The sequence below is a fragment of the Choloepus didactylus genome, chromosome 20 (genome assembly GCF_015220235.1).
Source record: "Choloepus didactylus isolate mChoDid1 chromosome 20, mChoDid1.pri, whole genome shotgun sequence".
Classification (NCBI taxonomy): Eukaryota; Metazoa; Chordata; class Mammalia; order Pilosa; family Megalonychidae; genus Choloepus; species Choloepus didactylus.
This window is the reverse complement of record NC_051326.1, coordinates 37,874,867-38,163,224: the sequence shown is the minus strand read 5'-3', so window position 1 is coordinate 38,163,224 and position 288,358 is coordinate 37,874,867. Positions and strand designations below refer to the sequence as shown.

At 39.0% G+C, this 288,358-nt stretch overlaps 3 protein-coding genes, 1 long non-coding RNA gene and 1 pseudogene across 5 annotated transcripts in view; 2 read left to right on the top strand and 3 right to left on the bottom strand.

The window, feature by feature from the left end:
- Window positions 1–58,398: 58,398 nt before the first annotated feature.
- On the top strand, window positions 58,399–168,396 carry AGPAT5 (1-acylglycerol-3-phosphate O-acyltransferase 5). 2 transcript variants are annotated; one of them, XM_037813213.1, is made up of 8 exons: window positions 58,399–59,025; window positions 76,729–76,798; window positions 82,551–82,666; window positions 88,251–88,340; window positions 120,290–120,380; window positions 155,005–155,166; window positions 163,611–163,734; window positions 165,835–168,396. In XM_037813213.1, exons 1-8 carry the CDS (start codon window positions 58,807–58,809, stop codon window positions 166,058–166,060), a joined length of 1,098 nt encoding a protein of 365 aa, XP_037669141.1. In that variant the 5' UTR covers window positions 58,399–58,806; the 3' UTR covers window positions 166,061–168,396. The 2 variants fall into 2 exon arrangements, with proteins under 2 accessions (XP_037669141.1, XP_037669142.1); XM_037813214.1 differs by lacking the exon at window positions 155,005–155,166.
- LOC119516964 lies at window positions 73,107–76,278 on the bottom strand (annotated as a pseudogene).
- A 9,779-nt stretch (window positions 168,397–178,175) lies between the features above and the next one.
- On the top strand, window positions 178,176–189,709 carry LOC119516890. Its single transcript, XR_005213396.1, has 3 exons — window positions 178,176–178,231; window positions 182,892–183,063; window positions 189,073–189,709. It is a non-coding gene; the product is annotated as an uncharacterized LOC119516890 (long non-coding RNA).
- Window positions 189,710–216,897: 27,188 nt separating this feature from the next.
- Window positions 216,898–245,287, bottom strand: XKR5 (XK related 5). The gene is made up of 7 exons (XM_037812982.1): window positions 245,230–245,287; window positions 242,942–243,125; window positions 234,639–234,823; window positions 233,305–233,514; window positions 231,543–231,712; window positions 222,389–222,500; window positions 216,898–218,780 (listed from the first exon to the last, which is right to left on the bottom strand). The coding sequence occupies exons 1-7, from the start codon at window positions 245,285–245,287 to the stop codon at window positions 217,627–217,629; spliced, it is 2,073 nt and encodes a 690-aa protein (XP_037668910.1). The 3' UTR covers window positions 216,898–217,626.
- A 42,156-nt stretch (window positions 245,288–287,443) lies between these two features.
- DEFB1 (defensin beta 1) overlaps window positions 287,444–288,358 on the bottom strand; it is a 13,175-nt gene continuing 12,260 nt past the window's right edge. Inside the window, exon 2 of the mRNA XM_037812983.1 lies at window positions 287,444–287,674. Coding sequence (XP_037668911.1) covers window positions 287,544–287,674 — 131 coding nt within the window. The 3' untranslated portion in view covers window positions 287,444–287,543. The remainder of the gene's footprint in view (window positions 287,675–288,358) is intronic.

Here is a 288,358-nt window from a genome sequence, read left to right as displayed (position 1 = left end):
AGAGTGACCTCTCAACTCCATTTGAAGTCTCTCAGCCACTGAAACTTCATTTTGTTTCATTTTGCTTCCCCCTTTTGGTCAAGATTTTCTCAATCCCATGATGCCAGGTCCAGTCTCATCCCTGGGAGTCATGTCCCATGTTGTCAGAGAGATTTACACTCCTGGAAGTCATTTTCCACGTGGTGAGGAGGGCAGTGGGTTTACCTGCCAAGTGGGCTTAAAGAGAGAGAGGCCACATCTGAGCAACAAAACAGGTTCTCTGGGGTGGCTCAGGCACAATTATAAGTAGGCTTAGCCTCTCCTTTGCAGTAACAAGCTTCATAAGGGCAAGCCCCAAGACTGAGGACCCAGTCTAACCAATTGATACTCCTCAATGCTTGCAAAAACATCAGTAATAACCCAGGTGGGGAAGTTTAATATTTCTGCATTTTCCCCCAGTTCCTCAGGGGGCCCTGCAATTACATTTTTATTCTCTGCCCAAATTACTTTGAGATGTACTTGAATTTCACACTAAACTGTACAAACCTACCAGATCACACTTCCTATTCAAAGTTCTATGTAATCACCATGAATAAACTGACCATACAAGTTAAATTATTTAGTGTCACACCAACTTCTTGATCCTCTATCAAAATAGTCATTAACTGTAGTCTGTTAAATATGTGCGATAAAATTTCAAATATAACCATTAAAAGAATAGAAATATGGCATATATCTTCCAAACCTGTAAGAGAAATAATTAAATGCAAAAGCAGTTGAAAAATTACAGTTGAAACTCTGGTTACTAAACTGTGCTTTGATCAAAGACGATTTTAAAATTAGTAAGTCAACAAGCCTCTTGAATCTTTCATTGGGGCCTCAGAATACTGTCAGACTATTCAGATAAAAACAAATTGGCTGTCTTTTTGATACATTTGGATAAAAAAGGGAGAAGAGTGCTTTCTTATGCTTTCCTACTATACTTGGAACCATAATTTATGACAATTTGATACATCCCCCAGTTTTTACATTATTTTGAATTAACTGTTAAATGCATACCCAATTTTAAAACTCCAGGAGTACATGGATGATTGTATGGTATGTGAATATATTTCAATAAAACTGAATTTAATTAAGAAAACAAAACAAAACAAAAACAAAAACAAAAGAACTCCAGGAGTAGTTCTGGCAGGAAAAATGGACTTTTTCAGATGTTTACTTCATTCTGTCTCTATAAAAGAGCAGCTGTATTTTCCTCCCCATTTGCTGCCTGAGCAACTCTAAGGATCTCAAGGTTGGAAGAGACTTGCCATCTCGTCTAGCCTAGTCACCTCTTGCCTCTCTGTCCAGGGTTAAAACCCTTTATACAATATTTAGTTTTAGACTAAACACTTCTACTGTCAGGGAACTCACTATTCTAGGAACCACTGGGATGCCACAGCTGGGGGGTATTAAGATTAGGGAGGAAGGAAAGGGAAAGGCATTAGGTCACAGGGGCTGTGGAGAAGAGGAGAGAGCAAAGGAAATGAATGAGGAGAAAAAGCTTTTTCAGCAGTGCAAGTAGAAAAGTGTTCCAGAGTTGGGGTGTGCTCAGTGCTTGAAGGACAATGGGTCCAGCCACGGAAGGAAGACAAGGCTGCATGCAGTCAACGAGAGAGTCTCAGGCCTCGGGATACCAAGGTCTGGTTTGCAGCTTCCAGGGACATCCTCACAGTATTTACAGTCTGGATTGTGGGTAGCTCAGGGCCTCTTTCTGCTGCCTGCAGGCCTTCCCTAGAGGTGCAATAGGCTAAAGTGATCGCTGAGTGGTGCCTGGGCCGAGGGCTCCAAGGAGCAGTGCAGCTGTGACTGAGGTAAGGTTGTCAGTAGAAGCACGATGCCATCCATGGAAGCAAGAGTTGGCAGTTCAATCTCTCCCCAGACGACCTCTCCCACACTAGGCATCTGAAGGCTAACAGAAGTTTCTCTGAGGGGTATTGGTAAAGCAGGCATGGAAAGAAAAGCGAGAGGGACCACGGGCCAGAGCCTCGGCTGAGTTCCCAGTACTAGGGCAGACTGTGGTATGTGAGGAATCTACTGTTAACTCTTGGCTTTGAGACTCTACTGAGCTCTCCCGACTACTGAGTCTCTTAGAAAAGAGCTTCAGGATTTCAGGGGTCTTCCAGTAGGAGAGGAAGCCAGAGAAAGAAAGGGAATTTCCTCGTTCCAGGGAGGCCTGCCTCCCAGAAAGATAGCGAGAGGCACTGTTAGCCCTAGAATCACAGACTTGGGAGGGCGTGTAAGGTTTGAACATCTTAGTTTGGGCCTGTGTTCTATTCTCTGAACATCTGTTTAAGCATACAGATGTCTACCATGAAAGTGTGTGTAATTATTTTCATCCAATCTGCTAATTCCTTTGAAGTCTAAAATAGTGGTGAGAGGCTCGGTATCAGCTCAGAGAAACTTTACCTTCTTGTTTCTCTCTGAGACTTTAACTAACTAAAGAAGCTTCTTCATATTTTAGGCATTTATGTTTTTCATACATAGTTTTCTCTGTACTGCGTCCTAAGCTTTGTACCTAGAGCGCTGAAAGGCCTCATACAGATAATAAAGTAGGGAGGAAGGAGATGCAAGAAAATACTTTTGTTTCTCTTGTTTTGCTCTTCTTTTCCCTAGATTGGAAGAAATGTAAGATTTGGATCACGAAAAGTGGAATAGCCTAAAGAAGGAAAAAAGGACCGAATGGAGATTTTTGGCTTTCCCACCCATGTGTCAGCCTTCAGCATTTACTTTACCCGGTGACTCCACCTGCAGTGAGGTGACCTGTCGAAACTGCAAAGGAAGCGTTGTGTTCAGGTCACCCTGTGGCCCTGCATGAGCCTTCCTCCTACCACCTCACCTGTGCAGCCCTGTGGGGTTCTCTGGGATCTATAAGTACCACTTTACTCAGGTTGACCTGTAAGGCCCAGATTTCTATTCCCAAATCAGAACTTGCATTCTTTGACCATCTTTATTGATGATCTAATTAAAATAATTCACAATGAGGTAAAAAAATCAACTACTTTTTAAGAGATTAATAACATAGATGAAAGTGACTGTTTCGTTTCTGTGTGTGATGCCTTAGTTATCTCATTGAACCAGCACAGCCACTATTCTAAAGAATAGATGCCCGCTATTTTGGCTTAGCTTGCTCAAGGTCACCAACTTGTAAGTGGTGGACTGGAAGCTCAAATGCCATGTGTTTGATTCCAATGCCTATGTTCTTTCCAAATAAATTTCCAAAGGACAGAATGTTTGAAAGAAATGTTTCCTTAAGGATGGAAACTCTATTTATATATTGGTTGCTTCAGGTTCCCAGTTTTTTTGTGTGTGTCTCTGTTCCTTCTCTTTTCCAGTGAAATAAATGCACGGGATCAGCATTACAACCCCATACAACTCCCTTGCACCCCAGGGAAATCTCTATAACAGAATAATTACTTGGATAGGGGATGTGGGTTGGCACAAGAAAAGCACAATCATAAATCACAAATGTGCTAGGGCTGTGTGGTTGCTGCATCGAGGCTGGTATACCATTTCCTTCTTGGAGTATCTGCTGAGATGGCTCGCCAGAGGGTACCAATTAGCCATAGTAACTACTAACAATTTCTGAAGGAAAAGGGAAAATGGGAGGTTTTAAATAAATTTAATACCTTTAATTGTTACCATGTGAGTGTTCTCAAATCAAAATGTTAATTTTTAGATTATTTAGAATTGACTAGAAGCTTAATCCCACCTATGCCAAAGTAAATTATCCCTTGAGGATAAAAATAACAAAATGAATTAAATATAATGGCTGTATATTGTTCATGAAATAAATAAGATTCTCAAAGTATAGGCAAAAAAAATCACAGACTTGAGAAAGTTTAAAACCATATATAAAGAATTAACTACTCTATCTAAATTGAATTGTGTTAATGCAGTAAAACTAAGCGAGGGGATTGGGTAGGAGAAGTAGAGATTAGATTCCTACTTTGGTTTATAATAGGAGCCCTTCAGCCTACTAAGAAATATGTCACAATATTCACCGCTTTCAAATTTAATAAATCTTTGACTAATCATGATGTTCAGAGACCAGAATTTCACGATTCTTCGAATCACTGGTTAATATGGTTAACCAGAAACCCTTTTTGAGTTAAATCCTTCTTTTTGAAAGTCTTCTAAAATTTTTTGTTTGCTTTTCTGCCTTAGCAAGTACACTGTACTTCACCAGAGTATCTTTATTCCAAAAACTCGAAACATTATCGTACCAGGCTATGCTTGTAGAAAGAATAAGAGATTGGGTTGAATTTACCGCAACCCTGAAAAACAGCCTTTTGCTTTTTTGATAAGTGTCTTATACCAATTCATTTAGTTGGGATTAAACTCTTCCAAATAAAATAGTAGGAATAAAACAAGGAATCTGTTTGAGGTTTCAGTGAGTTCTATCTCAGTAAGTAAAGTTTTCCTATAGTTTTCCAGATCCATTAAACAAATGCTTGCTAAGCAACTATATGCATGAAATTAAAAAAAAAAAAAATAGATACAATCCTTGCACATGAAAAGCTCATACACTGGGATAAATAATAACTGTAATTCTGTCTGTCGCACAGAGTTGTATCTAAAGTACAGTGGAAACAGAAATTAAATCAGATGAGAAAGAGCTACAGAGAGATGGCCCTGGAATTAGCCTTGAGGAATGTGTACAAGATTTCTAGTGGGAAGTTGGTGAAGAGGCCATTCCAGGAGAATCAAACCACATTGACATAGGCATATAGATATAGCTATATGCAACTTACAGGAGACAATAATTTATTTATATATCTGGACTATGGTGTGAGATGCAGAGAGGTTGGTTATGATGCCAGAAAGGAAGACAAGAATGAGGTTACTGAAAGACTGTATATATCATGCTAACACAGTTTGTCTTAATTTACTAAGAACTGGAAAGCCATCCAAAGATTTTTATTTTTACTTTTAAGTTGTAAATGTACAGAAAAATCATGCAGAAAATGCAGAGTTCCTCTATAACACCACATCACACATGCAGTTTTCCCTAATATTAAAACTTTGCATTAGTGTGGTTTGTTGTAATGGATGAAATAATATTACTATAATTATACAATTAACTGTAATCCTTAGTTTATTTTAGGGTTCACTGTTTTGTACAGTCCTATGGGGTTTTTTAAAAACTTATTCCAGTAACATATATACAACCTAAAATTTCCCCTTTAAACCATATTCATACGTATAATTTAGTGGTGTTAATTATATTCACAATGTTCTGTTACCATCACCACCATCCATTACCAAAACTTTTCCATCACCCCAAACTGAAACTCTATACCAATTAAGCATTAACTTTTTATTCCCTACTGCAACCTGGCCCCTGGTAACATATATTCTAATTTCTGACTTGATGAATTTCCTTATTCTAATTATTTCATATCAGTAGGATCATACAATATTTGTCCTTCTGTGTCTGGCTTATTTTATTCAACATGATGTCTTCAAGTTTCATTCATGTTGTTGCATGTATCAGAATGTCAATCTTTTTTTCAGATGAATAATACTCCATTGTATGCATATATCACATTTTGTTTATTCATTCGTCTACTGATGGACACGTGAGTTGTTTCCATCTTAAAGCAGATAATTCTTTGCTTCAGGCTGTATCACTTAATTGTTTCTTACACTGCTTTTGCTGTCTGCCAAGCTGCTTCTGCCTGCAGAACAAGTTCTGGGAGAGCTGGACGGAGACAAGTTGCCCGGTTCAGTCTTTCTAGCTGCAATCCAGTAGACTGGTACCAACAAACCGGCTTCGCATATATGCACACAGGTGTTACTCTGCTCCCTTTGGAACAGATCCAAGAACCCACAACGCGATTGCAGAGCAGTTCCACACCATGCCAGAGAAGGGTTTGGGGAAGGGTCAGCAGGGGTGCCATGAGTTTCTCCTACCATTTTTAAAACTATATTTTTTTGATTTGGCACTCACCCAATTACTGCATCCTTTTAATGTTTCCAGTGTTTATAGAAGGCTCTGCAAGTTTTTGCTATTTGTTCAGAGATTCTGTGGGAGAACGGCAGCTGGAATGTCTTATAGCACTCATGCCACCATCCTGGTTGACTAGAAGTCCATCTGAAGTTTTTAAGCAGGAGAACAGCATAACCAAATTTGTGTTTCAGAAAGGTTTATTCTCACAGGAGTGAGAAAAATGGCTTTGGAGGAGCAAGATTGGAAACTTAAAAAACCAGTTAGAAGGTTATTGTAAGAGACTGTTTAAAGGTTAAAAGAGTCTAGGCAGGGACAGTGAGGACGAGTAAGAAGGGAGAGATCTGGGAATCTTTTTGGAAGTAGGTTCAGTAAGACTTGTTGATTTCCCTATTTGGATTATAGGGATTCTAAATGTATATAGGGGTAATTTACTTCCATAAATTAGGGAAGATAGAAGGATAAAGAGGTTTAGAAGAAAGATAGTGAGTTTGAATTTGTACTAGAGGAATCTGAAGTGCCTGTAGGATGTCTGAATGAAGATCTCCTAGAGACAGTTGGATGGATGCTTGCATGATTGAGTTCTAAGAAGAGCATCTTAATCTATACAAAGTCAGCACTTTAATGAATAGAAAATAGGAAATAAAAAAAATATTCAACATTAAATGTGTATTCTGCACATAGAGAAAGACCATAAACCCATTCACCACTCCAATTGAGAAGTCTGAAGATAAATGTTCTTTTTGTGTATTATTTAGTCCTTACTGTCTCAGGGCTGCACAGAAACTTTAAGCTTACTCCAGCAGAAATCCATGACAAAACTACCTTTTCTGGCTCCTGTCAGTGTTTCAGTTGAGGCTCAAACCCCCTGATTCCTTATCAAGGAACCCTTTCTGATTCAATGAAAAATTTTCTGGATAAGTTCTTTTATTCTGTTTAGTGATAACATCATCCTCTCTCTATCCTTATGTGCTGACCATATACAGTCCCCTCATACAGTTCTTCAAGACCTTCAGCTGCACAGCCTCCAACCCTGTTCCTTTCTATGATGTGTTCTAGTATTCAGGCATGTTGGACTGGATGTGCCATGCAAATCCTCCCACTGTATAAGCTAAGAGTTCAATTCCAGCTCTATCACAGGATTCAGCCATCACTACCAGTGAACATGTAGATATATTGGATTGCTTGTTGGTTCAATAAATGAGCCACTTGCTTTTCTAAACATAAAAAAAAGAGTCATATCACAAAGTTTTAAGTACCACATATAATCAAATTTCCCACATAGAATTGGGAGGATAGTTTCATTATTGCCTAGGTTGTACTGTTAAATCTCTTTGATTTAAGGTACAGTAAGCTCTATGATACCTTACATGATTATGCCAAGGTAGTCACTAGGGTAGAATACATAGGAAAATCAATCCAGTATGAAACAAGATTTTTGGGAGATTGAATACAAGTTAGAGCCAAGACATATAGATAGATCAAGATAGATAGTTGAATCACTTGTTTTCTTGTCATGATACTAATGCAGTGGATTTCAACAGTGGTTGTGAATCAGAGTCAACTATGGAGATATTTTTCCCCAAAACTTCTGTGCCTCGGCCCAGCACCAGAGATTCAGGAGGGCCCTTTCTGTGTCCATTTAAAAGATTAAGTGTTCTTGTATCTGTTATTTATGATATATGAAAAACTAATGACCTTTCAGAAGAAACTGAAAGACCATAAGTATGCAGTCCTTTAGCCCAATGTGAATATCCAGAGTATATCAGGATTGGAAGGGGTAGAAGGAAGCCTTTACAACATGGTGTGTGCTCTAGGGACTCTACTGGCACATTTCTGAGAGATGACCTGTAGTGCTCAAGATTTCTCCATGTATTTCTGGAGGTGTAGTTGGGCTCAGTCCTTAGTTCATGTGCTTTATCCAGAAGCTATCCCCTTTCTCTCTCCCCTCCAAAAAAAAAAAAAAAAAAAAAAAAAAAAATTACAGAATCTGTTCAAACTAGTCAACCTCTCAAAAGAGATGTGGGAAATACACCTCCGAACCCTGGGCTAGCTAAGGGACTAGGGAGTTGCTGTAGTAGGTTAGAGGGGAGATGTAAAATTGCCAGGAGTGATTAACAGTAACAGCAAGGGGTGCTGTCCCTCTTTTCCCACCCCAGATTCTGCCACGACAGATTTACAGTGATGACATTAAGATTGTTTTCGTTTCCTGGCTGCTAAAACGAATACCATCCAATGTGTTGGCTTAAACAATGGAAATTTATTGGCTTACAGCTTTGAGGCTAGTAGAAGTTCAAAATCAAGGCATCAGCAATGTGGTATTTTTTTTCCCCCAAAGACTGTGGCATTCTGGGGCTGGCTGACAGCAATCCTTGGCCTTTGGCTTTTCTGTCATATGGCAGCATCTTCTCCTTTCTCCTCTGGGTTCTATTACCTTCTCCCTTCTCCCTGTGGCTTTTTCTTCCATGTCCATTTTCCTTTGCTTTTAAGGACTTCGGCAATATTGGATTAAGGCCCATCCTCATTCAGGTTGGGCACTACTTAACTAATAATATCTTCACAGATGCTGTGTACAAATGTGTTCACATCCAAAGGACCAGTTGTTGGGACCCAAATGTGCCTTTTGTGGGGGGCGTGATTCAATCCTCAATGAGGACCTTGGCTGACAGACCCTCTTCACTGGGGAATGTAACTCCCTAAGGACATCACCAGTGAGAACGACTGGAACCAAGGAGGAAGTAAATAGATGCAGCTGTAAGAACTTGATTCTAAGGACCCCTAGATCTGGCCCCTGACTGCCCTAAAGCCTACCTCAGATCTGATTTCTGCTCATTGATAGCTGTTGTTGAGAATCAGTCCTCTGACTGGCCCTACAGAAGGTGATACCCTCTATCTTAACAGATTCAAGGACAAGGCACAAAAGAGGTGGAGTCATTCCATCCTCAATAAGCTATCATTTACTGAGTGCCTACTTTGTGTAGCCCCTGTGCTAAGTGCTTTACATCCATTATCTCATCCAAACACTTAGAGCGGTTCTTAGTTTCCACTTACATGAAGAACAAGGCCAACTCTGTGAGAGCTTCTGTTTCTATGAAGGCCTCAGGCTTTCTAAGGACCCTTGAGGGAGCCTCAGATTCTGAGTGAGAGTAGTGATCTCGTCCTTCACGAGTTTCAATTTCCTGAAAACTATTATTAGATTTGTGGAGGTAGGGATTGTAGATATTATCTACAGGTTTGGGAACTGGTTGTGAGTGGGGTGGGATGGTCTAGTCCTTAGAGTCTGGTCCAGTCAGACAGGAGGTGTGGAGAAGGGGAAGGAATGAAGATTTTCAGAAAGTACTGTTAGAGCTAGAGGGACCTTAGAAAATATCAGGCCCAATCTTTCATTTCAACCCAGAGGATATGGGGACTTAGAGAATGTTAAGTGACTGTCCAGAATCACTTGAAATATTAATGGCAGAAATAGATTAAGGACTCCAGGCCCCCAAATTTTCACCCTAGGATCCTTCTGATTAAAGCAGCATGTGTAGTTTTCAAGGAAATCCATCAACTATTTAATAAGAGAGAATGAATTTGTGAAGGAAAGATTACTGTGGTGCAAACAGCAAAGGAAACAAATGCTTTATTGGTGGCAGCTGCAGGAATAAGTAGAAAAGACAATGGCAGCAGAAAGACAAGGGCATGGGAGATGGCATAAGACAGCATGTAATTAAGTGACAAATTGGTAGTTTAAGCAACTAATGCTTTGAGAGTTGAAAAGGAGGGATCACTAAGGTAGACTGGGCATAAAAGGATGGAAAAGACATTATTAGAAAATTGAATCCTCCAGCTAATGAACATCCCAGGTGCAAAAGGAGACTTATGTTGAACTCTTATGTTCAGGCAGCAGATGGGAATTCAACTTAAAAAAAAAAGAAAAAAATGGAAACAGCAGAAGAGAAGACTTCAGTGCATTTTGCATATACAATTGCATATATATATATGTAATATATATATATTTTATTGAGATTGTTCACATACCATACTTCTATCCAAAGATCCAAAGTATACAATCAATTGCCCATGATACCTTCATACAGCTGTGCATCAATCACAATTTTTTTTCAATTTTTAGAACATTTTCATTACTCCAGAAAAGAAACAAAGACAAAAAAAGGAAACTCAAATTCTCCCATACCCCTAACCACTGCCCCCCTCCATTATTGATTCATCGTTTTGGTATAATACATTTGTTACTGTTGATGAAAGAAATGTTAAAATACTACTAACTGTACTATATAGTTTGCAATAGGTATATATTTTTTTCCTATATGCCTCTCTATTATTAACTTCTAGTTCTAGTGTCATACATTAGTTCTAGTTCATGAGAGAGATTTCTAAAATTTGTATAGCTAATCATGGACATTGTCCACCACAAGATTCACTGTGTTATACATTCCCATCTTTTAACTTCAAACTTTCCTTCTGGTGACATACGTGACTCTGAGCTTACCCTTTCCACCACCTTCACACACCTTTCAGCACTGTTAGTTATTCTTACAATGTGCTACCATCACCTCTGTCCATTTCCAAATGTTGAAGTTCACCCTAGTTGAACATTCTGCTCATAATAAGCAACTGCTCCCCATTCTTTAGCCTCATTCTATATCCTGGTAACTTATATTTCATGTCTATGAGTTTACATATTATAATTAGTTCATATCAGTGAGACCCTGCAATATTTGCCTTTATATGTCTGTCTTATTTCACTCAATATAGTGCCCTCAAGGTTTCTTCATCAACCCTGTGCTGGTTTGAATGTATTATGTCCCCCAAAATGCCATTATCTTCGATGTAATCTTGTGTGGGCAGACTTATTAGTGTTGATTAGATTGTAATTCTTTGGGTGTTTCCATGGAGATGCGACCCACCCAACTGTGGGTGATAACTGTGATTGATTGGATAGTTTCCATGGAGGAGGGGCCCCGCACATTCAGCATAGGCCTTGATTAGTTTACTAGAGCACTATATAAGCTCAGACAGAAGGAGCGAGCTTGCTACAGCCAAGAGGGACACTTTGAAGAATGCACAGAAGCTCAGAGAGTAGCTGCAGATGAGAGACAGTTTGAAGACAGCCGTTGAAAGCAGACTCTTGCTCTGGAGAAGCTAAGAGAGGACAAATACCCCAAGAGGAACTGAGAGTGACATTTGTGAGGAACTGCAGCCTGGAGAGGAATGTCCTGGGAGAAAGCCATTTTGAAACCAGAACTTTGGAGCAGATACTAGCCACATGCCTTCACGGCTAACAGAGGTTTTCCAGACCCCATTGGCCATCCTCCAGTGAAGGTACCAATTGTTGATGACTTACCTTGGACACTTTATGGCCTCAAGACTGTAACTTTGTAACAAAATAAACTCCCTTTATAAGAGCCAATCCATTTCCGGTGTTTTACATTCCAGCAGCATTAGCAAACTAGAACAAACCCCTTTCTTTTAAGACGGTTTTGTTCACACACCATACATTCCTTCCTAAGTAAACAATAATTGGTTCCCTGTCTAGTCACGTATTTATGTTTTCAGCACCATTGCCACTTTCTGTATAAGGACATCTCCATTTCTTCCACAAAGAAGGAGGAAGAGTCAAAGAAGGCAGAGAGACAAAAGAAAGAGAAAGAGGAAAAAACAGCAACAAAACTTGACAGCTAGAAAACAATAAAAGGAAAGTTAGCATTAACCTAAAGTAGAATAAAGAGTCAGACAACATCTCCAATGCCAGGAGTCTCATATCCTTCCCCTATTCTGCGCCCTCCCCCCCCCCCACAATATGTGTTTAGCTTTGGTGTATTGCCTTTGTTATATTAAAGGAAGCATAATACAATGTTTCCGTTAATTATAGTCTCTAGTTTGCATTGCTTGTATTTTCCCCCCAATCCCACCCTATTTTTAACATCTTGCAATGTTGACATTCCATTTGTTCTACCTCATGTAAAAACATATTTGTACCTTTTATTACAGTTGTTGAGCACCCTAGGTTTCCCTGATTTACACATTCCCAATCTTTATCCTTCATCTTTTGTTCTGGTGTCCCACATGGTCCCCACCTTCCTCTTTCAACCATACTCACAGTCATTTTTGTTCAGTGTACCTAAAGTGCTATGCTACTATTTCCCAAAATTGTTTTCCAAACTTCTCACTCCTGTCTTTTCCTTTCTGTCTGCAGTGCTTCCTTTAGTGTTTCCTGTAGAGCAGGTATCTTGTTCACAAACTCCGTCATTGTCTGTTTGTCTGAGAATATTTTAAGCTATCCCTCACATTTGAAGGACAGTTTTGCCAGATATAGGATTCTTCATTGGTGGTTTTTCTCTTTCAGTATCTTAAATATATCACCCCACTTCCTTCTTGCCTCCATGGTTTCTATTGAGAAATCCACACACAGTCTTATCAAGGTTCCTTTGTATGTGATGGATTGCTTTTCTCTTACTGCTTTCAGGATTCTCTATCTTTGACATTTGATTATCTGATTATTTTCTCTATCTGTTCTTTTGTGTGTATGCTTTCAGATGCCCTGTTCTCCAGTTCCTGAATGTTTTCTTCTGCCTCTTGAGATCTGCTGTTGTACATTTCCATTGTGTCTTTCATCTCTTGTGTTGTACCTTTCATTTCCATAGATTCTGCCAGTTGGTTTTTTGAACTTTCCATTTCTACCTTATGTATGCCCAGTGTACATAAGTGTATGGTTCATCTCTTTTGCCATATCTTCCTAAACTTTTTGAATTGACTTAGTATTAGTTGTTTAAATTCCTGTATCTCAGTTGAAGTGTAAGTTTGTTCCTTTGACAGGGCCATAACTTCGTTTTTCTTAGTGTAGTTTGTAGTGTTCTGTTGTCTAGGCATGGTTTCCTTGATTACCCCAATCAAAATGGGCTCCAGTCCCAGAAGGAAGAACTATTCAGTATCCATTTCCCTGAGGGTGTATCTTAGAAAATTGGTACACCCTGTGAGGCCTCAGGTCACTGTGCTTTTCTGCCCAGCTGGTGGTGCCTGTCACCCTGTAACTCCAGACTGGTGTAAGGAGGTGTGGCCCATGGCTGTTTTCCCCCAGGCTCTAGGGTCTGGTTCTGAATGGAAGGTGGGTAGTAGAGCTGGGCCCCACCCCTTTCCTCCTAGGGAAGATAGACCCCCTAGGGAGAGGTCATTAGCATTTCAATGGTCTCTCTCTGCCTGTGCTATCTCCACCCTTGTCTGGGTCAGAGCACTGGAAACTGAAAATGGCTGAGGCTTTCTCCACTGAGCTGAAACAGGGACAGAAAGCCCCCTTCAGGGCCAGTGCACAGCCACCCCTGGCTCTCCAAGGTCAGTCTACACCCAAAGCCTCTGTCTGCTTTTTGGGGCTTTGTAGCTTGTATTGAGTAGTCCATGCTTGTTAATTAAAATCCTAGTTGGAGCTCAACTGAGCTATATTTGCTTGCTTGGAGAGAGCTGCTCTCTAGCTCCACGAGGCTTTGTAGCTCAGGCTGTGGGGGGAGGGGGCTCCCATCTTGGATCCACAGTTTTTACTTACAGATTTTATGCTGCAATCTCAGGCATTCCTCCCAATTCAGGTTGGTGTATGATGAGTGGATGGTCATGTTTGTACCCCCACATTTATTCTGGATTATTTACTAGTTGTTCCTGGTTGTTTATTAGCTGTTCCAGCAGGGCTAACTAGCTTCCACTCTTCTCTATGCCACCATCTTACTAAAATTTCATTTTAGAGACCTGACTTTTCTGTCTAAATTGAATAACACAAAAGCCTATTGGGTTTTACAAAATTCTGCTTATAGTTTTGCAGTGGTAATGATTAATAAATTCTACTAGTTAGGTTAGATTTTATATGAGGCATATGCAAAGAAGTTGAGGCAGCAACATTCTTTTGTTGTTTTTCCACTGCTGTATTTATCCATTCTTAATTACCTCTAAATTTTTATACATAGCCAAAGGTCACATTATTATTGAAGCAAAACTTTTCCATACAAGGCCTACTGATTCTGCTTCTAAAAAGACTCACAAATGTCTCCCTTCCTTTCCATCCTCACTGCCACTGCCCTAGCCCAAACTGTCAGAATCTGTTAACATTCTATTACAATTACTTCCTGACTGGTCTGTTTGCCTCCAGAAAACTATATTAAGAAATGAACACAATCGGGTTATTAGGGGCTAAGAGACTATATATTCCAGGCTGCATAAGTGCAAATTCTGTGCCATATACTCAAAGCCAGAGAAGAGCTTGTTGTTTTAATCTGATGAAGTTTCCAGAATTTGGTATTCCTCAGAGGAATGTTTAAAATCACCTGTTTGAGGTTGGGTAATTCTACCTGGCCTTTTTTTTAATTACAATTAATCAACCAGTGTTGGAAATTCATTCTTTAGCCTGTCTGCAAATTTTTGGAAACCCACTATCCTTTCCATTTGTCATTAGAAATCCCACAGCCTGGAGACAGATTCCAATTTGAAAATATAAGAAATCCAAATAATAATCACTTAATTAGGGAAAACCTGGCTCTTTTAAATTATAAACAGCCCTTTTCCCCCTAGCCAAGATCTATTTATTGCCATTGCCAGAATTACTCTTGTAAGTATCTGGTTATCATAACCACAAAAAGACAGCTTATTAGTTTTAACCACTGGATAAAAGTATGTAGCATTTTCAAGATTTCTGGTTTCAACCTTTTAACCCAAAGAATAGCTATAAATAGATGGTAAAGTCTGGGATTTCCATAGCTAAGTGCTGCTATAAATAGTTTTAAACATTTTCCCACTTCATGCTTTCTAAAAGAACATTCTCCACTTCCTTTCTTGGATAACCTCTGGGAATAAAGTGAGATCACATTCAGAATTTTATTGAAGGAGTTTAACAAAACTCTTTTACCAACCTATTAGCAAATCTAAACATTCATTAGATACTGAAAAGACTGAAAATAAAATGATTCAACACATTCATTAAGAAGATACTTCCAAGAAATGCATTTTTAAATTAAGCTTTTAGTATCTTCATTGATATTCTCTTTTTACTGAGAATTCTTCTAAACACAAAATTAAACCAAAACCCAAATCATTCACTTAAGAGTTCTGATTTAACTTAGTTGGAATTTATTCTTATTTTCTTGAGAATCTAGCTAGATTGTGCACTGGGTGAGTACAAATTGAAAGAACATCCAGCAAAAGAGGTGTGAATTCACCTAAGTTTTCAGATGTCCAGACTATTTGTCTTACATCTGTTTAAATGAATATTCATAAGACATCATATAGAAGAAACACAAAGATTCTTAATTCTTTGTAAAATTCTGGTCAATAAAAGCTTTTCCATGGTACAAGCATGTGGCAGATAGAGTGAAGCCAGAGCAGTGCAAAACTGTCTTATGAAATCTCTCTAGAGGGGGATACCTAATGCCTGCATTCTAGCAACCTCTGCTGGTGATTATTTCTGACTTGGAAGAAAGCAAAATTAGCCAGTCTTCTAATTGGTTGGGAAATTAAGCAGAGAAAGAGCAGCAATGTGAACAGAGAATGTTAGTGAAACTTATGTCCCTATTATATTTTGGTAAAAAAAAGGAAAATGGAAGGCTATAAAAGATTTTTAAATTTTTAGTGGTTTTTTTAAAACTATGAATATAGTGGGTATCCTGAAAACACTCTTCTTTCTTTCATTCATTCAGTCTAGTCATTCAACCAGCATTTATTATGTAACTAGGACTATTCTAGGTGCTGAGAATACGGGATAAAATAAGCATTGTTCTGACTCTTAAAGAACTCACAATATAGCAAGGAATGTAAGCAAGTATAAATACACTGTAAGAAGTGTTATACAGAGGTGTGGATAAAATGCTGTGGGTAAACTGGGACCCAAGTTATTAAACATCCTTATGACTTATATAATCATATATATCGCTGTATAAAATGGGACAAGATAAGATTGTCAAGTCAATCTTTAAAAATTTTTTTGAAGTAAGTACTAAAGATGAGACATAAGGAATGAGACATAAGAACCTAAAATGGAAACCAAAATAGAATAGAAAGCAAAATGTATGCTTCAAAGGTCTAAAATCTTGCCATTAAGCAAGCTTTCTAGCATGCAACATGAGATCGAAGGATCAGTTGAACAAGTCACAGTGTCCAAAAGAAAAAAAGCAAACCAATTGCTTAAGAGAAGTAAAATTCTTACTAAGTAAAAGAGAAAAAAAAGAAGGAAAGGCCTTTCGATACCCACAGATTTTATAGGTGACTTTACAGTCAGTGTCATTCTACCAACATTCAAGTCATTAAAAGCAATTATATGGAGGGAGAAACTATATATATAGGTGTGTGGGCAAAAACTAGAAGAAAACATAGAATTAAGAAAATAATTTGATCCTGATATATTTGAAAAATATATACTTAGTGCCTTCCTTGCACCAGGCACTGTTCTAGATGCTGAGGACACAACAGTGAACAAAACAGATAAAATTCCTGTCCTCCACATAGTTAATATATTAGTGGGGAAGACAGAAAATAAACCAGTTAGATAAGTGTGGTAGATTATCTCCAAAGAGAGCTGCCAACAGTTCCTCCCATCAGTGTACACATTTGCCACACTTCCATTCAAGAGGCGGAATCTATTTCCCCTCTTGAATCTGGCTGGCCCTGTAACTTGCTCTGATCAAAAGTGAAAACTCTGCCTGCTCTAGAGCTGGCCCTTAAGAAAATTGTCTGCTCCCATGTTCACTCACTTGAACACTTGAACCAAAAAGTAAGAAGTTTAATTATCCTGCTGGAGGATAAAGATCAGCCAGCCCTCAGCTGAAGTGCCAGACATATGAGTGGAGCCATCTTGGGTGTCCCAGCTGAGATCTCAGGTGAATGTAGCTGTATGGTGACTTTAGCTGGCACCACCTACAGTAGAAATACCACCTAGGTGAGCTCAGACAACCCACAGACTCATGAGAAATAATGAATTGTTGTTTAAAGGCACCAAGTTTTGAGGGCAGTTTGTTATGCAGCAAAGGCTAACTGAATCAATAGACAAAATGTAAAGTAGATTAGTTACTGATAACACAGTGTGCTGGAGTCTGCTGGTACAGGTTCACAAGAGCGGATTGTTAAATTTTCTGGGAATTTGTTGCACTGTTGTTAAAAGTTAAGTTTCCTAAACTTACAATTAGAAATACTTTTTAAAAATTATATTAAAATGTTTTGAATATTTTACTATTATTTTACTATGCTTATGTTCTTGAGGTTATTTATATCAATTGTGTCTGAATGGTAGAAATACTATAAAATGGTGTGCTGCCATGCCTTTCTTACCAACTTTGTTCAGCAGTGGTGTGGGTGTTTACGCCATGGAAATTAGCTCATACTACAGACTAAAGTTTGTGTAATGATAATTTCATTGATTTTCTAGACTTAAGAAAGTGATGGAGAAAATGTTAATCATGTAGATGAAACTTAAAAGTGTGTCGTGTCTATAGCTGTCACATTGTGAATAGCACAAAAATTTGAGGATTTAGTCTTCCAGAAAACAACTATCTGATTCAGGAAACAAATGTGTGAGATTCCTACATAAGTCTCTGTGGTTTCACTTTGGTCTTCCTCATTAACATAAAAGAAAATATTAGCCAACATTCATGTCCAAACTCTACTTGTTTGACCATTGCAACCATAAGTTGGTTACAAATACAAAAGTTCTACAAAATTAGTGAAAGCACCTGTGAGAATCAATTGGCTATATACAATTTACAATAAATATGAGTATTGTGTATTTTAGTATTATTTATAAATTGTGTGCTACACATCCTTTATATCAGTAAAATTTATAGTAAACGTATATATGCACAAATGGTGGTGGTGGTTGTTTTCAGAGAGCCTATTATTAACCAGTTACCAGCACACTACTGGTTATTTGTTACTGCAGCATAACCTAGTCTCCCTTTCTTAATACATTAGTAAATGAAAGAGAGTAACTCCACCTTCTTGACTCTAGTAATACACGACTTTTATTTACTGTGTTTAATAGCTTTTTTTGCTTGTTTGTTTTTAATTTCTGCATATCGTACCTTTCTCTTTAGAAACCTGGAAGTGGTGTTGCTTTGATGGAAGGGGGGGTGGTACTTTGCACTGAAAAACACTTTAAGTGACACTGTGCCAGGCAGTATTCTAAACAGCTGTCTTTCCTGCTCCCCATTCCCAGGGCCTCTGGACCAAGCATTTGCCCCCTGACTCCTGATAGCTCAGAGTGAGCCTCTTTCTCATTACAACACTGACTGCACTTACTCTCCAAATGCTGAGGTCTGGGCACCTTCCTCAACAAGGTCAGTCATGGTCTCTTCCAAGAGACTATTTAGAATTTCATGCATACAAAACACTGGCTGATGGACCCCACTGGCCGTCCACAGTGGGTACACAGCAGAGGGCATCTCTATGGGATCATAGCCACAGGCTTATTTATGAAAATCAGTAAATGGAAGGTATTTGGTTGAATTTTCTACAGACTTCTGTTTAAAAGGAGAAAACATTTTAACCATGTTAAAATGCATACTCTCCAACTAGATATTCCTAATGTAAGCAGAAACCCCTGAGTTGGTATGTAATATTTGGCATATTGAATTTATTATGCTTCTATATTTTATTATAGAAGAGATCAAGAGATCTAACAAATTATGTCACAGGCTGTGTCAATGGGATGTAAAGATGAATAATTTCCTGCCTCCAAGAGCATATGAGGAGGCAGATATGAATTTAACAATAACAACAGGAACAACAATAATAGTCACCATTTATTGCATACTATGTATGTAACATGAATACCAGGTGAGAAGTGCTGTATTAGGTATAAACAGGATACTATAGGGGCATAAAGTATTTAGTGTTCTCTTAGACAGTATGGAAAGGCTGACACCGGAAAGGACAAGTAGGGATTTGACACACACGGAAAAGTGAGAAAAGAGCATTCCTGATGGAAGAGTTAACATGAAATTAAAAAGGGCAAGTCATAGGTCATGTTGAAGGAACTGAAAACATTCAGAATGGCTGCACCATAAAATATGTAGATGGGGATCAGCAGGAAAAGAAGATGAAGGTGGAGAGATGGGTTAAGGCTATACTGTGAAGCATTTATATGCTACGATGAGTATGGATTTTGTCTTATAGGCAGTGGAAAAATTAAAGTCCTTTAGGATCTGCCAATATCAGGGATACCTCTACTCTTTGAGGAAGACCACACTGCCCTTTCAATGAAATGGAAATCTGAGACACCACAGACATAAATTTCAGCACAGGCAGAGTTCATACCCCTCAATTTTTATCAAATGCAATGCTCAAATAATATCTACATAGTACCCATGTTGACTTTGGCCCTCTGCCATGAAGGGGGAAATCTTTAATTAGCTGAACGTGAGCTGATTTACTTGCTCAGCGACAGGGGGACAGATGATAGCTGAGGCTGGAAGCGTTCATTCCAGCAAAGAGAAGGGATATAGGACCCTGTTATTACTTAGGGGCAATAGGACAGGCCCATGGCAAAATCTACTTAACCTTCATGAATTCACAACTTTCTTTTGCTTTATTTGTAATAAGAAGGAATGGTTTCTTTCTAATCTATTTATGAAGACATACAAATCAAAAAGAACTACAATAATCAATATGTTCAAGTGCTGATTGCAGTGATAAATGTACAACTTTATGATGATACCATGAACAACTGATTGTACACTGTGGATAAATGTATGGTATGTGAATATAACTCTATAAAATTGTAGGAAAATATATATATAGGAGTAAAAGTGTTGGAGAAAACATGGTGAGAGGGATGATGCCTCACCAATATGGACTAACTATAATGTGTAAACTCAGAATTGAATCTTAGAACATAGCCTAACGTGGACATAATAATTGTAATAGTCCCTAGATTGTAAGCTCTTACAGCAGTTAACTCTATCCCTGAATTGTAATGCCTATCTCTAAACTTTGAGATGCTGATCCCCTAGCTTATAACCTGATTGGTCTCTGGAACAATGCATATCTCTGAGACACCTGAAACTCAGAGCTAGAGCTCGGCAGATACGAATGTCAGTATTAGTGCATACAGCCACTGTCAAAAAAAAACTGAAAAAGAGCCCAGACTTCAATTAGTGATATGAATGAAGCAGGTCTGGTTAAGACTAGGGCAAGCCAGGCCAAAGGGTAAAGGTTGAAACTGATTGTGTTTTAAAACTTCAACTTCCATATGAGACCAAGGGAAGAGATATCTATTTGGTACAGGATCTAAATTTTCTAAACGGTACAACTCTACAGTCGATTTGTTCAAACACCACAATTGCATGGAACTTTGAATAGGAAGTGAGATACAGTAGGTTAGTATAGGCTGGAGTGAAATAGTGACACATCCCAGAGTAATTTGGGCAGATAATAAAAAATATGTTTACAGCCTCCCCCTCCCCAGCCCCGAGGATCTAGGGGAAGGTGCGGATGTGTTGGACATCCTCACCTGGACTGGTGTTGATGTTGTCACAAACATTGGGACTGGCGGTTTGATGTGCTGAGCCCTCGATCATGGGACTTACCCTTATGAAGCTCGTTACTTCAAAGGAGAGTCTAAACTTGCATGTAATTGTGCCTAAGAGTCTCCCCCTGAGTACCTCTTTGTTGCTCAGATGTGGCCCTCTCCCTCTCTAACTGAGCCACCTCGGCAGGTAACTCACTGCCCTCCCCCCTACGTTGGACCCGACTCCCAGGGTTGTAAATCGCCCTGGCAATGCAGAATATGACTCCCAGGGATGAATGTGGACCTGGCATTGTGGGACTGAGAGTATCTTCTTGACCAAAAGGGGGATGCAACATGAGGCAAAATAGTTTCAGTGGCTGAGAGATTTCAAATGGAGTCGAGAGGTCACTCTGGTGGACATTCTCATGCACTATATAGATAACACCTCTTAGGCTTTAATGTATTGGAATATTTAGAAGTAAATACCTGAAACTACCAAACTCCAACCCAGCAGTCTGGACTCCTGAAGACAATTATATAATAATGTAGATTACAAGGGGTGACAGTGTGATTGTGAAGACCTTGTGGATCACACCCCCTTTATCTACTGTATGGATGAGTAGAAAAATGGGGATAAAAAGTAAAGGACAAATGGGGTGGGATGGGGGGATGATTTGGGTGTTCTTTTTTCACTTTCATTTTTTATTCTTGTTCTGGTTCTTTCTGATGTAAGGAAAATGTTCAGAGATAGATTGTGGTGATGAATGTGTAACTATGTTATCATACTGTGGACAGTGGATTGTATACCATGGATGACTGTATGGTGTGTGAATGTATTTCAATAAAACTGAATTTAATTAAAAAAAAAAAAAAGAACTACAAATGGTGGCCTCAGACAGGAATTTGCATGTTATTTATTCTTTTTCTGCAAATATCTTAGAGGAAGATTACAACATCCTTAGAAATCTTGTTTAAGAATATAGTTGATAATTTAATAGTACTCTATGTTCTCAAAGGAGGTGTTCTGGTTTGCTAGAGGTGCTGTTATGCAGAAAAAGATTGACTTTATAAAAGGGATTTATTAGGTTGCAAATTCATATCCCCAGGGCCATAGAAGTGTCCAAACCAAGGCATCAACAAGAGGATACCTTCACTGAAGAATAGCCGATGGCTCCTAGAAAACCTCTGTTAGCTGGGAAGGCAAGTGACTGGCATCTGCTGATCCTTTGCTCCGGGGTTCTGGTTTCAAAATGGCTTTCTCCAAAATGTCTCTGGTCTAGCATCTCCAGATGTCTCCAAACTTCTCTAAGTGTCAGCTACCAAGCGTCTCTCCAGAAGTCTCTCTCAGCTATTCTGAGCTCCTTCTGTCTGTGAGCTCTCCAGTGATTTAATTAAGACCCACCTTGAATAGGTGGGGCCCACATCTCCATGGAAATAATTTAATCAAATCTTTCCACCCTAATCAACAGACTAATCAGTCTGCCCCCACAAGATTGCATTAAGGAACATGGCTTTTTCTGGGGGACATAATATATCCAAACTGGCACAAGAGGGAATAATTTTTAAATGGCTTATTATAGGGAAGTTTTTAAACAAGGGACTACTAAGGTCACTTTTTTATTTTATTTTATTTTATTTTATTTTAGACAGCTTAATCAGCAGTATGACTTTCTCATGTGTGCTGCTGAAACATTTAGAGATAGAGATGTGGAAGAAGGTGACTTAAAGAAATCAGCACTGTGAGAAACATTATTTCTGCACAGTAGAGGAAGATGTAGAAAGAGAAAACAGATTAAAAACTAGAGGAATATAAAATGCAGTAGGTTTGGGGGGTCAAAATTTTACACTAGGACTCAAATGTACAAAAAAATTGTAACTATTTTCTAAAATTGATCTCATCCTATTCTCAAATCTCCATTTTCACAGCTGTGGTGGGGGGAGGTTGGAGTGGGAGTGCAGTGGGTGGGATGTGGGCTTACACTTATTGATTAATTAAAGATAACTCTGTACCCTTTGTGGGTTTTTTGTGAAAGTCAAAAGATATTATCTGTGTTTATTAGATCAATAGACATTAAAACAACCATGAAAGAATTAAGTAAATGAAGGCATAATTATTATTATTACTATTATTATTTGCATAGATGATGGCATTTATCTTGTTTTTGAATCTGCAAATTCATCTGCTCCTCTCTGTTCCACTCAGTGTCAGCTGGGACAGCTTGAAGGCTGGGGGCTGGCACAGCTGGCACTCCCTGGGCATCTCTATCATGATGTGGCTTCTCTATATGGTCTCTCCAGTGTGTTGACTTCAGGACAGCCAATTAAGACATGATGTTTTTTTAAAAATACTTTAATTTTTAGAACTGTTTTAGATTTACAGAAAAATTGAGATAATACAGAGAGTTCATGTAACCAGTTTCCTTTATCATTAACATCTTAGATTAGTATGGTATATTTGTCACAATTAGTGAACCAAAATTTATGTTATTAACTAAAATCCATAGCTTATTTAGATTACCTAATGTCCTTTTTCTGTTCCAGGATCCCATCCAGGATACCGCATTTCATTTTGTTGTCACGTCCTCTTAGGCTCCTTTTAGTTGTGATAGTTTCTCAGACTTTCCTTGCTTTTAATGACCTTGACAGTTTTGAGGAGTGCTGGTAAGGTATTTACAGAATGCCTCTCTATTGGGATTCATCTAATGTTTTCCTTATATTTAGACTGAGATTATGGGTTTGGGGGAGGAAGATTACCCAGATAAAGAGGCATTTTCATCACATCATCTCAAGGATACATACTATCAACATGAATTATCACTGTTGATGTTGACATTGATCACCTGGCTGTGGTAAGTTTTTGTCAGGTTTCTCCACCAAGTTCCCCTTTTCTTCCTGATTCCCTATACTGTATTCTTTGGAAGGAAGTCATTATTCAGAGTTTTCTTTTGCTTTTGAATAACCTTTCAGATACAGATCTATTCCATGCAACATTCAAACCTGAGCTCAGGTATGATTCTTTTCTCTCAAGGGGTTTCTCTCCACCTCTCTTTCCCAGGGTATCTTGGAACAGGAAAGCAGAGCTGTTCTGATGAGAATGGAAAGAGGGCCCTCTGGGAGTGTCATCTGTTTCCTTGCAGGCTTCTGCAGAGATTTAACTCCCAACTGTTCTTCAGTTTTTGTGAGACCTGTTACTATTTCCCTTGACCTTTTGTTTTGTTTTTTTGTTTTATCTTTTCCCTTGACCTTTAAAAGTCCCATTTTTCTCCAGAGATAACTGAGCTTTGCAAACAAAATAGCCCTAAGACCATACATTAGTTGGACAAACATTTATTGATAACCTATCACACACCAGGAAATGAAGGGAAAATATCAGTGAACAAATGTCCTTATCATGTGTTTCTTCAGCAAACTGTTCTGCTGCTGCTGCTTTTTAGTTTAATTTTAAATTTACATGTGATAAAATATACTCTTTGGAAGGCATAGTTCAATGAGTTCTGACAAATGCATAGAGTCATGTGATCACCATCACAATCAAGAAGCAGAAAAATTTCATCATCCAAAAAAAATTTCCTAGCACTGCTCCTTTGTAGTCAAACCCTCACGAAACCAAATCCCCTGGCAATCACTGATCTGCTCTCCAACCCTATAGTTTGCTTTGCCAGAATGTCATATAAAATGGCTTCAAAAAGTATGAAGCCTTTTCCATCTGGCTTCTTTCACGTAACACAGTCCATTTAAAATTCTTTCAAGTTGTTGCATGTATCGGTAATTCCTTCATTTTTATTACTGAGTAGAATTCTATTGTATGGTTGTATCAGAGTTTTGTTGGTTATCCATTCACAAAGACATTTGGGTTGTTTACAATTTTTGTCAATTATATTGACTTGTAATGGTCATTCTAGTTTTAGCCATTCTAGTAGGTGTGAAGTGGTATCTCACTGGTTTTAATTTGCATTTCCCTAATGATTAATAATGTAGATCATCTTTACTTGTGCTTATTTGCCATTCTGATATCTTCTTCAGTGAACTGTCTGTACAAATCTTTTGCTGGTGGAGGGGGATAACTTCTTTTCTTTTTGTTGAGTTTTGAGAGTTGTTTATACATCTGCTTACAAATCCTTTGTCAGATATGTGAGTTGCACATATTTTCTCTTAGTCTTTATCATTCTCTTTACAATGTGCATTGTACTTCTTTTCAAAATTATTTTGTCTATCCTAGTTCCTTTTTCATCTACATAAAAATTTTAGAAACAGCATATTGATATCTACAAAAACTCCTGCTGGGATTTTGATTGAGATAAATTAACATGGTATTTCTGTCCATTTATTTAAAACATGATTTTTTTCATCAGTATCTATACAATTTTCAACATATATTGCATAGATATTTTAATGTATACCTAAGTATTTCCATCTTTTTTGACGCTATTATAAATAGTACTGTTTTGTTTTTAATTCTGATTTCCAATTGTGTGTTGATGTTTGTATATGGACTTGTGTGATGGTTAAGTTCGTGTGTCAAACTGGCTGGGTTATGGTGTCCATTTTTTTGGTCAAGCAAGAACTGTCCTGATTGTAACTGTGAGGATATTTCATGGATTTAAATCATTAGTCAGTTGATTGCATCCATGGATATTTACATCTGCAATCAACAAAGGAGATTCTTTTAGCAACAAAAGATATCTCATCCAATCAGATGAAGGCCTTAAAGGGGGAACTGATGATTAAGCAGTCAGAAAGAAGAATTTCTGTCTCTAGTTTAGCAAGCCAGCTTTTCCCTGGGGTTCAACAAAACCTTCATTGGAGTTCCCAGCTTCAGCCTAGCCTACAGAAATTTGGACTTGCAGATCCCCACACTTGGGTGAGCCAATTTCTATAATAAATCTTACAGTATTTACTAAATACATAACCTGTACATTCTATTTCCCTGGAGAACCCTGACTAAACTTGCTTAACTCACTTATTGGTTCTAGGAAATTTTTTTGTAGATTCTTTGGGATTTTCTGCATAGTTAATCATATTGTCTATGAATAGAGATGGTTTTGATTCTTCCTTTCAAATATATATTCCATCTTTTTCTTTCCTTGCCTTCACTTATTGCACTGGCTAGAACTTCCAGTACTATGTTGGATAAGAATGGTTAGAGTGGATGTCCTTGCCTTGTTCCCAATTTTAGGGAGAAAAACATTCAGTTTTCTATCATTAAGTATGATATCTGTAAATCTTTTGTAGATGTCCTGTATCAGCTTAAGGAAATTAACTCTTATTCCTATTTTGCTGAGAAGTTTTTTGTTTTGTTTTTAAATTTTCAGTTATGGATGTTGAATTTTTTTGAATGCTTTTTCTGCATTTATTGGTATATTATATGGTTTTTCTTATTCCATTAACATAACATTAACTGGTTGATTTTTTTAATTTTTTCAAATGTTTTTTCTGTATCTGATTGAAATGATCATATTTTGTTGAGGATTTTGTGTCTCTGTTCCTGAAGGATATTGGTCTGTAGTTTGCTCTTCCTATTTTGTCTTTGTATGACTTCAATATCAGGATAATGCCTTACAAAATGAGTTGGGAAGTATTCCCTCCTCTTCTATATCATGGAAGAGATCATATAGAATTTGTATTCTTCCTTCCTTAAGTGTTTGATAGGATGCACCAGCGAAATCCTATGGGCTCCGAGTTTTCTCTGTGGGAGAATTCTTTTAAATTCCAATTCTAATTTCTTTAATGAAGATGAACTCATTCAGGTTATATTTCTTCTCAAGGGAAAGTTTGTAATTTGTGTCTTTCAAAGTATTGGTCTGTTTCATATAAATTGTTGAATTTATGGAAATAGAGTTGATCATAGTGTTTTCTGATCATCCTTTTAATGTGTGTGGGATCAGTACTTGTGTCCTCTCTTTCATTTTTGATGTTGACATTTTGTGTTTCCTCTCATGTTTTCTTGGTCAGCCTGGCTAGAGTTTTATTAATTTTGTTGATCTTTTCAAAGAAACAGTTTTGGGTCATCAGTTGTCTCTATTGATTTTCTGTCTTCAATTTCATTATTTCTGCTCCTCTTTTTATTATTTTCTTCCTTCTTCTTCCTTTGGGTTTAATTTGCTTCTCTTTTTGTGGTTTATTAAGGTAGAAATTTAGATGATTGATTTGAGACTTTTTTAATTTTATAATCTAAGAATCTCACAAGTTTTTATACAAATTATGACATGTTGCATTTTCATTTTCATTCATTTCAAAATTTTCTAATTGCCCTAGAAATTTCCTTTTTTCCCATTGGTTATTTAGAAGTATAGTTTGATTTACAAATAGTTGGGGATTTTTTACTTATTATTTTTCTGTTATTGATTTCTAGTTTAATTCCATTATGGTCATGGAAAATAGTTGGTATGACTTAAATTATTTTAAATTTGTTAAGGCATGCTTTATGATCTAGAATGTTGTCTATCATCTGGAATGCTTCCTCTGCACTTGAAAAGAATGTATATTCTGCTGTTGTTTGCTGAAGTGTTCTAGAAACATCAATTAGATCAAATTGGTTGATAATATTTTTCAGATCTTATATATCCTTGCTGGTTTTTGGGGCTACTTGTTCTTTCAATCACTGAGAGAGAGGTCTTGAAGTTTCTAACTATGATTGTAGACTTGTCTACTCTTTTTTCAATTCTATTAGATTTTGCTACAGGCATTTTGAAGTTCTGTTGTGAGGAGCACACAGTTTTAACATTGTTATGACTTCTTGTTGAATTGACCCTTTGATCATTATGTAGTTCCTTTTTATCGCTGGCAATTTTCCTTGTTCTGAAATTTACTTTATTTGATATTAATACAGCCACTCCAACTTTATTTGGATTATTGCTTGCCTATTACTTTTACCCATTCTTCTACTTTTTTAAATGTTTATAACAGCTTTATTAAGATGTAATTCATATACCATATAATTCACCCATTTAGAGTATGCATTCAATGTTTTTGATATATTCATAGAGCTGTACAACCATAATCACAATCAATTTTAGGACATTTCCAATTCCTTTTAAGGAAGAGAGAAGTTTCCTATAGCTTCCACTCATATTGCATGACTGAGAACTAGCCATAGGTCACTCCAAGTTGCAAGAGAGGCTGGGAAATGTAGTCTCCATCTAGGGAACCATGTGCCCAGCTAAAATTCTTACTAAATTGAAGAAGGGGAGAATAGATAGATTTGGGGAGACATGCCTACCTGTCTGCTACAAGAAACAAATAACTGTCTTTCTAGTAACAGGTGTGAAAGCACAGGAACGCTAAAAGCTCTTTTGTCAAGATTGGAAAAGAACTTAAGGACACAGTAAAGTTTAAAGATTTTTACCAGTTTACCTTTATCTTTGCTAAGAACTCTGGACAAAAAGGTTTAGGTGAGCATAAACTCCAAATATGTAATATGCCAAATCTTAATGAGATTTTTAAGTGGAGATGATCAACATGATTTCAGTACTGCTGACTATTACTTTTACCCCTTGTTGCCTAATGTAACAGATCTTTTATTAGTTAAGTAAATAATCTCTTATAAATTTGGAACAGGGAGTTATATGGTCTTTTTTTAAATGATAAATATTGCTTAATCTTCACAGAATAGCACATACACAATTCCTCCACCTCCAAGATTATTTTAAATCAAATCTAATTTTTTTTAATTAGAGAAGTTGTAGGTTTACAGAAAAATCATGCAAAAATTATAGTGTTCCCATATATTCTCTATTGTTGACACTTTGCATTAGTGTGGTATCTCTGTTACAATTGATGACAGAATATTAAAATTGTAATATTAATTATAGTCCATAGTTTATAATAGGTGTATTTTTCCCTATACCATCCTGTTATTAACATCTTATATTAGTGTGGTACGTTTGTATTAATTCATGAAAGAACATTTTTATACTTGTTCAATTAACTATGGCCCATCATTTACAATAGGGATCCTGTTATACAGTCCTTTTAATTTTTATTCTGGTAATATATATATATGACCTAAAATTTCCTCTTTTAATCATATTCACATATATAATTAAGTGCTGTTAATTATAGTCACAATAATGTGCTACCATCACCGCCATCCATTACCAAAACTTTACAATCAACCTAAATAGAAATTCTGTACAAATTAAGCATTAACTCCCCATTCTGTATCTCCAAACCAGCCCCTGGTAGCCAATATTCTTGATTCTAATACTATGAGTTTGCTTATTCAAATTATTTCATATCAGTTAGATCATAAAATATTTGTCCTTTTATGGCTGGCTTATTTCACTCAGCATGATGTCTTCACGTTTCATCCACATAGTTGCATGTATCAGAACTTTATTCCTTTCACAGTTGAATAATATACCATTGTGCGTATATACCACATTTTATTTATCCATTCTTCTGTTGATGGACACTTGGGTTGCTTCCATCTTTTAACAGTTGTGAATAATGCACTATAAACATTGGTTCCAGTCCCTGTTTTCAATTATTTTGGGTATGTATCTAGTAGAGGGATTGCTGAATCATATGACAATTCTATACATATTTCCCAAGGAACTGCAGAACTGTTTTCCACAAGGTAGAATCTCCTTGTGATTTTGATTGGCATTTCCCTAATAGCTAATGATGGTTTGCATCTTTTCATGTGCTTATTGTCCATTTGTATATCTTCTTTGGAGATGTCTGTTCAAGTCCTTTGCCCATTTTAAAATTAGATTGTTTGTCTTTTTGTTGTTGATTTGTAGGAATTCTTTATATATTTCAGATATTAAATCCTTATAAGATACATGATTTCCAAATATTTTCCCCCATTCTGTGGGTCATCTTTTCACTCCCCTGATAATATCCTTTGATGCACAAAAGTTTTTAATTTTGAAGTCTTGTTTATCTATTTTTTCTTTTGTTTCTTATGCTTTAGGTATAAATTCTAAGATATGAGGTCCTGAAGATGTTTTCTCCTAGGAGTTTTATAGCTTTTAGTTCTTATATTTAGGTTTTTGATCCATTTTGAGTTTATATATATATATATATATATATATATATATATATATATATGATGTGAACTAGCGGTCTGCGTTCATCATTTTGAATTTGGATATCTCCTTTATCTAGAACCATTTGTTGATGAGATTATTCTTTTCCCGATGAGTATGGTTGGCACCTTTGTCAAAAATCAATTGGCCATAAAGCCTCAATCATGGGGCTTGCCCTTATGAAACTTATTCCTGCAAAGAAGAAGCTAAGCCTACTTATAGTTATGCCTAAGAGTCACCCCCAGAGAACTTCTTTTGTTGTTCAGATGTGCCCTCTCTCTCTAAGCCAACTCTGCAGGTAAACTCACTGCCCTCCACACTACGTGGGATATGACTCCCAGGGGTGTTAAATCTCCCTGGCAGCATGGGACATGACTCCTGGGGATGAGCCTAGACCCAGCATCATGGGATTGAGAATGCCTTCTTGGACCAAAAGGGGGAAGAGAAATTAAACGAAATAAATTTCAGTGGCTGAAAGATTTCAAATAGAGTCTAGAGGTCTTCTTAGAGGTTATTTTTATACATTTTATAGATATCCCTTTTTAGTTTTTAGTGTATTAGAATATCTGGAAGGAAATACTATACCTGAAACTGTGGAACTGTGAACCAGTAGTCTTGATTCTTGAAGATGATTGTGTAACTGTATAGCTTGTATGGTGTGACTGCGTAATTGTGAAAACCTTGCGACTGACACTCCCTTTATCTAGTGTATGGACATATGAGTGAGAAAATAAAGACAACAGATAAATAAATAATGGGGGGAATAAGGGGTATGGGATGTGTAGGGTGCTTTATTTTTATTCTTATTTTTATCTTTTTTTTTAGAGTAATGAAAATGTTCAAAAATTGATTGTGGTGATAAATACGCAACTATAGGATGTTACCATGAACCATTGATTGTACACTTTGGATGATTAACTGGTATGTTAATATATCTCAAGAAAATTGCATTAAAAAGTCAGTTGGCCATGAATGGGAAGGTTGCATGCCATTATTTTAAAAATAACATTTATGCATCATTCTCTTTCTCTTTTCTTTCTGGGACTCCAATGACACAAATGTTAGATCTTCTGAAATTGCCCCATAGGTTCCTAAGGCTCTGTTCATTTTGTTTTAAATCTTTTTTTTCCTTTTGGTCTTCAGACTGGATAATTTCTATCTATCACCTTGTAGTGTCTTCTTCTGTCATCTCCATTCTGTTATTGAGCCCATCCAGTGAATTTTATTTTATACTATATTTTTTAGTTCTAAAATTTTCATTTGGTCATTTTTTTATAGTTTTTATTTCTCTGTTCAGAACTTCTTTCTATATTTCCATTTATTTCAAGCATGGTTATAATAGCTGCTTTAAGACATTGCCTGCTAATTCCAATATCTGCTAATTCCAAAGTGAGGTGCTGAAATGCAGTAAACTACCCATGAATAGGCTCTAAGATATGGTTGGTGGGACAAAAGAAAGAAGTAAAATATTTTCTCACGTTGCATTCTATTGTTGCTTGGTATTCACCCAGAGGCATTTTGGTATGGTTTACTTACCAATTATCTCAGAGTTGGCATTTGTTGATTGTCTTTCCCTTGAGAAGTGATCATATTTTCCTGGTCCTTAGTATATTGAGTAATTTTTCATTGCGTCTTAGACATATTGATATTATCTTTGAGTCTCTGGGTCTTGTTTACATCTTTTGAGAATATTGAGTTTGTTGTTGTTTATTTGTTTTAACAGGCAATTGGCTTTGTTAGGTTCATACTGCAAGTTCTGTTTTGCCTTCTGTGGGTAATGTTTTCAATTTCATTTCAGTTGTCCAAGCCTTTGCTAGGCTGTTTGAGGCTGCCCCATGCATGAGCCCTTCAGGGTTGGTCTAAAACCTGGGCAGTGGTTTATACCATAGTTCAGTTCTCCAAGCCCTTGTTATGACTCTTTGGACCTGTTTTGTTCATTGGCAGCTCCAGGATGAACTTGGGACATGTATAGATTCATATACAGAATTAAGAGTTACTCTTCTCCACTCACTCTTCTCTACTATTTCTTCCCACTCCTCTCTAGGCTTTCCTCCATGTTTCCTCTCTTTTCCTGTTTTCTCTGATCATAAACATAGTTTTCTCTTGGGATTTTAGGCTCCCATGTTGCCAGTGCAGCAGTGCAGCTCTGTGAGTAGAGATGGCTTCATGGTTGGACCAAAAAAGATAAAAGACCATAAAAAACAGAAAGCAAGGATTTCTTACCTCCATGCACTGATCAGCTCACAGGGTCCCCTTTTCTTGGCTTAACGAGCAAAAACAAAGGGTTTCTCTTAAGAGTTTTGCTCTCTGCACCACTGTGCAGTTCTGTCACTCAGGTTGCCAGGCCATCCTCAGGTCAAAGTCAAGAAATATTGGAAGAAAAAAAATCTTGGAAATTCATTGGTATGGTCATTTTTCAAGTTTTTACCTCCCTTCTCAATCTGCTTGCTATTGCGTACTTTTCATAGTCTTCAGGTAATTGCTGTTTGTATTCTCTTCAGAGTTTTTAGTTTTAATCAGTGACTGATTTGGGCATTAATAAATGTTTATTGAATGATAGCAACATGAAGGCCAACACCATGTCTGTGTTTGACCAATGATAATTGTGGAATTAATTCACATTGGTCAAAGAAGAATGGAGAAGAAAATATTGAAATGATTCAGATAAAATGGAATTTAACCTAGATTACATGTGGAGTCTAAATGTGAGATAATGTGAGAAGGTATATATTTGTCTTAAGACTTGAAATTACTGGTTAAAACCCTGATGACATAGTAGGATTTTGAAAGACTTAAATAGAAGTACATCCAGTTTAATATTAAAAAATAATAAATAAAATTTGGCTGAAGGGGACAAATCTGAAAATAATATACTATTCATAAAACCATAGAAATTGACATAGATTTTCAAAAGAGAAAAAAATTTTTAAATCTAGATTTTAACTTTCGATAACAAAAATAGTAATAGTGTGTGGTGTAGAAAATAAAGGATGAGAGGAAGCTTTTTATCCCCTGTAAACAATACATAATCAAAAACTTGAAAATCATTGTCTAATGGGAGCTGTCCTTTTGAATTGTCCTTTGAAATATCCGTGCTGGTCCAAATGAAGCTATCAAAAAGATACTCAGAAGTTGGATAATAAAATGGTGACAGGTCAAAGCAAGAGACATATATCCAGGGACATCAGTAAAGAGGGAATGACATTATATGGGATGGCTGTTGACGTCTCTTGGCAAATGTTAAGGGGAATTATCATGGGAATTCTCCTGCAGAGTACAAGAGTGATTGATGTTCAGTCACAAATAACTATATCTCTTTCAAATGGTCTGTCTTTAATGGTAGCATTTTCTTCACAGAAATAAAAGGAATAGGGGAAAGGAATATTCCCAAAGTTTATGTCTTTCAAAAGAAAAAGAATAATTTATTCAAGTGACAGAAATTATTAAAAGATTACAGAGTGAAGAAATGGTATGGTTAAATCTTAAGAGCCTTATTCTTTCAGAAGTTTCTAAGAGATTTATCAGGAAAAAATTTTGAAAAAAGAAGTAATTGACAACATTTGTTTTAAAGCATGAAAGATCTTAAACATTGAATATAACAACACTCTCACAATTCCTAGCAAATATGAAGTATTTTTAGTTCATAAAAGTAAAGAAAAATAGATTGAGTGGGAAAGTGAGGAGGTAGATATGGCAGTGGTAAAGACATCAATAAATTACAAAATTTCCCAGTAACTAATAAGGAAAATTGGAACCAAAATCTAGGCCTTCTACCCTACAGTTGCTATAGCTGGCAAATTGAAAAATCTTTAAACCTATGATTTTATACTTTAACTTTTAGTTTTTATACTTAAAACTTTAAGTTTTAATATCTTAACTTGAAATTAAGTGTTTAAATGTGATTTTGTCCTGCTGGATATGATCAAATAAAATGAAAGTCAAGTTGCAAGGAAAGAAATCAGAATGCTTCCTACAAAGTCTGTTTTATCTGCCCAGATGAACTAAAGCATATCGAAATTGGATTTAAATCTTCAAGAAGAACATTACTGATTTAGCACACATTTAAAACACAAGCTAAATGGGAGACAGAGCATGAGAGTGGAATGAACAGAGAACAGTGGACTAGGGAACCACAGATTGTGTAACATGGACCCAGTGCTACTGTATCTCAGCTGTGTGACCAGGGCACACTCAGGACCTCTTGATCTTAATTTCCTGGTCCTTAAGATAGGAAGCTGGGCTCAACATCTCGACAGTTGTTTCTGGCTACCTCTTGCAATAACTTTTGGATGGCTGGATGTTTCCCCTTCTATTTGAGAAAACAGGATGCATTTACTTTTATATATAAGCTTTAAGCTAGGATACCCCAAACAGGTATCTAGCCCTTCAGCCTAATTGCCATCAAAAGAAGAGCTAGAGATCAATTATTTTAAAACAAACGTTGCCAGTTTTATTAGGCACATTCCAACCTGTAACTTCTTTTTAGATAATAATCACATATAGCAAGTCATTCTTAATCCATTATTCAAGTATAAGCAAACAGCTTATTCTGGAAGATAAACTAAGAAGTTACCTTATCCAAAGCCAAATACTCAAAAACTAATAATAATAGACTGTATAACTAAAAGGCTAACAGAGGAAAAAATTGGAAAAATATTTAATTAAAAAAAACCAGGCTAAATGCAATCTGGTATCTTGGGTTGGATCCTGGAACAAAAAGAGAACATTGGTGGGAAAACTGGTGAAATCAGAGTTTAGTTAATGGTAACATGCTAATATCAATATCTTAGTTTTGATAAGGTACCACGATTATATCAAATGTTAACATTAGGGGAAACTAAGTGAAGCGTACATAAGGACTCTCTGTACTAACTTTGCAATTTTATAAATCTAAAATAATTCCAAAATTAAAAAAAAAAAAGTTTACTTATAAAAACATACCTTTCTTGAGATAAAAGATCTTTTGTTATGAGAAGTTCATCTTATTTATTGCCTACCTAGACAGATAATGTATTCAGGTTTTTCCAGTACATTCCTTGTGATAAAACAGACTTTAAACATTCAAATCAGTGCTACCACTTTTCTAAGTACCTTGCACCTATTGTGTACTTATCTTATTTGTTGCTTAATTACAGAATTCTTTTTTTCTTAATTAATATAATTTATTTTCTATTTATTCCCTCTACCAACTGTGGTGACTTTTCCAATTTAGAAAGTCTTAAAAAAAAAAAAAGGTTAAACGTGATTCTTAAGATATTTTAATAAGTTACATGTTACCCATATACTGTTCTAGTTACTGTTTAAAAGAAAAAAAAGGGCAGGAAGTGTTTTGTTTAATTTGATAAAGTAATTTTAAATAAAAATATAAAAATAAGAAAGGGCAGGAAAAGAGGAATAAAAGAACAAAGAACAGATGGGACAAATTAAAAACAAATAGCAAAATGGTAGACTAAACACTCCAAATAGGTGACAGTTGTTAGGCTAAATAGTAATAATAATAAAAGACCAAATTATGTGCTGTTTACAAGAGACATACTCTAAATATAAGGACACAGGTTGAAATTTAAAGGATTAAGAAGATATGCAAACACTTGGCAAAATAAAACCTACTGTGGCTATGTTAATATCAGGCAAAGTATATTTTAAGTCAGAAAGTATTTCTAGAGATTAAGGAGGATATATCATAATAATTAAAAGAGTCAATTTGATAGGAAGATCAAACTATTCATTTGCAACTAATGCAATTAATTATATATCTTCAAAATATATTAAGCAAGCAGCAATAAAACCAAAATAAATACATATATAACCATAATTGGAGATTTAACACACATCTCTTAGTCACTCATGGATCAAGGAAACAAAATAATTTGTGTGGATATAGAAGATTGAATGACATAATAGCCAATTTAATCTAATTTGCATAAATAGTGTATTATATCCAACAGCTACAGAAAATAGATTATTTTTTCAGCTCCTGGAACATTTTTCAAAATAGATTAATGCAAGCCTGTAAAGCAAATGACAACAGATTTCAGAGTTAAAATCATATAGATTATTTTATTATATATGACAATTAAATTAGATATCAACAAAGGAAAATAACTACAAAATTCACAAATGTTTGAAAATTAAGCAATGCAATTCTAAATTGCCCTTGGTTAAAGAAGATGTCACATTAGAAATAAGAAAAACTTTTAACCGAATGAACAAAAATAAAATTAATATTCAAATTCATGAGATACAGTTAAAGGAATGCTTAGAGGGAAATGTATGAGTTTAAATGCACTTATCAGTAAAGAAAAAGGCAATACTTTTATTATCTATGCTTTCAACTCAAGAAGCTATAAATAACAGCAAATTAAAATCAAAGAAAGTAGAAGAAAGAAAATTTTAAAAGTTAGGTCATAAATTAGTGAAACAAAGTAGAATAATAATCAGTTAAGCCGAAGTTGGTTCTTTGAAAATATTAAAATTGATAAAGCCCTTGCATGGCCAATTGAGGAAAGTAAAAGAAAATAAAAATTATCTACATAAGGTACAATAAAGAAATTATCATTACAGATCCAACAGACATTAAAAAGATAGTGAGAGGATATTATAAACAAGAATTTGCTAATAAATTTCACAACTTAGATGAAGTTGATAAATTTCCTGAAAACCGTAACTTACCAAATTTGTTACAAAATAAAATAAATAATTGCAATAATATATATTATAATATATAAAAGCATTTAAACATTTTTAAATGTTCGAAAGTAGTGTGTGTGTATACACACTCATACAATACACACACACACATATGTGTCATAAAATAAAATAAAATAAATCCATAGTTTAAAACCTTCTCACAAAGAAAATCCAGGCAGAAATAGCTTCAGTGATGAATTCTTCTAAACCCTGAACCAAGAAATTACATATTCTTTCATTAACTCTTTCAGAGAATAGAGATAGAGGGAACACTTTCCAAAGCATCTGTGATTTTGTGAGCCCCATATAATCTTGATACCAAAATCAGGTAAAGATAATCAAGAATGAAAAATATAGGCCAATACCTCTCATGAGCATAAGTGCAAAAATCCTCAACAAAATAGCAAATCAAATCCAGTGATGTATAAAAAGTATTACAATGATGAAATGGAGTCTGTTCCTAGAATACAAGGCTAGTGTAGTATTAAAAAACTTGAGGCTAGTTTTTTTCCCCTCTGGTTCTTGGATGGTATCCTCTACATCCTTGGGCTCTCCCATGGTAGGAGTGTCTTTTGCTATTCATGTTGGGCCCCAGATCACACCTGGCAGTTTGTCCTAAAGAGATGACTCAAGGCAGGGGCTAGCTTGCTAGGAAGACCAAACATGTGATTAGGGGGTTGAGGCTTTGAGCCACGTCATATCAATCCAGTTCAACATCCAGGGAGGAGAGGGGCTAGAGAATGAGTTCAACCACCTGGGCATTTATTCAACCAATCGTGCCTACTAAAGCAGTCTGGAAACCCAGAGCTTGGACAGCTTCCACAATTGATAACACACATCAATGTGTGGGGGTGGGGGTGATATGTTCTGACTCCATGTAGAGAGGACATGGAAGCTTTGTGTTTGAGATCCTCCCTGACCTCACCCCATGTGTCTATTCTTATTCGTATCCTTTTCACCGTAATAAAGCTAAAATCATAAGAGTAGTGCTTTCCTGAGTTCTGTGAGTCATTCTAGTAAATTATTGGATGTGAAAGTGTGGTGGGGACCCCCGAATTTGCAGCCAGTTGGCCAGGAGTGGGGTGGCCCAGGAACCCCTAACTTTAGGGCTGGTATATGAAGTGAGGGCAGTGAGAGTGGAAGTAGATCCTCCACAAGAGGGGAAGAATGTGTCCTTAACCTGTGGAGTCTGCCTAACTCTGGGTAGTTAGAGCCAGACTTGTCAGAACTGTATTGTGGTTGGTGGCAGAAGATACAGAAGTTAATGCAGCTGGCTTAATATTTGAAAATTAATTGATGTAATTCATCACATTAATGGAATAATGAAGAAAATCTATAAGGCCAATTCAATAAATACTGTAAAAACATTTGATAAAATTTAATATCAGTTTATGATAAAAATTCAGTATCAATTTATGATTTTTAAAAAACTAGGACAAGAAGGAAACTTCTTCAATTTGATAATAGACATCTACAAAAACTTCAGCCACAATAATGCTTAATCATGAAATATTGAATCTTTCCTCTGAGGGAAAACAAGGATGTCCACTGTCACTTCTAATTGGCATTCTACTGAAGGATCTAGCCAATGCAACAAGGCAAGAAAAATTGGAAAAGAAGTAAATACTTATTACCAGATGAATGGCTGTACACAAAAAACCCCAAAGGATCAAAAACAGTTGGAATTAATATGTCATTAGTTGAATACAAGTAAAAGTCAGGTGTATTTCTATATACTGTTTATAAACATAAGACATGATTTAAAAATGTCATTTACAATAATGTTAAAAGTATCAAATACTTAGGAGTAAATCTAACAAAAGGTGTGTAAAACTTCTACCCAGAAACTATAAAACATTGCTAAAAGAAATTAAAGAAGACTTAATAAGCAGAGGTAAATACCATGTTTATAGATTGTAAGACAATATTTTTAAGAAGTCAATTCTTTTCAAAATTGGACTATAGATACAAAACAATCCCATTCAAAATCTCCATAGGTGTTTTTTGGTAAAAATTAACAAAATGTTTTTAAAAGTTATAGAAAATATATAGGACCTAGAAGAGGCAAGACAATCTTGAAGAAGTAGAAGTTTGAAGAACTTATACTACTAGATATTAAAACTTTTATGCAGCTACAGTTTTTACGATAGAATGGTATTGCCACAAGGAACAACATGTAGGTGAAACATGTAGAGACAAGAAATAAAAACATATACATATATATGTCATAAAATAAGTAAATATATATATATATTTACTTATTTTATGACAATGCACTGCTGCAAATGGAAAACTATAATATTTTCATAAGTAGTGCTAGATCAATTACAAAAATTAACCTTAAAGCCTCACACCATACTCAAAAGTAATTTGAAGTAAATTTGTGAATGCAAAAACTATAAAACTTCTAAAAGACAACATTGGACAATATCTTCATAAATGTGGAGTAGCAAAGACTTCTTCACAAGGACACAAAAAATCTTAAGATAAAAGATTTCTGTAACAGATTCAAAAAGCACTTATAAAAGATTCAGAAATTGGTCTTCATTAAAAATCAATAACTTTTTTAGAGTAGAAAGTCTGCATTATAAAGAGTGAAAAGACAAGCCTCAGACTAGGAAAGCTATCCTCAATACATATACCTGACAAATGGCTCTTACCCAGAAGAAATAGCTAACACCTACAAATGAGAAAAGAAAAAAAAGAAACAACTCAATTTTAAAAATACATTTAAATTGTCATTTCACAGAAGAGGATCTTCAGATAGCTAATAAGTGTATTAAAGTGCTCAACATATTGAGTCATCAATCTTCAAATTAAAACCACAATGAGATATCACCACCTAGCCATCAGAGAGTTAAAATTAAAATGTGACAATACTGAATGTTGACAAGAATATGGAGCATTTGGATCTTTTATATATTGCTTGTTGGATGTAACGTTACAAATACCTTGGAAATCTACTTGGCAGTGTGATGGTTATCTACTAAAGATGTAACGGTATCTACTAAAGCTAAACCTATGACTACTGTAAGACCCATTTAATTCCACACCCAAGTATATTTTCAAGAGTAATGGGTGTATATGACCACCAAGAAGTGATTATAAGAATGTTCAGCTGTATTCATAATAACCCAAATTTGGAATCAACCCACAGTAGAATGGATAAATCACAGTATATTCATAAAAGAGATGACTATACAACAACAAAAAATGAAGATCTACTGCTATATGCATCAACAGACATAATGATGAGCTAAACAAAAAGTTATGGCCTGCATGATACCATTTATATGAATTTCAAGAACAGTCAGATCTAATTTATAGTGATAGAGTCTGAGTAGTAGCTATCTCTGGAGGGGGAGGGTGTTGACTGAGAAGGGGGTCAAGGGGACCCTCTGGTTTATTGGAAATATCCTGATCTGGTGTTATTTAGAGATGTGCACATTAGTTACATATTAATTGAGCTGTACATTTAATATTTGTGCCCTTTATGTATAACTCAGTAAAAAGAAAAGAGCCATAGTTGCTTTATTGAGATATTTTTATTGATTGATTGCTATTATATATTTTTTTCAAGCTAAAGTTATTTGTGTCTACATTATAGATCAAAGATCTATGGGAACTCAAGTGCTGCCTCTGTTACAGAGGACCCATATTCTTTCTGGGAAGAATACTGTTGCTGTCAGTGGGAATTGTACTGGATGATACAAAAAGGAAATTCAGCTTAATGCCTCACAGAGGCTTAGCTGAGGAAAATTTTTCCGTGACACCACCTGAAAGATATGCTCCTTGTCTCCTCATTCCTCGAACACACTGATCTACCCTGGCAGAACACAAATATCAACCTGCTTTACCAGCCCATGGCTACACGTAGGCTGATATTTCAATTTATGCCTAAATTATAAGGATTTCACCCCATACGCCTGTGTAAAAAGGAAGCTAGGCTTTTTTTTTCCTCATTGTTTTCTCTAAAACTCCAAAGGAGTGCCTTATACGTGCCTCAAAACCAGTCAGTCAGCTGCACTCACCATGTGGCATTCATCAAGCCCTTCTTTCCTGCTTCGCCTCCTCTCTGTGGAGCCAGTGACCTGAAAAGTAAATCACTGTGGGGCCAAGAATGAGACTCATTACTCCTGTTACTGAATGTTCTCATCAGGAGAGCAATGATATCTACATTAAGGATCTTTGCTCTTGATTCCCTCAACCTGACCATTCAGAGGCATGACAAAGATTTTTAATAAGTCTATGACGGCCTCTTTAGAAACAAAGGACCTCTAATTTTCCTGACATCTCATAAAGTCTTTTATTAAAACAGTTCTTTCAGTTTCTGAAAGAGTTCTAACTTTAAGGACTCTACCTACTCCAAGGTGCTACGTGGCAAACAGATGTCGGTAAACCATCCTCTCCATTACCTTTGATCCATCCTACCCCATCCAAGGGAGGACAGTGACTCTGGCTCCCAAACAACTTCCTCCCTTTTCCTCATCTCAGTTAGGATGAACTTCAGCTGTAAATTTTGCACACACACATGCACGCACATACACAAATACACACACACCCCTAGCACTGGCCCTAGAAGCTCCACAACTCCAGGCTCCTTGTATCCCACTAGTCTGCCACATGGCCCAAAATGACTCCTCAAGCTTTAGCCATCGCCTTTGCCTTCTACAACCCAGAAGAAGAATGTGGGGGGGGAAGCATCCTTGTCTTTAAGGACACTGCCCAGAAATCTCACGCAACATCCATTGACCAAAATGTAGTCAACGTGGCCACATGTTGCCACAAAGGCAAAATTTAGTTGCGTGGCAATCTTCCCAACTTATATTCTGGGTTCTTATTACAAAGGAGAAGAGAAGAATTGATAATAGGAGTTAACTGGAATCTCTACTACTTCCTCTATTTACAAAAATCAAAAGTTTCCACGCCTGTCAATAGATGCCAGCATTTGTTGTTGCAGCTGCTTCTGTGTGTGTGTGTGTTTGTGTGTGTGTTGGAGCCACGGGTAGGGGAGAGAAAAAATAGTTGTCTATTTTATCAATGTCTACACCACAAATCAGCTAACCTAAGTGTACTGTAGTACCTGGATTAGACAAGAATATTAAAGAGCCTATAGTTGCTAAGTATCATATGCTGTGCACAATAACATTAAACTATGTGTATTAAAAGTTAATTATTTATTAAATATTATCTATTATTTTTTCATGTTAACATGAAGATTATTTGTGCTTCTCTTGAACAATTTTCATAGACTTTGGGCTCAGGGAGCTTAGAGCCTGCTTCAGCCTAAAGCTGTCGCCCAATCACAGAGAGGTCAGCATGGAACTAACCTCATCATGTCATCATCATACTTTCCTATCCTTAATTTTCTTTTGCCTCATTTTATTGTCCTATTTTGCCATCCTGCCTGCAACATTGTAAGTTTCCTTCTATGTTCTTTGTAACATGGTGAAATATGCACACATAATTAACAAAATTAAGTTATTATTATATAGCTGAGTTTAAATATTTCATCAAGAGGCAAAATTAGAGAGGAAAAATTGCAATTGGAAAGAGAAGACAAAAGCACAAGTCAAGTCTTAAAGGGGAGGCAAGTAGAAAAAGAAGCAACTGAATATTACTGGTGAGAAGATTTGATAGAACAGGACAAAAGGCAGGATATAGGTCAGGCCCAGAACGTCAGTAGTTAGCAGTGAATGCCCCACTTTAAGTGATGCCTGGCACATATTGCAAATAGTAAGTTGGGGCCAGATTGTAAAAACCCTATAAGCTATGAAAAGAGTTTGGGTTTTATCCTTAGAGAAAAGGAGTCACTGAAGGGTTTTCAGAGGTAGAAAGGTAGGATCAGATTTCTTTTAGAAAGGTGGCACTGGCAGGAGTTTGGAGAATGGATTTGAGCTAGGATGCTCTTACAGTAGTCCGGGTGAGAGAAGATGAAGGGCTACGTCTATGGCATTACAGTTGGAGAAGTTATAATTAATCAAAAGATATCTCTTAAAAATCAAATTGGCAGATCCCACTAGCCAACTGAATGGTCCATAGGATGGTGTGTTCATGGATGAAGGAGAGGGAAGATTTGAGGACAACTTCAAGTTTTTTAGCACCATACTAAGAGAATTCAGGGAAAAGAACAGGGTTGGTGGCTTTGTGGGAAGGGAGTAAAATATGTTAAGAACATTCTGAGTTTAAAATGACTGTAGAATATTCAAGCTCAGATGTCAAGTAGATAGATTTTTGTTTTAAATGTCATCAGCTCAAGAGAAGTAATCTGTAAATTTTGGGGTCCTCAGCAACGAGTGAAGTAGTTGAGCCCCGTAATGGTTTGGAAACAGCATGTACCCCAGAAAAATACATGTTCTTAAAGTTATTCAATTCCTGGTGTGAATTCATTGTAAGACCTTTGATGAGGTTACGTCAGTGTAGCCCATCCTGCAAAAAGGAATGAAGTTGTGAAGCATACATCTAGATGAATGAAACTTGAGGGCAGTATATTGAGTGAAATAAGCCAGAAATGAAAAGACTAATATTATAACATCTCACTAATATAGACTAAATATAATGGGCAAGCTCTGAGAATTGAATTCAAGAGCATAGATGATCAGGAAAAAGCTTATTGTAAAGGTTTCTAGATTGTAAGCTCTTACAGCAGTCACATCTATTCCTAACTTGTTACAGTTGTTTCTGAATTCTGAATTCTGAATTCTGAATTCTGAGACACTGGGCTCCTTGTATACAATCTAGTCATTCCCTGGAACTTCAGGTTTCTGTGTGACACCTTAGACTCAGAGTTAGAGTTCTACAGCAACTGCTAAAAAAGATGAAAGAGAGATCAGACCTCAATTAAAGATATGAATGAAGCTGATCCGGTTCGGACTAAGGCAAATCAGACTGAAGGGTATAGGACGATATTGACAGTGTTTTAAAACTTCAACTTCTGTGGAGACCAAAGGGAGAAATATTGATTTGGCTCAAAACTTATATCTTCTGTAGCACACTATCTGATTTAACTTGTATGGTCAGTTTATCCCAACACCATAACTACAAGGAACCTTGAATGGGAAGTAAGGTCTTCTTGGCTTGTACAGGTTAGTGTGATGCCTTGATCCATCCCAGAGTAATTTGCAAAGCCTCCTTGAAGGACGGGGGCAAAATGTGGAAATATTAAACTTCCCCATTTGGGGAATTCCTGATATTCTCACAAGCATTGGGGACTACCAATTTCATATGCCAAGCCCTTGATCTTGGAGCTTGCCCTTATGAAAACTTATTCCTGCAAAGGAGAAGATAAGCCTACTTATAATTTTGCCTAAGAGTCACCCCCAGAGAACCTCTTTTGTTGCTCAGATGTGGCCTCTCAAAGCCAACTCTGCAGGTATACTACTGCCCTCCCCGCCATATGACATGACTCCCACAGATGTAAATCTCTCTGGAAACATGGGACATGACTTCCACGGATGAGCCTGGCCCTGGAATTGCGGGGTTGAGAAAGCCTTCTTGAACCAAAAGGGGGAAGAGAAATGAAATAAAATAAAGTTTCAATGACTGAGAGATTTCAAATAGAGTTAAGAGGTCTTTCTGGAGGTTATTCTTATGCATTATACAGATATTCCTTTATAGTTCTTAGTGTATTAGAATACCTGAAAGAAATACCTGAAACTGTTGAACTATATTCCAGTGGCCTTGAATCTTGAAGTTGATTGTAAAACTATATAGCTCTTAAGGTGTGACTGTGTAATTGTGAAAACCTTTTGACTGACACTCCCTTCATCCAGTGTATGGACAGATTAAGAAAACAAAGACAAAAAATAAATAAATAATGGGGGGTATAACAGGTATGGGATGTTTTGGGTGCTTTATTTTTATTTTTATTCTTATTTTAATTTTTATCCTTATTTTTATTTTTTGGAGTAATGAAAATGTTCAAAAATTGATTATGGTGATGAATGTTCAACTATATGATGTACTGTGAGTCACTGATTGTACACTTTGGATGAGTAACTGGTATATGGATATATCACAATAAAATTGCATTTTAAAAAAAAGATGTAGCCCATCTCTGTCAGTATGGGTCTATTCCTGGAGTCCTCTATAAGAGAATGAAATTCAGACAAAGAGAAAACCACAGAGGGAGCAGCCAGAAGCTGAAATCAATGGAACCCAGAGGAAAAGGGAGAGGCCAGAAGAGGCCACCATGTGCCTTGCTATGTGAGAAACTAAGGACCAAGGATTCCCAGGTACAAACATAATTTTTTTTTAGCTGTGCCCCACTTAGTGGTGGCTCTCAGGACCATTTCCAAAGAAGGCATGGACTGAGAAATTGCCCTGTAAGTACCTATCCAGTGACTGTGAGCCAGGGGTATTCAACATAGCATAGGAGAAAAGCATGGCACAACTTCCTGAAGTAAAGATTTCCTTTTTAATTCACTCAACAACTTTTTGATGACCACTTATTACTTGCTAGGCAGTATTCCAGACTGTAATGATATAGCAGAAACAAAACAAAGTCCCTCCTCTCAGGGAACCTACATTCCAGTATGCGTTGGTGTGGCAGATAATAAACACATGATATGTCACACAGAAGAAAATGAATTAAACAATATAAACCAGCATGAGAGGATTTAGTTAGGATTAGGTTTAGGCACAAGCAACATAAAAACAAGAACAAGTTTGAACAATTCAAAACTTTATTTCTCTTTCACTCGCAAGCAGTTTTGAGGTGGTAAGTCCAATGTTGGTTTGATGATCCCTCTTGTCAGGGATTCAAGTTCCTTTAGTCTCACTGCTCTGCCATGTGTTCTTCCAAGAAGGCTGCTGGAGCTCCAGCCATTATATATAAATTTCACCCAAAAATAAAGAGAAGGTATACCAGACATCCCACAAATGCATACACCACTTCCGTTTACATTTCATTGATTAGTCAAAAACTGCAAGAGAAGCTAGGAAATGTAATCTTTATTCTAGGCAACAATGTGCACAGGTAAAAATTAGGGATCTAGTTATTATAAAAGAAGGAGAGTATGGATACGTGGGGAATGTGATGTCTCTGTTACAAGGTTAAAAATAGCATAAGGAGGGCATGAATTTCATCTGGGGTGGTAAAGGACAGTGTGATAACATTTGAATAGAAACCAGGAAAGAAGGGAAAGAGCAAACTTGTGGATATTTGAGGAAAGAACATTCCAGATAGAGGGATGGTCCATCTTGCTTGATAACTCAAAGGATAGCCAAAAGGTCAGGATGATTGATTCCCCCAAAAGAACACCAGAATAATCTATTAATCAAAGAAAACCATTTATTATTTACTGCAGAAAGGGAAAATACCATCTAGATATTCCTAAAAGTGTCTCAAAAAGGGAGCTCAAGAGAGGATATTTATAGGGTTTGGAGATTTGGGTTTGAGTGGTTTTAGGTAGGTCTTCCATTGCAGGTATTTAATTGGGATTAAGGAAAGTTTGTGATTTAATAGTTCAAGATTGGTCGACCACCTAGGCAAGAATCTCAGAGCACGTCCCAATGCATATTCAGTCTTTGATAAGCACCCATGGAGGGATCTATGGTCCTGTTTCCCCAGGTGAGCAATCTCTTGTTTGGAGAAAGGGCTAAATCAGTTTTGAGAGATTCCTGAAGAATGCAACAAAGCTATTTACTGTCTTATAGCCTTATGTTCATGTGCAAGAAATTCCTGGAATAAAGAATACAGTCATGTTGAGGTAGGCTTAGTCCTGATAGTTAAGCTATGGGTTTCAAAGCTCAGTATAATGAAGCATAGTGAGTCAAGCCATAGAACGGGCGGTCATAGTAGGGCCTTGTAAACCACAGTCAGGACTTAAATTTGGATTTTCTTCTAAATAAGAGGATCTTTTTGTAGGGAAATGACAAAAGAATCCCTTTGGCTGCTATGTAGAGAATAAGTGAATGAAGGCAAGGACAGAAACAGGGAGACTAGTTACAAGGTTACTACAGTTGTACAGGTAAGAGATGATGGTGGCGTGGTCACTGTGAAGTGAAAGGGAATGGATTCTGGATGTATTTTATTTTTTCATGTTTATTGAGATTGTTCAGATACCATACAATTATCCAAAGATCCAAAGTGTACAATCACTTGCCCCTGGGTACCCTCATACAGCTGTGCATCCATCACACTTAATTTTTGTTCACTTTTTAGAAACTTTTCATTACTCCAGACAAGAAATAAAGTGAAAGATGAAAAAAGAAAAAAAGAAAAGGAAACTCTAAACCTCCCCTATCCCTAACCAACCCCCCTCAATTGTTGAGTCCTAGTATTGATATAGTACGTTTGTTACTGTTTATGAAAAAAATGTTGAAATACTACTAACTGTAGTATATAGTTTGTAATAGGTATATAGTTCTTCCCTATATGCCCCTCTATTATTAACTTCTAATTGTATTGTCATACATTTGTTCTGGTTCATGAAGTGATTTCTAGTATTTGTACAGTTGATCATGGACATTGCCCACCATAGGATTCAGTTTTATACATTCCCATCTTTTGACCTCCAACTTTCCTTCTGGTGACATATATGATTCTGAGCTTCCCCTTTCCACCTCATTCACACACCATTCGGCGCTGTTAGTTATTCTCACATCTTGCTACCAACACCCCTGTTCATTTCCAAACATTTAAGTTCATCCTAATTGAACATTCTGCTCATACTAAGCAAGAGCATCTACATTTCTTCCACAAGGCAGGAGGGAGAGTCAAAGAGGGTAGAGAGGCAAAAGAAAGAGGAAACAAAAAAAATGACAGCTAGGAAGCAGCAAAAGGAAAAATAACCTTTAATCAAAGTAGAATAAAGAATCAGACAATACCACCAATGTCAAGCGTCTAACATGCCTCCCCTATCCCCCTCTCTTATCTGCATTCACCTTGGTATATCACCTTTGTTACATTAAAGGAAGCATAATACAATCATTCTATTAGTCACAGTCTCTAGTTTATGCTGATTGTATCCCTCCCCCAATGCCTCCCCATTTTTAACACCTTGCAAGGTTGACATTTGCTTGCTCTCCCTCGTAAAAGAACATATTTGTACATTTTATCACAATTGTTGAACACTCTAGATTTCACCAAGTTACACAGTCCCAGTCGTTATCTTTCCTCCTTTCTTGTGGTGTCTCACATGCTCCCCATCTTCCTCTCTCAACCGTATTCATAGTTACCTTTGTTCAGTGTACTTACATTGTTGTGCTACCATCTCCCAAAATTGTGTTCCAAACCACACACTCCTGTCTTCTATCACCCTGTAGTGCTCCCTTTAGTATTTCCTGTAGGGCAGGTGTCTTGTTCACAAAGTCTCTCATTGTCTGTTTGTCAGAAAATATTTTGAGCTCTCCCTCATATTTGAAGGACAGCTTTGCTGGATACAGGATTCTTGGTTGGTGGTTTTTCTCTTTCAGTATCTTAAATATATCACACCACTTCCTTCTTGCCTCCATGGTTTCTGCTGAGAGATCCACACATAGTCTTATTAAGCTTCCTTTGTATGTAATGGATCGCTTTTCTCTTGCTGCTTTCAGGATTCTCTCTTTGTCTTTGACATTTGATAATCTGATTATTAAGTGTCTTGGCATAGGCCTATTCATATCTCTTCTGTTTGGAGTATGCTGCGCTTCTTGGATCTGTAATTTTATGTCTTTCATAAGAGATGGGAAATTTTCATTAATTATTTCCTCTATTATTGCTTCTGCCCCCTTTCCCTTCTCTTCTCCTTCTGGGACACCAATGATACGTACATTATTGTACTTTGTTTCATCCTTGAGTTCCCGGAAACGTTGCTCATATTTTTTCATTCTATTCTCCATCTGCTCCTTTGTGTGTAGGCTTTCAGGTGTTTTGTTCTCCAGTTCCTGAGTGTTTTCTTCTGCCTCTTGAGATCTGCTGTTGTATGTTTCCATTGTGTCTTTCATCTCTTGTGTTGTGCCTCTCATTTCCATAGATTCTACTAGTAGGTTTTTTGAGCTTTTGATTTCTGCCGTATACATGTCCAGTGCTTCCTTTAGAGCCTCTATCTCTTTTGCAATATCTTCTCTAAACTTTTTGAATTGATTTAGCATTAGTTGTTTAAATTCCTGTATCTCAGTTGAAGTGTATGTTTGTTCCTTTGACTGGGCCATAACTTTGTTTTTCTTAATATAGGTTGTAATTTTCTGTTGTCTAGGCATGGTTTCCTTGGTTATCCAAATCAGATTTTCCCAGACCAGAACAGGCTCAGGTCCTAGAGGGAAGAAATATTCAGTATCTGGTTTCCCTGAGGGTGTGTCTTAGAAAATTGCTCCACCCTTTGATGTCTGGGGTCACTGTGCTTTTCTGCCCAGCAGGTGACGCCTGTTAGCCTATAATTCTTGACTGGTGTGAGGAGGTATGGCCCTGTTCCCCCAGGCTCTGGGGTCTGGTTCTGAATGGAAAGGGCCCCACCCCTTTCCTCCTAGAGAAGACAGATCCCTCAGGTGGAGGTCATTAGCATTTCAGTGGTCTCTCTCTCTGCTTGTGCTGTCTCCACCCTTCCTGGAGTCACAGCCCTGGAAACTGAAAATGACTGGGGCTTTCTCCACTGAGCCAAAAAAGAAACAGACAGTCCCCTTCAGACCCAGTCCAAGGCAACCCTCCGGCTCTCCCAGGTCAGTCGTCACCCAAAGCCTCTGTCTGTGTTTTGGGGCTGCATACCTGTAGTGAGCAGTTCACACTCGCTATTTAAAACACCAGTTGGAGCTCAGCTGAGCCGTATTCGCTTGCTGGGAGAGAGCTTCTCTGTGGCACCACGCGGCTCTGCAGCTCAAGCTATGGGGGAGGGGGTCTCCCGACCTGGTTCCGCAGGTTTTACTTACAGATTTTATGCTGTGTTCTCGGGCATTCCTCCCAATTCAGGTTGGTGTATGATGAATGGATGGTCTCGTTTGTCCCCCCGCAGTTATTCTGGATTATTTACTAGTTGTTTCTGTTTTTTTGTAGTTGTTCCAGGGGGACTACTTAGCTTCCACTCCTCTCTATGCCGCCATCTTGCCCGAGTCCTCTGGATGTATTTTTGATGGAGAAGCCAATAGAATTTACTAATGGATTGGATATGGTATGGGAAATAGAACAGTCAAGAATCACTATGAGGATCTTAGCAACTGGTAGATTAAAACTGCTGTCCTGCGCTCCTCTCCACCTCAGCTGGAAAAGCTTGTCCTAGATCTTTGTATGCCTGGCTTCTTGCCATTGTTCAGATTTTAACTTATATGTTCCCTCTTCAGAGAGGCATTTCCTGACCTTACAATTTAAAAGTGCCACTTCAAAACTCTTTTTCTCGTCACCCTATTTTGATTCACTATATGCCCTTATCACTAGCTGACAATTTTTTATGTTTCTGTCTATTTTCTGTTTGTCTCTCACCACTGACATGTAAGCTTCGTTAAAACAGGGATCTTACTTGCCTTGTTCACTGTTTTTTCCTCAGTTCCTAGAACAGGGCTAGGCATACAATGAACACTCAATAATTATTTACTAAATGAACGAATGACGCAGTGCCAAGGGTCTAAAAGGATATTGGCAGGTTAATAAGAGGAAAAAATATAGGACATTTATATGCTTCTAGCTTGGATGATGAGGTAGATATAAATAACAGAAAAACTCACCCAAACTGGCTTTAATAATAGAGATTTGTTTGCTCCTATAATTGGATAGTTTTGAGACAGAGTGGGTTTCAGAGTTGATTGGATGCAATAGCTCAAGGATTTCATCAAAGGCTTCTTGTTTTTGTATTTCTCTGCTTTGCCTTCTATGGTCAGCTTCATCCTAAAACTGCCTTTCTGTATCATGGCAAAGTGGCTGTGCAGTTTAAAGATTCCCTCGAAATTATCACCATTTAGAAGACAGGGAACTCTCTCATAGCTCCCTTAGCAGACTGAACAGACTTCTTTTCCATAATCCCTTAAAATTGTCCTCTTGAGTCTCCAAAGCCCTAAAGGGGTTCATTCCTAAACAAATTTGGGGGGGGGCAGAGATGGAATAATTTTGATGGCCTTATACCAGTGTTTCAGGATCCCTTTACACAAACAGCTTTTTAAATGTGTTATATATATTGATATTTTCTGTATGAGAAATTAAAATGAAAACTTTAAAAAGTACTTAATTCATTTAAAAATAACAATAAATCCATTACATGTTAGTATTTTTATGAAAAATAACCATATTTTCTAAAAAAACAAGAAATTTAGTAAGAAGAGTGCTACTGTTTTACATTTTTTTTTGCAAATTTCTTTAATGTCTGGCTTAATAGAAGACAGATTCTCATATCTGCTTTTGCATTTTTAATCTGTTGCCATGTTTGTTTATTTTTTTGGTTGAGGCATATGAAGAAAATCCAGTCTCCAACAGATATGTAATTGGAAAAGGGAGGATGATTTTAATACATTTTCAGATAATGTGGATATTCTATTTTTATATTACACTAAGACCCAGAAAGCAATCAATTCTTAAAGCTTAATAGTGATGTTGAGTCTGAAATTGTATCAATGAAATTTTCTATAGTTACATTAAAATCCATTGGTCTATGTTGTACTTTGAAAGAACAATTTATCCATGCATGAGTTTTAAACATCATGCATTGATTATTTAGGAAATATTGGTTCACCGAGTTAAGCAGACCTTCCAATGTTGACACATTTCACCATACAATATTGAAAAATCACATTGGTTAATATCACTGTGGATCTCATGAGAAAGTCTTTAATTATGGGGAAGGTGTCAAGCTAACATAGGCAAATATAAATTTTTCCAAAATTTTAATTTTCACCTGAAAGTGTGAATTTTATTCTTGGTAGAAAGTATTGTCAGTCGTTTACTTCAAGTGAAAGAATCATTTTGTTCATTTTTTTTAGAAAATGTTTGCCAAATACCCAAGTATGAATGACTATAGTTTGGCAGTTACTCTTTCAAGTAAAAATTATGTTTCATGAATAAAAGTAGCCAGTTCAGCTCATAATTCAAAAGAGTCTTTCCTTCGGGAAAAAATTGGATTTCAGTATGCAGCTCAAGTGCTTTCATGCATACTTCCCATTTAATCACACAGATTATTAGAAAGATGTGTACTCAGAGATTTTGTAAAATTAACAATTTTTACTGCGTCATCCAGGCTATTCTTCAGTGAAACAAATGCTTTTTTGTTTGTTAGTTTCTGCTGCAAGTATGTGGTGGTAAAAAATACAACTACCAGTACACTTTGGTGTCACTGTCTCGATTTCCACTAAGGTGCCAGCAGTTCACCCATCATTGCTTTTACACCATCACTGCAAATGTCAACCCAGTGAAAAAGGCAAATAACATTTCAGTATTATTATGAAATAGTGTTGACCTTGGAACACCTGACCTTGCAGACTCCCAGGGAACTGATCAAGACTGATCATGATCTGTCCCGGGAGGGCAGGTAGAGTCAACATCCCCCTGCCCGCCCCCAAACCATATGGGGTATGTTGGGGAGGGGTACATACATGAAGGAAAATCTTAGTGCTGTTAAGAGGGCAGAGGAGCAATGGATACGCCAACCACCACTACATAAATGCACAGAAAAACAAATCGGTTCACAATAAATGGCTACTTTTGTGTAGAAAGTGTGATTGTGGAGAACAGTGAGGGAGACGTCCACATTTCATTCAGAGGTTTGTTTGGTTTTTATTATTTTGAATGAGAATATGTTGTTTTATTTGCATAAATATTTTTAAAAAGCATGAATGGGAGCTGACTGAATAGAGGCAGAGCATTGGCTACAAATTTAACAGGTAGTTAGTGAACAGAAGATATTCTAATTCAAGATCTTTCCATCCTATAACACTGAGACAAATAGGTCTCTGAAAGTTTTGCTTTGTTTGTAAGGGTACCACATACAGATCGGCACCCTTCTGTTCCCACTTAGGATGGTCAGTTTACAACACAGCTGATTAGGTTACAGCTTTCTTTAATTACATTCCAAGCCTGTGTTCATGTAGATTGGACTTGGGTGTTCCTCTAAGGCCTTTAGCAACACACTAAGATCTCAGAGCCTTCAGGCTGAATACATTTCTGTAGTTTGTAGTATGAAAACAATACATTTATTCAACTCTGCTTTGTCAGATTGCTCTGTGGAGATTCAACATCTCTTGATAATCAATACTTTATGATAATTTTGTATCTTAGTGTTATTCCAAGTAAAATCTTCTTTATCTCAAAATTACAAAAACATTGTCTTACATATTTTTTAGTAGAATTGTTTTCAGTTTTTTAATGTACATTTTTATATATGAAACTCAACTGGATTTTATTTTGGTGAAGGTTGTGGTGTTTGTGTATAATTTATTCCCAAATACATATATTAACACCATTTTTTTTGCTAATTCATTCTTTTCCCTCTGGTTTAAATGTGACTTTCATAAAGCACAGTACACATATATACATAGCACAGGGGTTTCTGAACTCTTCCTTCAGCTCCACTGAGCTATTTCTGTACTAGTATTGATTACTGTAGCTTAACAATGCTGTTTTTAAAATTCAATTTTGAGATATATTCACATACCATACAATCATCCAAAGTGTATAATCAGTTGTTCACAGTACCATTATATAGTTGTGCATTCATCACAATTAATTTTTGAACATTTTCATTACTGCAAAAAAAAAGAATAAGAATAAAAATACAAGTAAAAAAGAACACCGAAAACATCATATCTCCCCTGCTATTATTATTTTAATTTTTTGTCCCCAGTTTTCTACTTATCTGTCCATACACTGGATAAAGGGATTGTGAGCCACAAGGTTTTCACAATCACATGGTCACATAGTATATAGTGTTTCAGTAAGTTTTGATATCTTCTGGGAAAAAAGCCCTCACTTGGTGTATCAGTTTTCTATTGCTGTTGTAACAAATTACCATAAGGTTAGTGGTTTAAACAATACGAATTTATTATCTTACAATTTCTGGAGGTCAGAAGTCTAAAATAGGTCTCTCTTGGCTAAAGTTGAAGTGCCAGCAGGGCTGGGTTCCTATTGAAGATTCTAGGGGACAATCTGTTTCCTTGCTTTTTCCAGCATCCAGAGGCTGACCACATTCCTTGGCTCATAGGACCCTTCTTCCAACTTCAAAACTAGTAAAGATGCGGCGAGTCCTTCTTATACTGCATCATTGTGACCTACTCTTCTGCTTCAGTATTTCCCCTTTAAGGACCTTTGCAATTACAATGGGCCCACTGAGATAATTCAGGATAATTTCCTATCCTAACATTAGCCAAGCAGCAATCTTAATTCAACTGCAACCTTAATTCCCCTTTGCCCTGTAAGGTAACATATTCATCATATTCATCGGTTCCAGGGATTAGGATGTTGACATGTTTGGGAAACTATTTTTTGGCCTACAGCACTCAGAATTCTTCCTTTTAAAAAGTTTCTTGAATTTATTCCTACATGGTTTTAGAAGGTGTTTGTCCAGGTCCACCACACTCTGCCATCCTCTTCCTTGCACCCTCCTGCCCCTCAAAAAAAAAAAAAAAAAAAACAAACCTAGTTGGATTATGTTATTGTTTTATGAAGTTGAGTATTCATACATCTTGACAATCAGTGATCAAAGCCAAATTTCCATTTACCATGCTATAGGAAAGGTGATGAAAAAAATGGTTTTCATAATCAAATGAAAGGTATACTCTATTATAGATACATGATATAATTACATAATAAAATTTTATATTTCTGGATTTTTTTAATTTGTGATATGTCAGCTTTTAAAAATGTATATTTTTGTGAGTTGTCATTCTACATAAATATCCACGTCCATATCTAATTTTGTATTTGTAAATTTGTATTCTTTTTCTTAAAGGGCCTCCAAATTGAATAAGTTCCATGCCAGCAGCAGATGAAACCAATTCCACCCAGTTACTGAAGCCTGAAATCTGAAAGTTGTTCTTCATTCCTCCCACTTCATTTCTCACCTTCAGCCAGTTAACACTGGTGGATTACAGCCTTTAGCTATCTCTTGTAAAAGTTCACCTTTTACTTCTTTTTCTTAATTTTTAATTGCATATGTAATAAATCCCAACCCCCATCCTCAAACTTTTCTGTTTTCTATCTTATTTCTGATCCCTGGCATAATGTGGGACATATACCAGGCACTGGATACATATTTGTTTAATCAGTATTCTTTTATAAAAATTTAAGCAATACAGAAAGTCCAGTTGGCATTTATCTGATCTTACTCCCCTTCCCAGAAATAATCTTTGTTTTCAGTATAGTATTTTTCCCAGGCGTTTTCTAAACATCTACATAAAGGAATTTTTTTTTTTCAGAAATGGGATAATACTGCATGTATTATCCAGCAATTTGTTTTTTTCACCTAATGTCTTAGAGATCTTTCTATAACAATATGTTTGGATCTACTTTTAACTTTTAATTTTTTAAAATACTTTAAAACTTATAGGATAGTTACAACAATAATACAAACCCTATACAGAGACATACCCTTAGGCACCCCCGACACTCAGATCCATCAATTTTAATATTTTGCCATATTTGTTGTATCACTTTATCCATCAATCTAGCAATCCCTCTGCCTATCTATCTATCTGTCTTTCTATCTATCCATCCATTTTTCTTAACACTTGTTTGTAGGTAGTTTACAGTATGTTCTTTGAACACTTAATACTGCCATATTTGTTTTCTAAGAACAAGGATATTGACTTATGTAACCACCTTAAGTGCAGTTAATAAGTTCAAGAAATTGATACAATTTCATTGATATCAGTTATAGCCTATATTCCAATTTTTTCATATACCCCAAAAATGTACTTCTCCTTCAGTATTAGAACCTGTCCAAGATCACATATTGCACTTAATTATCATTGCCTCTTTAGTTGCTCATTCTTTTTTTTTAAATTGTGGAAACACACATATAACATAAATTTTCCCATCTCAACCATTCCCAAGCACACTGTTCATGGGATAACTCATATTTACACTGTTGCAGAACCCTCACCACCTTTTATTACTAAAACTTTCCCATCTCTCCAAACAGAACCCTGCACCCATTACATATTAACTCCCATTTCCCTGGCAACCTGTAGTCTAATTTGTGTCTCTATGGGCTCACATATTCTCCAATGTTTTCTTTGTAGTTACCATGGGGCTTAAATGTAACACCCTAAATCTGTAGCCTTCTTGTCTGCTTAGATAAAAACTTAACTTCAATGGTATACACAAACTATGTTCCTATACCCTTCTGTCCCCCCTTCTTTATGTAGTTCTTGTCAAAAATTGTGTATTTATATATTATGAGTCCAAAAACACTGATTTATCATTACATTTTATGCATTTGCCTTTTAGATCCTGGAGGAAGTAAAAAGTGGAGTTACAAACCAAAAGTATAATAGTACTGGCATTTAGATTTACTGATGTTGTTAGCCTTTCTTCATGTGGCTTTGATCTATTGTCTAACGTCCTTTCCTTTAAACCCACAGAATTCTCTTTTAGCATCTATTGTACAGCCAGTCTACTGGTGACAAACTCCCTCAGCTTTTGTTTACCTAAGAATGTCTTAATCTCTTCCTCATTTTTGAAAGACAATTTTGTGGGATATAGAATTCTTGGTTGGCAATTTTTTGCTTTCAGCACTTCAAACGTGTCATTCCTCTGCTGTCTTGCCTGCATGGTTTCTGACGATGTACTGGCTCTTAATCTTGAGGCTCCCTTGTACATGGTGTGCTGCTTTTCTCTTGCAGCTTTCAGGGATTCTCTGTCCTTGACATTCAATAGGTTGATTACAATATATCTCAGTGTGAGTCTATTTGGGTTTATCCTGTTCGGAGATTGCTGGGCATTTTGAATTTGTATATTCTTGTCTTCCATTAAATTTGGGAGTCTTTGGCTATTATTTCTTTGAATATTCTCTCTGCTTTTTTCTTTCTTCTCCTTCTGGGATTCCCACAATGTGTATTTTGTTATGCTTGATGGTGTCCTACAGGTTACTCAGGCTCTGTTTACTTTTCTTCATTCTAAAGTCTTTCTGCTCCCCAGTTTGGATTTCAATTGTCTTGTCTTCAAGTTCAGATTCTTTCTTCTGCCAGCTACTTTCTGCTGTTGAACCCCTCAAGGAATTTTTAATTTCTGTTACTGTGGTCTTCAACTCTGTTTGGTTCCTTTTTTATAACCTCTATTTCTCTATTGATCTTCTCTTTGTGTCCATCTGTTGTTTTCCTAATTTCCTTTACTTCTTTGTCCATGTTTCCTCTAGCTTTTCGAGCATACTTAGGGCCATTTTTAAAAACTCTTTGTCTGGTATGACCTCCTGATTGATAGTTTCTAGTGCTTTAATTTTCTCCTTTATATGTGCCATCACTTCCTGTTTCATTGTATGCTTTGTAATCTTTTGTTGAACCCTGGATATTTTGATATTTTATTTTGTTATTGCTGGACTTTAGCTTCTGAAGTGTGTGTTTACTTAAGCTAGTGTTATGACAGAGCCAGGAGATAAACAAAAAGGAAAAAAAAGAAATCCCCTTTGTCAGTCTTTGATCTGCACTAATGCTCTCCTTGAGATAGATTATCCAGAAAATGAGTTTGGAGAATATCTCCAGGCCAATGCATAGGGACCACCGTGATCATTTCTACACGTGTCTTTTCTTGGGCATGTGTGTGTGGCCCTAGGAATTCCTCTGTATACATGGATTCAAATTAGGAAACAGTTTACTCTTGGTCCCAGGCACTGTGCTGTATATTCTATAGCCAGTAATCCCTTGCTTGAAGCCACTTGACTGCTCTCCCGCAGCATTCTGTAGGAGCTGTGGGTGTTGCCTGCTACATGCAGGGTAAGTTCTGGGATGGTGAGTCTCTCAGTGCACCACCAGACACATGGGGCAGACATACCTGTTCCCAGTGTGTTCACCAGAGTTATTCAGCTCCCTCCGGAACTGGGGTCAGGGATCCATCCTGGGAGCACAGGCCAGCTCCAAGCCTAGGCAGTGAGAAGATACACGACGGGCCAGCCATGGTGCCATGAGATTCTACCACTCCTAAGTAGACTTTTTCTGTATTCAGTGCTTGCCCTTTTACGGCTGTCCTTTAACTGCTTTCTGGAGCTTTGAGAAAGATGTTTCTGCCAGTTCTTGCTGGTTGTTCAATGCCTCTGTGGCAGGTGACAGAGCCCTGAAGCATCTTACTCAGCCATCTCCATCAGGGCAGGGCCCCTACCTCTTTCTAACAGCTGCACAACATTTCATGTATCATGTGTATTCAAGGAACCATCCTTCCTAACTTTGTGCAGGTCACAAAAGTATGTAAGTACTTTAAGTACTCTATATGTGGTTTAAAGTACAAAAATAAGGCTCCTTATCAAAAATTAGAAACCAGTCAAATACAAAGGCCCTGGGGAAGAGAAAAGAAAGAATTTTGAAAAGGTCTAGTGAGGTAAAGACTGTGGAAAGAAACTTGTAAAAAAATCTATTAAGCTATGCACAACCATGTGAATACTATCATGGAAGATGGAAGAAAGAAGGGGCACAATTCTGAAATACCCTGGTGGATAGTGAAGGGGAAGAGGCTGCAGAAGAGGATACTGTACACTTAATGGGAATTAGAGGAAGAGGAGGGAAAAGTTGAGGGAGGTGGGAGTAACTTTGAAAAGGAACATAACTCTACTAAGGCAGCTAAGCCTTGGGAAGATTACCCCGGGGCTCAAAGCCACCTGCAACTTGATCGGCACTAGGACCTTTGATGGCACGTACCACACCCTATTGTAACTGTTCTAATTGTCTTGTTGGTCCTTCCACGTAAACGTGAATGTTTACTGGGTGCGTTAATAATCTTAAGTCCGGACAGCAAACATTCGCAGCATATTTTTAAGTAGAACGCGTTATCTGTGCACCCCAAGCAAGGCGACCATCTGAAGGTTAAGGTTAACGTACTTAAAGGAACAGCCCGGAGCCCAGGGGCCCATATGAAGGAAGAGGGGGGCGTCCAAAGCAGCCTGAAGTACCGTCGAACCAACACGCATTAATGGTCCAACTAAGAAGGCAGAGGACTTCACGTGCCTTCCCTCATCTGCACCAAAATTCACCCCTTCCCGCGCCCACGAGGTTAAGCTTCTAAGCACGCGCAGTAGCCAGATCCACAATGCACGCGAGCCCAGGAGTCAGTCGCGCTTCAACCGGCAGGCGGGGCTCAGCCAATCAGGAGACTTCTTATTGCCGCTGAGCCCCGCCCCCAGCAGGGGGAAATATGGTGACAGGCGAGGGTCATGAAGTGTAACCACTCCTGAGCTACCCGAACCCAGGAAAACCAGCGGCGTCCCCTTCCCCTTCGGGCTGCCGCGAGCAACTCGCCCACCTCCGCCGGCGCCTTCTCCTCCTCGCCGGGCCTGGGGCGGGCGCAAGCCGGGCACTCGCCCGCCAGCTCGCCGGCAGCGCAGCCCATGCGGCTGGGGGGCGGGGGCCGCGGAAGAGGCGGCAGGTTCCGCGTCCCAGGTGGCGGCCGGCGGCCAGGGGAGGTGAGGAGGCGGTGGCGGAGTCTGTCCCGGGCTCGGTGATTGGCCGCCGTCTGCTTGCTGCGGGCCGAGGGTGAGCCGGGCGGTTTGGGAAAGTAGCCCGGGCCGGAGGAGGAAGGCGCAGGACTTGGCGAGCGCAGAGGCTGGAAGATGCTCCTGTCCCTGGTGCTCCACACGTACTCGATGCGCTATGTGCTGCCGGCTGCCGTGCTCATGGGCACGGCCCCCACCTATGTCCTGGCCTGGGCGGCCTGGAGGCTGCTCTCCTTCTTGCTGCCCTCCCGCTTCTATCAGGCGGTGGACGACCGGCTTTACTGCATCTATCAGAGCATGGTGCTCTTCTTTTTCGAGAACTACACCGGGGTGCAGGTGAGGACCTTCCCGCCCTCCGGCTCCAGTTGGCTGCACTTTCCGCCCCTCCTCTCTACCCGAGACCCTTCACCCCCCCACCCCCACCCCAGATTTGCCAACTTCGAACTGTCCAGCCCTTCCCTACCCCTCACACTGTCTGGAAGATCCGGCTCCCCAAACACGTGCCATGCCATCGTGTCTCAATGCTTCCTTGCACTCAGTGCACCAGTGATTACTAAGAAGTTGTAGTAACTTTGTTCTGAGGCTACCAGTGAGATAATCTGCCCCCTCCCCGCGTCCAGTGATGTTATCTACCTTGATGCTTAGCAAGTAGGTACAGATCAACATTTAACTAGGACAAGCATTTGGGAATTTGGGGCATTTTGCCCAAGAAGATGCTAATGCTGGAACATGAGATGTTTGAACTCAAAAGTGCACTTTAAAAAATGTTCTTGTAAGTCCTTTCATTGAAACCAATAGATGTTACTATTGGAGCAAGTACAACTTCTATTTTGCGTTCTTATTCAGTATAAGTGAAAGCTGGCTGAGGGAATTGATGTTTGTTACAGTAGAAGCCTTACTGTAGATACAATTCTTGCCAATTTTGATTAGGTTTAAATGTGTGGCTAATTTTTTGTCTGAGTAATGTTACTTTCTCTCTTTGTAGAGATTGAATTTGTAGATTAAACTTGAAAAACGATTTCAGACGGTAAATGTAGAAGACGCCTTCCCAAAAGCATTATTTAGTGTTATTTGAAGTCTCATCAAAAAGTAAACACTTGTGCATTTTCCTTTTATTTTCCAATTTGAACAAAGGGATTGATTCTCGCTTATGTCTCGTATCTAGTTACTCATTTTCTTCTTTTTTTTTTTTCTTGGTGGGGGCCATGTGGTATTTTATCTTATTTGCCTGCCGTTTTTTCCCCTAGAGCAGCTATTTTCACCCATTGTCAACCAGCTACAGTATTGAGTTTACAATACTGATGACTCTGAGTTTTGCCAAAGTTGGAGGTTGTTTGGGGTAAGGGAAACAGGAGAAGCCAGAGCCTCCATTTAAGCCAGTATCTGTGAGTGTTGTATAGGAAAGAAAGAAAGAGTACTGCTTGAGATCATGGTTTTCTGGTAATTAACATTTGAAACATGCCTCATTTAAAATTTTCACTAATTCAGACTGATGATTTTCCCCTTATGCTCTCACTTCACCAAATTTGTCTAAACGAATGGCTTTACTATAGTTAAATATTCAATTTCACACCATATGACCAGTGGCCTGGGCTCTTAGAAAAATAATTCCTCTTGTGTTGCATTGATATATTTTTGTTCGAAGTATAGTATGTTCCACATGATATAATATAGAATATACCTTTGTATTTAACAAATTTATTTTCAAAAATTAAAAACATCAGTGTTTCAGAAATAACGTATCTTACCTTATACCCTTTTCCATATAGATCTCAAATTTATTTCTGATATCCCAGCAAATGGTTTTAAAAAACCTTAATCTATTGATTATCTCCCCCTTCATTGTCCCAATAAAGGATCCAATATACAGTGGTAGTATGTGCATTTATAAAGGATGTCTGGTGATCCTCAAGTATAATTCAAAAATTTATGTAATGTGTATATCTTGATAAAATTTGTTAGGGATCCTGGCACTGATTGCCCACTGATCACCAAATGCAGGTTAACATTTATTAAAAATGTAGTCCCAAGAGTTCCTTGTTCCTGCATTATTTTTTTTAGCAAGGAGTTATTTGTTGGTTAGTAACAAAGAACAGGGTATTTTCAATATCTTAGGGTCTTTTTCTGGAATCTGTAGTTCCTGTGTAGGCTGCCTTTCAGTATTTTTGATAGCTTCCTTTATGATTAAACTAACAGGAATAAATAGCTTTTCAAATATAAAACTCAAAGAAGCTTTAGTAATTTAAGAGAATGTAAATGAAAGGAAGTTCACCATTAAATTATATACATTGTAGGAATATTTTTAAATTAGAATTTTTTAAACATGGCATTTCTGTGTTTTTTAACTCTAGCGTAAAAAAAGAAAATGGTTCATAATAGTTTTCACAGACTGTTTTCTTTTGCATAGAATTTCTAAGCTGAAGAGAAGTCAGTTCATGAAGTTCATGATCAGTGCTTGGCAAGTAAACCTGCTTTCAACAGTGTACTTGGATGTTGCATTGGTGTCTAGATAAACATCTGTTCCCTATTTTCACCACTTTATTTCAATATGCATCTATGCAAAAGGAAAGCAAATTTTAACCACTGTTGCAAAAATCAGTATTAAACAACTTTTTTATCCTTTTAGGTTCTTCTAGAATCTCTCATTATTCCTGAAATTCAACTGGGGACCTTTTTCACCATATTTAATGTCTATTTCTTAGGATAAGCAGCAAGGATTTTAAAAGTTTTATGCATCTCACTTAGTTTCAAACCCATTGAAAATTAACATGAGTGTCTTTGGTATTTCAGGGGGCACAATTCAAGTAGTTATATTAATGTTTCCTATAGCTGCCATAACAAATCACCAAAAATGTCGTGGCTTAAAACAATAGAAATGTATTCTCTCGCAGTTCTGGAGGCCAGAAGTCTGAAATCAAGGTGTCGGCAGGGCTTCTTTCCCTCTGGAGGCCCCTCGGGCCTCTTCCATCTGCTGGGAGCTGTTGGCATCCCTGGACTTGGGGTCCCATCACTCTGTGTCTGCCCCGGTGGTCGCATTGCCTTCTCCTCTTCTGTCTTTCTCAGATCTCTTATAAGGATACATGGCCCTGGTTTTAGGGCATGTCTGGGTCACCCAGGCTGATCTTCTTACCTCAAGATCCTTAATTTAATTATATCTGCAAAGACTGTTTTTCCAAATACAGTAATATTCACAGGTTCTAGGAAATAGGATGTGGGCCAGTCTTTTTGTGGGGCCAGTACTCAACCTACTACAGTCATGAACTCGTTATTCTGACTTCATTTTTTGTTGTTGTTTCTTAGTTTAACTTTACTCTCTAGGTATTTGCATGCTAAAGCATTTTAATCTCTGCTTTCTATGAAATGATAAAATAGAAGGAGCCTGGTTCTCTATGCCAAATGTTACAGTTTTTTTTTAAGATTTTTTAGCTGCTGCTTTACAGGTTTACCTGGGCATATCCCTGAACGTAGAGTAGTTGAATCATTTTCTTAGTTTCAGAATCAGTATTTTGAAACTGACTTCTCTACAGGGTTTCTGCATTCTATATAATACCCACTTCTTATTCATGTATTGGTGTTCTTTTGATTCTTAATTGATTCTTAAATTACCATCTTGTGATAGTTTACCCAAAAAAAAGAACTGAAAACTTAATAAATTAGAATAAATGTAACTTCTAAGCTAAGACTTCATTATATATAATATGGTGAAGACATTGGCATTTGGTAATTTCACCACTGTAAAAAATGTACAAAATAAACAATAACTTGAATGTGGGGTGCTTAGAGACTCAGACTAAGATGCCATCTGTATGGTCTGAGCTGGGGTTTAAGGAAAACTTGTATGAAGCTGAAAAAGGGAAGGCAGGGAGTACAGGCAGAGGGAGTAGTTAGAAATCATGAAAAAGAGTAAAGGCAAGTTGTTTACTGTAGTCTGTAATCAAATTGAATGCAGACTTCTAGATTTATCCTAAATGTTGAGCTACGTGCCATAATGGAAATACTTATGGTAAATAATGAAACATCTTTTTATCATGTTATTTTGTGAAGGTGATAAAAGTTAATATAATTTTTTCAAATGTTAAAATTCTTTTTTCCCTCTTTTTTTTTTTTTTTTAATTTCTGCTCTTTCCCTTTCCAAGGAAATGTACTAAAATTGATCATTGTTATTTGCAGGCACAAAACATCTAGTGATATAATACATGTCTCCTCAAAACCACCTAATAAAATGAACATTTTATTCCTGCTTAAAATCAGTTGTAATACATGGAATTTACTTTAAAACATATTTTTACAGTAGTAGCTCTGACTGCCAATCCCCTCTTCCAGAATTACTAAAATGATACATCCTAACAAAAAATGTGAGATTTGATTTAAAAAAAATCACAGCTTTTCAATTTTTCCACTTTAAATGTAAACTAGTTTGAAAAACGGGAAGCAAGATATAGAATTTAAGTCTAAAAGTTTGAAGTTTAGATAATGTATTCAGTTAAAATACTCTTAATTTGTCTAATGATTCATACTTTTCATTGAAACATTGTTCCAAGTTCCTCAAAGAAACAGTCAAGGCCTTCCTACCCAAACACCATTTATAATTGGTTCGTTCTTTTTGTAGTGCTGTTTCATCAAAAATAGTCCTAAAATCTAATTGATTTCAGTTTATATTCTTTATCTTACTGTAAAGGCAAATGTGCTTATTTAGAATCGGGAAGGGACATGATATGTCATTTAGTCTAGCCCCTTTATATCACATGTATGAATTCTTCCTGCATTCTTGCCAAAATGTTGCCCACTGTCCCCTTAATATCAGTAGTTTTAAAGGCAATGTAAATTGTTTGTATTCTTAATTTTATACCCCCCCCCCACCATGACACTTGTTTATCATCCATGTGAAAACTTTAAAAGATCTTAAATTACTTCCTTCAATTTAGCTGGAAGTAATAGAACTGGACAGATTGGGGGGTAACTCTGCATTTGCTTGTTTAAGCAGAAAGATAAAAGCCTTTGATATAGGAAATTAAACATACAGTCTTTTACAATGTAATTCTGGCTGAGAAACTGGTCAACTTGGTAGACTTACAAGAAAATCTTAGAGAAATATAATTAGAACTTTGTTTTCACGTGTTCTATAAGTTAAGTCTCTGAGCAAACAGTTATTTTAAATAGCATGTTGTAAGGTTTTTTAATGTGTCATATTTGTCCATTTTAAATCACAAATGGAATAAAATATTCAAACACTGCTAAAATATTTTGACACTGTTAAAGTCCTCCTATACCTATCCTACACACATCTTTCCCAGGCTATTTAACAGTTTGGATATGTAACTCTTTCAAGAAGCTTTTAAATAAATGTTTGAGTTGTGGGAAGACTCCTTCTCCATTAAATTAACCTCTTGGATAGGTTTTATAGTTGCATTAAATATTCCAACATATCAGTGGGAACACCTCTGACATGATGGAAAGCAAAGGAAAACATGACTCTACATGGTAAAACTCTGCATGAGTTAAGACCTGTCCTGATTCAACTGGGCCATACCTTAGTTGAAGTAACCTCATCAAAAGATTCTATTTACAAGGGTTCACACCCATAGGAATGGATTAAATTTAAGAACATTTTTTTCTGGCAAGCCACCACAGTGAGATTAATAACAAATTTTAGTTGGCACTTAGTGAGTGCTCCTATGCGCCCCATATTGTTCTATTTTGTGAATAAGTCATTTCATTCTTACAAGGTAGCCACCATTATTCCAGTTTTATAAATGACGAAGTTGAGACCCAGATGGTTTACATCTGTAGTTATATTGATTGAAATGGTTTGTCAATGTATTCATATTAGGAAAAACATGGACAAACAATTACAATACAGAGTAATACTGAAATTGGAGTGTTTGTGTTTATTAGCTTTGTGATACAGAATAAAGTAACTTTGCTTGGGTTAGTCAAGAAGACTGTGTCAATTTTTAGAAAAGACTGAATCTTTACTTTGAACAGGACTAAGTAACTTGACATGTTTATGGAAAAAAGAGGCTCTCCATAAGTAACAGAATAAAAATAAAGGCTTGTAAGCATGATATTCAAGGCTGTTTAAATTCTGCCCTGCCCAATAGTCCTATGCATTAATTTCACTCTAGCCCAACTGCTTCTTCCTCCACTCTCCCCGAATTACTAATTCATTCTCAATAACATGAAAACAGTTGGGATTGTTCTTCTCTGTATACTTTCTTCCAGCGCAAGCCCCAGCTTTCTCTCCATTATCATGATCTCTTTCTCAGTTTCAGGATCACTTATGTGTAACATCAATGTATGTTATATTAACTTATGCAAAAGCAACATTAATAGCTTATTTTTATGCACATTGTTGTCCTTTCCACAAGATTTTAAGTTCCTTGGAAATGGCAACAAAGGGAAGAATGACTTGACTTGTTTCCTTGAACAAAAGGGCAGAACACGCTACAGTGTTTCTGGGTTTGTGTGGAAATGTAAATGAATCTCACTTTTAAGGGGTGGGAGTTCTTGAATGGCCTTACTGGTAGATAAGTATTGATCTAACAGTTTACAGGCTTAGTGTGTCTAATTGGGGTCTCTACTTAAATAGATGAAGGTGGATGAAACAGACTCCACCCTCAGGAGTAAGACTAAGAATGAATAAGGTCAGAAACCTTAGAGAAGAGGGAATTCTGGAAAAGCCAGTTAAACGGAGAAACCTAGCTTTGTCTACTTGTCAATAAAATCTTGTACTTTTTGCAATTTTTGAGCCCATGCAACTCCCCAAGGTTTGTTTCTTTTCTCTGTTTCTCTGTAGGAACTAGCAATGAAAAACTAAGTGCTTGAGTATTTTTGAGGGTATATGTGTTTACATGTAAATAATATTGGAAAGACAACTTTACTGTGCCTCATCTTGGGGTGAGAGTTCCAGGAACAGAAAGAAATGAGTGTGATGGTACCTGGAAAGGAACCATAGATAACATGCTAGGCTCTAGCATTTTAATTGATAAAATACTCTGCCCTCAAATAGCATACAATTTTGTAACTGAGAAGTTAGGATTTAAGGGATGATTATGATTACTGAATCATTATATAGATATTCCTTTTTTTACTTTCTGGTATATTAGAGTAGACAGGGAAATACTTGAAATCTCTTAACTGTAATCCAGCTGCCTTGATCTTTGATAATGATTGTATAGCCTATTATCTTGTGAACTTGTGATTGTAAAAACCTTGTGACTGAGAGTCTTATGATCACTAAAGACAGCCCCTAATATTTTTTAAATGAAGGGCCATGAGTCAGCCAAGAACTAACCCCTATCCCAAGGTTTTGTTGATAAAGGAAACTGGATCTAACCAAAATTGGCCTGCTTGACATGTGTAGTAGCTTGAACTTTAAGCCTTTTTTTCCCATTATAATACTAAAATTCATGCCCATCATCATATTAAGGCTGCCATTTTCTTACATTCTGTGACTAAGCATATAATCAATCTGAGCATGCTCAATTAGATCACCTCTAATTACTTCATCTGGAGCCATTGTGCTCATTATCCTAAAACCTGCCCATCTTTTTTTTTAAAAAACTTCCAATTTTATTGCAATATATTCACACTGCATAGAAATCATCTGAATTATTCAGTCACTGGTTCACAGTATTTGATTGTGAGATAAGTTCCAAAATAAAGAAATGAACAAGGACTGAGGAAATATAGGAGTAATTCAACAGAATCCATGTGATTACTTACCTGAGGGAGATGTTCCTATGTAAGCAGGTGATTCATGTGTAAGTTAGATGCAGTATAGTGAATGTCAGCTTTTCCTGCATATATTGTTTTGCTCCCACTCTTAATTTGTATTATTGTAGGGAAAAATTTTATATTAGTGGTTTTTTTCCTCATGTATTTTTTGTGTCCTTTGTGGTTAATATTCAAAGTGAAAAAATTATATGAGCTTCTAATATATGTGAAATCTTTTTATTTGGCATTTTTTATTTGGAATTTTTGCAGAGAATAGTTTCATCACAGTTGAAAGATTTCTGGATCGTGAGGTAAGAAAGCTGAGTATAAGTCCTGGTTATCTGTTCCTACTGTTGTGTGAACTTGACCAAATCAACTTTTCAATCTCCATATTCTCATTCTTAAAAGGAAATGATAATACTTATTATCATGCTGTTTTGAAGACTAAACGAAATAATATGGGAAACTGCCTAGCTCAATGACTAGCACATCATGGATGGTCAGAAAATCCAGTTTTCTATTCCATGCCCTTTAAAATAAGGACAATACAGAGACCTATATAAGTAATGTATAAGGAAGAGCTTTATGATTTACAAGGTCTCATTTAAATATTGTGTGATAATGGTTTCTGCATTCTTATTATTAGGTAAATAACTTTATTTTTACTATTTTGTTATGTTATTTTTCAGAGGGAGATCATAATTTTCCTATTCAATGAAATGTTTCAAATTGAATGGTAGAAAGTTAGCACTAGTTAAGCATGGTAATATATTTCATTAACATGAAAATAAATACATTTAAAAATTCACTTCAAATGATTGTTAAGGTGCAAATTGTATATGCAATCTTATTTAAAAATCTACTTTATAGCTGCATTTCTATGTAGTCTATCAGGGGCTACTACTTTTGTTAGGAAGAGAGACTAGACAGCTTCTCTATTAATCACTTAATACAGTTTTGAATAAAAATTTTCACTTTATTGGATAATAGTAACAATAGTTAACATTTGTTGGATGATTGCTAAATCTTCTAGGCATTGTTTAAAGTAGTTTATATACTCTCATTTATTTCTTCACAACTCTTTGAAGGGCAGTACTATTGTTACACTCATTTTACAGGTACAGAGGTAGATTTGGAGATGTTAGGTATTTTTGCTCATGTTCACATATGTACTAAGGTGATAGACTAGGATTCAATCTAATACATCTATACCTGTTTTCCAGTGACTGTTATGTTACAGTATCATCTATATTTATGGACAGTAAGAAGATTTAAAAAAAATTATATGTCATCATATTTCAAACTTTACATGCCGACAGAAAATGGACATTCTTGTGATAAATCAAGAATGTATTTTTTACGAAAGAAAGAATGCTGTATATTTATGTCCCTGGGCCTTTCAGATGGAAGCTCTACTGTATTAAACATGTCATTACTTCAGATTACATTTGAGTACCTGCTTTCAAGATATAAAAGGGAAGCTTCAAACAGTTTGCATATCATGGAAGCAAATTAAAGACAATGTAAAAATATGATCGAAGTGAGGTTAAAGTAGTCATTTAAATCCAGACTTTCTTGTGAAAATCCAGTTTATGAAAGATAAAAAAATTTGTTTGGCTAAAGGAGGATAGTTACTAGCAGGTCAGTTGCAATTAAGGTAATTATTCAAAAACAATTTTTACTGTCTTCTTCTGAATTAATAAAATGGGAAGAGAAAATTGTTCTTTTTCTTTAAAGTGACTTTAGATGGGTTTTTAGAAAATGGAGGAACCTAAAATTGCTCAAACTGTTGTGAAGAAATGTTTTTATGTGCCTTGTTTTAAGCAAGTTATCTGTGCAATAAATGTATAAACGTGATTAATGTGATTTGAAATACAAGTATGCTACATTTAATACAAAATGTATGATGCATTAAATACAAAATGATGCATTTAAAAAGTCACTGGTGCATTTAAGATATTTGACTTATATATTTTAGAATCACCTTTACTGTGGAAAATGAGGTATATAGCTTTATCTACTTGTGAAAAATTAAAGTGTAAACTTAATTGATTCAATAAACATCTGTTGAAAACCTTCTGGGTCCTAGGCTTTGGGGATTTAAAAAAAAAAAAAAGATCAAGTTCCTGAAACTGAGGCACTTATAAGGGTTGTAGACATGTAAGCCCAGTGTGTTGTTGATTCTCTGATTGGAGTGTGGACAGGGTATGTCATGATACAAAGGGAGAAGTGATTAATTCTGAAGTCTGGGCTAAAAAGTAGAAAGGCTCCAGTGAAGAGGTAAATAATGTATGAGGAAAAGCAGATTCAGAGATGATTACAAAAGGTGGTACAGGTGATGCCTATAGATAATTATATATAATGATTTAATTTTTTGAATGCGAATTTTATAAGTTTTAATGAAAACACTACAGCTATCTTATTAATCATATACTTGTTAAGATAGTGAAAACTGTCATATTACTTTGAAAATCTAAATCTGTAAGTGAAAAATTTTTTGACCCCTCTATGTTAGTAGACATAAAACAAATTACCTTTTCAGTATGGTGCATGTAAGAAATGTGATCATTTTAAGTTAGAGAGAAATTCTTGTTCATCTTTGGAATCTTCGAAACAGGAATCAAATGAGGGACCAGAAAAACTGCTTATGTTTGGATGTGTACACATTGTAATTATGCATTCCTTTCTTTGGTTAATCAGCATTTATTGAAAGTACTTAATTATGATTTGCATCTATTACAATAAAATTTGTAGTTCGTTTCATTTATTTGCTTTCAGATCTTTTAAAATTTTACATATGAAAGGTTTCTCTTATGTTCTAATTCCTTAGCTCTGTTGAAGTCCAAATAGAGTTTATAGTTTAGGGGAAGAGACTGTCAATCCAAGTACCTACTTTTTTAGATTTGAAATGTTTTTGTCAAAGTTTTGCCATCTTCTTTTGCATTTGAGTTGGAAATAGCTTTTATTTCATGGGGATAGCATTCATATTGAAAAATAATCTTAGAAAGTATAAACTATGTGTATATTTGTATGATCCCTTTAAGAGCTATGAATTAGGTTTTTGATGCCACTTTTGTTCTTAAATGATCTACCAGCTGAACTACATTTTCTCCATCTGTTTTATACGATTGAAAACTTTGCTTCTTACTTTCTCTAGGTACCATTGAAGATCAGTTTTTAAATACAGCCATGGTTAACTTTGTTATTGAGATAATCAAACAATAGATTGAAACTATCAGTTGTTTGGAAGCATTTAGCAGTGAGGAAAGTTAGTGAGCCTTATAGAGGTTGCAGAGAGTGCTGTTTCAACAAAGCTTTTAGGTTCGTGCTTGTGTCTAGAAAAGAAATGGAAAATTGTGGCATTGTAAGGCTAGCATGATACAGTAGATAGACCATACCCAGACAGTGGCGATGTGGAAATTCTCATAGGTGGTGGTGGTGCCATTAACTGATCATGTGTCACTGAACAAGGCAACTTGGCTTTTATATGCCTCAACCTTCTGAAGTGAAAATCAAAGGACTAGATCAGTCTCCAAATATCCTTCTAGTGCTAATGCATATATTAAGTGTATTCATCATTGTAAGTTGTTATATCGTGATCATAGATGATTGTGCTTATTTTTGTGTTCTCTCTATCCTCACCAGGTTTGTTTCATTTTAAAATGAGATATATTTAGTTATAGTTTGCAGTGCTATGTTTTCTATAATCAGTAATATCCTGCAGAAAAAATACCCTTTTTTTAAGTAACTTGTTTTCATCTACCTTTAAAGGCTATGGCCTGGAAATCTCTCAAGTATGCCCAGCAAGAAAGGGAAAGGAAAATCTCTTGGATGGTTCAAGTATTGTCTTCAGTCTGGGGAAAAACTATTCTTTGGGGGCCAGTCATATCTCCAAAGACTGGTATTTAGGTTGAATCAATTAAACCACAATCTTTAAATGTGAATACTTTATCCAAGAAAAATGAGCCAGAAATACTCTGCTGTGTGTCTGCTGCTTTAGTAACCTCACACAATACTTTTAAACCCAGTGGATAAACGGTAATCTTGAAGCAGTTCTGGTTCATTGGTAAGAGAATGGTAATTTTTCATAAGCCAGAACTACATGGATCAAGCTATATATACACACACAAACACACACATTTCTTTTTTTTTAACCGTATTTTTTTATTCTGGAATATAATATATATACATAGAAGTGATAACTTTTCAAGTGTAATTTAACAAGTAGTTAGCTAATTTTAAAGAATATTATGGGTTACAGTTCCACAGTTTCAGTTATTTCCTTATTGTGAAATACATATGCAAAAAAGTAATAACTCTCAAAGTACTATTTAACAAGAAGTTACATAGGAACTTTCCAAAAATGTTACAAGTTACAGTACCATAGTTTCAGTTGTTTCCTGATTGTGAAATATAACATATTTCCAAAATGTGATAACTTTCAAATTACCATTTAACAAGTAGCTATAGAGCAAATTTCAAAGAATGCTATGGGTTACAGTTCCCACCATTTCAATTCTTCTAGCTATTCTAGTACCCTGGCAACTAAGAAAAAGAAAATTATATACAGATTCGGTATTCATAATCCTTTGTTAAATTCCATCTTGTCTTTTGCTGCCACTTCTTCTATTCTTCTAGTTTAATCATTTTCTCAGTCTTCAGGGATGTCTAGGCAGTGACCACCCTAAATTGTTCATGTTGGAAAGGGGTGTCAATATTATGGGAAAAGGGGATACATCTGGTTGATGTTCTTGAAGACGCTATTGCCTCTGGGTTTTGGGACTTAGCTGGCATAGGAGTTCTCTGGAGGATTTAAGTTTCTGAAGAATAAACTTGGTGAGTGAAACTTTTATAGAGTCTGAGATAGGGACCCAGGTATTCTTTAGGGTTTTGGGGACTGCTAGTGACTTGGGCTTATCATATGGACAAACACACACACATTTTGTCACAGATAAACTTTATTTGTAAAAAATTCACTGGGCATATGTATAGAGACACATACCATATGCATAGCACTGCTATTTTCTAAGCAAAGTTATAGAAACCTCAGTCTGAGTCCCTGGCCTCCAGTACTTTGTATCATCTAGCTGCATTTATCTATGGAGATACTGGGTTAATGTTTTTTGTTTTCCTTTTCTTTTTTCAGTTGTTAAAATAAAGTGTAGTATCATGACCAAAAGATGATCCCTATGGGGAACATAGATCTAAAAAGCCTTAGCTAATTCATAATCTTGCAAAATCTATGAGGACAAGGTAAAGAAACAAAAATGCCCTGAATAAAAATATTCCACTGTTAGCAGTCATTTCCTTTGAAGTCTTTAAAAATGTACTCCCAATTTCTTTAAATAATTTATTATGAAATATTTAAGACATACAAAAAGGCAGAAAGATTAATATAATGAATACCTGTGTACCCACCACTAAGTATAAGAAATACATGACTGATACAGTGGAAGCCTTCCCCTTTTGCAACTTCTCCCTCTTCCTTAGAAGTCTCCCTTATCCTGAACTCTCTTTATCCTTTATAAAGGCATTAAAATTCCTAATCATGTGGGAAAGCCATAAGGACCACACTCCACTTTGTCTAGTTTATGGATGGATGAGTAGAAAAATAGGGGAAGGAAACAAACAAACAGACAAAGGTACCCAGTGTTCTTTTTTACTTTAATTGCTCTTTTTCACTTTAATTATTATTCTTGTTATTTTTGTGTATGTGCTAATGAAGGTGTCAGGGATTGATTTAGGTGATGAATGTACAACTATGTAATGGTACTTTGAACAATCGAATGTACGATTTGTTTTGTATGACTGCGTGGTATGTGAATATATCTCAATAAAATGAAGATTTAAAAAAAAAAAATTCCTAATCATGTTACCAAGTTTCCCTGTTACTGGTATACCTCATTTTATTGCGCTTTGCTTTCTTGTGCTTCACAGATAACTGCGCTGTCTTTCCCCCTGCGTATCACAATGTTTACTGATAGATACTTGTATATAGAAGCAAAGCATGAACATGACTTGATAAATGAACTTAATTTCAATACTATAATAAGAGGGACCAATTCAAAATCTCACCATTTCACACCCACAAAAACCACTTTAGGGTCACTAATGATCTCCCAAACTGATCAGTTTTGTGCAAGTAAACCTGTTTCTTTGAAAAAGACTTGTGTACTTGCCCAGGCTCAAGGATACTAAAATCTCGCACATAGAGCCATTATTAGAGATAGACATAAGGCAGTATACTATTATGGCAACAACCATCAAGATGGTTACAATTAAAATTTTTTCTGTAACAACCAAGTGGATAATCAAATATTGCAATAATTCAAGTATTGCTGAGCAAAGTGCATTTCTACAGTATTCAGTGTTGCTATGCAGTTTTCTGTCTTAAAACAACCTGTGATAACTGGCAGTAAAGAAGGTTCTTGTAATAGACTGCCTCTGCTTGAGAACTTATGGTGTAATTATTGCATGCTGCTAATATACTATCTAAACATTAAAGATACTCCTAGAATATTTGGTGATGGACTATGATTAAGACATTACACTTGAAAAAAAAAAGAAACCTTGTGTAGAAGGAAATCCTACTGACATGCTTCTGCTTTAAATATTGTAAAAATATTACAGCAGAATAAATTTTCACAGTGGTTACGTCAAATGCAGTTATAGCATCAGTATGTTTTGCACAATTTAAGGCTTTAGCTGGTCCTTTGATCAGCTTCTTCCTCTGATTCTTCTTCAGCCAGGTTAGCCACTGATTCATCTGGAACAAAGGCTTGCCTTTCCCTGGAAACTCCTGGGTTATTCATAATCTTGCATAATCTATGAAGACAAGGTAAAGAAGGCTTCTTTAATAATCTCGATGTCATAGAAGTGAACAAAAAAAGCAGAGTAAACATGCTTTTGGGAAGTTGCTATTGTAGCAATGCTCCTGAAGAGCATAGAGCGCCGACATGTAGATCAACATGATCGTGAAGGAATGTCTGCATTACTGGCTTGAAAGAAAGAAGTAATTGTTTTTTTCTTCTCTAATTGCTTTTTTTTAGAAGGAGCAGAGGAAGAATCTGTTTCATCACTGGGTGGGTTTACTTCATTAGAAATATACTGTAAGAAGCTAGTCATCAAGATGTTCACAAATGCTTTCTCAACATGAAGTTTGGGAGAGATATTATCTTTAATCCATTTATATATAAGAGTGGAAAAAGAAACAGCCCATTTCCTTCCAGATTTCCAGCATGCAGTCCTTATTCTGATCAATTTCTGGGAGCATTGTCTGCATATTGACCTTGCTTTGTTGAAAAAGTTCTGTTAACCATTCCCAATCTTGTAACTTAGCTAATTGCTGAAAGCAAAGTAAGAAGAGAAGAAAATAGGTGCCACTTTCCAGTGGTTGAGCTAGTTTTGAAAGCTCAGCAGCTCTGAAATTATGGCATTAGCTGGAAACTGTGCTAAATATGATTTCACCAATGGGATGTCAACCTCCAGTTTGGGGCACTGGTCCAATACATTCAGGAAAGCCTGCATTAAGTTATTGCTAGTGCCTGTACCTCATGTTTGAGTAAACTGATCAAAGAACTTGATTTTTCTTTATCTTCCTCATTTCTTTCTAGTGATAGGATGATTACTTTGCTCAACATCTCAGGAAGAAAATGTTTAGGAGGCCTCATTTCCCTTATGCCATTACTGCCTCACTTGCATTTCCATTATTCACATATTCAGTTACACAGTTTCAGCTAATTTAAGTTGTTCTTTCTTTGATGATGGTGGCTTTTTGGTCTGGGCGGGCTTTCCTGGATAAGTGGTAGATTGGTTTTGAGACCAAGCTGAAGTGTCTGTGGCAAAGGTGGTGTTTGAGTGTATGGTGGTTGTGAAGGAATCATGGTTACCTGGTGCTGAAGCTTTTGGCACTTGATTTTTATTCATTAGGAAGGATTGAGCAGACCTCAGGCTAATCTCATCTTCATTAAGATGTCCTTTTTTAGAAAACCAAGATGGCATATCCTTTGCAGTCAAAGAGTTAATTAAAGTCAGTAAGAATCCCTGACTTCGGTTATGGTACAGCTGGCTTTGCCCCTGGCTTTTCATGAACTTGCCTGCCATCTCTCCAAACTGCGATTGTGTGGGAGGCATAATGCGTCCCCTGTGGCCACTGAAGAGTTGATTTGAACGGTGACACTCTGTGGTGGATGAAAATCTATCCTGGATAATTCCTGAACTGGTACATGGCATTTGTCCAAACTTAACACCAAGTCCTCCAAATGGTCTTATCTGTTTTCATCCTGGTGGCATGGATGATTCCTCTAGAAAGAAGTCACTTCTCATCCCTTGAGCCATAGAAGTAGGATTAAACTCTCCTAGATCTTTTACTGCATCATGAAGAGATTTGATTGATCATCTTTGGTCCGTTGTCAAGAAAAGCCTTGCAAGGAACCCAGTAGTGTTCTTGCAATTCTATCCTACAGCATGAATTGAATTCTCTCTGGCAATTCCTTACTTAATATTAAAGTGCACATTCGGACAAAGTGCTGAACTATTAAGGACTTAGCTCATTCATGATCTAATCTAGGTCTCACTGACCTCATTATCTGACAGAAGTACTCCAAATTCTTTCCCTTATCTTTGAGTTGGACTCTCTTCTTTTTCAAAAGTGTTTTGATGCGCTTGTGAAGGATATATTCATGAATAAGATCAAGCTTGCCAAGTTCAATGATTTTGATGTTCCCCAACATCTTTTTTTTAGCATATAATTTACATTTTTATTACAAAAATGATTTTCCAAATGCACAGCAATAATATGAAAGTCATAGACATCAACATTTCTCATTTGGTTTTCAAATTCATCTTGTAATTTGGAAATTAGGAGGTGTCTAAATGTTGTACTTGGCTTCTGTCCTGGTTGACCCTCTGCTGCTGGGGCATGAATTTGGTATATTTTCTGCCAATTGCAGGCATACCTGAGCATACAGTGAGGTGTACTTTGGCTTTTCTAGGGCTTTGGCCACAATCAGCAGTATGACCCCTTTAAGGATAAGTTTCTACTCTACACCTACATTGAGATCTCAAGACATAGGTTGTCAAACTTTTCAGGAATAAGCTTATTTAGTATGTCTCTTACTTTCCTGAAGATTGCATCATGTTCTTTTTTGTTTGCGGAGTTGTTTGCTGCGGATTTGTCATCTGCTCTAGTGCTTGGTGCAGGAATCCATTTCTGAGCGTTTTGCCTTGGGGTTCTCCCCAGGTACTCACTGTTGCCAGCAGCCTTTGGATAGTGCTAAGGTGCACCCCTACTTCCTCCTCAACCTAAAGAAGCACTGAAATGAGAAGCACACCTGCTGAAATCGCCCTCTTCACTTTGGTGACTTGACAATGAAGAATCGTCACAGAGAAGTCAGCTGCTGCCACCACAGCTGCCTCCTCAGGATGTGGTCATCAAGGATGGGGAAGGGCAACAGAAAACAAAAAAGGAGAAGGAAGGAGTTGGGGACAGCTTAAAGCTCTCAGCTCAAAGGAGTCACTGCTGCAGCCACCATCTGTTACCCACCCACCTCCACAGAGCTCTGACTTGCTATTGGCAATATTACATTTTTTTTTAACAAATTGAAGGTTTGCGGCAACCCTGTGTTGAGCAAGTCTATCAGTGTCAGTTTTCCAAAAACGTGTTCTCTCTGTGTCTCTGTGTCATATTTTGGTAATTCTTGGAATATTTCAAACATTTTCATTACTATTATTTCCTTTATGAAGATCAGTGATCTTTGTTGTTACTATTGAAGTTGTCTTGAAGTGCCACTAACAGTGCTCATGTAAGACAGCAAACTTAATCAGAAATGTTGGGTGTGGTCTGACTGCTCCACTGACCGGCTGTTCCCCCATTCTCTCCCTCTACTTGGGCCTCCCTATTCCCTTAGACATAACAATATTGAAATTAGGCCAATTAATAACCCTGTAAATGGCCTCTAAGTGTTCAAGTGAAAGGAAGAGGCATACATCTGTCACTTGAAATCAAAAGCTAGAAATGATTAAGCTTAGTGAGGAAGGCCTGTCAAAAACTGAGATAGGTCAAAAGCTAGACCTCTTGCAACATTTAGCCAAGTTGTGAATGCAGAGGACCAATAACTTGCTCTACATGTAACCAGTTTATAAAGGTACCGTGAAGGTCTTTGAGACTCATAAGAAAAATCTAATTGTTGTTAATCATCATTGGAAAGATTCATGACATGTTTTTGTCAATTTTTTAATATAGTTTTGTTTTGTATGTTATTGTATGCATGTTGAAAAATGTCAAAGTAATGTGTTTTTTTTTTTTAATTTTTTATCTTTTAGATACTGCTATATGGGGATTTTCCAAAAAATAAAGAAAATATAATATATTTATCCAATCATCAAAGCACAGGTTTGTATTTCATTTGCACGAAGCCTAGGTTTTTCTATGAAAGATACATAGACATTCAAAATAATATTCTTATATATTTAAATAAGATGTTCTTTCCTTAAAACATGAATTTTCTATACAGATATTATAACTGACCCTATATTTTTGTGATTACACTTTTTAAAAATTTAGGAATGTTTAAGCTTTGGATTGTTCTAAACTTACCTTCTCCCTCTGTTGGGTATAAATAAGCTATTTTCTTTTTGTTTCTTTGAATAGTTCTTTAAATTTTCTGTGCATCCATTTTGTATTTGTAGAATTACTTCTGTAAGTTATATTTCTAGAAGTGGAATTGGTGGGTCAAAGGATATGTAGATTTTATGTTTTGATTATTAAGCTGCAGAAAGGGTGTGCCAGTATTAGAGCATTCATTTCGTAAACAAGGTATTAATTGCTAATGTCTGCAGTTCTTTTTTTTTTTTTTAAGTGTTCAGCATTCTTTATTTGATATTACACATAAACCACACCAAAATGCTTGTTGTTAATTAAAAGGCAACATTTCAGATACAGGGAATTTTAATTAGATTGACACAGTAAAGACCAAAAAGATAAAGTAGACATAGCTGCCTTATTTTCAGCACCTGCCTTTAAGCAGGCTAACGAACACCAATTGAAACCCAGGTGAGTCTTGCTCTGTTCTATGAGACAGTGAAGGGATTTCACTCATATTTAAATATATTCATAAAACCAGTTATATAAATCTAAATTTAAAACCAATCTCCTGTAGGTTGTGAGTTGGTGTTTACCATCTTTGTGAAAAGTTGAGCATTACTAATTCACTGTAGCCTCAAATTCATTTATATCTTTAAAAGGGGGAAATAGGGATGATACTTGCCAAACCAGAATTACTATCAAAATTCAAAAAAGCTCAATCGTACTCATTTAATGATAAGCTAATCTTATTTAACTCAGGACTAACCAACAAAAATATCCCATCAACCGTCAATTTAAGTATGGTACATGTAAAAAAGCCATTTTATAATAAATAATGGAGTGGCCAAATATTACTCATTTGTAGCTTTTTTTGGAGATAAGCTTTCATGTCTGCTCTTCATGCCTTCTTCTTAATGTCAGCAAAGATCATTTTTGTTCCAGGGATGTACTTCTTGGGATTCTCCAAATACTCCAGAGTGTCTCCTTTCTCCGAGTGATACCTTTGTTCTTTTGGCATCTGTGTAAGAGAATCCAGAGGCCTGACCTGTCTTCTGCCCAAACAGACCATGCAGATTTGGCCCAGTCTTGTGCTTGCCTCCCTTTTCCATGGTGTGGCACTGGGCACACTTCTGAACAGAAATCTTCTTGCCCTTCTCAACCTCACCCATTTTGAATTTGCTCTCTCCCTGCACACGACATGAAGGTCCCACTCGGAAGGTGGATGTCCCACTCTCTGCAGTTCTTTTTGCCTCTTCAAATATGTTTCGTTTAATTCTAGTTTACTATTCTTTCAGAGGAATCAAAAAAGGTCTTCAGTATAATACAGTATATACTTTAAATTAGGTTAAGGTACCTTTTAAAAAATTATTTTGTAATAATTATAGACTCACAGGAATTGGTAAAAACAGTACATAGAGTCTTGTGAATCCTTCACCCAGTTTTCCCCAATGGTGGCCTCTTATATAGCTGTAGTACAGTATCAAAACCAGGAAATTGACATTGGTTAAGGGACTTTTTAATTCTTCAAATAATTCCCCCCATCCCACTTCTTGTTTTATTTTTAACTAGTAACTGCTTTTGATGCATACCTACTAAATGCTATTTTTATGACTTTTAGAAATACAGTGCTTAGGAACTCAAAGCCAAAAACAACCTGATCAGTGATAATGGAAAATCACTTGTGACCATGACTTTCCTTTCTCTTCTTCCCTTCAGCTGCCTCATCATGATTTTTTGTTGTTGTTATTATTGTTTGTTTTTATTGCAACTGCTATCATAAATATGGTATGGAAAGTAAAAGAATTTGAAATACATTTTTCTCAATTTAGCTTATTAATGATTACATTCTGTTTATAAGGCAAGAGTTGGAGCTACAAGAGGTTGAGAGTAATTTAGATTTATCTGTGTATTTCCGGACATTGCTAGCATGACTGGCTCAGAGTATTTGGTCTAATTACACTTGACTTTAACCAAAAATATCAAAGCATCTAGTACATGGTTAGTAAGTGTCTGCTTATAATTCTGGCCTCTAAAGCAGCCTAACTTCTTCCTGTGTTTTGATTGTTTCTCCAAACATTTCAGCCTTTTTGCTACAAACAGTCCTGCTTATTCCTGTACTGTTTCTGATGGAATCATTTTGGAATTCTGGGTTTCTGTTAGATTATGATGGAAGGTATGGAGCATTTTCCCAGAAAAATGTGCACATAAAATTTTCCTTATATTTTTAGGAATCTAAAGGACAGTAAAATCTATCCATAGACATGGTTCATTGTCCTGTTCTGTTTAGGTACCCTTTTTTAATCCTGTTTGTGATGTTAAGAATACAACTGAATGTCTCTGAAAATATAATTAGCAGAACATTTCAAGGACTGCTGTTCGGTATAGACTCTCGAATTCATCCTCTGCTAGGTCTGCTAGAATACATGTTATTTTTTGGCCTGGCATTCAAAAGAATTGACATTTTAATTAGTCTCTCTCCTTGTTTTCACTTGATGTGCCCTTGCTGTTTCTACATTTTAACTTAGTCTCTGTTAACTTAATACTTCCAAAGCCAACAATGTTATAGTGGCTTTAATTCCTTTATCTCATTCAATTATTTGCTTTTGGTACTACTTCCCTTTTAATCTCATGAAATACTTTCCTTTCTTGGCTTAGGTGACATTTTTATTGACTAACAGTATGTGTGGTGAGTAAACTGTTATAAAAATCATGGGCTTTGGAGTGATAGAGACCTAAGTTCATATGGCTGTTCTGTAATAGGCTGTGTGATAGTGGGCAAATTACTTAACCTCTCTGAGCCTTCCTTGTTGGTAAAGTGTGAGTAGTATCTAGTGATCAGGGATTTTAGACAGTTTACATAGGCCATCTCATAAGCCTTCTACATTGCCTGGCTCTTAGGAGGCATTTAACAACAGTAGTGATGATAATTATAATAGCTAACTGTTAGCACAGTGTTGAATCCATGGTAGGTAAGTGCTTTATGTGCAATTCCTCTTTTAGACTACCAACACCTTTTTGAATTAGGGACTATTATTATATGATAATTTAAATGGGAAAAATAAAGCATACTGTCTCTCCTCACTGCCCTCCCCTTCTCTTCTCCAAGTTAATGGTAGCAATGACACTGGATTGGCTGGATCACTATTGAACAGTTCTTACATAGCCAGATTTATTGAAATCATAATTAAATTACTCATATCAGAACATAAAATATGAATAGTTATTGTAAAAACAGTGAATTACTCTGATATATATACTCTTACTCTAAGCTGTCAGTAACTTAGCTGGAATCTAGTGTCATCTGTTTGAAACTTAGCTGAGAATAAAGGAAAAGTCAAAAAGACAGTTTAGTACCAAAAAGTGATGGCCCAAAGTTTGTGTCTTTTGTTCATAGAAGAACTACTTAAGTTATTTCTTAAGCTTTTCCAGTAAAATTTCCAAAAGTTTAAGGGTGTACCCAGGGAAGCCCATCACAAACATAACATATTTTGGAAATCTTATACTTTGTCTTAAAAATTCATGGAGGATGTATTCTAGACTGCAGTATAAGCATTCTTGTTTTGCTACCAAAATGTATTTTTCTTTTCCCCAAACTCTAAAAATAACTGTGCCAAGAAAAGATTCCAAATCTGTTAGTTTTATGCCCCCAACTTGTCCCAGGATGTACTTTAGCTTGAGAATCACACTTTGTTCTCAGAATTGATTTGCTTTTACATTAGGTACAGCTATAATGAGCTTCATTATAGGGTTTCCAAGTCTTGATTAGAAGGAAATATTGTTTATTTGATTTGAATTAGAGGGATAGGGAGAAAGCTTCTACAGGAAGTTATATACTTTAGAAAAAAGTGTTAATTGTTAGCTCTAAATAGCATAGATATCAAAATTCCTGACATAGCTGCCAGGAATCATTTAATACAGGAGTGGGTGTGGGTGGGAATCCTTGCAGGCATCACTCTATTTAAAAGGACTCATAATAAAGTTTATATGTATAATTGTAACTCTTAAATCATCAAGAAAAATTAACTTGTGTGTTATAATTGCTGACTAAGAAGGGAGATATATAGTAACTGAGAAAACATTTATCCAAAAGATTACTTTTCAATGTTATATCTTCTTTGGGATGTTTTACTATCTAAAATGATATATATTGCCTAAAGGATTTCACAGAACTTTTTAAATTTCCTGGCTTTCACTTCCTACTTTTGAAAAAATACCTTTCCCCCCGTAACTCTAATTCACTCTTGTTCTCATTTCTGTTGCCCAGAACACCCTTGTGGTTGTAGGATTATATTCTATTTACATAGTCTTAGCAGTTTTATTTCCAAGGGTCCCATCCTCAAGTCTCCCTCATGTTTCATTTTCGTTCTCATCAAGAGATGGGGTAGTTTGCATCCATTTACTTTAAAATTTAAACCTTTCTGGTTGTCAAGAATCTTTACCATTTGTCCTCTTTATTTTATTTCCTCTTATTCTATTTAAACCATCTCCTCTGTTACTGTGCTCTGTACATATTTTTTTTTAATGCGGTTTTATTGAGGTATATTCACACACCATACAGACCATCCAAAGTGTAGAATTGCTGGCTCACAATGTCATCACATAATTGTGCATGCATTCCGATGATCAATTTTAGAACATTTTTATTACTCCAGAAAAGAAACAAAAAGAGAAAAGAAAATCCGAATCCTCCCAATACCTCTTATCTCCTTCTTTACCCCCACTTGCCATTATTGACCCATAGTATTGGTGTGGTACATTTGTTACTGTTGATGAAAGAATATTAAAATGATACTGTTAACTATAGTCCATAGATTTCTGCACACATTTTGTTAGTTCCTGTTTCTTTGCTTTAACAAGGGCCACTCCTTCTGTTTGGAATTTCTTCTACTGTTTGAGAACTCAACTTAGCGACTTATTTCTTCTAGGAAGCTTTTTGTTGTAATCAACTTACGCCTTCTTATTTTTTTGCTCACCTTTTACTAGTAAAATATATAATTATAGTTATACATAGCTTGTATAGTGTCCTTTGATTGTGTAAGGAACACATATCTACCTAGCACAATTTTAAGCTTCTTGAGACCTTTATTTTGAATGCTGTTATAAATTATTGTATCCTAAAACTCACTAGTAAAGATAAAGTGTCCTTGCCTTTTGTTTAACTATATGGATTATTTGGCTTGTGTTTGAAGGTTTCATTTTGCCATTTTTTTGCTAATAATTTCCCTTATTTCATTAAAAAAAGAAAACGTCTTAATATATTCTAGATTTAAAGAATTAGAGAAGTTACTTTATTTCTTGCTCATGCTGCTTTTGGATTACTTTAGTGTTTTTTGACTTTTGCATTTTATATATAAAATTGAAAGCCTTCTTAGAAATGTTTAAAAGTTATACATTTTTTAATTGCTGGGTTGATTTAAAATAATTTAAAACACCCTAATTATATTTTTAAAGCATATTCCTAACACAGTGCTGTGAAGATGATTTCTCTTTCTTTGAAGGGAGTGTTGAGGTTCATATGTGGATCATTCATGCACTAAATATTTTGGTTCTATCTTTGCAGTTGACTGGATTGTTGCTGATATTTTGGCCATCAGGCAGAATGCTCTTGGACATGTGCGCTATGTGCTGAAAGATGGGTTAAAGTGGCTTCCATTGTATGGGTGTTATTTTTCTCAGGTAACTTTTTTCTGTGCTTTTGTCTTTATATATGTGTGTGTGCATTTACCAGTATTTTATATTTTAAAATTTAGTACATATTTTATAAAGATGAATATATTTTTGGTTTATGATAGGTTTAATAGCTTATTCTAAATTGAAGTAATTTTATTTAGTATTGTTAAGGATGTTCATTTATATACATAGATGATTACCTGATAGTTAAATTAAATAGCAAATATACAAAGTTAAACAAATATGAAATTTAAAGGCTTATGATTTTGATAGATGCCTACCTTCAGAAACTAATGATAAAAGTAACTAATGATCTGTAGGATATTTAAATCTCTATGTAAAGTGCTTAGCATAAGTGTCAGGCACATAATAAATACTTAATTTATTTTCCAAAATGCCCTTTAAAATTATATGATAACCTTCAGGTCATGAAACTTCACGTAACATGTTCTTCTATGTGAAGAAAGAGATAACTATCATTTTTCTTTGCCTTCGCTGAACATATGCATTATCTGAAATATAATTTTTAAAAATATAAAGTATGAAATTTGTATAGCAGTTATGCTTGTTAATAAGACTGAAAATCCATTGAATGAAAGGCTAAAGGTATAGTGAGTTCTAGAAATATGTAAATTTAAAAGACATCTAATGAACTAAAAGTACTGGTACCACCAATTCATGCTATCCATAAATTGAATTATCAATGTTTATGTTGCATTTGAAGTTACAGTACTTGAATACTCACCTATCTCTTCTTGTCCTAAGTCTTTAAAGGAAAATAAAACTCATATATATCTTGATGAAAAGTACTCTGTAATTGAGTACACATTAAAAATGGAATAGATTATTAAGTTGTGTACTTTATACCAGGAAGTTACTTTTTCATTTTAAAGGACTTGATTTAGCACTTATTTGTATGAAGCAAAAAAAAAAAAAAAAAAAGCTAATCACAAAAGGTTATTTGTAGCAAAAATGTGAGGAAACAACAGACTTAAGTTTTGTATTTCTTGTTAATTATTGTGTTTATAAATTACTAAGTATTTTGTATATATAGAAAATATACAGATATTTCAAAAGTAAATATTTCTAACTTAATGTAAGATGTAGTTTAGCTTTAGAATGCATAACAGAGTTATGCTTGCTTTCCTATACCTCCCCACTCCCCCATCCCCCCACCCCCCCTCCAACAAAAAGCAACTATGTCAGTTACCTCACTGGTGTGTGTGGCGGGGTGGAGGGGGGGTGTTTAAGTAAATTGCTGTAGAGAGCTTTTGATCATTTAAACCCTGTGAAGGTAATGTTATATTTCTAACAGCTGTTACTGGCCTTTCATCTAATCACTGATGTTATTTATGGCTGCATCGGTTTTATTCTTGTGCAGTAAAGCTGATTGTGTTTTAAGCAGATAAGAACTGAGTATTAAATATAATAATATTTGTCTTAAAAATGATATTCTTGTCTTCAGAGAAGGAGATGCTTTTCCCCCCCTGTGATTGTATTTTAAAATTTTTGTTTGTATTTATTGTTGCTTTATTATTTTAAACATAAAAATCAGTATTATAGTCTTTCATTAGTCCTTTCTGTAAAGGGATGAGCATACCCATAAAGTTTAACTGATTTTGTAGCAGGTATAATTGCTTGATAATTAAAACAACTTGAGGAAGGCTTGGAATTCAGAACAAGTAGAGGAAAGAAATTTGGTTAGTATGAGACTTTGCTGCTTCAGTTCAATGATTAGGAACCCCAGTGGGATAAAGTTTGATGCAAAGGGTGGAATTTATGAATAGATGCAGGATAGATTAGAGTGCGAAAGGGATGGTGGAATAGGATGCCTAAGCATCTTTTAAGTAAGAAGACAATTAATCCCCAAATGCCAGTCAGGTGCTTTATTTCTCAATTTCTTTTTTCCTTAATTTTCTTTTAATGAGATACTTCTTTCTTTCTCTTTCCCCCCTTGACCTTTTCAACCCCAAAACAAGACTGCCTTCTCAAAAGATCATAGAGCAGTTTTATGAAACATTTCAAGAACAGTCTTAAAAATTCAGAGTCCCTAGAAGGATGCTTAGTTTAGGAGACTAAACCACTTAAATAATAATTTGGGGAGTTTCTGAGAGAGTTCATGATCAAACTCAGGTTTCTAGGCTATCCATTTTACCTAATGTCAGATCAAACTAAACTCTTAAAAATGATTCTTGAATAATCCTGGAGGCTCCCCAAAGCTGAATGAAGTTTCAGGTATGGGCACTTTGCAGTGCAATTTGTGCCTGACTGACTACAAAGTATAACATCCAGGAGCCGGTGAATTTTACTTTAGTTTTTGCCCTGTTTTTTTTTTTTTTTAATTCATTTTTATTGAGAGATATTCACATACTATGCAGTCATACAAAGCGTACATTCGGTTGTTCACAGTACCAGTATATAGTTGTGCGTTCATCACCAAAATTAATTTTTGAACATTTTCATTACCACACACACCAAAATAATAAGAATAAAAATTGAAGTGAAAAAGAACAATTAAAGTAAAAAAGAACACTGGGTGCTTCCTCCCCCCCCCCCCCCCATTTTTCTGCTCATTCATCCATACACTGGACGAAGGGGAGTCTGGTCCATATGGCTTTCCCAATGCCATTGTCACCCCTTATAAGCTACATTTTTATACAATCATCTTCAAGATTCATGGGTTCTGGGTTGTAGTTTGATAGTTTCAGGTATCTACTGCTAGCTATTCCAATTCATTAGAACTTAAAAAGGGTTGTCTATATTGTGATAAGAGTCCCCACCAGAGTGACCTCTTGGCTCCTTTTGGAATCTCTCTGCCACTGAAGCTTATTTCATTTCCTTTCACATCCCCCTTTTGGTCAAGATGTTCTCCATACGATGCTGGGTCTTCTTCCTCCTCGGAAGTCATATTCCACGTTGCCAGGGAGATTCACTCCCCTGGGTGTGAGATCCCACATAGGGGGAAGTTTGCCCTGTTTTTTTCTGTATCCCATGAGAGAGAAAATCAAAACAAGGTGAGTGTGCTTACAATTTACCCATACCCTTAATGATGTTGAGAGGTACTTGATGTGTTGTGTGAAATTAACATAGAGTTGGCAATTACTACCTTCAGTCTACAAAAATACTTTATGGGTATAATCTTATTTCCCCCCTCATAAACTTTACAGCAGAGCCCTATATTTATCAACTTCTGAAATTTTTCTCAAATCATTTCCTTCCTCTCCAGTACTCATGCCACACTCTTACTCTTACCTATTGTCTGGTTCATTATATTAACCTCCTAAATGGTCTTTCTGCCTCCGGTTTTGCTTTGTTGTATTTTTTTTCTCCTCCTCCTCCTTCTCTTCAGTCTTCTTTTTACTTTTCTCATTTGCTTCCCAAACCATAAACTTGGTTAAACCACTTACCTGTTCAAAATTGTGTGCCTCGCAGCTGAATAAAGCTCAAATTCCCTTGCATGTCACTCATGACCCACTATGATCTATCTCCCTTGAATCTAGCTGTCTATCCTGAATCATTCTCACCTCAGTATGTTCAAGCAGTTCATTTGGTTGAAGATAAATGCCCTTTCTGCTCTTCTTTTAAGGTCCAGTTTAGATGCCATCATGAAGTCTCTCCTGTTCTTCCACTCTGCTTTTGTTTTTGGTTCTTTGCTAAAGCACTAATCAAATTCTCTTTATATCGTACTTATATACGTATCTAACTTCCCTCTAATCTTTAACTTCCTTAAGGAAAGATACTTTGTCTTCATTTCTGTATCTTCCATACTCTTGTGAAATAACTCTCATGTTTTTGAATTAAATAAAATATAATATGCAAGTTAAATGGTAGGAAAGAAATGGTATGCAAAAAATAGTCATAATATCTTCAAGTTTGAGGAAATTTTACATTATAGTATATACATTCTGTGGCCTTCATTTGTAAAGAGATGTTAAAAAATGAATTTATTCTCATCAGGTATTTCTCTGTTTGGGTTACAATGGCATACATCTATAGAGTATTTTGAGTTTTGAATCTACACTCAGCTACAATCTAAGCATCCTCTCCTGTACACTGTGTATCTTTATACTTTCCTATCTTTACTTCTCTCTGTCCTTTCCTTTTACTCTTTACCATATTCTCTATTAAGGCAAAATCAAATTCAGTCTATATATAGGTTATCAAAAATTTCTCCTAGGTCCACAACAGCTTCTGACACCAACTACAAATACTGCAGTAACTCAGTCCAGTTACAGTTCTGACTCTTAACTACATGGAGTTAGGCCAGACCGCAGAGGTTAAGGGCAGTGCTCTACAAGATGGCCCTTCAGATACCAGTTGCAGTACAGGCCACCTGCACTTCTGACCAACTGGCTACAAATTCAGGGGTTCCCACCATCCTCTTAGGTTCAGTAATTCACTAGAATGACTCACAAAACTCACTGAAAGTGCTTTACTTACAATTATAACTTTATTATAGTTAAAGCATGGAAATAAGAAGAAGCCAAAAGAAGAGATGCATAGGGTGAGGTCTGGGAGGGTCTCAAATGCAAGCTTCCATGTCCTCTCCTCATGGTACCAGGTCACCTTCCTGGTACAGTGATTATCTTCTCAGTCATGGAAGATCATGGAAGATCACTGGAGCTTTGAGTGTCCTGAGTTTACATGGGGTCTCATTATGTAGGTATGATTGACAGAATCAGTGTCCAGGTGGTTAAACACAATCTGCAGCCCCCTTCGCTCCTGGAGTTTGGGTTGGTAGGCTGATATGGGTTGATGTGACCTGGCTTGAAGCCCTAATCCCTTAATCACAAGGTTGGTGTTTCTGGTGTGACCAGGCTTACCTTAAGACCGCAGGTGTGGCTAGCCCCACCCTGTCAGTCCTTAGCTTAAGAACTCTCAGGTGAGGTCCAGGGCCCACTATGAATTACAAAACAGATTGCCATCACAGGAAATTTTAAGGGTTTGGAGGCTCTCCCCTGGAACTGAGGACAAAGATAAGGCAAGTTTTTCGTTATACTGCAGCCTCCTTTACAGGTGAGTTCAAATAGTATAGAGAAGTACAAATCATATGCTGACCTAATGCGAAGCTTTAATGAAGTGTGCTTACGAAGTTTAATTAAGGTTAACTTAATTTTTATGAAAGTGCCACATAAATATCTGTTGCTGGGTCATTTTTTTAAATCCCTAAAGATTGTGAATGTTGACATTTTAAAGACACTTTCTGTGATTCTGTAATAAATCATTGGAAAAATTAGGAGCTAAGATCCATTCAATTGATCAAATTCTTATTTTTAAAAATGTACTTTTTAAAATGAAAACATTTTAACTGTCAGTAAAACTAAATGTTTCTATTAGAACATGAACTTGGTATGGTATTTTCCAGTGCAATGTAGCATGCAGTTTTATTTGAATTATGCTGAAATATATTAGAATTTTTAGCTATGTGTTCCTTATGTAGTAATACTTGAATGTATTAAATATAGTTTAAATTCTAAAATGTTTTATTCTTTGCTTTTCTGCAGTAAAGTGGTCTTTTTTGATGACTATATATGGTCATTGCATATTTTACCAGTAAATCCTTTTTCCCCCCCAACTTTTTGTGTGGCAGCATGGAGGAATCTATGTAAAGCGAAGTGCCAAATTTAATGAAAAAGAAATGAAAAACAAGCTGCAGAGCTACATCAGCGCAAGAACTCCAGTAAGATCACACTTTGTTTTTATATTTTTCCTTATCAGTTCTCACTTTCTAATTTAATAATTGATTAGAATTTAAGACTTGCTTTGAAAATATAGAATTTTGTTGAGGTAACAAAAAACCTCTAAATATAGAGAGGCAGTTCTTTCTGGCCATCAGACAAATTGCTGGAAGTGATTAGATCCCTTGCTGGTGGTTGTCAATATTGACCTTACAGAGGAATGAAAAGAACATTTGGTGTCTTCCATAGTCTATAAATAGAAAATAGAACTGCACTTGTAACTCTGCACTTAAGCTACTTAAGAGCTCATCTTAACTCCTGGCCTTCTTTAGTATCGGATTTAGTTTTAGAAGAAACAACTCCGTTTTCCTGTTTTCTGTCGGTCAATGTAAATTTTGATTTCTTGTATATCTTGAGTTATTTGAAAGGACAAAAAGAGCATGAATATCTACAAAGAATCATTCATGTAAATATTATTTTATGAAACTTTGCTCCAAAATAGGAATCTGTTTTCTATTTGAAGAATAATAATTGCTGCCAAATGACTTTTTCCCATGACTCCCTCCTAGCACAAAGCCGCATGATTGTAATGACTACTTGTGCTTTATCTATCAGTGCATTACAAGCTTTTGGTTTTGTTGCTCAGAAACTTTGTTCACATGTCCAAGTTCTTTTCTTTTATATTTCTTGTCCCCTTTCTCCTCATTCCCCTCTCCTCCACTTCTTTTCCACCTCCTTCTTCCCTTCTCTTTCCACTCCCTCTCCATTTTCCTCTCACCCTGTCTTCACCAGGGCTCATAGTCAAAGCTCATATTTAAAGAAGAGTTTTCTACAATCAGCTAGTAAAGTTCCCTAATGCTAACATTTTAAATTTATAAACGTTTTCTAGTTGTTTTTTTACACATGCAATTGCATCCTGTTTTGGGATGATCTGGAGTAGAATGTAATGAGATAATCAGTGTCTCTATCTGGTTACAGCTTACCGTTGAGAACAAAGCATGATGTTTTGAGAGGATCTGTTTGTCTGAAACAATTTGGTAAAATTTTACAATATTGGAGTCAGTTTATTTATAGATCTTCATAAGCAGTATAAATTGGTAATATAGATATATATACTTTCTTTTAAGAAATTATTTTAAATTAAAAAAAAAAACCCACTTCAACTTATATATTCAAGAGTCTTTCCTGCTTCTATCCTCCAGCCATTTAGTTACTCCCAGCCACAGGTAACTAACTTTTTGTGTGATCTTTCATCTTTTTTTTTTTCCCCATTTTTAATGCATTTTTTTTGAGATATATTCACATACCATACAGTCATGCAAAGTATACAATAGTTGTTCACATTATCATCACGTGGTTCTTCATTCATCACCACAATCAGTTTTTGAACATTTTCATTACTCCAAAAAATAAAAATAAAATAAGAATTAAAAAAAAAAGTAAAAAAGAACACCCAAAACATCCCATACCCACCTCCCCATTATTCATTTATTTTTTTGTCCCCATTTTTCTACTCATTTGTCCATATACTGGGTAAAGGGAATGTGACCCATAAGATTTTCACAATCATACAGCCACACCATATAAGCTATATAGTTATATTATCATCTTCAAGAATCAAGGATACTGGATTGCAGTTCAGCAGCTTCAGATATTTCCTTCTAGCTATTCTAATAAACTGAAAACTAAAAAGGAATGTCTGTGTAATGCAGAAGAGTTACCTGCAGAATGACCTCTTGACTCCATTTGAAATCTCTCAGCTACCAAAACATTATTTTCTTTCATTTATCTTCCCACTTTTGGTCAAGAAGACTTTTTCAATCCCATGATGGTAGGGCCAGGCTTATCTCTGGGGGTCATGTCCCACATTGCCAGGGAGATTTATACCCCTGGGAGTCATGTCCCACATAGAGGGGAGGGCAGTGAGTTTACCTGCAGAGCTGGCTTAGAGAGAGAAAACATATCTGAGGAACAAAAGAGATTGTCTAGGGGTGACTCTGAGGCACAATCATAAGTAGGCTTAGCCTCTCCTTTGCAGCAATGAGCTTCATACGGGCAAGCCCCAAGATTGAGGGCTTAGCCTACTAAACTGGTAGTCCCTGTTCTAGTTTGCTAATGCTGCCATTATGCGAAATACCAGAAATGGATTGGCTTTTATAAAGGAGATTTATTAAGTTACAAATTTACAGTCCAAAGGCCATGAAAATGTCCAAATTAAGGCATCAACAAGAAGATACCTTCACTGAAGAAACGGCTGTCGACGTCCAGGATACCTCTGTCAGCTGGGAAGGCACATGGCTATCGTCTCTGTTCCTTTGCTCCTGGGTTGTGTTTCAGAGTGGGCTTTTCCAAGCATCTCTAAGTGTCAGCAGCATCTGGGTCTAGCTTAGCATATCCCAGGACATTTTTGTCTCTCTGCTCTCTTTGTGAGCGCCGTTTAAAGGACTCCAGTAAACTAATCCACGCCCAAGCTGAATGGGCAGGGCCCCACCTCCATGGAAATAATCTAATCAAAGGTATTACCCAGAGTTGGGTGAGTCACATCTCCATGGAAACAACCTAATCTAAATATCCCACAAGATTGGATTAAAACATGGCTTTTCAGGGGACATAAGATATCCAAACCAGCATAGTCCCCAATGCTTGTGAGAATATCAATGCTTGTGAGAATATCAGGAATTCCCCAGTTGGGGAAGTTTAATATTTCCACATTTTACCCCAGTTCCTCAAGGGGGCATTGAAAATATGTTTTATTCTCTGCCCACTCTGGGATGTATCTGGGCTTCATGCTAACCTGTACAAACCAAACATATCTCATTTCCTATTCAAGGTTCCATGTAATTATGGTGTTTGAGTAAACTGACCATACTAGTTAAATTATATAGTGAGCTACAGAAAATATAGATTTTGCACCAAATATCTCTTCCTTTGGTCCCACACCGAAGCCAAAGTTTTAAAACACAGTTAATATCATCCTCTACCCTTTAGTCTGGTCTACCCCAATCCCAACCAAGTCCATTTCATTCATATCTGCAATCGAAGTCTGGTCTCCTTTTCAGACTCTTTAACAGTTGCTGCATGGGGCAATATCAACATTCACAGCTGCCAAACCCTGGCTCCGATTCCCAGGCACCACACAGACACACGAAGCTCCAGGGACTGACCAGATCACACACAAGCAGCTCAACATCTCAGAATTTAGAAATAACTGTTACAACTCACGAATAGATGTGACTGCTGTAAGAACGTTACAGTCTAGGAACCTTTACCATAAGCCTTCCCCTGATAACCCATGTTCCCAGATTCAATTCTCAGAGTTTGTACATTATTGTTAGTCCATATTAGTGAGGGATTATAATGTTTGTCTTTTCATTTCTGGCTTATTTCATTCAACATACTGTCCTCAAGACCCATTCACCTAGTCGCATACCTTACAACTTCATTTCTTCTTGCAGCCACTCAATATTCCATTGTATGTGTATACCACAGTTCGCCATTCGGTTTTTCAGTCGATGTACCCTTAGGCCACCTTCATCCATTGCAAATCATGAATACTGCCACCACAAACACCAGTGTGCAATGTCCACTCATGTCACCGCTCTCAGTTCCTCCCAGTATACAACCAGTAATGGGGTTGCAGGACCATATGGCAACCCCTTACTTCGCTTCCTGTGGAACCACCACACTGCCCTCTAGATGGGCTGTGCCATTCCACTTTCCCACCAACAATGATTAGGTACATCCTTCTCTCCACATTTGCTGCAGCACTTGCATCCTTCTGTTTATTTTTTAAACAGTTTTATTCATACTCCATACAGTCCATCTTAGGTAAGCAATAAATGATTCCTGGTATAATCACATAGTTATGCATTTACCACCACAATCTGTGTGAGGACATTTCCATTTCTTCCGCAATGAAAGAGGAAGAGGAGGAAAAATGAAGAATTAAAAAAAAGAAGAATAAAATAAAATAAATAAAATAATAAAGTAAAATAGTCATACAACCACACCACCACCAAGTATCCCATACCACTCCCTTATATCCCCTCTTACAGACATTTAGCTTTGGTTATTGCCTTTGTCACAATTAATGGAAGCATATTTACAATGTTACTGTTAACTATAGACTCTAATTTTGTTGATTATATTTTTTCCCCTATACCATCCAGTTTTCAACACCTTGCAACGTTGACATTCATTTGTTCTCCCTCATGTAAAAACATTCTTATATTAGTACACTTAATCACCATCATTGTCCACTCTGGATTTCAGTAAATTATACAATTCCAGTCTTTATCTTCTGTCTTTCTATCTGATATCATACATGCCCCTAGCCTTCCTCTTACACCTGTACTCACACTCATCTTTGTTTAGATTACTTACAATATTGTGCTACTATCACACAGTGTTGTGCTATTTCCGGATCTATACAATCAATCCTGGTTGAACATTCTGTACTCCTTCAGTATCAGATGGCTGATCTCTACCCTCTTTCTACCTCTTGATAACCTGTGTTCTCAACTTAAACTTTCAAGTTTCACTCATTAATGTTAGTTCATATTAGTGAGACCATACAGTATTTGTCCTTTTGTTTCTGGCTAATTTCACTCAGTGTAATTTCTACTGTTTACCATTTTGTCTTTTGGATTTTGTATGTCATATTTTATTTTTTCCTTTCTTTTTTCCCTTACTGATAGTCGTCATTTCTGTACTCTTCTCCAAACCTCTCTCTCCTGTCTTTTCCCATCTGCCTGTAGTCCTCCCTTTAGTATTTCTTGTAGAGCAGGTATCTTGTTCACAAACTCTCTCAGTATCTGTCTGTCTGAAAATATTTTAAACTTTCCCTCATTTTTGAAGGACACTTGCCGGATATAGAATTCTTGGTTGGCAGTTTTTCTCTTTCAGTGTCTTAAATATATCATACCACTGCCTTCTTGCCTTCATGCTTTCTACTGAGAAATCCATACATAGTCTTATCGAACTTCCCTTGTATGTGATGGATTGCTTTTCTCTTGGTGCTTTCAGAATTCTCTCTTAGTCTTTGACATCGGATAATCTGATTATTATGTGTCTTGGAGTCAGTGTGTTCAAATCTGTTCTATTTGGGGTATGCTGTGTTTCTTGGACCTGTAATTTTATATCTTCCATAAGAGATGGGAAAGTTTCAGTGATTTTTCCTTCATTATTCTTTCTGCCCCTTTTCCCTTCTCTTTTCCTTCTGAGACACCCATGACATGTATATTCAGGTGCTTCATGTTGTCATTCACTTCCTTGAGATGCTACTCATATTTTTCCATTCTTTTCCCTATCTTTTCTTTTGTATGTAGGATTTCAGATGTCCTGTCCTCCAGTGCATGAATCCTTTCTTCTGCCTCTTAAAATCTGCTGTTGTATGTCTCCACTGTGTTTTTCATCTCTTCTGTTGTGCCTTTCATTCCCGTAAGTTCTGCCATTTGGTTTTTCAAGCTTACAAATTCTTCTTTATGGTCACCCAGTGTCTTCTTGATATACTTAATCTCTTTTGCCATATATTCCTTCAGCTCATTGATATGGTTTAGATGATTTGCTTGAACATCTTTAATTAGTTGTTTCAGCTCCTGTATCTCATTTGAAATGTACCTTTGTTCCTTTGTCTGGGCCATATCTTCATTTTTCCTAATGTTACTTGTAATTTTTTTTTTGTTGTCTACACATCTGGTTCCCTTGATTATCCCAATCAGATTTTCCCAGACAGACAGGCCCAGGTCTCAGGAGCAGGGTGTAATCAGTATGAGGTTCTCCTGAGGACTAGCCGTAGCAGGTTGTCACTCTCCTGTGAGGCCTCTAGACTGTGCTTTTCCTATCCTTCCCAGGAGGAGATGTTTGTCAGCCTACAACTCCCCACTTGTGTAGAGAGGTACCATGCCTTTAATTCTCAGTGAACCATGTCCTGACCAGGGGCCAAGGCTGTCAGAAGCCAAGCTTAAGTTGTTTCTGTCCCTTTCCACTCCCCATCCCAGGTGCTGGGGTCTGAATTCTCTGAGGGAGGGCAGCCACTTGAGCTGAGCCATGCCCCCCTCTCCTTTTTCTTGGGGAAGATACACTCTTTAGGGAACTATCTCCTACACTTGAATTCCTCCTTTGTCTGCCTGACTCTATTAACTCCACCCTTGTCTGGGTCAGTGCTGATAATTGAAAATGCCTGAGGCTTTCTAATGAGCTACTTAGAATGGGAGGAAAAAAAGAAAAAATAAATCACGTTTTCAGAGCCAGTTCCCAGCTCCCCTGTTTTGCTGGTTGACTGGAATTGGTACTCAGTTCTCTGTGCCCCTTTTCTTGGTACAAAGCCGTTTTCCATTATTTTGAGCTCAGCTGTCTCCCAAACCCTCTGTTTTCATTTATTTTTTTTCCCCATCAGCCCTGGCTCCTCTCTGCCAGGAGAGACCTCAGGGTTCCTTTCCTGCTTGCTCCAGGTTTATCTGTGCTTGTAGCTTGTATTCAGTAGTCCAGATTTGTTAATTAAAACTGCAGTTGGAGTTTGGTTGCATTACTTTCACTTACTCCTGGAAGACTGCTTCTTTTTCCCACAGGGGAGTGTTCCCCCTCAGCCTCATGTGCTGGTGTGTGTGTGTGGGTGGGGGGTTGCCAGCTCCACAGTTTGGGTAGCTTTACTTACAGTTCTGTACTGCGATCTCAACCATTCCACACTTTCCAGACTGGTGTATGATGTTTGTCCAGTCACAGATGCCCCCCAACAATTATTCCGCACTATTTACCATTTGTTCCTGGCTATTTACTAGTTACTCCAAAGGACTAACTAAATTCCACACCTCCTATCTTTAATCTTTTTTAATGTAGGTTTTATAACTATATACTTCCCTCTGAGCACTGCTTTCATAGTGCTCTATAAGGTTTAGTATGTTGTCTTTTCATTGTTACATATCTCAAAGTATTTTCTAATTTCCCTTCTGGTTTCTTTTTGACCATTGGTTGTTTAAGAGTGTGTTGTTTAATTTCCACATATTTGTGCTGTTTCTCCTTTTCCTTCTTTTATTGATTGCTAATTTCATTCCATCGTAGTTGACAAACACACTTTGTATGATTTCAGTCTTCTTAAATTTACTGAGACATGTTTTGTGGCCTAATGTATGATCTCTCCTGGAAAAATAGTCATTCTGCTGTTGTTGGGTAGAGTGTTCTGTGGATGTCTGTGAGGTCTGTTTGAATTATAGTATTGTTCATGATCTTTTTTGTTGTTGTTCATGATCTTTTGGCAGTTTTTGATGTTTCTCTTTGAGTTTATCCTTCTTTGAGTTTGTTGAGTTACTTGGATGTGTAGGTCAGTGTTTTTCATCACATTTGGCAAGTTTTTGGCCATTATCTCTTTAAATATTCTTTCTACTCTTTTCTCTCTCTTGTCTCCTTCTGAATTTCCATTACAAAGTATGTTGGTACAGTTGAGAATGTTCTACAGGTCTCATCCTGTTCCTTTTTCATTCTTTTTTCTCTTTTTCCTGAGAACAGGTAATGTCAATTAACCTGTCTTCAAGTTTGCTGAGTCTTTTCTTCTAGCCACTCAATTGCTGTTGAGCCCCTCTAGTGAATTTGTCATTTCAGTTATTATTCTTTTCAACTCCAGAATTTCTATTTCATTCCTTTTTCTAATTCCTAGAATTAGAAAAAGATTGATATTCTCTATTTGGTAAGACATCTTTCTCATACTTTTTTTTTAGTTCTTTAGATATGATTTCATGTAGCTCTTTGAACGTATTTGAAATAGTTGATTTAAAATGTTTGTCTGTTAAGTCCAGTGTCTGGGCTTCTTCAGATACATTTTATATTGATTGCTTTTTTTTTCCTGCATATGAGCCATACTTTCTTTTTTCTTATTGCATGATTTGTAATTTTTTATTGAAAACTGGATATCTTGAATGTTATAATGTGCCATTTTGCTAGTATCACCTCTAAAATTGCTTTTTCTCCTCATTATGGGTCACATTTTTCTGTTTCCTTTGATTAGATACTAAGCATTATGGATTTTACATTGGGGTTGTTTAATTTTGTTGTATTCATTTAGAAAGGAGTTTTCTTGGATTTTCTTCTGGTACTTAAATTACTTGGAGACATTATGTTCCTGCTTGCTTTTAAGCTTTATTTGGGTGAGTCTACAATGATCTTTAGGGCCAGCCGTACTACTAAGGCAACACCTGTGTGAGGATTCTATTTGATGTTCCGTGTATTACAATGTCTTTCTACTTCGTCTTGTAGGAAAAGGGAATTAGTTTTTGTCCAGTGTGATCTGTTCTGTTTATTTCTTTGTGGTGATTCTTTCATGGTCTTCAGAACTTTTCTTTCACACATGCACAGATTAGTACTGTGCAGATTTGAGGGCACCCCTTCAGCAAATTTCTGTAGCTCTTTCTCTTTATGCAGCTACCTATTCTGGCACTTAGGTACTCTGTTCCCCAAAAGGTTGCTTTGGTCTCCCTGAACTCCTATCTACCTCTTCAACTCAGTGAGACCTTCAGACTCACTTTGGTTTTCCCTTCCCTAGTACAACTGCTTAGAAGAGTAGCCGATGCAGTTGTATGGTTCTCCTTCTTTGGTTCCCTTTTCCCAGGGATCACAGTCCTGTTCTCCCTCTTGTCCAATACCTGAGCACTGTTGTATATTTTGCATTTTACTTTCTAGTTGTTTAAGTTGGGAGGGCAAACCTTCTCTGTTTCTGCATTTTGTCTGGGAGTGGAAGAACTGGCCCAATGATTTTTATTAAATGGTTAAAGATGTCAGATTCAGTTTCAAGGTGAAGAAAAATGGAAGTAAAATAAAAGATAAGACAAATATATGGATGTTTAAATTTCCAACTTTAACAAAACAATTTCAACTAGGATCTAGTTCAGGAATCAAAAAATTATTAGTTCTTTCCTAATTATATTCTCTAAAGATCTAATTTTGTTCTGGTATTAAAATAAAAGTTTGTGAAGTCATTCTTTTTAAATTACTTTTTGAGTAGGATCATAGAGTAGATGTAATATGTAGTTTAGGATCAAGCACTGATGTGTAAATCTTAATTTTGCCACTTCTTGACTGTATATCTAAGTGCAAATTATTTAACCCTTTGAGCCTCAGAGTCTATAGATTTAGTTTTATATGAGATAAAATTATAAAGCACCGGTATACTTTTTTGCCATGTAACAGGTATTAAATACATTCCAATATATATTATGTCTGTCTTTCTGTGTATCATTCTATGTATACCTTTTTAGGCTGCTTAACTCTACCTCCTATACATATTTATTTCCTTTACTTTTATCACTTGTTTTTCTGTTTGAAGAAAGGTTCTTGTAGCATTAGTTGCCACTTTGAAGTTTTTTTTTATTTTTACACTTGAATTTGGTTTCTTTTTAATAGTAAAAGAGTCTCTTTTAACTTTCAGAATCCTATTTATAGATGCTTTAGTAATTGATTTGATTAGAAAAGAAAGAAAATGTAAACCTGAAAAGTGACTATTAAATGTTAGATACTTATAAAGAATAAATAAGGGGTGGTATGTGGGTTAACACACAAAATAAAGGAGAAAGCTGGCCATTATATAACCTAACAGTAGCACAGTTTCTTACAGTAATTTGCTTACTCCATGTGTTCAATTGTGGTAAGTTAAGAACTCTATGTTATATGGTTTATTTATGTGACCATTGGTAATACTTGTGGTAGGTTGGATTATGTACCCCAGAAAATGGATTAATCTTAATCCATTCCTGTGGGTAGGAATACATTGTAAATAGGATCTTTTTGAAGATGTTATCTTTAGTTAAGATGTGGCCATTGGAATCAGGATGAGTCTTAATCCTATTATTGGAGTCCCTATAGAGAAGACCATAGAATGTCACAGGGAAGTAAGAACCTGGGATTCCATGGAACCCAGAAGAAAGAGGAGAAGATGCCACCATGTGCATTGTCATGTGATGGAAAAACCAAGGAACCAGGGATCACTGGCAGCCAACCCTAGAACACCACAGCTTTCTGAGAGAAAGCATAGCTTTGCTGATGCCTTGATTTTGGACTTCTCCTGGCCTCAGAACTCTGAGCCAATAATTTCCCATTATTTAAGCCAGTCCGTTTTGTGGCATTTGTGATTGCAACTGGGAAACTAAGATTAGTCTTTAAGAAGTGAAGGCATATTTAGTGTCTAAGAATAAATGCTCGGGCTATATGTGGTTACTGAGCTGTGGAGGGTGGAGGTGATGCAAACTCACCAACTTTCTTATTGAGAATGCAATTTACAGAACATGAATACTGCTGTCACAGTGCTGATGCAATTGACATTTGAACAACTGTCTAAACTCATTGTAGAATATCATCAAAGGCAAAATAAGTATAGATTAAATTACTTCATTCATGCACCTCTAACTAGCTTTACAGATTAATTCATAGCTGTTCAGTGTCATATCCAAATACTTCTTTTACTACTTGCATCTCATGTCTTTTATCCTTGATTTTTTTTTCCTATAAAATATTCTTTCATGACAGAGGACGAGTTTCTCATGTTTGATTTTTTTTTTTTTTTAATCTGTCCCAGTTTGCAAGAACTGCCATTATGCAACATACCAGAAATGGATTGGCTTCTATAAAGGGGATTTATTAGGTTACAGATTTACAGTTCTAAGGCCATAAAAGTGTCCAAACTAAGGCATCAACAAGAGGATACCTTCATTGAAAGAAGTCCAGTGGTGTCCAGAACGCTTCTGTCAGCTAGCTTGGAAGGCACGTGGCTGGTGTCTGCTGGTCCTTTGCTCTTGTGTTGCATTTCAAAATGGCTTTCTCCAAAATGTCTCTTGGGTTCTGCCTTCACTGCTCTCTCTCCTTGCTTCTTTCTCCCAGGGTGTTTCTCTCTAAGCATCTGGGGATCCTTTCTTAGTTTCTTTGGGTCAAACTCTGGGCTTCATCTCTTAGCTTAGCATCTCCAGACATCCTTCTGTCTGCATCTCCAAGCATCTCTAAGCATCACCATCTGTGTTGGCTCGTAACTCTCTTTAATACTCCAGTGAACTAATCAAGACCCACCCTGAATGGGCGGGGTCAACACCTCCATGAAAATAGTTTAATCAGAGTTCTTACCCACAGTTGAGTGGATCACAGCTCTATGGAAACATTCAATCAAAAGGTTCCACCCTAATGAAGACTGGTAAATCTGTGCCCCACAAGATTGCAGTAAAAAACATGGCTTTTGTGGGGGACATAATAGATTCAAACCAACACACTGTCATTCTTAGGGATATTTTTTGTTGTGTATAGAATTTCACACTATCAATTATTTCTTTCCTTCTATTGGCATTAACATTCTACTGCCTTCTGGCTTTTGTTGTTGCTATTGGAAAATTTCCTCTTAGGCTGTCATTCTTCTGAAGTTAATTGGTCTTTTTCTTGACTTTTAAAAAGATTTTCTCTTTTTCCATGGTATTCCTCAGTTTAATTATGAAATATCTAGGTGTGGAGTTCTTTTTATTTATTCTACTTGGAATTTCTTGGACTTCTTAAATCTGTTGATTTCTTTGATCACTTCTGGAACCTTCTCAGCCCTTATCTCTTCAAGGATTGTTTCTTCTCATTTTCTTTTCCCTCTCCTCTGGAATTTTGATTAAATTTTTAGAACTTCTCCGTTTTATTTTTTTTTATTTTTAATTTTTATTTTTTTTGCCTCACACTGTCTTTTGTATTTCCCATTGTTCTGCCTTCCTGTGTTATAGTCTGGATATTTTCTTCTTGCCTGCATTCTAAAATATACTATTCAGTTGTGTCTAATTGTTAAAACCTGTTCATTGTGTTTTTATTCTAATTTATATAATGAAAACTTCTGAATATGCAATGAACATGAGTTTATATATTACCTAGATTAAATAGTACTTAACAGTCACCATATTTAATTTATCTATAATTATTTTTTCCAAACCATTTTAATGTGAGTCGAAAGTATCGTGTCACTTTGTCCCTAAATCTTTATCTTCTAAGAAAAAAGATATTTTCCTACATAACCACAAGACCTTTATTACATAAAAAAATTAATGATTTCTTGTGTTTTGTAGTACAGGTCTGCTTTCACTGAATTATCTCAGTTTGCTTGAGAATGTTTATTTCTCTTTTATTTGGGGAACATATTTTTGGTGAGTTCAGAATTCTGTGTTGATTGTTTTTTTTTTTAAAGACGACATCTTTTAAGGTTGCTAGCCAGTCTTTTGTCTTCTGGCTTGTATGGTTTGTCATGAGAGGTCTGTTATAATTCTTATCTTTGCTTCTCTACTTAAGTAGTTCTCAACCTGCAGCTCTGGGGGGTGGAGGGAATTGCTTCTGGTATCTAATTGATAGAGACCATGGGTGCTGCTAAACATCCTACAATGCGCAGAACAAAGAATTTTCCCATACAAAACAGTGCCGAGATTGAGAAAACCAGTTCTGTATACCATGTGTCTTTTTTTCTCTGGCTGCCATCATGAGTTTCTCCTTGTTTTTGGTTTGTAGCAGTTTGAATACTCTATGTCTGAGTGTGATTTTTTTTTTTGGGGGGGGGGGGGTTGGGGGGGGCGTTTTCCCTGTTGGCTTCTCTGAGTTTCTTGAATCTGTGGTTTGGTGTCTTTCATAAATGTTGGAAAAATTCTTTTTGTTATTTCTTTAAATATTGCTCTTACCCTGTTCTCTCTTCTCTTCTCAGATTCCCCGTGTCTTAGGCCATTTGTACTGTTCTGTGGTTCTTGGATTCTTTCTACTGTTGTTTTCCCCCTCTCCTTGTGTGTTCCAAGTTTTTTAGTGTTATTTTTATAGACCTATCTTCAAGTTCACTGGTTCCTTCCTTGTCTTTGTTGAGTCTACACTTTTCATCTCTGTTGCTGTATATTCATTCCTAGTTTTACCCTTTTATTCTGTCTCTTAGTTTCCATCTCTATACTGAAAATATCTGTCTTATGTAGGTTGCCCACCTTTTCCAGAGAGCCTTTTACATTTCCCTTGCTGCTGTTTTAAATTCCCTATCTGATAATACCAACTTCATATCTGGGTTTGGTCCTTTCGATTGCTTTGTCTCTTCAGACCGTTTTATCTTACCTTTTTTATGTCTCTTAAGATTTCGTTGAAAGTTGGAATCATGTGTATGACAGTAGAGATTGAGGTAAATTGTATTAATTTTTATACATGGAAATAGATACACTTTTGGGGATGGGGGACTATGCCTTTAATGGGGGAGGGTAGAGTCAGTCTGTTTACAGTTTGTGCTGGATTTGGGTTTTGTTGTTGCTATAATTTCTATCTCAGGTGTCAACTTCCTGTAGCATTCATTACTTTGTGTTTAGAATGGGGTTTTTTTGATGGAGAGTTTTTCTCAATGTCTGTTACACACTCAGTTTTTTCATACTACACCTCTGAATGCAACCTTCTGCACCTCTTCCTACAGTAGTCCTCTGATACTTCTTTCTCAACTCTTGTTAGTTTAATATATATTTCTCAGATTCTTAATTATACTCTTTTGCTCCTGACAAGATAAAATATGTTTATCCAGTCAATTTTGAATGTTCCTCATACGAATCTATTCATGTTTATATCAGTTCTTTTCATTCAGCATTAGTATTATTTGAAAGATGGCAGAATTTTGTTTTAAAAATGTAACTGTATTGTAAATTACTAAGAAATGTATCTTCTCCATAATTATTATTGGAACATTTTCATAAGGTACTTGTATGCCATAGATGCCAAAATAACTCGTTTGCCTCTTGGTTGATCACTATTGTGCTAGTAAATTTATGGCAAAATGTGGAGACTTATGCTTTGTTCTTCTTCCAACTTTGACTTGAATTCCTTTTCAAATGGGGAGATAGCCTAGTAGGTAGAAATATTGGCTTCAACATCAGACTAGGGTTTAAATCCCAGACCTGCCATTTATACTTTGTTTCTTTGCATAAGTCATTTAACCTCTCTAAACTTTAATTACCTTATCTGTTAAATGGGGATACTAGTAACTACCTAATTTGGATTAAATAACATGTTTGAAATTTATGCTCATTGTATTTGTTTCCTATTTCTGCTGTAACAAATTACCACAAATTTAGTGGCTTAAAACAGCCCAAATTTATTACCTTAACAGTTCTGGAGGTCATAAATCCAAAATGTGTATCACTGAACCTAAAGCCAAGGGGTCAGCAGGGCTGAGTTCCTTATGGATGCTCTGGGGGAAAATCTGTTTCCTTGATTTTTTTCAGCTTCTAGAGGTTGCCAGCATTCCTTAGCTTGTGGCTCCCTTCTCTCTTCAAAGTCATCAAATGTCTGGGCCAGTCTTTCTCATGATGCCATCTCTCTGGTTCTGACTCTTCTACCTCCCTCTTCCATATTTAAGAATCCTTAGATTACATCAGGCCCACCTGAATAGTCTAGGATAATTCAGGGATCTTACGATCTGATGATTGGCAATTGGCAGTCTTAATTTCCTTGCCATGCATCAACATTTACGGGTTCCAAGGATTATGATGTGCACTCTTTGGTAGGCCATTATTCTGCCTACCACACTTATGCATGTATGTGTGTAATTTTATAATTGTTTTCTGATATACAAATAGCACTTCCATAGTTAAGTAATTCTGCAGTCTTTCTAAGGGTTTAGTGCAATTTTTTAGTTCTTTCTGATTATTATTGTAGAAAACTTAATATGTAGCTAATCAGAGTTTAAGTTCTAAAATATTATTTCTATTTAATTGTACCTGCTTTGAAAACCATATAGTGAGAAATAAAATGTGTATAATAGGAGGCGGGGCAAGATGGCAGACTGGTGAGCTGTATGTTTTAGTTACTCCTCCAGGAAACTAGGTAGAAAGCCAGGAACTGCGTGGACTGGACACCACAGAGCAATCTGACTTTGGGCATACTTCATACAACACTCATGAAAACGTGGAACTGCTGAGATCAGCGAAATCTGTAAGTTTTTGCGGCCAGGGGACCCGCGCCCCTCCCCGCCAGGCTCAGTCCCGGGGGAGGAGGGGCTGTCAGCTCCGGGAAGGAGAAGGGAGAACTGCAGTGGCAGCCCTTATTGGAAACTCATTCTACTGATTCAAACTCCAACCATAGATGGACTGAGACCAGACACCAGAGAATCTGAGAGCAGCCAGCCCAGCAGAGAGGAGACAGGCATAGAAAAAAAACAACACGAAAAACTCCAAAATAAAAGTGGAGGATTTTTGGAGTTCTGGTGAACATAGAAAGGGGAAGGGCCCTGAGGCGCTTATGCAAATCCCGAAGAAAAGCTGATCTCTCTGCCCTGTGGACCTTTCCTTAATGGCCCTGGTTGCTTTGTCTCTTAGCATTTCAATAACCCATTAGATCTCTGAGGAGGTCCCGTTTTTCTTTTTGTTTGTTTGTTTGTTTTTTGTTTTTTTGTTTTTTTTTTTTTTTTATCCTTTTTTCTTTTTCTAAAACAATTACTCTAAGAAGCCCAATACAGAAAGCTTCAAAGACCTGCAATTTGGGCAGGTCAAGTCAAGAACAGAACTAGGAGAGCTCTGAGACAAAACGCAATAATCCAGTGGCTGAGAAAATTCACTAAACACCACAACTTCCCAAGAAAAGGGGGGTGTCCGCTCACAGCCATCATCCTGGTGGACAGGAAACACTCCTGCCCATCGCCAACCCCATAGCCCAGAACTGCCCCAGACAACCCAGTGTGACGGAAGTGCTTCAAATAACAGGCACACACCACAACACTGGGCGTGGACATTAGCCTTCCCTGCAACCTCAACTGGTTGTCCCAGAGTTGGGAAGGTAGAGCAGTGTGAATTAACAAAGCCCCATTCAGCCATCATTTCAGCAGACTGGGAGCCTCCCTACACAGCCCAGCAGCCCAGAACTGCCCTGGGGGGACGGCACTCACCTGTGACATAGCACAGTCATCCCTCAACAGAGGACCCGGGGTGCACGGCCTGGAAGAGGGGCCCACTTGCAAGTCTCAGGAGCCATACTCCAATACCAAGGACTTGTGGGTCAGTGGCAGAGACAAACTGTGGCAGGACTGAACTGAAGGATTAGACTATTGCAGCAGCTTTAAAACTCTAGGATCACCAGGGAGATTTGATTGTTAGAGCCACCCCCCACTCCCTGACTGCCCAGAAACACGCCCCATACACAGGGCAGGCAACACCAACTACACACGCAAGCTTGGTACACCAATTGGACCCCACAAGACTCACTCCCCCACTCACCAAAAAGGCTAAGCAGGGGAGAACTGGCTTGTGGAGAACACGTGGCTCGTGGACGCCACCTGCTGGTTAGTTAGAGAAAGTGTACTCCACGAAGCTGTAGATCTGATAAATTAGAGATAAGGACTTCAACTGGTCTACACATCCTTAAATAACCCTATCAAGTTCAGCAAATGCCACGAGGCCAAAAACAACAGAAAATTATAAAGCATATGAAAAAACCAGACGATATGGATAACCCAAGCCCAAGCACCCAAATCAAAAGACCAGAAGAGACACAGCACCTAGAGCAGCTACTAAAAGAACTAAAGATGAACAATGAGACCATAGTACGGGAGACAAAGGAAATCAAGAAGACCCTAGAAGAGCATAAAGAAGACATTTCAAGACTAAATAAAAAAATGGATGATCTTATGGAAATTAAAGAAACTGTTGACCAAATTAAAAAGATTCTGGACACTCATAGTACAAGACTAGAGGAAGGTGAACAACGAATCAGTGACCTGGAAGATGACAGAATGGAAAATGAAAGCATAAAAGAAAGAATGGGGAAAAAAATTGAAAAACTCGAAATGGACCTCAGGGATATGATAGATAATATGAAACGTCCAAATATAAGACTCATTGGTGTCCCAGAAGGGGAAGAAAAGGGTAAAGGTCTAGGAAGAGTATTCAAAGAAATTGTTGGGGAAAACTTCCCAAATCTTCTAAACAACATAAATACACAAATCATAAATGCTCAGCGAACCCCAAATAGAATAAATCCAAATAAACCCACTCCGAGACATATACTGATCACACTGTCAAACACAGAAGAGAAGGAGCAAGTTCTGAAAGCAGCAAGAGAAAAGCAATTCACCACATACAAAGGAAACAGCATAAGACTAAGTAGTGACTACTCAGCAGCCACCATGGAGGCGAGAAGGCAGTGGCACAATACATTTAAAATTCTGAGTGAGAAAAATTTCCAGCCAAGAATACTTTATCCAGCAAAGCTCTCCTTCAAATTTGAGGGAAAGCTTAAATTTTTCACAGACAAACAAATGCTGAGAGAATTTGCTAACAAGAGACCTGCCCTACTGGAGATACTAAAGGGAGCCCTACAGACAGAGAAACAAAGAAAGGACAGAGAGACTTGGAGAAAGGTTCAGTACTAAAGAGATTCGGTATGGGTACAATAAAGGATATTAATAGACAGAGGGGAAAAATGTGATAAACATAAACCAAAGGATAAGATGGCTGATTCAAGAAATGCCTTCACAGTTATAACGTTGAATGTAAATGGATTAAACTCCCCAATTAAAAGATATAGATTCGCAGAATTGATCAAAAAAAATGAACCATCAATATGTTGCATACAAGAGACTCATCTTAGACACAGGGACACAAAGAAACTGAAAGTGAGAGGATGGAAAAAAATATTTCATGCAAGCTACAGCCAAAAGAAAGCAGGTGTAGCAATATTAATCTCAGATAAAATAGACTTCAAATGCAGGTTGTTTTGAGAGACAAAGAAGGCCACTACATACTAATAAAAGGGGCAATTCAGCAAGAAGAAATAACAATCATAAATGTCTATGCACCCAACCAAGGTGCCACAAAATACATGAGAGAAACACTGGCAAAACTAAAGGAAGCAATTGATGTTTCCACAATAATTGTGGGAGACTTCAACACATCACTCTCTCCTATAGATAGATCAACCAGACAGAAGACCAATAAGGAAATTGAAAACCTAAACAATCTGATAAATGAATTAGATTTAACAGACATATACAGGACATTACATCCCAAATCACCAGGATACACATACTTTTCTAGTGCTCATGGAACTTTCTCCAGAATAGATCATATGCTGGGACATAAAACAAGCCTCAATAAATTTAAAAAGATTGAAATTATTCAAAGCACATTCTCTGACCACAATGGAATACAATTAGAAGTCAACAACCATCAGAGACTTAGAAAATTCACAAATACTTGGAGGTTAAACAACACACTCCTAAACAATCAGTGGGTTAAAGAAGAAATAGCAAGAGAAATTGCTAAATATATAGAGACGAATGAAAATGAGAACACAACATACCAAAACCTATGGGATGCAGCAAAAGCAGTGCTAAGGGGGAAATTTATAGCACTAAACGCATATATTAAAAAGGAAGAAAGAGCCAAAATCAAAGAACTAATGGATCAACTGAAGAAGCTAGAAAATGAACAGCAAAGCAATCCTAAACCAAGTAGAAGAAAAGAAATAACAAGGATTAAAGCAGAAATAAATGACATAGAGAACAAAAAAACAATAGAGAGGATAAATATCACCAAAAGTTGGTTCTTTGAGATCAACAAGATTGACAAGCCCCTAGCTAGACTGACAAAATCAAAAAGAGAGAAGACCCATATAAACAAAATAATGAATGAAAAAGGTGACATAACTGCAGATCCTGAAGAAATTAAAAAAATTATAAGAGGATACTATGAACAACTGTATGGCAACAAACTGGATAATGTAGAGGAAATGGACAATTTCCTGGAAACATATGAACAACCTAGACTGACCAGAGAAGAAATAGAAGACCTCAACCAACCCATCACAAGCAAAGAGATCCAATCAGTCATCAAAAATCTTCCCACAAATCAATGCCCAGGGCCAGATGGCTTCACAGGGGAATTCTACCAAACTTTCCAGAAAGAACTGACACCAATCTTACTCAAACTCTTTCAAAACATTGAAGAAAATGGAACACTACCTAACTCATTTTATGAAGCTAACATCAATCTAATACCAAAACCAGGCAAAGATGCTACAAAAAAGGAAAACTACAGGCCAATCTCCCTAATGAATATAGATGCAAAAATCCTCAACAAAATACTTGCAAATCGAATCCAAAGACACATTAAAAAAATCATACACCATGACCCAGTGGGGTTTATTCCAGGCATGCAAGGATGGTTCAACATAAGAAAATCAATCAATGTATTACAACACATTAACAAGTCAAAAGGGAAAAATCAATTGATCATCTCAATAGATGATGAAAAAGCATTTGACAAAATCCAACATCCGTTTTTGATAAAAACACTTCAAAAGGTAGGAATTGAAGGAAACTTCCTCAACATGATAAAGAGCATATATGAAAAACCCACAGCCAGCATAGTACTCAATGGTGAGAGACTGAAAGCCTTCCCTCTAAGATCAGGAACGAGACAAGGATGCCCGCTGTCACCACTGTTATTCAGCATTGTGCTGGAAGTGCTAGCCAGGGCAATCCGGCAAGACAAAGAAATAAAAGGCATCCAGATTGGAAAAGAAGAAGTAAAACTGTCATTGTTTGCAGATGATATGATCTTATATCTAGAAAACCCTGAGAAATTGACGATACAGCTACTAGAGCTAATAAACAAATAGCAAAGTAGCGGGATACAAGGTTAATGCACATAAGTCAGTAATGTTTCTATATGCTAGAAATGAACAAACTGAAGAGACACTCAAGAAAAAGATACCATTTTCAATAGCAACTGAAAAAATCAAGTACCTAGGAATAAAGTTAACCAAAGATGTAAAAGACCTATACAAAGAAAACTACATAACTCTACTAAAAGAAATAGAAGGGGACCTTAAAAGATGGAAAAATATTCCATGTTCATGGATAGGAAGGCTAAATGCCATTAAGATGTCAATTCTACCCAAACTCATCTACAGATTCAATGCAATCCCAATCAAAATTCCAACAACCTACTTTGCAGACTTGGAAAAGCTAGTTATCAAATTTATTTGGAAAGGGAAGATGCCTCGAATTGCTAAAGACACTCTAAAAAAGAAAAACGAAGTGGGAGGACTTACACTCCCTGACTTTGAAGCTTATTATAAAGCCACAGTTGCCAAAACAGCATGGTACTGGCACAAAGATAGACATATAGATCAATGGAATCGAATTGAGAATTCAGAGATAGATCCTCAGATCTATGGCCGACTGATCTTTGATAAGGCCCCCAAAGTCACTGAACTGAGTCATAATGGTCTTTTCAACAAATGGGGCTGGGAGAGTTGGATATCCATATCCAAAAGAATGAAAGAGGACCCCTACCTCACCCCCTACACAAAAATTAACTCAAAATGGACGAAAGATCTGAATATAAAAGAAAGTACCATAAAACTCCTAGAAGATAATGTAGGAAAACATCTTCAAGACCTTGTATTAGGCGGCCACTTCCTAGACTTTACACCCAAAGCATAAGCAACAAAAGAGAAAATAGATAAATGGGAACTCCTTAAGCTTAAAAGTTTCTGCACTTCAAAGGAATTTCTCAAAAAGGTAAAGAGGCAGCCAACTCAATGGGAAAAAATTTTTGGAAACCATGTATCTGACAAAAGACTGATATCTTGCATATATAAAGAAATCCTACAACTCAATGACAATAGTATAGACAGCCCAATTATAAAATGGGCAAAAGATATGAAAAGACAGTTCTCTGAAGAGGAAATACAAATGGCCAAGAAACACATGAAAAAATGTTCAGCTTCACTAGCTATTAGAGAGATGCAAATTAAGACCACAATGAGATACCATCTCACACCGATTAGAATGGCTGCCATTAAACAAACAGGAAACTACAAATGCTGGAGGGGATGTGGAGAAATTGGAACTCTTATTCATTGTTGGTGGGACTGTATAATGGTTCAGCCGCTCTGGAAGTCAGTCTGGCAGTTCCTTAGAAAACTAGATATAGAGCTACCATTCGATCCAGCAATTGCACTTCTCGGTATATACCCGGAAGATCGGAAAGCAGTGACACGAACAGATATCTGCACGCCAATGTTCATAGCAGCATTATTCACAATTGCCAATAGATGGAAACAACCCAAATGTCCTTCAACAGATGAGTGGATAAATAAAATGTGGTATATACACACGATGGAATACTACACGGCAGTAAGAAGGAACCATCTCGTGAAACATGTGACAACATGGATGAACCTTGAAGACATAATGCTGAGTGAAATAAGCCAGGCCCAAAAAGAGAAATATTATATGCTACCACTAATGTGAACTTTGAAAAATGTAAAACAAATGGTTTATAATGTAGAATGTAGGGGAACTAGCAATAGAGAGCAATTAAGGACGGGGGAACAATAATCCAAGAAGAACAGATAAGCTATTTAACGTTCTGGGGATGCCCAGGAATGACTATGGTCTGTTAATTTCTGATGGATATAGTAGGAACAAGTTCACAGAAATGTTGCTGTATTATGTAACTTTCTTGGGGTAAAGTAGGAACAGGTTGGAAGTTAAGCAGTTATCTTAGGTTAGTTGTCTTTTTCTTACTCCCTTGTTATGGTCTCTTTGAAATGTTCTTTTATTGTGTGTTTGTTTTCTTTTTAACTTTTTTTTCATACAGTTGATTTAAAAAAGAAGGGATAGTTAAAAAAAAAAAAAAAGAAAAAGAAAAACAAGGAAAAAAAAAGATGTAGTACCCCCTTGAGGAGCCTGTGGAGAATGCAGGGGTATTCGCCTACCCCACCTCCATGGTTGCTAACATGACCACGGACATAAGGGACTGGTGGGTTGATGGGTTGAGCCCTCTACCACAGGTTTTACCCTTGGGAAGACGGTTGCTGCAAAGGAGAGGCTAGGCCTCCCCAGGGTTGTGCCTAAGAGCCTCCTCCCGAATGCCTCTTTGTGGCTCAGATGTGGCCCTGTCTCTCTAGCTAAGCCAACTTGAAAGGTGAAATCACTGCCCTCCCCCCAACGTGGGATCAGACACCCAGGGGAGTGAATCTCCCTGGCAACGTGGAATATGACTCCCGGGGAGGAATGCAGACCTGGCATCGTGGGACGGAGAACATCTTCTTGACCAAAAGGGGGATGTGAAAGGAAATGAAATAAGCTTCAGTGGCAGAGAGATTCCAAAAGGAGCCGAGAGGTCGCTCTGGTGGGCACTCTTATGCACACTTTAGACAACCCTTTTTAGGTTCTAAAGAATTGGGGTAGCTGGTGGTGGATACCTGAAACTATCAAACTACAACCCAGAACCCATGAATCTCGAAGACAGATGTATAAAAATGTAGCTTATGAGGGGTGACAATGGGATTGGGAAAGCCATAAGGACCACACTCCACTTTGTCTAGTTTATGGATGGATGAGTAGAAAAATAGGGGAAGGAAACAAACAGACAAAGGAACCCAGTGTTCTTTTTTACTTCAATTGCTCTTTTTCACTCTAATTATTATTCTTGTTCTTTTTGTGTGTGTGCTAATGAAGGTGCCAGGGATTGATTTGGGTGATGAATGTACCACTATGTAATGGTACTGTAAACAATCGAAAGTACGATTTGTTTTGTATGACTGCGTGGTATGTGAATATATCTCAATAAAATGAAGATTAAAAAAAAAATATATAGTAAACTAAATAGCACTTTTAAAAACCAGAGAGGAAAGAAATTTAATGTGTATTAAGAACCTGCCACACAGTGCTTAATATTTTCACATTTTCATCTAATCCCCAAAACACCCCTGAGTCTTCATTTTTGGATGAGAAACTGAGACTCAGTTAAAAAGTAAATGAACTTATCTAAGGAATGCATAAAAGTTTATTTTTAATAGACAGTCTGAAGTTCAATAGTTGGTTGCAATTTGGAATACATTTAAAACCCTTAAATAGCTCTTTTCTTTTTTAATAGACTTTTAATGTGAGATAGCTTGCTAATTTCCCATTACAGGAAGTATCTATGCTTAAAATGGTATATTAGATTTTTTTTTTTTTTTTTTTTTTTTTATTGAAGGCCATGACAGAAGAGAATAGAATCTCTTTGGTTCCTTCCAAATGAAAATTCAGCAGAATGGGAGATTTATATGTATAATAGCAAAAATCTTCCACAAAATTTGATTTGTTTGTATTAGTTTGTAATATTTTTGTAGTTCTTATTCTTTCCCTGTCCTTGAGCAGAGATTTCATTTGTATTATCCTTAATTAAGAGGAGGGTCCAGAAATGTCAGACTGCCCCATAGTAATTCTTTGTTTGCCCTAATTCTCAATTTTAATCTTTCCTCTTCGTCTGTGCCACCATCTCCATTTCTATGGAAACTAAAAAATGTAGTTGTTTTTATTGTGTGTGTGTCAGCAATTTGAAAACAATAGCAAGAAAGTTATCAGATGGGAACATCTTTAGGAGAAAAAAATGTTTTATTTAAAAATCTTCACTCTGCATCCGTCCTCTAGAATCAAGACTCTCCTCTTTAGAATTAATTGTTCCTAAGAATGGAATGTGCAAAACTGATCATGGGACAGACAGGCAGATCATCTAGGTTAGGATGTTTACTCGTGTCATGTTGCTCTTCTTTCTGTTCCTCTTAACTTTTAGAAATTTTGGAAACTTAGATTTCTAAAATTGATCTGTGTTTCAGTAAAAACAACAGCAAATTGCAGTATTATTTTGTCCCATGCACTGTGTTAACTAGAATATATATATTATCATCTTTTACCTTTATATCTCCATGAAGTCTTAGGTATCACCACAATCTTCATTTTATAGATGAGGAAACCTAAGTCATAGAGAGGATAAGGAATTTGCTGAAGGTCTCAGAGCCTGTCAGTGGAGAATCTGGGGTTGAAGCCAGATGTTCTGGCTGTACATTTAACCACTGTACAATACTCTTTCTCTAGTTACATTCTTTTTAAATTTGATTTCTGCAGAAGATTATCTACTTTGTCGGGTAGTGGCAATAAAATAGCATTATATATGGTTGATTGATTACTTCAATAATTCAGTATATGCCTGCCAAACTATGTGTTACTTTCTTAATGTAACTTATCCTATATAATAATTAATTTCTTATAAGTTTGCAACCCTACTCCTAGCCTTCCGGAGGGCAGAGGCGGTGATGGTTGGGAGTCTTTTTTTTTTTTTTCTTTTTTTTTTCAAAGTTTTTAAAAATTGAGATATAATTCATATACCATAAAATTCACCATTTTAAAGTACATTTCAATGAGTTTTTTTTTCTTTTTAAAAAGCATTTTTTATTGAGATATATTCACATACCATATAATCCTTCCAAAGTGTACAATCATTGGCTTTTAGTAAATTCACAGAGTTTATATTCATCACCACAACCAATTTTAGAACATTTTCCTTTCTCCAAAAAGAAAAACCCCACATCCCTTAGCAGTCACTTTTAATCCCTCTATCCTTCACCAACTATACACAACCACTAATTTCTGTCTCTTTAGATTTATTTATATTCATATTTTGTATAAATGGAATCATATAATATGTAATACTTTGTGTCTGGTGTGCCGGTTTGAATGTATTATGTCCCCCAGAAAAGCCATATTCTTTGATGCAATCTTGTGGGGCAAGCATAATAGTGGGGATTAAGTTGGACCGTTTGGATTAGGTTGTTTGCGTGGAGATGTGCCCCACCCAGCTGTGGGTGGTGACTCTGGTGGGATACTCCCATGGAGGTATGGCCCCACCCATTCAGGGTGGGCCTTGATCAGTGGAGCCATATAAATGAGCTGGCTCAAGGAGAGGAAACGGAGTGCAGCTGTGAGTGACGGTTTGAAGAGGAGCAAGCTTGCTAGAGGGGAATGTCCTGGGAGAAAGCCATTTTGAAACTAGAACTTTGGAGCAGATGCCAGCCATGTGCCTTCCCAGCTAACAGAGGTTTTCCAGATGCCATCTGCCATCCTCCAGTGAAGGTACCTGATTACTGATGTGTTACCTTGGACACTTTATGGCCTTAAGACTGTAACTGTATAGCCAAATAAACCCCCTTTTTATAAAAGCCAGTCCATCTCTGGTGTTTCGCATTCTGCAGCATTAGCAAACTAAAACATCTGGTTTCTTTCACTTAGCATAATTTTTTTTTTTAATTAGAGAAGTTGTAGATTTATAGAAAAGTCATGTAAAAAATACAACCTTTCCATATATCCCCTATTGTTGACACCTTGCATTAGTATGGTACCTTTGTTACTATTGACGAAAGAGTATGAAAGTAGTGTTAACTCTAGTCCATAGTTTACATTAGTTGTACTTTTTCCCATATACCACCCTATTATTAACACCTTCTTCTAATATTGTCATATATTTGGTATAACTCATGAAAGAACATTCTTATACTTGTACTGTTAACCCCAGTCCATTGCCCACAACAGGGTTCCTTATGTTATACAGTCCCATGTTTTATATTCTAACTTTCCTTTTAGTAACATACATGACCCAAAACTTCCCCTTTCAATGACATTCACATATATAATTGAATGCTGATAATTACATTCACAATAATGTGCTACCATCACCACCATCCTTTTCTAAACCTTTACAGTCAACCTAAATAGAAATTCTGTACAAATTAAGCATTAGCTCCTCATTCTCTTCCCCCAGTCAATCCCCTGGTAACCTATATTCTAGATTGTAACTCTATGAATTTGCTTATTATAATTAGTTCCTAACAGTGAGATCATACAGTTTTCCTTTTGGATTTGGCTTATTTCACTCTGCATGATGTTCTCAAGTTTCATCCATATTGTCACATGCATCAGGACTTCATTCTTTTTAAATATATTCACAAAATTATGCAACCATCACCATTATCTAATTCTAGAGCATTTTCATCACCTCCAAAAGAAACCCCGTACTCATTACTAGTCATTCCCCACTTCCCCCTCTCCTCAGTCACGGTTGTGAAGTTTTTTTTTTCCTCATGTTTCAGCACCTACAATAATGCCTAATATAGTGCACACTCAGTAAATATTTTTAGAATGTCTTGTAGTCTGGATATTCTCATTGTTATTACTATACACATTGCTTTTTGAAAAGCATAGCACCAAGCAATGTAGAATTCATTGATTTAGCAAATATTTAACTGAGAGGCTGCTATTTGCCAAGATCATCTTAAAGCATTAGAGATGCACTGGCAAATGAGATAAATACCTGAATTCGTGAAGCTTACATTTTAATAGTAGGTAGATAGACAATGAAAAAATAAACAGATAAAAACCTTATGTGTTAATAAGTGCTAGGAAGAAAGTTACTCATGCTAATGGAACAGAGAGGACTCAAATTCAGAAAAGTTGGTGCTACATTACCTAGATATGTTATAGAATGCTTCTTCAAAGTTGAATTGTTGCCTTAATCACAAGGATAAACCAGCTATGTGAAGATATGGATCCTAAGGAAAGAATAAATTTGTATGTTTTGAGGAACTGAAAGACTAGTATAAATGAGAGTGAGAGCAGTAGACTCTGAGGTTGGAGAGGGAATTGGAGACTGGCTCACATAGGACCTCATAGATAGGCTTTGGTGTGAGTAGTTTGGATTTGGATTTTATTCTGAGTTAGATGTAGAGTTACTGGTAATGTCACAACTTGCTGATGCAGGGTGACGTTAAGAGAAGAATTGAAGACGGCTCTTAGTTTTTTGACTTGAGTAGTTTGTACGAATGGTGTTACCATTTATTGAAATGGGGAAGAGATACGGGGGAGGAAGAGTATTATTGGGAAACGTCGGCATTAAGAGATACATTCTCAAGTATTTGAGATACCTGTTGGAAATTCAAATGGAGATATTGTATGAGCAATCTGGAGCACAAAAGAGAGGTCAGGACTAAAGATATAAATTATGGGGTCTTTTTTTTGTTTAATTCAATTTTATTGAGATACAGTCACATACATGCAGTCATACAAAGCATACAATCAGTTGTTCACAGTACTACCATATAGTTGTGTGTCCATTACCAAAATTAATTTTTGAATGTTTTCATTACCACACACACAAAAGTAATAAGAATAAAAATTAAAGTGAAAAAGAACAATTAAAGTAAAAAAGAACACTGAGTGCTTTTTTTTTTTTTTTTGCCCCGTTTCTCTACTCATCCATCCATACACTAGACAAAGGGGAGTGTGATCCACATGGCTTTCCCAATCACATTGTCACTCCTCCTAAGCTACATTTTTATACAATCATCTTCAAGATTCAGGGGTTCTGGTTGGTAGTTTGATAGCTTCAGGTATTTACTGCTAGCTCTTCCAATTCATTAGAACCTGAAAAGGGTTATCTATATTGTGCCTAAGAGTGCCCACCAGAGTGACCTCTTGGCTCCTTTTGGAATCTCTCAGCCACTGAAACTTATTTCATTTCCTTTCACATCCCCCTTTTGGTCAAGAAGATGTTCTCCATCCCATGATGCCGGGTCCAGATTCCTCTTATGGGGTCTTTATAGTATTTAAAGCCATGAGTCAGAGAGAGAGAGCATGTGCACTTGTGTGTGGACACCAGGACCAACTCCTGATGTACTGAAGCATTTAGAGCTTGAGCAGAGGAGCCAGCAAAGGAGTCTGAGAAGGAAAGCCAATGAGATAGGAGGAAGATAAGGAGACTGATTTTAATTGATATCAAGAGAAGAAAGTGGAGAGATATGGGAGGGTAAGAAAAGGAGGGAAAACTGGTTAAGATGAAGAATTACATGGAATAGTATAGAGTCCCGGAGTTTAGGTGTTGGCAGATGACCTAAGAGGCTTGGACTTGTGGTCGTGTCTGAGGAAACCGGGATCTGAGAGGCATGACTGGATATGACTCATGCAAAAACAAGAAGGCTTTTTGTTTTGTTTTTTTCATTTATGTAAATTCTCTTATACATTTACTCTTATAGAATTCCATCTTAAGAAACTACAAATCTTATTTCAGTTACTTTCATAATACCTTTGTTTTGTCTACTACTCATATTGAAGTAAATTATGTTAAGAATAAGGAAAAGAAGATTGGTTTTCCCCTAATAATTTCAAATGCTAGTGAATTAGAGCATGATTAATATCAAGAGGGATGTTAATCTTCAAGATATCTGTTGATGTTATTGTTGCTCATATCTATACTTGAGGAGTGGTATTAGAAATTGGCATAGAACCTAGTTTTATAAATTCAGGGATTTATGAATACACATTTTCCTTGTTTTATTCCTTAGGTTTTGTTGGGTCATGATATTTGTTGTAGCTCTACTTTTTCATTCTTTTATATACCTTTTATATTTTGCCTCTTGCCTCCCCTCCACTTGCTTGATGGTTGTCTCCCTGGTTACTTTTTGTTATTCTAACATTAACTTTTAAAGCAGATTTATTTAAATACCCACACACAAACTCACATCATGTCTTTGCTTACAGCTTTTCATGGATACCTGTTGGACTCAGAAAGAAAAATCCACCTTCCTTCCTATGCCTAGAAACTCTGCATGATTTGTCTTGTTTATTTTATATCCTTCTGTTTCCATAATCTAGTTGCATTGGCTTTTTCTTAGTTCCTCCAATATCTCAAGCTCTTCCCCACCTCAGAGTTTTTATACACAGTATCTGGTGGCTTCCTTTCATTCTTTTGTTTTAAAACAGCATTATTAAGGTATAATCGATATAAAACAAACTGCAGACTGGAAAAATATAGAATTTGATGAATTTTGACGTGTGTGTGTGTGTGTGTGTGTGTGCGCGCGCGCGCGTACACACACGTCCATGAACTCATCACCATAATCAAGATAATGAACATATTCCATCACCTCCAAAAGTTTCCTTGTGTCCCTTTGCAATCCATTTCCCTAATCTATCCCAAGGCAACCACTGTCATTATACATTAGTTTGTATTTTCTAGAATTTTATATAAACGAAATCATACAGTTTGTTCCCTTTTTGGTGAGTGAGTCTGTGAGTCTGGCTTCTTCCACTTAGCTTAATTATTTTGAGATTCATCAATGTTATATGTATTAGGAGTTGGCTTCTGTTTACTGCTGAGTAACATAGCATTGTATTATCACTAGACCACAACTTCTTCATTCATTCACTAGTTGTAGGCATTTCAGTTGTTTCCATTTGGGGGTGTTACAAATATAACTCTTAAGAATATTCCTGTATAAGTCTTTGTGTGGACGTATGCTTTCATTTCTCTTGAGTGAATACCTGTGAGTGCAATGGCTGGGTCATATGATGGGTATAAGCTTTATTTTTAAGAAACTGCTAGGTGTTTATACAACTTTTTGATCCCATAAGCAGTTCATGAGAGTTCTAGTTGCTCCACATCTTCACCAGTGCTTTGTGGTCAGTCTTTTTAAATTTAGCCATTATATAGGGTTGTAGTAGTGTTTTCCTGTGATTTTAATGTTTCCCCCAAAATAATGATGAGCAGTTTTCATGTGTTTATCTCTGTATATCTTCTTTGATGAAGTTTATTCAAATCTTTTACCCATATTTTAATTAGTTCTTTTAAAAGGTTTTAATATTATTGAGGTACAGAAGTGTGATTGAAGTTCTTTGTCAGATATGTTTTGCAAATTTTTTTTCCAATCTGTGACTTGCTTTTTCTTGTTTATAACAATGCCTTTTGAAGAACACAAGTTTTAAATTTTTGTTAATTCTGGTTTATTTATTTTTCTCTTTTATACTTCCTGCTTTTGTGCCCTACCTAAGAAGTCTTAGCAAAAGCCATAGTCACTAAGATTTTCTCTTAGGTTTTCTTCTGCAAATTTTAGCATTTACAATTTAGGTCTATGATCCATTTTGAGTTGATTTTTGTATATAACTAAGGTTCATGTTTTTGTATATGGATATCCACTCATTAAATGTTATCCTCTACCATAATGAATTGCTTTGGGGCCTTTGTTTAAAATAAATCAACTATACATATATGGGTCTATTTCTGGGCCATTTTTTCTGTTCTGTTGATCTCTATATGGTGTATCCTTATGCCAATGCCATCCAGAGTCTTGATTACTGTAGCTTTATAGTAAGTCTAATAATTATATATTGTATATATATAATAAATAATGTTTTATGTAATACATAAATGTATTATTTGTATATAAATAATAAATAAGTCTAATATATATATTTTGCTATGTATTTTGCAAAATATATATATTTTGTTAGACTTAATTATCTAGCAACTTTTAAAAATATTCCTTAGGATTTTCTGCATAGACAATCATGTCATTTGTGTATAAATGTAAAAATTGTGGATAAATGTGGATAAATGTATAAATGCCAGTTTTACTTCTTCCCTTCTTGTGTGGATGCCTTTTATTTCTTTTTCTTGCCAAATTGCTCTGACTGGAACCTCTGTTACATTGTTGACTAGATCTGGTGAGAGTGGACGTCCTTACCTTGTTTCCAGTTAGAGAGGGAAGGCATTCATTCTTTAGGGCTTAGAGCCATTACCAGTTCTAAGTTCCCTCTTGTTATTTTCCTTAACACATTGTTCTTTTTCTTCATATTCATATCATAATATGTAATTATGCATTTTTATTTTATTTGTTTAATGTTTTTTCTCTCACTTATCTATAAAGACCATAAGGAGAGGGACTGTATCTCTTTTGTTATTTTATATATAGAACCAGACACATAATAACAGCAAGAAATATTTCTTGCATGAACTCTGAATACATAGTTCAACCTTGTTTTCTTGCTGAGCATCAGTGTTCCTTTAAATTATACATCTAAGAGATAGGAAATAATATCACGTGAGTTATTGTTAACTACTCAAATCATGAATCATTTTATTTATAAATGATTGAACTAAAAGTTGATAACTATCAGTAATTGATTTCATGGCTTTAAATACAAACTTTATTGATTTAAAATATATTCTCATGATATTGAATTTGTGGAGCTTGAAGCTAATTTTAGTATTTTCTTCCTGTTTTTCTTTTAATTGCTGGAATTTAATGAGGAGTTTATTGATTATTTTTTCTCAGTTTTATACATTTTTCTACATTTTTTTGATTGCTCTGGTCAACTTTCATAAGTTTGTCCAATAAAAAATTCTAGCTCTCACATACCTCATGAAGTAGGAGTTTTATAATCCTAGATTATTCATATAAGGGAAATGCTTCTGTACCAGTGTATAGGTAGACAATATTTTCTAGGATCTGGCAAGGATGGAAAAAATGAAAATAATTTTATTCCATGGACTCTTTCAATCCTTTTGTTCCTATATCCTACCTGTATCTGAAAAGATTTTTTGGTATACATGACTTATTTTTGTCTTTTGACTATCATATGTTACTTTTTGTTACTTGGTTCTCAAATTAGGAGTTTTTCACTATATAGTTTTACTATGTATGTTTTTCCTTTTGCAAGCAGATAAATAAAAAGTGTACACTGACTACTTAGTAAACATCCAGCTTCATATTTTCCTGTATTTACAAGTACATTACTTCAATTTATGTAGCAAATGTGAGACTGCTTATGAATTGAATCATTTAAAATGTATTAAGGGGAGCTCTAAATGGAATACTATATGAATCTTGTAACTGTGAACATTTATTGCCTTTTATATTATAGAAATTTAGATATTTTATATGGTATTTTTAATTTTGATACTTAAGGACACTGATTTCTAAAATGTGCATCTTTAAAAAATGTCATTTTACAGGATATTAGGGAAAAAGCCTGCTTTGTGAATTGAGGCTGCGTACAAGTCAGCATCTCATGGCCAAACTTTTAATTAGTGACCATTAGCATTAGTAATTAGAAATGTTGCTGGATTCTTCATGACCGCCTTGCCAGTAAATATAGGGCTGCATTTTAAATATAGTTGTGTTATATTCAGACTTAATTGAATATTTGTGTTTTGGTTGCACTCCTTAAAATGGTTATATGTAAATAAATACACATTTTTTCCAGTGTATGAAATACTCTCTTAGCATTGGTAAATTAACAACAACTACAAAACAGCATACACAAAGGAAACCAAATTTTCTTTGTGTCCCATAGATGTTTCTTGTGATTTTTCCAGAGGGAACAAGATATAATCCGGAACTAACAAAAGTCATTTCAGCTAGTCAAGCATTTGCTGCTCAACAAGGCAAGTAAAAATTTGACTGTATTTGAAAAAATAATTTTCAAAGATAATAGCCTTTTTTGTTTCTCTTTCTGTAGAAAATGTTTTTGTTTTGCGACAGTTCCTTGAGTGTCTATATGTATTATCTCTTAGTAAATGAACTTTCTTGTAATTAATGCATATATATTATAACATATATTCAACATAGATTCAAGTGTCTGCCATAGTATATATTCCTGTACCGTGGATTTAGTTAAAGTCTGTGTACATCATTGTGTAGAAGGAAGCTTTTTCTGTAGTGTGGGTTATATATGATAGAAATAGTTTCTCTTCTGTAGATTTACAGACTTAGGTTGGGATTCAAGCCCTGATATTTATATGAATGCAAGTTGCCTAACCTTGCTGAGCTTCAGTTTTCTCATCTCTTAAAAAATAGATACCTCATGGGTATACCAATACCTGTACAAGGATTAAATTAGAAAATATTTAAAGTTTCTATTTGAGAATATTACTCAAAGTTCACTGTACGTGGAAGCTGTCAATATCTCTAATAATTGGAATGCTCTGGGTCTCTGCAGACATGGGTCCCTATGCCTGGATATGTGTGGAGTTCTAACTTGCTGTTGTTTGTGACTCTATAGTCTATGTCTGCAGAGGGAGGGGCCCGAGCCGTGCTGCCTCTGCATGATTCCCAAGCTGCTAGGGACTGAGTGAGGGAGGAAGGGTATGGACTGGCAGGTCTCGGAGGGAAATTTCCTACCTGCTCTTGTAGATTCTTAAATCTTTTTCTTCGAATGAGCATTTATGGAGTCCTTCTCCAGTGTCTTATCCTCCAAAGTTCTAAGCAAGTGGAATTTGTCCTTTTATTAGCTGATTCTGAGGGAAGACATTTCCAGGGGATGTCTTATATTGCCATGTTGATGGCATCCCACTCTCTTTCTGGTGGTTTTTTTTTCTTTTTTTTTAATTGCCATTTTCTTGAGATATATTCACATACCATACAGTCATCCAAAGTGTACAATCAGTTGTTCACAGTATCATCACATAATTGTGCATTCATCACCACAATCAATTTTTTTATTACGTGGGACATGACACCCAGGACTGTAAATCCCCCTGGCAATGCAGGAAACGACTCCTGGGGATGAGCCTGGACCCAGCACTGTGGGACTGAGAGGATCTTCTGGACCAAAAGGGGGAAGAGAGATGAAACAAAATAAGGTTCCAGTGGCTGAGAGATTTCAAATGGAGTTGAGAGGTCACTCTGGAGAGTATTGCTATGGGCTATATAGGTATCACCTTTTAGTTTTTAGTGTGTTGGAATGGCTAGAGGGAAATACTGAAGCTGTCGAACTGCAACCCAGTGACCTTGATTCTTGAAGACGATTATATAACTGTAGTTTGCAAAGTATGACTGTGATTGTGAAAACCTTGTGGCTCGCACTCCCTCTATCCATTGTATGGACAGATGAGTGGAAAAATGGGGACAAAAATTAAATGAAGAATAGGGTGGGATGGAGGGGTTGGAAAGATCTAGTTGTTCTTTTTTTGCTTTTGTTTTTATTTTGGAGTAAGGAAAAGGTTCAAAAATGGTTCTGGTGATGAATGCACAAATATGTGATGGTGCTGTGAATAACTGATTGTACACTGTGATGACTGAAGGGTGTGTGAATATATCTCAATAAAACTATTTTAAAAAGTAAATGAACAACAGGGGGAGGGGATGTTTCGGATATTGTTTTTATTTTAATTTTTACTTTTTTTGGAGTAATGAAAATGTTCAAAGATTGTGGTGATGAATGCACAACTATGATGATACTGTGAGCAAATAAATAAATAGTGCAATTTTATTGAGATATATTCACATACTGTACAGTCATCGAAAGTGTACAGTCAGTTGTTCACAGTGTCATCACATAGATGGTGGCTAGGTGAAATAGAGCAAAAAAACACCTCCATGAAAAATACTAGATAAAAACCAGAAGGTGACCCAGAATACTGGTTACAGCAGTGCACCAGCTGGACAAGTTCTGCTAGAACCACAGGGGTCGTACACTTGGTGAAACTAGGAGTCTGCATTCTGAAACTAGTGACTAAGCCAGCTGAAAGACCCCTGACTGCACTGCGGTGTGGGGAAGCCGGGGGTTGGCGTTTGGAGACGGACTGGCTCTTTCAAAAAAGGAAAAACCCAGAAGTGGCTGCAGTTGCGACAGTGAGAACCACACAGTGAAGCACAGCAGGAGTGGGCTGAGCCGACCTCTCGGTGTCTGGCGTGGAGGATAGCCCGCTGCAGATTCCCTCAGGGCCAGGGGAGTGGAGGGGAGAGCCGGAAGGAGAAAGAAACCCTGCTGCTTGCAGCTGGCTTCCCGGTGGGCTGGAGACACTCCTGCCCGGGGCTCTGCCCACAGCCCAGAGCCGTGCCAGTTGTCTTGGAGCTGGGAAGGAGGAACTGTGCGAGGTGGGGTAGGTTGAGACGCCCTGTTCAGCCATCTTTGCATCAGGCTGAGAGCGCCCCTGCATGGCCCGGCGGCCCGGGGCTTCCCTTGAGGGACAGCGTGCACTGGTGACGTAGTACGGCATTCCCTCAGCAGAGGTCCTGGAAGAAGATCACAGCTGAGAAGGGGCGCCCGCTCGGAAAACCCAGGGACACTACGTCAATGCCGGTGGTTTGTGGGTCAGCAACAGAGAGGGTCTGAGGCAGAACCGAAATGAAGGCTTAGACTCTTGCAGCGGCCTTGAATCTCCGGGAACACCTGGGGGGTTTGAATATTAAAGCTGCCCTGCCTCCCTAGCCACCCGGACACATGCCCCACATTCAGGGCGGATGGCTCCAGCAACACATCCAAACTGAGTTCACCAACTGAACCCCACAAGAATCATTTCCCCACACACCACAAGGACAAAGTTGAGGAGAACTGACTTGAGGGGTATAGGTGACTCACAGACGCCATCTGCTGGTTAGTTAGAGAAAGTGTACACCACCAACTTGAATTTCTGAAAAATTAGATTGGTATTTTTTTTTACGACTTGAAAGAACCCTGTCAAGCAAAGCAAATGTCAAGAGGCCAAAAACAACAGAAAATCTTAATGCATGTGATAAAACCAGACAATATGGAGAACCCAATCCCAAACGCCCAATCAAAATATCAGAAGAGACACAGTACTTAGCACAATTAATCAAAGAACTACAATTGAGAAATGAAAACATGGCAAAGGATATAAAGGACATGAAGAAAACCATGGCATGGGATATAAGGGGCATAAAGAAGACCCTAGAAGAGCATAAAGAAGACACTGCAAGAGTAAATAAAAAAATAGAAGATCTTATGGGAATAGAAGAAACTGTTGGCCAAATTAAAAAGACTCTGGATACTCATAATACAAGAATAGAGGAAGTTGAACAACGACTCAGTGTCCTAGAAGTCCACAGAACAGAAAATGAAAGAACAAAAGAAAGAATGGAGAAAAAAATAAAAAAAATTGAAATGGATCTCAGCGATATGATAGATAAATAGAACGTCCAAACTTAAGACTCATTGGTATCCCAGAAAGGGAAGAGAAGGGTAAAGGTCTAGAAAGAGTATTCAAAGAAATTGTTGGGGAAAACTTCCCAAACCTTCTACACAATATAAATACACAAAGCATAAACGCCCAGTGAACTCCAAATAAACCCACTCCGAGACATATTCTGATCAGACTGTCAAATATTGAAGAGAAGGAGCAAGTTCTGAAAGCAGCAAGAGAAAAGCAATTCACCACATACAAAGGAAACAGCGTAAGGCTAGGTTGTGACTACTCAGCGGCCACCATGGAGGCGAGAAGGCAGTGGCAAGAAATATTTAAAATTCTGAGAGAGAAAAATTTCCAGCCAAGAATACTTTATCCAGCAAAACTGTCCTTCAAATTTGAGGGAGAGCTTAAGTTTTTCACAGACAAACAAATGCTGAGAGAGTTTGCCAATAAAAGACCTGCCCTACTTCAGATACTAAAGGGACCCCTACCAACAGAGAAACAAGGAAAGGAGAGAGAGATATAGAGAATTTTAACAGACATATATAGAACCTTACATCCCAAATCACCAGGACACTCATTTTTCTCTAGTGATCATGGATCTTTCTCCAGAATGTACCATATGCTGGGACATAAAACAAGCCTCAATAAATCAAAAAAAAAAAAAAAAAAAAAAATGAATATATTCAAAGCACGTTCTCCGACCACAGTGGAATACAAATAGAAGTCAGTAATTTTTGACTTGTAACTCCACTGTTTACTTCCTACATGATATAAAATACACAAACTCTAATGACAAATCAATGGTTTTGGACTCAATGTAAAATATGTAATTTTTGACAAGAACTATATAAAGGTGGGGGAATGGAGGACTATAGGAACATAGTTTATGTGTCCTATTGAAGTTAAGTTGGTATCAAAGAAAAACAAGATTGTTATGGATTTAAGAGGTTAATTTTAAGCCCCACAGTAAACACAAAGAAATTATCAGAGAATATGACCATAGAGATGAAAAGTAGAGTATGGGTTAAGAGAAGTGGGGGAAGGGGCAGTGGGGAGTTAAGAAATGAGTGTAGGGTTGCTGTTTGAGGTGAAGGGAAATTTCTAGTAATGGATGGTGGGAAAGGGATAGCATTACAACATTCTAAATGTGATTAACCCCACTAATGGAATGCTAGGGAGGAGGGGAATGGGAAGATTTAGGCTGTATATATGTTTCCACAATTGAGAAAAAAAAAAAAAAAGTCTAAATAGATGACAGTTGAATGCCAAGGATGACCCTGGATGGGTTCTGAAGATGGACGACAGGAGGCTCAAAGGGACACAGTTTAGACATAAGGAAAAAAAAAAAAAAGAAATATAGAATGTAAGCTTTGTATCAATGTTGAATCTCTTCTACTTCTTAGCTGCGTTTAATGGAATTGCATAAAAGTATGTTCTTGTTCATGGGAAATGTATATGTGAATTATAGTGTTTGTTCAAGGATGTATGCAGCTAGCTCTCATATGTTCAGAAGACAGAGCAATAGATGATGGATGATAGATAGGGAGGGAGGGAAAGAAATAGTGGTGTGACAGCATGTTAAAGTTGGTGGATTGGGGTATCGGGAGGGGGGTCAGGGTATGCTGGAGTTCTGTGTATGGGGTTTGTATTGTTTTTGCAACTGTTCCCATAACTTTGAATTTATTTCAAAAAAAAAAAGAAAAAGATGAAAAGACCAAGGCTCAGCCAAGATGAGGGGCTCACCCACTGCAGTCAGTGTATTGGTGCAACTAAGACAGGCTCCCCAGTCTCCACTCTCCACCAGCCCCTCTCGGCTGCACCCCACTGCTCCAGGAGCATCTTCATCCCTTATTAGCCTTCCAAAGGATTTTTCTCCCTGTAAATACCACCAGGAGAACTAGTGAGAAGAGCACCACCCTCACTGCCTTCCTATCCTGACCCAGTTCACCTGAGCAGATGCCAACTTCCCTGGTCTAGGGTTTCTGGCCTGTAGGAGAGAAGGCACTGGCCCTACAAGGTGCCTGGAGCCTTTAGAGAGGCTTCTCTGCTCTGCAGGGCTGCTCTGTGTGTGTATGTGTGTGTGTGTTTGGGGGGTTTCCCAAAATCAAACCCCCAGTGCGGCCTGATTCCCTCACACACTCAGTCCTCTGCTAGCAGGGCTGCAGCTCTGAACCAGCTGGGGGCAAGAACCAGGCAGCAGGTGGGATGCCTGCTGGAAGCACTCAATAAGTATTTGTTAATTGTGATTTAATTGAAAGAGCAGGGAGGTTAATCAAGAGCAAAAACTACATGTTATAAATAAATAAATATGTTTTGCAATCTCCAAATAAATAAAAAAAAATAAAAGTAAAAAAGAACACCAAAAATATCTCATACTCCTTTTTTTTCCCCTATTATTCATTTACTTTTTGTCCCCCTTTTTTCTACTCATTTGTCCATTCACTGAATAAAGGGAAGGAGAGCCACAAGGTTTTCACAGTCACACAGTCACACCATATAAGCTATATAGTTACACAGTCATCTTCAAGAATCACGGATACTGGATTGCAATTGAACAGTTTCAGGTATTTCCTTCTAGTTATTCTAGTACACTAAAAACTAAAAAGGGATATCTATATAATTCATAAGAATAACCTCCAGAATGACCTCTCATCTCCATTTGAGATCTCTCAGCCATTGTAATTTTATTTTGTTTCATTTTTCTTCCTCCATTTTGGTCATGAGGGCTTTCTCAATCCGACGATGCCAGGTCCAGGCTTGTCCCTGGGAGTCATGTCCCATGTTGCCAGGGAGATTTACACCCCTGGGAGTCATGTCCCACATGGGAGTGGGGGGGGTCAGTGAGTTTAACTGCCAAGGGGGCTTAGACAGAGATGGGCCACATCTGAGCAACAAAAGAGCTTCTCTGGGAGTGACTCTTAGGCATCATTACAAGTAGGTTTAGCCTCTCCTTTGCAATAACGAGCTGCACAAGGGCAAGCCCCAAGATTGAGGACATGGCCTACTACAATGGTAGTCCCCAGTGCTTGTGAGAATATCAAGAATTCCCCAGGTGGGGAAATTTAATGTTTCCACATTTTCCCCCAGGCCCTGAAGGGGGCCCTGCAAATACTCCTTCCTCTCTGCCCAAATTACTCTGGGATGTATCAGGGTTTCACGCTAACCTGTACAAACCCCCTATTCAAGGTTCCATGTAATTATGGTATTTGAATAAACTGACCATACAAGTTAAATTATATAACGTGATACAGAAAGTATAGATTTTGCACCAAATAAACATCTCTTCCTTTGGTCTCACACAGAAGTTGAGGTTTCAAACACAGTCAGTATCATCCTGTACCTTTTAGTTTGGTTTACCTTAGTTCTAATGAAGTCCATTTCATTCATATCTCTAATTGAAGCCTGATCTTTTTTTCAGCTGTTTTAACATTTGCTGTATGGGGAATGCTGTCATTCACAGCTCCTGAGCTCTGGCTCTGAGTCTCAGGTGTCACACCTACCCGAGGTTATAGGGACTGACCAGGTTGTACACAAACTGCTCAGCATCTCAGGATTTAGAGATAGCCACTACAACTCATGAATAGATGTGACTGCTGTAAGAGCTTACAATGTAGGAACCTTTACCATAAGCATTCACCTAACCTCTGCTCTCAGATTCAATTCTCAGAGTTTACACGTTATAGTTAATTCATATTAGTGAGGCGTTATAATGTTTGTCTTTTCGATTCTGGCTTATTTCACTCAACATACTGTCCTCAAGGTCCATTCACATAGGTGTATACCTCACAATTTCATTTCTTCTTGCCGTCACTCGGTATTCTGTTCTGTGTATACATCACAGTTTACCATTATGTTATCAGTAGATGTACCCTTAGGCCACCTCATCCACTGCGAATCGTGAATATGGCTGACATAAACACCAGTGTGCAATGTCCACTAATGTAGTGGGGCTGCAGGACCATACAGCAAACCCATATTTAGCTTCCTGTGGAACCACCATACTGCCCTCCAGACAGGCTGCACCATTCTGTTTCCCTACCAACAGGGAATAGGTACATCCCTCTCTCCACATTTTCTCCATCATTTGTATCCCTCTGTTTATTTTTTTAACAGTTTTATTCACATACCATAAAATCCACCCAAGTAAACAATCAGTGATTCCCACTATAATCACGTAATTATGCATTCACTACCACAATCTGTGAGGAAATTTCCGTTTCTTCCCCAAAGAAAGAGGAAAAGGAGAAAAAAATGAAGAATAAAAATTCAAAAGAGAAGAAATATAAAAATAAAATACAATGAAAAGGTCAGACATCACCACCACCAAGAATCCCATGTCACTCTCTTATATCTCCCACTTACAGACATTTAGCTTTTGTATATTGCTTTTCTTATAATTAATGGAAGCATTTTATAATTACCATTAACTGTAGACTCCAGTTTGCATTGATTATATTTTTTCCCCTGTATCATCCAATTTTCAACCCCTTGCAATGTTGACATTCATTTGTTCTCCCTCATGGAAAAACATTCTTATATTTGTACATTTAATCACCATCATTGACCACTCTAGGTTTCGCTGTTATACAGTATGATTCCTTATCTTTTATCTTTCCTTCTCATGTCGTATGTGCCCTTAAGCCTTCCTCTTTCAACCATACTCACTCTCATCTTTGTTCAGAGCAATTACAAAATTGTGTTACCATCACACACTATTATGCTATCCATTCAATTTCTGGAACTATACAGTCAATCTTGTTGAACCTTCTTTACTCCTTCAGTGTCAAATGCCCAATCTCTAACCTCTTTATATTTCCTGATATCCTGTGTTCTCAACTTTCAAATTTCACTCATCATTGTTAGTCCATATTACTGAGACCATACAGTATCCATCCTTTTGTTTTTAGCTAATTTCACTCAATATAATGTCTACTGTTTACCATTTTGTCTTTTGGATTTTGTATGTCATATCTTATTTTTATTTTTTCCTCTCTCTTTTTACCCTTACTGATAGTCTTATTATATTCTATATTCTTCTCCAAACCTCTCTCTCCTGTCCTTTCCTATCAGCCTATAATGCTCCCTTTAGTGTTTCTTGTACAGCATGTATCTTGTTCAGAAACTCTCAGTGTCTGTCTCAAAATATTTTGAACTCTGCTTTTTTTAAAATTCAATTTTATTGAGATTGTTCACATACCATACAATCATCCAAAGTAGACAATCAGTTGTCAACGGTACCATGATACAGCTGTGCATCCATCACCACAATTAATTTTTTTTCAATTTTTAGAACATTTTCATTACTCCAGGAAAGAAATAAAAACAAAAAAGAAAACTCAAATCCTCCCATACCCCTAACCACCCCTCCTCCATTATTGACTCATAGTATTGGTATAGTATATTTGTTACTGTTAATGAAAGAATGTTAAAATTCTACTGACTGTAGTACATAGTTTGCAATAGGTATATTTTCCCCCATATACCTTTCTATTATTTACTTCAAGTAATAGTGTCATACATTTGTTCTAGTTCGTGAGAGAGATTTCTAATATTTGTACAGTTAATCATGGACATTGTCCACCACAAGATTCACTGTTTTATACATTCCCATATTTTAATCTCCAACTTTCCTTCTGGTGGCATACATGACTCTAAGCTTCCCCTTTCCACCACATTCACACACCATTCCACACTGTTAGTTATTCTCATAATAGTGTACTAACTGTGTCCATTTCCAAAGACTTAAGTTCAACATGGTTAGACATTCTGCCCATAATAAGCAACTGCAGCCCATTCTTTGGCCTCGTTCTATGTCCTGGTAACTTGTATTTCATGTCTGTGAGTTTATGCATTATAATTAGTTCACATCATTGAGACCATGCAATACTTATCCTTGTGTGTCTGACTTATTTCACTCAATATAGTGCCTTCAAGCTTTCTTCATCAATCCGTTTTCTTTTTTTAAGATGGTTTTGTTCGCCCACCTTACATTCCATCCTAAGTGAACATTCAGTGGTTCCCTGTATGATTACACATTTATGCTTCACCACTGTCAACACTATCTATATAAGGACATCTCCATTTCTTCCACAAAGAAGGAGGAAGAGTCAAAGAAGGTAGAGAAACAGAAGGAAAAGATAAAAGAAAGAAAAAAAATGACAGCTGAAAAGCAACAAAAGGAAAGATAGAATTAAACTAAAGTAGAATAAAGAGTCAGGCAACATCACCAATGCCAAGAGTCCCGTACCCCTCCCTTATATCCCCCACTTATAGGCATTTAGCTTTGTTATATTGTCTTTGTTACATTAAAGGAAACATGAGACAATGTTTCTGGTAACTGTAGTCTCTAGTTTGCATTGATTGTATTTTTCCCCCAGTGCCACCCCATTTTTAACACCTGGCAAGGTTGACATTCATTTGTTCTCCTTCATGTAAAAACGTACTTGTACATTTTATCACAGTTGTAGGTTTCACTGAGTTATACATTCCCAGTCTTTATCTTTCCTCTTTCCTTCTGGTGTCCCACCTGGCTCCTAACCTTCCTCTTTCAACCATACTCACAGTCATCTCTGTTCAGTGTACTTACTTTGTTGTGCTACCATCACCCAAAATTGTGCTCCAAATCTCTCACTCCTGTCTTTTCCTGTCCGTCTGTAGTGCCCCCTTTAGTATTTCCTGTAGGGCAGGTATCTTGTTCACAAACCCTCTCATTGTCTGTTTGTCAGAGAGTATTTTAAACTGTCCTTCATAGTTGAAGGACTTTTGCCAGACATAGGATTCTTGGTTGGCAGTTTTTCTCTTTCAGTATCTTAAATTAACACCACTTCCTTCTAGCCGCTGTGGTTTTTGCTGAGAAATCCGCACATAGTCTTATCAAGCTTCCTTTTTATGTGATGATTCGATTTCCTCTTGCTTCTTTCAGGAGTCTCTCTTTGTCTTTGATGTTTGATAATCTGATTATTAAGTTTCTTAGCGTAGTTCTGTTCATATCTGTTCTGTTTCATGTATGGTGCACTTCTTGGGATCTGTAATGTTATAATCTCTTTCATAAGACATGGGAAATTTTCATTGATTATTTCCTTCATTATTGCTTCTGCCCATGTTCCCTTCTCCTTCTGGGACATCCATGACACATACACTCATGCGCTTCATGTTGTCATTCAGTTCCCTGCGACGTTGCTCATCTTTTTCCATTCTTTTACCTATCTGTTCTTTTGTGTGTAGAATTTCAGGTTTCTTGTTCTCCAGTTCTTGAATGTTTTCTTATGCCTCTTGAAATCTGCTGTTGTATGTCTCCATTGTGTTTCTCTTCTCGAGTTGTGCCTTTCATTTCCATAGGTTCTGCCAGTTTTTTTAAACTTTTGATTTCTCCCTTATGTTCACCCAGTGTTTTTTTTTAATATCCTTCACCTCTTTTGCCATATATTCCCTGAGCTTCTTGACTTGGTTTTTCAAATTATTTAGCATATTTTAAAAAATATTTTAATTGATTGTTTCATTAAAGTGAAACTATCTCAACTGTATCTTAATTGAGGTGTAAGTTTGTTACCTGGACTAGGCCATATCTTCATTATTCCTAGTGTAATTTTTAGTTTTCTTTTGTCTGTGCATCTGGTTTCCTTGGTTACCCCAATCAGATTTTCCCAGACCAGAACAGGTTCGGGTCTCAGAATGGGGATATATTCAAGTTTCCCTGAGGGTGTGTCTTAGAAGATTGACAGACTTTCATGTGAGGTCTCTAGCCGCTGTGCTTTTAGTATCCTGCCCAGCAGGTGTTGCCTGTCAGCCCGTTGCTGCCAATTGGTGTAAAGAGGTGTGGCCCCTTTAATTCTCCACTTAGGTTGTTTCTGTTTTGCCTGTTTTCCCACAGGCCCTGGGGTCTGAGTTCTGAAGGGAGGGCCATTTCTAGAGCTGAGCCCCACTTCCTTCTTCTTAGGGAAGATACACCCCCTAGGGAGCTGTCTTCTGCATTTGAATTACTGCTTTGTCTTTCTGACTCTCTTAACTCCACCCGTGTTTGGGTCAGAGCAATGCAAACTGAAAATGGCTGAGGCTCTCTCCACTGAGCCACTCAGGTTGAGAGAGAGAAAAAGGGAAAGAAAGCCCTGTTTCAGAGCCAGTTCATAGCCCCCCAGTTTCATCTGTCGGTCAGAGCACCCAGTCTTCTGGGCTGCCTTTCTGGGGGCACAGGCATTTTCTGGCTCTCTAAGGTGATTTGTCTTTAAAAAACTCTGTATTTTTCTTTATTTTTTTTTAATTAATATTTTTCTTTTCCTGCAGCCATACCTCCTCTCCACTGGAAGCGACCTAAGGGACTTTGCTTCTTGTTAGGGGTTTGTCTATGTTTGTAGCTTATATTCAGCAGTCCACATTTGTTCATCAAAATCCCAGTTGGAGCTAGGCTGATGTGCCAGTTTGAATGTATTGTGTCCCCCAAATGCCATTATCTTTGTGGTCTTGTGTGGGGCAGACGTTTAGGTGCTGGTTAGATTTGCTTGGAATGTGCCCCACCCAGCTGTGGGTGATGATTTTGATGAGATGTTCCCATGGAGGCATGGCCCTGCCCATTCAGGGTGGGCCTTGATCAGTGGAGCAATATAAATGAGCTGACTCAGAGAGAGGGAACTCAGTGAGTGCAGCTGTTTCCTCTCCAAATGCTTGGGTGAGTGCTCCAACATATCCACACATTGGGGAGACCACCTTCTCGGCCCCACCCTCCTCAGACATCGGGGCAGCTCCCGGATTCCCTTCCATCTCCGGGGCACACGCTCAACCCCTTCAGAACAGTGGGGTGGCAGCCAGGCTCTCCCCAATTCCCTGGGAATGTGCTCCACCCTCTGGAACCTGAGGTGGCAAAACTCTTCCAGAGCATCAAGGCGGAAAGCCCACCCTCGACCTCCAGGGCAAACTCACCCTTTCCAAACATGTGGGCTTCTCCACTCTCCCAGCCCTAAACCTCTTGACTCCAGACCTCAACCTCCATGGCTCTGTCTTTGAAGAAATTTTTCCTTTAATTTTCTCCTTGTCTGTCTCCTCCAGTCCAGACCGGCAATGGCTCTGTCTATAAAGATCTCGCAAAAATTCTGTTGGCTTTGCATGAAGCACACAGGGGTCAAAGCCATTAGATAATAGGACTTTCCACAAATCCTTTCTGGATAATTCCATCTCCAATCTTGGCTTGTACTGAAATGGCGGCTGGGTTCTGTGTTTGGTTACATCTTCACGTTGGGCTGTAGCTTCTGAGATTCCACCCCCTGGAAGCTCGTAATTTTCTAAGCTATCAGCTTCTGGTTTCTTTGAACCCAAGAGTTCAGTTCTAAGTTTATCTCTCTCCGCTCGCATTTTACTATAAGCTGCAAGGAGAAGCCAGGATACATCCTCCACACGTAGTCTGGAGATCTCCTCAGCTAAGTATTCCAGGTTGTCGCTTTCAATTTCTTCCTTCCATCTGACACCAGGACTCAATTTTGCCAAATTCTGTGCCACTTTAAAACAAGGATCACCTTTCTTCCAGTTTACAACAACATATTCATCATTTCTGTTCAAGGCATCATGAGAAGTATCTTTAGAGTCCATATTTCCACAGTCTCTTTAAAGCAGTTTTGGCCTTTTCTATCAAGCTCCTCACAATTCTTCCAGAAACTTCCCCTTATCCATTTAAAAAGCCATTCCAACATGTTTGGTATTTGCAAACTCAGCAGCAAAAGCACCCCACTCCTCTGGTACCAAAATCCTTCCCAAGGGCCTTACCAAAATCTGTTCTAGTTTGCTAATGCTGCAGAATGCAAAACACCAGAGATGGATAGGCTTTTATAAAACAGGGGTTTATTTTGCTACACCGTTACAGTCTTAAGGCCACAAAGCGTCCAAGGTAACACATCAGCAATCGGGTACCTTCACCGGAGGATGGCCAATGGCGTCCGGAAAACCTCTACTAGCTAGGAAGGCAGCCAGTGTCCGCTCCAAAGCTCTGGCCTCAAAACGGCTCTCTCCCAGGACATTCCTCTCCAGCAAGCTTGCTCCTCCTCAAAACGCCACTCACAGCTGCACTCACTGAGTTCCCTTTCTCTGAGTCAGCTCATTTATATTGCTCCACTGATCAAGGCCCACCCTGAATGGGCAGGACCACGCCTCCATGGGAACATCTCATCAAAATCATCACCCACAGCTGGGTGGGGCACATTCCAAGCAAATCTAACCAGCACCTAAACGTCTGCCCCACACAAGACCATAAAGGTAATGGCATTTGGGGAACACAATACATTCAAACCGGCATAGCTGAGCTATATTTGTTTGCTCCAGGAATGCTGCTTTCTCCCACAGTGAGGTCTTGCAGCTCAGACTACCATGGGGCAAGGGGTCTCCCAGCACAGTTCAGCAGTTTTTACTTACAGATTTTATGCTGCAATCTCTGCCATTCCTCCCAATCCAGGTTGGCGAACGATGTGTGGACAGTCACAGTTGTCCCCCAGCAGTTGTTCCAGATTATTTACTAATTGTTCCTGGTTGTTTATTAGTTGCTCCAGGGGACTAACTAAATTCTGTTCTGCCATCTTGCCCCTTCTCCCTCTCCTTCATTTTTGAAGGACACTTTTGCTGGATATAGAATTCTTGGTTGGCAGTTTTTCTCTTCAGTATGTTGAATACATCTTACCATTGCCTTCTTACCTCTATGGTTTCTACTGAGAAATCCGCATATAGTCTTATTGATCTTTCTTAGTATGTGCTGGATCGCTTTTCCCTTGCTGCTTTCAGAATTCTCTCTTTGTCTTTGTCATTTGATAATCTAATTATTAAGTATCTTGGCATATTTAGCTAATGGTTAGCTAATGCTGCTATTATGCAAAATACCAGAAATAGATTGGCTTTTATAAAAGGGGTTTATTTGTTTACAAAGTTAGTCTGAAGGCCATGAAAATGCCCAAATGAAGACATCAACACAAGTATACCTTTATCAAAGAAAGGCTAGTGGCATCCGGAAAACCTCTGTTTGCTGGGAAGGCACCTGGCTGGCATCTGCTGATTGCAGGTTGTGTTCTGTATCCACTCTCAGCTCCTGTGCATTCTCCAGGGTGTCTCTCTTGGCTGCAGCACCTTGTCTGTCTGTGAATACTTTTATAGGACTCCAGTGATTCAATTAAGACCCACCCTGAATGGGTGGGGTAACACCTCCATGGAAATTATCCATTCAAAGTTTCCCACAGTTGATTGAGTCACATCTCCAAGGAAACACTCAAAGGATTCCAGGCTACTTAATCCTGGAATATGTCTGCTCAATATGTCTGCTCCTGCAAGATTGCATCAAAGAACATGGCATTTTTGGGGACATAATATGTCCAAATTGGCACAGCATAGGTCTATTCAAATCTATTCTGTTTGGTGTACTCTGCATTTCTTGGATCTGTAATTTTATATCTTTCGTAATAGATGGGAAATTTTCAGTGATTATTTCCTCCATTGTTCTTTCTGCCCCCTTTCCCTTCTGTTCTCCTTGTGGGATACCCATGACACATATATTCATGCCCTTCATGTTGTCATTCAGTTCCCTTAGACCCTGCTCATATTTTTCCATTCTTTTCCCTATCTTTTCTTTTGTGTGTAGGATTTCAGATGTCCTGTTCTCCAGTTAATGAATCCTTTGTTCTGCCTCTTCAAATCTGTTGTTTATGTCTCCATTGTGTTTTTCATCTTTTCTGTTGCACCTTTCATTTCCATAAGTTCTGCCAATTGTTTTTTCAAACTTTCAAGTTCTTCCTTATGTCTTCTTCATATCCTTCATTTCTTTTGCCATATCTTCCCTCAAACTCATTGATTTGACTTTTGATAGGAGATTTGTTTGATTTATAATCAGCTGTTTCAGTTCCTACATCTCAGTTGAATTGCAAGTTTGTTCCTTTGACTGGGCCATATCTTCACTCTTCCTAGTGTGATATGTAATTTTATGTTGCCTAGGCATCGGGTTTCCTTGATTACCCCAATAAGATTTTCCCAGACCAGACTGCCACAGGTCTCAGGAGGAAGCTGTATTCAGTATTAGGTTTCCCTAAGGGTGAGACCCAGCATATTGCCAGACTTTCCTGTGAGACCTCTGGACTCTGCTTTTCCTGTCCTGCCCAGCAGGTGGCACTTGTCAGCCTGAAGTGCCGCACGAGGGTAAAGAGGTGTGGTGTATCTAATTCTCAGTGGACCCTGTCTGTCTGGGCTACAGACCAAGGGTGTCAGAAGTCAGCTTAAGCTGTTTCTGTTTTTTTTCCCCCAATCCTTGTGGTCTGAATTTTCTGAGGGAAGTCTGCCACTTGAGCTGGGCCTTGCCCTCTCCCCCGCCTTTTCTTAGGGAAGATAAGCCCCTTAGGGAACTGTCCCCTACACTTGAGTTTTTCCTTTGACTCCCTATCTTAACTCCACCCTTGCCTGGGTCAGTGCTGAGAAATGGAAATGCCTGAGGCATTCTCTAATGAGCTCCTTAGAATGGGAGAAAAAAAGAAAGAAGAAATTCAGAGCCATTCCCCAGCTCTCCAGTTCACCAGGCAAGAACCGCTGTTGGTACCTGGTTCTGTGTGCCCCTTTTGCCCCTTTTCTTGGTACCTGGTTCTGTGTGCCCCTTTTGCCCCTTTTCTTGGGACACAGCCCTTTCCAGTATTCTGAGCTTGTTGGACTCCAAAAGCCTCTGTTTTTATATATTTATGTATTTTTTTTCCTGTCAGCCCCACCTCTTCTCTGCCAGGGTAAACTTCTGGGTTCCTTTTCTGCTTGCTCCAGGTTTGTCTGTGCTTATAGCATGTATCAGTAGTCCAAATTTGTTAATTAAAACTGCAATTGGAGTTTGGTTTAGCTTCATGCCCTTGCTCCCAGCAGGGACTCCTTCTTTCTCCTGCAGTGAAGTTTTGCAACTCAGCTGCTGTGCTGGTGGGGAAGGGTGCTGGCTCTGCAGTCTGGGGAGCTTTACTTACAGTTCTGTGCTGTGATCTCAGCTGTTCCACCCATTCCTGGCTGGTATATGATGATATCCAATCACAGATTCGCCCCATCAGTTGTTCCCGACTATTTTCTAGTTGTTCCTGGCTATTTAGACTATTTAGTCTAGGGGACTAAGCAAATTCCACATCTCCCTATGCCACCTCTCGCCCTGCCTCCTTTGGTGATTCTTTCTTAATCTCCTTTCCAGACTCCTCTCTCTCTCCTTCTTAAATAATGTTTCAAATTTTTTCCAATTATTCTTTTCCATTTATATGCTTTTCATTGTGGACTTCCTCTACATCCTTGGCTTCAGCTACCATTTACTTAACAGCTGATCACATGTAAAAAGGTTTTTCCCAGTCATATCTTTCTGCCTAACTCAAGACCTCTATATGCAGTTGCCCACTAGAGAGCTTCATTTGAGTGACCCAAAAGCGTATCTTAAACTCACTATGTTGTAACTTCTACCCATACTCTTCTGTTTCCCATCTTGGTAACTACATCAATTCAATCCAAAACTTAGGAGTCATCCAAACTCTTACCTTTTATACAACTAATCATTCCATAAGTTAACAAATTCTAGAGTTTCTCTGTCTGTATTCCCACAATTACTGCCATACTTTTAAATCTTATTACTTCTTATTTCAGCTATACGTTGCTATATAAGAAACCACCCAAGCACTTAGTTGCTTCAAACAGTAGCAACCATTTTTTTTTGCTCACAGTTCTGTACTTTGGGCAGGACTCAAAGAGATGGCTCTTCTCTTTTCTATTGTATTTAGCTGGGAACTTGGCTGATGCTGCAAAATCTAATTTTACTTCACCAGTCTGGGTTATGCTTTACTTCAAGTAGCAATATCAGCTGGGGGATAGCTGGTCCTTTCTCTTCAAAGTTCTTTTCATCTTTTCTTTATGGTGTTATCAACTGTCAGTCTTGTGCTAGCATTAAGTCTTGAGTTGATTTTATCACTGGCACGTATTTATTATATAACCTTAGATAGTTACTTTATTTCTTTGGGTCTGTTTCCTTATTTGTAAACTAGGGTTCATAATACTTCATAAAGCTTTTGTTAGGATGCAGTGAAAATGTTTACAGAAAGCCTAGTGTGTCATTTATGTTTAGTAAATCATTATTACTAACTTCAAAAGTGCAGTTAAGGATCCACTACTGGCAAAACTACTGATAATTGCAAAAATTTTTAGCTGATACTAAGGGATGAAATAGAAGGATTGACTATAGGACATAAGAACTCCAATCATAGTCATTTGGGGATACTTGATAAAGATCAAACAAGCCTTATATCTTGTAACAACATTAATTTGTTTAAGAAATACTTATCCTGAAGCAGACATGCATCCTGCCCATGAGAGAGTGGATGAGAACACATGTATACAATGTATAAAGAAAGCGTAGATCACATGCTGTGGGGGTTCAGAGAAAGGAGAAAGGAGAACTAGGTGACTTCAATGAGGAGGTGACATTTGAAATGTAAAATTAGGGTCCACATGTATGGCAAAAGAGAAGGGAATTCAAGATATAAGAAACAACAGTATAGAGGCATGGAGTTATGAATGAATGGGACATGTAAGGGGACCAAAGAGATTTAGTAGGTTTGGAGCAAAAGGTAAATGATGGAGGAGTTGTGGGAATCCAGTGTATTAATTAAGTTGGGACAGGTCTTGATCACGGGAGGTTTGGTAGTCTGGACCTCATTCTGTGGTTGAATGGAAGTCATTAAACAGTATTTATCTTAATTGGTTGTCCACTATGTTTTATTCAAGAAATCATAGTCTTAATTCTGTTTTTCTAAATCATGTTCTACAATAGATCCCCTAAGCTCTTTTGGAAAAAATAAAAGTTTCATTCCCAAATGGAATTAGAGAATCCTGTGTTACTTTTAGAAAACTTCTATACTACAAATGTTTGCTTTTGTTCAGTGAGCTGTTTTTTAATTTTGTATTTTAGAAAACAATGATATAAAATCATTAAAAACAAAATTTTTGGTTTTTCATGAGGTAAATTTTTATAGTTCCAGAAAACTGAGGCTTTCCAAAATTGCTCCTTCTCTAAATGTTCTATATAGCTGAGCTCTGAATTAACAAAATGGAGATTTTACTTTTTTGAAGTGTAAAATAGTATATAGATGGACCAGTTGTAGGAGTCTTGATAATCAAGTTTATCTTAAGTATATAAACTGTTATAAACTCAATATTTATTTAGTTATAGCCTTATATTTACATAGTTATTATATGTACACTATAATATTTATATAGTTAAATACACTATAATATTTATATAGTTTTAACTTTAAACTAGGTAAATTTTCAATTACTATTGTGTGTCTTCTCTTATTATACCCACTATAATTTTGTCTAGGGGTTACAGATTTAGATTAGATAAGATGAAAGGGGAATAATAAATTTAACATTTTGGGTATTCTTTTTTGTTGTTTTTCATATAGATTATGAAATCTGAGCTGTATGTTTTCATTACATAATCGCATATTGAAGACACTTATGGTTTTTATGAGTTGGATGGGGATTTGAACTGGGAAAACTTAGGAGTACTTTAGACCCTCATAGTCTATGCTGATTTTATTTTTTAAAAATATTGCAATATTTTATTTTTAAATATTAATAAATCTTTATCTAAAATCCTAATCTATAATAAATACTGCTAATGTGGTACAACTAGCTATAATGTCTTCTAGGAGCTTATACTTCAATAGGAGAGAAAACATTATTGTATTAATTATCTGATATGTAGCAAATTATCCAAAATCCTTCCATCTTAAAACAATTAGCATTTATTAACTTACAGTTTATGTGGGTCAGGAATGTTGGTGCAGATTAGCTTCTTATGCGGGGTCTTTCTCAAGCCTGTAAATAGGTTGTCTACTGGGGCTATAGAGTCATTTCAAGGCTCTGCTATTGAAGGATCTGTTCCAAGCTTACTTACGTAGCTGTTGATTGACTGCAGATCCTCACTGGCTGTTGGTCAGAGACATTACTTTCTTGTCATGTGGGCCCCTCCATAGGGCTGCTCACAGCATGGCAGCTTGTTTCCCCATAGCAAGGCCTCAGAGAGAGGAGGATGGGGAGAAAAAGAGAAAAGAGTTAACAGTGCTCTGGAGAGCATATGAGCATGGATGAGCAAGAAGGGAGTCATCATTTTTTTGAAACCTAATCTTGGAAGTGACATCCCATCAGTTTTGCTATATGCCTTGATTAGAAGTGAGTCACTCAAGGGGACGGGATTACCTGAGGGCATGAATACCAGAAGGTGGGGATTATTGAGGGCCATCATAGAGGCCATCATTGAGATAGATATTGAGGTAAGATTTCTATGTAAATAACTACATCAAACTAGAATATCATAAGAAAGGAGTAAATAAAGTACTCTTTAGGTCAGAACACTTCCAGATATTGATATCAGTGAGGTTTCATGAAGGAGGAAGCACACGCATTGGCCCGCAAAAATTTTCAGTAGTTAGAGGTGTTGTTTCTGGGCCAAGGACATAACTCAATAGGAAAGATAACAGGAGCATAGGCATGGAGAAAGGGAAATGTAATAAGTTATCAACTATCAACATGATGAGAGCTCTTTCCTGTTGAAAGAACAGTTGGTAGCAGGGCAGAAGGCAGAAGGATCTGAATCTTAGTTGATAGTAGTGAAGGCCTGAACAAGACTCAGCAGGAAGAATCCAGCTGATTGAGATACAGGTTCAGGGATGAGGTACAGTAGTGATTGGGTTTCAAAAAAAAAAAAAAAAAGATTGTATGCTATTTTTCAACAATTCCCTCTTGTAATTCCATTATTATTTGTGATAGACTGCTTTGTCAGTTTTAACTATATTAAGCAAGATAAATTAGCTCTGGACATTTTTATTATAGCTTTAGACTGAGCAAATCACTAGTTGTTTAAGGTAAAATAAATCTGAATGATAGAATGAGTATAATCCTAGATTATTGCTTGTGTAAAGAATAAGCTATGTGTTTCAGCTTTAAAGGATATCTAATTTCTTTTGTAAAATTTAGTCTTTTATGATATGTATGTTTTCTTTTTGAACACTGGTATTTCCTTTTCATTTGGAGAAAACATGTTTATTTGCAAAAACACTTACCCACTGGAAGTCATAATTTCGCTCCAGATCATATTTTTTATTATTATTTAGGCTCTTAAATTTTTTTTCTATATGTGATTATGTTTAATACTATTATTTTTTAACTCATAATTTTTAAAACAGGAGGAATGTTTACCTTTTATTGTCCAATCTCACTAACTGTGGTGACAGATTAACATAGCTACTAAGTTTTTTGTTTTTCAAAATCTATACTGATTTTGTAATGTTAAAACAATTAATTTTAAGAAATTTTTAAGATAATGTAATGATATGGACTTTAGATTTTTAATAACACCCTAGCCATCTATAGTTGACCAATTATTGGTTGTCATTTTTCTGAGTCATAGAACTTTATTGAAATTACCAAAGGGGGAAAACAAAAATTTGTCTCATGAATGTCACCTTTAACTGTTACGTGATCTTTCTTTATATAACTGGAAAAACTACTGTTATCAGAAGTATATTTTCCTGTGACTATAAAGATAATTATTTTCCACCATACACAATGGAAATTGGTTTGCAAACAGTATATCTAGAAAAAGTGTTTCCTGTTTTTTTCCCTCTTGAGTCACAACTAAATGAGATTACTTGAAAATAAAAGCAAAGAACTTGTTTCTCCATCTGTTAAGCTAATCTTCCTTCAAGAATGTTGAAACTAATGACATTTGTTAGCCTGTGATGTTTTCCTACAAAATCATCATTAGTTTTGCTCCTAAAGTGCCTTCATTTGATTCTGACTTAAAAATCAAACCTAAAAACAAGCAAACCCAAAACAGCCTTTTTAATCTAGTTTAAGTTTTTATAATTATTTATGTTTGTCATTTATGCCGTATATAATTTTTGAGTACATAATTTTTCAGCTGACTTAAGAGGATTTCTTAAACCTTAATATTTCAGGACCCTGGTTTTTTGCTATTTCTTAAAGTATTTTGCTTTGAAGTTACATTATTCATGAAATATGTTGTTTCAATATTAGTTTAAATTTTTCTGTATTATAGTGTCATATATATTTTTGTGTGTGTTGGGGGAAATATATGAATTCACTTTTTTTTAGTCTGCAGATTTTATTGAGATATATTCACATATTGTATGTACTAAGTATATAATGTGTCTCATTGTCCTCACATAGTTGTGCAATCATCATCACACTCAATTTTAGACAGTTTTCATTGTTCCAAAAAGAAAAATAACAGACACACACAAAGAAAACCCATAACACACCATATCCCTTATTCCCCCCAATTATTTTTCCCTAGTATTGGTGTAGTACAACATTTTACTATTGATGAAAGAATGTTAAGGTGCTACTGTCAAATATAGTCCGAAGCATGCAATAGATCATTTCCATTTCCCCACATATACCACTCTGTTATTAACTTTTTTTTTTGGAGGGGGGGGGGAGTCTTAAACAATGGGAATTTATTTGCTTACATTTAGAGTCCAGGAAAATATCCAGCAAGGCATCATCAAGGCAATGCTTTCTACCTGAAGACAGGCTGCCAGCAATCCTTGGCTCCTCTGCCACATGGCAAGGCACATGGCGGCATCTGCTGATTGCTCCCTTCTCTTCCAAGTTTCATTCCTTTTGGCTTCCTGCTCCTGTGGCTTTGACTCCATATGAATTTCATTCTCTATAAAAGAGTCTATAAGGATTCCAATAATAGGAATAAGACCCATCCAGAATGAGGTGGGTCACACCTTAACTAAAGCAGCTTCATCAAAAGATCCCATTTACAATGGTTCCATACCCACAGGAATGGATTAGATTTAAGAACACGTTTTTCTTGGGTATGTACCACTTCAAACCACCACACTCAACATGTTCTTTCCATATGCAAATTACATTCATTACATCACAATATCCCAAAAGCCTGAAGTCATTTCAGAAACAATCCGAAGTACAAAGTCTCATCAAAATCTATTACAGGTGTGGTCAGTCCTGGGACATAATTCCTCTCAGTCTTGGACCTGTGAAACCTAGAGAACAAGTTATCTGCTTCTAACTTACAAAGGAGGGACAAGCATTGGATAAGCATTTCCATCCAAAGGGGGAGAAATTGGAAGGAAAATGGGGGTCAAGGGTCCCAAACAATTCTGAAACCCTGAAGGGTATACTCCATTAGATTTCAAGGTCTGAGAGTCATCCTCCAGGCCTGACAGAGGATGACTTTCCAAGTTCTTGTGCAGCAGCTATGCTCTCCCAGGATATTGGGATGAAAGTTCCACCCTCGTCAAACATTGGGGTGGCAACCAGATTCTCCACAATCCAGAGGAACATGCACCATACTCTCTGAAAACTGGGGTGGCAGTACTCTTCTGAATAATGGGGTGGAAGGCCTGTGCTCTCTAAGTGCTAGGGCATACTCACCCTTTCCACAGACATGATCAGCTCTCTTGGCCAGGGAAGATATCTTTGGTCAAGACCTCAGCATCCATGAACCTGCCCTTGAAGTAATTTTTCTTTTAATCTGTCCTTTTTTCTGTCTCTTTTAGTCCAGGCTGGCAGCGGTTCCTCTTCTTCCACAGTCCAAGGTTAAGAGCCCAAATCTTTAAGATTCTTCCTTTGTCCAGGACTTGATCAATTAACCAACTTTGTACACACCTCTGATCCTTTTTGATCAGTATCATGAACACTGCAAATCTTTTGTAGCTAAATATAATCTAGTTTTTGAGTTTTACTCTGTGCTTCTATCTTTGATTTGGTTTTGTCACTTCTCAAGATCTCTCTCGGTCCAGGAGCCCATGGTGGCCTGTATGCCATTAGTTTCTCTGTTCTTCAAGTCCTGTTTACCCCATTCAAGTTCATCTACCCCATTCACCTAACTCTGGCTTCTGAGCTTCACGTCAGGCCTGAGTTGCTCTTATTCCTAAGAAGGATGTTCAGTCAAAGTGGTAATAAAAGCCAGGCTGATTCAGCCAGAAATCACTATAATCAAAAGGATGAAACAAAAAATAATGAATTGTAGACATGATAACTTCAGAATCCCATGCAGGGAACAGAATGACTGATGAGGGAACTCAGTAATTCAGACAAGCATTGCCAGTTGCCTGTAGTTTTCCAGGCCGCTATGAAAAATATGACACAATGTGTTTTGTCTTAAATGGCAGGAATGTATTGGCTCAAGGCTAGAAGTCTTACTTCCTCCCAGGGTCAGTAGCATTCTAGCTGGCCAGCTGAACTAAATCTGTTATTAACTCTCTGTACACGTGTCATAAATTTGTAGTAGTTCTTGTAAGAACTTACTTTTATTTGTAGTGTTAATCAGTGACATACTTGACTTTAAAACAACCCTTTCAATCAAATTCACCTACAATATGGCACTATTACTTATTATCCCAATAGCAAACTACCATCACTTCTATCCATCCCAAACATTTAAGTTTAATCTCGTTAACAATTATGTACATATTAGGTAACTGCTCCCCCTTCTCTAGCTTCTGTCTATTTCTAGGTACCCTAAATTCCACATTTTAAGACTGAGTTTACATTTTCTAGGTAGTTCATATTAATGAAATCATACAATAACTGTCCTTTTGTGCCTGGCTTGACTCTGCATTATGTCCTCAAGGTTCATCCATGTTGTCATACGCTGCAGAACTTCATTCCTTCTTACTGCTGCATAATACTCCATCCTTTGTGTATACCACATTTTGTTTATCCATTCTTCTGTTGATGGACACTTGGATTGTTTCCGTCTTTTGGCAGTTGTGAATAATGCCACTATGAACATCAGTGTGCAAATGTCTGTGTCTCTGCTTTCATATCTTCTGGGTATATACCGAGTAGCAGAATTACTGGGTCATAGGGCAAGTCAGTATTTAATTTTCCGAGGAACTGCCAAACTGTCTTCCACACATTCCCACCAGCAGTGTATAAGTGGTCCTATTTCTCCACATCCTCTCCAACATTTGTAGTTTCCTGTTTGTTTAATAGTGGCCATTCTTTTAGGCATGAGATGATATCTCATTGTGGTTTTGCTTTGCATTTCCCTAATAGCTATTGAAGATGAACACCTTTTTATGTGCTTTTTAGCCATTCATATTTCCTCTTTGGTAAAATGTCTGTTCATAACTTTCCCCCATGTTATAATTGGGTTGTTTGTCCTTTTGTTGTTGACTTCAAGGATTTTTTTATATATACTGGATATCAAATCCTTATCAGATATAGAGTTACCAAATATTCTTTCCCATTGAGTTGGCTGCCTCTTCACCTTTTTGACAAAGTCCTTTGAAGCACAGAAGTGTTCAATCTTGAGGAGTTCCCATTTATCTATTTTTTCTTTCATTGCTTGTGCTTTGGGTGTAAGGTCTAAGAAGCTACCTACTATTACTAGGTCTTGAAAATGTTTCCCTATATTTTCTTCTATGAGTTTTATGGTACTGGCTCTTCTACTTAGGTCTTTGGTCCACTTTGAGTTAATTTTTGTATAGAGTGTGAGGTAAGGGTCCTCTTTCATTCCTTTGGATATGGATATCCAGTTCTCCCAGCCTCATTTATTGACGAGACTATTCTGTCCCAGTTCAGTGGATTTCAGGGCCTTGTCAAAGATCAATTGACCATAGATCTGAGGGTCTATTTCTGACTTCTCAATTCAATTCCATTGATCAGTATTTCTATTTTTATGCCAATACCATGCTCTTTTGACCACTGTAGCTTTATAATAAGCAATAAACTCAAGAAATGTAAGTCTTCCCACTTGGTTCTTCTTTTTTAGGATGTTTTTGGCTATTCAAGTCCCCTTTCCCTTCCAGATAAATTTGATAACTAGGTTTTCCAAGTCTGCAAAATAGGTTATTGGAATTTTGATTGGTATTGCATTGAATCTGTAGTTCAATTAGGGTAGAATTGACATTTTAATGACATTTAGCCTTCCTATCCATGAACATGGAATGTCCTTACACTTCTTTAGGTCTTCTATTTTTTTCTTTTAGCAATGTTTTGGAGTTTTCTTTGTAGAGGTCCTTTACATCCTGGGTTAAGTTTATTCCTAGATACTTGATTCTTTTGGTTGCTATTGTGAATGGAATTTTTTTCTTAATTGCCTCCTTGGGTAGGTCATTACAAGTGTATAAAAACACTGCAAATTTTTGTGCATTAATCTTGTATCCCGCCACTTTGCTGAATTTGTTTATTAGTTAAAGTAGCTTTGATGTAGATTTCTCGGGATTTTCCAAATATCGGATCATGTCATCTGTAAATAATGAGTTTTACTTCTCCCTTTCTGATTTGGGTGTCTTTTATTTCTTTTTCTTGCCTTATTGCTCTACCTAGAACTTCTAGCACAGTGTTGAATAACAGTGGTGACAGTGGGCATCCTTGTCGCTCGCCATTGAGTACAATGCTGGCTATGGGTTTTTCATATATGCCCTTTATCATTTTGAGGAAGCTTTCTTCGATTCCTACCTTTTGAAGTGCTTTTATCAGGAAAGGATGCTGAATTTTGTCTAATGCTTTTTCAGCATCCATCGAGATGATCATGTGATTTTTCTCTTTTGATTTGTTAATGTGTTGTATTACATTTATTTTCTTTTGTTGAACCACTCTTGAATGCCTGGAATAAACCCCATTTGGTTGTGTTGTATAATTCTTTCAGTGTGCTGGTGGATTTGATTTGTGAGTATTGAGTTAAGAATTTTTGCATCTATATTCATTAGGGATATTGGCCTGTAGTTTTCCTTTCTTGTAGTGTCTTTATCAGATTTCGGTATTAGGGTGATGTTAGCTTTATACAATGAGTTAGGTGGTGTTCCCTTTTCAATGTTTTGAAAGAGTTTGAGCAGGAAAGGTGTTAGTTCTCTTTGGAATGTTTGGTAAATTTCCCTGTGAAGCCGTCTGGCCCTGGGCTTTTCTTTGTAGGAAGTTTTATGATTATTGATTGAATCTCTACTTGTTTTTTATTCTCCAGTTCATTTATTTCTGCTTTAATCTTTGTTATTTCTTTTCTTCTACTTATTTTATGGTTAGTTTGCTGCTGTTTCTCTAGTTTCTTCAGTAGTTCAGTTAGTACTTTGGTTTCAGCTCCTTTTTTTTTATCATTTTTTAAATTGTAGAATATAATATATATATACATAAAAGTTACAATTTTCCAAGTGCAATCTAGCAAGCAGTTAGAGGGCAGACCTCAAAGAATGTTACGGGTTACAGATCCACAGTCTCAGTTATTTTCTTATTGTGAAATATAACATATATGCAGAAAGGTAGTATCTTTCAAACTACAATTCAACATGTAGCCATAGAATAAATTTCAGAGAATGCTCTGGGTCAGTTCCACCACTTCAATCCTCTCTCTCTAGTTATTCCGACACCCCAGCAACCAAGAAGAAGAAAATTATTTAGAGATTCATTATTCATAATCCTTTGTCAAATTCTGTCTTGTTTTTTGCTACTCTCTCCAGTCTAATTACCTTCCCAATCCTCAGGGGCATCTAGGCAACAACCACCCCATCTTATTCATGTTGAAAAAGGGTGTCGACACCATGGGAAAAGGGAACACATCAGATTGACATTCCCAAAGAGGCTACTGCCTCCAGATCCCAGGACTTAGCTGGCATAGGAGTTCTCTGGAGGATATAAGTTTCTGAAGAACAAACTCAGTGAGTGAAACTTTTATAGTCTCAAATAGGGATTCAGGTATTCTTTAAAGTTTTCAAGACTACTGTTGACTTGGGCTAATCATACTGTGGTCATTTGGCATTTCTAGGTGACGCTTACATAGTAACCTCCAGGATAGCCTCTTTACTATTTGAATTCTCTTAGCCTGTGAAACCTTATTTTGTTGCCTTTCTTTTCCCCCTTTTGTTGAAAAAGGTATTCTCAACCACTCAGTGCCAGGGTCAGGCTCATTCCTGAATCCGTGTCCCACATTGCCAGGGAGACTCATTCATCTGAAGTATTCTGTCCCACATTGAGGGAAGGATGGTGAATTTATTTGCAGAGTTAGGCTTAGAGAGAGTCCACATTTGAGCAACAAAAGAGGTTCTCTGGAGGTGACTCCTAGACATAATTATAGGTAAGCTTAGCCTCCCCTTTACCAGAGCAAGCCTCAAGATCAAGGACTTGACTTATAAAGTAGGGGGTCCCTAAGTTCAGATAGCATATGTTATGTTCACAATAATCCATCCATATCTCACATTATCATCACTTAGTTGTATAATTCTCAACACTTCCTTCTTCCTTTTTCAATGTAGGCATTTAGAGCTATAAATTTCCATCTCAGCATTGCCTTTACTGCATCCCGTAAGTTTTGATACTTTGTATTCTTATTTTCATCCGTCCCCAGAGATTTACTGATTTCTTTTGCAATTTCTTCTTTGACCCACTGATTGTTTAGCAGTGTGTTGTTGAACCTCCATATATTTGTGGAAGTTCTGGTTCTTCAGTGGTTATTGATTTCCAGCTTCATTCCCTTATGGGCAGAGAAAGTGCTTTGAATATTTTCAGTCTTTTTAACATTATTAAGACCTGTTTTGTGTCCCAGTATATGATCTATCCTGAAGAATGTTCCATGAGCACTTGAGAAAAATGTATATTCTGGTGTTTTGGAATGCAATGATCGATACATGTCTGTTAGGTCTAATTCATTTATCGTACTGTTTAGGTTGTCTATTACCTTATTGTCTAGTTCTATCTATAGAAGAGAGTGGTATATTGATGTCTCCCACTATTATTGTGGAAACATCTATTGTTTCTTTCAGTTTTGCCAGTGTTTGCCTAATGTACTTTGGAGCTCCTTGATTGGGTGCATGAACATTTACGACTGTTATTTCTTCTTGCTGAAATTGTCCGTTTTATTAATATATAGGATCCTTCCTTGTCTCTTACGGCATCTTTGCATTTAAAGTCTATTTTGTCTGATACTATTATAGCTACCCCTGCTTTCTTTAGCTTACTCCTTACATGGAATATCTTTTTTCATCCTTTCACTTTCAACTATTTGTATCCTCGGGTCTAGGATGAGCCTCTTTTAAATAGCATATAGATGGGTCATATTTTTTAATCGACTCTGCCAATATTTGTCTTTTAATTGGGGAGTTTAATCTGTTAGCATTCAAAGTTATTACTGTAAAGGCAGTTCTTGATTCAACCGTCTTATCCTTTGGTTTTTAATGTGTCAGATATATTCTCTCTCTCTCTTTTTATCCTTGAAGTTACCATTATTAATACTCTTCAATTCTATGCCCTCCTCCAGACCTCTATCTCCTGTCTTTTTTTTTTTTTTTTTTTTCCAGCTGACAGAACTCCCTTTAGTATTTCTTACAGGACAGGTCTCTTGTTAACAAATTCTCTCAGCATTTGTTTACCCATTAAACTCCTTCACTTTTGAAGGACAGTTTTGATGGATAAAGAATTGTCAGCTGGCAATTTTTCTCTATCACAATCTTAAATCTATCATTCCACTGATTTGTCGCCTCCATGGTGCCTGTTGAGTAATCAGCACTTAGTCTTATGTGGCTTTCCTTGTATTTGGTGAATCACTTTTCTCTTATTGCTTTTAGGACTCTCTCCTTCTCTTTATCATTTGACAGTCTGATTAGCATGTCTTCTGAAGTAGGTCTATTTAGATTTATTGTATTTGGTGTCCACTGGGTATCTTTGATTTGCATAAATGTCTTTTATAAGGGTTGGGACGTTTTCCTCAGTTATCTCTTCAAATACTCTTCCTTGCCCTTTACTCTTCTCCTTCTGGAACACCAGTTATTCTCATGTTTATGTGCTTAACACTGTCAATCATTTCCAATTCAAATTTTTCATCTTTTTCACCATCTGTTCTTTTGTGCACTTGAATTAAATTGGTTTGTCCTCTAGTTCACTTATTCTTCTGCCTTTTCAAATCTTCTGTGTCTATTCCAGTTTGAATGTATTATGTCCCCCAAAATGCCATTATCTTTGATGTAATCTTGTGTGGGCAGACGTAACAGTGTTGATTAGATTGTAATTCTTTGAGTGTTTCCGTGGAGATGCGCCCCAGCCAACTGTGGGTGATGACTCTGATTGGATAATTTCCATGGAGGTGTTACCCTACCCATTCAGGGTGGGTCTAAATTAAATCCCTGGAGCCATATAAATGAGCTGACAAACAGAAGGAACTCAGTGCAGCTGAGAGTGACATTTTGAAGAGGAGCTACAGCCAAAAGGGATACTTTCAAGAAGGCACTGGAACTGAGAGAGTAGCTTCAGCTTACAGAGACATTTTGGGGATGGCGTTTGAAAGCAGACTTTTGCTCTGGAGAGGCTAAGAGAGGACAGATGCCCCAAGAGCAACTCATAGTGACATTTGTGAGGAGCTGAAGCCTAGAGAGGAATATCCTGGGAGAAAGCCATTTTGAAACCAGAACTTGGAGCAGATGCTGGCCACTTACCTTCCCAGCTAACAGAGGTTTTCCAGACGTCATTGGCTTTCTTCCATTGAAGCCACCCGGTTGTTGATGTGTTTACCTTGGAGACTTTATGGCTTTAAGACTGTAACTGTGTAACCAAATAAACCCCCTTTTATAAAAGCCAGTCTATTTCTGGTGTTTTGCATTCTGACAGCATTAGCAAACTAGAACAGTGTCTGTAGAATATTTTTTTTAATTGAAATATATTCACATACCATATAATCACCCAAAGTATAAAGCAGTTGTTCACAGTATCATCATATAGTTGTGCATTCATCACCGCAATCAATTTTTGGACATTTTCATTACTCCAAAATAGAAAAATAAGAATAAAATAAAAGTAAAAAGAACACCCAAAACATCCCATACCCCTTCTCCCCCGTATTATTCATTTACTTTTTGTCCATACACTGGGTAAAAGGAGTGTAGTATATTTTTAATTTGATCTATAGTATCTTTCATTTCCGTAAGATCTGCTGTTTTTCTATTAATTCTTTCAGATTCTTCTTTATGCTCTTCTAGTGTCTTCTTCACATCCTTTACATCTCTAGCTAACCCATTGCAGTTATTTAGGTGATTTCTTTGAACATCTTTGATTAGTTGTTTCAAATTCTGTGTCTCCTCTGACTTTTTAATTTGGCCATTTTGCTTGGCCTTATCTTCTTGTGTCTTCATGTACTTTGTGATTTTTTTTGTTGGTTTCTCAGAATTTGATTATCTTGACAAGGCTATTTTGAATGTTGATTTCCATTACTAGTCTGAGATTTTGTAGTTGCTTGGGTTTGTGTTGAAGGTCTCTTTTGGTACTTGGTTTGTCAGTAATTCCCAGCCAAACCAATGGCAGGGCCTTACACAGGAGGTAAGGCTGGGCAGAAGAGCCATTTGTCAGACTGCACTATCCCTGTCTTTCCAGAGGATGGTGCACTTGGCTACCTCTTCCCCTCAATTCCACCATTCCCTGATTTGGCAGCCCTCGCAGTGGGGACCTGACCAGGCAACAATCCAGTCAAGGCCGCAGGTCTCCATGCATGCTGGAAGCCGCCAGCTCCAGGGGTATGAGCTGGATACTGTGCACCCTGGCTGAGACTCTGTTTGTCAGCACAATGGGTTTGATGATTCCCAGACTCCTGCATGGAATGACCTTGGGCTGTGGGACTGAGAGGTTCAACTCAGCCTGCAGCTGGCCCAGGAGCACCCTGCTTTTCACTGGCACACACCTGCAGGCCTCAGGGTGGGGAAAGGGCTCCTGGTGCTGCACTGTGGCCCCCTTCTGTGTCCCTGCCTCTCCACCCGTGCACGCAGTGACCGCTCTGGGCCTCCATGGAGAAAGGATAGAGGCAGCAGGACCCAAAGTGTATCTTTCACTGGCCAATTGTCAGATCAGGTCTACTCTGTGTTCCCCTCTCCTCCTTACAGGAGGGCCCCCCAGTCTCCCCCAAAACCAGGCACCTGCAGAGGCCTGTCTCGGGTGGGGTAGGCACTGGGCACTGCGGCAAAGTCTCTGTGTGGATAAAATGAGTCTGCTGGGTTCGCACGTGGGAACTCCAGGCTGCAGCATCGAGAGGGATGATCTCCCCAGCTGGCAGCGGAAGTGGGAGTGCACTGCCGTCCAGTCCAGCCAGTGCATAGCAGCCAGCCCCAGGAGTGGTCCCGAATGAGCACACTTAACCCAACCTCCCAGTTGTAGTTTCTCCACTTTTTCATCCACGTCCTCCCTATGTAATGTAGGGGGGTCACTCATACCCTCAAACCACTGTCCCAGTCATTTTCTGCCTTTTCTCTAGTGCTTCCACGGTGGAGGAGAGAGTTCTGCCTCTCCTACTCCACCATCTTCCTGGAAGTCCCAGGGTGTTCCTATGGTGTCATGTATTCTCAATATTGTTCACTTCAAAAATTGTCATACTAGCAATCTCTGAATTTCTTCTGACTTGAAAATAAATATTAGTCATTCTTTAAAAAAAATCACTTATTTACATTTCAAAATACATTAGTCAAGATTTTGTTTAATTGCAATTTCCCCATGACAAAAATTAAGATTTACAAAAGGTCTAAAATATAGGTATTGTTTTTTCAGGAAACTATTAAATGTCAAATAAACAAGGTATGTATTTAGGGCTGCTCAATTTTGTAATAGTAATTTTAAATAAAAATTTTATTTAAGAGAATTTTATTTTCAAATGCGTTAACAGAGGACTTGCATTTCAGAAAAGAATGGCAAAACATTTAATAAGGAAATCTTAAACATAAGATATATAAATATAATATTATATAAATAAAATTATATAATAATATAAAATTACACAGTGGGTAAAAATAGCCTTTCTACAATTATGGTTCTAAGGTTATGTTACCTAACCATTTAGGTTATTTTTTTATTTAAATCCAGCAAGTCTATCAAGAAGTGACTTCTTTTTCTTCTACATTTCTGTAGTGGTATTTTCTTTGCCAGTTGTTGAGCTCCTATTGCTGTTTTGTGCTGTTAGATATCTGTTAATCTTTACAATAATTTACAGAGTGCTGCAGAATGCTGCCTGTTCTAGTAAGGCCACAAAATTAATCTTACGAGCCTCATTTACTATTGAATCAAAGATCATAGGTGGTTCAGGATACAAAAACAGAAAAGAATTATATTGGAAGACCAAACTCAAACCTTATATTTTTCAGTCTAGAATTTTTATTCTTCTATGCTGATCATTGTTTAAAAAGGATAGGAATGAAGGAAAGAAGTGAGAGAACTTTCTAATTGTATTTATAGTGATACTCAAGAAACAATCTGTGTGTTTTTCACCTTCCTTGCTGGGTATTTTCAAGAGCTGGAATATAAAAGGAACATGAATATGCAGGATATGGATTCGATATAAGAGAATGTTTTTTAGAGTAATAAAATAGAGCTGATCCTATCGCAGTCCTCAGTGGAAAGATTTTTTTTCTTATTTTTGTTTACATATTGGTGGTTATTTCTAATCCATTTGTCACAAAATTGATTTCAAACTTTTACTGTTTTTTTTTCTTTCATTTAGTTGTTCTTACTGTCTATCAAAGAGTTATACTGTTAAACTTTTGACTTAATAAAACTGTATGAGCTCCAGTAGTAAAGAAGGAAGTGTTAACTAATTTAATTGACAAATAAATATTTCCCAGCCTGGTGTACTATTCAAATTTTTGTTATACATTTGCAAATTAAACTGCTTCTTCCCTGGGGAATTGTCAGATATGTGGTTGTGGGAATCATTTTTCTTTCCCACACCAATCCTGCATTTTAAAAATTCTTCTGCAGGAAGATCCCACCATACTATAGCTGCTCTTCTTTATGCAGCTAATTTTCCCAAGAGAGAAGCAGTAGAAAATTCAAGTCAAAGTTTTTCTAGTCTATTTTCATGTCACTTCTTCTGGAGGCCCACTTTTATGTTGACTTCTCTGTAAATATTCTAATCAAGGGAAAAGAAGATAGTAAGAAATAGGAAGGTGAGAAGAACAAATTCTTTACACTAATAGGGAAACTAATAAATATGCAATTAGTTATTTTATATAGATTGAAATATTTTCTCAGAGAAGCTCTTAAAAGTATATCAGTTACATCAGAGAGAATCAAAAACATGTTCATACAAAAACTTGTACATGAATATTCATAGCAGTATTATTCATAATAGCCAAAAAGTGGACAAATAAAATGTCTACTACCAACTGATGGACAGATAAACAAAATGTAGTATATGCATACAATGAAATATTATTCAGCCACAAAAAGAAATGAGGTGCTTTACATGCTATAACAGGGATAAAACTCATAAACATTATGCTGACTGAAAAAGATCAGACACAAAAGGCCATGTATTGTATGGTTTCATTAATATGAAATGTCCAGGATAGGCAAAGACAGAAAGTAGATTAGTGGCAGCTAGGGGCCGGAGGAAGGGGGATGACCTCTAATGGGAACAGGATGTCTTTTTAGGGTAATGAACAGGTTCCGGAATTTGACAGTGGTGATGGTTGCACAATTCTGTGAATATACTAAAAAAACATTGAATTGTACACTTTAAAGTGGTGAATTTAATATACATGGGTTATATCTGAATTTTTAAAAAGTGTACCAAGAAGCTAGATTCTTTGGTTTATCCTAGAAGTCTCAGGCCAATATTTCACATTATACAGACCACAGTAACTCTTATTTCAGATATTGTACTCAGTGGGGTCATTTAGGTGATTTCCCCCATGTATCTAGTTGAATAGAAATGGATCTGAAAGAATCATGGAATAAGAGTCATAAAATATGAATTGTACTCCTGATTATGTTGAGTGACCGTGGGGCAAGATGCCACCGCCTTTATTCACTTGCCAGACATGAGAATAATATATTTTGCCCTTGTCAGGGTTTACTACATTGAAGGGATTCTGACAAGCTTCTTAAGAGCCAATTTTCCCATAGCTTCCAACACAGTGTCTTGTATGTGTAAATGTCTAATAAATATGTATTAAATGATTGTTATATTAAATGGAAAACGGCGTGTGAGAGTTCTTTTTAAACTATAAAGTCCTATCGATGTGAGGTTATGGCCTTAAGATATTCTAGTCTATTTTTGGAAATTTAAACAATTTGGATGTCGAATTTAATATCTTCTATTGTAGAGGTGTTTTTTAACTAGTTTATGGTTACACAGAATCAACTACTTTTCTAGGTTTTACAGTGTTGAAACATGTGCTGACACCAAGAGTAAAGGCAACTCATGTTGCTTTTAATTCTATGAAGAATTATTTAGATGCAATTTATGATGTTACAGTGGCATATGAAGGGACTATAGATGATAAAGGGCAGCGAAAAGAAGCACCATCCATGACTGGTAAGTTTTATATTTTCAGTTAAGTCATTTATGAATGTGTAATGCAATTTTTAAAAATTGGTAAGTGTATTCTACTTCATTACATTTATTTGATAAAATTTTCAAGATATTATTAATAAGTAAAAGTTGAAATTTCATTGGTCTTGATAAGTTTGGTATTTCTTGGCTGCAGTATTAATCCTTTGGACTCACCCATTATCCTTAGCCCAGCTTCTTGCTGCCTGAAGTTCGTACATAAAAATAGGAAGCTACATAAATTAAAGGAGTCAGTGAGGAAAGGAACACTAACCTGGCAGAATTGAAGTGTGCATCATGGGTCAGTGCTTGTCTTTTATGTGTAGTTTTCATAAAATATTTAAGAAATTCAATGTCATTGACAAGAAAGAAGGTTGTGTGACTTTTTATTCAAACATGCTAAGTTTTAAATTCCTTTGTGATATTGTCTGTGTCTATGTCTGTGTTAGATGTAACAAGAAAAAATACATTTTTAAGTGAACAGAATATTTTAGTAAACCATAAACAAAGGCAGATATTTAAACATGGGAATAGGCAAAAATGGAAGTATATGGAGTCACAATCTTTGAAGTTGCCCTTAAGAAGCACTGTCATTCCCTTTTCAAAGTATCCATTCAAGCTGTGGCAAGGGATGGAGCACCTGGCTACACTGAATTGACTTGATAGTTTACCTTGGCAGTTGTTTCGAGTTTGAAGTAACATGCTTGTCAGAGTGCTTATGTCAATAGGACCTCTTATAGGCATCAAAATATGACCCACCAGCACATTTTACATTTAAATCTACTCCTAAAACATTCCTCTGGATTGGATGTGTCTTGGAAATTTTATAGAACAATATTCTTAGCAGCATTTGTAGCATTTACAAAAGCAAATGTTACTGAAGCATTTAGAATAAGAATAGTTGATAAATACTTTCTCAAGGTATAAAATAGAATTATACCTTACTTTTAATTTCAGTAAACCTCTGCCACAGATTTCATATTCTAAGTGTTATTTATTTCAGAAAGATGACATCTAGAGAATATTCAAGTTAGCAAGATAGAAATTGTTCCGCCTGACATTATACATATGCTATCTGGACATAGAACTGCACTATTAAATTATCTAATACTGTATTGAGTGTGTTCTTTAGGTATCAAGGATTTTTCCAAAGTACAATTATAATTGTAAAATTAATTACATAGGGATCAAATAAGCTCACACCAGTTTTAGAAGAAAAACTTCAAATTGATAAGATGACCAATAACTCAAAAGAAAAATGGATAAAGGATATTGTTCTAGTTTGCTAATGCTGCCAGAATGCAAGATACCAGAGATGGATCGGCTTTTATAAAAGGGGGTTTATGTGGTTACACAGTTATTGTCTTAAGGCCATAAAGTGTCCAAGGTAACACATCAGTAATCGGGTACCTTCACTGGAGGATGGCCAGTGGCATCCGGAAAACCTCTGTTAGCTGGGAAGGCATGTGGCTGGTGTCTGCTCCAAAGTTCTGGCCTCAGAATGGCTTTCTCCCAGGACGTTCCTCTCCAGTAAGCTTGCTCCTCAAAACATCACTCACAGCCGCACTGATTTCCCTCTGTCCATCAGCTCATTTACATGGCTCCACTGATCGAGGCCCACCCTGAATGCGTGGGGCCATGCCTCCATGGAAATTATCTCTTCAGAGTTATCACCTACAGTTGGGTGGGGCATATCTCCATGGAAACACTCAAAGAATCACAATCTAATCAAAACTGATACATCTGTCCACACAAGATTACATCAAAGATAATGGCGTTTGGGGGACATAATGCATTAAACCGGCACACCCTATCATTACCTATCATATCGGTTTGCCTTCGTGTTCTACTAGAAAATATATAGTTAGGAAAAATATACAACTTAATTAGAATACTTTTCCCTATACAATTATGGGACACTTTCGCTGTATAATTATGGACCTCCTGAATGTCATTTAATATTTAGCCATTTCCAGGTTATCTAATGATATTCTTATAATAAGTCGGTTTGGGGAGTTTAGCTGCAAGGATGTGGCTGATTTTGTTTTGCCCCCACTACTCTGCATCTTGGTCCTACCTGAACCTTAGTTTCTTCATTCACACAAAGAGGTAATAATAATAGTACTTGCCTACATAGAATTGTGAAGATCAGAGATATAATTTACACAAAATTATTTTATAAACCTCAAAGTACCGTGTAACTTTTAGGGAAAGAAAAATTCAAAAGCACCTCTGTGATTTCAGAGTCCTTTTCTCATGGTATAAATGCATATTCCTTCCTAAGCTGTGTCTTGTTAGAGGCATTGCTGGCACATTTTAAGCACTTCAGTTCAAAGTCTTTCGTTTCTGATACTTGAAATGCAATCTGTCTGTTATGTTTTCCTTATAGTCTACAGTTCTGCATCAGTGCTTGAAATATCAAGGATAAAATATAATGTTAACTGGATTACTACTTAATTATGGAAATGCTGAGTAGAAGTATAGATAATCAAATGGAAATAGGAAAATTGGTGTCAGGATCTGTGTTTTTATAAATGAGAAATAGTAATAATAGGGTGTGATGAAAAGTAATTTGAGGCTAAAAAATTGTTATAGCTAACACTTAAGGCATGCTATGTGCTAGGCACTGCTCTGAGTGCTAGTCCTAGAGGTTAACAGGTTTGCCAAGGGTTGCGCAAAGCATTTAAATTCAGGCAGCTTGACTCCATAGTCCATGCTCTTAATCACTGCACGATCTTGTCTCTAGAAGTAGTTTTTAAACAGGTCTTTGACTATTTAAATGAAAATGGAATTTGAGGAATTTCAAAGCAAGAATATCAAAAAATCACATTTTCCAATTTACTCCTAAAGGTATATAAGAATACAGAATATTTTTTGGTGACCAAAATGCTGCATATTGACACAAGAAATAGAGAAGAGCAGTTGTGTAGAGTATTTAGCCAAAAAGTGTTGTGTGGGTTTTGGAGGCAACATATTCCTCATTTGGGTGTGCTATTCTGGTTAGTCTAGCCCATTTACTGAATGACCCAAAAAGCTGCTAGTTTTGTGTGGGGACCAGATCAAGAGGAGGGTCTGCAACAGGTCCAGACTGTCATGCAAGCTGCTCTGCTACTTAGGCCATATGATCCAGCAGATACAATGATGCTGGACATTTCAATGGCAAATAGAGGTGCTGTTTGGAGCTTATGGCAGGCCTTTAGAGGAGAATCACAGTGCAGATCCTTAAGATTCTGGAGCACAGCTCTGCCATCCTCTGCAGATAACTACTGTCCTTTTGAGAAACAGTTTTTGGCCTGATACTGGGCCTTAGTAGAGACCAAATGCTTAACCATAGGCCACCAAATTACCACGAGGACTGAGTTGCCCTCATGAACTGGGCATTGCTTGACCTGCCAAACCATAAAGTTGCATCTGCACAGCAACACTCCATCATAAAATGTAAGTGGTATGTACAAGATCAGGCTCCAGCAGGCCCTGAAGACACAAGTAAGTTACACAAGGAAGTGGTCCAAATGCCCATGGCCCCCAGTCCTGCCACATAACCTTCTGTTTCCCAGCCCACTACTATGACCTCTTGGGGAGTTCCCTTTCATCAGTTGACTGAGGAAAGAAAACTAGGGCCTGGTTTACAGATGGTTCTACATGGTATAAAGGTACTGCTCAAAAGTGGACAGCTGCAGCACTACAGACCCTTTCTGGAACATCCCTAAAGGACAGTAGTGAAGAGAAATCCTCTTAGAGGGCAGAACTTAGAGCAGCACACCTGGTTGTTCATTTTGCTTAGAAGAAGAAATGGCCAGAGGTGCATTTATGTGCTGATTCATGGCTGTGGCCAATGGTTTGGCTAGATGGTCAGGGACTTGGAAGAAACTTGATTGGAAAATTGGTGAGAAAGAGGTCTGGGGGAGAGGTATGTGGCTATAACTTTCTGAATGGGTGAAAAACATGAAGATATTTGTATACCAGGTGAAAATTCGCCAGAGGGTGACTCAGCAGAAGAGGATTTTAATCAAGTGGATAGGTTGGCCCTTTCTGTGAATACCAGTTGACCTCTTTTTCTGCCACTCCTGTCACTGCCTAATGGGCCAGAGTGGTAGTGGTGGTAGGGATGGAGGTTATGCATAGACTGAGCAACATGGACATGGAATCCCATTCACCAAGGCTGACCTAGCTATAGCCATTACTGAGTGCCAAATCTGCCAGCTTGGCCTGAAAGGGTCAGAGAAGGGACAAATTGAAGGAAGAATGACTTCAAGGGCAAAACAATGGAAGCCAAGGCCTGGATTGTAGAGACCTTAGGCCAAGAAAGGAGACTCACCCACATGTGTGGAAAAGGCAGTTCCGCCACTGAACTCACAGGGCAGACCTTGTGCCCTAGTGTTTAGGGAAAGTGCCGACATTCCAATGCTTGGAGACAGTGGAGCCTGTGCCTGTGCATTAACAGAGCATGGCTGAGATGTAGAGGAAGGCAAAAAGATAGTGGATTAGGAGAGACAGAGCAAACTTCTCCTCTATGAAGAACACCAAATAAAGGACAGAAATGCTCGAGAACAGTGATTCCAAGGTGCCACCATCTGGGCAGGGACTTCTACACCCATAGTGACTATGTGCTTGGAGAAACTGAGAGGCGGTGTTCGGGTGAGTGTTTGGCCCAGAATGCCAACTTTAGGGTTAGAGTTAGGGTTAGGGGAAAGGGCTAGGGTTAGGGTTGGGGTTAGGGTTAGGGTTAGGGTTAGGGGAAAGGGCAGCTGGAGCCACAGAGTATGGTAGGGAGTATCCTTCTACTCCCCGGGCACGCTCCTCGTACCTGGCATGGATGATAACCCTTCACAGACCCACAGCCAAGAACCCCCATGCTGGGGACTGGCCAGTGTAGCAGGCAGATGATCAAGGAAGGGAATAGTTTTCCACACCCCATGCAGCCATCTTTGTAGCTGGCTGGGAGACACCCCTTCACAGCGCTACAGACAAGAGCTCCCTTAAGGAAATTTGGGATTTGGCAGGCTTGTGATGGCATCCATTTGTTCTCCACAGAAGCTCACGATATACACAGCCTAGAGCGGGGGTGCCATACGGAAGTGCTGGAAATGTTTCCCCAATCCCAGGGACCCATGGGCACCCTGCAGAGAGGGACTGCAGGGCATTTGAACTGGAGGGGAAGTTGCGCAGGTCTGCAGCCCCAGAGTACGCCACCTGCTGCCCCAGGAAAGGCTGGGACCACCATATCCTGGAGTGGTCTCCCTGCTAAACTGCGTAGGGCATGCTCCTACCCACAGGGCTGGTGGTCCCCACTGCACATGGAAAATTGGTACACTGATTAGAGTTCTACATGGTTTGGACTCCCCGTTAGTGCATAGATGAAGTTGGGGAGAACCGGCTTGAGGGTAAGAGGTGGCTCAGGAGTGCCATGTGCTGATTGATCAGGGAAAGTGCACTCCACCAAGCTGTAGCTCGGTCAAATTATGGATAAGTGTTCAGATAAGTCTGCATATCCTAAAAGAACCCTATCAAGATAAGCTAATGCCAAGAGGCCAAAAACAACACAGAATTATAAAACTTATGAAGAAACCAGAAGATATGGATAATCCAAACACCAAATTAAAAAGCCAGAGGAGACACAGAATTTGGAGCAGTTAATCAAAGAAGTACCCACAAACATCAATATCATGGTTCAGGATATAAAGGATATAAAGAAGACCCTAGAAGAGCAAAATGAAGAATTTGCAAGAGTAAATAAGAAAATAGTGGATCTTGTGGAAATAAAAGATTCTGTTGATCAAATTAAAAAGATTCTTGAGACACGCAAGACCACATCTGAAGAGGTAAGGGAAGAATTAGTGAGCTCAAAGATAGCGTGATGGAAAGTGAAAGCACAAAAGAACGAATGGTGACAAAAATCGAAAAATTTGAAGTAGATCTCAGGGAAATGATGGACAACATGAAGTGCACAAATATGAGAATCATCAGCATTCCAGAAGGGGAAGAGAAGAGTAAAGGACTAGGAAGAGCATTCAAAGACATTGCTGGAGAAAACTTCCCAACCCTTCTGAACAACATAAATATACAAATCATAGATGCCCAACAAACTCCAAATAGAATAAATCCAAATAAGCCCCTTCCAAGACATATTCTGATCAGATTGTCAAATGCTGAAGTGAAGGAGCAAGTTCTGAAAGCAGCAGGAGAGAAAGGAAGCAACATAAGACTAAGTAATGTCTACTCAGCGGCCACCCTGGAGGCGAGAAGGCAGTGGTATGACATATTTAAATTTCTGAAAGAGAAAAATTGCCAGCCAAGAATTCTTTATCCAGCAAAGCTCTCCTTCAAAATTGAGGGAGAGCTTAAAATTTTCACAGGCAAGCAAACGCTACGAGAATTTGATAACGAGACCTGCCCTACAAGAAATACTAAAGGGAGCTCTACCAGCTGAGATAAAAAGAAGGAAGAGTGAGGTCTGGAGAAGAGCACAGAACTGAAGAGTTTTAGTGAGGGTACCTTAAAGGAATTAGACAGAGGAAAAAATACATCTGACAAATAAAAACTGAAGGATAAGATGGCTGATGCAAGAACTGCCTTCACAGAAATAACATTGAATGTGAATGGATTAAACTTCCCAATTAAAAGATATAGATTGGCAGAATGGATTAAAAAATATGAACTATCAATATGTTGTTTACAAGAGACTCATCTTAGGCACAGAGACACAAAGAAATTGAAATGAAAGGATGGAAAAAAGTACTCCATGCAAGCTATAGCCAAAAGCAGGGGTAGCAATATTAATTTCAGATAAAATATACTTTAAATGCAAGGATGTCATAAGAGACAAAAAGGGCACTATATATAATAAAAGGGATAATTCAACAAGAAGAAATAACAGTCATGTTTTACAGCCAATCAGGGTGTTCCAAAGTACATGAGACAAACATTGGCAAAACTGAAGGAAGCAATAGATGTTTCCACAGTAATTGTGGGAGACTTCAATGCACCACTCTCCCCAATGATAGATCCACCAGACAGAGGACCAGTAAGAAAATTGAGAACCTAAACAATAAATGAATTAGACTTAATAGACATATATAGAGCATTACATCCCAAGTCACCAGGATATACCTTCTCTAGTGCTCAGGGAACTTTTTCCAGGATAGATCATAGGTTGGGGCATAAAACAAGCCTTAATAAATTTAAAAAGATTAAAATTATTCAAAGCACATTCTCTGATCACAATGGAATACAACTAGAAGTCAATAACCATCAAAGATCTAGAACATTCACAAATATCTGGAGGTTAAAGAACATACTCCTAAACAATCAGTGGGTTAAAGGAGAAATTGCTAAATATCTAGAGACAAATGAAAACAAAAGCACAACATATCAAATATGCTAATATTCTCATTTCTCCCTGGAGTGCTAACTCTAAAGAAGGTAGTTCCGAGCCTCAGAGTTCTTTTGTCATCTTGCAGTAAATATTGGCCTCATCCCTTGTGCAATTTGGGCTGAAAAAGTTCTGTCTCTCTCACTCTTTTTTTTTTTCTTTTTTCCAAATGTAGCATGCTTAAGAACTCTATTTTATTCCACAGTAAGAATTTTGGGTCTTAAACCAACTATAATATGTTAAAAATGTCAAGAATCAGAAAATCAAGAAGGCATACCAGTGATTAGAAAGCAATGGTGAAGTCCCAGAGGAGAAGAAATATCTCTCCCAAGTTTGTTTTGAATGTGTCACAGTCAGTATGACAAGGTTATATGTCAAATTCAGAAATTAGGAATTGAGGTAAAAATGCCTCTGTGTCCAGTTATTTGCCATATCCAGAGATACTGTAGTAACGTAGCAGCCTCCATTTCTGCCCTCATGCAACTCACAGGCTTAGTAGGTAAAACAGCAGTAATAATGTGTGACAAGTGATATGATTGGGAATGGGAGACTGTGGTCTAAATGAAGGTGATTGGTGTGACAATGGTCACCAATTTCAGGTGGATAACGTGTCAGGCTTGGAGGAAGCCCTGTCCCATCTAGCAGTCAAGGAAGGCCCTCTGCAAAGATGGCTGAGCTGAGATCTGAGACAAGAAGCTTCTGCATATGAAAACCCAAGGCAGGGGCATGTACTTCTAGTAGAGCCAAGCTTCCTATTCCTGTGCTGCTTGTGGAATTAGAAGTTATTACATGAAAAATAACATGTTTCTATTGATTTAACTTAATGACTTCTGTAATTGTGGTAAACGTGCAAATTACAACATATTCTTTTACTTCAACTTGAAACCCCATACCACCAGTTTATAATTTTATTTTATTTTTAACTTTTTTTGACTAAGGAAAGAATCTATACTTTTTCATAAATTTTTACTCCTTTGTCTTATTTTCATTTGAAGTCCATTATCTAATCAAGAGTTCTAAAATAGTAAAAAAATGAAATATTTTTGTTCTTTGTTAGAATTTCTCTGCAAAGAATGTCCAAAAATTCATATTCACATTGATCGAATAGACAAAAAAGATGTCCCAGAAGAACCAGCATATATGAGAAGATGGCTTCATGAACGTTTTGAAATAAAAGATAAGTGAGTAACAGTTCTAGCACTTTAGAAGCTTTGGTTCAACTGAATTTCACTGTAGTAAGAATTTGAAACTAAGCATTTTTATCATCTCAGTAATGCTTTTAATAAGCTCAAGTCAAATCTTACTCCATGTAATCTGTTCATGTTTTCAACTTTACTTTTATAAGTTACTGTAAAAGATCTTGTTATGGTGGGCTCACCTATTTTCATTTACAGTGTTTCCTAGACTTTATTATGTGAAAAGATTAAAAAACTAAAAAAAAGATGCCCAAACTGTGGCTTCCAGGTCAGATTAAGTGGTGTAATTATTGGGGCACCAGCTGTCAGGTCAACAGTGAGTGGAAAGGCAGGATTCAAGGAATAGAGGTTTGTGGATGATGTGCATTCAGATGATGCAGGTATGTTTGTTGGGAGAGGACAGGACAATTGAAATTTTTACTGCCAAAATGACTTTTTTTGTCTGTTAGATTTTTGGGGCTTAACTGGTTTTGGGGATTGACCTTATATTTGTCCATGTTAGTAGTATCACTTTGGAGCAAACAATGGTATTGAACCTTGCTGAAAGTTACCCATAAGTAAATTATGGGCATATTCAGATGCCTTTTACATGAGGCATAGTCTAAAGGGGTCAAACTGAGTATGATATGCAACTTACTAAGGAGACACTCTTAAAGCAGAAAATGACATCGATGGGGTAAATTAATATTACTTTGATTTAATCCAAGTAAAATTAGAAATTTTAGAATTTTCTTTTTAGGAAAATAAAAAGTGGGTCTAAGGTCTAGAAATGATATTTAGAAATTGCTTTTTGTTACAAGAAAATGTTTTCTTGGATGTGAAAACTTGAAAGTATACTGTTCATTTACTTTTTGTTTTGCTGTCTCTGGAAGTTTTATCCTTTCTGATGCATATGCTACTTTTTGAAAGATATGTTTGAAGCATCTATAATTTTTATCCTCTTTGAAGAAATGGATCCATTAGTTATAGGATGTACCATTCACTAAGACCACATTGAAAATTATGGGGTTTTTTGAAAGACAAAAAAAATAATAATTCCAAAGTTTTATTTATATTCAGAAAATATACCCAAGTGTTTTGTTCTCCTAATATGATTCTTCTAAAGAGACTGCCATTGTTTTCCTTTCTTTGTTTTATCATAGAAAATATTTCTTTATTAACCCTTCCAGATTAACTTTAACAAGTGAAAATTAGTGAAAATCTAATGGGTTGAAAATGAAATAAACTTTATGCTAAATTTCTTTATTTCATTGGCTCAGTTGTACATAGCATAGTTTATTAAACCAGCCATTTTATGGCCCTTTGGTCACAGAAGAAATTTTTAAACTAATATCTATGTGTATTGACATAAAAATCTGTTCTCAGAAAAAAAGACTGTACCTTATGTTTAATATCTAATTTATTTTATGCTACATGTATATGTTTAGGATGAATCTGGACATTTTAAAACAGTGGTTTTCTCTAGGGAATATGATTTATGAGGCAACAGAAGGACTTTCTGTTTCTGTACGTTGGCATTTGAGATTTTTATTCTGAGTATGTTCTGTTATAGTTTTTTAATAGACTGGGAAAATAAGTTAATTATGCCTTTTTCTTTTACCTGCTTTTATAATTCCTTGCAAATAAGGGCTTTGTGGAGAAACTCCATCTGTACAATAAGAGCCACTAATCTTTTCTTTGACTTTGAATAGAATGGAAGCTGTAGGTGGGAGGAGTAAGGATTGGGGAAGGTGGAAGAGAAGCTAAAATGGGTAATTATCCATGTGTGTCAGATCACTGCAAAATTTTATAGACCTAAAGTTTAGAAACAAAAACTTCGCCATAGAATAACTTAAAATCATCAGTTTTTAAATATTATTATAATACAATTCATCTATGCTAATTATACAGCATATTAAAGGTATTTTAAAGGTCTAGACTCCTATTAAACCAAGTCTCTGGATGTTTCCTTATTCATCCTTATTTTTGAAGGACCTATAACTTCCCCAGCATATAATAGGCACTCAGTAAATATTTGTTGAATTGAAATACTGAAATGACTAAAACTGAAACTTTAAATTTTATTTATTTTTATTTTGGTCGTAGATTGCTTATAGAATTCTATGATTCACTGGACCCAGAAAGAAGAAACAAATTTCCTGGGAAAAGTGTTAATTCCAAATTAAGTGTCAAGAAGACGTTACCATCATTATTGATCTTAAGTGGCTTGACTGCTAGTATGCTTATGACAGAGGCTGGAAGGAAACTATATGTAAAAACATGGATATATGGAACCTTAATTGGCTGCTTATGGGTTAGTATTAAAGCATAAACAAGTAGCCTTCTCTGGACAATGGAATGTGCTACATTGTCTATTATTGGTGGCTGCATATACTTCGGATTGTTACTGGGTTTACTAAGACGTGTAAATAAAGCCTTGTTGATTGAACTTTGGATAAAATAGAATTTGTGACTAAAGCCTATATGCAGTGGGTTTTTGACAAGCATATGGTTTTACAAGTTTTATAACTGAAATTGCTGGAAAGGTAAAAGCTAATTGGAGTTAATGCTATATTTTGCATTTCCCATGAACTAATGTCAACTGCAGAAGATTATTAGGACTGTGTAATTTGTTATTGTTATATAATTTAGTAGCTGTATTTATGAACATTAATTTGCAGTATATTTCACTATATTTGTTATTTTACAACTTGACTGGTCCCAAACTCTTATACTAAAGCAGTTAGTATCTTGCAACTGTGTAATATTTTGCTTTTTGCTTATTTTCTCCAAGTCAATCAAAGAAATTGTATTTAAGTATCAAACTATTCAAGGAAAGGGGCAAATAATATTCACGGAGAAGAAATTGTTTAGCGTATGTTTTTATTGTGTTGCGTTATTACCTGATTTCACTTTATATTTGCTAGACAATGAACATTTCTAGTATTTATTGAAACAGCTTAATTTGCACACCCTGTACTCTACACAAAAGAATGTATAAAATACGAGAATTAAGTTTTAGTTAAAGTTGTGACTCTGATTTGTTACAGCAGAACTTTAAATTGCCTGGCATTTTGAAGATTTTGGCTAAGCTGATAGTACTTTGCAACATCTGTGCCATAAGTACTTGAGAAGATTAAGGTTTCCTATTATTTTTTATATCAAAACAATCAGTGTGGACTTTGTTGGACCCTGAGTCTAGAGACATTTGAGGTAACAGGAGCCTTCAAATGTTCGGACTAGATTTACTAGCATGTGCCTTTTGCCTGTTACTCTGATTTAGCAAAATATTTAATCCAAAATTATTTTGTATGTTATCATGAAAAATTCCACTGTATTCTAGTCCTTTTCATTTGGCTTACATTAAGTGGTGCTGCTCGATGGCTTTCACAGTAGACTTGCAATGAAGAAATACATAGCCAACCAGTATTTGTCCTGTTACAAAGTCGAACTCTTTAAGCTCTTCAAGTTTCACCATCTCCTGCAAAGGCATTTGCATTTGTCTTGTTTCAAGAAATTCACCATCCTCAAGTCAGTGAGATACAGATTTAATTCATCAGGACTCAGTGAATTTGTTCTTTACTCATTAGTTTCAGTGAGGCTACATGATTACCATGCATCACCTCAAGATGAGAGCTGTATTCCAAGAACCAAATTATACGATTTTCTGACAAGGAATGATATATCCCATGGAAGAAAAGCTTTTTTTTTTTTTTTAAACATGTGATCTGCTCTTATTTTATTTTATAATTTAAACTTGTCTACCAGTCCTTTAAGGTAACGTTTCTGCTTATTGCTTATGGATATTTGTTGTGAAATTGTTATATTAGTGACAGATGAAATACACCAAGTGAATCATGATAAAGTAAAAAAAATAAAGGGAACTTTTGTCTGGTTTTATTATACTGCTTCTCCAAAACCAGAGGGTAAGCCTTTCAAGCAGCACCTTTGAAGAGTTATGTGTGTGAATTAATATGCACATATCATACATATGTGTGTACACACATTCATGTGTACACACTCCCACAGGTTACAATTGGTTTAATTATGAGTAGGGTCGCGAGTAAAACTTTTGGAAAGTGCTCTCATGCTGAATTGTAATTTCTTCTTACCTGTAAAGTGAAATTAAGATAAGATATATCTCATGTCTTTGTTAATATAATTTTTAACAGTCCTGAAGTTAGAACTTATTTTGAACATCATGGGTTTGTTCTCACTTTAAGTTTTAACAAGCAATGCCATTGCAATTATGTGGATTATAAGTGATTTTAAGAAGGCAGTGACCTGCGTTAAGATCACCTTGAACATTGTGTTTCTTCTCACTGTACTAGTATTCTTCTCACAAAAGGTCTATACAATATTTGTTGATTTATTTTAAAAATTGTATCAGGATCTTTGGAAAATTAGAAGCTTTTCATTAACATGCATTGATTTTGATTTGAATTATTATTTTCTAAATTTCTATGCCTATCTGTAAATCATTTCCACACAGTATCAATTAAGCTTTTGTTTGTATTATTGTTGTTTATTTGCAGCTTAGTTGTTACTTAGTTTTTCTTTATAACAATGCCATCAATGTGCATGCTTTTATTTGTTTTATTTTTTATTTTTTAGAAAAGGTATGTTTGGATAAAAGTTTAAAAAAATAAAATATCTCACTGTCTCTTATGTCTGTGCTATTTAACATTTTGTGAACCAAAAATTCACCAACATTCTTAATTTATAAGACCAAAATGTTTTTTCTTAGGTACCTATTTCTTAGGTATTGAGCAAGCTTTTTTTTTTTTTTAAACACATTAATATACTCAAAATTTTGAAGCAGTATATTAGTTTGGCCATATAAAGTCATCTACATAATTTATAAGATGCATGGCAAGTCTTAATTGGTTGGCAATTCTATAATTATTAGGATAGCTGTAGTGAAATATGTCAAATACCTAAAATTAGCTGTTGGATGAGTTAAAGTGTCAATCTGACTAATCCTTACATTATACATACTCATGATTTCTTTCATATGTTTCATTTCCATGTGATTTTTTCATGTAGAGTGGTACCAATTTTTCTTTATATTCAAATTACATAAGCTTTATTTTTCTGTGTAATATTACATGGTTTATAATTACGTTTTCTTTATAGTTCTTTGTCAATTGATCTAAATTAACCATTAAAAAATAACTATATATATATATATATAATTTGCCCATCAAGTATAAAAACAAAGTAACTGCCAAATATATATCCATATTCTCACATTTGAGAAGATGGAGAAAGTAGTGTCTTGTGTTCAATTGCAAGTATATAGTAAAAATAAAACTTAACCTTATAATAGTTGTTCTTGAATTATTAGATTGAAAAAAATGATTTGCTTGGCATTATTAATATATTCCACGTATCACCTTGTAGTAAATGATACATCTTTATTTATAAGTAGGATTTTTGTTTGTTTGGGCCAGTTTTTATTATGAATAGCATGCATTCATAATATGGGCTACTTTGGAATATTGTGTTACTATTTAGTTTAATTGGTTTTATATACAAACTAACTTAACATAACATCCAGGCATTAGAATGAAAATCAGTACTTTGGTCGGAAACATTCATTATATAGGTAAAATACCCATGTAATTGGCTGAGTTTAATACTTTTTATTCAGGTATTTTAGGTATTTCAGGTATTTAAAAAAAAAATCACCAGTTTATTTCAGTTTAGGGTAATTATGTCCTAGAAGACTTTGCCCTCACATTTTCATTTGACATCTTTTCCAACTTGTGTATGATAAAATGAATCCATTACTTTCGACATTTTGGGAATAATTCTTGTAGATTTACACGAGGTCAGAGAGACAAATACCTGCTTATTATACTGGGCAGAAAAACACAAGTTACTTCTCAGAAAGTCAGTCCAAACAGAAAGCTCAATTACTTCTAATATATTGAAGAAAATCTGACCTGTGGGGTATAGACTCTTAATAAATGTTTATTGATGGTGATACAGGTCAGTTGCTCCATCTGAATTATTAGTAGTGCATTATTTAAATGTGAAATGTAAGAAAAAGTCTTCATAGCTAAAAAAAATGAAGATGCTACTGATATTCTCTCTCTGTCCAGCAGGAGAGAATATTTGACTAACAACCATTTCCTTGTAGTATTTTCAGATAAATTCTAATTTATATTCCTGGGTATATAGATGCTTCATTAATTTAGCAAAAAAGGAAAAATGGAAAATACATATCCTAGAAGGTAGTTACTTCAAAGATAGAAAAATCTATTTGGTGATAAAAAGTTATTTTGTATATATTGTGATAAAAATACATGTATGTTTTTTCAAATATAGCTACAAAATACTCTGTATTATTTTAAAGTTCATTTTGTTTTGATACCAAATAAGATTTATTGAACATTCACTATATGCCAGGCACTGTGCTAAGCATCCTATGTGCATCATTCCATTTAATCTTCATAATAAATCCAGGCAGCAGTATAGCTTACCATTGAGAATAATGACTGCCAGGTTTTGAATCCTGGTTCTACCACTTGCTAGCTGACCTTGGCAAATTATGTAAGCTTTCTGTGCCCCAGTTTTCTCATCTATAAAACAGAGATAATAGTCATGTTTATCTCAAAGCATTGTTGAGAACTGAGTTAGTATATGTAGAGCACTAGTGCATGGAAAACATCAGATGCTAAGTAAGTCTTGTTATATGTCCCCTCCTGATTCTGTTTTTACATATGAGGAAACTGAGACTCAGAGAGTATGACTAAAATACACAAAACCACACAACTGATGCTTCTAGAAGGGAAATTGCTTACATTATTTTCTGTTTAATAGGATGTATTAAAATATTTTAAACTATTTAAGTGCCTTTAAAAGTGGATGATCATAACTATAGTCATAGTTTCTTAAAAATTATAGATTTTCATTAAAACTAGATCAAGCAATATAGAAATTACAAAAGGAAAGATTCTCCTCCATATTTTATAGGAAAATTTCATGGCCTCTCCAAACTGACATATGTTAATCCTCAGAGCTGAGGAAGACTTTGGTAGCACAAAGTCTTGTCACTTAGGTGAAAGGTAAGGAGGTGTAATTGCACATTCAAAGGTCTTTCCTTATGGTGGCATATAGTAAATTAATGTTTGAAATTATCCCAAAGTATAAAACAGTCAAGTCTGTGCTGTTTCACTACATGTATATAACTTAAGCAAATTACCTTAACTGTTTGGTCCTTCATTTATCTATAAAATAGGGAGAATACTTATTTACTTCATAGAGTTTAGTGAGAGTCAAATGAGATGTAAAAATTCATTCTTCTATAAATTTCAACATGTTAGAGATTATAGTTCTTTCTAAATCATGTCAACTTGGTTTCTAAAATATGTGAATTATATGTAATTGTCCATTATTTGATGAATCATTCTGGAACTCACCAAGTGATTTTTAAGAATATTTATTATTAAACATTTTCCCGGTCAATTCGGGGTCATATTTATATTGTGCTTGGGCTGCTTTCTGTCTGGTTATACGGGTCGCTTTCTTGATAGTTTTATGGACAGTTAACCAGTTTTCATTTGCCCATGACCATCTTCACTCTTTTCTCTCACCTTCGCCTGCCGTTTGTAGTGTGTGCTCAGTTTATTGCAGGGAAGACAGCAGAGGAAGTTGTGTTCTTCCCACCCGCTACTCCCGTCCCCATGTTTTCTCACTGGCTGTAGCGGAAAATACCATTAACTACTATGGGAAATCATTTCTTGTTTGTAGAATGGAAATGAAGATGAGGAAAGGACTTAATTTAGAAGGTGGTTAAACAGTTATATATGAATTCTTAAAAAGCATTTTGAAACTAAATATCAATTGAAGAGAATTAGAACGAAGGGAGAATTTATGTGCCAAGCCATTGTTAGGAACTGGGAGAAGGAGACGGGAACATGTGTCACTTAGTCATGAAGGGAACCTCTAAAATACCTGTCGGATTTTGTTATTTTCTTGGTTGGTTGATTTGATTTTACTCTGAATAAATTTCAGTATAGAATTATAGTAGTTTAAATTTAACCTGGTAGAAAATGCTAGCAGTACAGGTAGTGTCCCTTTTAGAGATTTTTGGGGTTATGGCTTAAGTTATGGTTCCCATGGGCTCTAAATCTGTAGCCAGAGTCGTATATTCATTTCACAGACACTAAGTATCTGCTTTGTGTTAAGTGTTGTGCTGGGGGTTGACTAACACAATTATTTCCTTGGGTTCCTACTTACCATGTAAGGGAAACTTGAGGAGAAATCCAGCAAAACAAAAGACAAAATAAGGCATGAAAGGCCTCTACCACTTTTCTACTTAAATTGAACTTTGTCACCTGTGCCACTCCCCTCATTGAGATTTTGGCAGACTATAAACATGATGCTCCAGGGATCTATGTGAGCAAAAACTGTTTCTAACACAATCCATTGTTAGCTTGCTCTTTAACGTTAGGTGACTATTACATGAATCCAGAAAGGAAACCTGCTGTTCCAGGTTAAGTGGGCTTGAGAATCTTGGCACAATAGGGCACTACTCTTTAGGGTCATGTTGTCGGGACACTATCAGTTATGTACTTCTGTGTCTCAAGATCTTGATTTTTCTGTAGTTCAGGCGACTAGAAGAAGGTTCTCTATAATTCATTCTATCTTTTAATGTTTCTAGTTTGTGAAGGAGACTTGGAAAGGTATGGTAGGGGAGCATGGATTCTGGAGCCAGGCTCCCCAGGTAGGAATCCCAATCCTGCCACTAACCAGTTGAGTGAGCTTGATCAAGTTCCTTAATCTCTGTGCCTTGGTTTCCTTTACTATAAAGTGGAATTAATAATACGAGTGCCTACCTCATGATTGTTGTGAGGATAAAATGAAATAATCTGTATAAAGCACTTGGATTAGTGCCTGTCACATTCTTACCACTCAAATGTTAGCTGTTATGACTGCTACTATGGCAGTTCTATGCTGTGAGGATGACAACTCCTAGGAAGTTCAGTTTTAAATTGGATAGTAGACTGTCTAAAATTCTATTATACTTGTGCCTTTTTTTGTAAACCATCTCAAGTACTTTGCCTGTATATAGTGCTGTAAGTGGGTTCTGCCTTATACTAGAACAAATACCATTTTTGTTTCAGGTTTTTGGTATGTTGCTCTAATTTGACATGTGATGAATAGAAATTAGTCATTGTGAAATGAAATAAACTATATAAAAAACATCACTTCCAAGCAATGGATCCCTCTTTGCTTGTGTGCTAATATCATTATTCCTTTTGTCTCTGTATCTCCTTCCTTCCCTCTGTTTCTAGAAGTTGAGATAAAGAGTTTTAGATCAGAAATAAATCCAATACAAAGAATCCCTCCAAGTGTCTTTGAATCTGATCATTCCTGACTCTGTTGTTCTCATTAACCTGCTCTTATGTCTGCTCCCACTCCTGTCTGGTTGTCTGGTTGTTTTCTAACTTTCTGTATTGCATCACTTTATTGCCTGATATTTCTTACTCTTACTGCTAACTCCACTCTAACATTAAACTGTGGGAAGCGCTTAAAAGCTTCAAGGTAGTGCAGTATACAGAAATATTGATCTGAAGTTAAGAGACCTGGAATTGTGGCCAGGTTCCAAATATGTGATGGTGGGTCATTCCTTTCTGGAGCTCAGCATCTTAAGTGACGGAAAGTGGGCTGAGTCATACAGTTGCTAAGGACCTTCCCCTCTCTCACAATCAGTAATTCCTACATTCCTTCTGGATTTCCAAGGCATTCTTCCAAACACTAGGCCTGATACTAATACATGAGATCATTTTAAACTGTATCTTCTTCCCATCTCCCCAAGCACATGGATCCCAGGCAATGTATGCTGCCTTCATCTGTGTGCTCCTGTCTCTTCTCCACCCCCACCATGCCCCTTGGATAGTCCCTGACCACTGAGTTCTTGGGCTAGTGTAGTAACTTTTCAAGTCTCTCTAAGAACTTGTAAGTCATACCCCTACCCTCTCTACACTTGTACTCTCGAATATGGTAGCCACTAGTTACACATGACTGTAGAGCCCTTGCAATGTGACTAGCCCAAATTGAGATGTGCTGTAAAATACAGACTTTGAAGAATGAGCACAGAAAAAGAATGAAAGAGTTTACTAGTTTTCATGTTGACTATATATTGCACTATAATATTCTGGATATATTGTACTAAATAAAATATGTTAAAACTTCACCTGTTTCACTTTTTAAAATGTGGCTACTTGAAAATTTAAAATTGCTTATGTGTCTGGCATTATATTTCTATTGGACAGAACTGGTCTATATAAAGGTGACTTAAGGGGCAGAATTTTTGCCCCAACATTTGTATCCTGAGACTACCAAAACTGAATTTGAGACTAGACATTTTTATAGTTACTTAATCATAGTTACATCTATTGAGGATTTTTTAGAGCAGTAGTCTCAAGTTAACAAATTATTTAAAAAGTAAATGACATATCAATAAACATTTAATACATGATATGGAAATTGCGATTTGGAAGAATCAGCCAGGGATTGTTGGTGTTCAAGACAATCAAGCACAACCAAGAAACAAAATCTGAAGCAGGTATGTCAACATTGAAATAGAGTCATTCTGGATTGGGTTTACATATATCATACTATTCTTTGTTTTTTTGTATCTTTACATATTTTCTAAGTCAAAATATGTTACATCAGCTAGGTATACAATTATTTTGCTTAGAAATACTATCCAATGGTGATTCCATACCTTATCACAATCGCTAGTTAAATATGTCACCACTTTACCTTGATTACTAGTCCAAGTATAAATGTACCTCCAACACAATCTTGTAGTATGTGAGTAATTGAAAATTCTTCCCATAAATTTCCCTCTGAATGCAGTCAGATAGTGTTACATGAACCTGTGATTCCAAATAGTAATTACTGGAAATATTGCTGTTATATCTGCTTATAACGAAGAACTAAAATTTTATTACTTCTGTCTGCTCCTTTCATTTTTCCCAAAGGAAATTATCTGGGATGAATTGTGTTGACAGTGCGTTTATAGTGGCTTTAGAAGACACGTGAAGAATGGTGACAGCAAAAGAATGAGACTTAAAAAACAAACACAAAGTTAATAATTCCAAGAAGTGCATAGGAAATAAGATAAGTTCTACTGAGTTGTTAAAAGAATGCTCTTGTAAGCTAGTAAATAATTTTAGTACTTTAGGTTGAGAATGGTAGTCACATTTAAGATGAATTTCACGTTTAAGATACAAATTGGGAAAGGTTAAAGTTGGAAGAAACTTTAGAGAGGGAATTTAGCACAACGTTTGGCTCACGTTGTAGATGCTGATACAACGATGACAACAGGAGAAGCAAATACTGAGAATTTATCAAGATCTCGTGTAGAGATGGTAAGTGGTAGAGACAGAGAACCTGGTGTTCTGCCAGGTTGAGCTGTAATAACCAAATACTGATCCGACTTTCTAAGGAGTATTTCTTTCATATAGACAATTTGCCAGTGGGGATAAAGAGTTCTCAAAGACAATGCTGAATTGCCTCTGTTCACATCCTTGGTTGAATCCAGGATCCAGGCAGCCTCTATGAAGAGATCTGCATGCTTTATTTTCAATGTACCTCCTACTCCATATTTTCAATGGCACGATGAAGTCTCACCAACCTCTGCTCCTTGAAGCCTCACAGTTAATTTGGAGGCAGCTGACTTTGATGCGACTGGCATATCCCTTGTAATCCTTGATTTCCACACATGCTTAGTTACCATCTCACAACACCTTATAACAATCTTCACTTATTAAAACGTAATACACTTATATGCGTGTGCCATGTTATCTGTCTCCTAGACTAGGGCAGTGGTGGATCTTTATGTAACCGTGTTTAATAAGTAATATAAAGTGTCTTACAGCTGACAAAATTCTCAAAGCAACCACCATACACATATTTAAATAAAAACTCCACTGACAATAATAACTACATCATTTATTGAGTACTTACTGTCTAGTAAATAATGGGCAGTGTTTTACATGCATTCTACTTTAGTTCACACAACAGCTTTGGGGAGTAGACACGAGTCCCTGAAAGTCCCACAATGAACATTACCATTTTAGAATCTCCTCATCCTAAAGCATCTAAGAAATGCCCACTATTTGGTCTCATGCTGCACAGGATGAAACACATCTGTAGAGGCATGGGGACAGAAAAACACCTCCACTATTGCTGGGCGGCGAGGCTTTCCCAATATACCCTGTGGCCCCGGTGGTGAACATGTCTGGGTGGGAGAAACAAGGGAGAGAGAAGGGAGGAATTAAGTGGTGAAGACAGAGAGCCTTTCCAGTGAGGCAACGTGAAGGCTCGGTTTTCCCATTTGTCATTAGGGAAAGTCGCCCCAGTGCCTTTTATCCATATTTTCATAGATAGCAGCTCTGCCCAACAGGCTGAAAAATGGATGATCTAAAAATTCAGCATTTTATCTTTGCTACTGGAGGTTACTCATGTAATTTATGTGAGCCTCTTTACTCATTTGAAAATAAGGGAAACCACTTGTGGAGGATTATGGGAATTAAGTTATATGACATACTGGGCAGATGGCAGGCACAAAATAAACGGTAGCTATTATTACAAATCAATGACAGTAAATTAGCAACACATACTTGCCTGCAAGGTATGATTGTGAGGATTAATGAGAAAATGTAGGTAAAAGTGTTTCATATAATTGCCTGGCACATAGTAAGTACTCAACAGGTATTCTTTCCCTTCTTCAAAATAAAAATCTTACAATCTGTTTAACCACCCCAGTCTCTTTCATGTAAGGAATCTGTAAACTCAAACTGCTGAAGGAGATGATGATTCTTGGTTTTGTTAGGGAAGCCCATGACTGATGTAGGGGAAGTTAAAAAGATTAATGGAGAAAGTTACCTCCTCCAAATTCAGGGAGAAAGTAGTTGTTTTCTACAGAGCTTTATATTCTTAATTTCACTTCTGTGGTCTCATGGGGTAGTGGTTTGGGGAGACTGGCATGTTACAAGCAGGGATCTTTATCTCCAGTGGTTCTGTACCAGGTGAGAGGGTGAGACTGAGAAACGATAGCTCAAAGTAGTGCTCATGATCCCGGTGGATGTGCTAGACACCCTACCCATATCATCCCCTTTAAGCCTCACACATGCTTTATGTCAGAGCTACTGTTATTCCCACTGAGCAGATGAGGAACCAGAGGCTCGGAGAGGCTAAGTAATTTGCTCAAGATCACACAGCTGGTAAGCAGCAAAAATGACAAGTGAACTTTCAATTCTGACTCCAAAGCCCATGCGTTTAATCTTTATATTATTATTGTCCCTAATCCTTAAGGTTAAATCCGATGAAAAGTAGCTCCAGAGACTTAAATTCCAAGTGTAGCCTTGAAATTTATAAGGTAAAAAAAGCCACTAGTATTTTATATTGAAACCATAAATATGTAAAAGAAGAAAAGGCCCGGGTAATAGATAATATTAAAAGAATACCTTTGATTTTTACACTTTAAAGCCTATCTCAGTGTGCCATTTGGTTAGCAGTGCTGATTCATCTGTGCTAATAGACATTGGGAGGAAAGATGGAGAAGTCCTTGTTAAGCATATAAAAAGGAAAGTGAACAGAAAACCCCATCTGAATCTTTCAGGGCCTTTGTATTGGAGCCCCATTGCCATGATTATTTACCACCACTTGGTGGCTGCTTAATGGCAAAAAAAAAAGAGTGTTTTATAAAGGGGGATACAAAAATCTCTAGTGAGAAATTACATTCATCCAGATTGAAAATCTCAGATCCTTGAACCCCCAGATTGCTCTCAAAGGCACAGGATACTCAGCATACTCTTGGAGTAGAAAAGAAACATTACCACTATCTTCTCTTCCCCTTCCCAACCTGAAGGTTACCTGGAGTTAATTTAAATGCATCTCTACCTCAGTCATTGTGGCGTGCACCATAAAAATGTCATCTTGTTTGACAGTCTTTGCCGTGCATGTTCACAGACCTACTTTATCTTGCCAAGCTGGTGTCCGCTAATTCACCTTTCCTGAGTCCTCCTTCCCTTTAGGCTGCATTGCAAACAACTGTTCTCAACCCCGGTCTCAGCCTAGGCCCACTTGCAACATATTAATTCACTCAAACGGGGGCAGCAAACTAGCAAAAACATCCCTGTGGATAACTTTTTTTTCTTTTTTCTAGATTTGTTTTCAGTCCCCTAAGAAATATTTCAGCTCCGTTTAGCTGAGATGGTGATACCCCTGGAGGCAAGTCTTAACATAAACCTGGACAGACTGTTCTTAAATCTCAGAGTGAAGGCTCCCTACCAAACAGTGTGTCCAGACACCACCAGGCCACGGCCTTGCTCTCGCAAGTGGGAGCTGCTCTCTCGCTCTGGTCTTTGGAGAACCTCTACGTCTTCGAGCTGGGAAGAGAGTGCAGTTCATTGATTGTCACTGAAAATCTGAGGAAACCGAGACCAGAGTGGTTGAGAGGCTTACTCCAGTGTTACAGGTAAGAGGCAGGGTTGGATGTGGAATGCAGGCCCCCTGGCCACCATGCCAGCAAGGCCTGATGGAATGGTGGGGCAATCCATTTGTGATCTCCCTGTGTTCCCTTTAGCTCTGTCTGGGGAATGGCAGGGATTCTCTCAGGTCACACTCTCCCCAGTCCCCACCCCGCACGGCCATTTCCCCACCACAGACCAAGGCCGCAGGAGGTGAGGGGGGAGAGCCATGGCAGGCTGCACACATTCCAGCCATCTCGATCCCTGAGAGAGGCCTCTGGTCTCCCTTTGAAGTGTTCGGAGAGAGCTTTGCGAATCTGTGTGGGTGCACAGGGTGTCACAACACGGCCTGCGGCCAGTTCCCAGGGCCCGGGGAACCTTCCTGGCCCCGTGGTTAGGCAGCTGCTCAGCCCTGGATTTCTGAACAGCTCGGTGGAGAGGAGAACCTTGTGTGCATGCTTCTCAGAGTTTAGATCAAGGAAATGGAGATGAAGCCCATGTTGTCCTTGCTTTCTACCTCCCGCTGTGTGCTTCCTCGCCTCTGAAGAACGTTCACTCTGCCAGAGTAAGGTCAGCTATAAAATACTGAGCAGTCACTATGCACCACCCACAGACACCTGTCATCTCATTTACTCCCTTATAGCAAAACTTTGAGGTAGATATTAGTGTCCTCATTTTTATAAGTGAGATCAAGGCTCAGAGAAAATAAATATCTGCCCAAGACTGCACCCCTTATCGGCAGGCATTTGAAGCTGGCTCTCTTGACTGTTGTGCTAGGCTCCTCTTTCTTCCACCTGTTCCTTCTGTGAAAAAGGCTGGAGAGGAGGCGGCCTTCTTGCTTTATAGATGAAGAAGTAGATAGGGCAATGCCAGTGCTCTTTAGCAGCTAGAATCATTGCTGGGTGTCCTCCATCTGCTTGAGCAGTTAGCAGAGAATCTCCAGGAAGATGGGGCCACCACTGGGGGTGCGGGGGTGGAAGTGGGGTGGGGAGCGGGGAGGAGGCACTGGTCCGGCCTTGGTCACCCAGCTCACAGGGTGAATGGCCTCAGCGCCCCCTTGCCTTCCTCTCTCTTCCCACAACCCCCTCCCCCACCGTCTCCAGCCTGGCTTCCTTCTCCAGGCTGTCCTTCCGTGACTTGTTTCCCCGTTTGAGGCTGGTCTCGATGTTTGTCTTAAACTTAAGGAAAAGGCAAAGAGGAATACAATGTGTTATGCTTAAATTCCTTATACCCCTAAGTTTTGGGCCTCGTCTAGGTCTTCCTGAGTGATAATTTCGGCCAAAATTTCTGTCACTTTGAAAGTTAGCAAGTGTTTGGCATCTTCTTGAATAATAAGTAAAACAGGGCTATTATGTCCTCACCAGATTTTAAGTCCACTTCAAAGTGTGGTGCTATTTGAAGAATGTGCTGGCTGCCATCCGCAGCTCGCCCGACAGATTTCTAGGACAGCTTGGCTGAGGCTGGACTAGAAGAGCCCACAGTTAATCCTGCAAGCTGTGACCCACCTGTCCATTCTGCACCCTCTCTCGCCCCCACATAGTGTGAAGGATGACCCCAGCCATCAGCTCCAGGCCAGTTGGTGATACACACCAGCCCACGAAATGAAACCGTAAGAAGTAACTGCTGTATCTTGAGTGCCTACTATGTGTCAAGTGCTGTACATGTTCTATTTAATCCTCAACATTTTATAAAGTAGGTATCATTGTTCCCACTTTACTGAAAAGAAAACTAAGCCTCAGCAGATAAAAGATGTGACCAAGTTCGTTTAACTAATAATTAGATGAACTGAAATTTGAATAGTGTATTTGTATTTATATTTGTCCACAAAGCCTTAGAAGTAGGTAAACAAAGAGGGAGAGATCATTTCAGGCAAGAAGATATCTGAGAAAGCCCCAGGAATCTACAGGTGGAGAAGGGCATAGAGTTTGTGATAACATTGAGTCAGGGAGTGCGGGAATGGAGGGGCTGTTTGGACAATGGGGACAAGAGAAAATATAAGGAAATGACTCAACATTACATCATGCCTTGTATATGCCTGTGATGTTAGGTGCTTTATGTACATTCTCTTCATTCCTCATAAAACCCCAATGAAATAGGAATTAGTCCTCTTCTTACAGTTGAGTTAAATGGGGCTCAAACTGTAACTTGGACAAGCATGATCTCATCTTCTCCAACTCAAAACTTTGAATAACCTATTCAAAGTTACCAAAAGAATAAAAAAGAGTAAGAGAGCCAGTCAGGTCCAAATCTGTTTGCCTGGCCCGTTGCTGGGACTTTCCCCAAACCTCTCACTGCGTCTGATTGAGTTTCTTTGTGAAATGACAAGGAAACAACACTGGGCTGGAAATTGGGAGATACAGATCTGCCCCTAATCTTTGTTCAACTTGGCAAGTCACCCACTCTACTGGGCCTGTTTCCCTCATCTATAAAAAAAAAAATAGGTAGAGCAAGATAATCTTCAAGGTCTCTTTCAGCTATAAAAACAATAACAACAAATCCTTAACTATGATGCCATTTGGATGTGCAGGCTCATACTCTGCTCATGCGGAAGCTTTCAGGAAGGGTGACCTGAATTATAATCCCCGCATGGAAGGTGGAGAAGCTGAGGCCTTCCTTTCTGTTTCACAGTAAGGACCTGCTGAACAGGACTGAAATTAGGCGCTTAACAAAGAGCTGATTGTTCTGGAGGCCAGCCTATCCTGATTTCTTTCTTATTCTTTTCGTTTACAAAGTATCTCCCCTCAGGGAACTGTAACTTGGACAAGCATGATCTCATCTTCTCCAACTCAACCAGAAACCCAAGAAGGACAGACTGTGATTGCAACATACTCTTTCAATGTGTCTCATCTTTGCCTTTCTTTGGTTTGGAATACCCTCATCAGATAAGCTCCTGGTGTTGGGGAATTGCGTACACAAGGCCGAAAGCAAGTTGAGGACAATGAGTGAAAAGGTGGCTCTGACTTTATTTGCTGCAGGTGACACCAGGAGCAAAGAATCGACTTGGGGGTGGGCAGTGAATAGATTCATACTGATTCCAGCTGGTGAGTGAAACTCCCAGTCCCTTACTCAGCATGGTCTGGCTTGTTCATGGAGACAAAGACATCTGAGAAAGCTCTGAGAGGTGTTTGCTTGGTGGTCCTGTTCAATGTCGATGCTCAAGGTGGACCCCAAGAGGGGAGTAGCTGTTCAAACACCAGGCACTGGTTTCCTCAAGAAAGAGCTCCTTGCAGGTTCCCCAGAGGAACTCCTGGTCGCTCTCTTCCATGTCATTCAAAACCTGCCCAATTTCTCAGCCCAGTCCAGTAGAAACTAATTCACAGATCTTTCTGCTCAAAAAATTTCTGTTAATTTTCCAGTCTACGCTAACCTCCTGTTCACAAGTTAGCCCTCTTTCTAGGGCCTATAGATGCCCAGAGGCAGTGAAAAAACCTCGTGGTTGAGTGAGCACATTTGTCAAACACCCACCATGTACCAGGTGCCAATGCTTGGTTCTGAAATTATAGAAATCAATAGGAAATCATCCTTGATCTCAGCAGAACTGACTAGAAGAAGCTGTGGTAAGCTCCATGAGAAGGGTAAAAGCACCGTACTTTTCCTCTGACCAGTCCACTCCCATCTGTGAATCCTGTGGAGCCACTTCCAGGCTGGTGGGTTCTTTTTGTTGTCTGAGCCCACCAGGCTCCAAACATGCCTTGTAGTTAAGCACCAACTCCAGGTTACCTTCCCAGGAGGGTCCTTCCAGAGTATACATTTAGCTTGTGCCAGAAAGAAGTGAATGGGAGGGCCTTGTAGGCTTTTCAAACTCCCTTCCATCCTAAAAACTCGGAGCTCTATATACCTCTTATCACTGACATTATAAAAGCAATACAGTATTTGTATCACTCTCTAGAGATCCCGTAAATGTCACTACAGCAGAACAGTCTGGCTCTAGAGATTACAAAATCCTTAAGGGCTGGGAGTATTTAAGGTCAGCAGTGCTGATCTTGAGCAACACGGATATAAACTGAATAAAATGCTTTTTGGATGAATGATCTTTGGGGGTAGGTTTGTTAATTGTTTTACTATTTGAGCAATTAAGAAAGGTTGATAATACCGCAACTCTTCGGGCTATCCCCTTTTCCTTGGCCTGTATTGCCCTTCCCCCTTGGCAAGCTCCTACTCTTATTTCAAGACCCAGTCAAGGGTTCTGTCTCCTCTGAAGGCTTCCTCACCTCCCCCTCAACCCCTTCTTAAAGCTTTCACTACTTGTTAAAACCTATGACCAGGTTACAGGCTTCCCCCTTAGGCAGGGACACTCAAGGGAAGGGGCTTTTCATTCCCACACTTAGCACCTGGTTATTTCCATCAAAGAGTTTGAATTAATGGCCTGCCGAGATGCACTGGATTATGTCTGAGGGCTTGAAGCCACCCAGGAAGTTATGCTATATTTAAAACTAGGGCATTATTGTTTCAGGTCATTTTATTTCAGAGACAGGGAAACAAAACAAAACAAAACAAAAACAGGTGAGCCCCCACCCTCCAGTGTTTTAGGGCAGGAAGAAAAGCATCTAACCCTCATTCAAAAAGAAGATCATTCTCATTGTTGATCAAAATACATTTCAGGGAAGTTGGGAATGTTGTTCCTTTCTACTCATCCCCAGGCCTTCCTGTTTTTCCTGGGACCATCAGGCTGATGCCGACTGACGGCAGAGGATGTTGCTTGGAGCCGGTTCACTGCAGCCACACCGAGCCCAGCCCCGCTGGTCTGGTATGTCCCAAGTCAAAAGTCACAGCAGCATGACCGGAAAGACAGTTTCCACAGGACGAGTTAAAAGGTGGCAACTCTTCTCCCCATCCAAAGGTGAGCCTGACTGTGGGTATTAAAAGATTTACAACCCAGTCTCATAAACACACTGACTAGGAGCCCAGAGGCTGCCCTGTCGGGAGGACTGGAATCACTGGGGCCTGGGAGCAGCTTCTCCGGGTGGGAAAAGGCCCCTCCTGTGGGACAAAGCGGCAGTAAACAGCTCCAGGTTTCCTGCGGGGGATGGAGCAGACCGAAAAGCCAAAGTGACTTAAAAACAAAAAACAACAGCCTGACTTCCGGATCCAGGAGAGCTCAGTTAGAAAGCATCTAAACGCAGAGAACAGGGAGTCAGAGAGGCCTGGGGCGGGGCCTTTCATGGGGGCCACGGTGACAGGAGCTCTGCCATGATTTTAAGGGTTGTGAACGGGGAGCACCCAGTTTCAGGCACACTTTTTGCCTTTGCGGCACCCTGTGATGGTTCTCATCAAAAAACATGCCGGCTTCTGTGACCCAATAATTATTTTAGCACCATCCTTTTTCCTAGACTGGCTTCTAGAATTAGTACGTTTATATTTGTCCTCTTTTTTTTCTTGTTCCTTTTGAAACTCTCTTCAAGACTTGATTTCCCTTCTAGTTTCTTTCTTCTACACTGTCCCCCAGCTAAGTGGGACACAGACCCCTGTGAACTGGTTCTTTTTAAGTTCACAGACTAGGTATTTGGCACCACCTAGTGGTTACTGAGAAGACGCACATTTAATTTTGGGCCATTTGAAGCTGAAACTGCCTAGGAATAGCTAATTATTAATCCAAGTCATTAAGCAATGAATTTAAATACAAAGATCAATAAAATAAAACAAAACAAAAGCAACAACAAAAGACACTGTGAGCATTTGGCGTGATATTAACCCAGACGAGTCCTTAGGTTTGCACAGTCCCATTTGTGTGGAAGGCTCACTGGCTCCAATGGAGCCAGGCCCAATCTAGGACACCCAGGTCTTTTGTTTTATCTTGTGCCCAACTTTAAAGGGAAGCTGTGACTAGGATACCGTGGTTGGACTCAAGGGTGATTTGTTCCATTCTAGCAGAAGAGAACTTTAATTTTTTTTCCATCAGCTCTGCTGTCTGTGAGAGAGCAACTCTGTGCATTACTGGTGCTATCGATCTTTTATGCCTCAACCTGGTGTGTTTCCCTGCTAGCAGGGGGCAAAATGGGGTAAGACTGGTCCAGTGGTGGCTGGCATTAAATCTCCTACATCTGTCTTCTGGAGATTGATGCAGTAAGTCTGGGGTGAGCCTAGCAATTTGCATTTATAACAACTGCAATAAGTGGTGTTTGAAAGTAGGAATGAGGCCCAGTGATGGGGGGATATAGCTCCAAATGGGCAGCCTGGGGCTATCCAAGACAAGGAATGCTGACTTCATAATTTCTGCTACTCACTCACTTCCATAATCTCATACACCAGTAACTTGGATCATCTTTTCCAATTAAGATGCTGACTGATTTTTGGGTGGTTTGGAGCTTTGCTGGGATTACGTGCTGAGCTAAACTGACATGGTAGACGATATGTGAGGGCTGGTTTTCACTCTGTGCAAAACACCTGGGGATCTATATTTCTGCTCTCTTTAGACATCAGGAGGAAAGACATTCATTGACAACACAAAGCCAGGGGGCAGATTCCAAGAGCTGCAGAGAAGGGGAATTACAGAAACCCTGGCCTTTGAGTTCTGTGGTGCACGGGGATTTTAGAAGCCACAGGGTCCCGAGGAAACATATCCCAGTAATTCCCCTTCCAGTCATCCCTGTTGCTTTCATAGAATAGAGGGAAATAATAACCCTGAATGAACAGGACAAGGTCTAGAGAAGGTCTTGGGAAGAAATGCATTATGGAATGTTATTGAAACACTTTTAGGGTCCCATTTAAAGCCTGCAATAGATCATAATTCTTTGGGTTATGATTAAAATGTGTTCATTTCTGGGTTGAAAGAAGTTGGCATGGGACAAGAGAGTTCTGATCTGTGGGCTTTCACTCCCCAGACCACATCTGGGATTAAGCCTGGACTCCACTGCTACATCTTGGGTGACTTTGCTGAAAAATCTCTCTGAGCCTTGGTTTCCTTATTTGTAAAATGGAGAAAAGTTATAGTATCTTCCTTATTGGGCTGTTGGGAGGATGGCATGAAGCAGTACCTAATCTAATGTCTGGCACTTAGTAAGTGCTTAATGCATGTCTGCCCTTATTATCTGAGGACAATAAAACACCTTCAAAGAAGGTCAAGGAAATCAATGTAAATTTTAAGGAGGAATAATTAATTTTTCTGTGAAAGGGAAACTATCATCTTTAGACTGAGAACAAAAACCTTTTTTTTTCTTTTTGACTTGGTTTTTCATTTTTTAAAAAATGCCTCCCCCAAATGTCACAAGCAAATGAATTAAAGGAAATTTACAACTATGGGGAGTCATTAAATTGGAAGGCATCTCTTGGGACTGGGTGGGAGCCCATGGAATCATTAGAGAATGTCCTTCCCGGGACTGGATAAAATGATGCAGGACCTATTTCCCATCTGCGATTTCTGTGATGCTGTGAGGTTGAGTCCCCTGGCCACTGACCAATACGGGGCTTGTGTTTATGTGGCTGTTCTCTTTCCACACAGAAAAAACACATGTAATGGGGGAAATCATAGTCCTGGAATCCTTTGCATCTCATGATGGTCAGGACCATTTCCTGGTCCATTTCCCAAAAGTTTGATCACCAAAAGGCATTGACTCTTTTGAAAACAAGAAAGTCCATCAGATATAACTAGAATTTTCCCAATTGCAGCTTTGTTAGAGTGAGGCATGCTAATTGGTATTAGGGTCATTTCTCAGGAAATGAAAAAAAAATTGCCTTTGCACAGGCAACACTGTTCAAAGAGCACTGGATTTGGAGTCAAAAGATCTGGTTTTAAATCCTGTTACTTACGAACTGTGTGACCTTGAAAAAGGTCTTCTTTTTCAGCCTCCAAGTATTCATATGTAAAAGAAGAAATAAAAACTATCTGACTGGGTTGTAATGAAGAATAAAACAGTTGATAATGAAATTTTCTTATACATTGCTTGAAACTTGGTATGTGGGAGGAAAAGGTTGACATATTGGTAGTGTTAAGACTATGAAGAGATAGTGGAAACCCTGAGAATAAACTTTTGGAACATTTGTAAATGTATGTCAAACATTTACTATTTATTCAATTAAGTAGGTTGTCACCAGCCAACATTATCAGTGCAGGTACAAGAGGACTTAGTCTATTTAATAGAGACTTCCAGAGAAGTCTCTGAAACTTTAGATGTCTACCACATCCAATGCTATTTTTTGAAGATAGTACCTTAACAGCCCCCAGTCCTTCCCCCATCCTCTGCACTACACAAGCTGTTATGGATTGTATCATGTGTGTTTGAAGAAAAATGGAAACCTGAAACTCTAAGGGACAGAAGATTGGACCAAAGACAACTACACATAGAGTAGACATAGAAAGAGGAAGCTAAATGAGTTTGAGTAGATTTGGTGTAAGTTTCTGCCTGATAAAGGACCTCCATATTGGTTGGTAACCAACAGTCCAGTCAAATCCTCTCACTGGGGAAGTATACAATTTGAGGCAAACCCAGAGAAGCAGGGTCTCTTGCGTTAGGGTGTGTTCTGAGTTGTGCTGAGCTTCTGCCCCAGTTCCATATCCTGGTCCTAGAAGCCACGGGACTCAGAATGCCTGTACGGCTGAACTTGCAAGTGCCATGGGTGTTTGTGTTGGATTCCATGCCTGTGGTGACATCTGTGTGTCTATTCCTTGCAGCCTTCAGGAGACACAGCAATGCATTCTCATTCTAGTAACTGGAAGTTCTAGGCAATACCAAACAGCTTTTGTTTTAAAGCAGTCGGATATTGGAGAAACCAATTTAAAAATGTAAAATTCAATATATGGCATAGGAAAGAGATGCAGTTTTGAGGAGCAAGAGAGTTAGACAGCAGGAAAGTTAGTATTTTACTGGCTAGGATGAGACTAACAGAACTATGGGATCCTTCTACTTCCAACGCCTTATACTTGACCACCTGGCTGGAGAAGACGCAAAGAGGGAAGCTTCCAACAGAGGAGGAAAACTGAGAGGTGGGACTGACTGAGAATCGAAGGCTGTAGGATGACAGCTTATAAAGGCTTTCGGTGAAAAACTTAGGGATTCTGAGCTGCAGAAAAGTCAGGGAAAAATCTAACTTTTTAAAGTGTGGGAGTAAATTAAAGGCCTTGTTTTAGTCAACTCTGGGGGCGGGGGTTGGGGAGCAATGGTTAGATGTGAACAATGGTTTGTATTAGTAGTCGGCTGTTGAGAAGTGTTCCTAACTGTATTGAAGTATTTATGTTTTTAAAAGTCTAACTTCTAATTGTGTTTCATGTACATACTGACAAATAATTTGACATGGTAAGGGGGCTTACCTGATTTAATTCATTGGAAAACAAAATTAAGTGCACAAGTTGTGATTCTCGTAGGTCCTATTAAACATTCTTATGAGTAGCAAATTGTTGGACCAAAGAAAAACCTGCTGCTTAATTCAGTTACCCTATTCCAGGTGAAATTTCTAAAAATAGATAAATATATGAAAGTTGACCTTGCAAACCAAAAACTATAAAGTGGGAAGATTCACACACACATAGCTTTCTACAGGAAGAGAACAGATAAATTAGAAAATTATTGTTTACTTTATAAAGTACTAACCATTCACTTAAAAATACATAGGATGCTTTTAAGTAGTATTCTAATGCATTTAAGTTGAATGTAAACTGTTTCATTTACACAAATATTTGAATCACATGTCTATTACATAAAGTAAGGAGTCCTAGTAGTTCAATTTAGCATGACCATAAAGTGTAGCTGATGAGTGTTTTGTTTGTCCTCATCTACAGGAAAAACAGGATTCATTCAACAGGTTCACTCTGAATTTTTCCATACCTGTCTATTGAGTTAGTTTCCCTGCATGTTGATCTCAGGAAAAATATTATTGATTTAGTTCTAGTTATTATGTGTACCAATAGTCATAGAACTTTATTTTTTAAGGCATTTCAGATGGTCTGAGAAGAAATTACCTTAGGACAAGTAATAGGTTGCATGAAATTCTAGCTGGGCATGTTAAATTTATTTCCTAGAAGTCAAAAAAAAAAAAAAAATAGAAGACTTTATTGCTCAACTGTGATTTTTTCTATGAAAATAGAATCCTGTACTAGATCAGAATTTACCAACATGCAGCAGGAAAACCCACAGAAATAACCCAAGGATCGTGAATATATTTTTTGTACAGACTCTGAAGTAGCCCTGAATCAAGAAACAAAAGAGATCAAGATGGAGCAATTTCTATTTAATCTGTTTAAACAAACTGAATAGACTGAACCTTGCCTATTCTTTTCTTATCTGTATCTTTACTGAGAAAAAAGTTGAAAGAGATGATCAGGGATCTAGATGTTTCTTTTTCTACCCCAGACATGTCCTGATGACATTTAGCAGTAACTAGGGGGAGATGGGTCGCTGTTGATACTCTACTTCCTTGGGAAGTTGGTATGCATGTGAGTATATTGATAGCTGCACCTGACATTTGGGTCTGATACACCATTCATTCATTCATTCATTCACTCAGACTGGGCATGCTCAGCCACTGCCCACGCTTAGGAGACCACAAATGCCTGCAGGTGTTGCAATGTTTCTGTAGGAGTTTCCAGCAGTATGAGACTTGTGAGCAGTAGTATATAACATTAAAATGGAACCTCAGACATTACTGCCTCCCTAGTCTGGTGAAACCTTTGCTGTTCTTGAGGCCACATAGCTTAAGTCTCTCTTTTGGAGGCTGGATTGTAGTTTGTCTACATTGTTTCCTACACGGCTGTCAGTTATTCTCCACCAGGCCACACATCAGGATTTATTTCTTTGAGAGCTTGATCTTCCATCCATTCATTCATTCATTCATTGAATTACTCAACTAGCATTTCTTAGGCAGCTTCTCTGTTGTGTGTGACACTGTTGCCATAAGATCATTTGTTTCCTTTCCTCAGCACACCACCAAGTCCAAGGAGGTCCTTGCTGAGCACCTGCAGCAGACCGTGGGCTGGCTCCTGGCTGTTCAGTTGCCCACACTGGGCCCAGCCAGCTTTGAAAGACGGTTTCCCTTCAAGTTCTCAAGAATTCTATCTAGACACAGAGGAAGGTTCAGTCCCTCCAAAGGTGCCTGATACGGTCCCTTAAGTGTTGGCCAAGACTGACCCTGCTGCTCCTGTATTATTCAAACCTCCCTGTAAGACCTGGTTATGAAAGAAAAGATGATCTGGACAAACATCGGAAAGATTGTTCCGAGAGGGCGATAGGGATGCCTCTTGATGGCAGGAAACGTTCCCACAGGGAAGGGGTGGAAGTGAGACCACAAGACTGTGGTGAAGGAGAGACAAGCATGTGGAATCCAGAGATGCCTCAGCATCTTCCTGAAAGCCTCTTTTCCCAGACTCAGAGGGCTGGGGTAAGGGAAACTGACATCTCCTAGATGTCTGCTGGAACACTCTCATTTTGATGTCATGAGCATTTCAAGATGCCTTTCAATACTGCTATTCTGATCCAAAGGAGACAATATTTTATTATGCTATGACCCGCTGTGCAGAGGATATCGTCATCTAGACTTTTAAGCAACAGCAGAAACTGTCAGATGATTTATTTAGTGTACCTCAAAACAAGTGCTATGGGTTAGTCCTTTCAATTATCTTATAATTGTTAATGTTTTTCCCATTTTTTAAAAAGAAACGATATCAGAGAAACTGAGAGAGATTCAAAACTTTGTACAAAGTCACAGTGTTATTAAATCCTGGAGCTGCCAGGCAAAATCCTTGTTTTAGTCTGATGTAAGGAGAGGTAAAAAGTACAATTACCCAGTTTTTATCCTAACTCTCATGAAGTCATATATAAAAGTATTCATCAGAAAGGACCCAGAAAACAAAACTGGACAGGTCTGAGGCGGTGATGTGCTGGAGACAGCTAGCATCAGCTTTTGAGCTGAAAGGCAATGTGCATATTTCTTCCCAAAGCCATGTAGTGATGCCCTGTTGGATATTTGAAATTGACCACAGTGGGAATATTTACACCATGATAACTGTCAAAAGCTACAGATCAGAGCTCTCCACCACCCTGCCTGAGAGCCAGCTGTTTAACATTTACCAGCACATCACTGGATCCAACTACTAGCTATGTGAACCCTGGCCCATCACTTAATCTTTTCCCTGTATAAATGGGTACTAAGAATACCTACCTGTTTTGATATTTAAAAAATGCATATAAAGCACCTGACACAGAGTAAGCTCTCAAAGGTACTAGCTTCTATTACTATAACTGTAAATAAACAACTGGTTTATACTTTTAATAAAGAGTGTACATTACATTACCTCCCCTTTGTTATGTCACCTGGGGTGGGGAGGAAATGACTGCGTTAGGGAGGAAAGGGTCGGGATGGGAGGTACCATTTACGATATCCCCAGAGATGTGGCACCAGACGCATGTAGAGGGTTGAGGATGTTGAGCTTTTGAAGCGAGTACCACGTTGCACTTCGCACAGACCTGCCATGGGGTAAATACTCTGGAAACTCTCAGAGGCCTTTTCAGTAACAATGTATCTTTCTTAAGACCTTCCTAACCCCCAGATCTGCCTCTTCTGGGGTATTTCATTCCTTTCATAAATCGTTATGTATAGGTACAATCTCTGAAGCCACCATTTCTCAATGACACTTTTTTCCTAGCAATGACTTTAGCTCATGAAACTAAAAAAAGACAAAAAGCAAGACAGTGATAAATACCCAATTCATGATAGTGGTCATCTCTTGGGAAGGCTGCAGGGCAGATGGATGCAAGTTGGTGGGTTAAGCGACGGCTTCATGAGTGCTCATTATATCATGTTATGTATTTATTTTTATGTATCAAATATGAAAACAATAATTTGGGAAAGTGTCCTTGAACCCAGGAGTTTTTCACATTGGTGTTCAGGGAGGTGCCAATGGTATGGCTTACTGGTGATGTGGCTGCAGTTCACACAGTGTTGTTTCACGAAGTGGGACTGTTCCAGTTTGCTAATGCTGCCAGAATGCAAAATAACAGAGATGGATTGGCTTTTATAAAGGGGGTTTATTTGGTTGCACAGTTACAGTCTTAAGGCCATAAAGTGTTCAAGGTAACACATCAGCAATCGGGTACCTTCACTGGAGGATGGCCAATGGTGTCCGGAAAACCCCTGTTAGCTGGGAAGGCACATGGCTGGTGTCTGCTCTGGAGTTCTGGTTTCAAAATGGCTTTCTCCCAGGATGTTTCCCTCTAGGCGTCTGGGGGTGTTCTCTTAGTTTCTCCCAGGCAAACTCTGGACTACTTTCAACGGCCATCTCCAAAATATGTCTCTCAGGTGCAACTCCTTCAAAATGTCAGTCTCAGTTGCTCTGAGTTCCTTCTGTTTGTCAGCTCTTTTATATGGCTCCAGTGATTTAATTCAGACCCACCCTGAATGGAAATTATCCAATCAAAGGTCTTGCCTACAAGTTGATTGAGTCACATCTCCATGGAAACAATCAAATAGGCCCCAACCTAATCAACACTAATACATCTGCCCACACAAGATTGCATCAAAGAACATGGTGTTTTGGGGGACATAATACATCCAAACTGGCATAGGGACTGTTTTTCCTTTTCCCTCAGGCAGGTTTGGGGGAGTGGGGTGGGCTCTTTGGGGACTCTTCCCTCCACATTAACTCCCCCTTGGAATCCACTGTGTTTCTCTCTGAGCCTGAGCAGAGCCTCCCAGGACCCACTTGCATGGCCCAGATTCAGAGAGAAGCCCACAGGCTGGCATCCTCTCAGTGGAACATCTTCCTTTTCCGGTCAACTCTGGTGAGACTGCCATCCAGACTCGCGAGTGACCACCAGTATCAAAGCCGGAACAGATCCTGGTAATCCCTCCACCCCATCCAGGTCATGTTCTTCACCTCACGGAAAGATGCACAACCACCCAAGCTCATGGGCACTGCTGGGATGTAGCACACAGATCTCCGGCCCTGGAGGGGGCTTTTCCTCCATCTGGAGCCTCAAGTGATGATGGCTTTGACCAGACTGGAGATAATGCTGCAAGTTAATGGTTTTATGCTGTCAGGAAGTTTTCTCGACAATGCAGCCCACATTTCCCTTTCCTTAATTACATCCCATTACTCCTACTTAAATCTCCTTGTGCCAGGCAAAATAACTCCTTTTCCTGCTGTTTATACCTTTCAGATGTTTGGAGGCTGTTATCACATTCCCTCCCCCCCTTTATCCCATATTAGTGAAATTCCACAGATTTAGCTGGCCTAATCGTTCTTCAGAAATCAATCTCTCTTGATCATCAATCAGTTTGTTGTCCTTTTGGACTATCTCCAACACACACACACACACACACACACACACACACACACACACACACACACCCTACTAGGTTGTGTCATGCCCTGTGTCTGCCTCTAACAGTCAAAGTAGGATCGTAGCAATGGAGGAAAACTTGTCATTTGGCCCACACAGCTAGAATTCTTTTTGTCAAATGTATTTATTTTTAAAACCACTGTTGCATTCTAATGTTTTAATTCCTTTATTTTAACAGAAGGCTATCATTATTAGGATAAAATAGTTTTTTTTCAGAGTTGATCTTTTTATTTATTTTTATTTTCCTTTTTTGTAGTTTTTAGAGCAATTGCAGGTTTACAGAAAAACATACAGAAAGTAAAGGATTCACATACACTCCCTGGCACACACACAGTTTTCTCTATTATTAACATTTTGCATTAGTGTGGTAACTTTGTTAGAATTGATGAAACAAAATTATTATACTATTAACTATAGTCCTTAGTTTACATTAGGGTTCACTCTTTGTGAAAAGAAACTCCATACCAATGAAATATTAATTCCCTATTCCACCACCACCCCACTCCCACTGGCCCCTGGTAACCTGTATTCTAATTTTATGAATTTGCATATTCTAATGATATCAAATAAGTGAGATCATACAATATTTGTCCTTTTGTGCATGACATATTTCACTCAACATTATGTCTTCAAGTTTCATCCATGGTGTAGCATGCATCAGAAACTTATGGCCAAATAATATTCTATGAAATTAGATGAAACTAGTAATAATGGGAAGGCATTGTATATTGTATCCCACCCTATCTTGTGTTTTCTTTAGATGAATTTCATTAATTCATTCAACAACTATTTATTGAACTCCTTTTACATGACAGATGCCATGTACTTTACTATAAATAAACAGACATGGTCCCTGCCCTCAAGGAGCTTACAGTCTAGCCATAAACAAGTAAACATATTATTAACAAATCGTGATGAGGGCTAAGAATAAAACAGCGTACGTAACAGAAAATATGTTCTCGACATCCTGGCCCTCAGTTATCCTTTTTTTAACCATCATGTCCTCCATCTTACGTGGCCAATCATGCTTGTTGTCATATCCTCGACCCTATTATTACAATAAATACAGTTTTTCCATAATCTGAATTTCCAACATCAACCACCACCTTTTTTCTCTCCAGCTCACCCCCTCTACCACCCCACTTCCAACAATCCTTCTACACTTTGGGACACACAGTCCCTTCACTTTGGCACCCTTTCCATGTTCTGCACCTCTTCAATCCCTCCTCTCTTACCCAGCTTAAATTCCATAGCCAATCATTACTATTGCTGCCTAGTATTCATCTTCAATTCCCTTGCTGTGTTCTACTTAGTACCACTCACTTGGCAAAGGCACATCCCTGAATAAATCCATCTTTCCACTTGGCACCCACTTGACTCAATGCAACTGGGGAAAAGCACACAGGCACGATGACTGGATCTCTTTAAGGTCTTGATCATTAACCTCAAGTGGGCCTTAAGGCTGCCCAGCAGTTATCTTACATGTTCCTACTCCAGGCACTCTTTCTTCCCTAGGTCATTTTCCTCAATCCAGTCTAGCATCTCGTCTACCATCACTGCTCTCAGCTGAAGACCTCAATTTTTACTTCAATGAGAAGACTCCAAAAAGAACTTCCAAAACCTCGAACCGTCACCTCTCTTCACTTACCTCATCTGTGCCTATAGAATCCGCTCTTTCTCCTGTTTTGATGAACTGTCCATGCCAACACCATCAACTGCCCCCTGTATCCTTTAGCCTCTCAATTACTCAACTCAAGGCTGTTGCTCCAGCAATTCTCTCATCCTCTGCATCATCAATTTCTCCTTCGACAGATTCAATCGCACCTGTATACAAACATGCTGTCATTTCTCCCATCTTAAAGAGAGAACAGAACAAAAAATAAATCCTTTTCCGACTCCGCTTTTCCCTCCAGCTATTACCCCATTCTCCCCCTTTCTTTTACAGCAAAACTCCTTGAAAGTCTTTTCTCTATCCACTGCCCCTGAATTTTTTCTACTCCTATTCTTTCTTGAAACCACTCTAAGCTGGTTTTACTCCAACCATGCCACCAACACCATTCTTACTTGAGGCGACCAGTGATCCCACTGTGCTAAATTCAGTGGTGATTCCTCAGTTTTCATGTTATTTGACCCTTCGGCAGCACTTGAAACAATCAGTCACACCTTGAAATGTTTTTTTCATTAGGCCTCCAGGACCTGCACTAGCCTAGATTTCTACTGCTCTGGCTACTACTTCTGTTTCATTTATGGGCTTTTCCTCTTCTCCCCAAACTCCATTTAGGTTCGGTCCTTGGGCCTCCTCTCTTTTCTAGAAATCTATGCTCCCTTTCTTTGGCTCTGAATATCAGTTTGGGAAGGCAGCAGGTGCTCACTGACCAACTTTCCCAGGGCACAGAGCAGCCCTTCTTTCATTCCTTCCTGACAAACCCAAGGTGGCCACTTCTGTTCTTCTCTAGGGTCCCTAGAGAAATAAACAATTCCTTTGTTTCTTTTGCATCTGTGACACCAGAATGGAGCCCCATTTGAAAGATGAGTGTTCTGGCTCTGGGTAAGCTTGTCTAGCCTTGTGGAGCACTCAGCCCCCTGGAGCTTTCTTGCTAGTCTCTGCAGGGAGGTAATTGTGGTGGAGGTTGATCAACCACTTGGAAACCCATTATGAGGTAGAGGTCTGCACTAGCCATGGGCTAATGGGGTGCATTAGTTCTAAAGTTTCTTTTGAAATGTGTGCCTGTATCTCCTGGAAAGGTATTCTGTTTCAGCAGTTTGCAAGCGTAGGGCCATTCTTTTGCAAACTTGGAAGGCATTGAGAGGGAGCTTGGAGGGGGATGTGAGCAGCTGCCAATAGGGAGACCTGGTATCTGGCCAAGGCTCTGCTCCAACAAGCAATGTTCTAAGGGACCCATTTATCCTCTCTGGGCCTCCACTTCCTCATCAGTCCAGTGCACACACTGCTACCTCCACTGGCTTATTCATGGGCTCTGAAGATCAAATAAAGAGCTAGAGTAAGGCTCTGTTAGCCCCGTCCCAGTTTCCTAGGGTTGCTATAACAAAGAACTACAAACTGGGTATCTTAGAACAACAGAAATTTATTGTCTCACAGTTCTGGAGGCTGGAAGCCCAAAATCGTGGTTTCTGCAGAGCTATGCTTCCTCTGAAGTCTGTAGGGAAGAATCTGTCCAGGGCCTCTCTCCTGCTTTCTGGCGGTGGCTTTCACTAGCAGTCCACGGCATTCTCCTGTCTGTCCAAATCTCCTTCTTATAAGGACGCGGTCATGTTGTATTACAGGCCCACCCTACTCCAGTATGATGGAACTTGCCTAGTTCCATCTGTAATGACCCTATTTCCAAACAAGGTCCCTTTCTGAGGTACTGGAGATCAACATATCTTTTTGTTGCTGGGGGGCATGATTCTATCGCTAACAGCCCCCTAGTTAAATGGTGTTGAGTCAGGCAGCTCCCCTCAGGAATTCTTTTCCTGGTGTTTTAGTTCAGGTGTAGGAAGTTGAAGCCGTCATCATCCCTCATGCACAACTGAACACCTGCCTGCTGCCCGCTGGCTCTCAGTCAGCACCAGGGACTCAGATATGAATAAGATAGGGTCCCTGCCCTTGGGGCAGGGTTCGGCAAGAATTAAACTCCCAGTCCTGAGCAGGCCCAGAGGAGGGAGTGATTCGTTCTGTCTGGTGGTAGAGTGAGTCCAGAGAGGTTCCTAGAGGCCTTGACATTAGGAGCAGACCTGAAAGGCAGCAGTCCCCACAAAGTGCGTCATCCATGGCTGCCTCACTCATCCCGGGAGCCATCCCGTGTTGCAGCCTGGTGGCCCCGCGGCGTCGAGGCCCAGGTAGTTGGCTGTCAGCCACTCAGGCCCTGAGATACTCGATGCCCAGCTGACGTCTTAGAGAATCGCTTCTCCTCTGCTCACCTTCAGTGAAGACTACTTCCAAGAGCAAACAGGAATGAAAGAAGAATTATTTCTGTATCTCTCCTACTGAGGGGTGAATGACTCATAGATTTAGAAGACTCTTTAAAGCAGAGTCGATCCCTGATCACCAGCTTGGCTGGAGGTGTTTGCTGTGCACTGGGGAGCTGGGGCAGGGGCCAGCTCTGGGCCTCTCCCACACAATGCACAAGGCTGTGGATGAGTAGGATCCAGGCAGGGGGCTGTCCTAAAGCCCACCCCCCTACACCCTCTCTCCCTCGGCCTCACTGGCCCCCGCATGGAACAGCTTTAGTCCCAGCAAAAGTACAGGACTTTTAACGAGTTCCCCTAGAAGGGATTTGGGATTCCACTGTTAGTAGCAGGTGGGAGAGAAAGAGAGGTTTGTGTTTTTGTCCTAACTCCCCTACTCTCAGGCTGTGTGACTTTAAGGAGGTTATTTAATATCTCTGAGATTTGATTTCCTCAGTTGTAAAATGGTGGTAACACTGTAATACCAAATTAATGTGAATATGAAGGTGTTGTAAGTAATGGTGTTAAGTTACGAACTGTATTATAGTAGTGAAATAAAGGTGATTCCTTAGCTTGCCTGGCTATTTGGGCGTATTTTCTTCCTTTGAAATAATAGAATCAGATGCCAGAAGGGAACAATATGACCATGTCTAGACATCTGTATTTCTTAATTGACTTAAAGTTGATTAAAAAACAGCCACCAAATAGTTTTGCTGCCAGATGTTATATTTAGGTATCATTAAGGAATAAATGACATTGATATTTCTTTTGTTTTAATGTAACTATTCCCCATCTTAACTGGAGAACTGGACTAAGTTAGGTAATATCTGATGCAAGGAAGTGCTTTGTTCTCTCCTCCCTGACTTTCTGTCATTCCCCCTTTCCACCTTGCCCTCTCTCCCTACTACCTGGCACTCATTTTCTGACTTATAATTACAAGTGTTTATATGATAGTCCTACTCAGGTGGGCTCAGTTATGCTGTGGTAACAGACAAAACAAGAAAATGCTCCAAACCTCAGGGCTTACTACAACAAGTTTTTTTTTTCTTTGCTCAGCCTACATGCTCCACTGGGGTTGGCAGGTGTCCCTGCTTGACTGCAATCACTTAGCAACCCAGCCTTCTAGAAGCTGCATTGCAACACATGCTTCCAGAATCACCGAGGTAGGAAAAGGGAATGTGGCAAATGACATGGTAGCCTTTAGAACTTCCACCTAGAAGCAGCACACATTACTTGCTTTCACATTTCAAGGGCAAAGCATGTCACATGGTCATACCTAACTTCAAAGGAGACAGAAAGTATGATTATTCCACATGATCGGAAGGAGAGGAAATCAGAATTTGTGAAATCCCTAATATGTAAAGACAATAGTGTCCATCACCAGGACACTATGTATAAGCATTCTCTTTAGTTTGCTTATCCGGAGTCTCCAATTTCCCAAAGATTTGACATTTTATTATGAAGCATTTGTTAGAAATGTAGCCTGGTAAAATACTGTGTTTAATCTACACTCTTTCCCATTGTGGGGGAGGAATCATTTGTAGCCATTTACCACTTTGGCCCTTAGGTAGCTTTAACCTGGGGTGAGATGATTCTTCAGTGGGTTTGAAACATTTGTCATGTTTCAAAGCATGACAAATAAAGCAAGAGGAGATAAGGTCACTTTGTGGAGAAGTGCATGTGTGAGTCATGAGCAGGTTGACTAGGCTTTGAAGAAGAGGATGAGTGGAAGTGTCGGGAGATGATGGAGTGAGGTTAAGGGTAGGGGACTGTGGGAAGCTGCTTGGGGTCAGTGAGTGAAAAGGAGCCCTGAGCAGTGCAAATATTCACACAGAGTTGGGTTCACGTCTTGGCTCTGCCACCTTATCTGCTGTGGGATGTTGGGTGGATCTTTTAGTTTTTCTGAACAGCAGTTTCTTTACTTGTAAAATGAGGGTAATATGACCAATTTGAGGATTAAATTTAGATGATGCATTATTATCCTTAGAACAATGCCTGGCTTAATAAATGATAACCATGATTATGATTGAATATCATCGACAGCCATGATTTGATTCTAGAGAGCTATAGTCAAAGTCACCCAGATAATTTAGCCCTCCAACACAGCGCCCCTTTCCATCAAAAAAACCACGATTGAGAGAGAAGCTTTGATCATTTTAATCTTCTTTCCCCACCCCCATCCCCACTCCATTTCATGCCAACAGTCAATCCCACCTGAACAGTGCAAAGCAGAGGGAACTTGCCCTGCAGTTTCTCCTTGTATAGCATCTCCATGCACAAAACAGGGGCCAGTTAGTTTTTCCATTTCCAAGCCGAGACGAATTGATGGACCTTCCAAAACACTTTGCAAAGAGAGCAGCCACACAAGGCTGCACATAACAGCTTTGAGTAGTGGACAGACACAGGATGCAAGCTGAGGTGTTGTTAAGGAGACACTGAGAAGTCTCTGTGGCTGCATTAACATCTACTTGAGAGGCTTCTTGTATTAAATTGAGTTCAGAGTAATTGCTTCCACCCTGTTGCCAGCAAACTGGAGCTCAGGCATCCAGACAGCTCCTTTTAGAGTTTTTTCCGTTGATGTCTTTATTCCTAAAATCTGCCATAGTCTCGACTAACACAATACTGGGCCCCAGCAGATGCCTGGACCTCCACCTGGTGGAATTTTTGGTTAGGTTTTCTGAAAAGAATTCAGAGGCTCCTTTGTTTGACTACATAGCAAAGATCCCCATGGAGGCCTTTTAAATTGGGGACCCAGTGGAAAATTAAGCACTGAAGGTAGCTACCTGCCTGCAGGGAGTGAGACCAATTGATTAAAAATCTGAATGTAATAAACCACTGAGGGAAGTAAGGAAGCATTTTAAACCCACCTCTTGTATTCTCTAATAAATGAGATTGCATGAAGCAGGGCCCTGTGCATGACTGTGCAAGCTGTATTTTGGCAGCAGGTGTCTGGCTGAGGGGAAAGACAAGCTAAAATCCACTCAGACAGGGGAGCCTTTTTCCTGACCTGTACAAAGGTACCGTAGAGTGGTGATGGCTTGCATTCGAGTACCTGATCTATGGTGGGTAGTGACGGTGTAGAGATGAATGGACTGTAGACTTTGCCCTCAAGGAATTGATGATCTTGTAATGGGAAGAAATTCATGTCAAGCAGGAAGTTTACTACTATAATATTTCAATTTAGTTTCTTTCTTTTTCTTTTGCAACTGATAATTATTGAGAGTCTTACATGCCAGACACTGTGATAGGCACTCTACATATGTAATCTCAAAATGGAGTCAGTGCTTCCTGAGGGATGGGTGTTAGCCCATTTTGTGGATGAGGAGGTAGAAGCCAGAGGCCAGGGAATGTGGACAAGGTGGTTAGACTCAAAAGCCAAGGATTTTCCTTTGCATGCTCTGTCCCTCTTGGAGGTTGCTGCTCAAAGACACATTTTATTTTTCATCCTGCATTTACAGATATTATATAAGGTTGCAAATAAAAATAGCATCTTTCTGTGAAGTACAAAAGTGTGAGGAGAGAGTATTTTGAAAATTGCTAAGCCTTATAAAGAGGGCTTTTAAAAAAATACATTATCATACATTATAGCCAAAGTAGTCATTGTTATCTGTTATTAGGACACAGGAAACACATCCTAAAATTCCCCCCCCCCCTTTTTTTTTGCACAAGGACTGATTTGGGGATATATGGGAAAAGAAAGAAAGAAAGAAAAAGAATTCTCTGACCGTCTCCCACAGGCAGAAGACATCCAAGTCTTACACTGTAGGCACCAGTGCCACATTAGGGCAGAAATAAGCCTCGTTAAAAGAGAATTAAAAAAAAAAAAGGTGCAACTGACCAGGTGGGCACAAGAATCTTGACCCTAATTGTCACATAGATTCTACTGCATCCAGTTTCTCTTCTGTGACAAAATCTAAAGGGGGTCCTTTAACTCAGGATTTTAGAAGGATGATAAAAGAATTTGATGCAGATGACTGCATCTACCCTCTGGAAAGAGAATTATATATAGTATAAAGTAAGTCATGAAAATCTTCACATGTAACAAACTAATAATTTGATACTAAATTATTTTTTAAATGTCTTTTATGGCTACCCTTTTCTCCCATTTTCCAAGAAACAATGAAGTCCTTCTGTGTAGTCTGCTTTCATAATTACTACAGAAATGCAATGAGAAGGGAAGGACTCATTGCTTGAGCTTGGTTTTGAACATCAAGAACAAAGCCTGGGAGATTAAAAGCAGAGTTTATATCACACATAAAATTATAGAAAAGAATGAGTGATGACATCAGGTCTCCTCCAACTCACCCTCACTCCCTATCAAGGATGTGTGTGATTGGAAGAATTGGCTAAGGGAGAGCTTGTCAAGTGTAAAGAGTTATTGGACAGAGGGCAGCACCCTGGGGAGATACAACCTACATTTAGAGAGTAGTGGAAAGAAATTAGCCAGAGCAGGAGCCAGAGAGGCAGGGAGGGAACCAGCTGAGTGGTGAGTGAGGCTGTTAGCCATGCCCAGTTGTGTGGTGGGGTTGGAATACACATCGCTGCCATCTGGTGGCATCTTAAAGGGAGCTCTCTTGTTCGTGGTTCTGAGATGGGGAAGCCACGTGGAAGTAGAGACAGCTCTAAAATGGAAAGAAGCAGATCAGGGTTCTGGTCCTGGTGCTGTCTTAACTCCTGCATCTTTGGGTAGGTTGTGTCACCTCTGCTTCCTGAACCTCAGAAGGTGAGGGGTAGATCAGATGGTCTCTGAGATTCCTTCTCAATCAAATATATTTTCTCCTAGCAGGAAGACTCAGAAAAGGCCTCTAGATTTGTCAGTTGGAGGCTTCTGGCATTTTTGGGGGGAGCCTTGAGGATGGAGGCCAAATCAGGGGGTTGTGTTGTACTTGGTGATGAGGACAGGAGCCAGTGCAGAAGACTCTTTCCAGAAGCTGAAGTCAAGGAAAGGCAGAGAACAGTGGTTTGAAGAGGAAGCAAGGCCAAAGGAAGGGTTTAAGCAGTATTTGTTAATGATGGAAACTCAAGTGTCTTTGGATTCTTAGGACAAACCCCTACACAGAGAGAAGTAGGGGGTTACTAAAGGAAGAAGGTAAAAGAAGTAGGAAAAGGCTGAAGATTGATGCCAGGGTGGAAATATTGTGGGTTTTTCAGTAAGAATAAGGGACATTTCTGACTCTAAAAGGAGACAGAAGAGAGAATAAGTGAAAATTCAAACCATTTTTAATGAGAAAAGGGAAATTAAGGGAGCTCAACTCATGAGTTCCGTCTTCCCAGAAAAGTAGGAGTTTAGATTAAAGCACAGAGGAAAATGTTTGGAGTAAATGTTTGGAGAAAATGTTTTGGGAATTTAGGGATTAAGGGAGAGATGAATCAAGAATTTCCAAAAAAGCATAAAGAACCCCACTTAGAATGAAGAGGGTAAATTTACAACAAAACTAGTTTCCCTGCCTTGGCGATTTTCTCCCGGAACCCAAGAAATAGTTAATATTGTTCTAGTATGAGGCTAAAATTACCGTCACGTCTGTTATGTTTATGAGTCATATTTTGGCCTTCTGTGGTCTGGACAAGGTAGGAAGAGGCTCTGGTCCCATCAGCAACATATGATAGAAGGAGCCACTCCAGCACACGGCCTGTTGTATCCAGTTTGGGTACCTTCAATTAGCTTCAGTTTCAGGGACTTTATCCTGGGATCTGGGAGTGATCCTTATTTGGGGTTTATCATGACTAAAAAGGAATAGCTGGGGTCTTATTATTTCATTACCGAGGCAAAGGCATTGAAAAAATGATTTATCAATAAATCTTCACTGAGTACTTACGATATTGCAGGCACTCTCCTAAATCCTGGGGACACACTGGTGAGAAAGGCAGATGAGGTGTCTGGCCTTGGGGGGTCTGCTTTGGGTGGGCCTAATGAATATTTTCATTGCCCATGCAGGAAAATAGCACAGAGAAAGGAGAACCTTTTGGGAATAAGTTTTTTTTTTTTTTTTTTAATTCAGTTTTATTGAGATATATTCACAACATACATGCAATAATCCATGGTGTACAGTCAACTGTTCACAGTACCATCATATAGTTATGCATTCATTACCCCAATCTATTTTGAACATTTTCCTTATATCAGAAAGAATCAGAATAAAAATAAAAAAGTAAAAAAGAACACCCAAATCATCCCCCCCATCCCACCCTATTTTTCATTTAGTTTTTGTCCCCATTATTCTACTCATCCATCCATACACTGGATAAAGGGAGTGCGATCCACAAAGTTTTCACAGTCATACTGTCACCCCTTGTAAGCTACAGTGTTACACAATTGTCTTCAAGAGTCAAGGCTACTGGGTTGGAGTTTGGTAGTTTCAGATATTTACTTCTAGCTATTCCAATACATTAAAACCTAAGAAATGTTATCTATATAGTGTGTAAGAATGTCCACCAGAGTGACCTCTTGACTCCATGTGAAATCTCTCAGCCACTGAAGCTTTATTTCGTTTCATTTTGCATCCCCCTTTTGGTCAAGAAGATGTTCTCAATCCCACGATGCCGGGTCCAGATTCATCCCTGGGAGTCATGTCCTGTGTTGCCAGGGAGATTTACATGGGGAATAAGTTTTAACTCCATTGCTGTAGGTTCTCTTTTGGAGCAGAACATATTTAAGAAACTAGGTTAATTTTCAGCCTGAGAACTCAGTCATATAAATGGACTCTTTCTAAACCCCAAATAAAGCTACGTTCAATTTTGATTAGGCTTCGAGATTCCAGGTGGAAGGACTTTGACCTATATCCTCTTGCTTTCAGCTCAACCTACTGAGGGAGTGGAGGGCAGAGAATGGAGCGGCCCATAAGAGCTTTGGACATACCTGTCATCCAAGGATGATGGTGGCGTGTTTAGCCTGAGTCATCACCTTTCCTTGAAGAAAGTCTCTAGATAATTTCTCAACCCTGCCTGCCCCTTGGCTTCTTGCTTAGTCATAGCCTTTTCAAATGTTTCAGAACTGTCTGTGAAAAGAAAAGAATGCATCCTGGGGGGCATTCATCACACTAACCCCAAATACGGCAATGGGTTAAAAGCAAGAGAGTGAAAAGTGGATTAAGACCATTTGGCTCAGAGGTCACTTTCCAAACTTGGATGGTAACAAGAGCCTCTGGGACCTCCAGCAATGAATGCACCAATCAGGGGCCTGTTTAGAATCGCAAATCCGAGGCCTGAATCTCCTCTGCCCCTCCAGGAGGAGTGCCATTTGCCCTGTGGGGAGCTGGGATGCTGAGAGGCTTGGGCTGACAGGCAGAGCTCCCCAGGAGCTATCATGTTTCCCCTGACAACATTGTGGTCTTCTCCCCTCCTTGGCTTGCCCACGCCTTCCTGCCCCTAAATCTGGAGGGTGCCCCTCTCTGGAGCTCATCCCAGGGGACCAAGGTTTTTCCCAGGGCTGGAAGACTTGTCTCTGTGTGTGGTGGTTGGAAGTGTCCCAGCCGAGGACTGGAGGAGGCCTGGGGCCTGCCAAGACCAGAATGTCCTTTCTAATATTCCTGCAGAGGCTGAACCAATTGATCATGTGGTGCTGAAGCAGAATCTGTTACCCGCAGCCCTTCAGGCCACGCTGAGGAGGGAGTTGAGGAGAGGCCCCTTCTATGGAGTAGTTGCTAAAGACAAAACATTTCCGATGATACTTTTCTTGGTGTGTTATATAAGACTGGTTTGTATTCCGTGGGTATTTTTCTTGGCCCATCACCAAAACACAGCTTGCCTTGAGGTTGAGGAAAACCAATTTGTTAACAATTCTCAGGAACAAGAGGCCAGCTGGGGGAAGCCTCTAGGAGCAAAATCCCAGGGAAAGGACAACCGGCCAAATACAGGCAACCTCTCTGAGGCCTCTGCCTCTGCCATGGCCTCCTCTTCCCGCCATCAGCCAAACACTCGCCCTCATGCCTGGCTCAAAGCCACCTCCACCAGGAAGCCTTCCTTGTGGCCCTCATCTTATTATGAACAGTCTTTCCTCTACAGGATGTGTCCTCTACACCAATAAGTAAGATTTGTTGTTTTGATTTGTTTTTATGCTTAAGTTTTAAAGCTTAAAAGTGCCCTGCTACAGAGCAGCTGGGGTGAACGTTTCCTAAGCCCAGAGCTGTTTCTTTTGTTCCATACCACGATAACATCATGTGGCACAGGCACCAGTACTGACCTTGTTCTCAACCACTTCATGTTGAGCCTTTTCCTGAAATTAGTTAGTGAGCTTCTTGAGGACAGAGCTGTGTCCTGCCTGCTCCTACTGCCCAGGATGGAGCTTTGCCCCAAGCAGGCTGGACCCAGCAGGGTGAGTAAGAGCCAAGAGCATGATCATGGAGAGGCTACTTAACTTCTCTGAGCCTCAGCTTCCTCATCTGTAAAATGGGGACAACAATAGGATCTACTTCACACAATTGTTTTGAGGAGTAAGCATGCTAATATGTATAAAGTAGCACAGAGCTGACACATAGGAAGTACTTAGAAAGGATTAGTTGATGGTGACTGTTTTAGTTTCCTAACTGCTAAAACAAATCCATACAATAGGTTGGCTTATATAATGGTTTTTAGGAGAAATCCAAAACCAAGGTGTCAGCAAGGCGATGCTTTCTCCCAGAAGACTGGGGCTTTCTGGGGCTGGCTGCTTGGTGGTCTTTGCTTCTTGGCTTTTCTGTCTCTTGGCAATGCACATGGTGGCATTGTCTCCTTTCTCTTCCAGCTTTGGTTGACTTCTAGCTTCTTGCCCCTCCTGTGGCTTCTCTCTCTGTGTCCAAGTTCCTTTGCTTAGTAGGAACTTCAGCCACATTGGCTTAAGCCCCACACTCATTCAGTTTGGGTTCATCTTAACTAATGACATCTTCAAAGTTCCTATTTACAAATGGGTTCACACCCAAGGACCAGGGGTTGGGAACTGAGCATACCCAACAGGGATGATGTTTACTCAATTTGCATTTTGAAGGAATGACCAAATTCCATTAGTCCAAAGAATAGCTGAGGTCCAGATTCCCAGTGTCCCTGGGAAACGCCCTGGTACAAAGAAGTACAAAGCCCGGCAATGAGGGCAACGTCTTGTATTATTTTATTAATAATGTCTTTTTCTAAAATGAGTGCCTGGGAACTTTTGGATGGATGGAAAAGGTTAAAACAAACTGATCATGCTGTGATGGCGGCTTGACAAACATGAACCCTGCAGCCAGCATTCAGCTGGAAAAATACATACTGTTTCAACCTGGACTGAGCTTGTAGATATTCAGAAAAATTACCTAATTTTGGGACTTAACCCAGGGGTTAAGCTCAAATAGCAGCAAATGGGTCAGTTGTTTAATAGAAGGTTAGATCTTCTGTCATTCACTAACTTTCTCGATTACAGCCAAGGGCAGTCCCTGCCCTGGCTTCTTTCCTCACACCATTAACACGGACAATTTAATGAAATGTTGGAACGGGCCCAAAATAAAAACTTGTTTAGAGCACTTCCTCTCCACTTCACCGTCACAAACATCTATTCTGGGTTTGGGCAATTTTCCAGGTTGGGTTACACGATGATAAACAACACATTTTTTGGAGAGTGAAATTTTCACTGGGTACTTCTCAAAACACAGTTTAAAAACAATTATTTGAAGAAACTCTTAAGTGGAAAAGTTAGTGACTTAAAGAATTGTATATTGTTATAGGAAAATTTCACTAAGCTGATTGTTTTTCTCTTGACATTTGGAAAGATCTGCTTAGACACATTTTTAACTAGTAGTATGTGTTTCCCATACAGTTTTGGGTTTTCTTTTATAGACTATCAATAACTATCTTATTTTAAGGATAAAAATGGAAAGTGAAAAGTTCAAGAAATCAACTAGCTGACTTGAATTTGCTGAGAAATTCAGGACAATGTTCATGACTAAAATTTACAAAATAAATCAACACAAACCAAAGAAGTAAATTAACCCAGAATGACAAAATGAAAGGATGGTTCCCATGTAACCTCATATATTTTCTGCTTGATGCATTTCAAGTCTCAGATTTCTAATAAAATTCTCATGAGAACATAGTATTTCTCCATAAAAACTCCTGAACTCTCCCCATGGGAATTGGCTGGTTTATAAGGGCACGTGGGTTCAAGACTGTGGTTTATTTATTAAAAATTTCTCAGTAAATATATCATGGTTCACTGGATAGTGCCCGGTGATTGTGGGGAGGCTGTGCATCATATCTGTGGCCCCCAAGTATGAAGCAAAACAGAAAGAAGCACGTCAGAAGCTCTGAACCAGAAAGAAACTGGAACCCTTTTTTTTCCTAAATAAAGTTCTAGGCTAGCTGTTCCTTTTGTTGACCTTTGACCCAAAGGGACCTTGGAGAAGTTTCACATTTGTGTTACGAAAGTCCGAAGATTCCTGCCAAAATGGTTGACAGTAAGCCCCGGTGGAGGCTGCCCAAGTGGGATTTAAAACTCCTTACAGAAAAGATGTGTATTTATATGGACTCACGAAGATTATAAATTCATGGCTTACCACCTCTTCCCACATGCTTACCACCTGGAAAATAATAGTCACTAACATTGTGCTTTTTCATTTAAAGATACTTGGCTAAGAGCTTGTTGTGAGTTTACCTTACTTGATCCCTTACCACAATTCCATAACATAGGCTGTTATTATCACCCTCCTTTTACAGATAAGTTTAAGACAAGATAAGAGAAAAGAAGGTTAAGTAACTTGCCGAACTCACACACTTACTATGGGACGGAGCAGTGAACTGAAACAATGGTCTGATTAATGCCAAAGCTGATATATTTAACCACTAACCTAGATTTTGAAAGGGATGCCAAGCCAAGAAGGGTGGTATTTCATGTTTTTGTCCTACTCGATCAGGGTCCTCTTCAAACAAACCCACAGATTCTGTTCGAACATTTGCAAAGCAGTCATAATGGGTCAGAAATGATTGCAACATATTCATGAGGTGGTCTCATCTAATCCTGCCCTTTGTGCGTCTTTTTCCCCCTGGACTGTTTGGTATTCAAGAGCTGGACTTCGTATTTCCAGCACTTGGTAAAGGGCCTGGCACACAGATGTGCTAAATTAAATATTTAAATGAATAAGAACAGGCTTTGGCCCATGGCTGAGAAGAGTGTAATTTTCACCTCATATAAATAAAAAGGACTTTCTAGATCCATGGTATTCAGAGCTGAACTTTGGAGCTGGGAACACCATTCTCATGGTGGCATGCTCCAGAATTTACCATCTCTGAAAGAAAATAGCAACGAGAGCCTGGGTTGTAGGTCCCCATAAAAAAAAAAAATAATAATAATAATGGATTTTTGTCCCTGTTACATAAAATGCAGGTGAGGAGATGTGCATGTCCAGTCCCACGAGTGAGCATGCCATACGTAGCTTGACTTCATGGATACTCGCTTGTTTGATGTTATGTAAGTGCTGACTTCAAATTTGGGGCACTTGCAACTGAAAATGGAAATTTGTTGTATTCCTTTTCTGGAAAATCGATAATGCCAACACAACTTCAATAAAGGCAGTTCAATAAAGTTTCTTCTTGCTGGGAAAGTGCGAAATGTATACTGCATGTGCTAAGGAGCCGCACACAGCGTCCACGTGGCTGTATCTGACCGGGTTCCTGTGCTAGGCTGGGGAACTGGGCCGATGGAGGGGAAAGAGCGCCACCTACTGAAGCCACGATTCTGAGTGTGGGCCGGTGAGTTTGTGCATGTTTGCAGCAAGGAGCCAAGTTTACAGCTTGAAGTAACAGCCCTAAGTTAGACTCTTTCAGTCACACTGGGCTACCCAGGCTTTGGGAATTAAGTGAAATGACAATAACATTAGCTCTTAAAGCAAAACATTAATGTGAAGTGTGCTTAGCTTCATAATATACACGTGTTAAAATAGCTCACCACAGAAAGTATTCCTTATGAGAGTAAACAAGATCTATAGTCACTTAATGTCTTAAAATGTCAATGTGATGTTGATCTTTACAAAAAGTACGCTGTATGTAATTTAGAATTATGGCTAAATATTACCATGAATTAAACAAGAGAAGAAGGCAATTGGCCATTTATTTCAAACCTAAGTGAAACTCATGCTAGATTAAGCTTTTAGCTGACAGTTATTTAAAATAAATGACTAAAAATCCTGAAAGTTTTAATAACCTTACAGAATTCTACTTGGACCTTTTTCCACCTAACTCCATTACTCAGCTTAATCATGTTGCTTCCTGACTGCTGGGGGAAAAAAAAGTTGACCTCTAAATTCTTAAGGCATTTGAGAATGGAAAGTTGGATCTGAATATCTAAGTAAAACTTTCTCTTTATCGTTGACTCTGCAATGGCTGTGATTTAAAACAAACAAACAAACAAACAAAAAATCAACAACTTGCATTGATCCCTTTCCCGCCACTATTCCTAGAAGTTTTAGAGCTAGGAGGGGAAGACAGGGATCCAACATTTTTGGTATTCCTATTCTCTAACCATGTTATAAGGGTCTCTTTATTATCATTCCTGATGATAACCTTGTGAACCTTTTAAAGCCTGGGAAGGGTCTACACCCCCTCCCACAAGCTTCGTGAAAAGGCTTCTGCCTCTTGTGTCAGACAAGGTCACCAGACTAGTACAAGATGCCTGATACCCCCCAAAACGATTTTATGGCTTTGGAACCATGATTGTAAAACCTATCAGTAAATAGAAGCTTAAATCTTCATCAGGGTCTGGTATGTATTGGCTTGAGGGCGAGTCCAGTGAGGCAGTATCCAGAACAGGAGGTGGAGGTGTCTCCCTTCTTCTCTGCTCTCAGTAAATAGTGGGAGCACCCAGACTGGGCAGGGAGGACTCCCTGACTCAATAGGATGATCCTGAACTCCATCCTCTCTGGAGGGGAGCTGGCAGACTCAGCTTGAGGAACTGGGGAGGGCCCCAAAAGAAAAGGATCTTATCACTTGAATAAAACAGTTCTTGTTTATTACCCTTTTAGATACACATAAGAATTCTAAACCAGTCAGACCAATTAATACTATCTCTATTTTACAGAAGAGGAAACCGAGGTGCTAGAAGGTTGATTTATCTAGCGGCACAGAGTTAGCTAGTAGAGGAGGCAGAAATAGAACCCAGGTCTCTTGTTTCCCAAATAGCTCTTCCCAGCACACTGTGCTTTCCCTAAAAAACTCATGTGAGCCTGAAGCTCCAGTTTCTTCAGCGGCTGACCAAACTTCAGTTCTAAGGGGGAAAAAAAAGTAAATCTCTGTTCTTTTATCTAACACTCCCTCTTTCATGGTAGGTTAAGTACAAAACGTCACTTTTAAATTCAAAATTTTAGAATCTCTATGATATTGACCCTAAATTGGGTCAGTTGGCCCTGGGAGATGTTTTTTTTGTTTGTTTTCTCTTAGTTTCAATCTTAAAAAGCACGCTAAGAACAAAAATCCACATTATTTATTCTGTTCCCAGTCTCATCTCCCCGCTGTTCTCCTCCCTCCCCCCCACCCCAGCCTTGCCAATTTGTAAACAAATCAATGGGCTGAAAACCTGTCAGCGGTTTACTCCAACTGGAAAGAATTGTATTCCACCAAGATTCAGACCCCATTTATAATGGAAAGCCTGACCGGCAATGTTGTAATTATAGTCTTGCCATAATGAATGTATCTGTGTGGTCAAAGTAATGGATTTTTCCATGGTATTTTTCCATGGGAGATTTCCTTTCTGAGGGATGTTAATTTAAACTCTGGATCCGAGCTTTGATTTTAGAGCAGGATCTCTCCTTGCATTGGTCTGACTTACAGTTAAGGATTATATTGACTTTGGTGGTCATGATTAGCAAGGGGGATATTAGGCGAGATTGACAAGGGTGGGGGTAAAGTTGGGATAGGAGCTGCCTTCAGGAGTTTTGCATCCGTTCCCGGATTTTAACCAGGGCATATTTTTGTTCCTTTCTTATTTGGCAGTTGCACTGAAGTAGAAAAGGTGAATTAGGCTAATGCAGTATTAGGTTGACCAAACCATCCCAATTTGCCTGGGACTATCTGGCTTTAGCACTAAAAAAGGCTTCCATCCCAGGAAACCCTCCGTCTCGGGAAAACTAGGACCGTTGGTCATCCTAAATGGTATGCAGAATAAAATCAAATTTAGGGAAGACAGAAAACTAACGGGATTATGTACTTTAAAGGGAGTAACCAGATTGAGTTTTAAAGTAAAATCCTTTCTTGGGCTTACAAAACCTTAGTGTCATCATTTTACTTGTGCACTGATTCAGGAAAGTGCTCAAAAGGAATTTAAAAATCCCATGCCTGGCCTGACAGAATATAACATGAAAACCCAAACACGGCTCTGCTTAGGCTTTTCACAGATTAGCTGATCCCCTCTCCTTTTGGAGACATGGACAGAATGAGACGTTTCATGGCTAGTTAGGCCCCCGGAGGAGGCTGCCGCTAAGGGTGTGGCTTCTCTAAGGCTTTCCCAGCAGGCCCTCCTGTTCTGCCCAAACCTCTTTTTTCTAGGCTGAAAGATGCAAAGGATGGAGGAGAGAAGGAATGTGACGAGGCTGATCTGGGGAGCTTGAGCTCCCTCTGGATCTCTCTTGTATCTTCCTCAGGGGCCCCTGCTTTCTGGATCTTTTCTTTTTCACATCTCTTGGGTTGGTCTGATTGCCTTTACAAGCACTGTGAAAACTGCTGACTTTTGGGAATTGACAGACTGGGGGGTGGGGGGTGAGGGGGTGGGATAAAAGGAAGGAAGGATTATAGACTCAAAACTAAGGCAAAAACTGCCAATGCAAGAGTCAAAAACATTTACTGATGAATCCCCTGACAACTCTGCAGAGTGCTTAGAGGAAATGTATATAGAGTGGGTTTTTATAAACAGAGATTTCAGGTCACAAATATTAAACCTATTGCTGGATTTATAAATGCTGAGCCTTCAGGAAATGTATAGAATCTCTTTCTGGATTTATAAATTCAGAACCCATGGTAAATGTACATTAACTTGGTTTCTGGTATTATGAATTACATAGCCATAAAGTTCAGGATAAAAGATGGAAAAATAGGACACAAGTGAAGTGAAGAAGTCGACCTGTGGAAATAGATTATTGCTCAGCAAATATTCACTCCTTCCCTTGCTTCCATGGAAGGAGGACCTCTGGGTCCCACAGAAGTTGGGTGCAGCTATGTGACTTCTGGAGGCCAGTGGAATGTGGGCAGAAGTGGTGTGTGCCAGTTCCACACCAAAGCCTTAAGGGGCAAAGTTTCCACTTGTCCCTTGAGAAGAATGTGCCCTATGTGGCCACCATCCCTTTAGCCTGGCCCTGGAAGGGACATTTGGACTGGATATGACCTTGACCTGTGGCTTGAAGGGTCTCCTTGGATGACTCACAGACCCCTAAATGAGAAGGAAGTGCTTGTTGTTTTAAGCCACTGGGATTTTTATATTTGTTATGCATCAAAAGCTGACCAATACATCCTCCTTTAAAGAAGGAACTTAATCTAATTAAGAGTCACATCTGATTCTGTTTCACAGTTGTACCAAATGCATGTTTTAAAGTACCTATAAAAAGGCCTTCAAAAATTGTCTTTCCAGTTTTCTTCTGTTATAATAGGGGGGCAGGCATAAAATTTCTATTCTCACTTTTTTAGTATGTAATGTTAAGTACATGAATTATGTCTGATATGCATGCAAAGGCCAAAGATATATATTAACTAGGAGCCCAGAATCTAAGTAACTAGATACATAAAAATAGATTTATTTTCGTATTGCGTGAGGAGTGAGGAAAGCTAGGAAAAGAAGGCACAAATATTTAAAAAGACCACAGCCTGGGGGCCATCGGGTACAGAGGCCAAGCATTCTACAGATTGTGAAAGAAGTCCCCAGGGTATCTCTGTGTGGTAACTGTGCTGGTTATTTTCAGCTTGGCCTTCTGGTCGACTCCCCACCCTGCTCTGAGCCATGGGAGGATGACTTTTATTGACTGCATCAACAGTTCCTTGTCCTCTGGTTTCCGGTTAGGTCTGGCCCTGGGTGGTGCCAGCAGATCAGGAGCAGGGGGAGGGTTGGGGCTGTTTTCTGGGCTTCCTCCTTGCTAGGCCACCTCCTTGGACTTCCTCCTTGCCAGGCCACCAGGGCTTGGTGGCAGTCCTCACCAAAAGCTGCAGCTCAGATCTGGCTGGGGCAATCCCAGTTCCGATAGAAGCTCCATCTCCTTGCCCTCCAGGGTGGTAACTGGTAACCTGGGGTGCTACACCATCCCTCGCTGGTTTTGTTAACTCTGCCCCATAACTTTGTAAACAGTCCCTCTGTTAAATGTTCAGTTACCCTTTCATGAGTGTGCCGGCGGTTTTCTGGCTGGATCTAGCCTGATAGGGAAGTAGTCATGTTCTGAGACATCAGAGGTCCTCAGTCTAAAAGGGAGGGGAGTGTGCAATAATTTTAGAAAGATTCACCTCTAAAATAGTTGTTTATCAGCTCTGCCTCTTAGAGGTAGAATCCTCAGTTATTCACAAGAACCTAGGAATTTGATATTCCATCTACCACCAGACTGGGCCTCAGAAGGGCAAACAGTTGAAGAAAATGCCCTGCCCCAAGGAGCTTATAAGAGTTACAGAAATCATCACATAACTTACCCCCAATTTCCTGCAGGTTCTGGATAGCTGAGGTTTCTGTGCTTTTGGTAAAAATGTCAGTGAAGAGAATGTGGGTAGAGTTTGGAGTGTTCATGGGTACTAGGTGTCCTACTATTTCCTGTGTAGTTTCATGGAAGAAGAAGGAAAGTGAGGCAGCCTTAAAAAAAAAATTGAGAAAAGTGGCCAGGCAGGTGCAACAAGCAGATGTAAGATAAATGTCCTTAGAGCAAATACTATAGAGCAACAAAAGCATTTCCAAGTTCTGGTCAATGGACTACATCTTGAAGCAGTAGCAGATAACCAGATTCCAGCTCCCCAAAAGCAACATTGCCAATTCCGTGGTGGGTGTCTAAGGGGTAGATCTACACAAGGCTTCCTTTGGGGAAAGGGGCAGCAGAAGAGTGGAATGAGGAGGCACCAGTAGTGAGACATGAGACTCTGGACAGTTTTAAGGGAGAGAGAAGCTGAAGAGGACTAGACAGGTGGGAACGGAGCGGGAGCATCCTGGCGACAGCACAATGTGGCTTCCAGCATCTGCTTCAACTACCAGCTCACCCCTCAAACAGGAAGATTGTCACAAGGAATAAATGAGGTGTCACAGGTAGAAGCATCTTATAAACCGGAAACTGCTAAGCAGAATCAAGGCACTGCTGGACTCCCTATGTAACTGATGAGGAATACACAGAGACAGGTCTGCCACTATTTTATTTTCAGCATTTGTTAGTTGGGCCAAGCCCTCTTCTTATATTGCCCTGACATTGTAGACAAATTAAGCCACCTTACCATAGATCCTAATTACAACCCACAAAACCAACTAAATATAAACTCTAATATAAGAGATTGAACTATTAGTGGTACCCTAGAAAAACTCTTATTTCAGTGTAGTTGGTTGTGATTCAATATATAATATTTACGCTAACAAACAGCTACTAAGTCACTACTAATATTCTGAGAAAGAAGACGGCAGCCCAGATATCTGGGAACTGGTCTGATGCTCACAGCTAGGCCATGTTGTTCTCCTGTTATACACAAACAATCTCACAGAACATCAGCATCAGTTCAGGTCACTCCAAGATCATGATAAAGCAAGACAAAAACAAGGTCACTGTGCAGCCCACAAAATAACCAAAAATCTCTGTTTCTTATTAAATGAATGAATGCGGCTTCTTGACCCGTTATATCTTTATCCTCCCTCCAGTCTACGATTGGACTATTGATTGTGATATCCAATCATAGAATTGCACCCAACCCAGAAGGAGCCCCTATTTTCTTAGACCCTTCCCCAAATTACTCAACCAAAGCCCAAATCCTGTAACACGTTCCTTCTAACATCTTCTTAGTGAGCCGCCCCCCAGTTCCCCACAATGCACATCTTCCCTCACTGCATTGAGTCATCAACACAACTTGTTCAACCACTGCTATGCTCCTGTGCTCTCTGGCTGCAGGCTATTGGATATTCTGTCTCCACATGTCCTCTTTGTGCTTCATGGGTCTTGACCACAGAGATTAAAATGAGTAGTAGCAATGTAGAACTCTTTGTCCAAAAATGATTTCTTCAAGGCAGTAAATGAGCCTTCAGTCACTAATCAATCTGACCTGGAGGGGTTAGATCAGAGGTCCTGGCCCGGAGAAGGCCCTTCTTCTGTCTTGGGCAGCCACTGGAGTTGCTAACACTGCTCTCCATGTCCTCCCTCCATGAGGCAGAGGCCTGAGATTCTGAGGGCCCAATGAGGGCAGGGAGATGGACTGGATCCTCTTCAGGTCTCTTCCAGTGCACAGGGTCTGATTCTCTAGTTCTCTTGTTTCCCTCAAGGAATGATTTCCCAAAGCAGACATTAAAGTCCCTCACCCGTTGCCCCCACTCCCTGCTTGTGCACAGCCCTTTGACCCCTAGGGCCTTAGATGTCATTTGAGTTGAAGTTTCTAATCCTTGGATATCTATCATTGTCTTTTTTGTTAAGTGCCTGCTCAGGGTTTATTTGAATATCTCCAGCAAAGTGTAACTCCTGACCCTTGAGACGATCTTGTCTACCTTGGGATAACTCTATCTTAAAGACCTTATCTTGAGTCCCAATGTGTTTCTTTGTGGCTCACAGTAAATTATGCAAGAAGAAAATCAAATCCTTCCACAGGCCAGCTCTTCAGGTCCCTGAAGACAGCAATCAAGTCCTTCCTGTTAAAGCAAAACTGCAAGTTCCTGCAGCCAAGTCTCAGGAGGCTATGATAGCTCCCATGTGGGGTGCCAGGGGACATACTAATTTCCTCAAAGTATGTAGCTTTGAAGTCCTAGCACTCAGTAGATACTCTGTAAGCATGGTTGTGATTTAAATGTCCACTTACTAGTCTTCTCTAATTAATACACTTATTTTTCCTGATCCTTTTCACTAGACAGGGACAGGATATACTTCCTAGACTCCTGACATCAAGAGAGCCATGGAAGAGGCCCACGCTGGTCTGTGAGCTCCCTTGGCAGCAAGTACGTGCCTTGATTTCTGAGCACTTAGTGTCTGCTATAGACCCAATAAATATTTCTTAAAGGAATGAATGGAGAGGATTTGTAGCTTTCTAACCTATTCAAGAGCCACGAAACTTGACAAGAATGAGCAAGTTCCCTACATCCTGCCCTTATTTCCCCTATGTCACAAATGCCTTTTTAACAGGATATGCCTGTTTTGGTTTCCTAGGCTGCTCAAGCAAATACTATGCAATGGGTTGGCGTAGACAATGGGAATTTATTTGCTTATGGTTTTGAGGCTAAAGGAAGTCCAAGTCAAGGAGCCATCAAGGTGATGCTTTCTTCCCAAAGACGGTGGTATTCTGAGGTTGGCTTCCAGCAATCCTTGGTTCTTACTTGTCACATGGGAAGGCACATGGCGCGTCTCCTGGTCTCTCCCTTCTTCCGGTTCCACTGATGCTCAGCTTCTGACTGCTTCCTCTGTGGTTTTCTCTGTCTGAATTTCGCTCCGCATATAAAGGACTCCAGTAATAGGATTAAGACCCATCCTGAATGAGGTGGGCCACACCTTAACTGAAGTGACCTCATCAAAAAGTCTTACAATGGGTTCACACACATAGGAATGGATTAGATTTAAGAACATGTTTTTCTGGGGTTCATACAGCTTCAAACCACCCCAATGCCCTAAAGCCACGATTAATGACTAAAGCAGTCACTGATCAATTAATTAATTCACCATGTAATTTCCCAGAACCTACTTTGTGTTAGGCACTGTACAGGGTACTGGAGTTACAGAGCTCAAAGTCAGGACTTGCAACCTCTAATTTAGCCTTCAAGGGACCCCCCAATTCAAGTTTAGGAAGAGATCACCAGAGGGCACAGAATCATCGAGATGTGCCATGATGCCCAGCCTGGGGCAGAGGGCCTCGGGGTGTGGGGGAGAGGGGGCAGGGGAAGGAGGAACTGATTTACTGTAGTACTGCTGCAAAAGTAATTTTCTGTTCCGTTAAACTCTCTTTGCTTTAAATTACCCTGTTGTACCAAAAGTACTCAGCCACCCAACTGCTCTGACTGGAGTCTATGGCTGTGAACTGGGGACACTGATGGTCTGAGAGCTTATAGCAGACAGTATTTGCACCTGCTCTTAGCATGTGCTAAGCTAAGTTATTCTGCACTTCCTCTTTAGGGCTTTAATATTGTCCCTTCGGAGGCGTTCGGAGAGGGTAAAAACTACCACCACCGAACAGCACCAGCCTTCTGTATATTCACTGCTGTTCTCTTTGACAGTTTATGATTGGACCTCTTTAACCAGCTACAAAGGTAGGCTTTAGGAAATGATGGAAATACCTGTGCACAAAGGATTTCCTTTAAGGGGAAGAGTTTGAAAGAAACAGAGCACAAGGGGAAGTGAACATTTATTACTTCTCTTCTTGTAGGATGAGCATAATCACACATGATGTCTCACATATAAATGAGAGGGAGCAAAGTTTAGAGATAAAGAAAATGGAGTCCACAAAGTCCGTGGTAGAGAAAGTGCCTCACAGGAAACTGCTGGCGGCCTGGGGGATGGAGGGCAGAGTCAGTGATGAGGGTATCTCAGGATGATGACATTCGTGTTTTCATTTATGTTGATGACTATAAGCATACATTTCTCATCTACTTCCAGGAAGTTTTGCATTGTCTTACTGCAGGATTACATACAATAATACAGTTAGAATACATTTTTTAAAGAGAGATCAATAACCACTTAGTGTCAAGGCAAGTTCACTGTAAAAAGAACCTAGAATAAAACAGGACTCTTGATTTATCTTTGTTGTTTCCTAGAAGCCCCAGCAAAAAGCTAAACAAGGATGATATAGTCTTATAAAAGAAAGCAGGCACTTTCAAGCTGGAGGTCTTTTCTTCTCCCTGCACGCTGCATTAGCGAGAATGTATCACGTCTGTGTGCACTATAGTGTTCATGGGGATCTTTGAAATTATCTAATCCTGTTCCTTCATTTTCCAGCTGGGCAGATGGAGGCCCAGAGCCAGTGTGACTTGTCCAATGACACAAATGTCGGAAGTGGGAATTTCCTAAATCCCAGACCAGTTCTCTTATCATGACACACTGATGAACAGTCTTATTCTCCCACGACTGCGATCAAATGAAAAAACTCGTCTCCTGCTTCGGCCTTTCCCTCCAGCAGCAGTCCCTGCGGATGGACTCAGACTTGGGGGTAGACGTGAGGCAGGGCTCACAGACGGACCTCAGCCCAGTCCTGGGCATGGGCATCCACAGGCCAACAGTGGCCTGATGGCCTAGGTCCCTTGAGGTTTGCTGTGGCCCCTCACACTCCGTGCTCCCCAGGGCTCTTCCACAAAAGCCTGTACTGGGGCAAAAGCTTTTGCCTGTGCCTGTGCCTGTGCCCAGGATCGGGCTTATATTCGCCATGGTGACCGGAAAGGGTTTAATGACCGGCTGAGGGGAGGCAGTCGGGGCAGGGCTGCTCTCTCCCCAGCTCCTCCCAGAGTGGGACGTCTGCGGAGACGCCTTGCCTTCCTGGTGTGAGGACTCAGCCCTTTCCGTGGTGGCACTGAAGTAGAGCGTGGAACTCCCCCTTCCTTCCCCTCCTCTCGGTTGCCCACTCACACCCCTTCCCTGCACCCCAGAGGCTGTGGCACCACATGGCAAAATGAGAGCGTCTCCCTTCATGCTGCACCCCCCCTGGGAGGCTGATAGTTTGGGGGTGGGTGTGCTGTGGGGATGATGGCTGGCAAAGGAGACATAACTTGAAGTTTCCAAAGGGTTGGCATCTGCTTTAGGGATGCCTTCAACCTCTGATCCTTTCTCTAAGGTGAGGGGGTCATGGGGTGAGGATGGGAGCTCTTGCTGGGAAAATAAGGGCTTTATCTGCTGGCTGTAGTGTTCACTCGAGCCCCAAGCAGAGGGACAAAAACAGCCAGTATCGTCGTCTCCAAAGGCTGCGTTGATCTTAGACACATTTTCAGTTTTCAAGGCAAGTTTCACCAACAGCCAGTGGTGGTGCCCCAGGCATGGGTTGTCTGGGGTACTCTGGCTTCCCAGCCCCACCTCTGGACTAGGGGACTTCTGCAGACACGTTAACTCATAATCTTCCCCTTGGCACAAGCCTGGGCTCTCCGACTTCTCCCCAGCTGGAACCACAGCCTGGAGAGAAGATTCTTTCTCTGTCTTATCACCACCTGCGATGTCACAGGACTTCCTTATGAAGCCCTGCCAGATGTCTGTAGACTTTGGATGTAGCAGGCTGTAATAAATTACCAGTGAGACGCTGCCTGAAAAAGAAAAAGAGCACAAGGTTATGTTCTCTGAATTCCTGTAGCTTCCCTGTGGTTTGCAGAATTCCAGGTTTGAGCGCTTTTCATTCAAGTTGAGTAATATAATTTGGAATCCAAAATAGAACTCTTGTTGGAGCCTCAGGACTGGGTATTTTGGGGGAATTTAAATTCGCTCTATAAGCTGCAAATGTTTCTAAACTTAAAAAATTAATAAACTTTACATCCTACTGATTCTATGAACTCTTCCTGAGGGTGGCTCCAGGAGAGTACTCTAGATGAGTATGAGAGCATGTGTGCATGTGTGTGTGTGCATGAGATGTCTGCTAGGAATATTAGCTGTCCTTTCAAATAACTGGATCAAGTGCTCAAAATTCAACTATCCACACACTGGCTGATGGATTCCAGAGGGGGGTGTAGGAAATAGTCTCAAAAACAAATAAGACCTAAACAGAGGTTAAACATGCTCATCAAAAACCCCATATCAAGGAATTTCCATGACCAACAACAACACTTCCTTTGTACATAAACATCTTAATCACATTGTTGTCAGTTTAATTTATTTTGATCAGAAGTGTTGACTACTGCAATAATTTCTTTAACAGAGCATTCCAGGAATCCTCCCACGTTATTTCCAGTTTCCTGTTGTACTGGATGGAGGGCCTTGTTTCAGGGTGCTCATTATAAACATCATGAAACATGAAATAAGCACCAGGGAAAACAATTGGAGGTGGCTGGGAAATCACAGCATTCATGAGTTAGGGGGACCCTAAAAGTTGATCTCATTGGACCCTCGGTGTATCACTGGGGAATGAGGGCTGGGGTGGTAACAAACAGGTTGAGGTCACACAGCTAGTTGGCGGCAGGGCTGGACCTGGGGAAATGTTGACAAAATTACTACGGTTCATTATTTACTCTGTGGCAGGCACTGCTCAAACACATTCTACATGTTGTTTTGAATGTTGAGTTCTCACAATCACCCTGTGAAGTAGATATTATCACCCTTCCTTTTAAAATGAGCGATCTAAGGCCAAGAAAGATTTACTAAGCTGTCCACAATCACGCAAGTCCTAAGTACATTTACTCAATGAACATATATTTTCCACAAGGCCATCTCGTTTGTCAGGGTCCTTGTGATGCCCCAGGCTGGCATGGTGCAGGTACTCAATAAATGTTTGCCAAGGGTAAGGACAAAAGTGAAAGATCCAAGAGGAGAGCCAGGGTTGCTTGCCTGTAGAGCCTGGGCTTTTCTGAGTGCAATGAATGTACCATCTTCCAAATGAGGATTTCCACGAGGGCCACTTGGGAGCTGGGGGTGCAGGCAGCTCTGTAAAAGAGGGCTAAGAACAGCAGCTCTGGCTCTGTCTGCTTCTCCTTTGGCCATCTGAGCACCCAGATGCTGACCCACCAGCCTCCGACTCCCTGTCATTACATTCTCATTGGAGTAAAACTACCTTGGAAATCCATGTAGCAGCTCCCAAGAGTGAGATGCTTTCTAGGACTGGGGTTTCAACATTTGGTTTCGAATCAGAGTGTTAAAATAGGTAAAGTCATAAGGGGAAGGCCTTTTTACATCAGACCCCACTCACAGAACTCAGTTATACATCCATGAACCAGGAAGTCAAAACCAGTGCTTAGGCTTCTCTGCTAACAAAGCCCACTCATCCCCAGCGTAACTAAGCTACTGTCCCCCTACTGGAACGACTCCTCGAATTATCCCAAGGACCCCCAGACCCATGTGAAATATGTGTCAGCATGGTCTCAGCAAGGCCAGGTCACACCGTGGACAACATGATGTTTCAGCTTTCTCTATATCCTTTCTCTGTACACAAGCTAACTTAGAAATCAATGACCTACTATTTAAATTATTTTAAAGATGACGTCCCAGATGTCCTTCGCCAGTTGAATGGTTCAACAAACATCTTGTGCATCCATACTGTGGCATATTTCTCAGCAATAAAAGGGAACAAACTAATGATACACAACCTCCTGGCTGAATCTCCAGAGACTCATGCCGAGTGAACAAAGCCAGTCTCTAATTGGTACATACTGTATGATTCCATTCTGTAAGATTCTTGAAATGACAAAATTATAGAAATGGAGGACAGATTAGTGGTTGCCAGGGGGTCAAGGAGAGGTGTGGGCAGAGAGAGGTAGGTGTGGTTATGAAAGTGTAGCCTGGGGGGGTCTTTGTAGTGATGGAAATGCTCTGTCCTGGCTGTATCAATGTCAAGATCTTGGTTTTGATATTGTACTATAGTTTGGCAAGATGTTACCACTGGGGGAATCAGGGTAAGGGATTTCTCTGTATTATTTATTAAAACTACAATTATCGCCAAATAAAATGTTTAATTAAAAAAGGGGGGGAGGGGCCAACTTAGTGACTCAAACTTCTAATGAGACATGACTTACATTCATCTAATGAAATGAGCTCAACACCTTGGGTGGTTTGTGGCTCTAAACATTTATTAAAAGATAGCAATTAATGCATCTGATATGTCCCATGAAAAGTCCCTTTATCTCAAACCACTTTGCAGCTCAAGGTCATTTACTTTTTCCTGTTAAATGCTCCTCACTTGGGCCAGTCCATCCTCCAGCTGTCGTGAGCTCTAACACGACACGACTTCACTGATGCTTGTGAATGTCTCACTTCTCCGAGGGCCAGGTTTGGGCTGTCCAAGTTGTCTGTGTGGTCTTCTGCCACTTATACGAGTCTCCTTTGGCCTGCAGGTGGCCAGAGAAATGGCTTTGGGGTGAGTTTTGCAAACAACCGGACAGAACGCTGCACTGGATCATGTTTCACAAAGACTAGGACCTGCATGAGGTAATCAGCTGGCTGGACTAGGAGATTTCTGCCACAACCTGCAGAATGAGCTGCATGAAATCTGAGGCAGCAGGTGCTGTTGTGGGGGAACAGTAGGCGGACATCAGAAATTACTTTTTGTTTTTAATTTTCAAGTGTAGAAGAAACTATCCTGAGGGATTCTCTCATAAGCGCACATTTATTTAGTAACCAAGGTTAACACAGTGTGCATAATGGAGACTTTGGAGTCATTCATTCATAAAACATAACCGAATATGCAGAACTGCCAGGCATTGTGCTAGAAGGTGGTATCAGAGCTAGGACTGAATCCCAGCTCTACCACCTAAAAACCAACTGACTTTGGGGTAGCCACTTAACCTCCTCTGTGCCTCACTTTCCTCATTTCTGGGGGTGGGAATGATACAGTATCCCTCTCCTGGGGTTCTTAGGAGGAATAACTACAATAACTTATGTATAGCACTCAGTGTCAGCAGGATGGTAGGAGCGCTCTCCTGTGCTGCCCCTGGTGCAGTAATGCTGAGCTGGGAAAGGCAGGGAAGTCACATCTTCATCCCCTGCAGGAACAGCAGGGAGGGAGCCCTCACACAAAGCATCAGCACCGTCAAACAGTTCAGTTTCTCATTCCCTGGTCTGGCTGCCTTGCGGCCCCTGGTGCAGTGAGCTCCACCCCTTGGTGTCCCTTTAACCGTATCTGAGTGCACAGTTGCCAAACCCTGGAGTTCACTGCAGAAAACCAAGTTGGCGGGAGGAGGAAGGAGGATAAGGAGGTAACAGTGGGTCTTACCAATCAGAAATCCAGACATGACCCCTGCTATCTTCCACAGGCTGCTCCACGATGCCCCCTGGAGAAAATCAGTGGCCAGCAGCAAAAGGACGATGTTCTTCAGCAGCATTATCTATGGAACCAAAGGGAGACTTGTCACACCATATTGGGTGCACCCAGACATGGGAAGGCAACTCATCCTGCAAAGCTTGTGGCAGAAACTTGCAGTCCTGGAGGCCCCAGCCTCGCCCCCCCCTCCCCCCCCCCCCCCCCCCAGGGCTCTGCTTGCTGCCAGGTCCTCATGGAAAGAGGGTTATGGTCTGTACAAAAGCTTCTCTGGCTAAAGGAGATTCTCCCTGTTCTCACTGTGGGTCACTAAAAGGTCTGCAGAATTATCATTGCATAAGAAACATAAGGGTGCAGCCCAAATCGTGAGTCAGATTGGGCTGAGAGAGGAGACTTTTTTTTTTTTTAATTATTACTAGAGAAGTTGTGGGTTTACAAAACATGCATAACATACAGGATTCCCACATACCAGCCTAGCATTCATACTCACATTGGTGTGGGACATTGGTTACAACTGATGATTACTTTTGCCCATGGTTTAACTTAGGGTTCATTGTTTGTGTTGTGCAGTTCCGTAGATTTTCTTATTTTTATTTTTTTTCTAGTATATCTAAACAACCTAGAATTTCCCCTTTTAACCACATTCAAATATATAATTCAGTGCTGTTCATTATGTCTGCAATGTTGTGCTACCATCATTTTTACTTTATACAGTTCTCTATTCTCATGTTATTTTAACTACAAGCAGGTATTATTTTTATAACAGGATAATTGATATATGAAGAGTTCATTGTGCCACTGAATTCCAGTAAGCCAGAGACACAAAATTTCTTAGCAATTTGAGAATTTTTCCCCATGACTTGCCTCTTGAAAGGTAAATTTGGTTTGTTACCACCAGGTGGCAGCAAAGGGATCAGATCGTGCTGACAATACTGAATCTCTGAGGTCCAAGATGGTCCAATTTAACTTTGAATTTCCAAGTTTTAAATATAAAAAGATATATCTTTGTTAAAATAAATAAACAAATGACATAATTCAAAGATGATATATTTCATTTCTGTGTATGGAACATAAAAACTAAACTAAATTGTGTTATACTAAAGTCTTTAGAAGTTTTGCCTAATAATTTATTGACTTCAATTTAAGTCGAGAAAATTCAAATAAGGAGAGAATTAAACAGTCTGTTTGGACCTGCTTTACATTCCTAACAATGTCCACTCTCTCCTTTGCGCTCTGGGTAGCTGTATTTAAAAGGTTAAACAGGCATTATTTCGGTACTAAATGGCACTGCCCATCAGCCCAGTCCAGAAAACTTGGGAGCTGTTCTCTTCCCACTTCTTATTCAACCACATCCAATCAGCTGTCTGGTCCTGTTGACTCAAATTCTTAAGTTTATCTCAGACGCATTGCCTCTTCCCTATCCTTGCCACTGTTTTCCTAGTTCTGACCCTATTTCTGCTCTCTGGGCTCCTAGCTACATCCTCTGCCTTCATTTTCTGTCTGCAGTCTCTCCTCCATTCCAGCGCTGGAGTGCTCTGCTTTTTACTGTGGATCGGAGCTTGTCACCCCTGCCTAATAAACCTCAAACTAACCGTATCTTAACTTCAGAATCGTGTTCCTACCTTATGTTTACAATTTAGCCTCCGTTTTCCTTTCCAGGGTCATATTCCAATATATGACCCCTACACTTACCATATACCACCCCTACACTTACCCTCCACCCACACTTAATTTCCTGTGAATTCTCAGATGCTCCAGAGTCTTTATTTTGCTTCTGCAGCTTTCCCTGAATGTCTCCTTTCCATTAGGCAAACTTGACTCATCACTCAAGATCTAGCTCAAATGTCGCCTTTTGCCAAGCCCTCCCTGACTTTCCCAGGCTCGGTTTCTCTTTCTGACTCTTGTATTCCTGTTGGATTTTGATGACATCACTTGTTCTCAGTGGTGTGCATTAATTTGTTTGTGTCTTTGTGGCCACTTGGACTACGACTTTCTCACACTTTGGCACCTAATTCCATTTCTAGCACATGATTAGTATGGGTGAGTAGTTCTCACTCAACTGATCATCAGAATCACTGGAGGGTTTTTTCTAGACTGAATTCTGGGTCTCACTTAGAACTACTGAATCAGTCTCTGAGGTAGGGCCTGGGAATGTCTATTTTGGAAAAGCTCCTGAGTGACTGTGATAACCAGCTAGGTTTAGAAATGGCTGCACTGGAAGCCCCTAAGGCCGCTTCTAGCTCAATTACTCTTGTTGATGATATTTCCCCCGTGCCAGAGTGTGGCTGGTAGCATCAGGCCAACTAGATTTTTTTTTTTTTAAATTTTTTTTATTATTCATTTTATTGAGATATATTCACATACCACGCAGTCATACAAAACAAATCGTACATTTGATTGTTCACAGTACCATTACGTAGCTGTACATTCATTACCAAAATCAATCCCCGACACCCTCATTACCACACACACAAAAATAACCAGAATAATAATTAAAGTGAAAAGGAGCAACTAAAGTAAAAAAGAACACTGGGCGCCCTTGTCTGTCTGTTTGTTTGTTTGTTTCCTTCCCCCACCTTTCCACTCATCCATCCACAAACTAGACAAACGGGAGCATGATCCCTATGGCACCCCCCCCAATCCCACTGTCCCCCCTCATAAGCCACATTTTTATACAATTGTCTTCAAGATTCATGGGTTCTGGGTTGTAGCTTGATAGTTTCAGGTATCCACCACCAGCTACCCCAATTCATTAGAACCTATAAAGGGTTGTCTAAAGTGTGCGTAAGAGTGCCCACCAGAGTGACCTCTCGGCTCCTTTTGGAATCTCTCTGCCACTGAAGCTTATTTCATTTCCTTTCACATCCCCCTTTTGGTCAAGAAGATGTTCTCCATCCCATGATGCCAGGTCTACATTCCTCCCCGGGAGTCATATTCCACGTTGCCAGGGAGATTCACTCCCCTGGGTGTCTGATCCCACGTAGGGGGGAGGGCAGTGATTTCACCTTTCAAGTTGGCTTAGCTAGAGAGAGAGGGCCACATCTGAGCAACAAAGAGGCATTCGGGAGGAGGCTCTTAGGCACAATTATAGGGAGGCCTAGCGTCTCCTTTGCAGCAACAGTCTTCCCAAGGATAATTCCTGTGGTAGAGAGCTCAACCCATCAAACCACCAGTCCCCTATGTCTGTGGTCATGTTAGCAACCATTGAGGTAGGGCAGGCCAATACCCCTGCATTCTCCACAGGCTCCTCAAGGGGGCTCTGCATATTTTTTTCCTTTTTTTTTTTCTAAATCAACTGTATGAAAAATAAAAAAAATTAAAAATAAAAAAAAAAAACATACAATAAAAGAACATTTCAAAGAGACCATAACAAGGGAGTAAGAAAAAGACAATTAACCTAAGATAACTACTTTACTTCCAACGTTTTCTTACTCTACCCCAAGAAAGTAACCTAATATAGCAACATTTCTGTGAACTTGTTCCTACTATACCCATCAGAAATTAACAGACCATAGTCATTCCTGGGCATTCCCAGAAGATTAAATTTACCCATGATAGCTTATCTATTCTTCTTGGATTATTGTTCCCCCTTCTTTAATTGCTCTCTATCGCTAGTTCCCCTACATTCTACATTATAAACCTTTCATTTTACATTTTTCAAAGTTCACATTAGTGGTAGCATATAATATTTGTCTTTTTGTGCCTGGCTTATCTCGCTCAGCATTATATCTTCAAGGTTCATCCATGTTGTCATATGTTTCACAACATCGTTCCTTCTTACTGCCGTGTAGTATTCCATCGTGTGTATATACCACATTTTCTTTATCCACTCATCTGTTGAAGGACATTTGGGTTGTTTCCATCTCTTGGCAATTGTGAATAATGCTGCTATGGACATTGGCGTGCAGATATCTGTTTGTGTCACTGCTCTCCGATCTTCCGGGTATATACCGAGAAGGGCAGTCGCTGGATCGAAGGGTATCTCTATATCTAGTTTTCTAAGGAACTGCCAGACTGACTTCCAGAGTGGCTGAACCATTATACAGTCCCACCAACAATGAATAAGAGTTCCAATTTCTCCACATCCCCTCCAGCATTTGTAGTTTCCTGTTCGTTTAATGGCAGCCATTCTAATTGGTGTGAGATGGTATCTCATTGTGGTCTTAATTTGCATCTCTCTAATTGCTAGTGAAGCTTAACATTTTTTCATGTGTTTCTTGGCCATTTGTATTTCCTCTTCAGAGAACTGTCTCTTCATATCTTTTGCCCATTTTATAATTGGCCTGTCTGTACTATCGTCATTGAGTTGTAGGATTTCTTTATATATGCAAGATATCAGTCTTTTGTCAGGTACATGGTTTCCAAACATTTTTTCCCATTGAGTTGGCTGCCTCTTTACCTTTTTGACAAATTCCTTTGATGTACAGAAACTTCTAAGCTTGAGGAGTTTCCATTTATCTATTTTTTCTTTTGCTGCTTGTGCGTTGGGTGTAAAGTCTAGGAAGTGGCCACCTAATACAAGGTCTTGAAGATGTTTTCCTACATTATCATCTTCTAGGAGTTTTATGGTGCTTTCTTTTATATTGAGATCTTTGGTCCATTTTGAGTTAATTTTTGTGTAGGGTGTGAGGTAGGGGTCCTCTTTCATTCTTTTGGATATGGATATCCAACTCTCCCAGCCCCATTTGTTGAAAAGACCTTTATGACCCAGTTCAGTGACTTTGGGGGCCTTATCAAAGATCAGTCGCAGGCCAACTAGATTTGAATCCCACCTGTCTGATTAGCTGCCTGAATTTTGGCTAATTACTTAACCCCTGCGTGCCTCAGTTTCCCCATCTGCAAAATGGGTTTTAGCCTCATAGAGTTCTGTGAGAAATAAGTGAAATAAGACAGTCAATGAGCTTGGAACAGTGTCTGATACATAACAGTCCTGCTCAAATTGTTGGTTATTTTAAATATTTTTATTATTATCTTAGGGTCTCAAAGAACAGGGAAGACATAAGGAAGACAGAAACAAGTCTTAGCACAGAACCTCAGAAAAAATAAGTGTTTCATACATTTGGTGAGTAAATGAAAGAATGACTCCAGAAGTTACTGCTTTGTTCTTTGTTATTTAAAAATCAGAGCTACTCTAAACAACCAGGTTCATCCTCCTTAGAATGTGGATCCCCAAAATCTCTAGTGGTCTTTTATGCTTTTGAAGCAAAAAAGAAGAGTAGAAGTGGTCTTAACTCCAAAAGGACTAATTTTTTATTAAAAATTTTATATTTATATTTTCCAGCTACAGGGAAAGAAACGTCTGTTAGGGAGTGGAGAGCGTATCAAAAGAGAAACTTGGGCAGGACCTTCCTTTGTAGGGGTGCCAGAAAGAGGCCTGGATTAGAAGTAGGGGACATAGGGGATCTGGGTCCTGGCCTTGGCAAGAGCACTGGTCAGCTGTGTGACCTTGGACATGCCATTTAACCTCTCTGAGTTGGGTTCTTCAGCTCAAATGGGGATTCTAACAACCCCACATCACAGGGCTGCTACGAGGATTCAACGAAAGTCTATAAGCCAAACTGTGAAGGCAGGACGGATGGAGCCTGCGGGCCTGTTCTGTGTGCCCGGCACTGGGCTGGGTGCTTTACCTGATTATTTAGTGCTTTAACTCCCTAAGGCCCTAAGGGGCTGGACAGGGGTCCCTCCAGCAGTAGCAGTCGCTGCAGCAGTCACTTCCCATGTGATGGTTTCAATAACTGCTTCATAAACGTAAAAGGGCAAAGGGCAAAGTGCAGAGGAAGGCGAGGAGCGAACGCCTGCTTAAGGCCCCCCGTGTGCTCCACTCCGTGCAGGGCTCCCCAGACCCGAGCCCCTCGGAATCCTCCAGTGACCTGGGATCCTGTTGGGCTCAGCTCTGAGAAGGTCCGGAGCCAAGTCTGTCTCCTCTGGGGAAGCTGTATGGGTTATTATGGTCTACATTTTTCTTATCTTCATTTCTGGCTCTCTTTATTTCTCACCTTTTCATTTTGTTTCCTTTCATATAATATTATCTTGTTGAAGTTTATACATCCTTATTAAGTCACCTAAAATCTGTTCTGAAACAATGAGAGGAATAAATGACCAGACAAATAATGCTTATAAACCACCAAGAGCTAGGTACTACTACTATAATAATAATTATTGTTATTGTTATTTTTAATGTTACCTCTTTAGAAATGAGAACACAGAAGTCGAAAGAGATCCTCTGGCCGTGATGCTGTCAGGATTTAAAATTAAGTCTGTCTGACTTCAAACAGGCTATTTAAACTCTGTAGCCTTAGTTCCCCTCTGCTGTGAAAAGGAAATTAAAACAGTTTCTACCTAGTAGGGCTGAGGTGGGGGTTGGATGTCATAATCCAGGTGAAGGACCCAATAAAGGGTAGCTAGTATTCCTATTTCTTATTTTTGTTCACACTGAAAATTAAGTTGTTATTAATTCATAAAGAACAGGGGCCCCTTTCCCAAATATTTTTTGGAGACTATTTCAAACTGTATGTTATTACTTGTGGGGGTACGAGGGAGGTATGTTTCCTAATTGCCTAAGACAGACTCAGAATAGATGAGTGATGGTTGGGCTGGCCCTAGGCTGGCCTGTCCATGGCTGGGGCTTCTGGATGGGCATCTGCTGCTTTTTCCAGGGTTCTCTTGGGCCTGGACTCTGCCAGGCTACCTCCCTGGGTGCCACTGTTGTCCTAAGGGCCGGGGCTGGCTCTGGCCAGGGAGTGTCCACCCCAGCAGAAGGGAAAGCTTGTGGATGACATCACTGGTCTGTGTTTGCCACAGGACACATCTCAGGGGACCCAGGCAAATCACGCCCCCCACTCGGGTGTGGGACCTCAGTGCCTCCCCACAGGGTCAGGTCCTCAGGTTACAAAACTGGCCATTGTTCAACCACTCGGAGGGGCTGGGCTTCAGGCGCTGACTGCGCAGCCAAGTCTGATCAGCAGGTGCGTGGGGGTGCTGAGCAAGAGTGAGGAGAGTCTGTTACATGCTTTTATGATCCGTGTCCTGGAGCCAGGACTGCCCAGTCCTGCCTGCCTCTGGGAGAGGACTCTCTGCTCTGGGCCAGAGCATCCTCTGGGCTCAGCGTCTGCATGGGCACGGTCACCCTACATCTCAGACTGTCCCTTTTCCTATGCTTCCAAGGCTGCCACCCCCATTACCTCCAAACCCAAATGTGGCTGACATTCAAAGGCTATCCGGGGAGTTATTTTGCCTCTTTATGGTGATGTTGCACACTTCTGCTCGTCTGCACGCTCACTCTTTCTTTTTATTTAACTCCCAGAGAATCTACATCTACTATGTGCTAGGCACCAGGCTCTGGGCTTTAAAGTTATTACTGTATTAACCCTACCAATAACCATTTGAGAGATGAAGAAACTGGGGCAGAGAAATCCCAAATAACTCCTTTCACGGAGCTCATACGAGTTACAGGCAAAAGCCTAAAGCCTGCCTCCCCCACCCTGTCCCATTCTGCTGGGGACCCACACTACCGAGTTAGGGTTCCCTGTGGACAGGAAGTCACCACGAATGCCTGGTGCCCCTGATGGGGACCTCGGTGCCACTCTAGATTTCACTCTTACATTAAATAGCATCTAATTTCTAATTTTCCTACTTAATTGCTTCTAGTTCTGTGATCCAGTGACTAAAAGAGCCGGGGAGAAGAAAGTATGTGCTTCCCTTCCTTATAGAACAGCCTCTGAAACTGCTGGCAGAAAGGCTGACAAAGGTGTGAAAGAGACAAACAAAACAGAACAAAAAAAAGGAACAAATACCAGGGCTCGTTTGGGCACGGGCAGGCGGGCTCACCCCCTATGAATGAACTGCTCCTGCACACAGAGGCGCTAGTCAGTGTGTATTTGGGCTGGGAAGCTGCTAGCTGCAGGACATGGAACCAGGCCATGCCACAAGTTAACATATCCTCACCCCCACACTAGGAGATGGCTGTCATTATTCCTGGTTTTCAGAGTGGAAACTGAGGCTTGGTGAGGTTCAGTAACTTGTCTGACATCACAAGTCCGATTTGGTCTGTCTGATGCCATCACCTATGGAGTCACAGCTGTAGGGGCTTCTCCAAAAGGCAAGGGGTGGCCATGTAGGCCACCTTTTCCTGGGCAAGAGCTGCACTTTCCCGCCTCTTACACTTGCCCAAGTCTCTGTCCTGGAATGCCTGCCCACAGCTGGGAAGTCTCTTTATCTTTTAAAATTAATAATGGCCACTATTTGTTATTTATTTGTGCCAAGTTCTTTCTGTACATTATTCTATTTCATCTTTACAGGAACTGTGCAAAGAAGATGGACCTTATTTAATCTCCCCAGGAACTCTGACAGGTAGGTGGCCTTATTCCTAATGTGCTGAGGAGAAAAGAAGCTCATAGAGTTTAAATTCTTGGCCGAGGTCCTGCGGTTAGTAATCAGCAGAGCTGGGGTTCCAGTGCAAGCTCATCTGACTCCAAGACCTGTGCTTTGATTTTCCCTGTGCTCGCTTATATTTTCCCTCTCTTGTCCTTTGCAATCCAGCTCAAATTCCACCTTCCAGTCAAATGTGTCTGATCATCTAAACAGGAAGGCAAGCTGCCAGGCATTCCTTTGGGATCCAAACATGTTTTTCTCTCTTGGCCTTTATTCACATTCTACCAAGTGTTTTGGATATTTGGGTACATAGCTCATCTCCCCTGTTATACTAGAATCAACCTGAAGACAGGCATCCTGTCATCTTTGTGTTTTTCCAGTATTGAGGACAATGCCTGGAACTCAATAATAAACACTTAATAACGACTGAGCTGATTAACATAGACATTGTGTATGTGACGTAAAATAGGTGAACTGTCATTAAATTTATTGGATGGGCTGAAACCATCAGCAAACATGCCACAGTTATTGCCACAGTGACTATGTGGGAATGACAGGATATCACTTCTTTCAGAGTCTGTCATGCTCGTTTAAGACTCTAATTCCTTTCAGAATTTTTCCTACATTATTCCATCTTAAATAGACATGCATGCAAAAGTGTATACCCACTTGCACACACACATACATATGCTGTATGTACATTAAAGTTCAGTGAAAAAAACCCTTCATCATCACTTGCCATATAGAAGGTGACCATCCTGTTTCTGGAAGGGCTGTCCCAGAAGTTAAGGTAGCAGAAGATGTACACGGCCCCCAGGAGCAGGTTGAACAGCCTCCAGTGGCAGGTACTGTCGATGACGTCGCTCTGCTGCGCCACGAGCCAGAAAGTCATCACCAGCCAGTGGGCACCTGGAGAGAGGCCAGGCAGCGGGAGTCAGGCTCCATGCGGGGCCAGGGAGGGGAACTGGGGCACGGACACAGAACCCAGGGGCTTCCTTATGCCCTCTCTCTGCTGTCTCACTTATCTCCAAAGACAGCCATCCTCACCTGTCTCAGAATATGACCAAAAAGAGAGACTGAAACCCAGAAGGGATTCAAGGGTCAGAAAAAGCCTACATATTTTATCTTTACACATATCATCTCATTTAATCTCCATAAAAGGGATTATACCTAATTTGGAGATGAGAAAACAAAGACTAGCTTTCATAAGACTTACCAAATACCATACACTTTTCCCCTTTTATTTCCAGAAGATGTTTAGGAGGCAGTTATGAAACTTGACTGCTCAGCTATTTTTCAATTGTTACTACAAGAGCTAAAACCCTACACAGCCAAAGGAAAACACTCTACGTGGTCCAGCTATAACTTTTATTCCTATATTTTGAGATGAATAATACCATACTGCAGTTCAAGCTGAATTTCAAAAACTGAGTAAAATGAAAGCTAATTTCTTTTTAGGAGCACAATTCTTTTTCCCAGAAATTTTCTTTTATGCCAATACATGTATTAATATTTGCTCTAGGCCTAAGGTTTAAATATTTCTCAATTCCTCCCTTCTCTTAAACAAAGGGCACATTGTTCCTTCTTGCAGAGCGTATTCATTGATAGCCAAAAAGCTCCCTCTCCTTGGCAGGGGCACACAGGCCCTATTCAGTTACTCTGCCCCGTTAGACAAATTCCCTGTCACCATCATTTGTATTTGTGTGTTGCTGGGCTGGGGAGGGTTTTGGTTCAGTGGAGATGTTCTATGCGAAAAAGAGAAGACTTCAAAGTTTCAGTATTCAAAAGAAATGAAGAATTTTTGGAGACTATGAGTAACAGGAGTTGATATCATATATTTTTGTATTGGGTCAGGGCAGGTTGGGCTTTATACCTTTTGGGTGACACCTTTTCTAAAGAAACAATTCCAGCCTGTGATACGAAGAATTTGGCACTGTTCTGAGGAGTCCTTACAGCAACTAAAGCTAGGCCCTAGAGTTAGCTGGGACGTTTGAAGGCTGGGATAGCTAAGCTATGGTGGCTTATCTCCAAAGACGACCATACGCAACTCCTTCCCTCCCTGGACACTCAGTGAGAGCTACAGTCTCTTCTTCCAGCCTCTTGACCATGGGCTGGCTCACGACTACTGTAACCAGGAGAACACAGCAGAAGGGGGGCCGTGCCAGCTCTGGGCCGACCTTTTAGGAGGACTGGAAGTTTAGACCTCCTTTCTCTCGGAGTCCTTAGATGCCATCAGGGAGGCTACTTTGCTGAAAAGAAAGCCACGTGGAGAAGCACCGAGATGCCAGACACCTGAATGAAGAGGCCACCTTGAACGCCCAGCCCAGTTGAGCCTCCATATGCGACTGAAGCAAACGTGTGAGGCACCTCAAGCGAGAACCACCCAGCGAGGCCTGGTCACCCCCATCAACTGGGAGGGATGATCATAAATGGTTAAGTTATTAAGTTCTGGGGTACTTTGTTATGCAGCAGTAGATAACCAGAACTTAAGCTCAGCTTACCTCCAACAACCAGGACCCAAACGTGGTAAGCTTTGAAAAACAGAAGCAGACTGAGGACACGGGTTCCCAACATGCCCATCCTCCAGAGCTGCTGGCAGAAGAGGGCAGCCCACGGCATGGAGAGGTGGCCTGGCTTCATGAAGCCCATGAAACGAGCATAGGACACCAGGGCCCAAGACAGCGAAGACCAGGAGAACAGACCGCTCACCCCTGAAAGGGAAGTGGACAGACAGCAGTATTCTCTTAAGGTTTCAAAGCAGCAGTACCACATAAAGATTCATTCATGAAATTTCTTTTGTAGGGCATCTATCCTTTTATTAAAACCCAATTTCATAGAGAGCATTTCTAACCATGTACCTTCAACTCAATGTACAAATGCACAAATACAGGAGGAAATGAGGACTATGTGGGAAATATTTCTATTGTGTAACCTAACAAACTATCTGAGCTCATCCTTTCTATGCTCTTTAGAAAAATTCCAAGTCCGAGATCCTCTAAGCACTGGGCTTTAAGCTCTGTTTATAACAAAGCAGATCCCAAATCCCAACATGGTTTACATCCCAAAGGTACTTGATCAATCAATCTACATGAAAGAGGTGTAATAAAATCAATAAAACCAGATTATAAAACTGTATCTGGCCCTTTGATAAAGATGGATGGAAGCGCAGTGGAGCACATCTTTTAAGCACGTAATTTATGCAAATACAAATGTGGATAGTCAGCAAAGAGAGGAAGGGAAGGGAAATGAAGGAAGGGGGGAAGGGGAGGGGAGAGGATGAGAAGGGAGAAGGGAAGAGAAGGGAAGGGAAAAGAGAAGAGAAAAGAGAAGGGAAGAAGAGAGAAGAGAAAGGAAAGGGAAGCAATAAAGCATGAGAGAGAGAGAATGAGAATGGGTATGCCCAAAAGTGAGGGGGAGCTGGAAAGCTACATTTCCTGTGGCCTGAGTTGCTCTCATTTTCCACATGGTTCTCGGGGTACAAGCCTCTGGCTGAGTTCAGAGCCAGTTCAGTGACTAAAGATACAGGAAAAACCAACACATCATCCTACTAAGAAGCAGTACATGATATCTTCCCAAGGTATTTTCAAGGGTAACTTTGACTATTCATAATTTCTATCTTATGGACTGACTTTAGAACCTTATCCCCCTGAAAGAAGCAACTCAACTCCCTGTGAACTAATCATCCCAAATGAAAGTCAATTTTAATAATCATCTCGTGCTAGTGAACCTGGCAAGCAGGGAGAATCTTAGATTGGAGGGTTTTGTGTTGGAGGCATGTGTTTCTGTCCCCCTTGGAAAGTTGGGCAGTCTATGCTCCGTGGTGAATGTTACTCACCTGGCACAATATCTGTGAAGTCAGAGGCTAGAAAAACATATGTTTGAAGCAGCAGGTGGGGCCCGGTCTGGAGCAGGACTTCCAAGAGCCGGAGGGCTGACAGGTCGGCCTCCTGCAGCAGCAGCTGGCCCAGGCGGGAAGCCTCCCACTCCTTAGACAGAGCAGCTGATGCCGTGTCCCAGTGCCTAAAGAAAAGCACACGGCACCAAGAAACCGAGCCAGACTGAAAAACTTAAATAGAGCACCCCCTCCCCTTTCTAGCTTATCATTTAAAAATACAAACCATTCTTCAGAATGACATATGTATATATTAGACCCTAGGATCACCAACTAGGCTGTCACCATGCTTCTACTCCAAGCTGAAGACTTCAGTTCTAGTGCAAGTGCCCGCCAAATCATGGTCAAGTATATTGTCTTCCTTAGCAAGGCACAGCCAGCAAGCCCACACTCTACCTAAGCTTGGAAGGGTGGGGATGGCAGGCTGGGGTTCTAGACTGGACAGGTTTGGTGGGGGAGCTCTGCCTGATCAGGAGTTGCTTGGGACAAAGGAGTTCAGACTGATAATCCTATAAGGATTGGGACTCCTACCTGCTTCCCATACCCTACAACCTTTGCATTGGGAATTAATATTCAACAAATGTTTGTTGCAAGATACTGTCTATAGTAATCTCTTGAGGATATAAAGATGAGAAACTCCAGCCATCATCATGGAGTGTATAACTCTGTGTGCCACTGAAACTGGGATGCACAAAAGGCAGAATGGAGAAGTAGAAGAGTATGGGGACTTAACTGGGGAATGACAAGAAACTGAGGTAGCTGGAATGGAGGGTGTAGTAGGGGAGCTGACATGGTCCCAGCTTGGTAGGTTAGGGCCCTGAATTTCAGGCTAATGGGTCTAGATTTTGCTTTAGAAAAATGAATTTGGCAGAGGTATAGCTCTGTATTTGGGGTTTGGGAAGAACATGTGTGTGTGCGTGTACTGGAGCTAGAAATATCAGGAAGAAAGCTAATATAATACTCCAAGCAATAACTAATGACGGTTTGAATTAGAAAGGAGTATTAGGATTGGAAGGGAAGGAGCAGATGCAGCAAATATTGAGGGAGGGAGATTTGGACTTGAAGACTGATAAGGGAGATGAGTGAAGAGCTACAGACAGCTCTGAAGTTTCAAACACCCGAACTTAGATGCTACTGGTGATGCTACTGACAGAAACAAGCCAGTTTGAGGGGGAAACTGGATTGATGGGGGAGAATATGAATTTCCTATGGAAGTGAGGAATTTGGGGATTGGTGGAACACAGAGAGAGGTTTGGGGCTATTGATGACAAATTAGGATTCACTGACAGAGAGGCAATAGTTGTGGATGAGGGTCTGGAGTGGCCAGAGGAGATTTTGTGGAGACAGTAGAGGGCTAAGAACAGAACACTGGGGAATGTTCACACTTCGGGGTCAGGATGAGAAAGAGAAGATGGCAAAAATGGGTGGAGAATTGGGCAGCCAGAAGAGCAGGTTTTGAAAAGAATGGAGAGGTCGTCAATGTCAAGTGCTGAAATGAGGTGAAGCAGATGAAGAATGAGAGGCAACTGGATTTGAAGACAGCCAATTGTGATCTTCAGGTGGTATCTTAAGAAGTCATATCATAAGGAGTTAAGGCTTGCATAGAAGGTAAGCAGAAAACACATACTGCTCTCAAGAAGTCTGCAGAACAGGGCTCCCCTGAATCAAAGTGAATTCATCAGCTCATCCCAGTTTGGACCTAAGATCTAGGAAATAGAATCAAATACAAGAGAAATAATTTAAGAACTGATTGTACTTAATTCTGTTTTCCATAAACCCATCCTAGAAATCTTTTTTTTCTGGTACTCCCATCTTATGAAAGCTCTCTAGAAGGTAACATTCTATACAACCTGAAGAGCCCTATAGAATATATACTGGCAGCTGCACATGAAAGTCTACCATTCCAGGCCACAATTAGGACCCCAGCAGACTTTAAGTTTTCATAATAGACTTCTCCCTCATCCACTAATATTCTCCTTTGGTCTACTCATCAGCAGGAACAAGGGTGACTATGACACCTGCCCAACAAATCCACTTGGGATTGTGAATTTCTCCACTTTGTCCAAGTTAAGAAAACTAGAAGACATTTTAATTTACCAACTGAACCAGATGTGACTTTAAGGTCACCAAGGAAAGCTCCCTTTAAAGACTTCCCTAAGACTCGGACTGTAGATGACAAGCTTGACTCTGATCTTTGGCCAACATTTCTATGTCCAGAGCAGAAGGGGGTCCTCTTTGAAATGGTTCTGTTCATGGTGTTGCAGATCTAGGAAAGATGCTCAAGAAAAACAGTTCTCCTTTTTCATGATGTGGAATCCTGGAGTGAACAGACTTCTCACAGACTTCTCACTGAGTCTTTGAAGTCATGATTTCTGACACAAACTGAATGTTAAAAAAATATATGAAAACAAAAAAAAATGTAACCATAAGGGTAGGTGTAGTTTTCCTTTCACTTTTGAATCATTTGTCCTCAATCAATGGAAGCTCCCTCTTTCTACTCTCCCAGAAGGCTTCTTTTGTTCAACATGCATTTTTACTGGGCTTTTACCTCCTGCTAGAGACTACAGAAGCAGCAAGAAAAATTAAAGATATTCTCTAGAATCTTAATATTTAGTTGTGGAAAGAAAACATACATAGATAATAAGCTTATGCAGGAAGGAAAAAGGATCAAAATGAGTAAGTAGAATAGTAATCCTGGGAAGAGAGAATAACATGGCTAAAGAAGACTTCCTGGAAAAAGAGAGGGATGGGCAAGCTTTGCAAGGTGGACACGAGGGCATTCTAAGAGGAAGCAAAGCATAAGTGAATGTGTTTGGCACCAGTGGGAGAAAGAATAGGATCATTGAGATGGTTGGTCCATATCTGAACAAGGTGAAAAATCTGGGAGGAATATAAGGTGAGCCAGGCAGAAAAAGGCTCTTGAAGTCTAGTCAGGTAGTTGGGCTTCCTTTGTCAGAAAAAGAGAACCAGTGAGAACATGAACAACCCAGTCTTCCGAAATGGTGTATCTGGTTCCAGTGCATGCAACTTTTTACAGAGGGAGGAATATAGGTTGAGTGTACTGGAAGGTTGTTGGGGGAGCCCACGTGAAAGGCAGGCAAGATGGAAAGTGGTGATGGTGAGGACACTGGGGAGGAAGCAAGAGGCATCCAACTGTTACTAGATCCTATCTGATCAATCCCCCTCAATCTGTTCTCCTGGTTGCTGTTTCATTCCAGGCCTTATCATCTCTTGCTTGAATTTCTGGCTGGCTTCCCAACCTCCATTCTCTCCTTACCCTGTGCCATTTCCCTTACTGTCTCTGGAGTGAATGCTTTAAGGCCCATATTTGACCATGTTACTCCTTTGCTTATAGCCTTCCAAAGGGTCTCCAATGTGTTGTAGGATAAAATCCAAACTCTTTAACTGAGCATACAAGTTCCCTCCTAATCAAGCCCAATTTATCTCTTGCCACATTCCTCTCATCTAGAAAATTCTGACCCAATAATCACATTACAACAATCTTCTCATCATTTCCCAGACACACCCATTTCTGGCATGCTTTTATGCTTGTGCACAAGCTGTTGCTGCCTTCTGTGTCAGAAATGCCTCCCGCTTCCCCACGTCTATTAAAGTCCTCCTCATCCTTCAAGTCTCAGCTTAAGGGTTCTTGCATCAGACTCCCCACTGCAGAGATTCTTAAACTTGAGCCTGCACCAGAATCACCTGGAGGGCTGTTTAAATACAGATTGCTGGGCTCTACTCCCAGAATTCCTGATTCAACGGGTATGTTTGGAGAATTATGAGAAGTCTGTTCTAATGTGATACAGCTCTGGGGTGGGGCTCCTGAATTTGCATTTTTAACAAGTCCCAGGTGATGACGATGACACGGGTCCAGGGACCACACTTTGAGACCTACTCCCTAAAGGAACCCTCTTCACTTCCACCACACTTTGTACATCATTCTCTTTGTCCTGATCTCACTGTTTACAGGTGGTGTTCTCAATTTTGTCTCAGAGATGCTCTCTTAATCGTGTGTATCACCAGGCCTTTCTGTCACACGGAAGTTTCTAAATGTGAGCAAATAAATATTGAGCATACTGAGATGAGTCCATGATGCTTTAAGCCCTCAAGTTGCATTAAGAACAACACACTCTATAAATTGAAGCCTGGCAATATGCTCTATTAACCTAAATTAGGCCTTTGGAATTAAGTTTCTCAGCAGGCTTTAATCTCTCATTAACAGCTTAAACAAAACCCCAAACACATCCACTACAACTAAAATAGTTTATCATAGGTCCAAAACTTAAAGAATAAATGACTCTTCTCTCCATTTAAACACTTTTTGGTAATGTTAGAGCTGTGTTACCAAACAGTTCAAGGTTTGGGCTGTGCCTGTATTTTCTATAATTTTAAATATTCAATCTCCACCCATCTATGGTAAGCTTGTCTTACACACCCTTGAAGTTCATTTCAACTTTCCTTTTAATATATGTTTAACCTTCTAATAAAGAAAATTGCTAAACCAAGATACATGCTGAGGATCAGATGAGTTAGATATTCTTCTATCACCTCATACTGAGTTTCCAAATGGATGATAGGCTTAAAAAAGACTGAAAGGATGCTGCTAACATATAACATTAGAGTGGAAAGACAAAATCAAATTTTTAAAAAGTAATTGACATTGCTTAAACAAGTAGTAACTAACATTGGATTCTCTTGAATAGTCAGACTTAAACTAATATATCACGTATTGTTTAGAATTTTAAAAAGAATATATTTATAAGTCCTTGATTTTTTTATAAACAAATTTACCACAAAAGATTTGTGTTTTATTGGTTTTTCTGTTGTTAGTACATTCTTCTGCTTTATGTTATGAAGTCACTTAAAGAGGTCCATTCATTTTTCTGCTATTCAGGATTGTGCAAGATGCTGTTTTGGCTCCTCCTAGAGGCACTTTTGCAGAACTGCAATTTTCTAAAATGTGGCCACTGAACCACTAAAATCTCATTTTGGATTTGTTACATGGACAATGTTTTCTTTGTGAGAACCCCTGTGCTGGTTTCAGGATGAACAACCAACATGCTGCTTTCTATTTCAACTTTCAAGGCTGCTTATTCTAAGAAAGCATATATATATATATATTTGTTTATTATTGCCAACCATGTCGTTTCTTATGCTTCCTTCTTTGCACTGGCTGCTAGAAAGCTTAGAGCCAAATTTACAGTGCATATCTGATCACTGTATATTCTGACTGCATCTCATTTTCAAACATTTTGTCCCTTTCCCTATATTTTCCCATTTATTTATTTTCCTTTTTAAAATTCTTTTTAATTGCATTTGTTTTTTTAGTCATCTTAAATTCTTTTTTAAAACAGGAAAATATATAGGTAACTGGTTGTTTTTCCTCATTTCTAATTTTCATGTCCCTCTTCACTCATGCACTTTCGTTTTTTAATACAGATCAGAAATTCATGGCATAGCTTAAGAAGCTATTGAGGGAATGTGCAGAAGAAAATCACTGGAGCCTACTGTTAAGAAATCATCAGTAAGAACTGAGACAAGTCACTGCTCATTTTGTGTGTAGTAAAGAACTTAATCTTGCCCAAAGAGAGGTCAGACCCTTCCCCTTGGCTCCTGGCAGGTATTCTTTTTGCTTATGGAAATTCCTATCTGATAAAGGTGTCTTTTTTTTTTTTTTTTTAATCTAGGGACTGTGGACAATGCCAGAAAGTCCTACAATGTGATTGAGGGTGGGGGCTTTCAGTCACACTGTAGCTGCTTGACCTCTGGAGGGGCTGGAGACTGAGGTCAGCTCTGCAGGCTGTCACCCATGTCTATGTGACAGGCCCCACTGAACTGTGGACACCAAGGCTTGGGGGAGCGTCCTTGATTGGCCATACTCCACGCCAATTGTCATCCACCAGGCTGAGAGAGTAGCGCTGTCCACAACTTCACTGGGAGAGGACAACTGGAAGCTACATATGTGGAACTTTCCTGGATTCTGCTCCATGCATCTCTTCCCTTGGCTGATTTTCATTTGCATCCTTTGGCTGAAATAAACCTTAACTGTGGGTATAGCAATTTTTAGTGAGTTCTTGGAATCTTTCTAGCAAATTATTGAACTGAAGATGTTCTTGGGGACCCCTGAACTTACAATTGGTGTCAAAAGTAAGGGTGGTCTTATGGATTACTTCCCTAATTTTGCACTGGGCCTCAGCAGTTCCTCATTGTCAGGTTTAACCGGCAATTAGTCAGTAAAATTCTCTTAAGTGACTGATGTTATTTAACTTTCATTTGAGCTTTGAATAGTTGCTTAAGGTAAAGTTAATTCATTATTTCAATAGGTTGTCTTTCGTTAAGGTCATATACTTTATGAACTACGATGTACTAGGTGCTCCCTGAAGGGAATTTCAAAGGCAAGTAAAGAACTGCAGCCCTTAATGTTTTTGTTACTATGCTGGGCTGAGTAAAGGACTGATAGGAAAATGGAAGCACTCATTAAAGGCCAGATGATAGGCTCACAATCCCCATGATGCTTAATGTCAAGTGTCAACTTGGCGAGGTTATGTGTATCCAGTTGTTTGGTTAAGCACTGGTCTGCTTGTTACTGTGAGGGTATTTCATAGACTGGATTTGCGTCTACAAAATCAGTTGATTGCATCTACAATCAACAAGGAGACTGCCCTCAGCAATGTGTGGAGCCTCCTCAACCAATTAGTTGGAGGTCTTAAAAGCCAGAACCGAGGATTTCAGATGTCAGAAGAAGAATTTCTTCCTCATCTTCAGATTGGCTCTTGCCAGAATTTCCAGTCAACCAGCTTCCCCTGGGGAATCTGGACCAAGGACTCCAGCATCACCTTTATGGTAGTTGCCAGCCTGTGGCCTACTCTGTGGAATTTGGACTTGCCAGCCCCCATGGTCACATGAGCCAATTCCTTATAATAAATCTCTTATGCACGCATGCGCGCGCGCACACACACACACACACACACACACACACACACACCTGTTGGTTCTGTTTCTCTGGAGAACCCTGGCTAATATAATCCTTTACAAGTCCAATAAAAAGACATTTCTTTGCTGTATCCAGTATTAAGCACCATATCTTTTTGGAAGAACCCACACCACTTAAACACAAAGGCCCAACTTCAGGCAAAATTGCTGTGACTGAATGTGCTTTTGGTGCCCTTGGAGATCTAGGGTTCCAACTCTGGGGGGGTCAAATGACATTCTGATAAAGCTTGACATCTTTATCAGAAGCACCCTCCAGCTCCTACTTGAGATTCTCCTCTAGTGGGAAAGGAATCATTCTCTCCTAACTGTAATTGTAGGGCTCAAACTCAGGGTTCCAACTCAGCTGAGAAATCAGAAAAGTTAGTTTAGCACCTACAAGGAAAGTACTTGGAGTAGCTTGAAGGCATAAACCACCAAGAGCACAAGGCAGCACAGCCCCGACATCTGACACTTGGCTGTGATTCTTTGAATACCCTTCCATTCCCCAGCATCTAGGACTCAAGGAACACTTACACTGTAAGGCATCGTGATCCTCAAAAATTTCCCCCTTCTTTTATTCCTGTGATCCCTGTGGGATTACAAGGTAGCTGAGAGCTGGAATTTGCTATTTCTGTAAGCTCACTGACACATCACTCCTGACTTTCCCTGTGTCCAGGGAATTCAAAGTAAAAATAATACCTCACATGCAGAGGTAGCCTGTGAGCTGAAGGTAAATCTGCTGGGGATTAGACCCATCCATGACTGCTTTTTGTGGAGGGAAAAACTGGCCCTGGCTCCCAAAGGGCTTCCTCTACAGCAAAGCCTTGATGAAAACATCACCAGGCTGATCCCACTGGCTTGTCTGCGGTCAAATCTAGGCCACATGCCTTGACTCAGGTAATAGGTGTCTAAACGGAACTGCCTGAAGCAACTTATTCCATACAGCTCTACAGGGTGGACCAACAAACTGAAACGACAGGAACATGGAATTTGGCTGAGGATAAGAAAATTCTTTCTAAAGGTCACAGCTGCTTCTGAAAAGTGCTTCTTAGTATTACTGATGCTCAGGGAAAAGTGGACTGGCAGAGAAGACGTGAGTACCAGAGCAAGGATTAAACATGGGGGATTTTAACATTCCCTCAACCCTGAATATTCATGATTATAAGTATATACACATGCACATGAAGAATCCTTTGATTGCACTTAGGAAATCTGGTTCCTGCACATAGTCTTTTCCACTTAGAGGTGAGAAAGATGCCGTCTGTTCTTACCGCTTCCAAACGCCGAGCTGTAACAGGTGCAGGACCACCAGAGAGCATTGACCTTGATGTCCATCTGCTCGGAACCACAGATAACTTAGGCCTTGGACCAAGAAGCCAGGCAGGAAGACAGAAAAAGCCAGCCACCCCCACAGAAGCTGTCCTGTGATGAAGTAATAAATCACGGTGCAGAGACCTGGGGGACAAGAAAGGAAAGAAGAGCTGGGTTACTGGAAGAATGGAGTGAGACTGGTTAACCAGCCAACACTGAGTCCCAACACCAGCAGGGCTCTCTGCTAAACTCAGTATGTGAGCCTGCAGGAGCCAGTCCAGACAGCCATGAGGTTTGATGAAGGCTCCAGAGCTTTCCAGGGCACTCGAAAGATCAGACACCATGGTCCACCATAAAGAGTGGCTCTGGGACTATATATGACAAAATATGTAAAGCACTTGGCACCGAGTATGTGCTCAAAAATGTTAAACCTCTCATGGGGACTGTTATACATTTTTTTTTTTTTTTTTGATGATAATAGGGCAGATATAATGGAAAGAGTCAGACAAAACTAGGTTAGGATCTGCACTCCCCAATCAATAACTTAATAATGTTCAATTGTTACTACACGCCAGCATCTGTGCTACGTGCTTTACATGTCTTATCACAGTCCATTCTGTGAGGTAGGTATTTTATCTCTATGTCTCAAGGCAGGAACTTACTGGCAGTGTAACTTTGGGCCTCAGCAAGGATAATATGGTGACACTACTGACTTCTGAGGATTCCTTCTGAGGAGCATCCTCCTCCCCTTTCTCCCCTAAACTCCTTGGGGGAAAGGGGCGATGACACTGGAGATGGGCATTTTGTTCCTTGTCCAGCACTTGCAGGCATAGGAACACACAGTAATCCTTTTATATAAACATTGCCTCCATCTGCCCAATATTAAAGTTTAAAATGGATTTATGGGCACAGCTGTGAATTTTAGTGGAAACAGACAGCATTACCCCCAATGTAGATGAGAGCCCTGTGTTTAAGGAGCAGTCCCAAGGCTTCTTATCCGAGCGCTGTAGCCGACTTGAGCTTCCTGCCACACTAGGGCTTCACACATACACACAAAAGCGGTAGGGAGTGTATCTGCCTCTGAACGGGCTGAGAAGTGCTAAAGCCCAGGCTGCCCCGGCTAGAAGGGAATAAGAGGACCTTGTCCACGCTATGTGCCTACATGGTGGGCGCTAAGGCCCCGGGGGTTCCTGTATCGCCTTAGCCCTTCCTAGCCGGTATGTTGGATCCAGAGCTCTCTAGAGTTAATTTAACATTGGCTCCTCCCTCCGTGCGGATAATGCCAAGCGCTACCTTCTTTTCCTTGAAAAGGGGTGACGGGGACACTCTGGAAAGACTGGTAGGGACAGTGTAGACAACGAACACGGTTAAGCCCTGGGAATAGGAACTTGCTCCAAGGAGTAAAGTTTTGGAGTAACCCGCTCTGCAGGGGTCCTCAAGGATTGTGTTGTGAGGTGGGAGAGGGGTCCCGGGGCTCTGGGGTTTTGATACTGGAGCTTCATTAAAGCATCCTCCTCCCCTTTCTCTCCCAAACTCCTTGGGGGAAAGGGGCAAACCCTGCTGAGGAAGACAAGTGTGCAAAGAGCCTGGCGGAAGTGGGCGGAGGCACTCCTCTCTGGCACCGAAAGAGTTACAAATTCAAATTAGAAAGGCGCTAAACAGTGTTGCCATTTTGCTTCGCGTCTGCTTGCTGGGGGGTTGGTCTCCAAGCCAGACGGGGGTGTTTCCTAGCAAGACGTTCCCAGAAGTGTTGTAAAGCCCGAAGCGCAAGTGGGCCGCGGCGGATGCGTTAATCCCGTTATCCCTCCTCCCCTGCCCGCCCGGAAAGCCGCGGGTCTAAAGGACCAGAGAGGCCTTTGCACACCTCTAGACCCGGCAGTCGGCCGGGGTAGGGGGCAGGTCGGGGGTGCACCCCAGTCCCGTGTTCAGCAAATCTTGCACCCGCAGCTCTTTGCTAAACTCGGCTGGGCTTTCTGGAGGGAAAAGCGGGGTGCGGAGGGCTTGGCACCGCGTGGGGATCATGCATCCATGGGGATCCACCAAGGACTGGGCGGGCGTGCTCGGCAGGCGGGTTGGGTGCTATTGTGCACGCACAGGCTGGCAGTACTGGGCGCAGAGCGGAGAAGGCTGCATGCTCGAGTAAGAGATGGCCGTTTGCGCCCCAGGGCGCCTGGGGTGTGGAGGGCTGGGATGAGAGAGGTGAGCACGGGCTAGCGCCCCTACGGCCTCGGGCTATACCCGGACTCACGCGCGCTCTGCTCGGCCGCCAGCAGCAGGGCGGAGAACCCCAGGAATCCCGCGTGCATCCTCAGCGCCCGGGCAACGCTGCCAGCGCCTGGCGCCCTCCCGGCTTCCCGCGGCCCCGCCTCCCCGAGCCCTGCGCTCACGCCCCTTCCCCTTCCCGCTGCCCGCAGTCGGGGAGGTTTCCGGTCAGAGACCTCGCTGCTGGAGAAATTTCGACCTAAGCTGTTTACGCGCGCGGTGCCTGGTTCTGGTTAAAGCCAGGTTGCTAGCAGCGGGACGGACGGATGGCAGCATCGGATTTCTCTGGTCGGAGGGGTTAAAGTACAGCTCAGCTCGAGCCTCTTGGTAGGAGTAGAAGCCGTTTCTGTACCGTGCCCTAACCTTAATAACGGGGTCCCGGAATGGTACTTTGTGATTGTTATCAGACTATGGTAGATTAGTCATGTGGTGGTTTAACTGTTTACGGCCTCTGGGTGTGCTGAAAAGAAGTCTGATTAACCACCAGTCATACATACACATTTACATATATAAAGAATATGTGAATATGTATATAGGATAGGTTATTTGTCTTTTCAAATCTTACAATTATGTGGCTATGAAAATACAGGGGATGTTAACTGGCATCTTAGTCACAAATCCATCTCTATCTCTGACTTCACAAAAGCTTCTTCCACACGTGGTTGACAGTTAATCAAACTCCCATTGTGCAAGAAGTGTAAAATCGCACACTTGAAAACTTTCAGGTTTATTTTTGTAAGAAGAAGTGGTGTTTACGCATGGTTATGATGAATTTGCAGGTAAACTCTGGAAACAGGCAATTAGCCAACTCCTCCTCCTTTTTATGGGGGTCTGGGTGGGGCAAGAAGTTTCCCAGAGGCCATCCTTGAGCCAAGGGCATTTGCCACTTCTTATAGAATCTTGCCCTGTTTCTGCATTGTTGACAATTTATTACGTGGAGTACTTTCTCCTTTCTTACAGAAACCCTGCAGTAGAAAAATTCACGGTTGAAGAATTTACCATCTTTAAGGAAAAAAAATAGATTTGGGTGATCCAAAGGAACCTATAAAGCAAGTGAACCTTTAAAACTCCAATGGTTAGTTTTACGTTCACTAAAAAGAAACTATGAAGTCAGAACATCTTCATTTCTTCCCTGCAGTTTCAATGTGAGTCTTATTAATTACTTTATGTATTGAAGAATGTTTATTTATAAGAGCCTTTCCCTCCACCCCCTACCCCCAAGTTTTCCTTTCACTATCTAATAATACATTCTGTTTTTCTCATCAGACAGAACTGCAAATCTAATCTTCTAGTCTCCCATAATTTCAGAGACTCAACTCTAAAATATAGATTATCAAGATCTCCTGTTGTTCTAGTTTGCTAATGCTGCTGGAATGCAAAACACCAGGAATGGATTGGCTTTTATAAAAAGGGGGTTTATTTGGCTACACAGTTACAGTCTTAAGGCCATAAAGTGTCCAAGGTAACACATCAGTAATTGGGTACCTTCACTGAAGAATGGCCAATGGCGTCCGGAAAACCTCTGTTAGCTGGAAAGGCCCATGGCTGGTGTCTGCTCTAAAGTTCTGGTTTCAAAATGGCTTTCTCCCAGGACGTTCCTCTCTAGCAAGCTTGCTCCTCTTCAAGACGTCACTCACAGCTGCACTGAATTCTATCTCTTTAAGTCAGCACGTTTATATGGCTCCACTGATCAAGGCCCACCCTGAATGGGTGGGGCCACGCCTCCATAGAACTATCCCATCACTTATCATCTACAGTTGGGTGGGGTGCATCTCCATGCAAACAACCTAATCCAAACGTTCCAACTTAATCCCCACTATTATGTCTGCCCCACAAGATTGCATCAAAGAATATGACTTTTTCTGGGAGACATAGTACATTCGAACCAGCACACCTGTAAAACTTTCAACTCTCATCCTTCTGAACCAATATAAGGGTGCAGTTCTAAGATCTAGGTTTCCATTCTTCCAGTTTTATTTTGCCCGAGGCTTCATTGCCCAAAATTCTCCATTTTGCCTTCTGCAAGCTCCCTTTACATTTACTTCAAATTCCCCCATCCTTCTTTCCCTGTTGAAGGAAGTATGTCACAATTTATGTATATTAGAACCAGTACTCTTATGTACTAGAAAAGGAATATAAAATCATAATCATATATAGAAATTAGGATTGGGAGTAAAGGATACTCATGGTTGGGGAGGGATCACTGTGGTATTCCATACTTTTCTCAGCATTTAACATTTTAGAAAAAAAAATTTTCCCCCATCTCCTAGATATTATTTGAAGGATGTATATGTATCCCATATTCCAATGCTTTAAACATTCAGATAAGGATCTTTCTTCTGGGACAGTAGCAGTTTGAGTAAGAGTCACAGTCAATGTCTTCTTCCTTGAAGAAGAGTGAGCTTTTGAACAGAAAAGCAGAAAATATCGTGAAGAAAAGGGTTTATTGTTCTTAGAGAATAGTCTCAGCTCAGAAAACAGTGGTTTCCACCCAGAATCACAGACATGGAATTACATAAGTGACTGAAAGCATAGACGGTGTTGGGGGCTGGATAGGTTGATCAGAAATCTGTGAAGTTAGAGAATCATGTATTGTTAAGGGGTAACCATGTGACTGTATGTCGAACCCTTTTGTGTTAGACTGAATTCCTCTCATCTTCACAGGCACACCCTTTTGCAATGTGACTTTGCCTCTTCTCCCATCAAGAGGTGGAGACTTTTCTTCACCCCCTTCAATGTGGGCTGGCCTTGTGATTTGCTTTGACCTACAGAAAGTGGGAGAAGTGGCAGGAGTTCCAAGCCTGTCTAGGAAGCCTTGCAGCTTTCTCTCTCTCTCTCTTTCTATCCCTCTCTTTCTCTCTCAGAACCTGGAGTTTTGAGTCTATGATGTGAAGAAGTCTGGACTAGCCTCCTTGAGGATGAGAGATCAGTTTGGAGCCAGAGTCCCAGGGACAGTGACTGATGCTATCTTGGGCCATCTATTACAGTCCCAGTTACTCTATGACTGAACTGCATGATCTGCTCTAGGCGAGACCAGCTCAAATTACTACACAATAATGAGTAAGTAGAATCATTACTGTTTTAAGCCACTAAGTTTTGGGGTGGTTGGTTACACCAACAGATAACTGATGTAGTTTCACTGGGTCAAGATTTTTGGGCTTGGGCAGGAACTTGCCTTGACTCAGGCAGCCAAGCACCAGGTAAGTAGACTGTGTTTGATATTAAGCTATTGCCTCTCAGCTCCAAACTGATTCTTCTAAATCCCATTTTTTGAGGCTAGAGTTGAGACTCTCTGCCAGCACATTTCTCCTCTGCTAACTTTCCCCCTGTCAGTTTCTGCCAGTAAGGACCATAGAAAGACTAGAAGGCATGAGAAGGAAAGGTTGATTGCTCTTTCCACTTTGCTTCCTGCTCCCGTTGTTGTTACCCCAGCAACGGCCCTCCTCCCAGTAGCTGAGGCTGGTTCCAGTCGATAGCTTCCTTTGCACTCCAGAGCCAGCTCAGCATACCTCTCAGGAGGGACCAGCACCAGCGTGGCAGCACTTCCTCTTCATGCATCTGAGCTCCAGTTGTGGGGGGCCACTCCTCTCAGTTCATGAATTTTTTGCCAGCACTAGCCAGGTGGCAGCCCTCCCCAGAGGTCTGAGTCCCAGCCGTGCGGGTCTCCTTCGCTAAGCTTCAGCTTATGATAACCTTGACCTTTTCTCTTTGTTCTTCCAGGTCTTGGGGTGTTAGCTGTTTCCTGCAGTTGTTACCCTGGATATTTGTACTTGTTGCCTCATTGTTTCCTCTTTGCTTTTCCGTATCTCCCACACCTATTTAACCAATTCTCTATATTAAATTATTTCTCTTGAAATACCTGGTGTGTGTTGACTGTTTTCCTGACTGGACTCTGATAGAAACACAATGTTCTGTTTGTTGCTTTGGACTGAGTGGTCATAGGAAAGTAGCCTTGTCTCTGTTAGTTCCACTGAGGCCTCTTACTATGATCCGTGGCCTTCTAAGAGAAGATATAGGATGGTCTGGATCACACATGCTTAGAAAACCTAACTGAGTGTTTGTTGCTCATGAGCATAAAGGGAGAAGACCATGAAAACATATCAAGTCCAACTTAAGAGAGTAAATTTTAAGAGAATTTGTGTAGTTTACATTCTTCTCCACATGACAAAAATTTGCTTATGTGCAGTCTCTCTCCTGCTCTAGACCAAGTCACATCCCATAATAAGCATTTCGTTATGGGGAGAGAGTGGAGGAATGAACACGAGGAAAAGCCACCTTTGTCCTGATTTGAAGACACCTTTCCTCAGGTAAGGTGGGGTTGGTGGGCTTTCCGTTCAGTGATCTTATCTTCTTCTTGTCGATTTTTGGTGATTTTTGACGTAAAATACCACTATTAACAGTGAAAACTTACCCAGTGGAGCTTGGTGCTCCTGTCATCTTGATTTCAAGGAGTCACCCCTTCACTGTCCAGCATTTGGAGAACATCTGAAGAATCCCAGCTTTACTTAACTGTCCCCCAAACACAATTAAAGTCTAAAGAGAGGCAGAGATGGTGGTTGTTAGAGAACTATATAGTCACTGCCCCAGGGAACAAAAGGAAGAAAACAGACCGAGGCAATTTTGAAGCATCCACTATTTCAGATTTCTGTCCTTAATTCCTAAGGAATACCTAGAGAATACAGTAGAATAGTTGCACAGTGCTTTGCTTTGCGTAGCAATAATCCTAATGGATTGGCCCTAAAGAATTATTTTTTTAAATGTGTATTTATTTATTTGTGTCTCTCCCTTTTGAGGACTTCCTTAGACTGTCCACCCCTTTTCTGCCTGAATCTCATTTAGAGTTAATAGAAGGTTATTATCTGGAAGCTGCTACTGACACATTCAACTGCTTATAAAAGTGCTAAAGAGATTATTGAGTTCAGGCTGCTGACTTCCAGAAGGTGAATATTCAAACCAGAAGGTGTGTTTTGTTTTGGAAGGGTTTGGAGGGCACTGCCCTCAGAGCCACATGTGTGTTTGGGGCAGTGTCGCCTGCATGGTCAGTTACTCCCTGAGGTGGGTCCCCAAGGGAGAAGCAGAAACACGCTTTTACACAATTCAGGAATCCTCTATGGAGATCCTGGGAACAGCGAGGTAAGGAATGGAGGGCTTGGTCACTGCCCTCAAGGAATTTGTAAACTGGTTCATTCTATTATTGTTTCTATTTCAGAGGACGTAATTAAGTCAGTCTTCTTTCCTAATTTATAAGAGGTGTTAAGCAAGGTGGTCAAATATCCTTGGCGCAGTTTTTATTAAAAATGTTAACATATTAGCATTAATTGACATTGGGAAAAAGAAGTTGGAATTTTTTTGGCGTCTACAAGTATTTGCTGGGAATACCTTTGGAAGGCAGATGCTTGAACTTGCATCACTGGGGCGAATTAATGGTTATCTGCCGTCACGAAAGTGGGATTATTGGCACCCAGCAGAGAAGGAAAGGGCTCTCAAAATGCTTCTCATCAAGTTATCTGTGATGAAGGATCTGTTTGTTTTTAATATTCCCTCTATCATGGACCAGTACTTACAGAAACATGATTACATGCTTGGATGTTTCAGTGAAGTCAAATTTTTACTCCGTTTCTATACTTCTCTTAAATACTCTACCACTGACTGGTCCACCAACCACACCTTACGTTCATTGCTCTAGAGTAGCTGAAGAATACAATACACTTTTGTTCATGCATCAATTGCCCTAATAGAATGAGTCTAAAGGAATTATTTTAAAAAATGATATTTGAGTAATCATATTTATGGAACATTTCCATGGAGTACATGGAAGAATTTCTATCCTAATTACAAAATAGGGCAGATAAAAAAACTGTTTTAAAATGAATTTATAATCTGGTGAAAGATACATGCATCTGGATAATAATTGGAAGTGAATGAAAAGTGCTGGTTGAGGTGGATGGGTGAGGAGAGCATTGTCAGACCATCTGCTAGGTTTGGGCTGTGTGTGGAAAGAACCAGATTTAAGGTTCCAACTAGAAGAGTGGTGTTATGGTGTCTCTTGGAAATTCCATTCCAACTTTGTGGCTAGGCTGGATGGAAGTAAGTTCTCTTGGAAAATATTTAAATATTTTATTAACACCTTGGTTTTCAGGTGTAGGAGATTCCATTAATCTTATCCTTTTCATGGCAAATTCTCATCACTGCTCTGCACTAATTCCTCTGATGTTTGTGTTGATCTTTTATACCCATTCCTCGTTCTTATTTTCCTACCGGTTTTATAGGCAATTGTTATGATGCTTTTATTGCATATCCCATTGCTTCTATGTTCTTGTAAAATTTTGTGTATTTAACTTATACAAATGGAGTTGTGTTATATATTTTCCGACTTTTCTTCACTTAACAGTCTGTTTTTACAATCTATTGTGGGTCTTAATCCATTAGTTCCAAGTGTGCATAATACTCCGTGGGATATATTTTAACCACGTTTTGTCTATCTAACCCCCCAGATTGCCTCTATCTTCCACCTCCACTAACAGAACTGTGATAAATATTCTTCTATATGCCCCCTTGTGGAATTGTTGAGAATTCTTTGGTAGGTATTCCGAAGAGTAGGAATGGCAAGTCATAATATGTACAAATATTTAATTTAATTAAGACTATCAGATTTGTGAAGTTTCAGCTAGCAAGGTGAGCTGTCAAAGGTATTCAATGGGTTAAAAACTTTTTTTTTCTGCTTTAACAAAAAGGTTCTGACAGGTGCAAAGCCTGCTGTCCTTCCTGAGTGTATGGGGGAGAGTAGGGTGGGGCGGTAGGGTGTGGGAGATGAGGAGAGGATGGGCATTCTGGAGAGCACACCAGGAAGGAATGGAAGGTATTTTCTTCCCAGGAAGGTCTACAGGCATTTTGTTTGTTCATTTTTATGTCTGAACTCTGAGTCATTCAAACTCTTTTATAGGAGAAGGTAGGTAGAATGAGATTTTCTGTTTTCTTGGCTGGAAGAGTCAGTGGGATTCAAAGGGCAGGCCAAAAAGGAACACGGGACTCTGGGTTCTTGAAACTCTGGATCCTTGAAGCAGTGGGCAGGCAAACCACTTCTGAGACCAGATCCAGGCCTAGTCTGAGACCTGGGAGGAGGTCAGGGCCTTTGGAGAGTGGTGATCACCTAGGTGAGTGGGCGTCCCTGAAGTTCCAGGGAGAGAGGGCAGGTAAAGAACCCATCCCAGGCCTGAGTTCTGGGGCGTGACTTGCTCTGTGGGCTCCTCCATGCTGTTTATGTGCTTCCCATTTGCCATCGTGATTCTTTGGTCCCTGCTTCATACATTTTCCTCCCCCCATCCTAATCCCCATTCTCCTCCCCTCATCTACTGGCTCACTGCGGTATGGCACTCATCAAAGCCTGGACACCAGAGACTTCTGCCCTGCTATGCCCTAGAGTCCCACTGACACCAAGAACAAAACAAAACACAAAGAAAGATAGGAAGGAACTCAGGTGGGCGTAATGGTGCACCATGACCTGGAGACCGTTGGTGTGGTGCTTCATTTCATGCGGCAACTTGCCTGGGTTATAGAATCCAGTTGTTTGGTCAAGGACTGTCCTGCTTGGGTGAGGGGATTTCAAGATGGGATTTAGGTTTACAATCAGTTGGTGGCATCTACAGTCACCTAAGGAGATTGCCCTCAGCAATGAGGGAGGCCTCCTCATCCCAATCAGTTGAAGGTCTTAAAAGCCAGACCTGAGGATTTCAGAGGTCAGAAGTGGAATTTGGACTCAACTTCAGCATTGGCCCTTGCCAGAATTTTCAGCCAGCCAGCTTCCCCTGAAGAATTTGGACTAATTCTTAGTCTTCATGAATTTGGATTTTATCAGGTTTCTAGCTTGTGGCCTGTCCTATAGACCTCAGATTTGGCAGCTCCCATGGTCACGTGAGCCAATTCCTTAAAATACATCTCTTAATATACACATATCTATCCTGTTGCTTCTGTTTCTCTGGAGAACCCTGCCTAGTACAGCGAGTCACGAATAGCCCTGCTAGGCTAAGAATCTGGCAGAAGAAAGTAGCTTTTCCAGAATCAGATGAAAAGTACCCAGGATTCAAGGACTCCAGCATGCTACTGACAAAGATGTTTGCTATGTGGTTACAAAAGCAACGTATCAGAAGTAGAGATTCACAGAGCAGGAATTAATTTCTGGCTGCAAAGGCAGGTGTAACTGTATTTTTCTGTAGTTTAAATATGCTTCTATATCTAGATCCCATTCCTTTGGGTGTTGGAAATTTAACCTTAGTCAAGTCTGAGTAATCTCAATGAATTCAGGGTTTCCCCTCTCCTGACCTGGGGTTGTGTTGAGGTTGGGGTTCACATCTGGACCTTGGGCATTATGTGATCATTCTGGTATCTGCTAAGGTCTGCACTATCCTGTGTGGTTCTCAGCCATGGTCCATGTAGGCCCACGAGAGCCCTCTTCATCTCTAACTACAGAATGTCTCAGCTCTGGCTCTCTCAGTTTACTTCCATGTCCCCCTTGATCAGACCACTAACATTTGGTTCTTTCTGTGGGGGAGGTGTAAGAAATCCAAGGCAGGTTTGGACCCCTGCTGTCCCTCCAGCAATCCTGTGTTTGGGGTACAGATTCTTCAAGGCTTGCAGCTTCTCTGTGAGCTTCCCTGGAAGTAAGGCTCAGCCTCCTCCACTCCTGGATTCCCCAAACCTATCTGGGGCTTCTGTTCTTCCTGTGTATAATTGGGCCAAGGGTTGGGGTTGGAGATGGATGAAGCCTAGGATTTGGACTATTTAAAATACTGTAAATTTCTTCAGAAGCCACAGGTTGTTTTCAGGTAATCATTATAATCCCAACTATAATCTTAAACATATTTGCCTGATAAATGGTATCCATGAAATGCAATTCCTTGAAAATGTAAAGGCAGTGAGAATCCAGTCCTTGTTTTCTTCAGCTGACTCCTGTAATCCTCCTCCTACCCCAAGCAATAATTTCCAGAACTGACCCACTAATGTACTGGCAACCTGGTAGATTCCGTGCTCCCCTTGAATAGAGAGAAAACATAAAGATCAATTGTAAAGCAACTAACAATTATTAATCAGTTCATTTGTGACATAAAGACCGGAGTGAAGTGGCCCATGAGCCAGGTGAATGTCAAGATTTGCCAATGGTTTGGAACTTAGAGTTCTTTTATTTTTCTTCCTTTCTACATCTTATGCCTTCTCAACTTTTTTTTCCAGCCAAGAGGTAGGGAATAAACTAATGAAAATGAAAAATTAGAAAATAATGGAAGATAATATGGTATATCCTGGGTAAATACTTTCAGACATTCAGGAACCTAGATTAAATGGACAAATTCCTAGAAGAAATATAGAATGCAAAGATTAGCATAAAGAGGAAGAGAATGTAAATGGTCTAGTAAGTATTAAAGAAATGGAATTGGTAGTCAAAGACTTTCTAGGTCTTTATTGTTTTACAGGTAAATTCTACCAAAATTCCAAGGAACAATGAATTCCTACCTTACATAATTAGTCTTAGGAAATAAAAGAGCAAAATTTGCCCATCTCATTTAGAAAGCCTAGTGCGATTTTGGTTGCAAACACAGATAAACAAATACATGGGAAGAAAATTATTTTAATTATCAACATAGATGCAAAAATCCTGAAAAAATTCAAAGTGTATTATATATAATATAGTAGGATAAGATAGGCTTTACTGCAATGACTTTTCATAAGCAGAAAAATCTATCAATGTAATTCTCTGTGTTATCGTTTTGAATAGGAAAAGTCATCTGATGATTTCAATCAGTGCACAAAAGGCATTTGACAAAGTTCAACACCTATTTATTTTTTTCCCAGCATGTATTTTTGATCCATATCTCTATATATCTATCCATATGCAGTCTAGGAAGAGAAGGATACTTCTTTTAACAAGGAATAAATATGTTTATCACAAAACTACAGTAGGCATAAGATTTGGGACAAGACAAGGATGCCCAATATCTCCACTGCTATTTAATATTGTGCTGGAGGTTATACCCAATGTATAAGGAAATGATAAGAAATAAGATCATGTAAATATTCAAAGAAGAGTAAAAAATTCTCATTTGCCAATAATATGATTATAGACCAACTATGTAAAACTAATAAAATAGTTCGGGAGGTTTTCTGAATATAACTTACAAAAATCAGTAACGTTTCTCTACACCTAAAATGCAAAACCAGAAAAATAAGACAATTGTAATAGTTAAAAAATCTATAATGTACCTAGGAAATAACCAAACAATACATCAAATTTCTCTGGAGCAAACTTAAAATTCTAATAAAGGACTTAGAAAATCATCTGAATAGAGACTTCCCTTGTTCTTGATTGGGATAATTTAATATTATTGTGGTAGGTTGAATTATGTACCCCAGAAAAATGTATTCTTTATCCATTCCTGTGGGTGTGAATTCACTGTAAATAGGACTTTTTTTAAGATATTGTTTTTAGTTAAGGTGTGGCCAACTGAATCAGGTTGGACTTTAATGTGAATTACTGATGTTGTTTATAAGCGAATGAAATTTAGATGTAGAGAAAGCCATGGGAAGAAGCTGGAAGTTAATGAAACCCATGAGAGAAAGGAAAAGATGGTGCCATGTGCATTGCCTTGTGACAGAAAGGTCAAGGACCCAAGGATCACTGGCAGCCAGCCCCAGAATGCCACAGTCTTTGGGGAGAAAGATCACCTTGCTGATGCCTCAATTTTGAACTTCTCCTAGCCTCCGAACTGTAAGACAATGAACTCCCATTGTTTAAGTTAACCCATTGTATGGTATTTGTTTTAGTAGCTAGGACACTAAGACATTTATAAAGATGCCAGTTATTCTCAAATTAATCTATACATTCAGTGCAATCTTATTAAAAATTCCAGCTGGATAAACTTGATAACCTAAAATATATATGAGGAGGAAAATTCCACAAATTAGCCAAATTTGAGAAAGAAGGATGAAGAGAGGTCTCCTCTTCCAAATATTAAGACAAAGTAAGATAAAGTCATATTTCTACAGTTTGGCATTGGCACTGTTAAGTAAATCAAAAGGGCTACCTGCATTGGATAATTTGCTTTCCAAGAAATGACTTTTCAGAGGACAGAAACAATTGACCTCAGGGGCTTCCTGAGAAAATGGAACAATGCAACATACTCTACAGAATTGCAGATAAGCAACACTGGGTGATAAGGCAGTTTCAGACCTGGAGAGACAGCTTATCAGGCTGGACAAACATACCATACTAGTCAGTGCATACCTGCTCCCCACTCAGTAAGATCCCTGTATATCATAAGCGAATTTAACATCAACCAATTGGAACATTTCATCATTTGCTTCCATGTTTGTCTTTTATAAATGCCCCCTTTCCACCCCCTTGGTGGAGCGCCTTCACTTTTGGTTTGGTGCTGCCTGATTCATGAAACATTTGTTGCCCAAATAAACTTTAACAAAATTTTTAAAATACCTGTTTATTTAATTATTTTTTTATAATAAACTGACTGTACAAGTTAAATTACTCAGTGTGCTGCAGAATATACAGATCCAGTACCAAATGAACACCTCCTCCCTTGGTCTCACACAGAAGCTGAAGTTTTAATAACAGTCAATATCATCCTTTACCCTCCGGACTGATCCGCCCAGTGCTAACCAGATCCGCTTCATTTCCATCTCAAACCAGGTCTGAACTCCCTTTCAGCTTCTCTAACAGTTGCTGCATGAGGCAATACTGACGTTCATAGCTGCCGAGATCCAGCTCCAAGCCTCAGGCATCACACGAATACCCCAAGTTGCAGAGACTGACTGGGTTACACACAAAGCTCAGCATTTCAGAATTCAGAGATAACCATAACAACTCAAGAATAGATGTGACTGCTGTAAGCACTTACAGTCTAGGGACCATTACAATAAGCATTCCCCTGAATGCTTTGTCTTTTCATTTCTGGCGTACTTCACTCAAAATGCTTTCCTCAATATCCATTCACTTAGTTGCATGTCTTACAACTTCATTCCTTCTTGCAGCTATTGCATTCTATTGTATGCATACACCACAGTTCACCATTCTGTTCATCAGTCGATGTACCCTTAAACCACCTCCATCCATTGCAAATTGAGTATTGCCACCTTAAATACTAGTGTGCCAATGTCCATTCGTGTTCCTGCTCTCAGATCTTCCAAGTATATACCCCATAATGAGGTTGCAGGACCTTATGGCACCCACATACTTAGCTTCTTGTGGAACCACCACACTGTCCTCCAGATAGGCTGCACCATTCTACTTCCCCACCCACAGTGAATAGGTACATCCCTCTCTCTGTGTTTTCTCCAGCACTTGTATCCCTCTGTTTATATTTTTCCCTGCAATTTTATAGAGATGTATTCACATACCATACAATCATCCATAGTGCACAATCACTTGTTCACAGTATTGTCATATAGCTGTGCATTCATCACAACCAACACTTGAACATATTCATTACTTCAAAAAAAATTTTTAAAGAATAATAAAAAAGATAAAAAAATTAAAATACCATACAATAAAAATAATAATAAAGTCAACAACACCAGTACCAAGAATCCTATACCCCTCCCTTATATCCCCCTCTCATAGATATTTGGCTTTGCTATATTGCCTTTGTTACATTTAATGGAAGCATATTGCAATGTTACTGTTAACCATAGACTCCAGTTTGCTTTGATTATATTTTTCCCCAATACCATCCATTTTTCAGCACCTTGCAAGGTTGATATTCATTTGTTCTCCCACATGTAACAACATTTTTATATTTGTACATTTAGTCACCATCATTGACCACTCTAGGTTTCTCTAAGTTATACAGTCCCTGTCTTATTGTCTATCTTTCCTTTTGGTGTTAAACTTGCCTCTAGCACTCCTCTTTGAGCTTTATTCACAGACTCTGTTTATTTTTGACAGCCCAGAACAGACAAATTGGCCTATGGAACAGAATGGAGAGCTTGATGGTAGACCCATGAATAATGAGGACTTCGTATATGATTAGCAGTGGCACCACAAATCAGTGGAGAAAAGACAAATTATTTAGCAGATCTGAGAAAACTAGCCAATTATATGGGAAATAATAAAATGAAATATTTACCCCACACTGTACACAAAGGTGGAACCAGTTGGATTAATGACCTAAATGTGAAAGTCAAAGCTTTAAAATTAATAGGAGAAAATATGAAATATAGAAGAATATTTTTATGACTTAATAATAGAGAAGAATGTATTAAACAAAATCTCAAAGCACAAATCACAAGGAAAATTGATTACATTCTTTTTAGATAAAAATTAAGGCTTTATATTGAATAAAGGACTTCATGGATAATGTTGATAGATGACAGAGTGTGTTTCAGTTTGCTAAAGTTGCTGGAATGCAATATACCAACCAGAACTGGGTTGGCTTTTTCAATGGGGATTTATTAGGTTACAAATTTACAGTTTGAAGGCCATGAAAATATCCAAATTAAGATGGCATCAAGAGGTAGATACCTTCCATGAGGAAAGGCTCTTGGCATCGGGTTCCTCTGTCACATGGGAAGGCACATGGTGATGTCTTCTGGTCCTTCTCTCCTGGGTTCTGGTTTCAATGGCATTCTCTTTCAGCTCCTGTGGGTCCTTGCTTATTTCTTCTGGGGCATATCTCTTTCTGCTCTCTCCAAATGTCTCTGCCTTTTATCCTCTCATTAAGGACTCCAGTAAAGGATTAAGACCCACCTTGAATGGGCTGGATCACATCTCAATTGAAACACCCTAATCAAAATGTCCCACCCACAAGAATGAATTAAAAGAACATCGTCTTTTCTGGGGTTCCTAACAGCTCCAAACCAGCACAGAATGGGAGATATTTTTCTGCAATGTCTAAAACTGACAAGCCACTAATATCTAGAATATGAAAGGGACCCCCCTGTAAGTCAACAAGAACAAGATGATAACCCCAATAAAACTCAGGAAAGGGCAACTTATAGGAAATAGTAAAAAAGGAAATTTGTGGAAAGAAAAACTGAGAAGATCCAATTTACTAAAGAGGAAATTCCCACACTAAAAGGAATTCAAAGAGATTTTCAAAGTCATTAATATTTAGAGAAATGCAAAATGAAACAATATCTCATTATTGTATTTAACTGACAAAATAAAAGTTGGATAATGCCATGTGCCAGTGTGCATATGTGGTTCCAAGGCCCAGGAATGCTCACCACTGCTAGTAGGTGTGTAGATCAGTTTAGTTTTAATATGGTGAGACCTCATAAAAAATCAGACACAGTACCCTCATAATTAAGGCAGTTATACTTTAAATTTGGGTACCCATTTTCCAATCTTTGTTCATATATCTACTTTTTTTTTTTTTACATTGCTGAAATAAAAATGTGCTTTAAAATTAGCATTCTGCTTTTTACATTCAACGTATTAGGAATACAGTTCTGTATTTTGTAATTATTCATATCCAGATGTGTTGTCTTTTCCCTGTGATTCAACATTTTATTTATTCCCTTTACTTTTGTAGTGTTGATACCACTGCAATAACCATCTTTTGTGGTTACTCTTTTGTTGGAACATTTACTTTCAGTTAAATTTCTAGGAGTAGGTGTTAAGTTTTTTGACCGGGACAAGAAGAGATCAAAACTCGATCGGAGAAAGTTTTATTTATTCGCAGGGGCCCTGAAGCTAAAAAATGGCAATAGCTCTGAGCAAAGGGGGGAGTATAGTTTTATAGCTTTTGGGAGGGGGGTTGGGGTAAGAGAGAAGTAAGGAGTTGAGGTCAGGGGATTGGTTTGTTTAGGGTAAGATAAGGAGTTGCTGTCAGGGAGGTTATTACTTTATGGAAAATTTTTGTTTTTTTGTTCAGACTGCTACGTTAGCTAAGAGTGGGTTTTATGTAAACAGTCACGTCTGTTGTAGGTGGGGAGAGCTTCCTGGAATATTTGCTAAGGGCAGGTTGTGTGTTTTGGGGTGTGGGGAGTTTTGCCTAACAGTAAGTTATTAGAAACAAGAAGAAAAAAAAAAATCTTATTTGTTGCAATCCTTTCAGGGAGTTTACTTAGATACTACTGTCCTTGGAAAATGATTCCTAGACTGTTGTTGCTTGGGGAAGAGGCTGAATGCTACTCTTCAGCATGCCAAAATTCTTCCAACTCCATCCCAAAACCTTGTAAACAAGGTCCCTCCTTAAACCCATCTATGCTCTGTAACACTAGAGCTGTTGTTTGTTCGCAAGTGTATACGTAGTGTATGATGAGTGTATATATAGCATATAATGAGTTTTCAGTATATGTTGGATCATAAATGAATAAACAAATAGATGAATGGATTAATGGAAGGAGCAAAAAGTACAGCAGTTCACTCTGGTTTTGTATCAACACAGTGTCCAGTAGATTGTGCCATTTGCCAGCTATTCGAAACCATTCGAGCACATTTAACAGAACTCTCTGATTCTGATTGGGAAGAGAGAAAAGCTGAAAAACCTATGTCTTCAAAATATATCATTTGTTGCAAAAGGATCTAATGTGAAAACAAATGTATTTTAACTTTATTAAAATAATCTCTTATACTTGAAAATCTTAGCTAATTTCCAAATGCTTTGGTAATACTGTCTCAATAGACCCTGAAAACAACCCCACGGATTGTGTAGGACTGTTCTTTGCTCATGGAGATTCAGAGAGGTAGAGGATTTTGCCCAACATCAGTTTCTCAGCTAGTAGACCGCAGAGCCAAGAGTAGAACCCAAGTGTGCCTGGTTTCTGTCCAGTGCATTCTCCAACAAGCCATGTTGTTTCCATAGTGATGCTTCATAATGTTGTGGAGGGAAAAAAGAAACTCCTTTGTCTCATATTTGCTTATCTGATTATGAACCTTGGTGTATGAACAGCTGCTTTAAGCAGGATCTGTCTTTGTCTCCTTCTTCTTTCTCCTTCTTGGACTGGACAGACACCAGGCTAGAATGAAGTAAGAAAAGGAACAGGCATTCTTTTAGGATAGTAACATATTATAAAAGAGGAACACAGAGAGGGTCTTCCCTCTTCCGTCTGCCTTAGATGCTCTGTCCCTAGGTGTTCAAATGGCTGCCTTCCCCAGGTCATGAAGTTCTATGTTGGCAAGATGTATAGAGGGGGCATTTAGGGCCCAGCAAGATAATGCAGGATAATCTCATCTCATGATCCTTCATATCTTCAAAAATCCCTTTTTCCAAATAAGGTAACATTTACAGGTTCAAGGGATTAAGACTTGATATCTTGGGGGGGGGCAGTCATTCAGCCTGCTACAGAGGTTTTCATATATAGCCATCTTTTTTATATCTTGCCTCAGAGAACCCAAGAAAGCAAGGTTCAAGCTTGCTGTCACATGATGTACATTGTCCCATGTGGTAGCAGCAAGTCATGTACCACCAGACCAGAGTCCACATCCAGAGCAGCCTCCTGAGACAGCCCTGTCTTAGACTGGAGAGGTGTGAGTGGTGGGACCCATGGAGAAGATTGCACCCCTAGTAGGAACGTGATGTATTCTTGCTTCAAGAGGAAGGATCAGGGAGCAGAAAAGAAAACACGAATGCCCAGTAAATATATGACAAAATGTTCAACCTCAGAATGCAGGGAAACTTACATTTAAAGCACAATGACTTATCAATGGTCACCAACCAGTTTGGTAAAATTTAGAAAGTCTAATAATACCAAGTGTTAGTGAGACTATGGACTACATGTCTGCATGTCTATTCATATAAATTTCAAAAACATGTAAAATCTAATAGGGAGATTTAATAGAAGCCTGGGATTTTTTCCATAAAGAAAGCTCATTCACAGGTAGAGGGAGTCAGGCAGGGCCGTGGTCCAGTAGCAGAGCATGTCACTGGGGTTGAGAGATCCTGGGTGCAAAAGGGATCTCCACTGAACTTTTAATTAGGGTAAGGCAAATCCCTCCTCAATATTCTCTTTTTTCAACACTTTAACAATTCTTATCTGATATTTTTTTCAGATACTTTCAGATCTTAAGTTCCAAATTTTTTGTTCAAACTATGAATTAATTTGGGAAGAAATGTCATCTTTACAATATTCAGTCTTCCCATCTAGATACATGATATTCTTTTCCATTCAATTAAGCATATCTTTATATCTTTCAAGAATATTTTCTGTCTTCTCCATATAGTTCTTGCGCATATATGGTGTACCAATTTGTATATATTATGTCCCCCAGAAAAAGCCATGTTCTTTGATGCAGTCTTGTGGGGGCAGAAGTATTTGTGTTGATTAGGTTGGAACCTACTGGTTCAGTGTTTCCATGGAGATGTGACTCAATCAACTGTGGGTGAGACCTTTCACTGGATTATTTCTGTGGAGGTGTTGCCCCACCCATTCAGGGTGAGTCTTTATTGGATCACTGGAGTACTTTAAAAAGAACCACACAGGCCCAGATGCAGAGCAACTGAGAGTGACATTTTGAACAGGAGCTGAAGCTAAGCGAGGACAAAATGCCCCAAGAGCAACATTTTGGAGAACACCATTTTGAAATGCCACCTGGGAGCAAACAGACTCCAGCCACGTGCCTTCTGAGCTAACAGAGGTTTTTCAGATGCCAATGGCCTTTCTTCATTGAAGGCACCCTGTTGATGCCTTACCTTGGACACTTTATAGCCTTAAGACTATAACTTTGTAACCAAATAAATCCTCTTTATAAAAGCCAATCCATTTCTGGTGTTTTGCAAAATGGCAGCATTAGCAAACTGGAACATATGGTTAAAGTTATATATAGGAATTTTACATAAGCTTTGATTTTGTTTTTTTTTTTTTTTTTGGATTGTGAATGTGCTTTTTCCCCATTTAATCTTATTTAGAAAATAATGTTTTCTGATTATATACATATTTGATAATGAAAAAAACTAAAATAAAAGAGAATGTAAAGAAAAAATAAAAATCACTAATAATCATATGACACAGAGAAAACCAATATTAACATCTGAATATTTTTCCCTTTAAGCACATTTTTACATAGTAGATATATTTTATATTATTGTTCATTTCATAAATTATGTATATTCAAAAGAATCACAATTTTTTTTAAATTTCATAATTAGCATTTTACTGGCTCCATAATATGTACTCCTATGGTTATACAGTAATATACTAAATAATTGCTCTGTTTCTTGGAGTGTATTTAACTAGAGAGAAACTCATGTCAAACCGTAGCCAGTTACATGAGAATTCAGCTTAAGGATCAGAGGACAAAAAGTCAATAGCTATTTCAAATGTACAGCGATCCAACTCTTTTTAAATTTTGTATGTATGTTTGTATTTACAAACACTCCTTCTACCCACCTTCCCCATTCTCCCAGAAACTTCTAATTTGCTCCTTATCTCTGCAAAATTGCTATTTCTAGTTATCTCTTGTAAGTAGTATCATATGATTTTCTTCCTTATGTGCCTTGCTTATTTCATTAACATAATATTTTTAAGGTTCTTTCGTGTTGCAGCATGTATATAACTTTATAATTTATTTTTGCTGAATAATATTCCATTGTGTTTAGACATTCATTTGTTGATGAATACTTGGGTTGTTTTCATCTTTTTGGCTATTGTGAATAGCACTGCTCTAAACATTGGTGTAGTAGTGTCTGCTTGAGATGCTGTTATCATTCTCTTTGGGTATATACCTAGAAGTGGAATTGCCAGGTCACATGGTAAGCCTGTTTAACTTTCTGAGGTACTGCCAAGCTGCACCATTTTACATACCCACCAAAATGAATGAGGATTCCTGTTTCTCTGCATCCTCATCAACACTTGTTATTTTCAGGAATTTTTTTTTCTAATAGCCATCCTTGTGGATGGTAAGTTGTAGCTCTTTGTAGTTTTAAATTGCATTTCTTTAATGGCTAATGATGTTGAACATGTTTTCATATACTTATTGGCCATTTGAATATCTTCTCTGGAGAGATTCCTATTCAAATCCTTGGCCCATATTAATATTGGGTTGTTTGTCTTTTTATTGTTGAGTTGTAGGAGTTATTTATATGTTCTGGGTATTAAACCCTTAGCAGATATATGCTCTTCAACTAGTAACAATCTACTTCAACTAGCAACAAACTAGTTTCAGTAGTATACAAACTCTCCACTCCTATGTATCTCTGCCCTCCCCCTTTATGTTGTTGTTGGCTCAGATTATATCCTTATATATTGTATGTCCATTAGCATAGATTTAAAATGTTATTTTACACATTTGCCTGTTAATTCATACGGGCAGGAAAAAAAGCAGCTACACACCCAAAGTACAATAATTCAGGATTTTATATTTACATGTGTAGTTGCCCTTACCAATGTTCTCTATTTCTCTTATGGCTTTGAGTTATTGTCTGGTGTTCTTTAATCTCAGCCTAAAGGACATCCTTTAGCATTTCTTGTAGGATAGGTCTTTTGGCAATAAACTCTTTCAGTTTTTGTTTTTCTGTAATGCCTGTATTATGTCATTATTTCTCCTTCATTTTTTTTTTTTTTTTTTTTTTGGTTCAGCGTAAGGGCTTTTAATCAAATCAAACAAAGGGAGGTAGGGCTTGAGACGTTGGTACATTTGGTGAATTGTTATTGGGGAGTAATCATTCAAATTAAGCAGTGTAAGTAAGCTATTGTGATTGGTTGTCCATACATTCTTTTTTTTTTAAATCTTCATTTTATTGAGATATATTCACATACCACGCAGTCATACAAAACAAATCGTACATTCAATTGTTCACAGTACCATTACATAGTTGTATATTCATCACCTAAATCAATCCCTGACACCTTCATTAGCTCACACACAAAAATAACAAGAATAATAATTAGAGTGAAAAAGAGCAACTAAAGTAAAAAAGAACACTGGGTGCCTTTGTCTGTTTGTTTGTTTGTTTGTTTCCGTCCTCTATTTTTCTACTCATCCATCAATAAACTAGACAAAGGGGAGTGTGGTTCTTATGGCTTTCCCAATCCCATTGTCACCCCTCATAAGCTACATTTTCATACAGTTGTCTTCGAGATTCATGGGTTCTGGGTTGTAGTTTGATAGTTTCAGGTATCCACCACCAGCTACCCCAATTCTTTAGAACCTAAAAAGGGTTGTCTAAATTGTGCGTAAGAGTGCCCACCAGAGTGATCTCTCGGCTCCTTTTGGAATCTCTCTGCCACTGAAGCTTATTTCATTTCCTTTCACATCCCCCTTTTGGTCAAGAAGATGTTCTCCGTCCCACGATGCTGGGTCTACATTCCTCCCCGGGAATCATATTCCACGTTACCAGGGAGATTCACTTCCCTGGGTGTCTGATCCCACGTAGTGGGGAGGGCAGTGATTTCACCTTTCAGGTTTGCTTAGGTAGAGAGAGAGGGCCACATCTGAGCAACAAAGAGGCATTTGGGAGGAGGCTCTTAGGCACAATTATAGGGAGGCCTAGCTTCTCCTTTGCAGCAACAGTCTTCCCAAGGGTAAATCCTGTGGTAGAGGGCTCAACCCATCAAACCACCAGTCCCCTATGTCTGTGGGCATGTTAGCAACCATGGAGGTGGGGTAGGCCAATACCCCTGCATTCTCCACAGGCTCCTCAAGGGGTGTCTACATATTTTTTTCTTTGTTTTTTTTAACTTTTTTTTTTTTAAATCAACTGTATGAAAAATAAAAAAATTAAAAAAAATTAAAAAAAAAAAACATACAATAAAAGAACATTTCAAAGAGACCATAACAAGGGAGTAAGAAAAAGACGATTAACCTAAGATAACTACTTTACTTCCAACATGTTCCTGCTCTACCCCAAGAAAGTTACCTAATATAGCAACATTTCTGTGAACTTGTTCCTACTATACTCATCAGAAATTAACAGACCATAGTCATTCTTGGGCATTCCCAGAACATTAAATTTACCCATGATAGCTTATCTGTTCTTCTTGGATTATTGTTCCCCCTTCCTTAATTGCTCTCTATCGCTAGTTCCCCTACATTCTACATTATAAACCATTTGTTTTACATTTTTCAAAGCTCACATTAGTGGTAGCATATAATATTTTTGTCTTTTTGTGCCTGGCTTATTTCACTCAGCATTATGTCTTCAAGGTTCATCCATGTTGTCATATGTTTCACGAGATCGTTCCTTCTTACTGCCGTGTAGTATTCCATCGTGTGTATATACCACATTTTCTTTATCCACTCATCTGTTGAAGGACATTTGGGTTGTTTCCATCTCTTGGCAATTGTGAATAATGCTGCTATGAACATTGGCGTGCAGATATCTGTTCGTGTCACTGCTCTCCAATCTTCCGGGTATATACCGAGAAGTGCAGTTGCTGGATCGAACGGTAATTCTATATCTAGTTTTCTAAGGAACTGCCAAACTGACTTCCAGAGTGGCTGAACCATTATACAGTCCCACCAACAATGAATAAGAGTTCCAATTTCTCCACATCCCCTCCAGCATTTGTAGTTTCCTGTTTGTTTAATGGCAGCCATTCTAATCGGTGTGAGATGGTATCTCATTGTGGTCTTAATTTGCATCTCTCTAATAGCTAGTGAAGCTGAACATTTTTTCATGTGTTTCTTGGCCATTTGTATTTCCTCTTCAGAGAACTGTCTTTTCATATCTTTTGCCCATTTTATAACTGGCCTGTCTGTACTATCGTCATTGAGTTGTAGGATTTCTTTATATATGCAAGATATCAGTCTTTTGTCAGATACATGGTTTCCAAAAATTTTTTCCCATTGAGTTGGCTGCCTCTTTACCTTTTTGAGAAATTCCTTTGAGGTGCAGAAACTTCTAAGCTTGAGGAGTTCCCATTTATCTATTTTCTCTTTTGTTGCTTGTGCTTTGGGTGTAAAGTCTAGGAAGTGGCCGCCTAATACAAGGTCTTGAAGATGTTTTCCTACATTATCTTCTAGGAGTTTTATGGTACTTTCTTTTATATTGAGATCCTTCGTCCATTTTGAGTTAATTTTTGTGTAGGGTGTGAGGTAGGGGTCCTCTTTCATTCTTTCGGATATGGATATCCAACTCTCCCAGCCCCATTTGTTGAATAGACCATTATGACTCAGTTCAGTGACTTTGGGGGCCTTATCAAAGATCAGTCGGCCATAGATCTGAGGGTCTATCTCTGAATTCTCAATTCGATTCCATTGATCTATATGTCTATCTTTGTGCCAGTACCATGCTGTTTTGGCAACTGTGGCTTTATAATAAGCTTCAAAGTCAGGCAGTGTAAGTCCTCCCACTTCGTTTTTCTTTTTTAGAGTGTCTTCAGCAATTCGAGGCATCTTCCCTTTCCAAATAAATTTGATAACTAGCTTTTCCAAGTCTGCAAAGTAGGTTGTTGGAATTTTGATTGGGATTGCATTGAATCTGTAGATGAGTTTGGGTAGAATTGACATCTAATGACATTTAGCCTTCCTATCCATGAACATGGAATATTTTTCCATCTTTAAGGTCCCCTTCTATTTCTTTTAGTAGAGTTATGTAGTTTTCTTTGTATAGGTCTTTACATCTTTGGTTAAGTTTATTCCTAGGTACTTGATTTTTTTGGTTGCTATTGAAAATGGTATCTTTTTCTTGAGTGTCTCTTCAGTTTGTTCATTTCTAGCATATAGAAACATTACTGACTTATGTGCATTAACCTTGTATCCCGTTACTTTGCTAAATTTGTTTATTAGCTCTAGTAGCTGTATCATCGATTTCTCAGGGTTTTCCAGATATAAGACCATATCATCTGCAAACAATGACAGTTTTACTTCTTCTTTTCCAATTTGGATGCCTTTTATTTCTTTGTCTTGCCGGATTGCCCTGGCTAGCACTTCCAGCACAATGTTGAATAACAGTGGTGACAGCGGGCATCCTTGTCTCGTTCCTGATCTTAGAGGGAAGGCTTTCAGTCTCTCACCATTGAGTACTATGCTGGCTGTGGGTTTTTCATATATGCTCTTTATCATGTTGAGGAGTTTCCTTCAATTCCTACCTTTTGAAGTGTTTTTATCAAAAACGGATGTTAGATTTTGTCAAATGCTTTTTCAGCATCTATTGAGATGATCAATTGATTTTTCCCTTTTGACTTGTTAATGTGTTGTAATACATTGATTGATTTTCTTATGTTGAACCATCCTTGCATGCCTGGAATGAACCCCACTTGGTCATGGTGTATGATTTTTTTAATGTGTCTTTGGTTTCGATTTGCAAGTCTTCTTTATGCTCTTCTAAGGTCTTCTTGATATCCTTTGTATCCCGTACTTTGGTCTCATTGTTCATCCTTAGTTCTTTGATTAGTTGCTCTAGGTACTGTGTCTCTTCTGATCTTTTGATTTGGGTGCTTGGGCTTGGGTTATCCATATCGTCTGGTTTTTTCATATGCTTTATAATTTTCTGTTGTTTTCGGCCTCTTGGCATTTGCTTAACTTGATAGGGTTCTTTTAGGATTTGTAGACCAATTGAAGTCCTTCTCTCTGATTTATCAGATCTACAGCTTCGTGGAGTACACTTTCTCTAACTAACCAGCGGGTGGCGTCCACGAGCCACCTGTTCTCCACAAGCTAGTTCTCCCCTGCTTTGCCTTTGTGGTGAGTGGGGGAGTGAGTCTTGTGGGGTCCAATTGGTGTACCAAGCTTGCGTGTGTAGTTGGTGTTGCCTGCCCTGTATATGGGGCATGTGTCTGGGCGGTCAGGGGGGGGAGGTGGCTCTGACAATCAAATCTCCCTGGTGTTCCTGCAGTTTTAAAGCTGCTGCAATAGTCTAATCCTTCAGTTCAGTCCTGCCACAGCTTGTCTCTGCCACTGACCCACAAGTCCTTGGTATTGGCATATGGCTCCTGAGATTTGCTAGTGGGTCCCTCTTCCAGGCTGTGCACCCCCTGGTCCGCTGTTGAGGGATGACTGTGCTATGTCACAGGTGAGTGCCATCCCCCCAGGGCGGTTCTGGGCTGCTGGGCTGTGTAGGGAGGCTCCCAGTCTCCTGAAATGGTGGCTGAATGGGGCTTTGTTAATTCACACTGCTCCACCTTCCCAACTCTGGGACAACCAGCTGATGGTGCAGGGAAGGCTAATGTCCACGCCCAGTTTTGTGGTGTGTGTGTGTTATTTAAAGCGCTTCCGTCACACTGGGTTGTCTGGGGCAGCTCTGGGCTATGGGGCTGGCGACGGGCAGGAGTGTTTCCTGTCCACCAGGATGATGGCTGTGAGCAGACACTCCCCTTTTGGGAAGTTGTGGTGTTTAGTGAATTTTCTCAGCCACTGGATAATTGCCTTTTGTCTCAGAGCTCTCTTAGTTCTGCTCTTGTCTTGACCTGCCCAAATTGCAAGTCTTTGAGGCTTTCTGTATTGGGCTTCTTAGAGTAATTGTTTTAGAAACAGAAAAAAAAAAGATAAAAAAGAAAAATAGCCTTCCTCACAGATCTAATGGGTTATTGAAATGCTAAGAGACAAAGCAATTAAGGCCATTAAGGAAAGGTCCACAGGGCAGAGAGATCAGTTTTTCTTCGGGATTTGCATATGAGCCTCAGGGCCTGAGCTCTGCCCTTCCCCTTTTTGTGTTCACCAGAGCTCCAAAAATCCTCCGCTTTTATTTTGGAGTTTTTCTTGCTGTTTTTTGCTATGCCTGTCTCCTCTTTGCTGGGCTGGCTGCTCTCAGATTCTCTAGTGTCTGGTCTCAGTCTATCTATGGTTGGAGTTTGGATCAGTAGAATGAGTTTCCGATAAGAGCTGCCACTGCAGTTCTCCCTTCTCCTTTCCAGCGCTGATGGCCCCTCCTCCCACGGGACTGAGCCTGGCAGGGAGGGTCACGGGTCTCCTGGCCGCAAAAACTTACGGATTTCGCTGATCTCAGCAGTTCAATGTGTTCATGAGTGTTGTATGAAGTATGTCCAAAGTCAAATTGCTCTGTGGTGTCCAGTCCACGCAGTTCCTGGCTTTCTACCTACTTTCCTGGAGGAGTAACTAAAACATACAACTAACCAATCCGCCATCTTGCCCCGCCTCTCTCCTTAATTTTTGAAAGATAATTTTGCTGGATATAAAATTCTTGATTGACAGATTTTTGTTTTGTTTTGTTTTCTTTAAGGACTTTAAATATGCCACCTACTGTCTTCTGGCCTCCATAGTTTCTGATGAGAAATCCTCTGTTAATCATATTGGGTAATCCCTTGTATGTGACAAGTCACTTAACTCTTGCTGCTTTCTTTATCTTTGGATTATGAAAACTTTTCCTGTAATGTGTCATGGTGTAGATCTCTTAGAGTCTATCCTGCCTGGAGTTTGTTGAAATTCCTGGATATGTATATTCATGTATTTCATCAGATTTGGGAAGTTTTGGGCCATTATTTCTTCAAACATTTTTTCTGCCTCTGTCTCTCTGTTGTCCTTTTGGGACTCCAGTGATGCAGATGTCATTATATATGGTGGTGTCTCACAGGTTACTCAGTCTGTTCATTTGTCTTCATTATTTTTTCTTCCTACACCTCACACTGAAAATTTCAGTCATTTTACCTTCAAGTTCATTGTTCCTGTCTTCTGCCTATTGCAGTCTGCTGTTGAATCTGTCTAATGAATTTTTCATTTCAATTACTGTACTTTGCAGTTTCAAAATTTCTATTTGGTTCTTTTAATAATTTCCATCTCTCAAGTTTGTTCAGCCAATGTTTTCCTAATTTCCTTTAGTTCTTTGTATATGGATTCCCTTCTCATTGAACACTTTTAAGACAGTTGATTTAATATATTTGGTTCCAATGTGAGTGTGCCAGTTTGAATGTGTTATGTCCCCCAAAACTCCATTATCTTTGATGTAGTCTTGTGTGGGCAGATGTATCAGTGTTGATTAGATTGTAATTCTTTGAGTGTTTCCATGGAGATGCACACCACCCAACTGTGGGTGATGTCTCTGATTGGATAATTTCTATGGAGGTGTTACCCCACCCATTCAGGGTGGTCTAAATTAAATCACTGGAGCCAAATAAATGAACTGAAAAGCAGAAGGAACTCAGTGCAGCTGAGAGTGACACTTTGAAAAATGCACAGAAGATGAGAGAGTAGCTGCAGAGGAGAGACAGTTTGAAGATGGCCATTGAAAGCAGACTTTTGCTTTGGAGAAGCTAAGAGAGGACAAATGCCCCAAGAGCAACTAAGAGTGACATTTTTGAGGAGCTGAAGCCTAGAGAGGAACATCCTGGGGGAAAGCCATTTTGAAACCAGAACTTGGAGCAGACGCTGGCCAAGTGCCTTCTCAGCTAACTGTGTTTTTTCCAGATGCAATTGGCCATCTTCCACTGAAGGTACCCAATTGTTGATGCATTACCTTGGACACTTTATGGCCTTAAGACTGTAATTGTGTGACCAAATAAATTCCCTTTTATAAAAGCCAATCCATATCTGGTGTTCTGCATTCCAGCAGCATTAGCAAATGAGAACAGTGAGCTTCCTTGGTGATGGTTTCTAACAAATGGGCCATACTTTCCTGTATGTGACTGGGCCATGCTTTCCTGTTTCTTTGTGTGTTTTCTAATTTTTTGATTAAGAACTGGGCATTTGGGTATTATTTTGTTATAACTCTGAAAATCTGTTCTCCTACTCTTGGGGGATTGCTAGGTGTTTTTGTTTTTGTTTTTTTTTGAAAACTAGAGCCACTAATCTGTGACATTTCCAAACTGTTTTTGTTCTTAAGTGGGGAATGGAAAGAGAAGACAGAAAAAATTAGGCCCTGCCTCTTTAAGATTCCTCTGCCACTTTTGCCTGAGGGGTTTGGAACAATGACCACCCTCAGAGCAGGCTCCCCAGGAATCTGAAGTAGTTGATCAAAAGCAGTGATCAGTGATCAGACTACACACCCACAGATTTTGGAGGACTAGGTCCTGAGAACCCACCCAGGTATCAGACTGTACTAGGACCCCAGGCTACAATCCCCACTGCTGCCTGCCAAATGGTTGGGTGATGGGGGCGGAAGCCACTGCAGGAGGGTGAAATTTACTGATATTCCACCAGCTCTTCCCTGAATGCTGTACAGGGTACCATTGGATTCCAGAACTTCACAACAGTTGATTCAGACAGTTCCTGCCAGTGCAATAGTTGTTTTGGTGGAGAGACTGATCCTGGAGCTTCCTAGTTCACCATCTTCCCATAATCCTCCTCTCTCCCTCACTTTTGTTGAAAGTTATGCATGTGAGTGTATGAAGTTGCTCTTAAGGGAAATTTATGGTCTCTATTTTTACAGATTTACGCCCTCTCCTTTCCTCTGCACTTTTTCTCACCCCTGGTCTTGTGCTAGCATCTGTCTCCTGCCACTTCCATCGCACTCTAGTCCTTTCCTTTGCCTCTGGTGGTTAAAGGAATCTGGTGAATAGTCTCAGACACAGGTTAAAGTTGAGGGCCATTTGGTCATGCAGTGAGTTGATCATTGGGAAAATTAATTCAGTGAATTGACTTTTGAAAATTGGTTAATGGAGAATCAGTCATTCAGAGATTTGGCTTTGAGCTGTTAAGGAAAACCTGCAGCCAGGAGGATGGTGTTCACAAGGTGGAGCCCAAATTACCCATATTTGCCACTAGATGGGGCAAGTGTAAAGGTAAAGGTGTGGTCACATTGCACTTGGGACCTGGCGGAAACTAGCTCTTCCCAGACTGAACCAGACTGAAGCAGCCAGAACTTGTGGGTTTGTGGGTTAAAAAGTGAAATGAAGGTGCTCACCTTGAATTGCAGGGAGGGCTAATAGGTGGAATTCGAGAGCCAGGACTACCTCATTTAAAAATGCCATGTGAAAAAGAATTGTAAAGGAGGTGGTTTATTGTCAATAGTCACATACTGATGTTCTCTTGTGGACAGTGCAATGGGACAGCTGTTGAAGCTAAAGAAAGTCAAGCCAAGGGCAGTTCATAAAACAGCTGCCATGTCCAGCTTCACATCTTTCTTGTATAGTTTTTAATTGCTGCTTGTTTTGTTGGTCAACTGGTACAGGGCTATTCATTGGCAAGTGTAAAGTAACAGAACAAACAAGTGTAATTTAATTTTATCGAGTAGGTTTGGAGTTCAAACACTTTAAGAACTTAACTTTATAAGTTGTCTTTCAGAATGAAAGCAGGAAAGGTCAGGCTTCTTTGTGTAATCTACATTCCTACTAATTTGAAATGTGAATCCTCAAGGACTTGTGGAAGTGAAATGACCTTGGCACTTGGATTCCAAAGAGGATTCATTACTCAGAACCTGAAACTAAGTGAAAAGACTTGTAAGAATATTATGAAATGGTTGATTAAGGGATTCTCAAGGTCCTTTATGTTTGATTTGTTTGTTGTGGTAAATTCCTAATTCTTTTGTTGTCTATTTAAAAAAAAAAAGCAATCCATGAAGAAATGTTCAGACTGTTTCTAAAATTGATGTGTTTGTTTCTATTTAAAACTTCCTCCAAGGTGGTTTACCTTTATCTCCCTGTTGCAATATTTTAATAATTACATCTAGTGTTTAAATACCTGTATCATATTAGTCCAAATTACTTCATTGAGTTACCCTTTTCCTCCAGATTCTCCTTTCAATACATTACCACCAGCTGTGATGTTTTTAGTGAATTTGGCATTTTGGTGTCTTTGTAGTGTTACAAATATTAGACTTTAGGGAGCAGCACTGTCTTAACCCCTCTCTTCTTCTAGTGAAGGAAGGCAAATGTTTTGACATGTTCTCCTCCCCGCTTTTTACAAGACTGGATGCAACTGTTCCATGCTCCAGTCCCCACTACCTTGGACACTGGTGCTCAGCTCTTGTTTGAATGTTGCTGAATATGTCGAGTGCCAGATTCTGCTGCGGTATGGAGTGAGAAATAGAGAAAGAGATTCTGAGAACTGGAGTGCTATGAGGGTGTGGGGTGATCTAAATACATACAGTTTTGTATGTCGAGGATATGTAGGCTTCAGGTAGGAAAAATGGGTGAACCAATTCTGTGTAAACGGCTGCCCTTAGGCCATCTAGTTGGCACACCTTGCTGTTTACTAGAGGGCTACCTGCTGGGTGAAAGGCTGTCAAAAGATAGAGGCCGGGGCTTGTTGCCTCTTTTGGGGGTTAAAGTGGGGAGAAAGATGCCGAGCCTGAACCAGGTCTCCCATGCCAGTGGGTCGGGGCAGGGGGAAGCTCTCGTAGGCTCTCTGGAGAACCAGCAACAAGAGGGGGGACTTCAGGTACCTGTAATACAGAGGAAACCACCCAGTGCTAGAGAGGAAATGAAAAGTAACCGAAATGGAGCAGCAACCTTGCTAGCCTAATAAAGGGTCATTCATTGGAGAGAGCAACCGTCATGCGCCCTCCCAACCTGTTCCCAGAGACTAAGTGTGGGGAAGAAAGTGGGGGTCACATAGTAACGCACGCACTCTTCCCTCCCAGCTCTTGCACACTGCACAGCTAAAGTCTTGCTTTTACAGAGGTGAGAGGAGAGTTTTGAATATATATGTGTTTAAAGTTCAAAAAATAGACAAGCCTACATGTTAAGAACCCAGAAGAGACTTTAGAAACTGAAAGTTACTTAATTATGGAATTGGACTGAAATCATTCGCTGTTTTTGGAAAAAGAAACCATTTCATGGTTGTGAATTAATGGGTTGATATGTTTCCACCAAACCAGTTATAACAATTTATTGATTAAATTCTAATGAACATTTCATGGTATAGTTACCATGATTGTCATGATTTTAAGGTAGGAAAAGTTGGGGCCTGAGAGTTTTAAGTAACTTTTCCAGGGAGCCACAACTAGTAGGTGGTGGAATAGGGACTTAGGCCCAGGTTTTCCTTTGCATTTACCACTATTAATTATTTCTACAGTCTTTTCAACTTAAATTATGATGATTCTTTCTAGCTCCAAAATTTTCTGAATCTCTGAATTGCACATAACTTCTCTCTTCATGCACATGTGTTCTGACTTGGCCTGAGTCAGACTCCATGCCACAGAAGGAGGTTCCTCAACTCACAGGAGCAGAAAAACCAGTTTATTAGTGACTCAGGTAGATGGAGGGAATGCAGGAAACCCAGGCATAGATGGCTTGATGAGGCTCCCCTCCACGGACTGGCTGGTCTAGAGGAAGACACGTCTTACTTTCAGCAACCACATCTCCAAGACAGAGGTAGGGACTATTTATACCAAAAGGGTGGGAAAGTCATATTACTTGAGTTCCCACGTGTGTCAGGGAGCAGGCTAAGTAGGTGCTATAAACATGTTCTCATTTAATCCTTGTAACAACCTGAAGGTAAATTTATTATATTCATTTTTTTAAATACCTAAGAAAGCCAAGGATCAGATGTTAAGTAAGTTATCCAAAGTCCCAGGTTTTTGATTACCTACACCACCGAGATTCCAGGATTACCTTAGTTGCGTGGTGGGTCATAGACAATGGGGTGAGGGAGTCTCCAGTGGTTAGAGGGAGGGAGTCTAAGGGGAGACGGAGATCACTGCTCACAAGGAAGCTGACAGGGCACAGAGGGAAAAATGGACCTCAACCTTTCATGAAGCAAAGGACCCTAGGCCAGCCTGGGGAGGGAGACCCACGTGGGGCCAACATAGGAGGAAGTTCTTTCCCTGCAGTGTCTGAGGTGACCTAGAGGTGACATGTGCTGTGAGGAGGGAGTTTACACAGGCAGCAAGGTGGTGTTGGGAGAACTGCAGGAAGGGGGAAGCTGAGGCTGGGGCAGGGGCGTAACTTCCCAGTTAAGTGGGTGCACACTGGTTCCAGCAGCACCTGAGTGAGCTCAGGATAGAACCACCACTGTCTTTCTCTGAATGAGAGCCTGTCTCCACTTCTATCAGTGGGCGTCTCCTCTTGCTTCTGCTTCCTGTGGACAATGACCACTAAAGGGATCCCAAAGCCAGCGATGAGTTTGTTTGCTTGCTAATAAGGGGCCATACACCAATGAAGAAAGTCACTGCATTGATCCCTGAGGAGGAAAGCCAGGAGTTTTTATGTGTTAGCAAACATCATATGTGTTCAGGGTGATTCTGCTAATGAATGATTGAGGTTTGCACTCTGGGTGGGGTGGAATGGGGCCATTCAACTGGGCACAGTTGGTCGAAACAGGTTACACTGTTTATTGGTCGGGAAGGAGTCTTTGTTTAGGTGGATGAGGCTTAGTCAAAGTGATGTGGTTCCAGGTTCTTAGTCACTGATGGGTTTCATCTAGTTGGAAGCAGTTGGGTTGAATGGCATTCAATTTTGATATGTTCCAGGTGAGGGTTGCTGTAAATGGAGCATGAACTTTTGTATCCCTTGAACACCCATAGAACTCAGAAGCCTTTCCTTAGGTAGGTTGTCTGCACACAGCAATTCCTAAGGCTAGTCCAAGAAATCCCTTTCCTATATCTTGAAGGACCCCCCTTTTTTTCCCCTTAGGAGGTTGCTGGGTGGATTGGACTAAGGAAAGGAGGGAGGGTGGCAATACTGAGCCCACAATGATTGGGCTGTACACAGTCAATAAAGGGAATGGTTGTGAAGATGAGGAAGCCACGGGGGTGAACTGTGTGTGCCAAAGCAATAAACAATATGCTGGCATCAAAATGGTGTGCATCCGATGAGTGCAATTTTGAAAAAAAAAAAAAAAAAAGTATATGTGCTGACAAGGACTGGAGAAGTTTGTAGGGAAAGACAGGTTAACAGCAGATTTGATCAGATGAGTAGTATTTTTGTCTCATTATTGTTTTTTATTTGGCTGATGGTGGCAAGAAAATATTTCTCTGGCTGTAATTGTGGATTCTCAGGTTCAGTGGGGTAAAACATCCTTGATCAAAATATTAATGTACAAGAACTTTTCAAATCACCTCTCTCAAACCTGTCCAGAGCAGAACTTTTGTGTGCCCAACTTAAAGCTGAATTAATCTCTTTTAAGACCTTGCTGTCTTACAAGGTTCTGTACTTATATGATAATGGACTTAGGTGGCTTTTGCTCATAAATTAGGTTCAGACTGTGATGAAACAGAGGAAATAAAAGGAGGAGGATTTAGGTATCTGTCCCAACTCCTCATATTATTATGATTTTAAAAATTAATATTCTTCAATATTTTCTGATACTTTATGTATTTTTGGAAGAAAGCAGCTATGAAAAATCGTATGCGTATGTATATTGTGTTACATAAAATCAATTGGTAGTCTGTATTGGAACGACCCCTTTCTAGGAAATGACATTAAAAATAAAAGTGAGGGGAGAACCTAAGATGGCGGCTAGGTGAGACAGGGCAAAAAAACATCTCCATGAAAAATACTAGATAAAAGCCAGAAAGTGACCCAGAACACCAGTTCCAGCTATGCACCAGCCGGACAAGGTCTGCTAAATCCACAGGGACTGTGCATTTGGTGAAACTGGGAGTCTGCATTCTGAAACGAGTGAGTGAGCCGGCTGAAAGTCCGGCAGCCATGCTGCGGTGTGGAGAAACCAGGGGTTGGCATTTGGAGATAGACTAGTTCTTCAAAAAAAAAAAAACCAAAAAAACAAAAAACAAAAAAAACCCAGGAGCGACTGCGGATACAGCGGCGAGAACCATGTAGTGAAGTGTGGCAGGAGTGGGCCTTGCGAACGCCTTGGTATCTGGCGTGGAAGATAGCCCTTCCTGCACCCGCTGCTAATTGTCTCGGAGCCAGGAGGGTGGAGGGGAGCCATAAGGAGAAAGAAACTGCACCCCTCGCAGCCTTCTTTCTGGTGGGCTGGGGACGCTCCTGCCTGGGGCCAGAACCACAGCCCAGAGCCACACCAAGGGTCCCGGTGTGACAGGGAGTGTTTCCCACAACACCGCACACATGCCACAGTATTGGCTGTGGACAGTAGCCTTTAGTGCACCCAGAGCTGGGAAGGTGGAGCTGTGCAAAAAGGGGGAAATTAACACACCCCATTCAGCCATCTTTACAGCAGGCTGGGAATGCCCCTGCACGGCCTGGCAGCCCAGGGCTTCCTTGGAGGGCCGGGGCGCACTAGTGATGTGGCACAGCCTTCCCTCAGCAGAGGTCCTGGAAGAGCACGGCTGGGAAGGGGGACCCACTCGGAAATCCCAGGGACCCTACGCCAATACCAAGGATTTGTAGGTCAGTGTCAGAGACAATCCGTGGCAAGACTGAAATGAAGGTTTAGACTCCTGCAACAGCCTTAAATCTCCAGGAACACCTGGGAGGTTTGATTATTAAAGCTGCCCTGCCTCCCTAACCACTCAGACACATGCCCCACATCCAGGGCGGACAGCACCGACAACACATCCAAACTTGGTGCACCAGTTGGACCCCACAAGACTCATACCCCCACACACCACAAAGACAAAGTTGGGGAGAACCGACTTGAGGGAAATAGGTGACTTGTGGATGCCATCTGCTGGTTAGTTAGAGAAAGTGTACGCCACCAAGTTGTAGATCTGACAAATTAGAGATTGGTGTTTTTCATATCCTGAAAGAAACATATCAAGTAAAGCAAATGCCAAGAGGCCAAAAATAACAGAAAAATTTAAAGCATATGATAAAATCAGACGATATGGAGAACCTAAACCCAAAAACCCAAATCAAAAGATCAGAGGAGACACAGTACTTGAAGCAATTAATCAAAGAACTAAAGACAAACAACGAGAACATGGCACAGGATATAAAGGACATGAAGAAGAGCATGGCACAAGATATAAAGGACATGAAGAAGACCCTAGAAGATCATAAAGAAGTTGCAAGAGTAAATAAAAAAACAGATGATCTTACGGAAATAAAAGAAATTGTTAACCAAATTAAAAAGATTCTGGATACTCATAGTACAAGAATAGAGGAAGCTGAACAATGACTCAGTGTCCTCGAGGACCACAGAATGGAAAATGAAAGAACAAAAGAAAGAATAGGGATAAATATTGAAAAAATTGAAATGGATCTCAGGGATATGATAGATAAAATAAAATGTCTAAATTTAAGACTCATTGGTGTCCCAGAAGGGGAAGAGAAGGGTAAAGGTCTAGAAAGAGTATTCAAAGAAATTGTTGGGGAAAACTTCCCCAACCTTCTACACAATATAAATACACAAAGCATAAATGCCCAGCGAACTCCAAATAGAATAAATCCTGATAAACCCACTCCAAGACATATTCTGATCAGACTGTCAATACTGATGAGAAAGAGCAAGTTCTGAAAGCAGCAAGAGAAAAGCAATTCACCACATACAAAGGAAACAACATAAGACTAAGTGGTGACTATTCAGCAGCCACCATGGAGGCGAGAAGGCAGTGGCATGACATATTTAAAATTCTGAGAGAGAAAAATTTCCAACCAAGAATACTTTATCCAGCAAAACTCTCCTTCAAATTTGAGGGAGAGCTTAAATTTTTCACAAACAAATGCTGAGAGATTTTGCTAATAAAAGACCTTCCCTACTTCAGATACTAAAGGGAGCTCTACCGACAGAGGAACAAAGAAAGGAGAGAGAGATATAGAGAAATTTAACAGACATATATAGAACATTACATCCCAAATCACCAGGATGCACATTCTTCTCTGGTGATCATGACCATATGCTGGGTCATAAAACAAGCCTCAATAAATTTAAAAAAATTGAGTTTATTCAAAGCACATTCTCTGACCACAATGGAATACAAATAGAAGTCAATAACCATCAGAGACTTAGAAAATTCACAAACACCTGGAGGTTAAAAATGAGGGGGAGATGAAACGTTCCCAGATAATCAAAAGCTGAGGGACTTCATCACCAGTAGATCAGTCCTGTAAGAAACGCTAAAAGGAATTGTGCAGGCTGAAAGGAAGGGACACTAAGCACTTGACTGAAACCACATGAAGAAATAAAGATTTCCAGTAAAGATCACATGGAAAATATAAATACCAATACTACTGTATTTTTGATTTGTAACTCCACTGTTTACTTCCTGCAGGATCTAAAATACATAAATGGTAATGATACATCAGTAGTTTTGGACTCAATGTAAAATATGTAATTTTTGACAAGAACTACATGAAGGTGGGGGAATGATGGAGTATAGGAACATAGTTTATGTGTCCTATTGAAGTTAAGTTGGTATCAAAGAAAAACAAGATTATTATAGATTTAAGATATTAAATTTAAGCCCCATGGTAAACACAAAGGAAATATCAGAGAATATGACCATAGAGGTGAAAAGTAGAGTATGGGTTATGAGACGTGGGGGAAGGGGCAATGGGGAGTTAAGAAGTGAGCATAGGGTTTCTGTTTGGGGTGAAGGGAAATTTCTAGTAATGGATGGTGGGAAGGTGATGGCATTGAAATATTCTAAATGTGATTAATCCCACTAATGGAATGCTAGGGAGGGGTTGGAATGGGAAGATGTAGGCTGTATATATGTTTCCACAGTTAAAAAAAAAAAAAAAGACAGTCTAAATAGATAATGACAATTAAATGCCAAGGATGATCCTGGATGGGATCTGAGGATGGAGGAGAGGAGGCTCAAAGGGACACAGTTGGGACATAAGAAAAAAAAAGGAAATATAGAATGTAAGCTTTGTATGAATGTTGAATTTCTTGAACTTCTTAGCTGCGCTTAATGTGATTGCATAAAAGAATGTTCTTGTCCATGGGAAATGTATATGTGAATTATATTGTTTGTTCAAGGATATGTGCAGCTTGCTCTCATATGTTCAGAAGACAGAGCAATAGATGATGGATGATAGGGAAGGAGGGAGAGAGGGAGGAAAGAAAGAAATGGTGGTGTGACAGGATGTTAAAGTTCGTGGATCGGGGTATGAGGGGAGGGGGGTTGGGGTATGCTGGATTTCTGTGTATGGGGTTTGTATTGTTTTTGCAACTGTTCCTGTAAGTTTGAATATATTTCAAAATAAAATAAAATAAAATAAAAGTGAGACTTTCTGGAAAAACAAAACAAAACAAAACAGAAGGTACCCTGCAAAAGTTGCAGGTTAAGCAACAATTGGAAATAAGCTGTGTTTGGTTCAATGGAAATAGCTTATAAGAAATAGACAAATATACTGTAATGGCCAATCTGTGATCATTCCCTGCTTCGTAAGCCCCTCCTAAATGTCAATCAATTGTAATTTCCCCTTTGGGTAGCCCCTAATTGTCTTTATAAGCTATTTTACTTGCTAACTATTTTGAGACTCTTACTTCAGTTTGAACTCTCCCTGCTTGAGCAGTTTCTCTTTCAATAAACCTGTTACATTAATTATTATAGGTCACTCAGTTTGTTTTGACAATTGGAAGTTTATTAGAAACATAAATTTCCATGGTGGTTATTATTCTAAACACTGAACACAATCAGATCAATCCCCTAAACCAGAGATTGGAAAACTATGGTTCTTGGGCCAAATCTGGCATGCTGCCTCTTTTTATAAATAAAGTTTTATTGAAACACACCACTCCCATTTGCTTAGGTCTTGTCTATAGCAACTTTCACAATACAATGGCAGAGTTGAATAGCTGTGATAGAGACTGTATGGCTGGAAAAATTGAAAATATTTATTATCTGGCCCTTTAGAGAAAAATGTTGGCCATCCCATATGCTAAACGATTGATGTCATTATCTAATCTCACATGGTAACCACTGGTGAGTCTAAAGCTTTAAACCACTCCTGGTCATTGAATAGAAATGTAATCAGGTTCCATTGATGCAGGAAGACTGTATTGCTGCAACGCTTTATTAAAAGAGCTGAAATAGGAAGGGTATACCCAAGGACAATCCAATTCACCAGAGTTGTAATTCCCTGAAAGTTCTAGTAAAAATAAATTCTTCCTAAAACAAAGCTTATTTTGCTCCCAATAGTGTCCTGTTAGACTCCATTCTCTTCTTTTCATTAACTAACCAAACCATAAAAACAACAACAGTTTTGGTGACTTTCAAACCAGGGCTTCAAGAGAGAAAAATAGGGGAGGGGCATTTATAATAATAAACCTTTGCATACCTTCCTTCCTTCCTCCCTGCCTGACTCCCTCTCTCTTTTATTTCTTTTTGCTTATTATTATGGAAAATTTTAAATATACACAAGCATACATAAAATGAATCCTAATACTTGTTTCCCAGCTTCAACATTTATCAACATGTCACAAATCTTATAGAACATTTAAAAATTTTCTTTCCTTATTTCTTTCATCCCCTCCCTCCCTTTCTCCCTCCCTTCCCATTATTCCTCTTCTTTTTATTCTCCTCCTCTTTTTTTGTGGCAGTATTTTAAAGCAAATCCAAGATAATATATTCTTTCACCTATAAATGTTTTAGTATGCATTTTTAACTGGAAAGGACATTTCTCTTCCATACAAAATAACTGCCACATTGTTGTCACACCTACTATAATTATCAATAAATCCTTAATATTATCTAATGCTCAATCCATATTCAAATTTATCTGTCTCAAAAATATCTTTTTACGTTTAATTTGTTCAGTACAGGATCCAAGCAAGATCCATACATTGGTTGTTCTGTAATAGTACAGAACTAGTCTTTTCTCTTTTTTTTCTATAATAGTACTACTATTCCTCATGCTACTGATTTATTCTAGAAACTAGGTTATTTGTCTTGTAGAATGTCTCACATTCTGCATTCGATGAATTGCTTCCTTGTGCTGTTGTTTTACTTGTTTTTCTAATTCCTGTACTTGCTGTAAATTAGTAGTTAGTTCTAGAGACTTGATTAGTTTCGGATTCAATTTCTTAATGTTTCATAGGTGGGGCTAGGTACTTCCTATAAATAGGAGGTCCATTAATGAATGGCTGGGGGTCTCAATTCTCGTGAAGCTAAGATTGATCATTGGGTTTAGGTGGTGTCAGCCTCCACCTGCTGTTATCAAGTTCCCCAAAAAACTTTCAATGAATAGTTTTAGTATCCATCGATGATTGTTTTAGATTGCTGAATTTATTAGGGCTTCCAAAATGGTCATTTTCTAATTCTATCATCTCTTCTTCACTTATTAGCTTGGAATATTTTATAAAGAAGATTTTTCCTTCATTTAACTATTGTCACTCTAAAGTACAATTTATTCAGGATAGCAGAAAATGTCCTTGATCTTTTTTTTTATTTACCAATTTTCAGAGTAAGTTTGTGCCCTAACAGACTCCAAATATGAAAAATACTGTTTTTTAAAGTATCTTGATGAACTCATGGGTTTATATATATTTGATGAGTTTCAGTCAATTGTAGTTATTAGTCTCTGCAATGATAAATAATGTCCCATCTTTGGCCAGTGGGATCCCCTTCAATTTAAGCCCGTTTCCTTTTGACATGACCCATCAATATTAGATTGCTTCCTTGCTTTCCAGCACAACAAGATACCCAGGCTCATCTTGTACATTTTATGCTCCAGGCATCAAATCAATGTTTTCTCTAATCTGTCCTTGTTCTTTGTAGTGCTCAGAGTGTTCATTGTTCTTGGGTTGTCATCTCATCTTCAGGGGCGGAGGCTAAGAAATACACACTTTGTGGTAAGAGGAAAAAAATTATGACTTTACACCAACAGTTCCAAGTCAAATACAAGAGTATAGGATTTTAATATAACCTTTAAATTTTATTTGAATCTTCCCTTATGCTGAAAAGTCTAGGTTCTAATGATCTTTTTTCCATTCTCTCCCTTGACCCCAATTTTTATTTTTAAAAGTTTAAATGTACATGCAGGAACAGAACTAGGAGTACCTGTATATCCTTACCTTAGTTTCACCATTGTAATCACTTTGCAACATTTATTTGCTTTGTTTCTCTGAACCATTTGAGAGGCAGTTATGAGCATCGTGACATTTCAGCCCTAAACGCTTCAGCAGTTTTTACCTAAAAACAGGATATTCTCCTACAAAACCACAATGCAATTGTCGTTAACACTGGCGCAGTTTTTTAAAAAATGGCTGTAAGGAGGGACCCTGATCATAGCCCATTCAGATGGCTTTGATCTTTCCAATGGACAGCATCTTTAAATACTCTGCATATATTTTATAAAAATAATAACTGTACCTTATGAAATCTAAATTCTTAAAAATTATTTCCAACAAGAAGCAGCTATCTTCCACCATTTTCTATTTCTAGCTCTGCTCCTTTTCTGAATGACATCCTTATACATTTAGCTTTGATTTATTAACTTTAAACCCTTTATCTCAAAAAAAGATGAAAATTTAGTTGATAATACCCAATCCACTTGCCTCTTACTTCCAAATTTTGATATTTTTAGTTCTTCTATTGGTTTTCTTTCTACCTTTAAATAATATGCTTATACCTCTAATTCTTATGCAATGTCCCTTGGTTTTTATGCAAGCATCTCTTGATTACCCACCATTTATGACATGACTCTTCCGTCCATCTCTCGGTCTCCTGTCTGCCTTCCAACTGCTTTCAGTGACACTTTGATATTGTCAGATCAGTAACATTTTATACTCCAATCTGCAACTACAACTAGATCTTCTGTGCATTGTCTATAGGTTGATTCTAAGGGTTGAAAAGTAAGAAATTTTTTTTTATTTGGACCACAGTTTTATTGTTGAGATGTTTTCCACAGGCTTTTAAATGTCTGTCATTTTTGTATTACGTAATTCTTTTTTGAAATTTATTCAGCTGTGTGGTGGTTTGGAGCTGTATGTACTCCAGAAAAACATGTTCTTAAATCTAATCCATTCCTGTGGGTGTGAATCCATTGTAGTAGGACCTTTTGATGAGGTTACTTTAGTTAAGGTGTTGACCAATCCAATCGAGATGGGTCTTAATCCTGTTACTGGAGTTCTTTATAATCAGAATGAAATTCAGACACACACACACACACAGAGAGCCACAGGAAGCAAGAGGCCGGACATTGTTGGAATCTGTAAGAGAAGGGAGAGGCTAGGAGACTCCACCATGTGCATTGCCATGTGACAGAGGAGCCAAGGATCACTGGCAGCCAGCCCCAGAACACTAGTGTTTGGAGAGAAAGCATTGCCTTGATGCTTTGATTTGGACTTTCTTTTAACCTCAGAAATGTAAGCTAATAAATTCCCATTGTTTAAGCCAACCCATTTTATGGTATTTGCTTGAGCAGGCTAGGAAACTAAAACAAACTGTTTAATCATACAGTCCAATACATGGGGCCTGTCCTATCCCCAAGTAATCCATTTGCTCATCACTTCTGCACTCTTTCTGTTGGTGAGGGCATGGACACAATTGAATGCAAAAGGCAGTGTAGTCAGTGTTGGGAAACCACCTAGAAATGAAAATTCTGTAATGTGAAAGGTCATTTGGTCTTGCTAAGGTGAAGGAGTGAGAAGTTGCAAGGGCCATATCCTAGGAAGATGGAAGTTTAGGTAACACAGGTGGCTATGTACACTACTGACTTGAAACTGCCTTGGTCAGGCAGGCAGTGGTGAATGCAGAAGCTGAAAGGACCATAGAATGGGTAGAAGAGAGAAGGCAAGTACAATATCTTGAAAGAAATTGCAATCATGGAGTGTTACCCTATAGAAATTGACCCTGAGACCAAATGTTGCTGGGATGGGATGGGTTAAAAGAATCATGCTAATCATTTGGTCTCTAAGTCTACTGTTTCTGGTGACTCTGCTGGTAATCGCATACCACCATAATCTCAAGATAGTGACCTCTTGAGGTGGCTGGAGGTCCATAAAAATGTGCTTTGGAGCACTTGAACAGCTGGCAGGGCATGCCATATTACCACAACATCATTGTGCCAGTTTGGATGTATTATGTCCCTCCAAATGCCGTGTTCTTTGATGCAATTTTGTGGGGGCAGAGGTATTAGTGTTGATTGGGTTGGAATCCTTTAATTGAGTGTTTCCATGGAGATGTGACTCAATCAACTATGGGTGAAATGTTTGCTTGGATTATTTCCATGGCGATATGGACGCTGCCCATTCACGGTAGGTCTTGATTTAATCACTGGAGTCCTATAAAAGAGCTCAGACAGAAGGAGCTTGGTACTGAAGCTAAGAGAGACATTTTGGAGATGGCCTTTGAAAGTAGACTTTTGCTAGTCCAGGGTTTGCTCTGGAGAAGTTAAGAGAGGACAAAACATCCCAAGAGCAACATTTTGAAGAATGCATGGGAGCTGAGAGAGGAGCTGACACAACCTAGGATCAACAGATGCCAGTTACATGCCTTCACGGCTAAAAAGAGGTTTTCCAGATGGCATTGCTCTTCTCTGGTGAAGGTATATGTGTGTTGATGCCTTAATTTGGACACTTCCATGGCCTTCAGACTGTAAATTTGTAACTGAATAACCCCCCTTTATAAAAGCCAATCCATTTCCTGTATTTTGCCTAATGGCAGCATGAGCAAACTGGAACACTCATAAACCAAAAAATGTGAGGAAAACATAGTAGTGGGTTTTTCATTTTCAAATTTTTACTACAAGAAATGCGTCTTGAAAACCAAAACACTGTCTGTACCAAATGCGAAAGTTCATCTGGGAATTGATCTCTAATTTTATATCCAGAGAAGTGCTATCAGGGAGCTCTTAAATATCTTGATGATGGAAAATGACAGCATGCCTGAGATTTCTTCTTAGAACAGAATGGTTCCAGATTACTTATATCTTTAGGGGAAGAAAGAGGACTGGATGCACTGTAACTAAAACCACCATGTGTTGTGTATATGCTAACAAGAGTGCCTGAGTGGAGGTCAAAGTCTACCACATAAACCAAAATACTTTTATAATGGTTGGTGTTCATTTGTTGTTGATAAACCAAGATAGCTACCCATTTCACTGCACCAATGGATATCCAGACCAAAGATCTTCTACAGGTCTAATGGTATGGAAAGAATGAGTTACAGAAATAGCCAGGTCATATAAAATGATATGTAACTAGGTTATGTAATTGTGGTGAAGTGAAAAATTGTATTCTGGGAACCCAGATATTAGGGCTAGATGGAATATTTTTAAGGTAATGATGGCAACTCTCAAATGATAAAATAGATCAATCCACCATCCTAAACTCAAAAAGGAGAAACTTCGCAATTTTGGTCTCTGCAGAGCTACTATTTTAGTAAATAGGTTGCTGAGACCACTGAATTTTGGGTGGGCCTCTGCTAGGAGTAAGGAAGGCCTTGAAGCTGCGTCTACTCACATCAACACGTGTCTTTGACTTTGTGCCACTCTTTGCATTGCTCACATGTTGGTTTGATAGTAAAATAAAGTTGAAGTGACATTGCTAAAAGTTTGTATCATGCAGGCTTTGTGGTCTGGCCCATCTCCCCTTCTAACCCCATACCTCTTGTTATACTTTCTTAATCCCTTCCAAAATGACACACACAATTCTTTTTTTCTGAAAATGTAATAATTAAAAAAAAAGATTTTCTTTTATTAAAACAATGATTACAAATACTTCAGTTGGTCTCTGCATTCATTCTCCAGGTCACTTCCAGCTCTGAATCAACCCATGCAGCACTTAGCCCTCCTGTTGTAACAAGTGCCTTCCACTTTCTGAAAGAGTGGGCAAGGGGAAAAGTTACAGGTTCCTCCTTTGTGGACACATCTGTAGTGGTCAGACCTTTGGCCAATGCCTGTTAGAAGGGAAAGAAAAGATTTCAGACTCATGGTTTGTAGCTACATTGATTTCAGAATATTTCATGAAAGTAGGACAGACAACTCCTTTCAAAGCAATTCAGAGAGCTTTCTCTTCTATGAAATTTGTCCTCAATTAATCTTTGGGGCCGCTAATGAAATAGGACATGTCACTCAATCTAAGGGTTATAACAGCTATGACAAAACAAAACCCAAGGATAAAAGGCAGAATTCTGAGTAGGGATTTCATTTGCCAAGTGTGCTGGTTGGAAACTTTTATGGACCCTAGAAGAACCATGATCTTTTAATCTAGTCTTTTTGGGTGGGACCTTTTGATTGAATGTTTACATGAAGGTGTGACTCACTCAACTATGGGTGAGACTTTTGATTAAATTATTTCCAAGGAGATGTGACCCTGCCCATTCAGGGTGGGTCTTGATTAGTTCACTGGAGTACTTAAGAGAGCTCAAGAGCTGACACAGACGCTGATGCTTGGAGATACTTGGAGATGCAGACAGAAGGACATTTGGAGATGCTAAGCTAAGAGATGAAGGCCAGAGTTTGCCCCGGAGAAGCTAAGAGAGGACCCCCAGATGCTTAGAGAGAAACCCCCTGGGAAAAGGAAGCAAGGATGCACAGGAGCTGATAGAGAGGAGCAAAGACAGAAATCCGGAAACATTTTG

What these genes read in the sequence shown, in the direction of transcription:
- AGPAT5 (XM_037813213.1), top strand. Translation starts at nt 58,807, where the DNA reads ATGCTCCTGTCCCTGGTGCTCCACACGTACTCGATGCGCTATGTGCTG. An exon ending in ATGGGTGTTATTTTTCTCAG is followed by an intron (nt 82,667 to 88,250) that starts GTAACTTTTTTC and finishes TTTGTGTGGCAG; the next exon opens with CATGGAGGAATCTATGTAAA. An exon ending in AGCATTTGCTGCTCAACAAG is followed by an intron (nt 120,381 to 155,004) that starts GCAAGTAAAAAT and finishes CTACTTTTCTAG; the next exon opens with GTTTTACAGTGTTGAAACAT.
- XKR5 (XM_037812982.1), bottom strand. Translation starts at nt 245,287, where the DNA reads ATGCACGCGGGATTCCTGGGGTTCTCCGCCCTGCTGCTGGCGGCCGAG. An exon ending in GGCGGCCGAGCAGAGCGCGC is followed by an intron (nt 243,126 to 245,229) that starts GTGAGTCCGGGT and finishes CTTGTCCCCCAG; the next exon opens with GTCTCTGCACCGTGATTTAT. An exon ending in TTGGGTCCTGGTTGTTGGAG is followed by an intron (nt 231,713 to 233,304) that starts GTAAGCTGAGCT and finishes GCCTCTCTCCAG; the next exon opens with GTGCCCACTGGCTGGTGATG.